General features: G+C 42.1%; 1 protein-coding gene across 1 annotated transcript; it reads left to right on the top strand.

Annotated features, from left to right (window-relative positions):
* The first annotated feature begins 62,561 nt into the window (after nt 1-62,561).
* On the top strand, nt 62,562-257,515 carry nalf1b (NALCN channel auxiliary factor 1b). Its single transcript, XM_077216648.1, has 3 exons — nt 62,562-63,578; nt 245,983-246,154; nt 255,211-257,515. Exons 1-3 carry the CDS (start codon nt 62,940-62,942, stop codon nt 255,486-255,488), a joined length of 1,089 nt encoding a protein of 362 aa, XP_077072763.1. The 5' UTR covers nt 62,562-62,939; the 3' UTR covers nt 255,489-257,515.
* The last annotated feature ends 30,843 nt before the right edge of the window (nt 257,516-288,358 follow it).

Below are 288,358 nucleotides of genomic sequence, written 5' to 3'. Positions count from 1 at the left end.
AAATTAAATGCTAATTGTTTCAAAACATGTGCTGTAAAATAATGCATTGTGAGAGGTCATTTGCTCATCCAAATGCTATTTAAACTGGATTTCCACCGTACACCGTATCAATGATGTCTGACCTGGCGCTTTTAGAAGACGCATATGCGCCCTTGAGAAGGGAAGAGTATTTCAGGATAAGCGAGATTATCGGAATGAATCAGATAAATGGCTGATGATCTTCTCCTGGGGCTGTGCAATAACCTGGAGCCCTACCTTCAACGTGAGACCACGTCAAGGGTCAAGGGTCAAGGGCCTTACCTGTCCCAGTCCAGGTTCTCTCCATACTGGGGTTCTTGGCCACTGGAACCTTTCAAAGGGAGATTGCTGACAAGTCTGGCATATCCCAACCCACCATGAGCCGCATGCTGTCATCCGTGCTGGCTGCCATCAGGACTCTCATCCCTCACTACATCCAATTCCCATACGACAATGCCCAGCAAACAATGATTAAAAGGGGGTTTTATGAGATTGCTGGGATTCCAAATGTCATAAGTGCAATTGATTGTACCCACGTGCGTCTGAAACCACCATCGGTTAATGATTACGCATACATCAACCGCAAAAATTATCATTCAGTCAATGTGCAAATTATTTGTGATGCCAGACTCCGCCTATTAAATGTTGTGGCCAGACGGCCTGGAGGCACCCACGATGCCTTCATTTTTGAGCACAGCAGTGTGCGCAGACGGCTGCAGTAGGGCGCATTGAGGGGTCATGGTTATCTTTTAGGTGAGTACTAAGAGCAAATTTATTTTGCAAAATATATTCATTTCCTAACCTCTCTTTTCCCCTTTAGGTGACAGGGGTTATGCTCTTTTGGACATTTTGATCACCCCCGTGCCAAACCCCGTGACGCATCAGGAGCGCAACTTCAACCACGCGCACGCACGAACATGAGCCACTGTGGAGCGCTGCGTGGGGCTCCTAAAAGGTAGATGGCTCTGCCTGGCACACGCGGGGGGCACGTTGCTCTATTTGCCAAAGAAGGTGTGCAACATCATTTTGGCATGTGCCGTCTTGCACAACATGGCTGAGATAAACCGTGTGCCATTTGATGCGCTGGCCCCAGACCCAGAAGTGCCAGTGGAGCAGTGGGAAGCACCACCAGCTTTAGGAGCTGTTCAGCTCAGACGGGACCTTGTTCGGCGGTTTCAATGGTAAGTTAAAATAAAACAGACTTCGATTTCATTGGTTTATTTTTTTAAGTTTTCATTTATTTGCTTTAATGTCGTATTTATTGACACCAATGAATGGTTAATTTCGACCAGTAGTCTACATAATTCTGTCCGTCTTTCCAGGACCTCATCCGTCAGGACCCTTGGCCGTGGCCCACGGGAGGCTGGTGGACGGTCCTCGGCTTCCCCCGCTTGCACCTGTTCAGGCTCTGGGTGGGGCTCAAGGATAGGCTCAGGCTCCTGGATGGGCTGAGGGGGAGATGTCTCGAGGGTGCTGGGGCCTGCAGTGCCATCATCTGCAAAACAATAGAGCAAAATGTAAATAAAATGAGTTAACTATGGACTTATGTGTTTTTTTTTATTGGTCTATCAAGTTTAAGTTTACTTACCATGAATGTCGTCGGTATCTCCTCCACCGGTGATACCTTCTAAAGACACCGTTCCGATGAGGGCTGCCACCCGCTCCTCGTTCGGTGTCAGCTGGAGGCTTGGATCCCGGTGGCCGAGACGGGCCTCTTTGTGGCGATCTTTATATAAGACCACTTTTTTTTACACCTACAATAAACAAGAAAACTCATGCTTAACTTGATCACTATTGGTCTATATTAAGCAGTAAAACATTCTTACCTCTGCTGGAGTGCGCTTCTCAACCCCCACACTATTGACAGAACTCGTAATTTGGGTCCATACTTTGTTTTTGTGGGTGCCTTTAATCCCACTCTTTAAACTCCCAAATAAAACTTTTTTATTTCTTTCCACTTCCCTGGTGATGGTATCGATCTCCACGTCGGAGAAGTTTCTCTTTTTTGCCGTCTTCCCTGTGTCCATGGCGTAAAATTAGGGCGTGGGGGAAGCGGAGACTTGAATATATAGGGAGGTGTTATTCTAATGACGATCGTTTTCAGCCACGACATTTATCAAGGGCAGGTATTGCGTACACCTGGATTGCAAAGGTACGCACAGCTTCATAAATCAGGCGGTGAGAGGAGTGTAAGCATAATCTTATGCCAACGTACAGTATATGCCTGTTTCTACGCAAGAATGATAAATGAGGGCCAATGTTAGAGACACCTATTAAATTCAATATATTATTCTAAATATTATCATTACTAGTAGAACAATAAAACATAATAGATGGTTTATACTTAATATCGCACAGACCACAACTGGGCAACAAATAAGTTTAAAAATAAATTATGATTCTTAAGAAATGGACCAAAAATGAATAAATAATAATAAAAAATATATATTAAAACGATAAAACATTTTACACAACTTCGCAACTAGTAGACATACTGTAGCCTAAGTATTTTCTTCCTCACAAAAGTAAACCGTTTATCATGAAGTGCTCTCTCGATATAATACTGAACAATTTACCAAATATATAATATTATATATTATAAAAATATAATAATAATAAAGTATAATATTCTGGGGGTTTATTTTTATAACCTACATAGAACGTCATCATCAGATGTTATTTAAGCCAAATTCTAGGCATGTTTGCCGCACGTGTTTACAACCGGTCAAACAAAGATGTTTTCTGGTAATGTTCCTTGCAGGTTATTTTCGTTTTTTTTTTTATAACCTACTAGAACGTTCCCAGAACGTTCCCTGTTATTTTTAGGTTTTATTTTTATAACCTAAACAGAACCTTCCCAGAACGTTCCCTGCAGGTTATTTTTTAGATTGTATTTGTATAACCATGTAAATTAATTAAAACGTTGTAGATGATACCAATAAGCTATAGAGATTATTCTAATGCTGAAGTTTGTCATTTATTTATAAACAAACTATATAATGCTCGGACACCCTCGGTCTCTCTTGCGCAACTGTTGAGCGCGCTCTCGGACACACCCGGTCTCTCTTGCGAAACGCTCGCGGCGTTCGCTTCGCTTTTGTCCACTCCGGCGCCTCAAAACACACACACACACACACACACACACACACACACACCAGAGAAAAAAAACTTTGCAGGTCCTATGGCGGAGAGAGAGAGCATACTCGGGTGAAAACCGCTTCAGTGAGTTCAATTATAGTAACGCCACATTTTTAATCAGTAACTGTAACTGCTTGTAACAGGGGAAACAGTAATTCCCTTTCGAACGGTCACTTCGTATTGCGTAGCTATACGCAGTGGGGAAACTCCTTTTCCTCGATTTTCTGAAGCCTTTATGTAAAGCGCATTTGCAGCTGCACAGCTAGAACATGAGCGTCTGGCTCGCTCATAGGCTGCGCTGCGGCAACTGCACATCCAATGGCGCAGGCGCCTCTGACGTGCAACCAATGAGATCACTCTGCGTCATACACGTCAGAGCCCGCAAAGGGGGCGTGACCTCAGTCTATAATAGCCCCCGAATTCGCCATTATAGCAGATTTTACTCCTTCAGCGACAAACTTCACGTCTCTGACCATTTATTGAGCCTTCGCTGTCGAACAAGCCTTCAGCCTGAGCCAGCTACAGTTCAGCAGACGACACATTTCACCGTGTTTCTCCTGACGCCGTCTCTCCTGTGGCTATCCGGCGATATCCTTTTCATTGCTCATTGTATATTGTATTATTTGTACGAGCGTTGTTCAAATGCCTCGTGTTAAGACCTGCGCCACGTGCGGATGCAAGCTGCACGAGGCGGACGAACACGCTAGCTGCATTCCATGCCTGGGACTTCACCACGCGGAGAATGCACTGTCTGCCGGCGGATGTGCGGCCTGCGAGAGCATGCCTATCTCCGTGCTGCGAACTCGGCTAGCCCTCTCCCGTGACGGCGACGCCGCCTCTCCCGCGCTTCCTTTTCCGGCCCTACTTCAGCCAAGGAAGAAGAAGCGCCGCAGCCAACGGCAGCCGGAGAACATGGATGTTAGTGAACGCACGCCGGCCTCGTCCCCGCGTGCCTCACTCTCTCCAACCCGTTCATCTCCGGTCCTGTTCGAGGGAGATCAGCGCCCCCCCCACGTGGCGGGCCTTGTCTCCTTCGGCGGGCCTAGCGAACACGACGACAGCCTGTCTATCGCTGCGTCTGAGGAAGAATGGCCGGGCTCTTTCGACCCCGTCATGGCTTCCCAGCCAACGCCCAACGCCTCAGCTACCAGGACTAACTCCGACGCGGAAATGCTTCGGATCCTGACGCAGGCCGTAGCGGACCTCGAGCTCGAGTGGGCCGCGCCCGCTGAACCCCCTCGAAGTCGGCTGGATAGCTGGTTTCTGCCAGGGCACCAACAGGCCCCTCGTCACAAGCCAGCGCCATTTTTTCCTGAGGTACACGAGGAGCTTACCAAGGCCTGGCGCACTCCTTATTCTACACGAGGCCCCGCAGTTTTCGCGACGCTCTCCTGCGTGGACGGAGCAGCGGAAAAAGGCTATGAGTCGTTGCCGCCCCTCGAAGAGGCGTTGGCCGCTCATCTCTGCCCGAACACAGCTGCTAGCTGGCAAACTAGAGCTGTGCATCCCAACAAACCATGCCGTAGCACTTCAGCCCTCGCCGGACGCGCGTATTCCGCCTCCGGTCAGGCTTCATCGGCCCTGCACACGATGGCCGTGCTGCAGGTTTACCAGGCCAAACTCCTCCGGTCTATGGACGAGGCTGGCCCGGACCCTGAGGCTTTTCGGGACCTTCGGAGCGCCACAGACCTGGCCCTGAGAGCTACTAAGGCCACAGCGCAGGCTATCGGGAGGAATATGGCGAGTTTGGTCGTGCTCGAGCGCCACCTCTGGCTTACCCTCACTGACATTAAGGACGCGGAGAGAACAAAGTTCCTCGACGCCCCAGTATCCAGCACCGGCCTCTTCGGCCCGGCAGTGAAGGGGTTCTCAGAAAGATACACCGAGGCACAGAAAGCGTCCCAGGCCATGCGTCACTTCCTGCCTAAGCGCTCTAGCTCGGCGTCGAGTGCTCACAAGCTAGCCCCGCCGACGCCTCGGCCAACAAAGCCCATGAAGCAGGCCTCTCAGCCCCGCCCTGCGGCTGATGCCCAGCGTCAGCCGAGAGCAACCAAGCGCTTCCCGCTTCCCCGACGCCAAGGCCCCAGACCAAGCGCCGCGCCTCACACAGCGCCGCCAAAGTCGTCCTAGCATGCAGGGGAAAGAGAGAGGGCACGGGTCCCGCACTCGCCGGACCACCCTCGAAGAAGTCAACAAAACTTCCCACAGCCCCTTGTTCAGTTCTGGTGGCTGGGGATTTTATTACTGCAAACAGGCCCGCAACAGTAAGCGCGTTCTTGCAAACAAACGCCGTTTTCACGGCGACCCATATAAAGCACAAAAAGAGTATGTTTCACAAACACAACACGTGGGTTCACGGTCCCCCTTCATCAGGCGGCCCCTCCCCCGTTATAATACTGCCTTCCCTACACGCAAATGCTTGTACAGTCAGTCCAATACTCAATGTGTGCACAAATCACAATATAAGGGTATCAGGTCCCCCTTCACTAGGCGGCCCCTCCCCTGTTGTAACACTGACTTCCCCACACGCGAATGCCTGTACAGTCAGTCCAATACTCAATGTATGCACAAATCACATGATAAGGGTATCCGGTCCCCCTACATTAGGCGACCAGCCCCAGTCAGTGTGTCAAGCCCTAGCCACACATGTTCTAGCCTGGCAAGCTATCCCCGGTGTGTCGAGTTGGGTCATAAACACTATAAAGCGAGGTTACTCGCTCCAATTCGCTCGCAGACCCCCGAAATTTCAGGCGGTTCTCGAGACTTCGGTGAGAAGCAACGTGGGTCACGTGCTTCGCACCGAAGTACAGAATCTATTAGCAAAAGGGGCGATAGAATTAGTCCCCCCCGCGCTAAAACACATGGGTTTTTACAGCCGCTATTTTCTGATTCCGAAAAAAGACGGCGGTCTCAGACCCATTCTAGATTTGAGACATTTGAACAAAGCTCTCATGAGACGGCCGTTCAAAATGTTAACTATCAAACATATCCTCGCGCAAGTGCGCACGGGGGATTGGTTTGTCACAATGGATCTGAAAGACGCTTACTTTCACATTCAGATAAACCCTCGTCACAGGCCATTCTTGAGATTCGCCTTCGAGGGCCAAGCTTATCAATACACCGTTCTGCCGTTCGGTCTATCGTTAGCACCCCGTACATTCACGAAGTGTGTGGATGCAGCGCTTTCTCCTCTGAGACATCAGGGAGTGCGTGTGTTAAATTATCTCGACGACTGGCTGGTGCTGGCACAGTCGAGAACCGAGCTATTAGCTCACAGGGATTTGATTCTCAGTCATCTAAAATGCCTGGGTTTCACAATCAATGTTTCAAAAAGCAAACTAACCCCCAGCCAGAGTGTGATCTTTCTGGGTACAGTTTTAGACTCGAAAGCGATGACAGCGCGACTCACACCAGAGCGCGCGCTCTCAGTGCGAGCGCTTACAGGCACTTTCAGAGCGCGCGAGCACGCGCCACTGAAGAAATTTCAGAAACTGCTTGGTCTCATGGCAGCAGCATCGCCAGTACTCCGCTTGGGATTACTGCGCATGCGCCCGCTGCAGCATTGGCTGAAATGGCGTGTGCCAACTCACGCCTGGCAGTCAGGCAACTTGCGCGTTATGGTAAATCACGGTTGTTTAAGAACCCTGATTCCCTGGCGAGCGCAGAACTGGTACCACGAGGGGGTGACAATGGGAACAATTTCCAGAAGGAAAATGGTTCTTACAGATGCGTCCAACCTGGGTTGGGGAGCGCTGCACGAGGGCATGCCTGCATCCGGCCTCTGGTCGAGCACGGAGCAGAGCTTACATATCAACTGTCTGGAGATGAAAGCAGTTGGATTGGCCCTGAAAGCATTTCTGTCGAACCTCAGGGGTCACCACGTTTTAGTCCGCACAGACAATATATCAGTGGTGGCCTACATAAATCGCCAGGGGGGCATCAGGTCAGGAAACCTGCATGCGATGGCGAGAGACCTCCTCTTATGGGCACAAACCAACCTGAGCTCTCTGAGAGCAGCGCATATACCGGGCATCCAGAATGTGGGCACGGATATGCTTTCACGGGGCAACACTCCCCTCGGCGAGTGGTCCCTGAACCCACAGACGGTCAGTCTGATATGGAAGGTGTTTGGCGAGGCCGAAGTCGACCTGTTCGCCTCGAGAATCAACACCCACTGCAAATTGTTCTTCTCGAAGGACAGGGACGCGCTGGCCCATGTCTGGCCCAACCGTCCCCTTTATGCCTTTCCCCCCGTCTCGATGATTCCACAAGTCATCAAACGGGTCAGAGAGAGCGGGTGCCCAGTCCTTCTGGTGGCCCCTCTCTGGAAAACCAGACCGTGGTTCCCGGAACTGGTTCAGTTATCGGACACAATCCCATGGCCTGTCCCACTGAGGAAAGACCTCCTCACACAGGCGAACGGGACATTGTGGCATCCGAGACCCGATTTATGGGCCCTCCATGTGTGGCCCCTCAACGGGTACCCAAAGACCTTCCTGAGAAGGTCTTAAGCACTATATCTGAAGCCAGGGCCCCGTCGACTCGGCGCCTTTACGCTTCGAAATGGTCAGGTTTTTCCAGCTGGTGCTCGAAAAATCAGGCTGACCCAGAGTCATGTGAGATATCTGTAGTTCTCTCATTCTTACAGGAGCTGCTGGATGCGGGTCGCTCCCCATCCACGCTCAAAGTGTATGTGGCAGCCATAGCAGCACATCATGTTCTGGTGGCTGGCCAGTCACTAGGAAGAAACGACCTGGTCGTCAGATTCCTTAAAGGTGCTAGGAGAATGAACCCCTCCAGACCTCCATCTGTGCCATCTTGGGACCTCTCCACGGTCCTGGGGGCTCTGAAAGGTCCACCTTTCGAACCGCTCCAATCGGTTGATCTAAAACCCCTCTCGCTGAAGACCGCTCTCCTTATGGCTTTGGCATCTATCAAGCGAGTGGGAGATCTGCAGGCACTCTCTGTGAGCCCTGCATGTTTGGAGTGGGGTCCAGATGACTCCAGAGTCGTCCTCAAGCCCAGACATGGTTACGTTCCTAAAGTGCTCTCAACACCGTTCAGAGCACAGGTGGTGACGTTATCAGCCCTCCCTCCTTCTGCAGAGGATGGAGAGGTTAATCTTCTCTGCCCTGTCAGAGCGCTGAGAATCTATCTGGAGCGTTCTGCGTCTTTTAGACAATCAGAACAGCTTTTTGTCTGCTTTGGTGGTAGATCCAAGGGGGATCCAGTCACTAAGCAAAGACTGTCTAGATGGATAGTGGATGCTATTTCTATGGCTTATACCGCAGCGGGTCAAGTTTGCCCTATAGGCGTCAAGGCCCATTCAACCAGAGGTATGGCCTCGTCATGGGCTTGGTCATCTGGCATTCCCATTAGTGATATTTGTGATGCGGCCGGCTGGTCCTCGCCTTCCACATTTATGAGTTTTTATAATATGGAAGTGCCTTCCCTGCAGGCGAAGGTGCTTTCGGTATGATTAAGACCCGTTGGTGGCCGGTCTTGTCATATATTACTGTGCACAATCACATTCACATATATACATGAAACCCGCTGCTGGCCGGTTGTAGTTCATACATAAACCCGCTGTGGCTGGTTATATTTATATATATATATAAACCCGCTTTTGGCCGGTTATATGACATATATAAAACCCGCTTTGGCCGGTTATATGACATATATAAATTCCATACATATATAAAACCCGCTTCGGCCGGTTATATTCCATAACAGATATCAACCCGCTTTAGCTGGTTAAGATTTCATATATAAACCCACTTGACTGGGTATATGTTCGTATACTAATAACCCCGACAGAGTCTGGGTTCATTGGTGTAGTATATTGGGTATTTCTACTGATGTATACTACTGAGACCTGACGGTGTCTGGTCTATTTTTACATAAATTATGCGGTTATGGCTTGTTCTGTACGCTCAGGGGTCCTGAGTTGCAGTGACAGCCAGTTACTCAGTGCGGCGTTTTGCATGGCGTCCCCACTGCGTATAGCTACGCAATACGAAGTGACCGTTCGAAAGGGAACTACTCGGTTACTCACGTAACCTCAGTTCCCTGAGTTAGGGAACGAGTATTGCGTAGCCAGCCGCACTATGGTAACATGGCAAGTTGTCGCTTCAGTCGTTAAACCTGCTATAATGGCGAATTCGGGGGCTATTATAGACTAAGGTCACGCCCCCTTGGCGGGCTCTGACGTGTATGACGCAGAGTGATCTCATTGGTTGCACGTCAGAGGCGCCTGCGCCATTGGATGTGCAGTTGCCGCAGCGCAGCCTATGAGCGAGCCAGACGCTCATGTTCTAGCTGTGCAGCTGCAAATGCGCTTTACATAAAGGCTTCAGTAAATCGAGGAAAAGGAGTTTCCCCACTGCGTATAGCTACGCAATACTCGTTCCCTAACTCAGGGAACTGAGGTTACGTGAGTAGCCGAGTAGTTTGTTTGATTACTCGTTACTGAAAAAGATGACGCCGTTTATTTATAACATCGTTATTCCCATCACTGATGGATTATATATATATATATATATATATATATATATATATAGGCTAGGGGAGCGCGGGGCACAACCTAACGCGGGGTTAAATGTAACGCGGACCTTTTACATAGTTAGTCAGGATCAAGCGGGGTGTGTTTCCGCTCTTTTTCTCCTGCTGCCAGAAGACGCTCTCCCGCGAATTTGTGGAAAGTTTTGATAAGATTTCGTGAAGATACTGGACAAAGAGTGTTTTGACACTATGCAATTACATTTTTTCATCATATTTTTTTTTCGGTTTCTGAGTGTGGTGTGTACGTCCCCGAATCTAACTTTATCTGACATTAATCACTGTCTTGTTGGCTAAAACATAGCACCGTTTTGAAACATGTCAGCAACTCCTAGCAACTGTTAGCTAGGCTTAAAATATTTTTTACACAGCGGGGTTAGTTGCATGTAGCTCAGTGTTACAACTAAGCCGCCAAGTGTACAATGATAATCAAATGAAAACGGGAGCCACACAACGTTTCAGGTTTGAGTATTTATTTATATATTTAACTTTGTTGGACTTCCACAAACAATGTTGGAATTATTATTATTTTTTTAGTTTACTATGCATTGATCACTTGTTTAGCCTGTTTTTAATGCAATAAACCATTTAAAATTTTATTTTAACCTCGTTTTTATTATTTTTACTGTTATTATTATTAATAATAATAATTTTACATGCAGCTGCCACACACAAATGTAATTCAATTGCAATTACAATATTTGATGATTTTATTTATTTATTTATTGCAAAACTGTGCAGCCCTTTCCTATATCTCTATCCATGATATTGATCCATAACAGAATGATGATTGGATTAGAGATGGACGTATGGATATCTATCTATACAGATGCACAAACAATATCAAAATATACAGATACAATAGTACTGAATGATGTGTGTTTCACACAAGTGTTACAACTAACCCCTCTGTCTGTTACAATTAACCCCGCATATGGGGTAAGTTGTAACATTTAGATTTCTGTCACTTTCAGTGCAACTGTACGAAAATGGTAGGTCCTAGAAAAAAACTTTAAGTGTTCATTTGTAGCAGAGATGTGTCTGTTGCTTGTGTAAAAAGAAAGATGAATCTAACTTAATTATTTTTTTAATAATTGAGCCAAAACCAAAATGTGTTAGGTTGTGCCCCGCTCTCCCCTATATCACCTAGAAAGCATGCCAAGAGCACTATCTGTAATCACTAAAAAGCGGTTACTCATTTGAGTTTATTGCGATCTCTATGGAAGTAAAATAATGTCAAATGTTTTTGAAATAAAAAGCCTGTTGAATTGCACTACTTGAAAAAAAATAGGCATTGCATTAACCATGCTTGCATTTTAATGCATTGTATTTTTAGGGCTTGCATTTTTAATGGGCTGAAATTCAACATGGTTGAATATTTAAGCTGTGAATATTTCAATTAAAAACATTTCAAACACATTTTCATTATTAAAAATTCAAAAATCCATATTCACCCTTCATATTTCACTTCCAAAATATTCAAACTGTTTAAAAATACAACCCATAATATTCAACAGGCAATTTTCGGTCCATTTTTTTTTTTCGCTTTGCAAATTCGCTTCCACAAATTCAGTGGTTCAAATTCGACAGTAAATTCAACATTGACGTCCAGGAACTGCAGGAAAAGCAGTAGATTGCCGAGCATACTCTCCATCTGCTGTTAGTCGACCTCACCAGCAGGGGGTGCAAGCGCTTGTTGTTGACGAAGACATTCATTCATAAAATGGAAATGATTATCTGTGACAGTATGCGGAAAAGATAATAAACACACAAAGGCTGTGTTTATGTTTCATTCAATAACTTCATTGTTACTTTCCCTGTGTATTCTACTGGTCATCAGCTTTCTCTACCATGAACAGGATTATGATCGGTTTCCCTCAATAACTCATACTCAAGGATTCCCTTTCCTTTGGGACAAAACGCTTAACACATACAGTGATATGAAAGACCAATCTTGCACCTTATTGGGGATGTAGGCTGTATAGGCTAATATATAGGCTACAGGCAAGAAGATGGACTCAGATTGTAAACTTTACGCGCAAAGTTTCATGCTGAGCGTTTCGTGATATACTGGCATAAAATCAACACTTGATCAATTAATACTAACACTTTCTATTCTATTCTATTCTCTCTCTCTCTCTCTCTCTCTCTCTCTCTCTCTCTCTCTCTATATATATATATATATATATATATATATATATATATATATATATATATATATATATAAGTCCTAAAATGCCTACGTGTATTGCATTAGCTTAAACTGGGATCATAGCACTTGCATATTGTTGTCCTCCTATTGTTAGTTTAACTGTAAATCGCTTTGGATAAAAGCGTCTGCTAAATGACTAAATGTAAAATTTGCTTGACATTGGACATTCGCGAATTTAGGGACCGTCTCTAAAGTTGCATACAACATTGGCATGTACGGTTCTAACTTCAATAGCAAACTTAAATTTATTTGAATAAATATCAAAAATCCAAAGGGTGCGCATTATGCCTGACACTACATGAACACTTTACAGTTGGTTTTATGACTGTAAGTCGTTCTATTCAAATGCTATTGAAGTTAGAAACGTGTATACCAAAGTCGTATAAACTTTAGAGACGGTCCCTAAATGTGCGACTGTCCAGTCATGAAGCCATCTTTATGCCAGTCTATCACTGGGAAACGCTCAGCTGTGCGCGTTATTCTGAGTCCATCTGCTTGCCTGTGAGTTTGGACTTTTACATCACTAGTCCATTAAGCTACGTTAAGCGTTGTACTGGTCCAGCAGGGGAATCCTGAAGTATTGAGGGAAACCCTAATAGCCTGCATGCAGCACATCGCCACAATGTAAAGTTAAGGCAACTAAACAACCAAGAGAAATATGTCAACCTCAAAAATGTAACATTGGATCTGTACATCCGCATCGGGAAATAACATTATGATCTCGTTCACGGTAGAGAAATATGCATGTAGGCTACACAGGAAAAGTAACCGTGAAGGCACCGAATTTAACAAAAACAGCCGTCATAATAATCACAAATAAACTTGTTGTAAATGAGTTTTATGAATGAATGACTTGCTCTAATTTTGCTGGTCTTCGTCAACAACACGCGCTTTTGCACCCCCTGCTGGTGAGGTCGACTAACAGCAGATGGAGATTATGCTTGGCAATCTTCTGCTTTTCCTGCAGTTCCTGGAGGTCAATGTTGAATTTACGGTCGAATTTGAACCACTGAATTTGTAGAAGCGAATTTGCAAAGCGAAATAAAATGGACCGAAAATTGCCTGTTGAATATTATAGGTTGTATTTTTAAACAGATAGAATATTTTGGAAGTGAAATATGAAGGGTGAATATGGATTATTGAATTTTTAATAATGAAAATGTGTTTGAAATGTTTTTAATTAAAATATTCACAGCTTAAATATTCAACCATGTTGAATTTCAGCCCATAAAAATGCAAGCCCTAAAAATACAATGCATTAAAATGCAAGCATGGTTAATGCAATGCCTATTTTTTTCCAAGTAGTGCAATTAAACAGGCTTTTTATTTAAAAAACATTTGACATTATTTTACTTCCATAGATCTCCACTCAATCAATGAAGCTGACTGCACAATTATTTCATGTTTACACTTTGTTATGAGATATTCATAATGAGAGCATTGTCATTAAATATGCAGGACTTTTAATAAAATGTAAATTCGTCCCCCGCACTTTTTTGGGGGCAAGTGTGTTCACATATATGTCTTCACGGGCCAATGTGAATACTTGACATTGCATTGTTACCCAAAATGAGGCGATGTGAACATTACGGAGCACTTGGAAACCTGGAACCTGGAACTGAGCCAGAACGACCGACCCAAGATGAATCCAGCAGCATTAAAGGGGAATCTCCAGCCATGTAGGTGGCTACGCCTGATCCTTATTCCCAGGATGGCTTCCGCCAGGCCAGTATCTCCGGACAAGATGGCCGCCACCGACCCAGTGTCTATGGACAAGATGGCCGCCAAGCCAGAGTCTCCGGACAAGATGGCTGCCGCCGAGCAAGTGTCTCCGGACAAGATGGCCGCCCTGGCAGAGTCTTCACCGCTGGTCCCGCCCTGTCCCGAGCCTTCACCGCTGGTCCCGTTCAGCCCCGAGCCTTCACCGCTGGTCACGCCCAAAGGGTCTTCACTGCCATGGCCGTCTGATCCACCCTGGCTGCCTGCACAGCCTGCTCCGCCCTGGCCGTCTGCCCCGTCCTGGCCGCCTGCACAGCCTGCTCCGCCTCTGCTCCACCACCCTTCTGGACTGTTTTCCTCAGGAGCTTCTAGAATCCTCTCCTTAAGTGGAGGGCTATGTCATGATTCCTGTCTGGTGTTCTGCTTCTCTTGTGTGGACTTTTGTTATTTGCTGTTCTGTGCCATGTTTTGTAGTCCTTTGTAGTTTTTCTTGTTTATTAGTCTCTCCAGGTGCTTCTAATTAGCCCCGCCCCCTTGTTATCTTGTTTAGCTTGTTTGCCTGTGTTTTTAATCCTCTGTGCTTCAGTTGTTGTTTGTCGGTCATTGTTGCTTGTAGCTGTTTGCTGTTCCTTGTTCCTGTCCTGAGCTCCATGTTCTGTTGTTATCAAAGTAGTGCTTGCATTTGGATTCTCTCTCCGCTTCGTCCTTGCCTCAACGTTACAGCACTAAACACCTGTCTTATATTATTCATACTGGAAGGCGGATGGCACCCTCATGCAGAAAGTCCACAAGTGAAACTCACAGAAGTCATTATGTTCCAGAAAACCCATTATATGGACAAAGAAAAAAAAAAGCTGAATTGATTTGAAACGTGAAGATAATAAACACACTATTGCGACAATATCTGGTTTATGTTTTTCACTACACTTCCGCATGGTGTCAGTTTTCACAAATTCGAGTTTGTGTAGTAGAGATGCACCGATTACAATTTTCTAGGCCGATACCGATTTTTCATGAGTTTGGCCGGCCGATTCCGATTTAATTTTTTCTAACCACTTTACAGCAAACGCAAATATTTATTTTCAATCTTTTCTTTAATAGAACATAGAACATTTTTGAACAAATTAAATAAAATAGAACTATATAAATTATTACTCCTGGTGTGGGAAATTCACATATCTAAGTGCAGTGTTATGGTAGGGAAGAACTAGGGGTGCACCGAAATTTCGGCCGCCGAAAATGTTCGGCCGAAAATGGCATTATCGGTTTCGGGCCGAAATAAAAAAAAACAGCCGAAAACGTAAACCGAAAATGAATGTCAACCGCCCCTCCCATCCGTGCGCAAGCGCTTAGGTTTCACTCACGGTCAAGCTGTTATCACGCGTCTGCCTATCAAAGATAGGGATGTCTCCCGCATATTCATATATGAAGTCATATTTATTTTGTCCAACAAAGCGTGAGCAGCGCAGCAAAAATAAACTCTGTGCTTCTCTGCTGCTCACTCGACGCTCACCTGCTGCTCCTGCTCTCTGTGTGAATGCACTCATTGATTAACATGCACGCCGGAAAAAAAACCCACGCTGCTCACACTTGCGGTGTGAAACGGTGAAACGACCGTAATTCACGAGGTTTCCTACATGTGCGTTCCATGTGCACGTGTGATGCTGTTGTTGCGCGATGTTAATCTTACAGCGCCCGAGTGCATTTGACCGGTATAAAATTGGAATATGTCAGACTGATCGGCCGGTCGCCGATCATGGCCAATCACGTGAAAATCGTCCGATTCCGATCACCAGCCGATCAATCGGTGCATCTCTATTGTGTAGTTTACACCGAGATAATAAGAGTATCGTATTCAAAAACTTTCATTTTAAAACCCGTTTTCAAAAGTATGTGTTTGCAGGCCCCCAGAATGCCATTGTTGTCTAAATGAACGGGCAAAACGCATAAAACGTTTTCCGGTTTTTAGTTTGAACAGTGTAAATGCCCCTTTAAACACATCTGATTGGCCATTGAGTTCAAGAAATCAACAGATATGTTTGTGATTGGCTACATTGCTCAATGTGGTCTCATTGAGCAATATAAAAACATCTCAGGCTACGACTTTAACCATGGTTCCCTGAAGAGGGAATGAGACGCTGCCTCGAGACACTGTGTGAACGCCCCTGCGTGATTGCATCATGAAGCACTTATGAAATCAGTCCAATGGCGTGACGGAACGTCATGTGACCTCATAGACCAGGAAGCTATAAAGCACCCCTGAAAACAGACCCCGCTAGCTTCTGAAAAGCTAAAGCAACTCGATCACAGGCATGCAGGGAGTATGGCTGGGTGACGCAGCTTCTCGTTAATCTCGTACTATGCTTTTGGGAAATGCAGCCCAGGTTAATTGTCACAAGGGCTAAATCTCACTAAGGACACTGGCACACAAAAGGAGCAACAATAATGAAGGTATATTTTAAGGAAAAGGACAAACCGCGTTTGTGTCACAGTTTCTTGAAGCAGGACAGTAGTTGAGTGTGGATCTAATTTCTTGCAGCTCTTTATTAAAGAAAACACTAAAGGTTGGAATACACCAGGGCTGGACTGGCCATCGGGCATACCGGGCATTTTTGGGCCGATAGGCCTACAGATCATTCTTTAAAAATAATATACATTTTTTTTTTTGGCTAAACGGCCCATAATACTCGTACATCGGCGGCACATTCTATTAGTTTTGCTTAATTGGCGGCGCTGGGATCTTTGTGCCGGTGTAATGCATTGGACAAAAAAAGTCAGCGTAGGTTTTTTTTTAACAGACCGGCCCATGAAACACGTAGATCAGATGCCCATTGGTTCTTTTCTTGATTGGCACTGGGCTGGTCCAATCATATCTTTAAACTCCTCCCCCTTTGGGCTCTGAGCGCGCGTGCAGTGTCAGTGTGTAACTGTCAAAATAGTCAGAGATGGAGAAGAAACGCAAGAAATGTGCAGAGAAATAGCGTGAAAAAAATAAACGGGCCCTTCAAGTGTCTGATGAGGATATTGAGGATCAGGAGAGAATGTGAGTGTAGAGAACTGTGGTAGGAACCCACCACCCAGTTACGCATTATTTACACATCTGCATAGTTGACGATTATGCATTTTACTAGAATTGTAATGAGATGCGTTTGTAAACCATGTTTTCCGCCAAAATAAAAGATCATGTGTTTATCTCTTTCAAGTATGGAAATTAGTACAAAACTAATTATGAAAGTTCCTTTTATTTTTCAGTGCATTTGTTTTACAATATATGGCTATTTGTCCTCACCGCTGTGATCTCCCGTAGGGCCTGCTAAGCCCTAGCAGTCTGCTCGTCCTGCCCTGCCCTGGGAGTCTTCACGTCCTGCTCCGCCCTGGCCGCCGGCACGCCCTGCTCCGTCCTGGCCGCCTGCTCAACCTGCTCCGCCCTGGAGGCTTCCTGCTCATGATCAGCCACGCCCTCGTCAGCCTCCAGGGCACCCACCCCATTGATGTTCTACGGCGCGAGGTCGCGCCTTTGTGAAGGGGGGCGTTATGTCACAGTCCTCGTCTTCACCTGTCTGTCTTCGTCTGCACTACACTACCCAGTATCCTCCTTGTCTCCACACCTGAACTCACTCCCTCAATTACCCACCTGTTCCTCGTCTTTATCATAGACTCAGCCTCCTCCTTCAACCCTCACACGCCGTGACAGAAGAACCGACCAACAAAATGAACATTCCTGCTGTGGCTCTCCTCTGCCTGGAACAGAAGGACCGCTCCCTGGAATCCCACACCAGGGGTTTTCTGTAGCTGGCGTGCCTCACTCTCTATCCTGACCGTTCGCTTTGTGTTTTCTACATCGCCAGCCTCATCAAGTGGTCCCGGGCACGCCTCCCCGGGAGCGGTCCTCGCCACGATTTCGTCGCGTTGTGTTGAGTCGGTGCTGGTAAATAATTAATCTACTTTTACCATCGTCCTTGTAGAGCCTGCCAGCACCCCTCAATGCATTGCAGAGCCTTCACCGCTGGTCCCGTCCAGCCCTGAGCCTTCACGGCTGGTCCCATCCAGCCCTGAGCCTTCACCGCTAGTCCCGTTCAGCACAAAGCCTTCACGGCTGGAGTTAGATTTAATAGACTTTTTCACTGAGCCTTCACCGCTGGTTCCGTCCAGTACAGAGCCCTCACCATTGGTGCCGTCCAGTCCAGAGTCTTCACCGCTGGTCTCGTACAGAATCCGAGAGAGTTGGATTTAATAGACTTTTTCACAGAGCCTTCACAGCTGGTACCGTCCAGCCCAGAGCCTTCACCGCTGGTCCCATCCAGCACAGAGCTTCCTTCGCCGCTGGTCCCGTCCAGCACAGATCCCTCGCCGCTGGTTCCGTCCAGCACAGTTCCCTCGCCGCTGGTCCCGTCCAGCACTGATCCCTCGGCGCTGACGCCGTCCAGCCCAGAGCCCTCGTCGCTGACGCCGTCCAGCCCAGAGACTTTTTCCCTGCTGGCGCCGTCCAGCCCAGACACTTATTCACCGCTGGTCCCGTCCAGCCCAGAGTCTTCACACGCTGGTCCCCTCCAGCACAGATCCTTCACCGCTGGTCCCGTCCAGCATCGAGCCTTCACCGCTGGTCCCGTCCAGCACCGAGCGTTCACCGCTGGTCCCGTCCAGCACCGAGCCTTCACCGCTGGTCCCATCCAGCACAGAGCTTCCTTCGCCGCTGGTCCCGTCCAGCACAGATCCCTCGCCGCTGGTTCCGTCCAGCACAGTTCCCTCGCCGCTGGTCCCGTCCAGCACTGATCCCTCGGCGCTGACGCCGTCCAGCCCAGAGCCCTCGTCGCTGACGCCGTCCAGCCCAGAGACTTTTTCCCTGCTGGCGCCGTCCAGCCCAGACACTTATTCACCGCTGGTTAAGTCCAGTTCAGAGTCTTCTTCACCGCTGGTTCCGGCCAGCCCAGAGACCTTTGCACCGATGGTTCCGTCCAGCCCAGAGACCCTTTCACCGCTGGTTCCGTCCTGTCCAGAGACTCCTTCTCCGCTGATTCCGTCCAGCCAAGAACATTGTGCTGACCTAGTCACTCTCCCCATTAATTATTTTTTTTTTGGGGGGGGGGGGGGGGGGGGCATAGACCCTTGCCGTGGGCGCCCAAAGGCCCACGGCCACCAGAAGGGTCCTCACCGCCGTGGCCGCCCGAAGGGTCCTCACCGCCGTGGTCGCCCATAGGGCCTGCTAAGCCCTAGCAGTCTGCACGCCCTGCTCCGTCCTGGCCGCCAGCTCAACCTGCTCCGCCCTGGAGGCTTCCTGCTCATGATCAGCCACGCCCTCGTCAAGGAAGGGGGGCATTATGTCACAGTCCTCGTCTGCACCTGTCTGTCTTCGTCTGCACTACACTACCCAGTATCCTCCTTGTCTCCACACCTGAACTCACTCCCTCAATAACCCACCTGTTCCTCGTCTTTATCATCCGTGTAACCTGTCTTCACCTTGTTATGTTTGATCTGTACTTGTATTCAGTTGGCTTCTGTTCAGTCTGTCTTTGTCGGTTCTTGTTTTAATGTTACTGTGGTTTTGCCTCCAGATTCAGCCTGCTCCTTCAACCCTCACACGCCATGACTCTATTACTGTCATGCAATTAATATTATAACTATTATTATGTAGTAGTGTAATGCAGACAGACACTATATCACAGCTAAAAGAGTTTTGAGTTTTTCTTTGTTCAATTTGCACACTGATTATGGGTTGGGCGGGGGGGCTCCCCCGAACCCCCCTAAAGGGACAGAGATCCACCCACCACAGATTAACCAAAAATCCTTTGTCAAACACTGGTATTGCTATGCCAATGCAGCTTATAGCTTGTTTTAGGATTCATCATTGTGGAGTAGTTCGATTGTATTTTACTATTAGTAGTTATTTCATCTATTAACTCTTACTTATTCCTACTCACTCATTAGGCTACATGGCATTAGTGGTTTTAATAGGAGTTAGTATGCATATTCAGGGGCGTGAAAATATCGGTTGTAATTATGATTATATGTACTGGGCCAGTCTGGGCCAAAATGCCCGGGCCGATTTTTAGTCCCAGTCCAGCCCTGGAATACACTACACAACTTTTGCTCAGATTTTAGGCCCAATTTGCAATCTAGGTCAGTCGGCAATAGTTGCCGAATGTCTGCAATGTCAGTCAGCAGATTTTGTGCGTTCGGAATTGAAAGAATTCACAGAAAATCGTGTATGTTCGGCACAGATTTTTTTTTGCTTCAGACTATGATTCAATCCAGTCGGAGGATATCAAAACGTTTGATATTTTGAGCAGATTTAGGAACACATGTCATAGTGTATGATGCATTGCTAATAAATAATGTACATAATACATTGATAACACGCTGACCAGGCAATGGAAATCAAGGGTGCGAAGTCACAAAGAAGGAGATGACTAACAAGACCAGGTTAAGGCAATGAAGGGAAAATGTACTATTCAGATCACGGATCACAAGCTTGGCGGTTGACGAGTGAATGCAAGTTTCACCTGTCATGCTTCTCATAGAAACGAGGCACGCGTTTCTGTTTGTGATCGGAACGATTTTAAAGTCTGGTAGTGTATGATCCTCAGTCGTGTAGTGTATGATGTCCAGCTTTTCTCTGCAACCCCATTTACAAAGTTAGCAGGTGTATGATGCCTGGTGTTTAAAAATCTGTTCAGATTTTAAAAGTTGTGTAGTGTATTCCAGCAAATACATGAAACACTGGCACCAACCATAAAATGAAAGCAAACAGAGACAGCTTAGCAAACAACAAAACTAAGACAACAACCAAACAAAGAGAAAAGACTGAAGAGGGCTTAAATACACAAAGGAAACTAGATAATTAATAAGTCAAAGGTGAACAAAGTTTACCTTGCTGTTTCATAAATAGTTTTACTGGTTTATTTATGCTTAAATACCACATTGCCCATTGCATAACACTGCCTCCGTCTCTGATAGCTATCTTCCCATAGTGCATCCTACTGCCATCTCTTCCCCAGGTAAATAATGGAAATGAACCGAAATATACACTCTAAGAAAAGTCCATAACAATAGGGACCAATGTACAGTTTGCCATAGCTTTGGCTAGAGTGAAGCGCACAATAAAGGAATAAGGAACAAAGCAGAATATTTGTGTGTGTGTCTGGTTTATGAGCAATCCATTTAAATCAATAAGAGCTGCTGGGTTTGTTTAGGTTGCAAGTGGTCTAATATACACTCTCTTCAGCTTTAGTAGTTAAGATTAAATGTACCTGCGCAGTGAGTCCGGGGTACTACATCAGGTCATGTTGTCCTAATATTACACACACACACACACACACACACACACACACACACACACACACACACACACACACACACACACACACACACACACACACAAACGCACGCACACACACACACACACACACACACACACACACACACACACACACACACACACACACACACACACACACACACACACACACACACAGAGTAAGTACATAGATCTGCTTCAATGATGAGCACTTTCCTTAAAGTACTGTATTCTGTCCGTATAAGATTCATATCAATTGGAAAATGAGCAGCTATGTTCATTGTGAGTATTGACAGGAGCAGGCTGCATTTGTTACTGAGAGAGGGAATCATGGGCTAGTTAGGAGTGAAAGGAGTGTTGGACATTCTGAAGACTGCAGAATGAATAGATTTGGCTGGTGACCTCTTGGAGATGAGGTTATCTGGCCTCTGTCCAGCTGGGACACAGAGACTTTACATGAACTCCCACTCACTTTTCATACTCGTCAATACATTTTAATTTGATGAGGGTAGAATCCAAACACAGTCTTCTATGCCAAGCAGAATTTGAGTGCAATCCCAGTTCTTCAAAGGGAAGTGTGTGTTTTTGTGTGTGTGTGTGTGTGTGTGTGTGTGTGTGTGTGTGTGTGTGTGTGTGTGTGTGTGTGTGTGTGTGTGTGTGTGTGTGTGTGTGTGTGTGTGTGTGTGTGTGTGTGTCTCCCATTCAATTCCCCAGGATTCGACCAATATTAGATCTAAGAAATCTGAATCGTTTCTAAAGTTTTTGCCATTTCAAATGCTACGTGGGATGTAATTCGCGTCGCAGCAAGAGTGCAACCCTCACTCTCAAACCGTGAAATATGCAAATGAGCGTGAAGGGAGTGCACCGCTTCAAGATTCGGACCAGTGATCAGAAGACCAGACTCACTCAAGAGACTGTGTCAACAACAAGGGGAGAAGGAAATGGCGACAAAACTGGCTGCGTTAGAAACAGATTTAGGAAAATGGTAAATAGAATTTAAAAAAATAAAACAAAGCAGTGAAAATTCAAAACATCACCACATAACACAAGGGGAAAGAATATATATATATATAATTACCAAGATGACAGTAAAGATTTACTCCAAACAATTTAAATGTAACCTTCATACAACCCTTATTTATAAAGATTTATATGTCCTATTTAGTTTATCATACTATTAATTACTTCTCTCTTTTTTTGTGACCTATTTAGATTCAGCTAATATGTTTATATTTATTTTTACCTATTTATTCAAATTGTTTCTAATTGGCTTATTTTATGTAGAGAATCATTTTTAAATTTGAATACAATTCTTCCAAATGATAACCCTTTGAATAACCCTTTTTACTCTCGTTCTCCAGAAAAAGAAAAAATATATAGAGTGTTTCCCCTAGAAATTTTTCCACCAGCGGTGCTGTTACGTGCCCGAGGTTGTTACCAAGCCGCGCGTGGTGGGGTCCGGGGGCATGCAGCCTGGAAGAATTTTTTTCAAAATAACCCCTTAAACCATGACTTCTGACAACTTTTGTGGATAGAAATGGACATTTTGAGAAAAACAAATATGACATACCATCAACTGATTCAATGCATGATTATTGCAGCACATACCATGAACTGCAGTCACAAACAGAAACCTTAATTTTATCATTTTAGACAGAATTATTCATGTTTTTCTTTTGTGTTCATTTTCAGGGTGGTAGAAATTGTTTAGGGGAAAAATGAAATGGCACAACCCAGAAAAAGATTATTTACAATTTATTGAAAATGTTATCTTAATGGGAAAGGCCACACCCAATCTGTGAGGACTTAATTTTTCTGGGCTTTTCATAGAAGATCTCTAAGGCTCTTTGGTATGATATTGTGGGGGTATTTTTTGTTTTTGCAGGAAGTCTTATGCTCATCTAGCCTGAATTTATTTAATCAAAAATACAGAAAAAAACAGTAGCCTAATATTGTGTAATATTATTACATGATGTTCTTTTTAACTTTTTATTAATCAAAGAATCTTAAAAAAAAAAGAGCATCACATATCATCATATTAAAATGATTTCTGAAGGACACCAACAAGTTTAGTAGACTCATCTGAAAAATTAAATATGAGTTAACGTTTACTATCAGTTAAAGCTATCAGCTATGTCGAAAGTCATACACAAACCAAGGCACGGGTACGTGCCTAAATCCCTAAACACACTGTTCAGGGCCCAGGTTATTTCCCTGTCCGCCCTTCCGGTTCACAACGAGGAGAAGGACGCGAGTCTCCATTGCCCTGTCAAGGCACTGAGAGCTTATGTGTCCCGCTCGTCAGTTTTCAGACAGACTGAGCAGCTCTTCGTTTTGTTTAACAGGCGTTCCAAGGGACTAGCCGCATCAAAACAGAGCCTATCCAGGTGGATAGTCGATGCAATAGCACTGGCTTACAGTTCTAAGGACCTGCAGTGTCCTTTGGGTGTCAGAGCGCATTCCACAAGAGGCGTGGCCTCGTCGTGGGCATGGTCTAGCGGGATTACCTTGCAGGATATCTGTACGGCGGCAGGCTGGGCCTTGCCGTCTACATTTATAAGGTTTTATAACCTAGAGGTTCCCGCCTTACAGGCTAAGCTTCTGTCGGTCTAGAAATCAGCACTGTCTGCCCCATTGTGCCGGCTCAGAATGCTGAGTTTGCTTGTGCATCGCTCACTGATCGATAGAACAACTCCATGGGTATTGAAAGACCCGTACTGCTACCCAGTTCAGGCTGAACGTTTTCACCCTGGCTGCGTGGTACACTGTTAATATGATTAGCTCCCGTAGGATGCTATTTACGGGGAATAATGCTTCTAGCCTCTCTTCTCTGACTCTCTGTGAGTCCATGGTGATTATGCACTACATGAGCCCCGGGCTACTTGGGTGTCGGATCCCAGTACGCACGGTGTTTTACACTGTGTTCCCCATAGCGTAAGATATTACGCAGTACGAGAGAACCTCTCGTAAAAGAATGTACTCGGTTACTAACGTAACCTCGGTTCTCTCTAGAAGAGGGAACGAGTACTGCGTATCTTGCCATGCTTACAACATGCTCTGGTTCGCTTCGGCGATGAAAACAGTTTGTATCAGCCTGTCGAGCTGTATTTATAGGTCAAGGCCACGCGAAGTGCCCCCATTGGATATTGCGTCACGCATGGCCTCTCTCGATAGGCTGCTGCTGTTTCCGCAGGTCAGCCAATAGGCACGCAAGCCGTCGTGCCTATGTCTGCATGCTGCTGCAACGCGTTTTACATTAATTCAAAATTAAGGATAATTTTTTGGCTTCAATATCTTGTGGAAAAGAGGTTTTGCCCATAGCGTAAGATATTACGCAGTACACGTCCCGTCTTCTAGAGAGAACCGAGGTTACTTTAGTAACCGAGTACGTTTTTAGGTGTGTAAGTGAATTAAGTGAATGTCGTGATATTACTGATCATGGAAAGATTTTGCAGCGGCACTGAAAATCCCGCCGCTGCTGAATACATTGTAGGGGAAACACTGATATATATATATAAAACCAAATAATTAAAAGAAATAAAATACAATAGAATTTGAAAGTAGAAAAACAACAGTAGGGAAATTAAAATCACACTGAATCAAATTTACTGCTCAAACAGTAGTCTCAATATGAATTAGGTTTTACTAAATCTCAGTTCCAGCTCAATGGCTGCTTGCACGAGATCCTTCTTCTGCAATTTAGTTCTGATCAACACAGTTCAGTCAGAAAGGAAGGAAAAAACATGTACACAATCCTACCACTCTGTTCATTCCTTGATCCACAAAACTCGGTCCTTAAATGGGCATGGCTCGCCAGTTCCTGCTTGCAATAGGTTTTTCCCGATGTGAAGCAGGGACAATACACATACAAAGTCTTCTTCAGAGATCGCCCAGTGTCCAGGAAAATTATGAAAAACAGAAAAGGGAAAGGGAAAAAAAAGGAAAAAAGGAAAGAAAAAAAAAGACCCAACCTTGTAAAAGACAAGGCCAAAGATTAGACATTCCTTTCAAAAATATACATAATTACAACAGTTTGTCTGCATATAAACAACATTCAAAAATTCTTATTTCATTTACGTCTAACTTAAGCACATTGAATTTACATAGATGTGTGAAGAGCAATTTTTCAAATGACGCGCTTAGGCCTCATCTGCCCGTATTACATGTGCGTCATAACCGACCCTTAACTCATAGCTCGAATACACGACCAAAACTATTAAAGTAACATCTGTTAACTGCTCAAAGTAGCTTGTAACTCTGAAACATTAGTTATTTTACACATTCACACAATATTCTTCCCATTTTAAACAGAAGATTAACTCTTATGCGTCTTTTAAACATCAGCATTTTATATTTGAACTCCATTATCAAACATTTACAACAAAAAAAAAACTCAGTAATAGAGAATTTAATGATTTCATTTACCAAGAGAACTCAATTTTTCAATTATGAAGTTTTCAGAAAGGCAAAACTTCCAACTTTAGGCCCATATTCTCTGCAAGATTCGTGTAATCATCACAAATTCACCCGTAATCATTGACCGATGAAACCCAATCTACACTTCCATTTCAATTCTCTCTCTGTTATTTCTCTGTTTTAACTGTTAGTTTGTTAGTTCTAATTCTATTTTTCCTTATCTTTTTAGGATCGTGCTAGCTGCTTCTCTATCTGGCAAGGAGTGTTGCATCATCTGTGTCCTGGCTCCACCCATTAAGGCGGGGCTAGCTCACCGAGCTCATCTATTTGGACCAATCTTCATCTTATTAAATTGAATAACTTTTTTTAATTAATTTTAATTTATGCATTTTCTTATTTTTTCTCTTCACAGATATTAAATAAAATAACTGTTTTACATATTCATGAGTGTTATACTTGTATTCTTCATTACATCAACAGGATTTCTTTAGTGACCTGGGTTACACCGACATGAGACTGTTGCCATACATGGACGACTGCCTTGTTAGTGCAGCATCACCCCAGCAAGGATTGAATCAAGCATGTCATTAATTGGACCATATTGCGGCTTTAGGAATTACAGTGAATTGGGACAAACTGTCGAACAGTTTCATAGGTATTGTAATCAACTCTGTCACAATGTTAGCGGTTCCAACTCCAGACAGAATAAGGTCAATTCTGAGAGCTGTAAGGAGTCTTCAAGTTGGTCGCACTCAGAACTACATTGCTCTCCTGATACTCTTGGTCAAGTTCACATCAACAGTAGTACCATTGGCACTGTTGTCGCTCAGGCCTTTCCAACAATGGCTCATTCAAAAACATCTGTCTAATACGAGACAAATACAAGAAAATCAGAGCCACGCATCGTTGCATGCGATCTCTAGCACCTTGGACACAGGAGTTTCTCGTCAGAGGAGTACCATTGGGACCTTCACCTGCAAGGTGTGAGGTCATAAGAACGAATTCTTCTCCCCATCTTCTCAGATGTGGAGGGGGGTCTGGTGCAAGAGGGGAGTGAATGGCACTTGGAGTGGGGCAGCGCACAGCGCACATCATATCCTAGAGTGGACATTGGTTTTTCTTACCCTTCTCACTTTCAAACTGTTCTCAGGGGAAAACATGTTTTGGTGCACACAGACAACAAGGTGACTGTTTTTTATATCAACCATCAAGGAGGCACAAGGTCACAGAATGCCCTTCATGAAGCTACCAAACCTGCTTGTTTTAGCAAACCTGCTGTCCATCCAAGCAGTATATCACCAGGCAGACTCAATCAGACCATGGATGCTCTGTGCTGGGGAGTCGCAGGGAGAGTGGACTCTACACCCAGAAGTAGTGCAAATGATATTGAGGACGTATGGAACCATGGCGGTAGTTGTGTTTTTGGACAGTCAGATGTCTTACTGCCCTCGCTGGTTTTCCCTGATAGATGAACGGGGAACTCTAGGTCTGGATGCATTAGCCCACGAGCATAATAGGACCCCTTTAAAGGTTCACTATTGTATGGAAGTAGTATTACAGAAAATGCTCAGTGATCAATGTCAATGCAGAAAGACTCTGTGAGTTATGATGATTAATTAGTTAGAGAAGAGGAATTACCTAGATAAAGCAAGAAGTATTTAGCTGGACATGTGATCTCAATATGTCTGCCCCCATGAGGACCTGCTCTCCACACACACACAAACACACACACACACACACACACACACACACACACACACACACACACACACACACACACACACACACACACACACACACAAACACACACAAACACACACACACACACACACACTTAACTTATTTAAATATTTATTTTTATAAAGCTTTATTTACAATGAAATTGCATGCTGTATATAATTCATTGCAAATAAAGCAGCAGTCTTTATTTCAGGTTTCATGATGCTCTGAATCATTGGTCTAGACCACAGAAAAACAGGTGCTTAATAATATATATCCATATAATTAAAACCCAATTACAGAATATGCCTCTATCAGTTAATCTGACAGTGATGAAAAATGTTAATATTAAGAGCTAACTGGGCTCTGTGAGAGCTATTATAATATTTATTAGTTTATTATACCTATTTTTTTCCAACCTCCCTAGAAACCTGGCAAGCACAAATGTATTCACTCTTGCACAGTCTGTGATCATTTTTGGGTGGCATGCATTCACTATTCCACATCTCCAGTGGAGGAGACAGGGGTGAGGAAGGGATCTGGGCTGGGATCCAGGCCTCTCGACCGGGATTTTGAAGCACTCTCTCAGCTCCAGAACCCCTGGAGCTCTAAGCCTTCTGCTGTTTGTGCAAGAGCTTCTACTGTCTCCAGCAGGGGTCTGCTCCCTCCATCTGGCCAGGAATCAGAGACCTGACCCACCGCTACGACTCCCCGTGGTACCAGAGAGACAGGATGAAGCAGAGAGGAAACCAGGAGAGAAGGTGTGAGAAATCATATCATGAGTGTAAGGAGTGGATGGCTCATTATTTCAAGTCAACCTCCACAATTATAAACATAGATACAGTGTTCAGATAGATGGGAAATTGTTACACAGTTTTATTTGGAGATTAATTAAGCAATCTTGCACATAGCAAAATCTCCTTTAGTCCTGGCATGAACATTCATTGTATCTTACTTGACATACTTGGAGGATAATGAAATTGCATGCTCATTCACACTTAATCGAATGTAGTCAGAATCTGTCCTTGACCACCTCTGAATGTGATTTTTCAGTGATCCAATCAGAATTCTGTATGTGTTGGGTGTAGCTTGGGTGTAGCTTATAGCTTAGCTTTTACTTTATTCATTCAAGATTAGAGAGGGAATTCACAAAGAAGTTAAATTTGGACTTTCAGTCTGACAGCTCTGATCGTATTTTGCGTGGTTTATGTGACTTTCTCACGCCACGTAAAACATAAACATCAGATGTTGTTATAGGAAACATGCTGTTACTGCAGTTATGAAAGTCACTGCAGAAACAAGGTTGTGTTGTTGCAAAGTGCTGGACGAGCAGAAAATGACAATATTACGGTGTTTCGAAACTGACGGAGACCGTAGCATCCTATGTTTCTGCCGCTGGCTCAGAAGACGCAGTTGTGCAGCATGACGGCTACAGATTGTCATGTGCTAATAAGACAACATCTCTATTGCAAACCCCTTCATGTTGCAGTGGTTGATGTTTTTGGCGTGTGCCTACCAACGCAACGCTATAGAAACGAATGCTGATATACCAAAAAACAAAAGAGTGGCATGGACTCACAAATCGGATTATACACAATGTGGACGTCAATAATTTTAGATAAGATTCCAATCGGATACACAAATAATCGGTTCCCTATCGAGGGAACTCGCGATGCGTCGAACGCTTTGGGAACGCCCCCGGAGTGCATGCGTCTGAAGCATCTATGTCAACTAGTTCAATGGAAAGAATGAGCGTCACGGGCGGGTGACGTCATGACCAGGAAGGGATAAAAGCACATCTGGTGCAAACCGGCATTAGCTTATGTTGCCTCAGCAAGCGATCTGTGTTATACTGACTCTGTCTATTTATTGTTGTCTGTTGCAATATATTTTGGAAACGTTATGGCGTTTCCGAAATGCTTCCGCTTCGCATGCTCCGCTCTCGCCTGTCACTCTTTGACGAGAGTGGGCAGGCTCGCGATCCTCAGGGTACAGGACCCACGTCTGCCGAGGCGGCGCCGAGAATGCATTCCTGGGGATCGCAAAAGGATCTTTCGGAGGGGTTGGAGACGGGTCCGAGGGCCTTTTCTCCTTCCTTACCCGGAAGATCCAGTGCTCTCCTCCCGGTGTCGGAAGCCCACTCTGCGGCTTCTTCCGCCCGGGGAGAGAGCCCTCCATTACTTCGGTGCTCTTCCTCTGAGGAGGTTGATGTTATGAGTATGGAGAGTGAAAGCACACACACTGTCGAAGTAGATTCGCCATCTATTTCCCCAGCATATGATGAGCTGGTGGATGTGATGTCTCGCGCTGTTGATAGATTAAATATTCTATGGCCAGCTAAGAAAAAGGACACTCATCCCAAAAGCAAATTAGACGAGCGTTTCCTTTCTTCTACCACATCATCTCCACCACGAAGCCTCCCCTTTTTTCCCGATTTGCACAATGAAATCTCTAAATCGTGGAATAAGCCGTATTCATCACGTCTTTTCAACCCTCAAGTTAATGTGTATTCTAAAATAAGAGGGTTGAAAGAGGACGGTTATGAGGCGATGCACCAGGCTGATCAGACACTAGCCAGCTATCTGTCAGCTGGTCCAGCATTGTCACTAAAGGCCTCAGCCCTGCCCACTAAACCACTTAAAGCAACATCGGTTTTAGTGGGTAAAGCTTATACGGCAGCAGGTCAAGCTGGAGCATGTCTACACACTATGGCACTGCTCCAGGCTTACCAGGCTGACCTGCTGGGGAACCTGGATAACAGCGAGGGATTTGGTCCTGACGAGGTTCGAGAACTTCGTCGGGCCACCAATCTGTCTCTCAGACCTACTAAGGAGACCGCCAGGGTAATTGGGCAGTCTATGGCAGCCCTGGTAGCTACTGAGAGACATCTATGGTTAAATCTGGCCAATTTAAAAGAGAGAGATCGTAACAAAAAAATCGTACTAAACCCCGACCGAAGTGAAGCGGTGTACACCTCAGTATACGGTGCCCGTTCCACTTCGGGGTCCTCACGAGACCGTTCTGCCAACCCTGCCACCCACGGTGCTTCAGTGCGCAGCAGTCTCCAGCGAGTCGCTGATGCGATGCAGCGGCACTGCATCAGTTTCGCACCCTCTGAGGGGGGTTCTAGAGCACCCAGTTGAGGTAGTTCCTGCCATTATGTTTCAGGCTCCAGAACTGGCCGTCTCGTTAACACTCGAGAGGCTGGTTCCCGTAGTAGATTTTCTGGCAGCGTGGAAGCTACTGCCAAATATTTCTCGGTGGCTCCTGCGGATTGTAGAGAAAGGATACAGAATCCAATTTGGTTCTCGTCCTCCTCTATACAACGGGGTGTTGCTCACAGTGGTGCATCCCGAGCAGGCTCTGGTAATGGAGCAAGAGGTAAAGTCCCTGTTAGCAAAAGAAGCTATAGAACAGGTGTACTCACTCGACCGAGAGTCGGGTTTTTACAGCCGTTATTTCATTGTTCCAAAAAAGGATGGAGGGTTGGGTCCCATTTTAGATCTTCGTCTGTTAAATCGGTCAGTACAGAAACTCAAGTTCAAGATGCTGACACTCAAACAGATCGTGACTCAAATCAGATCCGAGGACTGGTTTGTCACGATAGATCTGAAGGACGCTTACTTCCATGTCTCCATCCTCCCTCAGCACAGGAAGTTCCTAAGGTTTTCTTTCGGGGGCAAAGAATACCAGTATCGGGTTCTTCCTTTCGGTCTAGCTTTTCACGAAATGCATAGATGCAGCTCTAGCCCCACTCAGGCTACAGGGCATACGTATTCTGAACTACACCGACGACTGGCTGATTCTAGCGGAATCAGAGCAGTTGGCGGTTCAGCACCGAGGTGTCGTTCTCGGTCATATGCAGATGTTGGGGTTGAGGCTCAATACCAAGAAGAGTGTGCTTTCTCCACTACAGAGGACCACTTTCCTGGGTGTAGTATGGGATTCAGTGACGATGCGGGCCACTCTATCGCCCGCTCGTGTAGCTGCTATCCTGACTGCCACAACAGGGCTGAGGCTAGGCCAGTCACACACTGTAAAACAGTTCGAGAGATTGTTGGGTCTTTTGGCAGCAGCGTCCAACGTGATACCTTTTGGCCTGCTGTACATGAGACCTTTACAGTGGTGGCTCAGGACCAGAGGGTTCTCCCCGAGATCACGTGGCGGTGTCTCCGCGCCTTGGTTATGTGGAGGAAGCACTGGTTCTTAACCCAGGGTCCGGTGTTGGGAGCTCTTTGCCATCGAGTTACTATCTCGACAGATGCGTCCCTCATCGGCTGGGGAGCGGTCATGGAAGGCCGCTCGGATCAGGATCTGTGGAAGAGTCATCATCTTTCTTGGCACATAAATTGCCTGGAGATGATGGCTGTCTTCAATGCGTTGAGGCAGTTCCTCCCAGACCTGAGGGGCCATCATGTGCTCATCCATACAGACAACACATCAGTGGTCTCTTATCTGAACCATCAGGGCGGTCTGCGTTCGCGTCCGCTTTGCAAACTGGCGCACCAGATCCTCCTGTGGTCTCCCTGAGGGCAGTATATATTCCTGGGGACCAGAATATTGGAGTAGACATCCTGTCGAGGCAGGAGCTGAGGCCAGTGGACTGGAGACTCCACCCCGAGGCAGTGGAGAAAATTTGGGAGTTTTACGGCCGAGCAGAGGTGGATCTGTTTGCGTCTCAGCACACGACGCACTGTCCACTGTGGTTCTCCCTTACTCACCCAGCCCACCTGGGGCTGGATGCTATGCTGCACGCGTTTCCCCCTGTTGCTCTGCTCCCAGGAGTTCTGGAGCGAGTCCGCGGGTACGGAATAAGCCTACTGCTAGTAGCACCACGCTGGCCAAGTCGGATCTGGTTTACGGACCTGATCCATCTCTTAGACGGTCCTCCCTTGGAGATCCCGATCAGGAAAGACCTTCTGTCTCAGGCTGGGGGCACAATATTTCACCCTCGACCAGAGAGTTGGAACCTGTGGGTTTGGCCTTTGAGGGGGCCCAACTAATAGATAGTGGTCTTTCAACTGAGGTGGTTGAGACAATTCTAAGCTCCAGAGCTCCAGCTACTAGGAAATTATATGCGCTTAAGTGGAGAGTTTTTTCTGTATGGTGTCACCGACATCAGTGGGATCCGGTTAACTGTTCTGTGAATACAGTACTCCAGTTCCTGCAGGAGCGCTTTACGTCAGGTCTATGTCCTTCCACGCTCAAGGTCTACGTGGCGGCCATTGCGGCTTACCACACTCTTGTGGGGGGTACATCTTTGTGGTCGAGACCCCCTGATTACATGTTTCCTTCGTGGCACACTGAGGCTGAGGCCTGCAATTCGCACTAAGGTGCCATCTTGGGATCTTGCTATAGTACTAGAACGCCTGTCTAGGGCTCCATTCGAGCCCTTAGATTCGGTTTCAGAGAAGTTTATGAGACCTTAAGACTATCTTTCTGCTAGCTATTTCGTCCCTAAAGAGAGTTGGAGATCTTCAGGCCCTTTTGGTTTCCCCCACCTGCCTTGAGTTTGCACCTAGGATGGTCAAGGCTTTCCTATATCCAAAACAGGGATACGTCCCTAAGGTGCTGACCTTGATTCCGAGGCCTATTGTGCTGCAGGCTTTCTGTCCTCCTCCTTTTACTTCTGCGGACCAGGAAAGGCTGAACATCTTGTGTCCAGTGCGAGTGTCTTATGTTCATCGGACTTCTTCATGGAGGAAGTCCGACCAGTTATTTATTTGCTTTGGATCTCCTAAGAAAGGTCTTCCTGCTTCTAAACAGACGGTTAGTAAGTGGATAGTTGAGGCTATTTCAATTGCATACGAGTATTCTGACCAGCAGTGTCCTTTTGCGGTCACAGCTCAACCTACTAGGGGTATGGCGGCTTCTAAAGTCTTATTATTTGGGGTTTCTCTTCAAGACGTTTGTGATGCGGCAGGCTGGTCCTCACCGCTCACATTCGTTAGGTTTTACAGCTTAGACCTGGATGCTGCCCCAGGTTCTCAGGTGCTTAGTGCTTAGCTACAACAGTCTGACACTCAGTTACTTGTAAGTCTGGCGTTTTGGGTATTCTCGTTCCCAAAGCGTTCGACGCATCGCGAGTTCCCTCGATAGGGAACGTCTCAGGTTACGTCTGTAACCATAGTTCCTCGAGAAAGGGTACGAGACGATGCGTCACCCTGCCATACTTCCTGCATCCCTGTGATCGGCTTGCTTAGGCAATTTTTCGAAGCTATTGCCGGTTTGCACCAGATGTGCTTTTATCCCTTCCTGGTCATGACGTCACCAGCCCGTGACGCTCATTATTTCCTTTGGACTAGTTGACATAGATGCTTCAGACGCATGCACTCCGGGGGCGTTCCCAAAGCATTCGACGCATCGTCTCGTTCCCTTTCTCAGGGAACTATGGTTACAGATGTAACCTGAGACAATTTGTAATGACAGTGTGGATGTAGCATTTTTGTCTTTTTTTTTTTGTTTGTCTCAAGATACACCAGTATGATTTTTTTTTCGAAGGCGGATTTTTAAAATCTACTTAAATGCCCTAATTGAACTATGACCCAAATATGGCGTAATATAAGCCCTGTCTGTAAACCTGGGCCCTCATCTTTTGATAATTTTGTCTTCAGGGTCTCTGGATGATACAGTACATACAAAATTTGGGGTTAATTGGACAAATGGTCAAGGAGGAGCTGGAAAAAGTATTAAGCATGTTTTATGCATGGAAAAATATTTCTCATCTCTAAACACATATCTCTAAACGAAAATAAGACAACAGTCACCTTCTGAAGCCATACATAACTTCAAACTGTTTTTGGATGTATTGGGGGCCATGGCCAGAGGGCAGGTTTAGTGTGTGAGGAGAACAGTATGATAGAATGGTAAAACAGTCCATTGACATTCAACCACAGAATATCCTGCAAAATCATTAACACAAACTGACAGCTCTCAGATACTGAGGTTACTTGAGATCAGAAAGCCATAGATTCTCCACTCAGACCTAGGTAAATAACTATTTCAGACCTCCTCCGGGAACAACAGAGAGCTGTCAGCATCAGCGTGGGCTCCCTGTTTGAAACCAGAGTCGGGGAGAAGAGGGTCCTGATTGGATAGTGGGAATCTAGGCCAAATCATCAAGCGGCATCAGTGAGACAGACACCTGGTGCATTCAAGTGATGAGGAAGGCCACAAGAGGGGAGGAAATGCTTGAGGTTTAGAGTAATCTCTGCTTCTTCAGCCTTCACTGCTGTCCCCTCTTCTTATTGATGACCCCAATCACAGCATCCTAAAGCCACATAACAGCCAATGGGAGATCCTCAGAGCCTAAAGGGCTTGATTGTATGAGGTCGTAGGTATCCTGGCATGTGTAGTCTACATGTGTGCTTCAGGGAGAACACGTAATGCATTTACAATGAGTGTTAAATGTACACACAAATCTGTCAAATAACACACATGCATCTACGCATACACAGGCATCCCTTGAAAATGTGTCCGCAATGTAATCGCTTTAACTGCTTAAGAGATGAAGCCTCTAGTATTATATGATTGACGCAAATGGCTTCATATCATCTATAGTATACATGCTAAATTAGCCCTACATAAAAAGCTGTTTATGCTTGATCATTCATACATCACTCAAACACTGTAGTATAATACATACTACTTGTCAAGAACAATGTGCTTCAAACTGTCAAAATATAATTTGTCTGCTATTAGAACTATAAATTATTGCCACCGTTTGTCTGGTAAATTGTTTGCTGTTTCTGTTCTGTGAAAATAAATAAATAAATCAGAAAAACATTAAAAAATGTTAACCAATCAATGATAAAAGAGGTCACAATGTCATCCTAAAGCCAACACGATCTCATGATAAAACATAATTACTTTACGAGTTGGCAATTCCATTTGAATTCGAATGATTGCGACTTTTAGGGAAAAATTATAATTCAGATACGTCCACTCCTAAACCTAATCCTCAGTTCATATAAATGTGTTACGAATTCTGTAAATCGAAGTTACAAATTTCTGTCTTCAGAAAAGCCTTGGGTGGATCTTGACCCTCTCAGCTGGCCTGAAACAGGAATAATGCTGGAAAACGAAGAATTGCACGTTAACAGCTTTTAAGCAAGATAAAAGTCATTAAATATACATAGGTCCAAAGTTATAACTCGTCAGACATCGAATGGAGGTAAAAATTGGCTTTAGGAAAGAGGTAGAAAACAAAAGATAATGGCAACATTATGAACGACAACATGTATCAAGTAGAGTACTAACATACAACCAATTTACTACACAAAACATCTGTTGTGTCTTTTAATGTCACAACTCAGTGGAGATTTAACCATAAGCTAAGATGCTTAAAGGTATTTTTTTTTTTCGTTTTTTTTCTACAGAACATGTGGCAGCCGCAGCCCATATGTAGAACATTCCTTGTAAGGCATCAAAGTTTAATTGTGTGTCTGTGTATTGTGCTTCAGGTATTCCCTATGGTATGTGTCCCCAAAAGAATGATAATACAAAAAATAATTGACCTTATGGGGAAATTTTTTGGCCCAAAATGTAGATAATTCGAGGCACAAACATATGAAGTTCTGTGACATTCAAATTTTGAAGAAAATATTTAATAGTAACCAATATTATATATATATATATATATATATATATATATATATATATATATATATATATATATATATATTATTTATTTATTTTAACATAGATTATTATTTTTTTCTCAAATAAGAGAAATATTTTTATTTATCGATTTTATTTTTTCATTAGGTATAAATATTTGTATGAAATTAACAAAATTTAATCAGAAACCATTATTTATAAGTCAAGTCAAGAGCAGTATGTTTACTATACATGTTATTTAGTAAAATGACTGTAGTAGATACAATTTTTGTTGCACAATAAATAAACAAACAAATAAATAAATAGGTGTCAGCATTGAGATTCGGCAAGTCTTTTTGTAAACCTGAACAAATTATTTGTATAAAGTGTCCAAATGTAACGGTTCTCTTAAATGAATAGGACGGCTCAAAAGAGAATATTTTAAGTGAGTTTGTCCTACCATATTTTAGCAAAGATTTATCACATTACGCCGCTATTCATTAGGAAAGTCCACGTTTCTAGAAAAACTGAGCTGTTTTGAAATCACATGAGCTACTGAAAGAGTCGCTATAATGAGTTTCTCCGACACGGTTCTATGTATTCCTGATTCTGACACTGAGAGACACTGATTCTCACCCAGTCACTGATGCAGATAATGCCTGGCTCAGTCTGTTTTTCACTAGATCTGTCTGTTTTATCACTAGGATAGTCACACAGTTGTTTAGCTGTGTCTGACAGATATGCTAACATTTGCACTTCTGAACATAATCCTAAACACCTTCACAAAAATACTGACATGTGTGTATATGTAGGTGTGCCTGTATGAGTGCATCTGAGGCCTCTGCAAACCCACCACCACCATCCGACTGCATGTCCTTTCATGTTGCATCTCTGCAGCTGTAGATCAAGGTTGAGCTCATCTGGAGGTCGGCTCCATATCAAAGGCTCCATGATCAGGTTACAGCATGCCACATCCACCAGCAAGAGGCCTGGGTTGAGAGTCTGTGTGGAGCAGGTGCCTCTCAATCAAACATAAAGCCACAATCATTGCAAATGATTTTTAGATCAAGTAAATAATGCTGAAAGGGATAGTTCACCCAAAAATGAAAATTAGCCCATGATTTACTCACCCTCAAGTCATCCTAGGTGTATATGACATTCTCTTTTCAGACCAGGGCCGGATTCAGCCAGCCCCACTAGGGGGTGCAGGTAGAATATCAGGGGGGGCAAGTCATTTAACGGAACATTTAAATTTGATAAATATAGTGATTTGATTTATATTGTGATATATATCGATATGGCCAGAAATGAAAAAAATATATTGTGAAATGAAAAAATCCTATATCGCCCAGCTCTAACCTATCAGCTCAAAGCTATCAGCTATCAGCATTTGATTTGTCTTATAGGTTTTATGTTGGACACAAATAGGACACTGGCTTGTGCCCTGTTGAGGCTGCATTTATCTTTTTTTTAATCTTTTTTTTTTTATCTGTCTGTCAGTCTTGTCTGTCCTTTCGTTTTTTATTTCAATCTTTTTTATTTCTTTTTTTTTTTTTTTTTCATTTCTTTAGCTCTGTACACCGCATGGCTTATATCAGTCATTATAGCATCAGTCGTCTGCTTTTCTGTGCAAAAGTCCTAACAAATGCGTCCATATCTAGACCTGTTGTTATGGCCTTCTCGTGAGCCAGAATAACTAAATTTCTTTTTCTCTCATGTAGCATAGTGCGGCGGAAGGGGGTAAGAACCCGAGACAAAGTGGAGAAAGAGCTCTCGCATGATGCAGATGATATTCCAATCACAAGTGAGGTCACATACATGCGATGGAGCTGAGGAAAGGCATTCTTATACCCGTGTAGATATGTGCAAATGGTGGAGAGGTCTACAAACTCTACGTTCTCATCATCATTAGTCTTTTTGAATTATTTTTCCAACATAATTTTTGCGACAAGAATCTCATTGGAAAGTTTGTCACTGTCACAGTGTGTCTGCGTGCTCCGCTCTGCAGTGACTGACTGAGACGTGAAGCTCAGCAGGTTCACCACAAGCCGGAGAAGCGGCCACGCCCTCCCTATGCATCTACCAATCAGTAGCTACTTTGAATGAGGGATAGAGAGCAGAGAGCGCTCACTCTGACCATTTTTCTTGAAATCTTTTTTAAATTTGGGATCTTTGCATGCCATCACGTTTGGGGGGGCAGTCAACGCATTTGGGGGGGCATTGCCCCTCCTTGCCCATGCCTATATCCGGCCCCGTTTCAGACGAATACAATCGGAGTTATATTAAAAAATGTCATGGCTCTTCCAAGCTTTATAATAGCAGTGAATTGCTGTTTCTGTTTTTAAGTCCATTAAAGTGCATCTATCCATCATAAAAGTAAATACGTTGCGCAAGTAGACTGTGTATGGCCGTTTGGCCGGAAGCTAGAATTAAATATGTAAGGCAGAGGTCTAACCACACTTAGCCACACAATAGCGAACCACAATGATCCAATCAATTGCCGATGGACAAAATCAAGTCCTGCCCTACAACTTTTTCTTGTTTGAGAAGCCATTTTACAGATATGCATCACAATAGAAAAGACCATCGCAACCTCTGTTTACTTTACTTTACCTACTTTTGGCAGATTTTAAATCACAACTGTCAAAATTTTGACAGGCAGTATTATCTATGACAGTCACACTGTAAATGCACTTCATGAATTGATACAAACAATGTGGCTCTTCCCCTCCACCAGGCTTCTCAGCATTACTCAGCTGTGTGTTTGCAAATAACTAACTCTCCTGGTGGGTCTGACTCATGTCTGTCGTAAAAGGAGAAAACTCCAGACTGCAGTGAGAAGCTCAGATGGGGGACACGTGAACACGGGCACTCTCCCGCGATCACCTCACTGCCAGAAAGCAGCGGGCGGCTAATTAAAGAGACGCCTTTTGGCTTTGGCACACCCCACACACATATGTTGTTGATTGGCCACCTTTTCAGGTGTCGCGGAGAGTGTGTGCTGATATTCATATGTTATATGTTTATAACAGGGTGGGAAGTGGAAGCAGAAATGGGCATGTGGGCAGACATGCTTCAAAAGTGGCATATGTTCAAGTACACAAAGAGAAAGAAGGGGCTTGTGGGTGTACACTGACAATGACGTGACTAAAGAGAGTGGAAGACCCAAATTACATGAAACAGAGAGGTGACACTTGCTCTAACAAGGGAAACGAGGCTTGCACAGCATTTTATGTGTCTAAGCATTATGTGTCTCTCTTGGTTCAATTTAAAGTGCTTTACTGGCATCCCTAAATTGATTTCAAGCACATTGGCATTTGGCATTTTCACCAGAAATAAACGACATGGTTTTAACATTGTATTTATTGAATCAGGTTGTTTAATTTGTGATACAACTTGTTTCTGATTATTTCATATTTTTGCCCTTATTTCATGGCATACAGTCTCAAATACTCCTAGGCAGGACTGGATGTGGAGTGGGTGAGTGGGGTCAGTGCCCTGAGGTGTCAGACTTTCAGGGGCCTCCAAAGCCTTAGGCTGTCCAGCCTGAGAACATCAGTTCCTCATGCAGTGCTGATCACTAATGCCTCTCATCACACAGGTCAGTGACAAAGAAGAGTGTCTATCATAATGAAAAGAAAAAATGTAGTTAAAAAAACAAAAACATGTGACAAGTTCTTAGTGTCACGATGTGGGTTTGTGTCCTGTCATGTTCTTTCTATAACGCGGTGCGGTGAAGGCAGATAGGAGGCTGGATCCAAACGCAGTTTACACGCTTTATTTAAATAAACTCAAACAGAAACTCAGAACACGGAACAAGAATCTTAACACTGGGAAACGTCCTGGTTGCGTATGCAACCCACCGTTCCCTGAAGGAGGGAACGGAGGACGTAGTCGACGCGACTGAAATGGGATCACGCTAGGGAGCCTATCATCTTCGAGTACTATTGAACGAGCCAATGTAATTGGCGTGCGTGATTCGCATCACACACTCCGCCCCCGCGGCGCGGGTATAAATACGGAAGTGGATGCACGCACTAGTTGCTTTTCGCTGAGGAGCCGAGAGTAACCCGGGGTCAGCGGTGGTCCAGCGGTAGTGGCAAGGGGACTACGTCCTCCGTTCCCTCCTTCAGGGAACGGTGGGTTGCATACGCAACCAGGACGTTCCCTTTCAGTCGATAACGTCGGACGTAGTCGACGCGACTGAAATGGGATCAACCATTGAACACGCCACTAACGCTGCCACCTTCCAGTGCCTAAACCAAAGCCTCCTGATGCCCCCGCAAACTTAAGGCGGGGAAGGACAGGGCTTAGGCCAGGGAAGTCACTGCTGTTCCTACAGGACCACTGGGAAAGCGTTCCCCGTACGTTGGAAGGAAGGGACGCTGCGGAAGCCACATCCAACCCGAGGGAGGAAATGTGGAGAATACACATATGAACTGGGCGGAAACCGGGCAGTCTAACATATGGAATGTCACTGGGGTGGCTCCAGCCTAAGACGGGGGGAGACACACCGGACAGTGACGGCAGAGAGACTCTGCCGAGGGAAGACACGGGCTCACCGCAGGGAGCCGTATCGTGGAAGAATACACATATGGGGTCACCGAAGGGACCGCAACATATGGACCCAGCCTAACACAGGTTCCACACTGCTTACGAGTGGTAGGCCTAACACCAGACGTTCCGCACGTCCGACGTCGGAGGGGTGTGGAGGAACTCAACAGGGTTCAATTTTAAGGGAACTCAACTGGAGTAGAAAGGCGCACGTATCCAGTCCATAGGAGGGGAATGGCGCAGCAAGCCGACACTTGAACCGGGCTCACGGTGAAACTGGCTTCATGAGAAGGGAGCCCACGGGAAGCAGCGGTTCAACTAGGTGTCGTCCAGCCCCCAACTCTAGAATCTGTTTAGCAAAGTATATCGTCAACGCCCAGGCGGAGCACTTTACACTCATCATAGAGGAGCTCAACACCTAAGTGGACATGTTGCATCTCGGATCTTTGCCGAAATGAAGGCAAGCACTAAGTGCAACTTTGCATGGAAACAGCCTTCCCTCTCTGCTGAATTCCACAGATATTTGAAGAGCTGGTCTGAGGTCTATGACTTGCATTCTGTACACGTCCAAGCGAATCGGACAGAGAAGCCAGGGCTGGATCTGCCTCCTCCAGGGCAGCGCTTGCAGGCTCACCACCTGCTCCTATTACGGGAGAGGTAGGAACCTTGGGCACAATCCGAGCCGGGATCTCAGCTTGTGAGAGTTAGCCGGCCCAGACTCCAGGCACAATACGTTGACCGAAAGCGAGCAAGTCCCTACCCTCTAGTAGAGACCACGCGAGCAGGAGAACTGATATAACAGAATTTTTAACTCACTACCTGCAGTGGCTCAGGGGCGGTCTCTGCAGTGCAGTCGCACCAGGGACAAGGCCCAAGAGGATAAAGAGGGACACAAGGATTTACAAGACCTTGCTCCTCAGGAACCTGACGATCAGAACGTGCTTCTGCATACTTCTGCAACACGATGAGCGTCGTTTAAACACCGAGGCAACATCATTTTGAGGGTGATTTAGGAAAACAGCCTACTGCAACCCATTTTGCAGGAAAGAGAGCACTGAAGTGATCGAAAGCTTTCAGGATCTCCTCAGGGGAGAAGACGCACTCAACGACTAGGTTCCACTTCTAAAGGCGTAAGCACGCTACCCAATTCTAGGGGGTGCTCGCAGAAGTGATGGTAACTAACACATGTTCTTGTGATAGCCACCTGAACCTCCGCGTTCGGATGTAAGACCGCCCGGAATCTCCGGGGGAAGAACGCGTGTGCCATCGTGCCCCGTCCCCGAATCCAGGGGAAGTCAGGAAGGCTGTTGAAGGGAACCAGGTCTAGTTGGGCCAATGAGGGGCAACTATGAAGACCTGTTCCTCTCCTGACATGGCACGTAGGTGCAAGTGACGGGCGCAAAAGACAGGAGCATTGCTCAACACAACATGTGAAGATCACTGGGCTTCAGGAGCATTTTCTGCTCAGCACTTGGGTGTGACAAGTTCACTGAGCTTCAGGAGCATTCCTGCTCAACACCTGAGTGTGATAAACTCACCGAGCTTCAGGAGCATTTCTGCTCAACACTTGAGTACGAAGAACCTCACTGAGCGACAGGAGCATTTCTGCTCAGCACTTGAGTGTGACAAGTTCACTGAGCTTCAGGAGCATTACTGCTCAACACCTGAGTGTGATAAACTCACTGAGCTTCAGGAGCATTTCTGCTCAACACTTGAGTGCGAGGAACTTCACTGAGCACCAGGAGCATTTCTGCTCAGCACTGCGTGTGATGAATTCACTGAGCTACCTGTGATGGACTCACTGAGCTACAGGAGCATTGCTGCTCAACACCAGAGTGCGATGAACTTCACTGAGTTTCAGGAGCAAATCTGCTCAACATGAAGAGTGATGATTTCACTGACTTGCAGGCGCAAGGCGACCATGAGTCGCAGTCACTTTTAGAAGGCTCACTGGGGTTAAACGCATTTCTGCGGGCCCCTGGGGCCGCTGAGTCCCAGTGTTTGTCCAAGGGTAGTCCGCTCGGTTTACCCAAACACTGGCGGAAAAATAAAACCGGGGGGGCAACTGAGCGGCCCCGGAATGGTCATGACCCAGCCGGACCCAGGGGATGGAGTCTCCACTTGCCCTGGCTATAACTGTCGTGAGGCTCGATGGCGGCACGATTGAGTAAGCAGGAGGAGTGGAATAAGGCGCCCTCAGAAGCGTCTGACTCCAAGGAGGAGGTGACGGGTGAGTTTGTGACATGCAAGGGAAGCTTGCGCAACGGTCGCAATGTCTAACAACTCGAGGCACGAATGCCCGTGTAGTCGGGGGTCGCCCAGGCCCCCGTTAAAACACGCCCTTTGTACATGGCCGCTCTGTTGAAGAGGGTTTGGCAGCAGACCGGGATGAACTATAGTCACACAGGGTGAGCTGCTCTGCCACGGTCACCTCGGGACTCGATCGTGAAGCTAGCGCTGAAGCGGTCACATATGGAGGGAGCCAAAGGCTGCGACTACCATATACCCCAGGAGCCTCTGAAAGTTCTTTCAGTGGGACCCTTTCTCACTTCAACACCAGCTGAACACATTCTCATTGGAGAGACATGTTGGACCGAGTACCTCTCCAAAACTAGAAAAGAGATACTCAGCCCGTGGGCGAGATTACTCTCTTCCAGTTGACCTGAAGACCCAACGGGCTCTGGAGCACTCGAGGGGAAGGACACTGTACTGATACTCCACCCTTAGACGCAACACACAGGATGGCCTGCGGTGCGGGAGGTAGAGATCTGAAGCACATGTCTTTCAGGTCAAAGCTGCAGACCAATCTTGGGCCAAGATGGTCACGACCCACCACCTAGTAGCACGAAGAACGAGTTTACAACTGGCCTTCGTACCGGCTGGAGGAGCGGCTATATCAAATCCTTCGCCAGCAGGATAAGATAAGCACGCACAAGTCAGGAGCACTGCTCAACACTCGGTGTGATGAATATCACTGAATTTTCAGGAGCACGTCTGCTCAACACCTAATGTGATGACTATCACTGACTTGAGCGGGGTAGCCGAGCCTGAGGTGGGGCAGCAAAGTAGAGAGAGTGGTGTTAGTGTGCTGTGCAACACTTACCTGTCTCCACAAGCGGCAGGGGGCGCGTGAGAAGGCGGATGACCGGGTCCTCGAACGCACCAAGCTGCCTGCTGGCGACCAAGGGGGAGCTGAGGGGTGTAAGGCTATACAGGGTCACACCCGCCAGACTGGCCCTCTTGGGACCCAGGAACAGATGAAATTGCTCTCTCTTTGAAGTGTGGGTACCGCTTGCTCCGCTTTTTTTTTTTTTTTTTTTTAGGGAGCCAGCGGCGGAACAGACACACACACAAACAAAGGCTCCACCCGGCCCTCACCCGGGGGGAGGGAGTGATCGTGCCACTCCAAGAGCATCTCATCCATTCCTGGGCGGCCCGCTCCGGAAAGCTTTCGCTGTCGCTTGCCACCTGGCAAGAGACGGCTGGGCGTCTCTACTGCGGCCGGCTCCCTGCTGAGGCCTGGGTGGAGGCTGCTGCGGAGGGCCAGCAGGAGCGGCGGCCGGAGAACGCCCACGGCGACGAGCAGGCGGAGGAGCTGCCACCGGCGGCGGGTGGAGGCAGCAGCTGGCCACCGGGGCAGGATGTGCCGGATGACCTCCGTCTGCGCTTGAGCGGCAGAGAACTGTTTGATGCAGTTCTCCACCGCGTCGCCGACCAGCCCAACCTGGGAAATTGGGGAGACCAGGAACCGAACCTTGTCCGCATCCGCCATACCAACCAGGCTGAGCCAACGAAGGCGCTACTGGACCACCAAGGTGGACATCGCCAGACCGATCACGCACGCTACGACACCCGTACCCCGGAGGGTGAGGTCGGATGCAGTGCGGTGCTCACCTATGAGCGCACGGTCTGGATTACCCTCGTGCATGCCATGGGTGCCCTAGCCTGCAGCAACGCCATGGCACGCAAGAGGAAGGGGCTTGCCCACAGGCTTTGTAAGCTCTGCCCGTCGGAACGGACGAAACTCACAGGCCTTAGGGGGGAGACGAGGATCCCCCCAAAAGGCAGCGGCCGCCGGACACAGGTGCACCTGTGTCGACAGACCGCTCCAATGGAGGGACACCTCGCAACCCTTCACCGTTCCTCCATCAAGGGTAATGAGGGGGAAAAGCTATTCAGGCAGTTTCTGGCAGAGAAAGATGCTGTTCACCACCTGATAAGCTTTCCATGCATTTCGGGAAAGAAAGGCACTGGGGCGGCGAGCTGAGAACCAGCGCGGCCCGCCCCAAGATACCAAACTCCAGATTCCAACCGAGACTGAACGGGACACGGTGGAGGTTCCACTCGAGCCCGGCAGCCTCGGCGGCCCGTTTCAGCATAGCTGATAATTCTGGATCCGGCTCGGGCAACATTGAACTCCCGGAGGGAGACAATGCAGCCGAGTCATCATCTCCAGAAGTCAGCTCACCCTCTGATGCTGCAATCGGCGTCCTGTCCTCCAGGGGAGCCCCGAGTGAAACCGCTGGCCCACCCATTACAGATGGACCAGCAGAAAACACCGGAGGCTCCAGTGGTTGCAGTGGAAGGGAGGAGTGAGGAGCCCACAGGGAATGGTTACCGGGCGGGACATCCAACACTATCCTCCGGTCACCCATCCCACACAGCACCCGAGGGTGGGGCATGGTAATGGGGACTCGCTCTCCGCGAACGAAGGCGAGTCTCGCCCTCAACACTGCGGCAGTCATGTTCCCACAGTGAAAACATGAGCTGTCCACAAAAGCTGTCTCAGCGTGCTGTAAGCCAAACACGTGACACAACAGTTGTGACCATCAGAGAGAGACAGGGAACGACCGCACCCAGAAACGCACGGGCGGAATGACATCTTGAAAAAGACGCAAACGCACCCGTGTTGCTCTTTCAGAAAATAGGACCGTCACCAGTGCCGGAGCACACAGGGAAATGACCGCGGCAACACTGAACAGAGAACTGAAACAGTGAAGCACTCACTTTTCCGCCCTCTAACCAGCCATCAACACACACAAACATTTAGAAATTTGTTGCTGTTAAAACAGCAGTTGAGAGCTCAAAGCTCGCGATCACCGCTGCACTCGCGCTGTAGAACACCAGCACTGGGAGAGTCTTCCTGAAGAACACCGACACACTCGCTCGTTGTAGACAACAGCACTCTCAGAGACATCAAACGATCGGCTCCGAAGCGAAAGGCAACTAGTGCGTGCATCCACTTCCGTATTTATACCCGCGCCGCGGGGGCGGAGTGTGTGATGCGAATCACGCACGCCAATTACATTGGCTCGTTCAATAGTACTCGAAGATGATAGGCTCCCTAGCGTGATCCCATTTCAGTCGCGTCGACTACGTCCGACGTTATCGACTGAAAGGGAACCAACACTCACGTTAATCCTGGAACATATAACAACTCACAAAGACAGGGCAGAAACACAGGGCTTAAATAATCAGGGACAAACGAGCTAACAGGATAACAAGGGGGCGTGGGAAAATCAGAAACACCTGGGAAAACTAATGAACAAGACAGGGAACCAAAGAACATGACAGGACACAAACCCACATCGTGACACTTAGAAATGTACCAAGTTACCAGGATCATTGGGAAAACATGCCTGTGGCAATATTTCTGCAAAATATTGTATTGCTTCTTGAACGTTTTTCAAAGTAAAACCAAGAGATCTGCATTGCAAGTGGAATGCTGTACCAGGGGCCTATACCATGAAGCCGGTTTAGGTGGCTAACCAGGTGTGTTTCAGTTTAGTTTGCGCCAACTCTGGGTTTTAGGGACCATGAAAGTGGTTTGGCTTTTAGCCGTGTTCATCGCCAAGTAACTTACGCTCCACGGCGAACTTGGTCCGGGGCAGGTTATGTTCCAGGTAAGAGGTTGCAAACCGAACTTGGACCAATCAGCTATGAGCAAAGTGACATGTGTCTGATGCAAATTATTTTTAAAGACAAAATCGTTTAGTAGTGCTTATTTAGAATGATAAATTTGTATGATTTACATATTATTTATGTATTATTATAGGTATTATTATACCATTAACAGATCACACATGTACAATTTTAGTTCATCAATTATTATTATGCAGAGTTTAAATGAATAAATATATAAAGCTAATATAAATACGCTTTAGAATCAATAGATGAAGTTATAAAATGACTACATGTAAGCTTAAATGTTCAATTCTCTCTATACCTTCAACTGTATAAAATAACTTCACAACTTTTACTGATATACAGTAGCGAGACTTTCTTTTTGTCCTCCTCTATCATAGACAGCTATTTTCTTCTTGCTGTGTAAATTTGTTTAAATTCTTAATATTTTAATACTTTTATTTAATAAGTGAATTGCGCTTTTTCTCTCACGAGGAATGAATCACATTTGTACTCTCTCAGCATGTGATTGGCTGTTCGCTACTAATGTCACACCTAAACTCAGGATCAAAGCCTGAATTGACACAGAAAGTTGATGATCAGCATCATGGTACCAACAAAGCCTGGTTGGATTGGTTTGGTTTTGTCAACTCGAATTAATCTTGCAACCCCGAGTTTATTCAACTAGTTTTGCACAAGAAAATAAAAGTTGTTGGTGTTTTACTGCCACTAGTATCCAGTTCAGCTGGAAACTGCAGTGTATTGTATAAGTTTTTGAAGGAAAATATAGGTAGATGAAAATTTTTTCAATGAGTAATATTATTGGTTTCATATGGTTTCGAAATGTTATTGGTTCGGTGGGAATGACGTAGAGCTCAGGCTCGGCAGGGCTGACATGGAGAGACTCAGGAATGGCGGCCATCCTGGGAAATGGCCCTGGAGCGCTGGGCTCGGCTGAACGAGGCCCTGGAGCGGTGGTCTCGGCGGAACGAGGCCCTGGAGCGCTGGTCTCGGCGGAACGAGGCCCTGGAGCGCTGGTCTCGGCGGAACGAGGCCCTGGAGCGCTGGTCTCGGCTGAACGAGGCCCTGGAGCGCTGGTCTCGGTGGTACGAGGCCCTGGCGCGCTGGTCTCGGCGGAACGAGGTCCTGGAGCGCTGGTCTTGGCGGAACGAGGCCCTGGAGCGCTGATCTCGGCGGAACGAGACCCTGGAGCGGTGGTCTCGGCGGAACGAGGCCCTGGAGCGGTGGTCTCGGCGGTACGAGGCCCTGGAGCGCTGGTCTCGGAGGAATGAGTCCCTGGAGCGCTGGTCTTGGCGGAACGAGGCCCTGGAGCGCTGATCTCGGCGGAACGAGGCCCTGGAGCGCTGGTCTCGGCGGTACAAGGCCCTGGAGCGCTGGTCTCGGAGGAATGAGTCCCTGGAGCGCTGGTCTCGGCGGAACGAGGCCCTGGAGCGCTGGTCTCGGTGGAACGAGGCCCTGGAGCGCTGGTCTCGGCGGAACGAGGCCCTGGAGCGCTGGTCTTGGCGGAACGAGGCCCTGGAGCGCTGATCTCGGCGGAACGAGGCCCTGGAGCGGTGGTCTCGACGGTACGAGGCCCTGGAGCGCTGGTCTCGGAGGAACGAGTCCCTGGAGTGCTGGTCTCGGAGGAACGAGACCCTGGAGCGGTGGTCTCGGCAGAACGAGACCCTGGAGGGGTGGTCTCGGTGGAACGAGACCCTGGAGCGGTGGTCTCGGTGGAACGAGGAGCGGGAAAACTGGGACACAGGACTGAACCAAAAACACTAAGGGGGAAACACAGGACATACATGTAACAATTCCAAGGTTTACTTTACAAGAATTTTTTTTAACTCTTTATTTTGATGGTCCCTTCTGAACATTCTGTTGACTATAAGCAACTTTGCAACTACATATCAACTAACTCTCATTAGAGTATTAGTAGACTGTCTGCTTACAGTAATATCTGCAAACTCTTTTTTTGTCATGGTCCTCAAACACATTCTACTGAATGTAAGTAACTTTACAACTACATGTCAACTTATTTTAACCCTAACTCTACACCAGTCAACTAACACTCTAATGAGAGTTAGTAGATGTTTACTCACAATATAATTTAAACCGATACAGACAGGCAGACAGTTCACACACTTAGTAGGACACCGATCAGACAATGAACAAGGCAACACACGGGGCTTAAATACATATGGAAACATATCAGATTTTTACTCTTTTAACGATTTTTCTTTCTTCATGTATTATAACTATGATAGTTGTATCACCCTGAAATTCATGGCCCTCTTCCATATCAAAAATGAATATTACAGTTTTTTTCAATTGCTTCCACAGTAAAATTAAAACTTTCCCACTATTAGCAAAACCTTACACTCAAGGAGCAAAACACCAGCCTAGATTTGCACAATTGTAAGCACGTTGTCAGCTTCACCCTTTTTGCAAAACATTACACACAGTGATTTGTAAAACTCTACACACATTTTCACACCTTAGACACAGATAAGGATTGTGAGGTTACTTCCTTGTCATTACAAAGCCCCGGTTTGCCATTTACCACACTAATGAATGAATTGGATATGCACATCCATCAGGCGTAGAAGCACACATGTGCTAATTTGAAAACGCAGCACTCAGGTGTGCTATAAAAGGCGGCAGGTGAGTTCACCTGTCTTCAACAAAAATGGAAGGAGCTAGAAGAAGAAGAAAAATAATAAGAGTGAGAATAAGAGGGGGAGCTCAAAGAGGAGATGAAGGAGGCAGAGGAAGTGGAAAAGGAGGTAGAGGAAGAGGTGAAGGAGGTAGAGGAAGAGGAGAAGGAGGTAGAGGAAGAGGTGAAGGAGGTAGAGGAAGAGGAGAAGGAGGTAGAGGAAGAGGTGAAGGAGGTAGAGGAAGTGGAGAAGGAGGTAGAGGAAGAGGTGAAGGAGGTAGAGGAAGAGAAGGAGGAAGAGGAAGAAGTGAAGGAGGTTGAGGAAGTGGAGAAGGAGGTAGAGGAAGAGGTGAAGGAGGTAGAGGAAGAGGAGAAGGAGGTAGAGGAAGAGGTGAAGGAGGTAGAGGAAGTGGAGAAGGAGGTAGAGAAAGAGGTGAAGGAGGTAGAGGAAGAGGAGAAGGAGGTAGAGGAAGAGGTGAAGGAGGTAGAGGAAGAGGTGAAGGAGGTAGAGGAAGTGGAGAAGGAGGTAGAGGAAGAGGTGAAGGAGGTAGAGGAAGAGGAGAAGGAGGAAGAGGAAGAAGTGAAGGAGGTAGAGGAAGTGGAGAAGGAGGTAGAGGAAGAGGTGAAGGAGGTAGAGGAAGAGGAGAAGGAGGTAGAGGAAGAGGTGAAGGAGGTAGAGGAAGTGGAGAAGGAGGTAGAGAAAGAGGTGAAGGAGGTAGAGGAAGAGGAGAAGGAGGTAGAGGAAGAGGTGAAGGAGGTAGAGGAAGTGGAGAAGGGGGTAGAGGAAGAGGTGAAGGAGGTAGAGGAAGAGGAGAAGGAGGTAGAGGAAGAGGTGAAGGAGTTAGAGTAGGAGGCCCAGGTAGAGGAAGAGGAGAAGAAGGGGATAGAGGAAAGGGCCTAGGTAGAGGAAGAGGTATAGAAGGACTTGTAGAGTTGATAGAACCTGAACAAAGAAGACGAGAAGAAAAATTTGACTCAAGAAATCCGTGCAACACTGATTGACCATGTTATCAACCATGGACTGACACCGATGGAAGCTGGACAAAGAGTTCAACCAAATCTCTGGATGATACTGTAACTGAATAGTTACAGTATTCTTGTTGCTTTTACAGTAGTTTTTCTTCAGAGTCAAACTGTATGTACTTCATGCAGTAATTTTTATTTGTCTACAGATTTTATTTTTTTCATTGATTTCATTGTTGGTTGATTACTGTAACTGATTATGGTAAGAAATACTGTAAATAAATACTTGAAATATGAGTCTGCAGAAATCAGTGTTGTGCAGTGCTTGGTAAGTTTATAGTAGGCCTATTTGTGTACATTCTCGCTATATCTCAAACTAATCATGAAGATTGTTGTTTGTTTGTCACATTTTTTTTTCATCTAAATTATCCCTTACATATCAATGTCTGGCCAAAAATCTAGCACATGCTATTTCCAAAAAAAATTTTTTTACAAATGTGTTTTTTATTTATCACAGCAGTGTGAAACTGGTTGCAATAGTGTCTGATCATTGAGGACTGTGCTGGTTAAATGAAAACTAATAGAATTTTCACAAATATGTGTATATCTTTTGACTGAAGTGTGTATGTTTTGACAGAAGTGTGTCATTTTGCAAACAATCTTGGAATTATGCCAGTTGAGTGTGGTGTTTGGATAATTGTGATTACATTTTGAAAAAAAGCACCCGGTTTTCAAAATTGCGTGTAAACAATTGAAAAAAAACTGTAATTCAAAAAGTGAACATAAAAGTTGTAGTCAAGCCTTTGTGTGTATGAATTGCATTTAAAGTAATTAAATCAGTGCTGTGTCCTTGACGTGCATACATAACTGACTGATCACTAGGGTCCCTGGCTATTATCTTTAGTGGTCTCATTTTAACCTACAGTATCTAAATGTGTTTTACATTTATTTATTTTTTCCTCTCTCTGGGTACGGCTGAAATGAACTCAGCAGCTACATCGCTCCTCTGCGAGAACTTTATGAACTGCAGCCCAGGGTCGTGTGTGTGTGTTTATGTACTTGTGATTTAGTTATTGAAGGCTATGATGTGAAACACAGGGGGAGTAGTGTGATGATGCTGTGAGGGTGTGTTTGAGAGCTGTGAGGATGGCAGGTCAAAAGTCACACCTCATATTTCCCACAGATCTCGAGAAGTAAATAGCTGAGCCTTGAGCTTTCACAAGCTGTGTTTGAACGCTCACTGTCTCCACCAACAAATTACTGCAGTACAGTTCGCTACTACCCGTGAACAGAACTGCCAACATTCTGAGGCTCTGCCACCAGAGAGCTGGCTAACAATCAGATGTACACTGTTCATGTACCTTCATGATTCTGTCACTACACATTCAAAGCAGAGGATTGTTGATAATACTTTATGATATTCTGTTGTTGATGACGCTTATCTCTATATATTACTATGGAATTTCATGACTCAAATCAGCATAAATTGAAAGGCAGTGAACATATACTGTGAAGAATAATCATGATGTACATATACATATAGGGTACAATGGGGCTAAAGGCGCACCGGGGTAAAAGGTGCATTTTAAACAACTCTATTCTCGTTCAACAACTAGATGGCACAAAAATTCAGATTTGCACTTTTCTGCTTACAATGGTGCACGTAGAAATTTGGCTGATCCTTGACGTGATCACAGACATAAGCAAAGTTGATTCTGCGCTAATTTGATCTAATATTTAATGTTTTTTTTTTTTTTTTATGTCGATTTATGAAGCAAATGAGAGTCTATAAAACTATTGTCTCAATTTTGATACCATGGTTTATGATCAAATAAGGTAATTAAAGCAACAGTTTTTCAATAATAAAAGAATATGTAAAAGTATGGTATTTGAGGTAAAATGAGGCCCTGCTTTGGGTCGGAGGCACAACATGATAATAAACAACTGGGTGACTTTTCCATTTGTTGACATGACATGGTTAGACTCAGATGATAAATTCCATATATTAAATTCGGTGTCCATCGCAATGTCACAGGTAGGTGGCTGTAATTCATATTTTTCTTATTCTGTGCTTTAGCCTCATTATACCCTATATGCTACAGTTTAAAAAAAAAATTTTATTCAATTTTTTATTTAAGAAATTAAAGTCTGTGTGAACCGGAAGTTTTTACAGATTTTACTGCAGTATTGTGATGTATTTTCAGAGTGAAACATAATGAGGAAAAATATACGGCGTGTCTTGTTTTTTACTTTGAGAATTGATTGGTTTCAAATAAAATATAATTATCTAAAAGTAAAATACTCCACAATTCAAATGTTGATGTTTTTTTTATGCCACGGGCTGTGGAAAAAAAACAATGAGGTTGGTGTGACATTTTGAACTGGACATATACTTAGTTTTTTTTTTTTTTAATCCTTACACTCTAAAAGTGGTACTTGAGACCCAGTTGGTAAAACCATTCACTCATGTATCTAATCTTCAAACCAAGTCTTCAAAACTGCAAGCACATTATATGCTTTACACTCTGTTTGCATTTGTAAAACAAACCATTTGGAAAATGCAAAACACAGTTTTTTGTGTATAGTTTTGAGAAGTGTGTGTGTGTGTGGTTGTGTGTGTGTGTGTGTGTGTGTGTGTGTGTGTGTGTGTGTGTGTGTGTGTGTGTGTGTGTGTGTGTGTGTGTGTGTGTGTGTGTGTGTGTGTGTGTGTGTGTGTGTGTGTGTGTGTGTACACCAATAATCATTATCGAGAAAACTACTAACTTCAGTCAAAACTCTTTCTGCATAAAGCGGTTGCAATGAATAGTTTGATGCCTCATGTTACACTCATTTAAAAAATTAAAGCTGTGAAGAATTTGATAACCAAAACTCTCCTGGAAACAACACACGACCGTCCAGTATTACCTTTCATATTGCTGTATCCGGGATCCAGAGCATCATAGCAACACAAGCGTCTGTTGTGCATGGGGCTTCTGACATTCCCATTGGTGTTACTATGTCCTCATTTACCCATTACCCTCATGTCCTTCCAGACCTGCATGACTTTCTTTCTTCTGCAGAACACAAAGGGAGATAGTTACTAGCAGATAGTTCAAGCTGTTTTTCCATACAATTAATGTAAAAGGTGCTTCATTTTGTGTTCCACAGAAGAAAGCAAGTCATACAGGTTTGAAATGAAGTGAATGTGAGTAAATGTTGTTTTTGGGTCAACAGTCAACTAAATGAGGCATTTTTAATATTTGTGTTATAAGCAGTGTGCCAGCGGCTCTGTCCTTTTCCTCTCCGTGTTATTTCACATTCATTTATCAACTCTATGATCTGCTCATTCATTTAACATGGGCCTTGAGGGCGGTGCGAGGACCCTGAGACTCACAACGCATTTAATTACAAAAGCCCTATGATACCCGGCTCCTTAATTGATTCAGGCTTCCTTTGTGTGCTTCTGAACAGTAAGAGACATGAACACAATAAACGAAAGCCATAATGTGCACAACACAAGATTTGGACTCTACCAGACCTATTCAAATATTGTTGTGTAACAGCTCATCTCTTTGTGCAGTATAACATGTAACAGTACAGTATCACAGCTCATGCTTGCTCACCCGATGAGTCGACTATGTCATCATTTGCCTTACGTCGTTCCAAATCCACAAGAATGTCATTAATTTGCGAAACACCTCTGAGATTTCTGTCCCTCCGATGAAAGTCCCTTCCACCATAATTTTAATGAGTCAAAACGTTTATAAAGAGATCATTAAAGTTGGTTCTCACATGTCAAAACAAATACACTAAGAGAAAAAGGTTCAAGGGTGGTTCTTCAACTACAGGCACTTTTGGCCTTGTGAACTTGAGGGGGAAAAAAGTGTTCAAATCAAAATTGTCACAGTCTAACAGTTAAATATAACTAGTCTAGTTTAATGATCCATGAGAGAACGCACTTACATTAAAAGACAAATTGGTGTTTTTTGACATATTTTCCGCATAAGATCCGCACTGAAAAAATGTCATTTCCATCACATGTAAATATTTGATTGTTATTTTAAAACATTATGATATAGATCATTTCTTAACAGTGTAAGACCACTTTCACACATAGTATTACCAGTTTATACCTATATTGCAATTACCATAGATTTGTGGATAAAGTAGATTAATTGTCATGAGGCCCAAACACAAAGCTTACATCCACCACAACCTGAAATATAATATTGGATTGGTTAGATACATTTAAGAAAAATAACTACTTTTGTTATTACATTAAGTGGACCATTATCCCATAAACTATGCAGAAGTTTTTAATGAGTGATTAGAATGTTGTATATATTTTTTTAAAAAGTTATGAGGGGGTGGAAATGACTGGGTGTTGTGGAAATGACAATGAATGGACGTCCATGTAGAAAAACAGAAGACATTTATTTGAAACTTTCTGAAACAGACAATTCCATTTAACAAATCATTAATCTCATTAGTCATCAGTTTGTTTGGTTCTGTTTTGGTATAGGACTGAGACCTTTCTGCAGTTGACTTCCGCGGCATCTTAAAAATAGATGAAAAGGCATTTCAACAAATATATATTTGAATAAATACATTAGCATTTTACATTTCAATAAATAAAATATACATATGTAGCCCCACAATCTATGAATTGCACCTTGTAAGCATAAATGTCATTTCCACCTCACCTCTGTCATTTCCACCCAAAAAGGAATGTGTTGGAAATGACGGTGGTGGAAATGACAATCCTGCAGTATTTTGTAAAAAAAATCCAAGCTAGTATTACAGGTTAGCTATGAATTGGTAGCTTGCATTGCATGCATGCAAAATACATCTTAAAAAAATCTATTTATTTACAAACTCAATTGATCTTACGTCATGTTTGGAAATGACATACAATAAAAAGATTTTCATTTCAAGCAATATTTACCTTGAGTTTTCTTCTCCAATTTGGTGAGGAAATTAAAAATCTCCTCCATGTCAGACATGTGCTGTGATGTCATTGTTCATTTCCATAGAAACTACCCAAATCATTTTTTTACACATTATTGAAGATCAGAAGTCTGGGTGTGGAACAAGCACAAAACAGCAATATTTGCATCTATAATGATGTTTAAAAAGGTGAAAAAATCATTGTAGACTACCGGTAAAAATTTTCTAAAGTACTTTCATTGTAAAGTTAACCATGAAAGTTTGAATTTTTCAAAATTAAATGTTTTTTATAAAATATGATCAAAGGACATGAAAGTGCCCAAAGTCTAAAAATTGCCTGAAAATGGGGTTGCTATATAGAGCCATAGAGTTCTTGACTCAATTTTAAATAGCACTATGCCAAAATGTTCAATGTTAGGAGAAATGCCTTAAATGATTGCATACTGCATTCATGTTTAACAGGTTATTTAATTTTTTTTTTTTTTTTTTTTTTACTGATTAAGTATGTTCATGAGTTGGTTAATTCATAAAATGTATATATATATATATATATATATATATATATATATATATATATATATATATAACAAAGTTATTAAATTAAAACTAAATTGCCCTATGTTCATTGTTCAATGTTTCTATGCGTATACAAGTTAAATCTGTTAATTATATATAAAGTTTTTTCGGTTTAAATGATCTCAGACTTGGATTAAACCACTTGATTCATATTGATTACTATCAATATTGTTGTTTTATTTTATTTTATTCTATTTATGCTTCCAATATGAACGGAAGTCTAATGAGTTTTAGATTGACATGCTGGTGAGTAAATTATGAAAGATTTTTTATTTTATTTTTAGGTGAATTATGCCTTTAACAGAATTTCATTTTTGGTGAACTATCCCTTTAAGGAGAACAGATCAATGTCTTTACTGTGGTCTAGTAAGTTGTTAGAGATGCTTGGCCATATTTGATTCTCTTCAGGCAGAAATTAAGCTATAGGTAGAGACTGCCTGTGGGGCAAATCATCTCATTCACTTAATATGTCTGCCTACCATTTATTCCACTACAATTGCCCCAACCACACATGCAGTCCACAGGACTAGAGTATCCTTGGTTCTGTTTGACAAATGACACCAGCACTATATGTGTACCCTCAGGGTGTTCAGTCAGGGCTTATGGGTTACTCTGTTGCTATGATGATGGAGGTGAAACTGGGGTCATTTAAAAAAAAATGCTGCAAATGAATAGTTGCTCAAAAGAGGGGTGTTTTTTTGCAGTTGTGGAAAGAGTACTGAAAAAAACATACTCAAGTAAAAATACCATTACATAACATAACAGTTTTCCCCGGGAGGAGTAAAGGCCATCTTGCATCCGAGACCTGGCTATGTGCCCAAGGTGCCCTCCATGATGGCACGATAATGGTCCTGCATGCATTTCATCCTCCACCACATGTGTTGGCAGAAGAAGAGAGGCTCCATGTGCTCTGTCCTGTCAGAGCACTGGGTATTTACCTTGGGAGGTCCTCTTCTTGGAGGAGGTCGGACCAACTATTGGTGTTTTTTGGGTCACCTAAGAAGGGGCTCCCTGAATTTAAACAAACAATTAGCAATTGGATTGTACAGCCGCGGCCTACCAGGCGCGCAATCTGCCTTCACGTTTGGCTGTGAGGGTTCATTCCACTAGGGGCATGGTGTCCTTTAGGGCCCTCTACTCTGGAATGCCCCTCCAGGAGATCTGTGAGGCAGCCGGTTGGGCTACCCCACACACTTTTATCAGGTTTTATGGTCTGCACCTCCCCAATATGCCGGGTGCATGAGTGCTCTCGTCCTAGGTTGTGCCTGAGACAGTTTCACACTAGGGCAGGCATATTTGGTGCATGGCATAGTGGGCATTCGTTCCCCAAAGAGTCGTTTCTAACGATGCAGTGCGAGTTCCCTCGAAAAGGAACGTCTCTGGTTACATCTGTAACCCTTGTTCCCTGAGAAGGGAACGAGACACTGCGTCGCCTTGCCACGCCCCTTCTTGCCGGGTCGCGGCTTGCTTCATCGCGAGGCTAACGCATATGTGTGCCGGCATCATTTTATAATTCCGGGTATAACGTCACATGTAACGTCATGAGGCAACACCAATCAGGATTGGAATAGTTTCATTCATACTTCAGAGACGTATGCTTAGGGAGTGTCCCAAAGAGTCGTTTCTAATGACGCAGTTTCTCGTTTCCCTTCTCAGGAAACAAGGGTTCAATCACGTTGATGGATAAAAATAACATTTTAAAACAAGCATGTGTAACAAGTAATGACCACAAACATAAGGAAAATAGCGGAGTTAAAGTAGGCCTACCGATAGATCACTTAAAATGAACACAAGTAAAATTAAAATTACACAAGAAACGTGAGTATTTGTAATTCGTTACTTCACACCCCTGTTTTTTGGGGTCATTAAATTGATTTCCGATATTAAAGTTTGACAGGGAGCAAGCAACTTAACAGATGGGTAAGAGGGAACGGCCCTCCTCCTTCCCAGCACGTAACTGTTTGCACTGCCTGTTAGTGAAATAGCTCGTCCTCTAGAGAATGTTTGTTTAAAGGGATTCATTGAGCTGTTATATCCTTAGATTTTTACTGCCCACTGGACACAGGATAACATTGCCGTAACTTAATAATTGGCCGACAGCGAGACCGAACCCATGCTATGATGATAAACACCATTAAAATAGAGACTGGTACTGGTACTGCTCAGCATTAAGTCTTGACTTTAATGCAGACGTGGTTCTCAATTTCACACCGGCTCGTCTCACAATTCATAATTTAGATCTCTTGATGAGTATGCTGAAAGTCTTGTGAGAGAACGCTGAAATTATTCCAGGAGAAGAACAAGCAATTTGAAACTGTTCTGTGGAGTATGAGATTCAAGCCTTAGCTTATTAGGAGACACTAAACATTGGTTAAAGAAGGGGGAAACCCTACTAACTACAATTTTTTTGTCACAAGCAGTGTATGTGCGAAAACAAACATATATTTACAGAAGAGAGATGTTTGTTCTAGGAAGCATCTAAGTGTTCATTTGAGCCCGATCTCATGAAAGTGCGTATCTATACAACAAATGTTATTTCTCGTGCCATTTGTACACCAAAAATAGTTTTTGCGTGCATATGCTACGCAGTTTTCGCGTGCATATGATACGCACTTTATGGCGTGTAATACGCACGCACTCCCCACCCTAATCCTACCCAAGGGGTTTTCAGTGCGTAGCAAATGCACGCTAAAACCATTTTTGGCGTATAATTGGCACGAGAAATAACATTTGTGGTATAGAAACGCACTTTCATGAGATTTTGTTGGTTCATTTAAGCTGAGCCTTTTAATTCCAACTCGGTCCATGAAGTATACTGTAGAGTGCAAAAGAGTTTTTTTTCCCATCTATTTCTCCCAAAGGGATTTTAGTCTTCGTTAAAGCATTATAAGCCATGAAACAAGCTAACCAGCTACGAGGCGAATCTTAACACTACAAACTTTAATTGGAAGCAAAAAAGTATTAAAAAATCAGACAAAAATACAAAAAGGTACAAGACTGTGTACTTAACGGCTTTAGTGAGGGAAAGAACTACAATCCCATTAAGCATTGTGAACAGCATTATCAAATTAATAATACAAATAAAATAAAACTAATCATTTAAGAATGTTGATTTTAAACATTTTGTTTAGTCCAAAATATGCATATATGCAATATATACAAATATTTAAGTATTTTGAGAAACCGATTTGATGTGCTTCATGGGAGTGGGCGCAGATATCTTTTGGCATGTATAGCTTGTTTTGTTTCTCTGATTGGTGGAATTTTCTATACAGCATCATGGGTGATGTGGTTTTTCGTAATTTACTTCTGTTAATCCTCTTTATTGTGAATCTTTCCATGTGAATTTCCCCTTGCTCTGCCAGCTGATTTTCTCTAATGAGTGATAAGCACTTCCTCTATAATCTTTAACGCAGGAAGAGTTCATCAGTAATATAATCTGGTCATTATGAGAGCTGCGCTGCACTGACAATAGCATGTGCAACAACATTCAAACAAACCATCTTTTTATGTCTTCCCAAACTCAATTTAGGGTCATAGGGTACAATAGGGCTGAAAATAATAATATTTTTAGCCCCAAAAATAAAATGGTTACACCTGTTTGTCCTAATGCACTGCACTGCAAAACTGATTTGATCCATAATCAAATGAGTCGAATCAAATGAGCCAGCATCAAATGTTGCTGAGTAGATAACATTTTGACATATTATTTTCATATTATAACATTATTTTACAAGGTTACTTTATTCATTTTAATTTAAAATTTTGTGAAATGTCAAATGTGATTGGATACATACAATTGGTTATTTAGAATAAACTATTACTGATTCTTGAGATAAGGGACACAACATCTCCTACACACCAGCCATCTTTATGTTAAAAATAAAGAAACTTATCAAAATAAAAATACAGTACATTACATTTAAAGGAAATCTGGATACTCAGGACATTAATTGCTTTTATTTAAAAAAAGAATCTCGTATTAATACATGCTCTATACTTGGAAACTACTTGTAATTTAACCTGTCCTCAGCATGAGGTCACATGTAAAACTGCCAAACAAAGTTTTTTTAAAAATGCAACAAATTTAAGAATATACATTTAAATTGAAATGCATAGATCTGTAATATATACAAAAAGTAAATCTTGATTTATATTTTCCATAAAAACAATGCCTATCAAGGTTGTGTCCTCACTTTGTGTCCGGATTTATTATAATTCTGAATATATGAAGAGCAATGTCATGGCCATCTTTAACTCTGAGGACCCCTTTCCTATTTCCTGCTCATTGTGGATCTCACAGTATGACACATAGTCCTAAAGTTGGCTGTGGGTTTTGATTAATTTTGAAGCATCTCGTTGTCGTGTCACTTTTGGTGTGGACAGGCAAATTGCTTGTCACTGGAATCTTATGGCATCGCGTCTGGTTAGGACATGGTGTTAGACGTGACACTCGCATCGACCCATTGAGCAACTGAATGCCAGTGGGTGCCCCAATGGTGCAATGTCTTGCTATGGAGGCAGTAATATGCAGATGTATTTGCCTGTATCTGTATGACATCACAAATCCTGCAATATCCAAACAACCCGTTTTTGGAGCATGATTAAATAAATGCTTTGTTTATAATAAGTAGGATGTTTTAAGCTATGAAATTTGCAGGATGTTTTAATGGTACAAAAACCATTTCAAAAGTTCAAGGCAAATTTGATGTCTCATGTCATGACCCCTTTAAAAATAATTGTAAATTAGGCTATGTATGTCTCCTGTTGATCTTTATGACACAATATTGAAAATACATCTCCGTATCCACCTTTTAGCCTCTAACTTCCTTTAAATTTTCATGTTTTTGATCAAACTCCTTTTCCTTTTACACAGTTTTAGCCTGTTCTACATTTCTAAAGATTATTTTAGAGATTAAATCTGTTGAGGTTCATCTTGTGCAACTTGAATTGTCTTGTGCTGCCCCTAGCACAGTTAGCTAAATTACACAAATCTTATTTCAGTTTTTTTTAAAACACTAATATTTTAGTGCTGTGTTTTTCAATATGTAAATCAATAATAAAGTGATAATTATACCCTAATAGTAACCAAGCAACAGTACACTGCTTAGAGCATTGACAGAATAATTTTACTTTGCAAGACCCACAAACCTTTGGTTTTAATTTCAATTGGGGCATTTAAGTTATAAAGGGGGCTACTTGTTTGCTTCATTAATATTAATTAAAATTAAATTGTATTTATTTATATTTTATTTAATATTAATTTAATAATAATAATAGTACAAAGAAATATAGGCTATATAGTTTTTTACTTTGCTATCAGGAGAAAAAAACATCTAATTTTCCTAGGGCGTGCAATTTATTTTAAATAATAAAATAACTTTTTACAAGATGCAGAATACGTCTCAGTTGTCCCCAGAATGTGTCGGTGAGATTCCAGCTTAAAATATCCCACAGATCATTTATTATACCATGTTGTAAATGGCTATTTTTGAGTGGAAGGAAATATAAGCTGTTTTCGTGCTTGTATCTTAAAATGCAAATGAGCTTCTACTTCCCACCTGGCTTTCCAGAAGAGGGCTGCGCCTTTACAGCTCATGCCTCAGATACTCAGCCAGAAACTAAAACATAGTTTTGGTTTTGATTATCATCTCTTATGGCGGGCACGCTCATATGACATTGCAGGTCTTAATCATCATGCAGTTTATTATCTGCATGCGTTTTAAAGCCATTTCATTCTAAACTTCTGATTAATGTTTTTTTTGAGCGCAAACATCCGAAGCTCGCGCACAGAAAGCTGGCTGTTAGACGGCGCACATCACTTGAGTATTAAACTAAGTTCTTTTTCACATGTTAATATTGCTCTTAAACTGACAAATATACACAAAGTTATATCAAAAAACCCACAAAATTAACATAAACACAGTCATTATGTCTGTGAACGTAAACATCAAATAAAGAAATTGCATGTGTATATTACATATGTATTAAAGAGAAAGCAGTGTAATATACAGTACCTACTTCTATATATGTGTTAATATGAATCAAATAACAAAAGAAAAACAGAAAATCACTCACTGCTTTTGACTGAATAACTTTAGTAGCTTTAATTAGAATCAATTTCTTGAATTCTGCTGTTAAATGCTCTGGCGAAGTGATAAACATGACGGACTGTGTACAGCTCACTGAGGGCCTGGTCTATGCTAATAGAGCAGAGTCCATCAGCAGTCGTGGGCGAGGCCTGTGCAACACATCACATTGCATAGAAACAGTAAATAGCTTATTCTGAGACACTGCTTATGATTTATGTAGATTTAAAAAAAGCAGTATGGGGTGGTTGGTTGTATAAACACACTGCCGACACAAATCTATGTTGAAACACCACATAAAATCAAATTTTGCATAATAGGTCCCCTTTAAGGAATTGACTCCAAGCAATTCTACCTGACAGTGTTCTGACTACTTTAAGGATGCAAATAAAAAAGCACTGCATGCCATCCTCGCCTCTCTCCTCACGTTCAGCACCCAGATATTGACAGTAAGGCAGAAGCCAAGCGCTTGGTGATTGTTCACGGCACGTACACTTTTGTTTGAAATGTAGGATCAAACAGGGCCATGCCGCACAAGGTTAGCCTGTTAGAGGACACATATACTGTATATGTCTCTCTTTCTCTCTTCCCGCTCTCTCACACACACTCGCCTCACGTTTCCGCGCACGCTTTCCAACGTGCTGCTTTGACGCCCAGATGTCTCTCCTGTGCCCGGCTCACACAGTAACACGCTGCATACTAATAAACTTCGGCCTGAACGGGATGAACGAGACATACAAATGTCGTTTCATCTGTCACACGCTGATTCTCCTTCACGCAACATGTTGTGACATTCTTTCCCTCACGTCTTAGCGCATTTAAAGGACATTACGCATCGTCAAAACTATGTCATATAGCGCCACCGCGTCTTTAAATTTCCCCACTTCGTCGTTTATTATTTTTGTTGGTGCTTGTAATGAACGGATTGCTTTTGACGGGAACGTTTGACGGGTTGCTGAAGATAAATGGACCATGAATGTGGACAAGAGGAATGACAAGGGGGTGTCTGGCTTTAAAATCTAAACATGTACGTGAAAATGTGCATTTATTATGAGTGATCTCTCACATTGACACGTCCGGTGAGTGTGAGGTGAGTGTGTGTGCGTGCGTGCGTGCGTGCGTGTGAGTGCGGGCGCGCGCGCGTATCCATCGCCTGTAGTCTATAGATCTGTGTTACTGCGCCAGGATGGAGATGACGCAAATGACCCAGCTCCCCAAAAAGTGTTTCAAGACGAACATGGCGGCAACTTAACACAGGACCCAAGATGATGATGATGAACAGCAGAGAATATCGAAGGCAATCCGCCCAGATAGGGAAAGAGCAGCTCGTTCAGTGTCTTTCCTTCCCTTGAGGAGATACGGGGACACAGGCAGGAGCTTCGGGAACAGATGAGGCATGTTGTCACACAGAAAGCGCTTTTTCTCCGGGGAGCCATGCGGAATAACGGAGATATGACCGCGCGCGGCTTTATCTAGCCCAGAGAGTCGGATACAGCTGCCACGCGCGCTGTTTAACGGGAGGAAACATTACAAATCAATGCATTTTGTGGCAGAGGAGCCGTCGCGGTGGAGTCGGCCAGTGCTGCTCTTTCCTGAAATATGACCAGGGGTGCTTGGACGTGTCGGCAGCAAGATGACGGCTTAAAAATCTGCTTCGCACCCCGAGAGGACGAAAAGCCATTATTCACCGATTCGGAAAGGGCCCAGAGATGGCGACTGTCCTTAGCCTCTCTTTTGTTTATCACCGTTTTGCTCTCTGATCATCTGTGGTTCTGCGCCGAGGCGAAACTGACGAGGACGCGAGACAAACGGCAGGAGCACACGAACCATATACTTTCATCCAGCCATCAGAGAGAGCAGAGTCTTATTTTTATAGGCAATTCTACCAAACCTCTGTGGAGACTTGAAACTTGTCACCCTGACAGCCTCTCCAAAAACTGCTTGACTTTCGCCGAGCCGGAAGCCGTTTGCTCGAGCTTCTCCGAGTGGAACCTGAGCGATTTCTATCTTTCTTTTTGTAACTCCTATTCGCTTTTGGATTTGTTTCACGGGTTTACGAGTCCGGACAATTTGACCTGTAGCCTGGCCATGGCTGATGCGTCGGGATGCAGCCAGTGCGTTCAGGCTTACCAACGCTATGACCGACGAGCTCAGGAGAAATACCAAGAGTTTGAGCTTTTGGTTCAGAAATATGAAACGGATGTATATTCGGTGCGGACATGCATGGAAGAGTGCACGGTAGGCGCACGCTGCCTTTCCTTTTTGGTGTTGGTTTGTTTACTGCTTGTAACAGACGTTCTGTACCGCTACTGTTGTTATCACATTTATTTCACGTTTAGTGTATGAAGAAAGAAAAAAAAAAACACTACATGTGTACGGTCCGCTGTTTTGTCATCTGGGCGCGAGAACGCGCGCGGATAGGCTACACCGTGTGCGCGCACTTGTGGAGGTGGATTTTTTTTGACACCTTGAATGCACGAGTTTGGGTTAGATGGAAAGGAGATTATGGAAGCTTCCAACAATGTGTTTACTGTTTGGTGTATGCAGGTGATTCCTCCCTCAGTTGTATCATAAATTATGCAAATTCACTAAAGAGCATAGCCTATGATGGATGATCCATGACAGAAATAAGAAGTGCTGGGCAAGCTACTCAAAAATGTAGCTACTAGCTAGCAGAAAATAACCAAACTAAACTGAATGCTACGGTTTAGAAATGTAATTTCAGCTACCTCATATTTTTATAAATATAAAATCTGAAAAATAGATGTAATTTGATCAATTTTATATTATACATAATTATTTTTTTTTTTAAATCCTAAAATTGGAATACTATATTGCCAGTTATTGTGAGTGTGCTCACGTGACAGCACTTGAAACAGGCAAATGTGGGAATGCCTTTGTACAGTATCAGATGGTAATGCCATAGTACTTGTCATATAATGATATACAATATACAATCACTACCATATTCAATATACAATCACTACCATATTCAAATACCTTGGAATAGCATGCAAATACCATGGTGTTTCAAAGAATAACATGGTACATATCCATAATGCACTGGTTCATTGAGTGTTTTTATTGTTTTTTCAATATTATCATAGTAAATGTAATGTTTAGTGAGTGTCAAGGCTACTCTGCTAACTTAATTTAATCAACAACATAGCTTGGCTAATAAGAAATGTACTGGTTAGACTAGTTTTCCAGCCTTTCTGTTTTTATTTTATTTTTGGGGGAGTGGATACTATTCAGCAAGGCATGCAAAAACAGACATCCTTAAACCAGCAGACATTCTTAGGGTTGTTTAAGAGGTTTTGTCCACAGGGGTTCCTCTCATAGTTAGTAATTACCTCAGTATGGAAGGACAAAGCTGAGGGCATGTCCTCTCATTTGGATCAGACTGAGATTTATTGTTCTAGGTGTCCTGCAATCTGGAAAGAGATGGAATAAAACAAAGATTGCATGTGTGAGAGAGTGAGAGGGAGATGGCGCAGTGCTTTGTGGAATTTCAATAACGTTAATAGCGCAGCAGTGTTTTTTTCTGTGTAATCCCAGGAAGGGTATTCTGTTAGTCATTGTTCAGGTGTTTTTCCTCTTCCACTTATGGTATGGCGTTAAATAACATTGCTGTTGCACATGCATGAAATAAGACTGCTGCTATGAAAGCAAAGAAGATCATATGAAGCATGTCATTCTCAAACGATTAGCTATCTCAAGGTTTTTGAGTTCATAATTTCACGTGCTGTGGGATGAGAAAACAAGGGCAAAATGTCCTGCCAAACGTACTGCAGGATACTTTGTAAAGTACATAACACAGTTTCAGTGAGTGTGCAGCAGATTTTTGCATATATTTCAGTTTTTTTTCTTTCTCTATTCTCTCTCTTTTGCAATCTCTATTTATGCATTATTAGTTTTGCTTAGGTTTACATGCGAGAGTGGCTTGGTCCCTGTCCGTGGTGCTGAAACAAGTACATAGTAATGAATAAGACACATAATCACACCTGGAAATGCAGAACATAAACAATTATTATTTCTCACCAGTTTTCTTTCTTGTAACAATCTATTAAAGCTGTATTAGGTGCTGCAGTGCTGTATAACATTGTCAATCATGCTGTTCATGGATGAACATTACAGAATTAGTATTATTTTGATAAATACATTTTGCTGTGTTTTGAATGCTGAAATAAGTAATCAATTATAGTAATTTAAAGTATTTATCTTGAAGCAACAAGGAAGACTGTGCTACATTGTGAACACAGACATGGCTAAAGGGTGTTTTTGTGCACATGGGATTGACTATATGGACTATACAGCACAACTTTGAGTCCTTATTTGTTTTGTATTGAAAATGAAAATAAAATTAAAGCTACAATATATATATATATATTTTTTTTTTTTTTTTTTCGCCGCTAGGGGTTGCTAACGTCTTACAATAACAAAGGCGTAGGTTGATGACTCATAAGCAGAATTATGGAACTTGTCGTCATGCTGATGGATCTAATAATGTTTATGGATAAGTGAATACATTGATGTTATCAACATGACTGTGGTATGAAGCTGGGCGCGATTGCTAATGAGAGACAGATATCAGCGCCACACGCGAGTCCTGCGGATATAAAGGAACAAGGACATTTCATTCTACCGAACCACCTGCAAGTGCTGAATTAATACTCACACAGGTCAGTTTATTAAATGAATGAAACTTGTGAGGTAACGCAGCGCTGTTTGACTTGGTCTACACTATCACACTAAACTGCATTTGAGTGTTTTGAAAGTTATAATGTTATTCTATGGGTTAGTTTGTCTGTATGAGACTAGCAGTAAACTAGATCAACATTAGAATAACATACTGATCATATTCTAACATTTCATCATGTTGAGCTATATAACATTGATTAGTTTTTTGTACATTTGCTCACCTGTCTAATAAAGTACATGTAAGAGCAGCGTCTCTGTCAAGTCGAAGTTTGTCATGGACGAGGAGCTTTCGGCATCTCGAAAACACCACGCTGATATTGATTCTCGTTTTAGTTCTCCTTTTGTCCCAAAGTCTGCTTGCCATAATGTTTGAACGAAACAACAACAGTGTGAGCGTGCCACTTGACGTAACGCAGTTGTCCATGTCTGTCGCCATGGTTACTATGGCAGTATGAGAGGAAACCAGGGATAACGCGGATATTATGTCATTGACAGACGACACGTGAACATGGATGAGCCATTATTTCAAATTGGAATTTCTCTGAAATTAAAAATCTTTAGGAACTTTTGGGATATTGTAAGTACACAACTGCAGGAAATATATTGCACTGTGCAAGTGATTTTGTGATATTTTATTACAAAAATCTTACATATAGTAGCTTTAACTCAAGTAAACGTATTAAGTGGCAATAGTCTTAGATATAGAATTACATTGCCATCAAATAAAAGTAATAATAATAATGATGATCCACTTGTGTTTTGCATGAGTTGTTACTGTATTGAGGATTTTTAGCTTGCCTGGAATGCTGTATTATCAAAATTAAATAATAAAATGATAACTGTTTACTAATTAATTGGGTTAACAATTTAGTTTGGGGACCAATTCTCACTAATAATTAGTTGCTTATTAGTTTGCACATTACTAGCGTATTAGCTGTTTATTAGTACTTATAAAGCACATATTAATGCCTTATTCTGCATGACCATATTCTACATCCCATAATCCTACCCCATATCTAAACTTAACCACTACAACTACCTTACTAATTATTCATAAGCAGTCAGTTAGGCGTTTGAGTCAAAGTCACTTAATTGTGGCCTTAATTTCTCGTAAAAAAATTAATAGGGTCGCTAACGACCCGATGTATGTAATAGTAAGGATTTTTTTTCTGTGCAACAATAATTGAATCTCTGAGGACTCAATGAGTGCAGTTCACCTTTATTCCTGAAGGTAGCAATGTCTGATACACAATGATGCTGTGATGTTTTACTCATAATTACTGCAGGCAAAAAATAAAAGAATAGGAAGCATCATCAGCAAAACTTGAAATGGCTCAGTGATTTACTGCAGAGCAAGTACTGAACGCAATCAAATATTAGTGTCACTGTCACTTGATGGTGGATCTGGTGAAGGAGCTGTCAGCGATCCAATTATTAATTTTGAAGACGTAGATAATTATAGTTTTGAGAAGATGATTGAGATTTTGAAAATATATGCCAGTTGCAGAATGTAATGGGGGAAATGAGCTTTGACAATGATAGCGATGATGGTAAAAAGCTTCTGCTCAAATCAAACCCTTAGCTCCAAAAGATAACGAAATATGTTTTATTTTACTCTTTTGCAATTTTTATTAAAATATCAGGAGACTTTTATACTGTTATGGCTGTTAGAGATCTATCCGTGTTAGATATAGATCTGGGTCGCTAAAGACCCGAATATGTAATAATGATTGGCGAAACATTCATGCATTTAAGGGTTAATACATACATAAATTAATATAATATCAATTGACCATGTCTTAGTTTTTAGATATTCAAGATTAAATGAGTTTATAAATAAAAACTGATGCATTAGTATGGAATATGCTCAAATTGTATATTATAACTCTCACCGATTATTTACACTACTTCAGATGGCAGACAAATCCAATGCATAATCCATATTAATCCATAGATTGTTTAGACACTACTCAAAATTACTCTTCCATACCCCAGTCCAAAATCCAAGCCTATAAAGAACCTAAGGCAGAACAGCAACTCTCTAGATGAAATAGATTCATAATCCTCCATCTGTCTAAATGTGTGTGCATGCATGTTTGAGAGGGAGTTAAGGAAAGTAAAAAAAAAATGAGGAGAGAAATTTGTGTTTTGTTACCTCTTCCCTAGATTCACCCTTCAGCCTTAGGCTGCATATGCCGCCCACAGTCCGTTCACTGACCATATGATGAATACTGCACACACACATATTAAACTCTAATCTGATTGGCCAGCCAAACGAAACATCTATATGTGTGATTTTTTATCAGTTCACCTGCAAAAACCTTTTTACAAGGTAACTAGATATTCACAAGCAGAACTACCCTGTATTCAGTATTTCGTTTTTCTCATAGCTGTGAAATAATTTGTATTTATTAATCTTGAATGCACATAAATTCTTATAAGACTCTATACACGTTTACCATTTTTGTCATAGTGTTTTCTGTGCAGCTATCAGTTTTCTATTATTATAGTGTAATACATCTGCCCTTAAATATGAGGTATAATCAAAACAACAAACTGTGATTGGTCACTTTAAATGTCAATCATACAATTACTTCCTGTGTAAGTGGGTGGTTCTTGGCCAGAATACGCTGCAATGTGTACCGGATCTTATGCTGTTAGTCAAATGTCTGGCTAAACAAGACTACTATTTCACAAGAATGCTTAGTGGAGACTTGTTCTTTCAAGGCTTTTTGTCGGTTATAATGATTCAGATTGACTGATGTTGATTGACAGCTGCTAGTGGATGCGAAGGGGCCCAGGTGTCCTCCTTTGAACATGAGCAGGTTTTTGTCAGAGGGTCAGTCTCAGGTCAGCTTTAGAAGAGACTTGAATTTGTTAACCCGGTAAAGCCTGACATATGAAATAATAATAATTTATTTATATATATATATATATATATATATATATATATATATATATATATATATATATATATATATATATATATATATATATTTTTTTTTTGTTTTTTTTTGTTAATGGAGCAGATTCTTGAATCTTTAGACAACCTAAACAAAGTTTGAATATTTGAATATGTTTTTTTTTTTTTTTTTTTTTTTTTTTTTTTTGAGTATCATATTTGATACATCAGACTTGGCTCATATAGTACAAGATATAAGAGAATATATATATAGATAAAAGAGAATATGGAGATACACGAGGAGGGAAAAACACATCAGTTTTATTCAGAGGCCCAAACTGAGCAAGCATAATGAAATGTGGTGTAGTTTCTGATATTGATATGGTCAAAATTCTGATTTGTATTATCAAAACACATTTGTTTTTATTGTGCGGCCTAATATAATGCAATATAATACAATGATGACTGAGAGATGTACAAATAAACATTCTTCAAAAGATGTATCATATTTGAAACTCACATTTCAACATGACTTTTTTTTTTTTTTACAAAATTATCTATGGATAATCAAATAAACCTAAGTTGCTTCCGTCCATTAAATGTTTATCTTGAATTATTACTAACAACATAAAAGTATAAAAATAAGTAAAGATGTCACAGCAAAAAGACAACCTGAAGGGGGCCATTTTAGAATCACTAAAAGGCCTTGTACTTTCTAAAAAACTATAAACTATCAATCAGATGGCCAAAGGCATGTAGAAGATTGTGTACAACAGGTTTATCTGCAAAGTGTTGATCATGTTGATAATTTATAGGCCTTAGAAATTCGCATTTTAAATTTGATAAAATTTATTTGTGCTTGGACGAGAATATTTTCTGTAATCTGTCATTAAATAACCCTTGTATTTAACAAGAATGCACTAAAAATCCTTCCACTGTTTGTCAGGGATCAACTAGGGATACGGTCTAGAGTTCACACAACGAACGGAGAACGTTAAATGCCAGTTTTCTTTTTATTTTGGTTTCTCCCAAGCCAGTTAAATACAAGGTGCTCACAGGTGCAAAAACATGAAAACATTCCAAAGGAAAAAAAACATAAAAACCTTGAGAAAAAATACAACTTCAATATACAAAAAACAAACAAACAAACATACAAACAAACAAACAACACCCTTGGATCAAGTATAACAATAAGTCAGAGTACTCCTCAGAGGCCCACAATCTATACACATGGGTACGACCATTTCTCAAAAGTAATATAGCATGGAAAAGTATTAAAGATCAAGTAACACCATTTCCTTCAATACACACATTTAAATAGCACAACACATAAACTTCATTTCAGCAGAGCAACAGCAATAACCACATAAAAACAGTTCCACCCCTTTTCCACCATACTTGGCATCTCCCATCCCCATGATGCAACACAGCAAAGGTATAAAAAGCATGATACAATGTCCTTTCAAGTCTTTTACTCAGTTCAAGATGGCTGCCATCCTGAATGCTGATTCAGGTGATAGTCAACAGTTTATGAGAAAAGCTTAAATGTCCACTGGTTTAGTGCTCAGGTGGCTAGTCTGAGACACAACAGTCTAGTTGTAGGTGTGTGTTTGTGTGCGTGTAATCCATCTTTCCACTTCGCTGACACATCAAGGTAAATAAAGACTCTTTTAAAAACAAAATATGTGTTCATGTCTTATACAAAGGGGTTAGCAAGGGGAACAGAGGGCAGCTCTGTGACACTGTTTAACAAGGAGACATCTGTAATCAACTTACTAAACACTTGGTCTACATAGAATGACTGGAATTGATACCTTGTTGTTGTTTTGTGTTTGTTTGTTTGCATTGTAAGCAGTGTGTGAATCACAACTCATCTCCTTTTGTCCTCCTTTTCATCAGCTAATCAGCAACAAGAATGCAGACTTGTAAAAATTGTTGGAAGAATCACATCATCCTAATGATATAAAAATCGGATTCGGGGAGTTGGCAGCATTTTTACGCAATCTGAATTGCAAATCTATTCTTATGTTCGTGTGACCTTTGTACAAGCACTGCACTTTGTGTTTGAATTGTGAAATGTCAGTTTAATGACCCCTGTGCTTCTTAAAGTGAAATTATATTTCGGTGGAAAACAATCGTATCTATCTTACTTTCTTTCCCTTTTTTTCCAAAGCGTCTTTTCCACTTCTCTCTCTCCATGTGTGTTTGCTCGCCTCCTCACCTTCATGGCCTGCGCATTGTTGCACACAAGTGGGGAGATAATGACATTTTGGCAAGAAGCTGCCCTCTTGACAGCACGACAGTGTGACTTTGTAAGGGCGCTTTATTCACTGCCTAAGCCATGGCGACTGCAGAGGGCGACTGCATCCGGTCCTCTGCGTCCTCTTCCCTAGGGCATAAAATATGTATGGGAATAAAGAAGCATGGACCTGCCGGATCTCTGTTTGCAAGGAAAATGAATGAGACGGAAAGAGTGATTTCCACCGTGCTACCGTATGTATGCATCCGGGAACAGGCACTTTTGGCACTGAATATCTCAGGTGATTAACATGCAGAGGGTGGACTTACATTTTGTGGAGATCCATCTTTTAATCATTAAGACATCCTAAAGGGGAAGTGTCATGTCTGTGGTTCTAGCTGCACTGAATGGAATGGTGAAATTATGATTGTTTTCAAGCTGATTTCTTGAAAACTATCTCTTCACCTGCCACATTAAAATAGTGAATAGTCAAATTCACGCCATTGGCCAATTTTGTCAGGCTGGTCAATATGTACATAGTAATGTCCTGATAGTGCCACAGTGATTGCACTTTTAGGGCAGTCAGTTTAATTCATCTAGTAACAATGTGGTTAAAAAAATAGCTGTGGTTACCAAAAGATTATTGTAAAAAAATGTGGTAACAACAATTAAGTTTTTACAAATTTTACGAATAACTTAAATTTCAATAACTGATATAATGTTAATGTTAACGAGACAAAAATGTGGCGAGATTTCCCGTCGAGTGAAAGGCTGTCTCGCGATATCGCCAAATTCGTTGCCCAACAGAGCCTTAACGTCTGATAAATGTCTTATCTTGTAGAATGCGCGCTTAGCACCGCTGCATCTAATACACAAAGTACGCGCGATCACAAATTTGAAAGTGAAAGCAAAACACGAGCTCCCTGATGTGCGCAAATTAGGCTGCACATACAATAGTCACCCATGACCCATCTCTGAACTAATTAATTGCCTACGGTCTCTGTTTGCACTTCGAATATTGAGAGAGTAGCTACTATAACGTCTTGAAAACAGACAAGGTAAGCTCCGTTTCTGAACTTTTGATTGGAATGCAGGAACGCAAGAACAACTGTAAAGACAAACACACCATCCTCGTTTCTCTACCGGCCTTTTCCGAAAACCGAACTCACAGCATTAACCCTATAACTGCCGGTGCAAAATAAAACAGCAATTTCACAACAATTATATAAAGATTCTGTGCTCTACAGTACTTTGATTATGGTTGCACTTCCACTTATTGTTTGCTAGACTAAGACTAAGAGAAAACTTCTTTATTTGTATTTTTATGTCTATATTCAATTTGTGTAAGGAAATTCAATTAGGAGGTCACACACAGCCTCAATCAGAAGTTCTGAAAGCTCATAAATGTAGAGTTAGGTCTGAAGAGACTCATGTGAAATCATACAGGAGAAAAGCCAGTCAGTAAAAAAACTTTTACAATGCCTGCATATTGTTTTCTTTCAATGCATTTGATAATTCATACTCATTAAGTAGACCTAAAATGACATGCATTACAAGATTATAAGTTAAATGTTAAAACATTTCAAAATGCACCTGCAGACTATTTTTCCAGTCATGAATTTTGTCTGAGGATTTCTGAAAAAAATCTTTTTTGCTGTTTAACCTGCTGCAAACAAGATGTATGACCAGACACCAGCTTTTACCAACGTTTCTGAGGAATCTTATCACATTCCTCATGAGCAAGGGCCTCCAATTCAGTATTATTCTTGGGTTTGCGTGCTGCAACCGCCTTCTTCAAATCACACCAGATATTTTCTATGGGGTTCAAGTTAGGTGACTGTGATGGCCACTGTAGAATCTTCCAGGACTTCTTCTGCAACCAAGCCTTGGTGGAATTTAAAGGCATGCTTGGGATCATTGTTCTGTTGGAAGGTCCAATAACGCCCAAGCTTCAGCTTCCTCACTGATGGCATGACATTTTCTCCTAGGATTTCCTGAAACTTCAATGAATCCATCTTGCCTTCCACACGGTGCAGGTTTCCAGTGCCAAAGGATACAAAGCAGCCCCAGAGCATCACGAGCCACCATCATGCTTAACTGTAGGCGGAGGGTTCTTTTCAGCATATGCTTTATTCTTCTTCCTCCAGACATACCACTGATCCATTGGACATAAAAGTTTTGTTTCATCGCTCCACAGAGCAGATTCCCAAAACTTCTGTGGCTCGTTTATATGATTTTGAGCAAATTGGAGCCGACTTTTCTTGTGCTTTTAGGTCAGTAATGGTGTAGTCTTGAAGTTCTGACATGCGGTTAGTACGCACCTTACTTTGCAAATGAAACCTCAGTCTCTGTTGCCACCAAGTCTTGCTGCAGATCTTTTGCAGTCACTCAAGGGGTTTTCTGAACCTGCCTTCTCAGAAATCTGGTTGCAGCCGTTGATAGCTTCCTTTTTCTGCCCCGTCCAGGTATTGTAACCACTGTTCCTTTAACTTTGAACTTGCAAACTATGCTTCCATCGGTGTATCTAAGAACATTTAAGCCTTCGCTATCTTTTTGTATCCTGTTCCTTGTTTGTGAAGGGTGATGATACCTTCTCTTAACCCTCTGGGGACAGATTGGGCGGTACTGTCCAAAATGGCATACTTTTACAAATGTGTCATTATCTTAAAAACTATTAATGATAGAGAGGTGCGGTCTTTTTTGCCGTCTTCCTCAGATTCCGCTGAAAACAGTGATAACTTACCCGGCTTGTATACACACTTCCTTGTTGCGCAATACCACTACGTCAAAGGCCAATGAAATCGATGTTGTTTGGCAGATTCACAAGCAACAACCAATGGAAAAATTGCCGATGGAGGAATATTTTCTTACCCAATCAGAGGAAGGTTACCAATACGTATTCTAGCAAATCGTAGGACTCTGTAGCCTTGCAAGGGGTGAACCTTTATAGTAAGGGATATGACGCAAACAGCGTCGAGCGGAGGAGACGACAGAAAGCGAATGGACGTGTCGAGTATAAACGAGGCTTTACAGAGCGAGAGCGCGCAGAGATTTATATGAGAGAGAGACAGAACAATTATAATATATATATATATATATATATAAATATATATATATATATATATATATATATATATATATATATAAACGATTTATGGTGGAACAAGCTCTGGAACAATTACTGGAGAGTGAAAAGGAGAAAGCATCGCTTAAAAAATTCTAAGCATTCCTCAGAAAAACGCCTGGGACTATTTGTAAATAAACTTAAAATTTTCATTGTTCTTTACACATTTTACTGTTTTTGAAATTCTCTAGTTTATTGTACATTTTTCACTCATACTTCCTTTATAAACACATTACATGCATGCTTATGTTAGCTTAGGGTCTTCTGAATCCATACATACCAAACACATAGTGTTCCAGCTCCATTACATATAGTTCATAAGCCCAAATGTAAAAATAGAGAAAACGGACCAAAAAGGGCTTAGTCTCCAGAGCAGAGGTCTTCAATCCTGCTGCTGGAGAGCCGCTGTCCTGCAGAGTTTATTTTCAACCTTAATCAAACATACCTTAATCAGATCATCAAGATCTTCAGGATCGCTTGAATATACAAAGGCAGGTGTGCTGAAGCAGGTTAGAACTAAACTCTGTAGGACAGTGGCCCTCCAGGAGCAGGATTGAAGACCTCTGCCCCAGAGGGTTAACTTTTTGAACCATTCTAGTCATATTTATATCATGCAGTCAAACATGACACTCAACAAACCTAGCCAGTTCAGATGTTTCATGTGTTCTAGATCAAGCACACCTGGTGCAACTAATGAAGCCCTTGATTAGCTGCATCAGGTGTGCTTGAGACAACACCTGTTTTGCAGATTTTTGCTGTTGTGATGGATTCTATTCAGGGGGTTTAATTATTTGGAGACTGCAGAACTCATTAAAAGTTGCATTTTCAGTTGAATTTGGGGGAACCACTTGAAACATTTGTTGTGTTCAACTATTTCAATGACTTTTGTTTGATTTGTTCATTGCAAATAGCTGAAAGTCTAAATTTTGCCAATACACTTTGCAATTGGGGTTGAATAATTTTGATTACAACTGTATTAAACTGGGATAGAAAAAAGTTTTTATATGCACAGGAGAACTTCTCAATAAACACATTTCCACCTAATTCCCAAAACAAGCATGCACATGAATTAGTTCTTAACCTGGTTCTAATGTTAATGAATTTGGAGTATTCTACATGAGTGAATGTGTCCTTGAGGTTAGTCATTTGCATAAAACATGCCCAAACCATATCCATATAAAGGCTTTTCTCACAACCTTTTCTTTACAGCCTTTTGTCACTCTCAGCAAACATATGATGCTCTCCTAAGATGCACTTTTGACTGAAAGCATGCGCAGCAAGATCCTCGAGCAAAGCCAAGTGTGTTATACAGACAAAGATTACAGACCCCTCTTCAGCCAGCTGTAGCTATATTTGCATATTTTTCAGAATAAAAACTAAATCAATATGTATAAAATTACATCTTAATGCCATACGGCAATCTAGAGTATGTGATTTATGCGTGCATGTGGTTTAAGTTGTTCCTATTTTTTTAAATAATATTTAGAAAGAATTTTACTATGGAAGTTGTTGATGAATCATTATTTGAGTCACTGTTCATTGTAATTGCACAAAAATGAGTCCTCTGTTTATGTTCCGCAGAAGAACGCAAGCTTTGGAACAAAGTAAGGATGAGTAAAAAACTTTTCTCTTTTGTATAAACTATTCCTTTAAACATATGAGCAACTCATGCACAATCCACATGAGAAATATCCTCTCCACTGTACAGGCAAATACAAGCATCATTACTGTTATGGAAATCTTTCTTAACCTCACCTACCCGTACACCAACACGCCCACCCACGCACGCTCTCACACACACTGAACCCGAAGTACAGAAAGAAACTGGCAAGTGTGAGTGTTTACTCTCCTCAGGTAGAGAATAATCTAGCTGTGGTGTTCGTCAACCTGCATCTAGGCACGGAAAACCAAGCACATGGCCATTAACACAGAGTAACCAGACCTTTCATTTAGCCCTGCCACTGCCCGAGCAGCAGGAACCTCCTTAATCCTTTCCAACTAGACCGATCTCCAAATAGTTGAAATCAATGCTTCTTGCTCGAGTCCTCTTTAACCTTTCCAGGAAGGGCAGATGGTGAAAGGAGGGCTGGCGGACGAGGCTTATTTGGCTCAGAGGCTCATATGCCACTCCGTGTCCCTGGAGTTGGCTTATCGTCCTCAGCCCTGGGGCCTTTTTGACACGGCACATGGGCTCAGTGGAAAGCCAGAGGACAAAGCCAAGGATCACGATCCTATTCTACTGCCGGCGCACGGGCCAGAGATGCGCTCACGGCACTCGTGTGATCGTTGTTTTCCCCTGCCTGGAACACTTGTAAAACCACAAGCAATTACTGTCAGCCCTGTGCACACATGGGCGTATTTACCGATGTGTTGTGAAGTCCCATTTAGAGACAAGACAGATATGAAATGGAAGATAAATGAAGTTGGATCTGGGAAGTGTCTTTCCCTCTTCAAGTGAATTGTCATAAGCGAGCCCTGTTTACACTTGATATTAAGAACCGTTCTGGTCGATCGGATCACAAGTAGATGAGGGAGACACCCACACCTGGTATTTTAATCCGTCTCTTTTGTCCACTTTCAACCATGTCCTGATTTCTTCAAGGGGAGGGTCTATGAGCAGGTAAATGTATGTTTTTCTTTTTCAGATCTAATGGACACAATAAGCTTGCACAAATTACATATGAATGAATTAGGCATTTATATAGAGAACATTTTGCTTGGTGCGTTTTTCGTCTTCAAACTAAACTCGGGTCTCCAGCCAAAGATTAAATCCTATCTGGTACTTCCTGCAATGTTTACGGATTAGGTCAGTGTCAGAGAGTAGACGGTCCACATGGACCACGTGAGTGTTTACACTAAGTAAACAATTTGGTCAAATACGTTTCCGACTACCTCTAGAAGTAGTTTATTAGCAGGTGTGAGCATGGCCAAAGTTATTTGCTGTTTTTTTTTTTTTTTTTTTTGCAATGAGGAGTTCAATGAGGAAGCAAGTTAAAACAGACAAAAATGTGTGTGAAACTGCATTCAATGTAAAGAGACTGAATACACAGATAGATCAGAGAGACCATGGAAAAAGTGAGGTTTATGACACTAAAATGTTTAGGGACTCATTTATGTTACTTGCACCTAACTCTGCAGGAACACTATAGGACTTTAAAGTCAATACGAATGTTGCCATAGATTTTTCTTCCCTATTGTGTTGTACTGTACTGTGTTGTATATCTCAGTGAAACGGCTTCTCAAAAAAACAAAAATATTCAAGGGATGTCATGTGAGTGAAAGGATGTCCCACCCTCTCACCTTTAAACATGTCATCAGAGACGTTATTTTGAGGATTAAAGATTATGAGAGCACATACATATTTTAAATATAATGATATGTACAGATAAATCATTTATAATAAATACTGCAATATTCCATGAAACACAAGAATATTCCATCTTGATTTCATGGTAACTTTAATGGCATGTAAATAGACTAACCTTACATTTGGGTTTGCTGAAGAGTGTTTTTCACGATATCCACTGTTCTATCCATTCAGCACGTATATATTTTTTGTGAGAATTTCAGACGTTGGCTCAGCACAGGCATTATAATGAACCAAATCCAGGTTACTGCCAAAAATTCAGGGCTCGACATTAGTTGATGGCCTGCTGGCCCAGGGCCTGTGTGAGAGTTTCAGAAAAATTGACAAAATAGCCACTTCTCCTAGTGGGCCAGCACTATTTATTACATTTTTTATCATGTGTATGAATTGTTATGCTTTGTTTATTTGAACTGGAAGTAGCCCCATATATTTTCTTCCATATTGTGACATACATTTGAGTCTAACTGAATATCAAAAAACAAACAAGTAGGACAACAAAAAAATGAAGGGTGGGGACTTTATTCTATCAATCGGTTGTTTGGATAGAGGCAGATCTGAATGTGAGCTTGCAGTCGATTGTAAGAAATTTTAAGCATACAAAATGTTTGGAGAACTCCGGCATATATCAATAGTCAATTCCACTGGAAGGTGGAATATGAAAATTTATCTAAAAATTACCAGGTCAAAATAAATAAATTGTTCACAATAAGATCAAAAACATGCATTTATAAAATCAGTAAATTTTTTTGTTTTGTTTGTTTTTCAGATTATAACCATTTGTTTTCTGTGCGGTTTGTTGCAAATTCTGCAACATTTATTTTCTAATATATATATATATACACACACTTCTTGCCAATCAAACAAGCAGTAATTGTGTATCTCTGGAGTGCTGTTTCTCCTGCAGGTCCAGGCCTGGCCCTTTCTTCCGGTCTAATTCAATTTGTGACCTCCTGATTCTCTCTGCTGTACTTAGTGCTAAAGGAAGGAACAATCTCTCTCTCTCTCTCTCTCTCTCTCTCTCTCTCTCTCTCTCTCTCTCTCTCTCTCTCTCTCTCTCTCTCTCTCTCTCTCTCTCTCTCTCTCTCTCTCTCTCTCTCTCTCTCTCTCTCTCTCTCTGTGCACTTACATGCCTCGTGCACTGCTGGAGCCACAGTCTTCTGTTGTACTTGCTCAAGGAGAGGTGATTTAGTCTCAGAGACTCACTCTCTAAAACTCACGTACCAAAAATCCTTACCCATCTGTCCTTCACAGTCCGTCTCAGACCTATATGTCGGATTAGCTTTATATTTCTATTACTGGCTGTGTCCACACCGGCCCAGACAGACTTCCCGAGGTCCCTCAGGACTTCCTCTAGAACACGGCAGTTAAGACAAGCCTTTCTTCCTTCTGTCTTCCCGGATCTTACTTCTTCTCTTGAGTGGGGGATGGCCGGATGCTCTGCCAGAGATTTGTTTTTACCGAACTAATCCTTCCTGTAGGCTACAGTCAGTTAGAGGACATGTACAAAACCTCTGCAATCTAGAAATCTACACTCTTAAATACCATACTATTAGTTCAGGTTTTGAATTAGAATGTTAACATCATTAATAAGCAGCACAATCTCATGAAGGAAACGTCGCTGTAGAGCTGAAGATGTTATCACTTGTTTGAATGACGCAGAACACAAAGCAGATACATCTGATATTTGAGGTATTGAGAAATCGTGAAACATTTCAAGAATATGTCACATTTCACAACAAAATCAAAGGAAGGAAATCAAAATGATTTTTGATTTCCTGGTTATTTTGTCTTTTTTATGTTTTTGAAAGAAGTCTCTTTATTTAATCAAAAGAAGGTAAAAACAAGAATATTTTGATCATTTGGATATATATTTTAAAATGTAATTTATTCCTGTGATGGCAAAGCTCAATTTTCTGCATCATTACACATTAGTGGCACATGATCCTTCAGAACTCATTCTAATATGCTAATTTGCTGCTCAAGAAACATTTCTTATTTTCAATGTTGAAAACAGTTGTGCTGATTCATATTTTTGTGGAAACTAATTTATTAGTTCACCCTTATTTATTAATTAATTTATTAATATAGCATTTATTTTAATTTAAAATCGTTTGTAACATTATAAATGACTTAACTGTCACTTTTGATCAATTTAATGCATCCTTTCTGAATAAGAAGTACCTGTATTCATTTATTTCCAAAAAAAATATTTTACTGACAATTTAATGGTAGTGTGTATTTTTTCTAGAAAATTAAGCTTATTTGTTTAGAACGTGACATTCTTCAGACTATTAGAGTTTTTGCTTTATGATTTTTATTTTCATCAAAATTCTGCACATTTTCCACCCAGATGTCTCCTTACTAAACTGTACAAACAGGACTAATTTTCATTATTGTAATTTGAAAATAGTGGTTTTGATTTGCTTTGCATCTTACATCTTGAACCAGAGCTCCACATAAAAAAAATAAAATAAAATAAAAACCCTTGTTATAATTAGTAGATATATTTTATCCAAAGCTATTTATAGCTATTTAATAAGCTATTATAAGCTATTTATAGTACAATAATTCCAGAGACAATACCCTGAAGCAAGTTGAGTCCCTTGCTCAGTGAAACCAGAAGTGAATCCAAAACCATTGTTTAATCAGTCGGGCTGCATGAAAGGAGTCAAGGTTTGGGTAGTTAGCTCACCATTCAAAACTAGCCATGTGCTCTGACAAAATTTTATCATACACACCTAAAAAAAATGTTTTTTTTTATTGACTTTGATGGTTCCATGAAGATCCTTTTACATCCATGGGAACTTTCCATTGCACAAAAGGTTCTTTATAGTTAAAATAAATGTTCTTTAGATTATTAAAATGAAAAACGGCATCCAAAAAATGGTTCTTCTATGGCATCGCTGTAAAACTTCCCTTTTGGAACCTTTATTTTTAAGAGTGTAGATATTAATAATAACGTATTTGTTTTGTCAGTACCTAATTTGCTCATACAATTTTTTGCAATGCTAGAGCCCAATCATTTTGATCCAGCTTTAAAGTGTCTGACAGAGGTGTTAACGTTAGTGGGTAAAATGTATTATTATTTTTTTTTGCATTTGGGGTGTCTTGTAATTATCTCTGATGAATCTGCAATCGCAGTCACAAACCTGCCTGAGACTGAGGATCGTCCATTGGGACTGAGGTGGCTGTTTAGCTGGAGGTGCTGTGCTGTAGGTAATTAAGAGCAGTGTGTGCTGCTTATAATGAATTAGAATAAAACAGAGCGACTCATTAAGGCTCTCTCCTAGGAGAACTATGAGTAAAAGGATTAGTATTTATTTATATGAGCCTGAGAGGGAGACTTCAGTCAAATCTGATTAACAGATGTCATGGCAATGACCTGTGTGTCGAAATACACTCTTGAGGTCAGAGCCACTGATGAGGTCAGTTTGATTTCTCTCCCTCTTCATCTCTTCCTCTTGCGTCTCTGAAGCTGATCTCTAATTTAATTAGAGCGTTGTTGGTTTTTCGTTGTGCAAACAGCAGAACGGAAGGGAAACTCTGTCATATGAGATGGCAGTGTTTGTCCCACTCGAGAAACCACACGAGAAGTCACAACGTCTCTGGTGTTTTCCTTGAGCGTGTGTGGGATTACTGATTCCAGGAAGAGCTGTGCTAATTTTATGAGAAGCTCAATGATAAAGTGATATGTGATATGCTTTGCTTCTTGCCCATTTTATATACACAGCAATATCTTGCAACCACACAACGTTCCTGCTTTGTGAGTTGCCATTGCCATCTCAAGTAACAAGTCATCAGATGTCCCTTGAACTTTTTATCCCTTGATAAAATAGTGTGTACCTATGAAGACTACATTTTCATTGAAAAAAGACCATTTATTTTACAGCTTGTACTAGAAGTGCTTGACATCAGAAAGATGTTAAATAACTATTAATGGCAACCTACAGGTGAGGACGAGTAGCAGCAGGAATATGGGAAGTTTAAAATAATTTCAAACTGAATTTGAACCACTGAATATATACCCCACCCCACCACCAATTCTAAAGATGTCATTGGTCATATGAATCACAGTGCTAACCCCCAAACAACACCCTAACCTGTGGTTAAGTTGACCAATGGAATCAGCTGTGGGGTGGAGTTTGGGCAAATCACGCGGTGCAAATCTAAGATGTCTGTCAAGTCCATGTTCAGTGAAATATTTTTTTAAACCTGAAAAAAAAAACAGTTCAAAAGACTTGTGACATTTTGTTCAAATTCAAACTGTAATCAAAGGCACCATCACTTTATCATTAGTAGATAAGGAAATCTCATAAAGCAGCATGACCGGTAAAATATTCAAAATGGCAACGAAGCAATATAAATGTTGTTTATTGATATAATTAATTCAGTAACACAAAGTATCAACAAAAATATGATTTGAGACTAATAAACCAATATTTTTGTGTACTATGTATTCTTATGTTTATTAGAGTATCGCATCGTTAGCTTAACAGCCAAACTCTAATGAATTCAATTGTGAGTAAAGCCTTTGTGAGACTTTAATGGTGTGCAAAGTTGCTGCTTATGTAGAGTGTTCTAAATCAATCGCTTATGAATTTCCAGTTCAGTTAGGATGCTGCCTTTATCTGCTTATGTAAGCTATTCACTATGTTTTGGAACAGAGCCACTGAGCCCTTTCCACAGACCCATGCCTTTATGTGTCTCCCAACACAGCGTTATGTGAATTGAATACGAGTGCTGACTTCTAATGTACAGCAAATGCTGCTGCTGTTTCTGCATGCAATTACCCATAATGCAGGTTGCTGACTGGTTCATAATCCCACAGCTGTTTCTTTATAGTGCCGTGTTCGCGCGCAGCATTTACATACATTCGCCTTTCTGCTTACATAAAATGGCCTCATAATGTCTGTCTTCAGTGTCGGCTCTGTTCTGCTGTTGCCTCCTGTTGACATTACCAGTAATCATATCATTTCCTGTTGACTCCTCCTTGCACGTGTCGTCGGGTGCCAGTCTTTTCTCTGCAGCTCTGAGGCTGGAGACGGCGCTTTATCTTCCCACCATACTCTGCTCATTTGCGGCTGAATTCTGCCGCTGGGCCGGCGTGTCAAACGGATTACGGAGCAGAATGAGATTAAGGAAAACAGTGTGAGAGTGTGACCAGCCATTATGACTGTTTCAATGCTAAATGCCTCCTTCTCCGAAACCAGTGCAGTGAGCTGGAGCTTGCAGTGGCTGCCTTTACTGATGTTCATTCTGACGCACTGAATTCCTCACAACCAAAATGCCTCTTTTATTCATTCTGCCTTCTCCCTCTCCCCTTGTAATCTTTGGTTTGTTTGCATGGGTGCCTTGTTTTTTCTGCGTGTCTGATTATCTTCAATTATGTCCTCATTGTATGGAATATCATCTTGATTTTAAAAGGAATATTTTACTCAAATGAAATTATCATGTCATTCTAAACCCTTATGAAGTGGTTTGTATGTATGTGAGGGAATGTGTTTGTTTCAACTGTTTTTGTTGTGTGTGTGTGTGTGTGTGTGTGTGTGTGTGTGTGTGCTCTTGCAGTAAAAATCTATGATCTCAAAACCTAAACAATGACCACGAGGGAGCAGGATCTCAGTTGATCTGCGTTGTGTACGGAGCACCTCAGATAACTGCTGTTGTGCTGTCATTAAATACAATATCAGCTGCGAGATGCAGACGGGCATCAGGAGATGTTTTAATACTGTTCCTAATGTAAACACTGGCTTTATTATCCCACAGACTCACATAGATCACTATCACTGTCAGAGAAAATAGTGTCATGCACAAGAAGACCAAAGTAATGGAACGGAGGAAGAACTGGAAAAGCTCGTTGATAGCAGATAGCTGCTAATGAGATGTTAAAGTCTTAGTCGAAATCTGAAAATGTGCTTCCCCTCTGGAAATGTGTTCTTTCTTTTGATGACACGGTTTTGGCAGAACATAATTAAACCATCAAGGCCCCAATATACTCACGGCGAAGTTCTTTTACGTTCTTCGCTTAGGGGTAAAATGAAGTTCAGAACACTTGACCAGCAATATACTGTTAGCGAACATCCTATGGTGCCCACACTGCTGAGAGCGAAGTTTAGATGAATATGTGAATATGTGTTGAGCGCTTTCCTCTCAATAACAAAATAAACACACAACAAAATTGAGAAAATAGCAAGCATTTTAATAAAGCATAAGAAAATCATCTGATCATAGCAACGTGGATATGTTTGCACGAGCTTTGCAATTCGGCACTCTGATAAAGTCACGTCACGTTTATGAAAACAAACCCAAAACGAACTGCGTTTCAGCCTGTTTTTGTTCGAAGTGACGTCACATTAGTTTGTTCTTCGATTTTGCTTGAAGTATATCGGGGCCTTAAATCTGTTGAGAACTAAAAATGTTGAGGAGATGTGTTAAAATCGAAACCCACCCTATATTTTTTTCTCATTCAATATTCCGTTTCACTCTAAAATACGTAACAAGTAAGTCTTTAAAGGTGGTATTTTAGCGACTATGCAAACTTCCACCGTTTTTCTACAATACTAGCCTTTCTACAAACTCTCTGTCTAAATGTTTTACCTGTGATGTTTTGGGAGTGACAAATGTTTTGAGGGCTCTTTAAAGTGTGAATTGGAGTGATATTTTACCTGTCTGCTGTCTGTCACGTCACATCTCAGAATAGTTGCTAGTGAAGTGCCCATTAGCAGAGATGGCAGCGTGCAGTATATTGTGTAAAAGTAAATGTGCTGTTGGAGTTCTATGATGGTTTTACAATGGTATTTTTATTTATACACCATGCTTACTATGTCCATGCACCATTATAAGTATTATACATATTAATATTAATATTAATATTAATACATTATAATTATTCCATGTTATTAGTCCTCCATGATGCATGTACAAAAATATGGTAAAACCAGGGCACCTATGGTACTTTATTTCTTGTTAGTGTATCCTTTTTAGCAGAAATATTTTTTTGATGTCATTGTGCACATTTTGATCATTACAGGACTCCATCCATCGTTGCAAGACACGTCCTGCCACCCTTGTCCAGCTGCCCATGAAGAGAATACAGGCGGACAGTGTGTCCCAGCATACACATGCTGTAAAGTGGTCAACAGTGAGCCTGAGTGCTGGTCTCTCTCACCCTCACATCCTAGAGGGAATGAGACACAGTGCTAATGGAAGAGAGCTGTCTCAACAAGCCCCCTAGCCCTCTGTCTCTCCATCTCTTCCTCTATTCCTTCCTGCTCTCTTTACAGTAGGGTCTGAGAGAGTGTGAAGCATTCAGTGATGATAATTGGCTCAGATTCCCAGCTGGTTTTAGTGGCATTAAATATGAATAGCAGACTCATGTAGACTTGTTTAGACGAGAGGAGTTATGAGCTGAGAAGCGTTTTTTCATGAAGTATCATCAGTGTGAATAAGTGCAGGCTAATGAAACAGGTCTAAATCTGTGATGACAAGAGTGCTGTGACACACACACATATGTGGCTGATTGTAATCAGCCACACATCAACCAGGTGAAAGAAAAATGTAACAACCGTTGTCAGTTATATTTGAAAGATATTTGAATTTTCAGTCCTGGTTTTAAGCCCTTCTACCTGCAATCAGAGGCAATAGGCTGAGACGGTCCACTAGTACATGAATGGGAACGTTACATTTAATTGTTCAATATGGCAACACACCAAACCCACATCAAAGAACTAGCGCTGAAGAAAGCTGACTGCGGTATTGCCTTACATCACCTTCGTCTTGGCCGAAAAGTTGCTCTAAAAACAAACCACACAGACTATAGTCACTGGCCAACTAGCATGTATGTTCTGTACCTGTGTGAGAGGAAATAACCCTCCATACCAGCAGGTGGCAGTAGGCAGTATTTATCATTAAAAAGCGAAGACTGCGGATCTACGAACCATAAACAAAACAGTGCTTGCTTAGTCACAATGACTTCAGAATAGACTATTCTTATTATTTATGGAATATTGCTGTTTATTTTAAATTATATATCAGTGTACATCTTTTTTTTTTCATTTGCAAAAATAGCTTCCCCTTACTTTTGCTGCGACATCTCTTCTCTTCTCTGATGATGTGTTTACTGCCAAATGTCGGGATCAACATGTCACTCACATGACATCACAGCAATAGCAAACCACAACCATCCACCCAATCAATTCCTGATGGACAAAATCAAGTCCCGTCCTACATTTTTTCATCTTTTAGAAGCCGTTTCACAAGGTTATACGTCACAATAGTGAAGAAAAAAATATAGCGACTTCCGTTTCAAGTTGCACACCAATCTCACACACCAAAAATATAGTGCTGCACTATTTAAATTATTTAAAATAAAATAAAAAATAAAATAATTGTCATTTTTATGTAAATTAGGCTCATTATAGATTGTCTTATTCACAAAACTCAACACTTTCGCAGTTAATGTTGAAATATTATGGCTTGCAAAAACCATTGAATTTAATTTAAAAGGTGTGTTTGTATAGTTTTGCCATTGTTCATAGAAGTAGTGATTCATGAAATGATGGATAGTGGGTTATAATCTAGTCTAGCATTAGTCTTCTCCTTTTCAAAGAATGAATTGAGTTGTCTCAAACACAGTGATGGAGTGATGCTGTAAAGTATGCCAGATTGTGGTATTCTGCTTCTTCTTCCAAACTCAAAAATATTTGGCCCTAAATTTAAGATTTATGTATTTAAATTGCATACTGTAAAATGTACATCCTTTTTTTATATAGCTTTACCTCATAAAAAATAAGTTAAGCAATGTTCAACTATTTTTATGTTATACAAGATTCAACAAATGTTTTAAGTCAGTTTAATGTACTTTAAGTTGAAATTACTTAAACATCCAAGTTGATTGTACTAAATATTTAAGGCAGCAACTTTTACAGTGTTTGATTACAGTTTAACCATAAACTACTAAACCTAATGCAACACATATTTGTCAGTTATACATAAATTTAACCGCTGATTAGAAACTATTTGAATAAATGTAGTTTGAAAAAAAATATGTTGTGATTTAAATTAGGTCGATGCTAATAGTTAATAGTTTCATGATTTTTTTACGACAGCAATTTTTACCTGTTTTGCGCTCAATACATAATTCTGTGACCTAATTTGCATAATTAATTTAATAAATCAGATTTATTAAATTAACACAGACAGCACATAAAAATAAATGACACTATCAGCAAGCACAAATCACGAATCCTCTCAGAGAGAGACCAGCACCTTTCAGACTGGATCCATCTGTTGTAAGAGGACTGTGTCTGCTCAAACTAGGGCGAAACACTGCGAGAGCTCAGTTAACATATTTCAGCCTTTTTGAAGAGCGCCACTCCAATACATGACCTGTTTGCATGCAGAGTCTCATTTCTCTCTGTGTGTTGCTATGAGAAGCTTTCCTATTTGTTTTTTTTAGTCCAGGACAGGTTGAGTAACAAAGATGCACAGAGGCTATTGTGTGTATGGTAGTATGAATTTGTGTCTCTAAATACAAAGCAATAATCCGACTGTTGTCTTAGACATATATGACAAGTTGGCATTGTGTCAACTGTGCCAAAATGCACCATAAGTACCATGGTGCTTATTTGTTTTGTGTAACTTGGTGTTCTATGAAGTACCATTTAGGGGTGGAAAGTATGATCAAAGTATTACGTAATGTTATGAGGTATAAATCACATTGTCATGTTTTTTACAGGAAGTTCAATGAAAAAAAGTTTTATAGTTATATATAGTTATAGTATATATACTATATAGTTATATAGTTCGATTTTTCTATATGTACACTACCGTTCAAAAGTTTGTAGTCCGATGATACATTTGACATCTGTGTAGCAGGTATTCAAAAAAGTTAAATTCTAGATATTCTAAACAGTTAAAACAATATATATATATATATATATATATATATATATATATATATATATATAATTTTAATATATAAAAATGAAGTTACCGCAGTCCTAAATTAATCCTACAGAACAGACTAAACAGCCAACGAGGCACTTAATACCCTAAAGTCTGCTTTAGAAATAGAGCTTTGGATGGTTCTGGCTGGCAGCTCGTGTCAATGAAGTGAGGTGGTTGGGCTCAGAGCAGGTAGTAATGCAAGCAGACACCCACATCCCTGGCAGGAGAGAGAGAGAGAGAGAGAGATGCTGCTGCTTCTGCCGGAGGCTTTCACTGCACCACATTCTCCCCAAACATGTCCTGCCAAACACATGACCTCTCCACACTGATTGAGACTGCATATGTGTGTGTTTGCATGTCAAAGAGGCACAGAGAACATCATGTAAAAAGGAAAAAGTGAGTGAGAGAGCTGAGAGAGAGAAAAAAAGGGAATATATCGGCAGTGCCCGACAGGGACATATTTCACTGTGGAACAGAGAGAAAAATCATTAGAGGGCAAACCCACGACACCTGCCCCGTGACACTTCCTCCATCCATCACCGCAGGCCACAAGTGGCCCTCCATCACCTCTATCTCTCCATCTCTATCGGCTCATCTCTCTTAGCCACAAATCTGCACCCTCCATCCTATCCCTGCCTCTGTTTCATTTGCTCTGCTGTAATGTCATTACGGCACACCTCAATTCAATTGGACGCAATTTAAATGGAAAGCTTTTCAAAAAACACTGAAATTGCCATTGATAGCCATGAGTTTTGCCATAAGTAAACTATGCTCGTCCCTAAGGGATGTAATCAAAGCTTATGTTGCGCAAATGTATTTGTTGTCTGTCTTATCATCGTCTGTGTTTTCGGTTGTTCTGCTTCAGTCGAACCCTGTTGTCTCATGCATTATTGACCTGCAATTGAATTTTGATGAGCACAAACTCCCCGTCCACCTCACGCATTTGGTGCTGCAGCTGATGCACAGACAGATCAATGTACAGGAGATTGTGCTACTAGACGATGTGTTGTTTGCGATGTAGTTTGAGCATATGTGTGCAGATTTATTTATTTTATGGCTTTTGCAGCTGCTTCTTTTCAAGAAGCATTTTTCACTCTAGAGGAGACTAGGCTAGTTGTCAGAAGGGCTGTATATCAGTTAGCTACTATAAGGTTTGGAGTCAGACCTTACATTGCACAAATGCTTGTTTACTCTAGCAGTGGTGTTGTATGTTGCTTTCATACATCTGTTTCCAAATTAAAAGGCTGCATTTATTTGATCAAAAATACAGTAACACAGTAATATTATGAAATATTATTATAATTGTGTATTTCTTTTTTAAAACAGTAATATATTTATGATGGCAAAGCTGAATTTTCAGCATCATGCCTATATTGTATATATTTTTTATACATATATGTTTTTATTAATTTATTAATACATATTTATTTTGGGCAAAACAACTGATTTAATATATTTTACAATAAATATTCATTTATTAACATTAATGCATTAGGTATTAAATGTTACCAATATTTTTGTTTTTTTAGAATTTTGCTGTTTTAACAATCTATTTGTTTTACAATATAAACTGTACTGGAAAGTTTAGAAATAGCCTTTTATTTGCTATTTAATGTTGCTTGGTGTGATTGTTGGATGTGCTATGCAAATTGTTGCATTGCAGTTTTCTCTGACTGCATTACTCTTTTTTGGTTTGTTTATTAAAGTACTGTTGCAAGTTCATCCGCTATGCTGGCTTTATTTTCTTTGTGAATCTGAGAACGTTACAGAGCACTAAACCGCAAAAGGCTTGTAAGATGGATTATGCAGCAGATACAATCCACCTTGAAGATCAGCTCCTGTCTTTATATCAGGGAGGACGACGCCAGGTAAACTGGAATGAGGCCACGTTAAAGATGTGTTTTTGGAGCCCATGGGGGAATCCAGATGTTCTTTGCTCTACTACATTGAGTATGCTCTGTCAATAACTAGTTCTCCTCTCACCATAGAAGAGGCAAGAGGAAGCCTGCTTCAAAATCACTGTGGCCATTCTTGCCATCCCTGTTGCAAATCCTACAGTGGACACCATAAAGCCAGAACTTAAACCCATACTTGTCAAAGATCCTGAGCCCACCGCAAACATGGAGCCAGAGCATATGCCGAAACAGACCCCCCCCCCCCCCCCCCCCCCCCAACATCCCCCCCCCCCGTCGCCAAGTCTAATCAGGTGTATGAGTCAACTCTTACATCCGCCCCAGTGGGAGATTTGTTGAAGCCAAATGAAAAAGTAGGTTGTCACCCCTGTTCTCTGAAATCAGAATTCAGTCTACCTCAGTCTGAAATGATAGATTACCTGATGTCTTCCTGTGCCCAATTCCTTCCTCTGGTTCTGTCCGACATCCAAGTTCCATTCCTCAATGATGGTCCCACCCAGCCTCCCACTCCCTCTTCTTCCAAGTAAGCTGTCCAGTTTGTTAGCCCTTCGGCTCCTTCACTGACTCAACCCAGCTATGCTGCAACTCCTCTGGCCTTCATTGCCCCTAGCTCTGCCTTGGTGTAATGATCCCCTGGCTCTGCCTCGGGCCTGAATATGCAATGCAAAGTTTCTCTGATTGTATTACTCTCTTTTGGTTTGTTTATGAAAGTACAACTGCTAGTTAATCCGCTACACTTCCTTGATCTTCTTAGTGAACCTGAGAACATTGCCAACATGCCCCACTTTTTGTGCATGATGCTATATCAAAAGGTCAACGCTTCTTTATTTTTTTTTAACCAATAATATTTAATTGGTTCTTCATAGTCAAGACTTCAAGATAAATCAGAAATTGATTTACCCTAAGAAACATTCCCAGTAAAAGGTGTGACAACTAGCCCCAATCTCCCCTATTGGGTTCTTGTTCAGTATGATTCTTTGTAAATGCATGAAATGGTCATAATGTTATATAATAGCTTTATCAGGTGATCATGTAGACTACTTTTTTGACTTTCCAGCATATGGCTTTTATCCATAACCTTATAGAACATGAAACGGTTCTCCTATGGCTTTAAACTCATTTTGGAAGGGTTTACATGTGTGTGTATATGTGTGCATGAGTGTGTGTTCAGGTGTGTAATGCTTAAGGGTTCCTGCCGGAGAGTGAATGTGAAGGTAAGATATGGTAAAGTACCTGTAATACTGACCCCACCGTTGACCCTCCCACAGTCGTTCTCTCTCTTTCTTCCTCTCTCAGTCTTTAAATCTCCTACCTTTCCTGTTCTTTTCATTCCCTACCTCTGAAAGGATTTAGAGATTTGCTCCTTTAAATATCCAGCACTCCTAAAAGCTGGGCCTCTGTGGACTCTGTGTCAGGCGATGCCTCAACCTGCTAGGAGACACCTGGCCATCACTCTTTTCTTGTCTTACATGCAATCAGCCATTCACAAAAGATCCGTCATTTATAGTGCCAGGTTAGAGAGATGGGTTCAAGAGAAGATACTGGGAGTGGAACGGAGGAGATGAATAATGGAGGAAGAATGAGAATTTAGGGAGGTAATTTTAAGCTGCCTCATCCCGTGTTGTCCTCAGGGGGAATGCCCGAGTCTGACAGAATTGGGCTGCGGAAGAAGAATGGGCCAGATTTTAATAAAGGGGCAGGAACAGGGCAATGTTTGAATAACTAAGAGTGTCATTGAAAATATATTTAAGACCAGATATGTTCAGTAATGCTTTAGCTCTGTTCCAAAACCTAGTGAACTGCGTAGTCAGACAGCACTGGACAATTACGAATGCAGTTAAAATGATAGGAGGTATAATTATGCCTTCTAAGATGTCTTATTTTGCCATATTATGAGGCAGCATTGCATGTCTCCTTCACAGATAAGGCAGTCCCAAAATCCAAGTGAGCTCTTTTCACAAGTTGGAATCTTGTAATTACAGTAAATCAGACCTACATGTTAACACTAAACTTATAAAATGAATCAGTCGCATCTTCCACATTTTTCACATGAAAAAGCATTGTTGTTATGACTTTAGGAATTGCTTTAATTGTTTATTGACCCCTATATTTGGTTGCGTATAAGGTTTAATTTCCTTTAGGGTGCTGTGCTAGAGGGCTTTATATTTTGTTTGTGCTTGCATTCAGTATATATAGGTATGTGTCATTTAGTTGTACATGCCACAATGGATAAGGTAAGCAAAGTTTTGTATATTGTAGAATTGTTACAACTGTATAAAACACTGTTTATCCAGTTGTGTAGAGAGAAGAGAAAAGAGTTTGAGTGAGAGAAAGATAGAGGGTGAGTCAGGGTCACCTCCTGTGCAGAGGACACCAAGTCCAACAGATTCATCAGCAGATTTTCACCTGCTCTCTCGCTTTCACTCTCGCTCTCTCTCTTTCTATCTTTCTCTCCGTCTTGCTAAAATGCTGTGTTATTTCATGCATATAGTGCTCTGTTTTCTAAAGCAATCGAACTGCCTACCTATTTGATTTCATAGGTGTATTCCCAACATGCTTCAAGGTCACAAATTCGTGATATCTCTCAAGGTTCCTAATTTTGACAAATAATTGTAAGCAACACTGTATCCTTCATGGATAAGGTAATCCAAGAATGCATTGAACGTAATAATAATAATAATAATAATAATCGTGAACAAAATTTACAGAAAAAAATATTGAAAGGAAATTGCCAATATTGTCCAGTAATTGCCATTAATATTTCATCCAATATTGTATAAATTATTCATATTATTTGCTGTTATTAGAGTATTTAGTGAGATCAACATGCTAACATTGCATGTCTGTCATGCAGAACACACTCTTAAAAATTAAGGTTCTATGACATCGCTATGAAAGTCAATGAGGGGTCTCTTTTGGAACCTTTATTTTTAGGAGTGCAGGAGTACATTTTTACTCAGCTTTGGGAAATGTTTTTCCCATTTCTTTTGTATTTGTAGGCCATGAACTGAACAAACCAACTCTGAAATGATTTGCAACATTGCACCCTTTGATTGAAAGCAAAAAGCAATGGGGAGTATTGAGGACTATTTGTGTATGTTCAACTATTAACAAGTTAAGTTGCTGGCTTGAAATCAGAGCACTGTTTCTTGATAAAGGTTCTGTCAGTATGTTGTCCATGTAGACAACAGTGCTAAACAATCCAAAGGGGTTTCAGCAGCTCTTCTCCTGTGCTGTACTATGAAACCACAACTATAGGAATCTAAAATATTTTGTTTCCTTTGGTGTGTGTATGGTTTTAATTAAATTCTCACTAAAAGTGAGCTAAGTGACAGCCTTCCTTTGGAAAACAAAGAAAGAGATTAAAGTGCCCCTATTATGATATTACCCACATGTAGTATGTAATATAGCTGTTTATGAATGTAAAAGGTCTGCAAAGTTTCAAAGATAAAAGTGCATAACAAATGGAGTCTACCAAAATAAAGAACTCATTCCTAACCACATGAAACAAGATGTCGGTAATTCCAGTCTTGCCTTCTGCTCGAACCTATGTAGGTTTGTAACAAATCTGCGTAATGCAAGTCTATATGGTCTCCATTGGCTCCCCACAAACAATATCTACTCTGACCAGCTGCTACACTATAGTTACAGCAGCTTGAAACATGGAAGAGTTTTTGTTTTGGTTGTCAACATGTCGAGAAGACTGTGTTTTCTGCGTTGTGAAAGCAAACCACTTTTCATTCACTTCCAAAGGATGAGGACCCGTGCTTGAATTGATACGGTAAAACCGATGCCTTTACTGTTCGAAGAAGATAAGATATGGTAATGGCCGTTTCATTTCCAACATGCACTGTTAGCGGTTGACCAATTACAGCAGACTGGACCATCTAACCAATCAGAGCAGAGAAGGCTCTCGGAAAGGAGGGCTTTAGAGAGACTGAGTGTTTTTTTTCTTACCTTGGATACATGCTACTGTAGGAGACCTTCCAACAAAATTAAGAACATTTAAAACAGCATAATAGGGACATTTTAATAAATATATTCTTTGTTGTCATTATTTAAAAAATGCCAAAAGAGTCTGTAGTAAAGGTTATCGGCTTTTTTATAAAAACAATAGAAATTTGTGTTATGTCCTCATTTAGATGCTAAATAAAAGTGTGTATGTGTGTGTTCTGTTGTGCATGACCTCGTATGAGTAATTAACATATTAATCAGTCCCTTCTGAGGCAGTGGTGCCTGTTATTATAACAACAGAGGACTGCCAATGTCAGAAATGTGTGCACTTATGGATTTAAAAATGTTGCGTTTTGTATCAATATGCGCAAAGATGTAAATATGCACATTTGTTCTGTGTGTATTTGTGTAAACCTTTGACCAACAGGTGTGTGTGTGTGTGTGAGTGTATCTGTTGACAGTGGTTGAGTGGGAGTGCAGGGCCGCCCGAGGGGATCAGTTTGTTCTCCGGATGAGGACTGACAGTCAAAGAAAATGAAGAGAGGCAGGCCATTCACCTAGACATTACCCTCAGCTGCCCAGGGCTATGAGTGACTGGGAAGTGAGGGTGTGTGTATGGATTGTTGCAAGTGCCAGGTTTATTGTTTATTGTTTGTTGAGGTCCCCATTAGCTGTTGCCTAGCGACCACTATTCGGCTGCCCCGTGCATCTGCATGAGAAGTGTCTTTGGGGATCTCTCAATGCATCTGAGTGTGTGTGTGTGTGTGTGTTTGGCATGTGACTGAATAATACAGTGATGTGTGAAATGTTGGAGGTGTATGCTAAATTCTGAAAGTTAGTTACAACAGCAAGAGTGTGACATGTTTACTGGCGCGAGGGCGGGCCAATCTGTCACTCACATGAGATCACAGCCAGAGCAAACCACAATGATCCAATGATCAACCAATTCCCGATGGACAAAATCAAGTCCCGCCCTAAATTCTTTTTCTTGTTTAACTCGGATATACGTCACATAGGGAAGAAAAGACTATTACAACTATCACAAGGGACAGATTTATTAAACAGAGCAAAATAGCGTGATTCCCCCACCCCAATTTTTTTTTTTAAATCGACAATAAAGCTGCCACCATTTTGAGTTTTTTCTATATGATGTTGCAGCAATCAGGTGATACAGGCCATAGTTCTTGGAAGTTTAGAAGTTGTAATTATGAGTTCTAAAAGGAAGTGAGCTCTTTTTACAAGTCGTAATCTTGTAATTATAGTAATTCAGACAATTCAGCGCAATTCCAAAAAAATGAAACGCTCCATGCGTGATCTAATGACGATGCGTAAATTAAATGATGGACGCAGACGGATCATTTCCATGATGACCAACGCAATCTACCAAGAGATGCGCAAATTAGCGTCTGGTTAAAGACATTCTTTTTTATGGCCGGTAATAAATGGCGCAAAAACCAGTAAATTGACGATTGCAAACCTTAGTAAATCACTTTGTGTGATTCATTTAAATTCAATACAATTTGCATCTGAAAGGGAAACAAATGCATATGCAATAGGGCCAGTGACTTTTCAACATTTATTCCTCACTGCTTGTCTGTAGTAAATCCTGACAGCAGATTTTAACACCAAACGAGGGTTTGCGCTGGCGCGAGCTGTTATTAACTCTGGCCCTAAATGTAACTGTCACAGTGTTTTTGTTTATTATTATTTAATTATGTTTTTATTTAATACTTTCTTATTTTTTTTAATGCTATTTATATTGTAATGTAGTTTATATTTTAAACCCTTCTTTGCATAAGGTGTATAGCACACTGTATATTCATAGCTGCTTTTATGTAGTCTTTGAAAATGACGTTTTTTTACATTTTTTTTTTACTTTTTTGATTAATTGATTCATTATGAAAAAAATTATCATAGTTATAATCTGATTTGTGCATTAAACTGGGATATAAGAGAGTATTTTAACAGAATGAAGGACACAGTGGCTTTTTACATTCACATCAACAATTTGTTCATGCTGTTTCATTTGGGATGGACCAATATGGAATTGGTACTACAAACAAGCGTACTTTAAAGCTTAGAATCTGGACTTAACAATGCTCCTAACTACCGGCTCTTAAATTTAACTAATTAGAAGTGTTCAGTTTCATAATTTAATGATATGAATGTAGTTGGTGAAAAAATACAGATTGGTGTCTAATGTTTGATGATCATGTTGTTTTACATTTGCATATGCTTGCATATGATATGTCTTGTTTCTGCTACTTCTTCATAGGTGTTTTGATCAGAAGATTCAGTACTCTTTCAGAAGATGAGTATTAGTGCCCCCTACTGTATAACAGTGAAAAACAGGGAATATTTGTCTCATAAATGACTGAAAATTCCTTCAATGGCGGGGAAAGAGTTAACATGTAACTGCTATTGACTGACAAGAAACTCTGATTAACGGATTATTAAGTTATAGAGCTCACTTGAATGCGGTAGTTCACTATTAGCTAATCAGTACATACATTTTTTTTCAACTAAGAGCTAGGCCTACTATACAGTAGCCTATACAGGTTCATAATTAATGTGAATAATGCATAATGAATACTTAATTCTAAAGTGCAGATCATGATAAGCCACTAATAATAACCCAAGTACAACAAAATCCTTCAGAAGGAAATACTAATTATTTGGAACAGTATTCTAAAGTGAACAGCATGAAAACTCATTGAAGGCTTTTGAGGTTTTTTGTAAGGTTTTCAATAGTAATTCCTTCTGACGGATTTGGTAACACTTGACTCACTACCAGTGGGTTACCATGATCTTCATTTTAGAATACTGATCCAAATAATCAGTAATTCTGTTAGAAGGGTGTATTAACACTTGGGTCATTAGTATCCAAAACCTTACCATCAGAATGAAATAGAGCTTAAGTAGTTTTTTTTTTAATACCGGATTCATAAAAATGCTGCATTATGGTGCAAGACACTGAAAAAGCTGCAATATTCAGTGGAGTGGTCTTCATTCAACATCAGTTTTTCTTTATTCCTACCATCCAGGCAAAAATGGAAGAGAGAGAGAGAGAGAGAGAGAGAGAGAGAGAGAGAGAGAGAGAGAGAGAGAGAGAGAGGGAGGGGGGAAGTGTGGCGTTGCTATAGTAACAGACCCCTGGCATATGGCATAGTTTCTGTCCATTGTCCTCATCTCCTCCACTCTTTCTTTGAGGATCCTCTCATTGTCACCATTATGTTTGTAAGTGAGTGTGTGAGCGTTTGTGGGTTTATGTGATCGTGTAACCCTCAAAGCTGCTCCTCCTGATGGGCCTCCCCCGGTGATGCAGCACTTTGCTGCTCCTGCATGTGTATGAGTGTGGGATGTGCACATGTTTGTATGCTCAGCATATGTCTGATCAGCCATCTGATTGGCTGCTAGATTCAGAGGAGGGAAGAAGCGTTGCATCATAAGACCAACAATAAGGATAAAAAGAGTATGATGCAATACAAATGAATTTATAGTTTTTAACATTTAGTAGAGTTTTCATAAATCAGTTCATGGTGAGGATTTCAGTATTTCAATATATTTATTCTTACTTTATTTGAATTGTGAAATATAAATCCAGAATTGTGAGAAATAATGTTAGAATTCTGAGTGTATATCTCACAATTCTGACTTTATTGTGAGATATAAACTCGTAATTCTAACTTGATTTATAACTTGCAATTCTGACTTTTTTTTTCAGAATTGTGAGAGATAATTGCCAATTATGAAATATAGAAACGACAATTGTGAGAATAAAATTCAGAATTGTGAGCCGAAACAAGCTTCCAAAGATAAATGAAATCACTAAAAACTAAAATCAAACCTTTCAAATTGCTTCCAAATTATAATTGCTGAATTTAGTGATCAAAACATTATAATGTACAGTATGAAAATAGATATGGAGTTTTGGTAAGGATTTCATTTTGCAGTCTTATTTTAATTATTTGTGATTTAAAGATGATGTGAGTGTAGAGGACCTGTTGCACTAGTTTTGATGGCAAACGCTGCTGGTCCTTGTGTGACTTGAATAATTCTTTTAAGACTTTCATATTTTGATTGGCTCTTTTGTGACTTATGTGTTGCTGCAAAACAAACAAGCAAACAAACAAACAAACAAACAAACAAACAAACAAAACACACACAGAATCATTGGTTAATATGCTCAGATCTTTTATAGCAAAGAAATGTAGAAGTTTTTACTAACAGATGAAAGTGTTTTTTTCCCCCGTTATAATATTTGATTTTTTGCTGCTGAAGGCTGAATATCAGATTGTTCATGCTATAAAGGGGTTGAGGGTCAGTACCTTGATCCTATAGTATTCACATCATAGTAGCCTACATCGCCATTTTGCATGATTCATTCTTGCTTTAAAAAGAAAATGAGGTGTCTTTTTTATATAAAAATGTATTTATCAGCAGTGTTGAGTGGAGGTTGGTAGTATGACCAAACTCTTATATCATAGTCTGAGTAATTATATATAGTTTTCCAGTGATTTATGATTATTTATTTGCAGAAAATTCAACCGAAAATGGTTTCAGACAGATAAAAAATACTTAATTTCATTTTCTTTTTTTTTTACTTATTCTTTTGGACGATGCAAATCCAAAGATCAGATTATTCATTAACGAATGAAGAATCTAACATAAGTGCACAAACAGCTGCTTCACATTATAACACTGGAGCTACAAACAAGACTCAAAGCAGTAAAACTAATTTCAGTGGATGGATGGATGGATGGATGGGTGGTTGGATGGGTGGATGGGTGGTTGGATGGGTGGATGGATGGATGGATGGATGGATGGATTGATTATTGTGAATGTAAGCCATGTTGCTCGGCAATCGTTTAAGTTTCGTTAAGTTTTTCCTTATCTTGACTTATCTGGGACACCTGCTGCTCTGTATTTTCGGTCTACACCATGTTTAGAACATTCAAAAGTAAGTTCATAACTGAGATAACCTTGCCAGAATGTTATCAAAAGTTCTGAAAACATTCCCTGTTACCTGGGAGGATGGTGTTAAAATCAGATTTATGAGCCATGTCACTGGTGCCCTTGCAGAAAGTGATTTTTTGATGGCTGCTCTGCATGAATCGATGAGACGTCCCTTTGGAGATCTTCCCGTCCCTCTGTGAGGACTGCATGATGTCCTGGAATCCCTACTGTAGTTTCAAGACGGGACAGCGAGGCTGCAGAGAAGGGACAGAATGGGGCCAGAAGGTCACAAACCTTCCAGTAACATTAACAGAACAAAGGTCCTGATGCGTTTTGGTTGATAGAATCACAAATGGACGACACTAAATACAAGTGTAAACAGGGTCTGAAACTTTTTGAGCATGTCCACTTTCAACCGCTTCCACAGGTTGTTGAAAACACATTAGTCCGTATGGCTTTTGTAGTGTAAATGCTCATGTGGTCGAATGTGTTCAAACAGCCACAAAATAACGCTGGAGACCCACCATTCCTGATTTATGACACGCTTTTAATGCATTCGGCTTGGTCTTGCGGGTATCAGAGCAGAAACGAAAGCTGATGCTCTCCGTATGTTTTTCTGTCGTCTCTGGTCGCGTCCATATGTAAATTGCATGAGCTTTGGTCCATTGGATTGAAAGATCTGAAAAAACCCGTACATTTACCCGCCCAAACACCCTACCCTCAAACAAATAAAAAAAGTCGAAAGTGGACAAAAGAGACTGATTAAAACCCCAGGTGTAAACGGGTACGTTTCTCCCTTGTTTACATGGTCCAATCGACCAAAATGTATCTTAATACTAGGTGTAACCAGGGCCAGAGAGCTGGGACGAGACCGTGAGAGTTAAAAGTTCTTGTGAATCCTATAACTTCTTTTCTAGATGTTCTGCATTGGAGGATGTAGCTGCGAGGGCCCTTCCTCTTTAAGCAGTGGACAGGGCATGTGTTGCAGGTGCAGTGATGGATTGTGATCTTGGTGAATATAACTAATAGTTATGCCACTAGCCGAATATAATTGATCTGCAATGAATTTCATGAACCATTCATGAAATACTGGCATAAAGTTGGCTTGATGTTTGATATTTGCAAGTTTAGGGACCATCTCATACAACATGTATACAAGTTTCTAATTTCAATAGTATTTGAAGAGAATGACTTAGTTATAAAACCAACTTTAATGTGTTAATGTAGCTGTCAGGCATGATGCACACCTTTTAGATTGTTGATATTAAAATAAATATGAGCTCATGCGGTAGTCAAAAAATAGCAATAATTACACATGATTTGTGTCACGGTGTAGTGCAGTCAGAAGAAGAGGAGGAGGAGTCCAAAGTTCCAATGTAAATCGTTTACTTACAATATAACTCAAATGGGTACAGACAGGCAGAAGGTTCACACACTATATACAACGGAGAACGGACAAAGACTGACTGAACAAAACGGAACTAAATACAAACACAGATGAACATTGATTACCTGCTCACAGGTGAAACAGATGATGATGGTGATGATAATTAACTAAACAGGTGATGCAGATGAACTAAATGACAGTAACCATGGAAACAGATGAGTGGCGGGAAAACAGAAGAAAGGAAGACATGTGACAAGTGACAACAAGACTCAGACAGAAACACGACTGTGACAAGTTAACAGTTTACTTTGTTAAAAATCAAAACTCTAAAAGGTGTTCATCATGCTTGACACCTACATAAACACTTTACAGTTGGTTTTATGACAGTAAGTCATTCTCTTCAAATGCTATTGAAGTTAGTAACCTGTATACCAATGTCGTTTGTAACTTTAGAGATGGTCCCTAAATCTATCAAATATCAAACGTTCAATGTCATGCCAACTTTATGCAAGTATTTCACTGGGAACCGCTTAGCATGAATCTTTGCGCATTACGTTCATATTCTGAGTCCATCTGCTTGCCTTTAGTCTATATAGTATAGCCTACATTCCCAATAAGATGATAATTTGGTCTTTTATATCACTGTATTTGTCCATTAAGGCGAATCCTCACGGGAACCCCCAGTGCAGCACAGCAGGAAACTAAGCAACTGAGAGATAAGTCTACTACCTCAGATGTTCTTTTGATCTGTACGTCTGATCTGTTCGTCAGCATCGGGGAATAACGTTAAAATCCAGCTCACGGTAGATAAAGCTGCTTACATGTACAAGAGTAACCGTGAAGACTTACATGTAAATGTAAATGACATAAATGTAAACACAGCTTTTGTGTCTTTATCAGCTTTTCTACTGGCCCTGATAATCATCACAAATTATTACCGCTTGCTCCATTTCTGTAAATCAGTTTTTATGAATGAATGACCCTCTCGCCCATTGCTCTAGTCTTCGTCAACAGCCGCTTACACCTCCTCCTGTGAGTTCAACTAACTGCAGATGGATTTTATGAATCGGAAATCTATTGATATTCCTGGAGTTCCCGGATGTGAAATGTTGAATTTTCTGTCGAGTTTGAACCACTGAATTTGTGGAAGCGAATTTGTAAAGGGAAATAAAACGGAATGAAAACTGCCTGTCGAATATAATAGGTTGTATTTTTAAACAGAATGAACATTTTGGAAGTGAAATCTGAAAGGTTAATATGGATTAGTGAATTTTTAATAATGTAAATGTGTGTGAAATGTTTTGAATTGAAATATTCACAGCTTAAATATTCAACAATGTTTAATTTCTTTCTACAAAATGCATGCCCTAAAAAAACAATGCATTACAATGCTAGCAAGGTTAATGCAATGCATTTTTTTTTTGTAATTAGTGCAATTAAACAAGCTTTTTTGTTTCAAAAACATTTGGCAATATTTTACTTCCGTACATTAACTGGATCCTTCTGATGCTCAACATTAGTCAGTTACGCCACTTTAGCATAGTAAACAAGTTTGTATTTGAAAAAAAAAATTGCATTGACCTCCATAGCAAGGAAGAACTTTAATGTTGCTGTCTTTAAACCTTATATTGTAATTATTTACATTTAAATATCTTAAAATAACATTTTTGAATAATTAAAATAATTCAACCACCATTGCAAATCAGGTTTATTGGCAAAAATGATTGACTTTCAGCTGTTTGAACAAATCAAACAAAAGTAATTGAAATAGCTGTGGTTTCCCCAAATTTAACAGAAAATTTCTAATGACTTCTGCAGTCTCAAAATTATTCAAGCCCCTGAATAGAATCCTTCACAACAGCACAAATCTGCAAAATAAAGTGTTCTCTCAAGCACACCTCATGCAGCTAATCAAGGGCTTCATTAGTTGCACCAGGTTTGCTTGAGCTAGAAAAAATGAAATATCTGAACTGGCTAGGTTTGCTAAGTGCATTAAATGTAGGCTATCAGTAAAAACATTTAGAATGTAAAAAAAAAAAAAAAAAAAAATCTGTTGTAATTAAATGCTGTTCTTTTGAACTTTCAATTCATCAAAGAATCCTAACAAAATGTATCATGGATTCCACAAAAGTATGAAGCAGCACAACTGTTTTCAACATTGATAATTAGTTTCCTGATGTTTCCTGAGCATCAGATCAGCATTTTAGAATGATTTCTGAAGGACCATGTGACACTGAAGACTACAGTAATGATGCTGAAAATTCAGCTTTGCATCACAGGAATAAATTACATTTCAAAGTAAAATAGAAAATTGCTATTTCACTGTATTACTGTTTTACTGTACTTATGACCAAATAAATACAACCTCGGTAAGCACAAGAGAATTCTTAAAAAAAACCAAAAAAAACTTTTTTTATTCAAATTTGCCTTATTATTTGATGTTTTCCAAGAGCATTGGGCTAAAATATCACATCAATTCTGCTGAGATGCTGCATTATTATCAATATTATCTGTATTTTGGCAATTAATATAGCAGCTCAAAAATAAGTCATGTGTCAGTGTTTGAAAATGTTCTGTTATTAGCATAAACCATGCTTATTATTTTTATAGAATCTATACATTTAGCAAACATGAACTGGTTCAGCAGTGGAGAAAGCAGAAGATGCAACAGTCTAATTGTTGCTCTGGCGACGGTGGGCAGGCACGTGCTCAGGTGGCGCGGCGCTTTCTCCTCTCGGGACAAATTGCACTGTGCTGACAGTTCTGGTTCACGGTGGCTCTCTGGTGGCACAGACACAGATTGTAACCATGACAAGGCACCTGTGCAAGAACCAGGACTTCATCCGGTTTCAGAGGACGAAGCTTTGTTTTTCTAACTCACGCTGTATATTTTATTGCTTCCTGCTGTAATATCTGTAGGGTTTTCTAAACGGTGAAACTAAATTATGCTCTGCTCTGTTTGATGTACTAACCTGATTACTGCGTCTACTTTAAGACAGATCATTAAAGCTAACTGTGGCGTTGATTCCGGATCCCCACAGGGAGGCTCTCGGCAGTTGTGCCATCGTGTAAAGCTTCAAAGTCCAGAGAAACGCATACAAGAAGTCACATCTGGGAAAACTAGAAGAAATCTGTTGAATTCATTAGTCTCATGGAGAAAAAAGACTAGGTGTGAAAAAGGGAAACAGGCCTTATATGGAATAATATCAAGCCATTCTTCTCATTTATACGGAACTATGCATACTGTGCACAATATGAGTGAAATACAGTATATGTATGGTGGACTATACTTTCCAGTGTGTGTGAATACATAGCATATTATCCTACAATGCATCGCTCTTGAATTGACCTTCCATTTCCAGTGTGTTGTCTGAACAGGAAGTAATTAGTAATTTTGTTTTTTAAAAGGTGAAGTATTTAATTTCTGCACCACAAGCATACAAACTATATATATATATATATATATTTTTTTTTTTTTAAACAGGTTTTCAAAACACTGTCTTTAGCTACCATTGGGTGAACAAACAGATACAGTAGCACTGTGCTAAAGTCACTGCATATATGCTATTTCACATACTATTTTATTATGCATTATACAATATACTGTGCATAATATAAGTAAGCTAGCATTCCATTTCAAGCATAAATCTTTTCATTTTCTTATTTTCCCCTGTAAGACACACAGGAAGAGGGGCAGGTGGGACAGGAAATGTTTTCTGGGCAATCACCAGCTCAGGACAGATGGTGGTGGTGATTCATTCGGCAGATTTCTGAAGACACATTGGAGTAGCGCACGGCTTGATATTCTATCATTTCATGCAATGTGATGTGATTTACGTGAAGCGATTATGGTCTATGGCAGACTAAACTGGTTAACATCTGCAACTTTGGCATTGTGAAGTGCAGTTCTAATGAAAGTCAGGTTGTGTAGATGTGTGGGTTTTTGACGAAGTGTGGTCTGCAGCAGCATATTTTTCAAGGAGTCTGATGTCTTAAGAGATGTGCAGAACCCTCCACATCCCAAACCCCACCCCCACTGCATGCACATACTCAGAAGAAAGCTGAACAAAACATGCAACCTTTGACTGGGGATTGTGCAATAAACCATGTGCGCTATCTGATTTGTAAGTGTTGAAGGTTTTATGCCTGAATGAATGAACAGTTCACACATGCTGTCCTTCAGAATGGCTGAGGATGTGCACGTAACTCACGTGTTGCAAGCTTAGGTGATTCTACAGCTTATTTAGAGGGACTTAAGCCCAAGTCTTTCATCTCGGCCCCCCTAGAAATCAGCGATTAACTCTCAGCGATTAGCTGCCAGCACACAAATCTTTTTGATGACCTCAGCCCTCTTAATTCTATGATGATGTAATCTCTTTTTACTTTTGCTGAAAACAGTGACTTCTGTCATTTTCGGTTATTTAACTTAGAATTCTCCCCTTATCAGTCAAAAAAGTTCTTACATTAAATACTATTGCGCACGTAAAATCTATTATCATTAAAGCTGCTGTAGGTAACTTTTGTAAAAAAAAATTTTTTTTTACATATTTGTTAAAACTGTCATCATGTCCTGACAGTAGAATATGAGACAGATAATCTGTGAAAAAATCAAGCTCCTCTGGCTCCTCCCAGTGGTCCTATTGCCATTTGCAGAAATACACCGCTCCCTGTCAGAAACAACCAATCAGAGCCAGGAGGAATGTCTTAGCAGTGTCAATCACACTTGTGTACGCACTGATCACCCCTCTCTTGCGAGCGCGTACCGTTGTTCAAACTCAAGATTGCCGGTGTGCTGCAGCTGTGCTAATGGCGGATAAACAACCTAAACTGCCAATTTCTCGAGTGGCACCTGCTCACAAAACAAAGAGGTAAAAGGAAAAAGACCGATGACGATAAACAAGCGAAAAAGAAAGAATTAGACAGAGCCCATTGACTTGGTGTCAAAACTCTAGCCTTATAACCTGAAGATAAAATGTCACGCACTGTGCTAAGCAACAATAGAAACATGCTAATTCACTGATTTGTCATGTTGCTGAAATAATGTACTAGCAAACCTTATCTAGCATTACATATCACTAGAATAATTACTTACATACTGTAACGTTAATTACCGTTATATTAACGTTATCTTACTAGCTATTTATAACTTATAGAAAGAGTGCAATGTTATAAAGTTACATGTATTGCAAAATACATTATGATTTGAGGACCAAGTTTGTAGTCAAAGTATGGGCAGGCCATAGTCAATGTAAAGCAGGGGTTCTCAAAGTTTTCATAGGTGAGGGCCAATTTAGTAACCCAACATTGAACTGAGGGCCGCCAAAGGGGCAGGGGAGAAAAAGAAAAAAAACTGAAAAAAAACCCATTTGAAATAATTTTAATGAACAGATTGCATCTCTACAGTTTACATTTATTGCAATAAACACATTTTAATTCATAACTGAGGCAAAACCTGGCGAGTTTTTTTTTTAACAGAAACTTTTCAAATAGAAGCTTACCAAACAAGTCATCATCATTCATATCTATCATTGCCTGTCAGTCGCGTTTCCATTATTGCAGATTTTCGCAAATGTTGTGCGCTATTATCTATTTTTTTTTACCGTAACTGAAAAACGAAAAATTAACGGTTGTTGTCTTTTTAAAACGCAAAGTTGAACACCAACATTTTAATTTGAACTGGCAACAGCAACTGCTGCGCAAAAAAGTAAATATCGACAGACTTTTTCAGATTTTTGTTTAAATTAGCCTACTTTTTGCCCCTTTATTAAACATTTAAAATATTCACAAATTAATATGGAAAACATGTCGATTTTACTGGTTTTCTAAGGCCAAATTAGAACCTGGAATTTATATTTTTCCCGCAGTGCTGAATGAGAAGAGCCATATAGGCTATAGCCTGTGTCTCTGGAACCACAGCCAACAGAAAGGTGATTTATAGGTGAGTTATAGGCGAATGATAATAAATGTGTCTGAAAAAACAGCGAGGCATTTTAATTGTTTATTAATTATTGTTTTCTAAGTGTCGGCTAAAAACATAGGCCTATCTCTATCTCCGCTGTTAAGCAGATGCGCTTTTAGAGAGAAATGCACCTTTCATACGGATTACATAATCAGAAGGTATTGCTTTCGATTCGAATTTGTTTAAAAGTGGACATTTCAAGCTTTCGCCTACATAGGTTATATTGTTTCAGTTCTCGCGCTCCAGTTCACGGAGATCATGAAAGCACGTAGGCTAGCTACTGATTGTTTTATTTTATTTTACAAAAGCACAATGTTTTCTTGTTATTATGAGTTTACACAAATAAAAGTAGTTGCGAATAATGTATTATTATTTTCTGTATGACCAGAAATGATAGAGTATTTTAAGTTGTTTCCACTGTTGATAGGAAAATGCAAGTGTTCGCGCCAGCGAAAAATTTGAAAGTTAATGGAAGCGCGGCTATTAATAAGCTTGTCATTAAGTCACACTGAATATTGATTACTTGGTCAACATACCCTTTTAAATTGCAATGGGATTTGCGGTGCTGTTTTCGGCCGCTAAACACCACTAAACGGATAGATTAATTTTTTCAAAGCAATGTACAGTTTTAACTGTTTTACAGATGTTTTTCAGATGTTATCGCGGGCCGCCAGAAATGTTTCTACGGGCCGCCATTGGCCCCTACCATGAAATGGAAGTTGCGATTGTTCTTAGCTATTGTTACATATATCAAGTGAAATAGCTTCTCGTACAAGTAAAAAAATTAGGGAGATGCTTGATTTTGTCCATCGGGAATTGATTGGATGGTTATGCTGCTATTGCTGTGATGTCATGTGAGTGACAGGTTGTTCCCGCCCTCACGACTTCAGAGAAGAGATGTCACTGTAAGAGGGATGGAATTACGAGGGCACAAAAAAAAAAGATGTATACAGACAATTCATTTATAATATACTTTAATATTCAATTAAAAAATAAGAATTGTCAATATTGATTTCATGATGACTTTAAAAAGAATTAGGGATGGATGTTATGATGGGATAAAACATATGACAGTAAAAAGTCTGCGTCAACATTTTTACACAATGCAATATATTTTTATAAAATGTACTCTGCAAATTGTTGATTATAAAAAGAGCGATTAAGTTTTGACGCTTGTGAATGGATTACTCTGGGTTGTTTATGGTTGCTAAAAAAAACATTGCAACTTGTGACAGGTGTGTATTAACTATTTTACTACTGCTTAAAACATGGCTCATACAACTATGTAGAATATTTTTTTGTGACTTTTTTGTGTTTTTAACTTAAAGAGGTCATAATGCAATTTAATGTTTTCCTTTTCCTTTAGCATATCTGCTTGTGCATGTACGAGATCTGCAAAGTTGCAAAGCTCATAGTCTCCCACAAAGGGATTTATTTTATATCTAATAGAGAACGCTGCTCCGGACCTGACTTAAATTTCTTGATCAAAGTCCAGATATTACTTGCCCAAACATCTACGTCACAATGTAAATATATTAGCATAATGCCTACACAAAGGCATACGCAAAGAAAGAAGGCAAGGTTTATGTGAGTTTTAGTGCTATGTGTTTGGATGCGAAAGAAAACCCCCTTTGTTTGGCCTTAAAATGTATTGGGCGTCACATTTCCGACACACACTTGAGATTTTTGGCCAATCACAATGGACTGGGTCAGCTGGCTAAACATAGCACTCTTGAATTTTTGGGAGCAGGGGCTTTGTAGAAATCAGAGCGTTTCAGACAGAATAGAGGTGCTGCAATAATGTTCAGTATGTGAAAAAAAATGCGTTTTCTGACAATTAACAAAATAATGACCTTTTAAAATAACATCATATGGCCTCTATAAGAATATAATGTGAAGATGCTATTTACTTTGATCCCAGATTTGTAGGTTTATGTCCAAAAAAAAGTACATTGTGTGATTAGACTGTTAAAGTGATAATGAAATTATTATATTACCATTTTAAATGATTTTGTTACACAAAAAATATGTCCGACCTGTGGCCGACAGAGCTCAACGTGCTACAACTGAAGAAAACACAGGCACATAGAAAAACACCCGCAAATAAAGAAAACATCTTCATCAGTTTTACAACACATGTGTGCTACAAATACTCACAACAAAACCAAATATAGAAAAGCACTGCAAATGTTCACAACACAACCACATACAGAACAGAACACAACGGAAATGTTTCCAGGGGACCCCAATAAGTGACGAACCTGGAGACATGCTTACTGCTCGTGAGCATCCCTATGCCCTTGAAGTGGGGACTTTGGAGTGAGCAGGGCACTAGTGTGCCATTATGTAGCCGTTTGGAACGGAATAATTTCATCATTATTTTCACCACGGATGTTCCCATGACAACGCAGCACAGTGTCCATCAAGCTGAATAGCTGTTCTTACGACAGAAATATCTTAAAATTGCTGTTAACATAACTGTTGCAAATATACATTTTATACAAGAAAGTTTTTCAAATATGCGTTATATATCTGTGTGTGAGTGTCTCAACCAAACACAACATTTCAAACAGTTCTTCATCTGGCACAATACTAATGATGTCCTAAATGTACCTGAAGCTGAACAGTGCGATTGTTTGTAATACAATTTTCTTGATCATTCATTTTAGAGGGTGGATCGACATCTACCTTTTTTTGTGTATTATCTATTGTCCTGCACCTGGGCCTAATTTGGGTTTTGGATGTGCACACATATTTACATAATTACAAATAGTTGGGCTCTTGAATCTAAAGTAATCCTGATTTGTGGCCTCTGACTTTCCCAAAGTTGACAGCGGCGATCAAAGGCATACATGTAGGTGAGGGTGAGAATCATTCGTCATTGGAAAGAGTTGCTTTTGGAGAAGAGTTCTGAAGCTGTCCATCAGAAAATGCTGACTTTCCAAACTTAGAAAGGATTTTTTTTTTCAGACAGCAGCCTTCATACTTAAACCGCCCGTAGCTACAACAACTCTTTAATTTCTCATTATTAAGTCCTCAACAGTACAGACCTAACAGCAGCCTATCCAAGCTGAACATCTCCCACAGGACCACCAGATGTCTTCTGTGAACACACACACACACACACACACACCCACACACACACACACACACACACACACACACACACACACACACACACACACACACACACACACACACACACACACACACACACACACACACACACAGACAGATGTGCTGATAGGAAGTCACAGTGCTGAGATGATGCTAATGAGTGAATTTCCGCCTGGTAACTGTGTTTATGCTCTGAGTGAGAGGTCACCTTCCTAATGAGAACAACCACAAAGGCCTTCTGAAACCGCTTTCATGCTTACTGTGTTTTCCAAAAATCACACCTGACTATACGCTGTACCAGTTCAAAATTGCATTGTGGACAAGTCACATTAATGTATTTCAGTCAGTTTGTATCATTACATTCAGTAATAATGCAGGATACCAGTAAATAAAATGAAACATTTACAAACATTATAAACATGTATTTTGGATTCCCTCACTGCACAACAATTTTTTTTTTAAGTTTAATGGTGTTCAGAACAAAACAGGAATGAAACATATAAGTTCAAAGCAGGCATAAATTATAGTGACATTCAATATAGACAACATTTATTATAAACGCCTAGCCATTGCGCTATAAATAAACGAGTGCGTAAAAAAATAAAATTAAAAATATATAATATATTTGGAAGCTGTAAGTAAAACTAAGATAATTGGAGTATGTTTTAAAAGAAAGTACTATTTTGACCACCCAATGACCAGCTTTGAGTAGCTAATGGCCAGCTCTGACCAGCTAATATCCAGAGGGCCCTATGAACTCCTCACTAAAGGTCTTTATAATTTCACGTTTAATTGAACCCCCACAGTTTAATTTAAACTGTTTATCCCACGTTTAATTTTATTTTCCATTTCTTTGTAATTATTTGTTATACCAGAATTTTCTGATTGAATATTATTTCTACACCATTTTTTTTTCTCAGTGTACCCTTCAATTGGTTAGAAAGAATAATATATATGTATTTTATAACAATACAAAGAGAAATGTGAGAAATGAAAAAAGTGTTTTTTTTTTTTACTAAATGTTCAGATTTTATAAAATTATTGTGCACACATGGTTTTTCTAGAATTAACCATTGCTGAATTAACCATTAACATAATTTATACTGGTATTTTTTTTTCAAATAATAGAGCAAGTGAAAAATATCGGAGCCAATAATTGCACGTTACAATCAATATTGGTATTGGCCCAAATAAATCCTATCGGTGCATTCCTTGTTAGAATACAAATGTGTATGTTTTGTGAATGTGAATGCTGTACTTGACATTAATTAGTCATATTAATTAAAACATAATTATCTCTTTCCCCACCATTTTCTTTTTCAATTGTCCATAATTTATGACACAACTCTTCCCCTCCATTGACATAATTTTCAGGCAATCCAAATTTTCACTGTGATACGGTGCTATACGTTGCTATATGCATCTTGTGAATTAGTACATAATCCATAATAAGTGGAAAAACGCCATATGTCTGTGTATTCAAGCCCATGTGGCCAGATTTAAGGTACGTTTACACGATAACGATATGCTTAAAACGGAGAAGTTTTTCCTTTCAGTTTTCCATGTACAGACGACACATTTTCTCAAAACGATCCCCATTTATACAGGTCCGCACAAACGACTAAAACGTAAAGATTAAATGTTGTTACTTGTTAGTTACTCGTAAGGGCAAGTAAATGTTGACAGAATCTTTATTTTTGAGTGAACCATCGCTTTAAGAGCTTTACCCCTCTTGTTGCAGTGTTTTAGCGTTGTGCATGCTGCCAGAGTGTTGTGCTGTAAATGCTCAATTCTTCCGCTGCTCTAACTGTCTTAGATATATCTTAGATTATAGCTTTATTTCCCTGTTAATTTCCCTTCATCTGTTTTAAAGCACAACTGCTGCAGCCATTAAAGGGTCCCTATTATGGATTTTTGAAAATGACCTTTCATGTAGTGTGTAACTTAGCTCTAAGTGAATGAAAACATCCAGCAAAGTTTTAAATCTGAAAGTGCACTGTGTATAAAGCTATCGTCTTTCAAAAGTAAGAGTCGACTCTGAAATAAATCGTTTTTCAAATGAGTCATAAGCCGTTTTCATTGTGAAGTCAATGCGAATATTAGCATATTGCCTGCCCACTTATTGCGCGCACAGACACCAGGGAAAACTTGAACCTCAAACCAGCAGCTGATTCCTGTGGATACTGGATAGCATCATCTCGAGAAGAAGCTGTGCTCTACAATGTGAAGGTAAAGCCAGTTTTTTTTCACTGCCCAAGGACGAGCATGTGAAGAATCAGTGGTTAAAGTTAATCTTTACCACGATATCACAGCAGTACAATCCTAAACTTTTGCTGTGTTCCCTTTATTTTATTGGCGACAGCTTCTCAAATCTCGGAATTCAATGCAGGATTCGCAAACCGCTTGCTCCTGAAAGATGGTGTTCAAAATACTTAGTTTTGAATTGAATATTGTGTTGGTCTCCTGCTAAATGGCTAACTCAAGTTATCACTGTCTTACTGAAATACTTCTGCTAATCAGTTGTGGGCCACTATTACCTAAAACTGTGTCTATTTATGCAGATTGTCTGTCGTTTTCAATACTTTGAGGAAAGATTAAGTTTACCAAATATTTGTTTTACCAACGTTTAGTTACATCAGTCATTCACGCTAGAGCTCGGCTAATGTATACATTGCATAAATGCACTGTTATTGATGCAGTTTCCACGTGTTTGCCGTAATATATTTGAAAAAAATAATTTTTAAATGAATTAGTACAAGTAAAATAATCGGTTTGTTGATGGACATGCACTTGTTAATGCTGATGGTGAGGAACTACAGTTGCAACATATCTTCATCTTTGGATAATTTACACATTTATCCACATGTATATTTATCCACAATAACACAATCATCAACCAATAAATAGCATATAAATCAAAACTGCCTAACGTTACTGAATGAAATGTCAACTCAGGAAGAGGTACAAGACTGTTGATGGACTTGATCTACTCCATGTTTTGATCATTGTTTTGAATCCAATCCGGACATAGTATTTGATAAAAATGCGTTTTCTCAGCTTTTTGTTCAAAATGTTGCTTCAAAAACGCACATTCAAGTGTTGTTTAAAAAAAAATGTATGAAGCTTATTTTTTTTTTTAAGCAGAGGCTCTCCACGGAATGCTCTCCAGCTTTGATCTTCTGTGGTTTTACCATCTTCCTTGCTCCCTTTAGAGATATATGGTTGTGGTGGGTGAATGTGTAATACATTGATCACAAGGGCTACAGATCACAATGACTTACTGCCCACTCGGTTTGCACAGACCCCCAGAGGTCAATGTGTAAAACACTGACCATCACTCTTCATGTGTTGAGGTCCAGTAACCTTGAATGTGTGTTTGCCAATCATGCAAGAAACAATGATTCTGCTATAGATTTACAGGAACAGCACTTAAAAAAATGTGTGTGTGTCGGTGAGAGTATGCACACTTAAGTTTGAACAAAGGGTTTGAAAGTAAAAAATACCATTTAAAATCTTCATGGCCAAATTGATTTTTAGCAGTAACCTATAGGCCTTTCAATACAGACCAACCATGAGCTGTAGGGTTGTTAAATTATGCTATATGCTTCAATACTAAATTCTGAAGTACGAGCAACCAATCAGAGAAGTCATTACCATGGATATGGGAAATGCACTCCAGAGCAGTGAGTTATTGCTGGTTAGCTATATGTTAGCGAGTGAAGTCTTAAGCTGGTTGTAGCTGTGTTTTGGAACATGGTAACTGTTTTCTAGTTGGTTGATAACTGTTCTAACATGATCAGTAGCTGTTCATTTGCTGGATATAGATCCCTATGGATGGTATCGTGCCAGAAACCATATTCTTTATGCTCACACATAAACTTTTAAGGAATATCACATAATCATTAAATCACATTATCACATTTACCAGGTTAGGTCAGAGGTGGCCATTAGCTACTCAGAAGCTAGTCATTGGATGGGTGACCAGTTACTGTGTTCCAAAAGCAGGTCTGATCAATTTAATCAGCTGGTAGATAGGCTGTTTTCTGGTTCGAGGTGATTTACCAGCTTGCACTAGCTAATGACCAGCTTAGATCAGCTATAAACCAGCTACCATATTCTCTGTATTTCCCCCAACAGGGTCTTACCTGGGATAAGCTCAAAAGTGTTTTATAGGATGAAAATACATTAAAAATACACCAAACCCCAGGCTGATTTGATTACATCTTCCAAAATGCTTTTTGGGACAAGTAAATAATGTTTTTCCTTTTTGTAGGTACACAGTATTGTGCCTTTCTTTTTTTCTTTTTTTTTTTTAAAGTATTTTATTTTGTCTTAGTAATATATTTTTTTCCTTCCAATTTTCAAATTCCATTTTGCTTTTAATCAAATTATGTAATGTGATTCATCCCAAAGCTTCTTGTTTTTGGGATGACTTTGTCTATTTTTTAATTTTTATTTTTTATTTTTTAATGCCTATAGAGAAAAGGAATGGGAGATGTGTATGTTCGAAAATCAAAAAAAATGCAGCCTTGGTGAGCATAAGAGACTTCGTTCACACTTACAGTAAGAAAGTACTGGTAATATGCGGTAGCTACATGGGTTAAAGTTAGGTTTAGGGGTATGTTCAGGGTTAGTAACTAGTTACAACCCAGTTATTGTAATTGCTATAATAAGTACATAGTATGTACAAGTGGAACAGGACTGTAAACTAAAGTGCTAAATTTAAATGGAAATTTTTCATTTAAAAACATGAAAAAAAAAACAGATCACACACTTTTGAAGTTATAACATGTAGTTTTCTAGAAATTCAAGAAAAAAAGTGTATAAATAAATAGTCAAGTGAATCAAATATTTTACAATTGAATTAATTTTGTCACCATTTTCTTTTTTTTATCTGGAACCAAAAGACAGTTATTCATAATAAATGAATGATAATTATCAAATATTATATACATACAGAGATACCACCAGTTTAAAAAAAAACTCAAACAGTAAAATATTATAAAACAGAAGTATGCAAAAGCGCTGTATTTATTAGTAAAGTTACATGCTGCAGTTCTGTTAGGACAGGAAGTGCTGAGGTAAGGTTGTATCCCAGGTCTTTAATTATTCACTGGTGCGTTGCCTGGTGTTAAGCACTGTTAATGACTCTAATCTTCACCCTGTGGATGCTGTAATTGCCTGTTACAGCCGAGCCAATATGTGTCCAGCACAGCGGATGGCCCCTCTATCTACTTACTCACTTTAAAAAACACTGATGTGGAAATAATTTCATTTCTTTGTATGTACCCGTGGATGTCATTGCATTGGCATTTTATATATGAACTACATAAGCCTCCATTCATCATTATGCACTTTGCATTATTCAGTCTATTCAATCGCATTGGTAATCTCTTATAATGATATTTCTGGCTAGTATTTGACAAGTATGGGTTTTTCGGTGGCTTATCCAAATATCTAGACAAGATCTCTATCTGCTGATAGTATTATTTAATTGCACCCTTCCTCCTCTGTTGGACGTTGTGAGGACGTGCCTTCCGGGAGGGGGGTGTTGTGTCACAGATATGTTTAGTTTCATTGGTTCTTTTCTGTTTGACTGTTTTCCCTTTGCTTGTTTGTTGCCATTGTTCCTTATTAGTTACGCACCTGTTTTTGTTCCAGTTAATTATCTTATGGTGCTTTTCCACTTCATGGTACGGCTCGGTACGGTTTGGCTCGGTGCGGCACGGTTCGGCTCGCTTCACTTTTCCACGGCGTGGTACGACTCGGCGCGGTGCGGTTCGCTTTAGCTTTTTTCGGTTGCTTTTACACTGCATTTAGTATCGCTTCAAAGTGGGTGGGATTATGACTGATCATTAGTTTATCCGCTCCTCGGAAACCAACAAGAGGAACGTCTGCACTTGTCGTCCACAGACCACGATTCAGCCATTTCTTTTTTGGAAGTTTTTTTTCTTCAAGCAAGTCAAGCAAGTAGTTTTAAAACAGGTGCTACAGCGGTGGCTGTTACTAGCTATTTAAATCTAGCGGGTTTGATGCCTCCAAATACAATGACGCTGGTAGTGACGATTCTGTCTGTCTGACCAATCAGTGATCTGCAGTATTTTCACATCACATTTTAGTATCGGTACGGTATGCTTGGAACCTCAACAGAGGTGGTACCATTTAAAGCAAGCCGAAGCAAGCCGTACCGGTTTAAGCCGTGCTTAATTTGAGTTTTCCATGTACAGACGACACATTTTCTCAAAACGATCCACATTTATACGGGTCCGCACAAATGACTAAAAACGCTGTATTCTGCTGTCAGCACTATAGATTGAACACATAATACGCATGTGCCTGATGTCATCGTCTTCAGAGATTCATGGTTGTGTTGTTTACATGGAGACCGCCACTGTCAAGTAAACGAACAGCCAAAACATATAAAAAGTTGTACTTTTTTAGTTGAAAACGGTGTCGTGTAAACAGCCCCTTACCAAGCAGGGCAAATTAGCATGAAAGCACAATCCCATAATAGCGCCGATGGGAGTGTAAAGTTCTGTGCGTGATCTACTGACGACTCGCAAATTAAAGAACACAGATTCTGCCGGTTCAAGCTTTTTTGGGGGCGGTAAATAATGGCAAAAATACCAGTAAATTGACAAGCGCAAACCATAGTAAATCACCTTGCATGATTCATTTAAATATTCTCCTCCCAAATATTTTGGATCTGAAAGGGAAACTCCTACAAATGTATATGCAATAAGGTCAGCTGCAAAAATAACCCTGTCCATGCCATTTCAGCGCTGATTCTTCACTGTGCATCTTTAGCAAATCCTGAGAGTAGTTTTTTTTAACGCCAAAAGATGGTTTGTGCTGGCGCAAGCTGTTAGTAAGTCTGTCCCTTAGTTTGCTTTGTTCATTGTTCAGTCTCATTTGAATTTACGTGGTTGTCGGGATATTTTTAGATATAAGCTTAGATATATTTGGAGATATTGATATATAAGCTGGCTTGCTGATGAGTGATGGAAGCAGGACTTTTATTTTGACAGTGCTAAGAATATCAGTGCCCTTATTCTGCGTCTTCATTAATTTACTCTCTTTGTTTAACAGTCCTCTCTAATATAAATTATTCAACAGAAAAGTTAAATAAAGGAAATGAATGGTATATGAAAAAGTACTATAGCATTTACCTTTCTGTTATTGGTAATAGAAAGGCAAAGGCTACAATATTTTCTCAAGTTTTTAACAGGGACATCACTTCTACAATGTCTAAAGAACAAATTTCTAAAATACAAATTTGTTTGTTCATCTTTTTGCACATCAACTTGAAAGGTTATGACAGACATCACAGGCTTGATGAATTTCGTAGATCAGGTCTGCTGTATGACTTCAGATGAGCGAGTGACGCCGGCTGCTGACTTCCACTTTTGCTTAGAGGTGATAGTGCGTCAGAAGCTGTCAGTGAGCCCTCTTTCATTAGAGTTATTTATAAAAATGCTGATAATGACTGATATAACAGCTTCAGGTGTGGCTGAGTATGCATCTTGTTTTGTGTAAATGAAAATGACGTTTTGACTTCCCCTGATGTTTCTGCTCAGCTCAGTTTTTCTTGTTTGCTTTCTATTCTTCCCAGCTGCTGTCAACGTACTGCTAGGTTGTGTAACTTCTGACAGCCCGGCTGTCTCTCTCTTTCTATCTCTCTCCTATGGGGCCTAGTGTCCAGCGGTGGTGCGTTTGCATTGTTTGTGCCGTGGGTGACGATAAGGGCTCCACGGGACTTACGGGTCTGACAGCGGGGAGTCCCACAGTCTGCTTTTTTCTACCCCTCCTCTGCCCTCCGGTCCCATACAGTGCCCCCGTTGGCCGGCCCAGGTATTGGCAGGCCCAAATATAGCAGCAGAACAGAGGAGCGCGGCGTGAGTCCCCCTCTCCAGCACCTGCAGCTCATAGTTATTGACAAGCACTGCACATGCCTGTCAATCAGCCTCCAACACCAGGGGATTGAGTGGCTGAGAAAGACTGTCATTTAGCCAACTTCTCAGGGCATGCACCCTTTCAATATATGTGCGAGTCCATATGTGTGTGCACACGGGGTTATTTCCATAGAACCATTTCGAAATGGTAAGACTGATCAACTAGTCATTAAAAAAAAAAACATTTTTCCTTTTAGCTTTAATGTTTTTATTTATTTATTTTTTGGTCTTTCAAAAGGAATGAATTGCATAGGTTCACCCAGAAATGTTAATTCTGTCAACCTCACTCGTATGGATCCGTATGTTTTAAAAAAAAGAGTCATCAGGAAGGACCACCCCTAACCATGCCCCTAAACCTACCCATCACTGGAGCCTTGACAAATTGTACGAAAACTTAGGAGTGTTAAACATAAAACAACAAAATTGGACCCCACTGACTTTCATTATATGGACAAAAAAAACGATACTCGGTTACTAACGTAACCTCGGTTCTCTCTAGAGAGGGAACGAGTATTGTGTAAGTTTAGCTTACGCTACGGGAAAGCTTCATCTTCTCGAGATATTGAAGCCAAAAAATTCTCCTTAATTTTGTATTCATTGTCAACGCAGTGCAGCAGCTAGCAGACCTATAGCAGGCCATCTCGCGTGCTCATTGGCTACCAGTGAGCCCGGCGTGACATCACGCCCAATGAAGGGCGCCCGCGCCCTCGTAGCGTCACAGTCCGCCAGAATGGGCGTGGCTTAGCGTATAAAAGTAGGGGCTGTAGGCTGACTTCGCTGGTTTTTCGTCGACTGAAGCGAAGTTGCTCGTGGCGCGAGCATGGCCGTTTACACAATACTCGTTGCCTCTCTAGAGAGAACCGAGGTTACGTTAGTAACCGAGTATCGTTCTCTTACGAGAGGTTCTCTCGTATTGCGTAAGTTTAGCTTACGCTACGGGAACACTTTGTCAACGCCGTGCGCGCCAAGCATACACCATGAGACCCCGAAATTTCAGGGGAACCCCATAAGTGGAAAAAATAAGATGGCCAGTCACGCGGGCCATCACTTGTACATAAGCACACATAGGGAATACAGAGCAGCACGCCGGTCTGTATAGGCACATGGCACATACCCTACTAGTGCAGCTCAACCAGGAGAGCTGAGTCACGTGAGAGTGATCTGAGCAGGAAGATCTGGGCAGAATACACCTCTCCTTCAAACTGACAAAACTAGGTTATAAAACCTGACAAAGGTAGACGGAGAGCTCCAGCCCGCCGCTACAAATATGTCATAGATAGAAATCCCACTGGACCACGCCCAAGCGAGGCCACGCCTCTCGTGGAATGAGCCCTGATGCCCAGAGGGCATTGCAGACCTTTTGACGTGTAAGCAGCTGCTATAGCGTCCACTATCCATCTGGACAGGCTCTGTTTCGAGGAGGCGAGACCCTTGGTGCGCCCACCAAACGAAACAAAAAGCTGTTCTGAACGCCTGAAGGAGGCGGAGCGCGTAATGTAAAACCTCAGCGCCCTGACAGGGCAGAGGAGATTCACCTCACTTTCGCTGTCAGATGCTGGCAGAGCTGACAGCGAAATAACTTGCGCTCTGAATGGAGTGCCCATCACTTTAGGAACATAGCCATGTCTAGGGCTGAGGATGACTTTAGAGTCATTCGGCCCGAACTCAAGACACGACTCACTGACAGACAGCGCATGAAGGTCCCCCACACGTTTTACTGACGACACTGCAGTCAGAAAGTCCAGTGATAGATATTTCAACCCCACGGAGTCTAGTGGTTCAAATGGAAAGGCTTTCAGGGCCTCGAGGACCAATGAAAGATCCCACATAGGAACCGACGAGGGACTCTGCGGGTTCATCCTTCTAGCTCCTCTAAGGAAGCGGATGACCAACTCATGTTTTCCCAGTGACTGGCCGTGCGTCTATTCTGCGAACGCTGCCACGGCCCCCACGTATACTATGAGCGTGGATGAGGACCTCCCCTTATCCAATAGCTCTTGTAGGAAGGTGAGCAGATGCGCCACCCCGCATGTCCGTGGGTCCAGACGGTGCACCATCCGGAGAACACCGTGGAATTCTCGTGGAAGGAGCTCTAGGCTGCGTTATCGTGTTCATCACTTCTTCCGGCAGGGCAACGAGTACCCGTTGATCAACCATGCGTGCAGAGATCAGCGCTCTGGATGGGGATGCCAGATCGCGCCGCGAGCCTGAGAGAGGAGATCTGCCCTCACCGGAATTGGCCACGGAGCTGTAAGTGACAGCCGTGCTAGTTCCGGGAACCAAATCTGATTCTCCCAACGCGGGGCTATGAGGAGCACCGAGTGGCGCGTTTCCCTGATTCTCTTGATCACCTGTGGTAGCAGAGAGACCAGAGGGAATGCATATAGCGGGAGGCTGGGCCAAACCTGGGCCAGCGTGTCCTCGTCCTTCGAGAAGAACGTCGGACATTGAGCGTTGTCTTTTGACACAAATAGGTCGACTTCCGCTCTGCCGAATAGGCGCCACAGCTTCTGGACCGTTTGGGGGTGCAGGGACCATTCCCCTGGGGGAACATTGTCCCTGGACAGTTTGTCTGGGCCGTCGTTCAAATGACCAGGCACATGCGCCGCCCTCAGCGAACGCAGGTGCATCTGAGACCAAATAAGGAGGCGTTCCGTCAGATTGCAGAGATTTCTGGATCTGACACCGCCCTTACGGTTTACATAGGATACCACAGATACCACAGACATGACATACATAGGATACCACAGCACCGCTGCAGCTGATGCCATACAGCCCAACATCCTTTGAAATGTTTTCAAAGGGAGAAAGCTGCCCCTCTGGAAAGATGCGGCTAGGTGGCGAACACGGCGCGCGCGCTGTGTCGATAAACGAGCCGTCATGGTCACCGAGTCCAGTTCTATTCCTAATAGAGGGGGGGGGGGGGGGGTGTTGTGGGGGGGGTGGGTCGCCGCGTCCATGCACTTCGTAAATGTACGGGGTGCTAGGGACAGGCCGAACGACAGGACGGTGTATTGATATACCTGACCGTTGAAGGCGAATCTCAAAAATTGCCTGTGACGGGGTATTATCTGAATCTGAAAATAGGCATCCTTCAGATCTAGAGAAATAAACCAGTCCCTCGGGCGAACGTGCGCGAGGATTTTCCTGGTCGTAAGCATTTTGAATGGTCTTTTCGCAAGCACTTTGTTCAAATATCTCAGATCTAGGGGTCTGAAGGCTCCGTCCTTCTTGGGTACGAGAAAATATCGGCTGTAAAAACCTGACTCGCTCAGAGAAGGCGGTACCTTTTCTATAGCCCTTTTGCACAGCAGCTTTGCTATTTCAGCGTGAAGTGTGCTACTTCCGCATTCACTATCGTCGCGGCCCGGGCTTGAAAGCGCGGGGGACGGCGAATGAATTGAAGTGTATAGCCCTGCTTTATTGTGCTCAGCACCCATTCTGAAATCCCTGGGATAGTTTCCCACGCAGCTATGTGAGCCGCTAGGGGGCGAATGGCCTCCGGGTTCAGATCGCCGCCATTTGCGGGCTTGTGAAACTGAACCAGGGCCGAAAGCGTAGCGCGCGTGCTCTCGGTTCTGGGCAATGGCTGCTCGCTGAAAGCCGAAACCGGCTGATTTATGCGAGATGTCCCAATCATAAGGGATGGGGAACATTCTTTTTTCACTTTTTGAACATGCGAGCAGCGCTCCGGGCGGAAAAGCTTCCTGTAAGCGTGAGAGCGTGTGCGCGGGCACGAGACTTACAAGTGTATTTGACGCCCCGATCATAATGGATGGGGAGCGTCTTATTAATGCCCTGCGTTTTGTGATAACACTTAAACGCGCGGGCGGAGCCCGGGGGGAGGTTTGTGTTAGCAAGCGTGAACGCTCTCTGGCGGGCACGAGACTTACATTCATAACCTGCTTCTTTGATCGTGTAACAGAGCGGGCAGATAGTGGGCACAGACCTGTGGACACATTTCTTACATTCAACACTCGAGCGGCTTTTCTGCGCTTTATGAGAGTGTGCTCTGTGAGTGACACGAGATTCGAAGTGCTTGTGTGTAGGGGTGAACACTGGGGCGTGGGCACTTTCACTACACTTAAAACACAGACGGCGTGAGCCGGACCAAACATTATACTCTTTTTTAGATTTCTCTGGGTCGCCGTGAAAACGGCGTTTGTGTGCAGGCGAGAGGGTGAACATACCGGCTCGTTGGCTGCCAAATGAACGACTGCAGTAGCCTGTTTGAAGGGGACTGACAGGGAAATAAACTTTGACGGCGGTCCGGCCGCAGCGGGACACACGCGTCTTTTTGGAGGCGATGTGTCTGTTAGTAAGTAGGCGTGAGCACAGAGTTGTGGGCACGTTTCCTACATCTAGCACTTGAGCGGCATTTGCCAGCTTTATGAGAGTGGGCTCTGCGGGAGACACGGGGGGTATCGTGTTTGTGTGTAAGGGTGAACACCGAGATGTGGGCACCTTTTCTACACTCAAGACACCAACGGCGTGAGCCGGATAACCAGACATTATACTCACTTGAGATTTCTCTGGGTCGCAGCGAGAACGGCGGATGTGTGCAGGCAAGCGGGTTGCATTGCAGACAGCTTTAGAGGGCTCTGCATGACGCGCGAACGGGGACGCGAGGGCGGGGTACCTCTCTTGTAACGTAAAGAGAGCTAGCCGCGTGCTCGTTGGTCGAGCAGAACTGTATAAAAATTTCTGCTCTTACCAGGCATCCAGTACGTTTTGTATGTTTATGCCCGTCCGGGTCATGCAGAGAGCTCGAGAGGGCTTTTTATGACGCACGAACGGCGAGGCGAGGGCGGGATAGCTCTCTTGTAACGTAAAGAGAGCTAGCCGCGTGCTCGTTGGTCGAGCAGAACTGGGAACAGTATTTGTATTAGGGCGTGCGCACAAGTTGTGGGCACGGGACCTACATGTGACACAGATGATGCCCGTCCGGGTCATGCAGAGAGCTCGAGAGGGCTCTGCATGACACGCGAACGGGGACACGAGGGCGGGGTAGCTCTCTTGTAACGTATAGAGAGCTAGCCGCGTGCTCGTTGGTCGAGCAGAACTGGATAAAAATGTCTGCTCTTACCACGCATCCAGTACGTCGCGTATGTTGATGCCCGTCCGGGTCTTGCAGAGAGCTCGAGAGGGCTCTGCATGACGCGCGAACGGCGACGTGAGGGCGGGGTAGCTCTCTTGTAACTTAAAGAGAGCTAGCCGCGTGCTCGTTGGTCGAGCAGAACTGGGAACAGTGTTTGTATGAGGGCCCGCGCACTAGTAGTGGGCACGGGACCTACATGTGACACAGATGATGCCCGTCCGGGTCATGCAGAGAGCTCGAGAGGGCTCTGCATGACGCGCGAAACGGGGGCGCGAGGGCGGGGAAACTCTCTTGTAACGTAAAGAGAGCTAGCCGCGCGGCGCTGTGGTTAAAGACTTTGATTCGAGCCCGCAGGGTCGACATCGGAAGTTCCTTGCAGTGCTCGCATCCTCCATCGAGAGGGATGCGTGTTCCTGGCCCAGGCAGAGAGCGCAGATGGGCGGTCTCCAACGCTGAGCGGCACGAGCCATAGGAAGTGTGAGACATCTTGAAAAAGACGTCTCGCTGCTCTTTTAGGAAGTGTAGAACACAGAATACAGAGATAAAAGGATATGTCGCTGGATAGCGTAGCTCACACAGATGGCTGAAGGTGGCGAAGACGGCCGGCTTCCTCAGCGCTGTCCTAAGCTGGCTGTTTTGCTTGTTCGACGGCGGCGGTGGCTTCTCTCGGATCCAGCGATGCGAAGAGCTCGCTGAAGAGACGAAAAATCAGGGAAGTCAGCCTACAGCCCCTACTTTTATACGCTAAGCCACGCCCATTCTGGCGGGCTGTGATGCTATGAAGGCGCGGGCGCCCTTCATTGGGCGTGAAGTCACGCCGGGCTCACTGGTAGGCTGCAGCAGTTGCCCGCAAGGCAGCCAAAGAGCACGCGAGATGGCCTGCTCTAGGTCTGCTAGCTGCTGCACTGCATTGACAATGAATACAAAATTAAGGATAATTTTTTGGCTTCAATATCTCGAGAAGATGAATCTTTCCCGTAGTGTAAGCTAAACTTACGCAATACGAGAGAACCTCTCGTAAGAGAACTCATATTACATATCATTGCGTATTACTTTGCATAATACTAGTACAAGTACTAGTATTAGTACAAGTTATGTCCTCAAAACACTTTTACCCTAGTCCATGATTTGTAAACTACTGCAGTGTAACATTTAAATTACATAACCAGCTCCATATGTATTTGGCTGAAACAGGGAAAAAAAATTATAGTTTTAAAGGGCCAAAATAATTTATTTAGCACTTCTCCAATGTCACCTTATGACTTTGTGCATACAGTGTGGATAATCTAGAACAGCTAAACTCACTGGACAATTCACTTTAAAACTTCCATAAAAAATTCAAGAATCAATGTAAAATAATTTTACATATGATACTAGTACTAGTGTGGAACCACATGAAGGCGAGTAAATGTTGACAGAATCTTTATTTTTGAGCGAACCATCGCTTTAAGAGCTTTACCCCTCTTGTCGCAGTGTGTTTTAGCGTTTTGCATGCTGCCAGAGTGTTTTGCTGTAAATGCTCAATTCTTCCGCTGCTCTAACTGTCTTAGATATATCTTAGATTATAGCTTTAGTCCCTGTTAATTTCCCTTCATCTGTTTTAAAGCACAACTGCTGCAGCCATTAAAGGGTCCCTATTATGGGTTTTTGAAAATGACCTTTCATGTAGTGTGTAACATAGCTCTAAGTGAATGAAATCATCCTGCAAAGTTTTAAATCTGAAAGTGCACCGTATAGAAAGCTATTGTCTTTCAAAAGTAAGAGTCGACTCTATGAAATAAATCGTTTTTCAAATGAGTCATAAGCCGTTTTCGTTGTGAAATCAATGCGAAATATTAGCATATACTGCCTGCCCACTTATTGCGCGCACAGACACCAGGGGAAAACTTGAACCTCAAACCAGCAGCTGATTCCTGTGGATACTGGATAGCATCATTTCGAGAAGAAGCTGTGCTCTACAATGTGAAAGTAAAGCCAGTTTTTTTTCACTGCCCAAGGACGAGCATGTGAAGAATCAGTGGTTAAAGTTAATCTTTACCACGATATCACAGCAGTACAATCCTAAACTTTTGCTGTGTTCCCATTATTTTATTGGTGACTGCTTCTCAAATCTTGGAATTCAATGCAGGATTCGCAAACCGCTTGCTCCTGAAAGATGGTGTTCAAAATACTTAGTTTTGAATTTAATATTGTGTTGGTCTCCTGCTAAATGGCTAACTCAAGTTATCACTGTCTTACTGAAATACTTCTGCTAATCAGTTGTAGGCCACTATTACCTAAAACTGTGTCTATTAATGCAGATTGTCTGTCGTTTTCAATACTTTGAGGAAAGATTAAGCATGGAGCTATATTTGTTTTACCAACGTTTAGTTACATCAGTCATTCACGCTAGAGCTCGGCTAATGTATACATTGCATACATGCACTGTTATTGATATAGTTTCCACGTGTTTGCCGCAATATATTTAAAAAAGTACTTGTTAAATGAATTAGTACAATTAAAATAATCGGTTTGTTGATGGACATGCACTTGTTAATGCAGATCCGGGCCGGCGCTAGTCATTTAGGTGCCCTAAGCACAAATGATTGGTGGTGCCCCCATCCGCCCCCACTCCCCCCACCCCCAACCACCCACCCACTCACCCAAGGAATAACAACCATTCGGAATTTCTTAGTTAGGTTCTTTTACTTCCAAAAACTGCTGCAAATAAATAATTTTACATTAACAATGGCACCAAATATGAAAAGAAATAATATAAAGGTTAAAATTATAAATACCAAGAACCACCACAATTACTAAAAACACAGATTTGGAACTGAACAATGTAAACACAGAAAGTTAAAAGTGCAAAAAAAGTTTATAACTGTACAAGTATGAATTTTAAAGTGCACATTTTAAACTGCAAATAACCATACATAACTGCACAATAGAATTTACTCAACAGAGGGACTGTCTACATCTCTATAAAGAGACCATTCTAAATTTGACAACTCTGTGAATATGAAAATATACAAACACTTAGATTGTGTTTTTTTTTTTTCTAATTGCAGTTTCACCAACAGATGTCGCCCCTTGGGCCTTGGCCTATGAACCACTTGAAAATGACCGCATTAACTGCATAGAACAACAACGAAAAAACGTATCTAAGCGGTCTTCCTATTCTTCTCAAACAAACTAACTGCATCTTAAACAGCCCAAGTTTCAAAATTTCCCGGGGGAGAAACACCCGGACCCCCTTTAAAATAAAATATTCAACATGCAGGGCTAAAAAAGCCTGCCCCGGATCATTTGCACTACTAGCGACGCCCCCCTGGACATGCATACACGACGCAAGGGCGCCCGCGCTACAAAACTAACATTTTAGTATCATCGCGCTGTCTCTTCTTTTTCCTTTTCTTTCCGCCCCGACTCTTGGTGCCTTTTCGAGGCCATGTCTGAGGTCGGTGTCTGCCAAATTTGAAATTGATTGAGGCATAATCGAACAGACCACTGGGAGGTGGGGAAGGGGGGGCACCAGAGAGAGACTGGCACAGGAGATTCACCTTTTTCTCTACTAATTTGGTCTAGGCCTATATTACTTTTGTATTGCTTTTGTATATTAACATGCTTTAGACATATTTTATTTGATATTTATACTAGTAGCCTATTGTGATGATTTTTCACGACCCAGATTTTTTGGTGCCCCCCCAAGCACTTGGTGCCCTACGCGCAGTGCGTGATGTGCGTGTGCGGAGCGCCGGCCCTGATGCTGATGGTGAGGAACTACAGTTGCAACATCTCATAATGTACCTCAAACTGAGTAGTGTATCACTGAGAAACGTCCTGCTAGAGTTGTCCTTGTGATGGAGGTTCGGGTTGAATGAATAGTTCTTCCAATGTTAAAAAAATTCCCGTCATTGTTCCTTACTGTGTTTAGTTTACGGTGTTTAGTTTACAGTTTAGGAAGCCTCAGGACACGCAGAGCTGACGTTGTTATGGCAATGGGCCGTTTTTGTTTTTGACGCACGCGCTGTACGCGGTAAACCAATCAAAACAGACTGAGCTGTCTGGCCAATCACAGCAGAGTAGCTTGCGGAAAGGAGGGATTTAGAGAGATTGATTCATCTGACGAGTCGTTTGAGAATCATTGAAAATGTGGTGATATGCAAATGTATATTATGAGTAAATGAAACCATTTTTTGACCTTTGATGCATGTAAACCTGTTGTAGGAGACTCCAGAACAACATTAGGCAATTTTAAAATAGCATAATGGGGCGCTCCTCTTTTAAAACAAATTTTGATGCATTCAACAGTACATTTCAAGATAATTATTGAGGAAACCAAGAAACAAATTGTCTGCTGTGAGTAATGCTCCCGTTATTACATAATCTGCAAGTCTCTGTTTTTTTTGTTCTTCATGTAGTTTTGTGCAGTAAAGGGATAGATATTTGCTGAATATCTTTCAGTTGCTCTCTTGAAATGCTGTTCTTTTGTTTATTGCTTTTGGGCTGTTGTTTAAACATCTTGTCTATGACAGACATCCCAAGTCTCCCGGAAGTTCCGGGAGTCTCCCGCATATTGATAGCGGCTCCCTGATGCCCGCAAATTAGTTCAAATCTCCTGGAATCTAGAGCCCGCGATTTCCAAACCACGTAGCGCGCTCGGCAGAGAGGGAGAGAGCAAGAGACCTTGCGTGTGTGTTCAAATGTGCGTGTGTGCCTCATGACGCGCATGTAAAGCGCATCATCAACAACAAAACCGAACATCTACGTCCCGTGAACAAAACCAAACACCCCCCACCCCCCGTCAACAAAACCGAACAAAGGTTGATTTATTTTGGACAGATCAGTTTTTTTTGTTTTTTTTTTAGCTGTTTAAAAAGGTCTATATCGTACAAATTCCTTTTGGCTGCTTGCAAACTAATCACCGTTCACATACATGCATGCCAGCATATTTATGGTGTATACTTGTGCTATTATTGGTATTGCAGGCTAAATAAAGAGGTACATTTCATAATATTCATGGTGAAATTAGAGGGAAGGCATGACTGACTCCATTTCACCAAGGTCCACCCACTGGATATTTCTGACCTCAACACTGATACATTTACATGTCATCTGTATTGCCCCAAGGAATGAGCAAGTGGGTGTTTTTATGCATTTTTATGCGTAATGCCGCTATGTAGCAGCTCCACTACAGTGTTTGTGTGCCACATTTACATCAGTGAAATGTCAGAATTGAACCCGCTCATTACCAGGACAGTACTGTTTTAGTGTGTGTGTCATGACCTGTGGGATACACGCACATTAACAACGGAGGAGTGAAGTCACTCACATCTCAACGAAAAAAGGATGAGCAGGAACATCTTAGACAGTCATGGTTATTCTTGCATCAAGACTTTCTCATAAACATACTCATAAACAAACACATTAGGCTTTCTGTGAAAGTGCCATAGACAGAAAGTTCAAAGGCGTGTAGAGAGAGAAAACTACTCGGTTACTCACGTAACCTCAGTTCCCTGAGTTAGGGAACGAGTATTGCGTAGCTATACGCAGTGGGGAAACTCCTTTTCCTCGATTTACTGAAGCCTTTATGTAAAGCGCATTTGCAGCTGCACAGCTAGAACATGAGCGTCTGGCTCGCTCATAGGCTGCGCTGCGGCAACTGCACATCCAATGGCGCAGGCGCCTCTGACGTGCAACCAATGAGATAACTCTGCGTCATACACGTCAGAGCCCGCCAAGGGGGCGTGACCTCAGTCTATAATAGCCCCCGAATTCGCCATTATAGCAGGTTTAACGACTGAAGCGACAACTTGCCATGTTACCATAGTGCGGCTGGCTACGCAATACTCGTTCCCTAACTCAGGGAACTGAGGTTACGTGAGTAACCGAGTAGTTCCCTTTCGAACGGTCACTTCGTATTGCGTAGCTATACGCAGTGGGGACGCCATGCAAAACGCCGCACTGAGTAACTGGCTGTCACTGCAACTCAGGACCCCTGAGCGTACAGAACAAGCCATAACCGCATAATTTATGTAAAAATAGACCAGACACCGTCAGATCTCCGTAGTATACATCAGTAGAAATACCCAATATACTACACCAATGAACCCAGACTCTGTCGGGGTTATTAGTATACGAACATATACCCAGTCAAGTGGGTTTATATATGAAATCTTAACCAGCTAAAGCGGGTTGATATCTGTTATGGAATATAACCGGCCGAAGCGGGTTTTATATATGTATGGAATTTATATATGTCATATAACCGGCCAAAGCGGGTTTTGTATATGTCATATAACCGGCCCAAAGCGGGTTTATATATATATAAATATAACCAGCCACAGCGGGTTTATGTATGAACTACAACCGGCCAGCAGCGGGTTTCATGTATATATGTGAATGTGATTGTGCACAGTAATATATGACAAGACCGGCCACCCACGGGTCTTAATCATACCGAAAGCACCTTCGCCTGCAGGGAAGGCACTTCCATATTATAAAAACTCATAAATGTGGAAGGCGAGGACCAGCCGGCCGCATCACAAATATCACTAATGGGAATGCCAGATGACCAAGCCCATGACGAGGCCATACCTCTGGTTGAATGGGCCTTGACGCCTATAGGGCAAACTTGACCCGCTGCGGTATAAGCCATAGAAATAGCATCCACTATCCATCTAGACAGTCTTTGCTTAGTGACTGGATCCCCCTTGGATCTACCACCAAAGCAGACAAAAAGCTGTTCTGATTGTCTAAAAGACGCAGAACGCTCCAGATAGATTCTCAGCGCTCTGACAGGGCAGAGAAGATTAACCTCTCCATCCTCTGCAGAAGGAGGGAGGGCTGATAACGTCACCACCTGTGCTCTGAACGGTGTTGAGAGCACTTTAGGAACGTAACCATGTCTGGGCTTGAGGATGACTCTGGAGTCATCTGGACCCCACTCCAAACATGCAGGGCTCACAGAGAGTGCCTGCAGATCTCCCACTCGCTTGATAGATGCCAAAGCCATAAGGAGAGCGGTCTTCAGCGAGAGGGGTTTTAGATCAACCGATTGGAGCGGTTCGAAAGGTGGACCTTTCAGAGCCCTCAGGACCGTGGAGAGGTCCCAAGATGGCACAGATGGAGGTCTGGAGGGGTTCATTCTCCTAGCACCTTTAAGGAATCTGACGACCAGGTCGTTTCTTCCTAGTGACTGGCCAGCCACCAGAACATGATGTGCTGCTATGGCTGCCACATACACTTTGAGCGTGGACGGGGAGCGACCCGCATCCAGCAGCTCCTGTAAGAATGAGAGAACTACAGATATCTCACATGACTCTGGGTCAGCCTGATTTTTCGAGCACCAGCTGGAAAAACCCGACCATTTCGAAGCGTAAAGGCGCCGAGTCGACGGGGCCCTGGCTTCAGATATAGTGCTTAAGACCTTCTCAGGAAGGTCTTTGGGTACCCGTTGAGGGGCCACACATGGAGGGCCCATAAGTCGGGTCTCGGATGCCACAATGTCCCGTTCGCCTGTGTGAGGAGGTCTTTCCTCAGTGGGACAGGCCATGGGATTGTGTCCGATAACTGAACCAGTTCCGGGAACCACGGTCTGGTTTTCCAGAGAGGGGCCACCAGATGGACTGGGCACCCGCTCTCTCTGACCCGTTTGATGACTTGTGGAATCATCGAGATGGGGGGAAAGGCATAAAGGGGACGGTTGGGCCAGACATGGGCCAGCGCGTCCCTGTCCTTCGAGAAGAACAATTTGCAGTGGGTGTTGATTCTCGAGGCGAATAGGTCGACTTCGGCCTCGCCAAACACCTTCCATATCAGACTGACCGTCTGTGGGTTCAGGGACCACTCGCCGAGGGGAGTGTTGCCCCGTGAAAGCATATCCGCGCCCACATTCTGGATGCCCGGTATATGCGCTGCTCTCAGAGAGCTCAGGTTGGTTTGTGCCCATAAGAGGAGGTCTCTCGCCATCGCATGCAGGTTTCCTGACCTGATGCCCCCCTGGCGATTTATGTAGGCCACCACTGATATATTGTCTGTGCGGACTAAAACGTGGTGACCCCTGAGGTTCGACAGAAATGCTTTCAGGGCCAATCCAACTGCTTTCATCTCCAGGCAGTTGATATGTAAGCTCTGCTCCGTGCTCGACCAGAGGCCGGATGCAGGCATGCCCTCGTGCAGCGCTCCCCAACCCAGGTTGGACGCATCTGTAAGAACCATTTTCCTTCTGGAAATTGTTCCCATTGTCACCCCCTTGTGGTACCAGTTCTGCGCTCGCCAGGGAATCAGGGTTCTTAAACAACCGTGATTTACCATAATGCGCAAGTTGCCTGACTGCCATGCGTGAGTTGGCACACGCCGTTTCAGCCAGTGCTGCAGCGGGCGCATGCGCAGTAATCCCAAGCGGAGTACTGGCGATGCTGCTGCCATGAGACCAAGCAGTTTCTGAAATTTCTTCAGTGGCGCGTGCTCGCGCGCTCTGAAAGTGCCTGTAAGCGCTCGCACTGAGAGCGCGCGCTCTGGTGTGAGTCGCGCTGTCATCGCTCTCGAGTCTAAAACTGTACCCAGAAAGATCACACTCTGGCTGGGGGTTAGTTTGCTTTTTGACACATTGATTGTGAAACCCAGGCATTTTAGATGGCTGAGAATCAAATCCCTGTGAGCTAATAGCTCGGTTCTCGACTGTGCCAGCACCAGCCAGTCGTCGAGATAATTTAACACACGCACTCCCTGATGTCTCAGGGGAGAAAGCGCTGCATCCACACACTTCGTGAATGTACGGGGTGCTAACGATAGACCGAACGGCAGAACGGTGTATTGATAAGCTTGGCCCTCGAAGGCGAATCTCAAGAATGGCCTGTGACGAGGGTTTATCTGAATGTGAAAGTAAGCGTCTTTCAGATCCATTGTGACAAACCAATCCCCCGTGCGCACTTGCGCGAGGATATGTTTGATAGTTAACATTTTGAACGGCCGTCTCATGAGAGCTTTGTTCAAATGTCTCAAATCTAGAATGGGTCTGAGACCGCCGTCTTTTTTCGGAATCAGAAAATAGCGGCTGTAAAAACCCATGTGTTTTAGCGCGGGGGGGACTAATTCTATCGCCCCTTTTGCTAATAGATTCTGTACTTCGGTGCGAAGCACGTGACCCACGTTGCTTCTCACCGAAGTCTCGAGAACCGCCTGAAATTTCGGGGGTCTGCGAGCGAATTGGAGCGAGTAACCTCGCTTTATAGTGTTTATGACCCAACTCGACACACCGGGGATAGCTTGCCAGGCTAGAACACGTGTGGCTAGGGCTTGACACACTGACTGGGGCTGGTCGCCTAATGTAGGGGGACCGGATACCCTTATCATGTGATTTGTGCATACATTGAGTATTGGACTGACTGTACAGGCATTCGCGTGTGGGGAAGTCAGTGTTACAACAGGGGAGGGGCCGCCTAGTGAAGGGGGACCTGATACCCTTATATTGTGATTTGTGCACACATTGAGTATTGGACTGACTGTACAAGCATTTGCGTGTAGGGAAGGCAGTATTATAACGGGGGAGGGGCCGCCTGATGAAGGGGGACCGTGAACCCACGTGTTGTGTTTGTGAAACATACTCTTTTTGTGCTTTATATGGGTCGCCGTGAAAACGGCGTTTGTTTGCAAGAACGCGCTTACTGTTGCGGGCCTGTCTGCAGTAATAAAATCCCCAGCCACCTGAACTGAACAAGGGGCTGTGGGAAGTTTTGTTGACTTCTTCGAGGGTGGTCCGGCGAGTGCGGGACCCGTGCCCTCTCTCTTTCCCCTGCATGCTAGGACGACTTTGGCGGCGCTGTGTGAGGCGCGGCGCTTGGTCTGGGGCCTTGGCGTCGGGGAAGCGGGAAGCGCTTGGTTGCTCTCGGCTGGCGCTGGGCATCAGCCGCAGGGCGGGGCTGAGAGGCCTGCTTCGTGGGCTTTGTTGGCCGAGGCGTCGGCGGGGCTAGCTTGTGAGCACTCGACGCCGAGCTAGAGCGCTTAGGCAGGAAGTGACGCATGGCCTGGGACGCTTTCTGTGCCTCGGTGTATCTTTCTGAGAACCCCTTCACTGCCGGGCCGAAGAGGCCGGTGCTGGATACTGGGGCGTCGAGGAACTTTGTTCTCTCCGCGTCCTTAATGTCGGTGAGGGTAAGCCAGAGGTGGCGCTCGAGCACGACCAAACTCGCCATATTCCTCCCGATAGCCTGCGCTGTGGCCTTAGTAGCTCTCAGGGCCAGGTCTGTGGCGCTCCGAAGGTCCCGAAAAGCCTCAGGGTCCGGGCCAGCCTCGTCCATAGACCGGAGGAGTTTGGCCTGGTAAACCTGCAGCACGGCCATCGTGTGCAGGGCCGATGCAGCCTGACCGGAGGCGGAATACGCGCGTCCGGCGAGGGCTGAAGTGCTACGGCACGGCTTGTTGGGATGCACAGCTCTAGTTCGCCAGCTAGCAGCTGTGTTCGGGCAGAGATGAGCGGCCAACGCCTCTTCGAGGGGCGGCAACGACTCATAGCCTTTTTCCGCTGCTCCGTCCACGGAGGAGAGCGTCGCGAAAACTGCGGGGCCTCGTGTGGAATAAGGAGTGCGCCAGGCCTTGGTAAGCTCCTCGTGTACCTCAGGAAAAAATGGCGCTGGCTTGTGACGAGGGGCCTGTTGGTGCCCTGGCAGAAACCAGCCATCCAGCCGACTTCGAGGGGGTTCAGCGGGCGCGGCCCACTCGAGCTCGAGGTCCGCTACGGCCTGCGTCAGGATCCGAAGCATTTCCGCGTCGGAGTTAGTCCTGGTAGCTGAGGCGTTGGGCGTTGGCTGGGAAGCCATGACGGGGTCGAAAGAGCCCGGCCATTCTTCCTCAGACGCAGCGATAGACAGGCTGTCGTCGTGCTCGCTAGGCCCGCCGAAGGAGACAAGGCCCGCCACGTGGGGGGGGCGCTGATCTCCCTCGAACAGGACCGGAGATGAACGGGTTGGAGAGAGTGAGGCACGCGGGGACGAGGCCGGCGTGCGTTCACTAACATCCATGTTCTCCGGCTGCCGTTGGCTGCGGCGCTTCTTCTTCCTTGGCTGAAGTAGGGCCGGAAAAGGAAGCGCGGGAGAGGCGGCGTCGCCGTCACGGGAGAGGGCTAGCCGATTTCGCAGCACGGAGATGGGCATGCTCTCGCAGGCCGCACATCCGCCGGCAGATAGTGCATTCTCCGCGTGGTGAAGTCCCAGGCATGGAATGCAGCTAGCGTGTTCGTCCGCCTCGTGCAGCTTGCATCCGCACGTGGCGCAGGTCTTAACACGATGCATTTGAACAACGCTCGTACAAATAATACAATATACAAAGAGCAATGAAAAGGATATCGCCGGATAGCCACAGGAGAGACGGCGTCAGGAGAAACACGGTGAAATGTATCGTCTGCTGAACTGTAGCTGGCTCATGCTGAAGGCTTGTTCGACGGCGAAGGCTCAATAAATGGTCAGAGACGTGAAGTTTGTCGCTGAAGGAGTAAAATCTGCTATAATGGCGAATTCGGGGGCTATTATAGACTGAGGTCACGCCCCCTTGGCGGGCTCTGACGTGTATGACGCAGAGTTATCTCATTGGTTGCACGTCAGAGGCGCCTGCGCCATTGGATGTGCAGTTGCCGCAGCGCAGCCTATGAGCGAGCCAGACGCTCATGTTCTAGCTGTGCAGCTGCAAATGCGCTTTACATAAAGGCTTCAGTAAATCGAGGAAAAGGAGTTTCCCCACTGCGTATAGCTACGCAATACGAAGTGACCGTTCGAAAGGGAACTTATTATATCATGAGATACCAACCTCTGCGGCTCTACCATTGCATAAAGCAACTTGAATCATGTGCCTTGAATTACAGTATAGCCTTGGGGCGGCAGTGGCTCAGTGGTTCATGTAGGTTGTCTACAAACCGAAAGGTTGGTGGTTCTATCCCCGGTTCCACCTGACCAAGTGTTGAGGTGTCCATGAGCAAGACACCTAACCCCAACTGCTCCCGACGAGCTGGATGGCGCCTTGCATGGCTGACACTGCCGTCGGTGTATGAGTGAGTGAGTGAATGGGTGAATGTGAGGTAATATGTAAAGCGCTTTGGTGGCCATTGGGTCAGTGAAAGCGCTATATAAATGCAGTCCATTTACCATTTACCATTTTGATGTCACTGAATCAGTTTCTGAGCTTTACGACAGTCAGTCACTGTTTCGCATATACAGTAACATAGAAATGAATGAGAACTGCTCCAAACTAATACCTACTGTACCTGTTGCAAAATTTTCTTGACTTCTGCATCATTTAAAACAGCTTTGTTTTTTATTCAAATATAGCTCACTCCAAAAGAAACATTTCATGGCAAAAACATTGAAGATTAAACATGGAAGACAGTTATTTAATTAAAAAGCCATTTTCTTAAGAAAGTAGTTCGAGAGACTGGTACCCTTAGTAGAATGTTGGCAGAATGGGTCCTGCAGACTATCGAGTATGGGTACGCGATTCAGTTCAGATCACGCCCGCCTCGCTTCAGAGGGGTTCTGCCCACAGTGGTGGGCCCCGAGCAGGCTCTGGTTATGGAACAAGAGGTGAAAACTCTTCTGCTGAAGGGGGCTATAGAACGACTTCTTCCTCCCAGCAGCGAGTTGGGTTATTACAGCCGATATTTCATCGTTCCGTACGGCCATCTGCCGGAAGCTAGTTATTTTAGTCGATAAAGTTGCAAATATGGATATTTTTCTTAAACGAACGCATCGCTTCACTTCAGAAGCCCTTAATTAACCCCCGGAGATGCGTTGAGCACTTTAATCATGAATAGATGCGCTTTGATGGACTTCCGAAGACATTCATTTAAGACAGCCATTCACTCCCATTATCAAGCTTGGAAGAGCCAGGGCATATTTTTATATAACTCCAATTGTATTTGTCTGAAAGAAGATTGTCATATACACATAGGATGGTAAATCGGAGGTTTTATGTTTACCAGGCCCGACCCCATGAAATTTAGTTGGTGCACTGATGCTTTGTGGAGTTTGTTTTGACACGTGAGACTGCGCGCTGCATAGAGCAGTAGACTTAAGATGCGGAATGAAATGAAATGTTCATGCAATCTCACAGCAATTGGATAATTCATACTAATTTGTACGACCTCACTCATACAATTTCGTAAAATTTGTCTAGACTCCAGTGATGGGTAGGTTAAGGTGTGGGGTTGTCACGGTTGTGGTGCGGGTTGAAGAAGAGGCAGAGTCAAAAAGGCTCCAATTCAAACATTTACTAATAAATTCTTCCAAACAGGTACATACAGGTTGATGTGCAGACGGTTAACTCGCACACATAAATCACAGTAACATTAACAAGAACCGACGAGGACTGACTGAACTGAAGCAAACTAAATACAAGCACAAATCAAACATAACAAGGTGACACGGATGATGAGGACGATGAACAGGTGGGTAATTGAGGGAGTGAGTTCAGGTGTGAAGACACAAGGGATTCTGGGAAGTGTAGTGCAGACGAAGACAGACTGGTGCAGACGAAGACTGTGACAGGGGTTAGGTGTGGTCCTACCTAGTGACGCTTGAAAAATCGTACAAATCCTTACGAGTGAGGTCGCATGAATTTGTACGAATTAGCCATCTCGAAGAATACGTACGTATTGCCGTGATATCGGATTGGTATGTTGTACAGGACATTACCCTACTTGTTTTCATATCATTATAAAGTAATCAATTTTAGTTTGAATCCAGCTGGTTGCTTTTATGCAGTTGTTATGTAACGAAATTAAAGCTAAAGACATGAGAAAGCAAATTATGTAAATATTAGATAATCAAGAATTAGGTCATATTAGTTAATCAAGTGTTCTAAAATAGAAGCAAATAAAGTGTGAGGATATACATACTGTAGCCTACAACAAATGTCTATTTTCAATGCTATTGCATTTTTGTAGATATTTAAAGATGGCCATCTTCAAGCATGACTGTTTGTATTAATATGAAATGGTTACACTTTATGATAAGTTTCCATTTGTAACATTAACTGAGGTTAAGAAAAGTAATAATTATTTAATTAATTTGCATATTAGTGTGAAATTATTTAATTTCAACATTTAATTGATGTTTACATTTTAAAGTTTTCTCTTAACATTAGTTAATGCACTATGAACTGTATGAATGATCAAGGTATATTCATATTTTTTATATTTAAAAAGTACAGTAAATGTTCATGGTTTAGTACTGTTTTAATTTTATTTTAAATAAAGTTACTAATACTATACTATATGTTACTATAGAACTATTTTATGCATTATGTTTGTTTTTATTCAGTATCTATTTAAAAAAAATATATTGTTTTTTTAATCGGTTATCAGCCAGCATGGGCCAACCTTGTTATCGTTATCTGTAAAATCCACTATCAGTTTACCTCTAATTACAATATATTAAAACCTCAAATATTTTCTGATATGCTGCAACTCTGCAATACCAGTTTGTCGGATCATGGCGGGTTACGACGCGTTGTAAGGGGTAAACGAGAACATAAGGCACAAAAGAAGGTCTTTGTGGATATTCAGGCTTCGATCTATTCTAAATATTCCCAGCCACATGCAGCCTTTACTTAGAACAATGCCAAATGAGCATTTAATATTTCATAAGCTAATTAAAGCTCAGGCTTCAGGGCGCTGAAGAACATGTGACTGTGCGCTGTTAGAAATACGGTTCGGTGTCTCCAAGCGTTCCCTGTTAGATGGCCTCATGGGCGTATATGCCAACAAAATTCAGCCCTCAAGGAAATCATGAAAATATCAGAGGATTATTTCAGTCCTTCCCTAGAGAGTGTGTATACATAGCTGTGTCAAAGGTTATTCCAGTCTGTCTCCAAAGGGCGTTCAGAGAGAAAAAGAGAGATCGAGGCAGACAGACAGAGAGGGAGAGAGAACATATGTCAGGTGGAGTGCAATCATTGCGGTATTATCATATGAAAGACCTCCTGTCTCGAGCTACAGCGGGTTTGTATTAGGTGACTAGGCTTTTATAATCCCCCTGACATATTTCCATGCAGATCTGATGGGCTGAGTACCTGCGGATTGTGCGGCGGTCGTGGACTCCATGTTACTCGCGGAAACTTGGTGGGAAACCCTGATTCACACTGGGGGGGGTTTCATAAAGCTGCATGTAGAAGGAGCGGGTAAATATCACTGTGGATGTAAAGCCCCCTGCAGGGATGAGAGCTATGAACTTAAAGTTGATTGCCAGGTAATCATAGATTTGCACACAATATGTTTATGGTTGGATGTAAACAAGGCAAGTCACGACACAGTGTGTTATTTAGCTTGCAGCTGGTTGCCAGCGGGAAGATGTGTAACTACAGAGCCTTCTCGTTGTGATGTTTGGGAGTATAATTTGACATTGTCCATAAATAATTTGCCCATTTCATCCTTATTTTTTGCCTGATGTGGTACAACTTCCTTTGATCCACAGCAGAAATGATGCACAGCCCTGTAAAACTGCTTTTCTAGTGTACTAGTCTATACTATTTTACTGGCAAAATCAGCTTATAGCAACTTGCTAAGCTACATGTGTGTAGCTTTCACACTACCACTTTTGGTGCACACCCGGGTTCGAATGACGTCAGAGATCAGTTGGTTTGGATGATGTGAACGCTGTCTTCCGAACTCGGGTGCGCACCCGCGAACCGTACTCGGGTCCGCTTAAAAAGGTGGTCTGGGGTAAGGTTCATGTGAACTCCAGTACGGTTCGCTGCCGATATGAACGCAATCGAACCAAACCGCGGAAGTGAACCGCTATGGATGATGTATAATGTTTTCGACAGGACAGTCGTCAGTGCGTGTTTGTGTGTGTGTGTGTGTGTGTGTGTATACACTTACCTTGATGAAAAGCGGGATTTACCCACTGCAAGCAGATAGATGAATAATGCTTGCCTCCGCAAAAATTGTCTTCGGCTGACAGCCAGCTGCTTTGGAACGATTTTAATACTTTTGCGGCAGACAGACGCAAGTGTGTTTCTGTATATTTTCTTTGAAAACAAAACCAAAGGTTAAAAAAACAAGAACAAATGTGAAGCGAGCAATTCTATCCATTTTGCTGCCTTTTTCATTCCTAGCGGCGCCGGTTACCAAGCAACATGATTATGCGCCAGCTGCAGCTTGATGACGCAAGGGTACCGCGGTTCGGATACAAATAATATAATGTGAACACAGTCCATCTGGGGGCAGGGGGAGGGGGGAGCAATCGAACTCGGGTTCGGAACAGGCAATCGAACCAAGTGTGAAAGCGCCCTAATTGTCATATTAATAAAAAATTAATCTGACTTTCCAGCACTACATTTAAGAGCTGATTCACAAAATGAATATATGAATCATAATGAATCAGATTTACCAACTCTACTATGAGAGTGGATATTTATGATGAACTGATTCAATAGAATAAATTAGTCTTCACATCGCCACAAAAGAGAGAGGGGATCAGTTACGATGAACTGATTCAACATAGCAAATTAAGCTTTCCTTTGCTAGGTATGAGAGTGAGGACCATTAAAGATGAGCTGATTCATTAGAATCAATCAGTCTTTGTAATTAAAAAAAAAAAAAAATGAGAAAGAGAGATACCATTTTGGATGAGGTGATCTACTAGAATGAATTGGCATTTATGATGCAACATAAGAAAGAATATCATTTAGGATGAACTGATTCACCATAATGAATCAGACTTATCAGCTATATGTTTAAGAGTAAGGACCATTTAGGATGATCTGATTCACAAGAATGATTTACCACAATGAATCAGATTTTCCAGTGCTATGTATGAATGTAAGGACCTTTTAGGATAAACTGATTAAGAATGAATCATTCTTTACATTACTACACAGGAGAGACATTTCTAAAAGTCCAACCGTAACATTTACTTCATTCTATGAGACACATTGTCTATCTGCTCACACACACAGTTACATTTATTCATTTAGCTGACGCTTTTATCCAAAGCGACTTACAATTGCTATATATGTCAGAGGTCGCACGCCTCTGGAGTCTTGCTCAGGGACACATTGGTGTCTCACAGTGGATTAGAACCCGGGTCTCTCACACCAAAGGCATGTGTCTTATCCACTGCGCCAAGTAATACAGTACTTGTGGGGCAGGGAACATGAGGGATCAAAAAATAAATAAATAAATGCTCAAGATTTGTGAAGGGAGGAGCGCTCCAAGAAAAGCTCTGGAAGGAAGCAAAACACACAGAATATGTCCACAGGACTCGGTGTGCAAATTAATTAGAAGTCTTACAGATAAACACAGTCCCAGTGGCACTTTGGCCTCTTTTATTAATTACTTTTTTTTTTGTTTTGCCTATTCTAGAAATCTACATCTATTTTCTCTTGCACTGATAAGGGACAAAGGGATAAAAGGAGTGGTGAAATGGTGAAGCAGGTGTTCACTATGTTTACCACGTGCAATATACAACACATATTCACAACCTGTACAAAGTCAACAAGACCTGTAGGTGTCAACATCCATCTGATAATACCGGACAATGTGCAGTATGAAAGCTGAGGGTGGTGTGGCCTATTGGTTAACAATTTGGTGTAAACCCTTCATAAGGGTGATCTATGTCCTATCTCTTGTGTGCCCTTTGAAAAGCAATTTTGCTTTAGGTGGATTTTCCTATTAATAGTTACATATCCTAACCAGGTGCAATGTGATAAGTTATAATGTTACACTCATGAAACTGCACATTGAAGGACTACTTTTTTAAATGTGGACTACTTTTATTTGACTTTTATTAAAATTTGATGGTGTTATTGGAAAGTGAATAATGACACAATTTTAATTTTAGGGTGAATTATCCCTTTATGTCTAGCCTAGCCTTAGATTAGAAGTAATGCTAAAAACAAGTGTATACACTTAAAGTGTTAGTTCACCCAAAAAATGAAAAATTCTGTCATCATTTACTCACTCTCATGTTGTTCCAAACCTGTATAAGTTTCTGTCCTCTGTTCATGGGCGGCGCTAGGGAGCGGCTAGCAGGTGCTTCAGCACCCCCAAGAAAGACCAAAGCAGCCCGATAGCACCCCCGGCCCAAACATAATGTCTGGAATCAATTATATTCAGGCTGTATTATATGGAAGCCGCATGGTGAAGAAAAAAGAAAACTTATCTTGTTATTTCGAGATATTAAGTCGTTATTTCAATATAATATCTCCTTATTTCGACATAATAACAGGGGGTTTTCCTGCATTGAATTTTTTTGGCGGTTGCCAAAGCAAATTTTTGTCCCGCAAAGCCTTTTTTGATCGGTGAGTGATGTAGAATAGAATGACTGCTGCTCTTGACAGGGCGCAAACGAGCAGAGAGAGAGAGAGAGAGAGAGAGAGAGAGAGAGAGAGAGAGAGAGAGAGAGAGAGAGAGAGAGAGAGAGAGAGACGCAACGGCCGCGCGCACACTTTCACGTCTTCAAACAACTCTAGGGCTGTGTTGCTCTCTCTCCCTCGCGCATATTAATCAAAATCAATTGACATGATAGTAAAAGGTCGGAAGACCGCAGTTTCACGTGGAGCATTTGGAGATTTTTTTTTCTCCTGAATTACCGTGGTGTGTGAATTGTGCTAAAAAAACACGTTGCCCTATCTTCTCCAAAAAGCGTTCCGCCCATTCAGCTGACATAAACGTACTCGGTTACTAACGTAACCCCGGTTCTCTCTAGAGAGGGAACGAGTACTGCGTAATATCTTACGCTATGGGGAAAACCTCTTTTCCAGGAGATATTGATGCCAAAAATTATCCTTAATTTTTAATCAATGTAAAACGCTTTGGGTGCTGAATAATTCTAACTTTTGGGTGCTGCAAGTTCACCCTGTCTGTGTGGAACGCTGTTAACATAACTAGCTCCTGTAGGATGCTATTTCATGGGAAATGATGCTTGCAGCCTCTCTTCCCCGACTCTCTGTGAGTCTATGTTGATTATGCACTATATGGGCCCCTGGCTACTGCCCTTGGGACTTTAGTGTGGGATCCCAGTACGCACGGCGTGTTGCATTGTGTTCCCCATAGAGTAAGATATTACGCAGTACGAGACATACTCTCGTAAGAGAACGTACTCGGTTACTAATGTAACCTCGGTTCTCTCTAGAGAGGGAACGAGTACTGCGTATCTTGCCGTGCATACTACAGCTTGGTTCGCTTCAGCGATGAAAATCAGTTTGTATCAGCCTATCGATCTGTATTTATAGGCCAAGGCCACGCCTATTCTGGCGGGACGTGACGTATATTGGCGTGAAGTGCCCCATTGGGTGTCATGTCTCGCAGGGCCTCTGTCGATAGGCTGCTGCTTTTGCCACAGGTCAGCCAATGGGCACGCAAGCTGCCTTGCCTATGTCTGAATGCTATCGCAAAGCGTTTTACATTGATTAAAAATTAAGGATAATGTTTGGCTTCAATATCTTGTGGAAAAGAGGTTTTCCCAATAGCTTAAGATATTACGCAGTACGAGAGATACTCTCGTAAGAGAACCACATTTTACTAAGCGAAAAAACCTATCCAGTGATTAAATGTTTTCTGTATTGACGCAAATCGTGTGCGATGTCCTAAACTGCCGAGATAATCACACAAGCGTGCCGTAGGCTGGACGTCCACTATGACACGTCCGATACGCAAACGACTCATTTTAACCATTCACCTTAATGAATAGTTAAAACAACTGACCTGTCCAACACTGAACTCACCAGACCTCTGAATCGGTGTATAAAAAATCGGTAACTTAATTAGATTAGTTCACATTTACTATTAATAAACTGCACTTCTACAGCATTATTAATGTTAATTTCAATATTTAGAGAGTCTGTAGGCCCACAATATGTGCCATTAAATTAGCACATTTAGTTTCATTTTTGTTAAAATATTATAATGTCAGTATATAAAATATGATAATGTCAATGTATAATTATAATTTTTTTTACATCTATGCTGATTATGGAAATTGAACAGCATGAGTTCATGAGTTCCTCTTCAGGTTGAACAGTGGCTACTGCAGTTGAATTTTCCTATTGGATGTTTGGGGTGGTTCGTGACATAAGGGGTTGTTGGTGAGGTAGGCAAGTTCCATACAGACAGATGCGTCTCAGGTGCACGTCCCCCTCCGCTGGGCTCTGCCCACTTTTCCAGCATTTTTCAAATATTGCCAGTGGGTGGAGTCAGGCTCTGACCAGGGGTTTAGTTACCCTTTAACACAAAAGAAGATATTTTAAAGAATGTTGGTAACCAGACAGTTGATGGGGCCCATTGTAGTAGAAAAAAAAATACCCTGGAAGTCTGTGGGGGGCTTCAACTGTTTTTTTTTTTCAACTGTCTGAATTGTTTTGTTGTTGTTGTTGTGTAACTTCACATACCTATCAAACATAAGGTGAATAATCTAAGGGATGGCTGAAGTCTTTCATCAAGGACTTTAGTATGACTGCAGACCATCCGTCCACATATTCGGACACTATTACACACATAACAACACAATTTAAAGGTGAGTCTGGGGCACTAGTTTTTGGCTTCTCACCTCTGTGTGTGAGCTGTTATTGTTACCATAGTGTGTCTGCCTCCTCCTGTGCAAGTCATGTACTGAGCTAATGTTGTTTGGGCTTTCAACAACGTAAAGCTTTTGTATATGTGTTCATTCTAGAATAGCTCAAAAGTGCTGTGGCCATGTAGAAAGCTGACAGAATATGAAAAGATGTAGCATGCTGCAGGTTCTTTTTCCATTTGCTAGCCATTAGCAAATGTCTATCTACCCTGCATAAACAGTATAATTTTAACATTTGATGGGCTCAATGCAAAGTGAATTAAAAATGTTTTTAATCAAATGTGTGTAATGGCTGCACTTAAGTCGCTCCTATTATACTGGCGTGTTGTGGGTGGTTGCCAAGGTGTTGCTATGCAGTGGGTGTTCCTACGCTGCATCTAAAATCGAATTCTTCCCTACTAGAATGCCAAAAACAGTACGCCAACAGAGTAGTGTGTCCGGATAATATATACACTTTTAAGATTTCAAGTTCACTACAGTTGCATATTCAATACAATTAATTGCACTTCTTTTTAACAAGGGTAACCCAGTTCAAGAGAGCCCACCCCAAATTTTCTAGGACATGCTCATCCCAAAAAGGCAAATGTAGTAGATCAGGTATTCCATGCATGCACCAAATTTGCATACAATTCACAGTATTCATGTGATAATACTGCAGCAATAATAGTAGTATGTTAGTATATGCTTAGTATAAGTTTTCACACAAAAATTGTGTTTTTCACACTTTCATGTCACTTTTATTTCACTGAAAGTTAAAAGAGGCCAGGAAATGATGGGATGAGAGGTAAAGCATCATTTTAAGTTATATTTGGACACTACACTAACCACTATATCTGAAAACACAGCCTTTATCAATCACTAGTCTGTATGCTCTGTTGAATAATAACTCAACAAAGTTCAGCACTGCACAATGAAATGCCTGGAAACGGAGGCACAGAGATCTTCATGACTGTTGTAATTAGCTGAAGCAGGTTCCTCACACATCATGACTCAAGATCTTTTTATAGTCAGTGGCCATGGCGTTAATCATCTCTTCCCACCTGAGATCTCTTCTGTCTTCCCACTCGGTACTGTAAAACACCTTTCAAGAGTTTTTTGCAGCACACAACACGAGAAAGGGAGGAAGGAAGGAGAAAGATATTGTATTATTAGAGATTGCATTACTAATGAGTGTAAAGCACATAGTTGTGACTTTGTTCACATTATAGCAGTTTTGAGTGCCTGGTTCAGTGCCAGTGTTATTTTAATATTATTTATATTAGTCATTTGAATTGCTTTTTTTTTTTTTTTTAGATTTTCAGTTGTCATTTTAATTTTAATTTTAATTTAAGTTTTAGTTATTGTGTTATATGCTTTCATAATTTTGATTAGCTTTAGCAATTTTAACATTTCAACTTAAATTTCTTTATTTCAGTTAGCTGCCAAAGATAACATTTTCATTCAAGTTTTTTCATCAAATATTTATACTTTATTTTATTTCAGCTTTTTAACATATTTCAATTTAGCTTTAATTTATATTTATATCAATTTTAGTGTCAGTAGCCTAATGGTAGCACTTCAACTTAAAATATTTTTTATGTCAGTTATATTTCTAATTTCATTTAATTTAATTTCAATTACAAAAACAAGCTTCTTACCTTCAGGTCATTCCAATCTGACTTTCTTTCATTGGAAGAAGATATTTTCAATCATTTAGTTTCCTATTAGGCTATTATTTTCATCAGTCTTGCCTAAAAATCTTGCCTCATTTTAATGAATTGTAAGATGCTGTGGATCATGTGATTGCAGCAAGACTTCCTGACCTCTGTGAAGGACACTTGGCTCTGTTGCTTCTCACTAAAGCTCAGCTTGGGAAATATAGTTTTTTTTTTTTGTGCAGGGGCAGATGATGGACGTTTATTGGGTCAAGCAGACATTTATTGGGTGATTTGAGGTGCGTTGGGGTCTGAAGCAGGGATTGTGTGAGTTGGGCTCGGCAGGAAAGACCACGGCAGGGTGCTGAGGTGGAACCAGAGAGAGACTGCTTAGCAACCGCAGGCAGCCCCAATGTGTCACTCACCAAGAAATCATGAATGAGTTACGATGAAGGTAGTGCGCGCACACTTACACACACACTCTATCCTCCTTTCAATCATCTGTATGTGCACACGCACATGCACATGCACACGCACACACACACACACACACACACACACACACACACACACACACACACACACACACACACACACACACACACACACACAGACACAGACACAGACACACACACACACACACACACACACACACACCTACAAGTAATCACTCAAGTGGGAAATCTGCACATTTATCAGTGCACACACATACACAAGCAGATATCTGTGATCTAATAGAAACTGTGAAAAATTGCTTATGCTATAGATACAGTGCTACATGCATTACGTAATGTGTGAAGATGTTTGAACACAAACATATATCCATTCAGAATCAAGTAATCAGAAATAGGCCATATAGGATCATGGACAGCAGGTAAAAATAAATAAAAAAATAAATCACCGTATAAAGATGTATTGTTATAAAAGCAAAATAAATAGGCTTATTAGCTTTTAAAAGGGAGGACTCTCCATAGGTTTTTATACTGTACAAACAGTACATTCTATCATCTTACCCTAACACTACTTCTAAACCTACCCACCAAAGAAAGAAAGAAAGAAAGAAACTTTCTGCATTTTTACAAAAAACACAGTATGATTTATAAGATATTTTCCTCATGGGGACCAACAAATGTTTTTGTGGGGACATTTTGTCCCTATAATGTAAGGTTTACCAGACCCCCCAAACATTTTGTGGTGCAGAATTCTTTGACATTTGCCCAAGGACAGTGAAGGCCTTCAGCAAAAGAGTCAGATCTGAACCTCTGCAGTCATTCTAGTTTAATTCTGTCGCAACACACATCACCAACAGGGCTCACAGTGAGGACATGTGGCTTGTGATCATCACTTCTTTGCTCATGAGCAAACTCATCTGTGTGTGCAAGAATCGATCATTTGATCTTGCATAGTGTGTCATAGTGGATGACAACAAATGCTGACATTTGCATGACAACACAACGTCACGACAGAAACACTGGGATGTTTAAATGTTTTTTCGGTCCTCCACGACAGGTTCCTTCACATCTGTGACATTAACCAATAGATCCACAGAAGCTCTTCCGTACACAGCTTTCAAACATGGCGAAATGAAAGAGAGACTATTATATCGGTAGGTAGAATTATTCAATGGAGGAAAGGTTTGTGGAGCTATGGCAACAATATTCCTACCTATATGGTGTTTCCTCAAGGAACTACTACGACAGATTGAAAGACGATAAATGCTGCATGGCGAACGATAGCGGAGGCGCTTCAGCAAACCGGTGAGTACTGGAATTAGCATTAGGTTAGTGCAACCATTGTTTGTTTACGTTCTTGTGAAGTCAGTCGTTAGTTCAGCCTTCTCAATGACCTCAAGCACATCGTTAAAGATGGCTAGCGGTGATTGGTCAGTAAGCAACGTGTAGTCTTGTTTTTTGTCCTCAACACAAAATAGCATATTCTGGCACATTGACTATGGTAACATACGAAAATATTGTGTCTCAACCCGGCATAAACGTTTTAATGTAGTAGCTTGGCAGTCAGTTTGGATATTCTTTCTGGTTCTGTCAGCCAAGTTGTAAAAGTCTGACCTTGATTTTTGCATTGTGGTAGCCAGTGACATCATCAAATAGGGGACACAAATTGAACAGAGATCTGTCAGGTTCCAGTGATCAGGAAACATGATATGCTTAACGTTTTTCAGCACATGACCTTTTTCCGCAAAAGGTCTGGCATTTAAAAGTCAGAAAGGCCAAGGAAGGAAGAGAGAATAAGACATTGCAACAATCTTTCAACAGCCTTAAAGAACAAACTGTCAATGATTCAAAACATAAAGGATTACACAGACAATTAAGCCTCTGAATGGCTCCGTCATTATCACACAATCAGTTACTTTCTTAAATACACACAGACACGTGCAGGCACACATGGTTACACTGTTGATTTAGCTTTAATGGGGTGCATTTCAAATGACTGTCGGTCTATCACATGAGCGCTCTTATTGATAACCTGTAAACACCTAAGAACTACCGCAGCTGCTACTCACCCGTGTCTCATTGTGATGACCTCATCATCTGTTGCTCATGTTTCTTCTGCTTTAAACCTACTAAGCTGCTTACCCAGACGGCTTTTGACCGTGTTTTAAATTCAAAGTCTCAAAATATTTTGATACCGTCTAATTTGCATTTATCGTGCATGAGTAAGACAATCCCACAAGCGACAAGCTTAGTGACAAAGTGCATCCAAGTAGTTCTATAGAGCAAACATAGGCCTACACTGCCCGGTCAAAAAAAAAAAAACCTGTCTGGATTTCAATTGGGAAATGCTTAACAGTCTATATTTGGATCATTATTGCAGTGATTAGTATGTTTCAAGCATGTTATATGTTTGGAAACAGCTCTTTTAACCCTAATTGATGGAGTGTGTAGCTTTTAATTTCTTAAACAACCATGTAGAAAGACACATCATGGGCATATGACAGACAATATAAAAATTCATCAGGCTCAAAATGTGCATAAATGGATGGGAGGGAGCATGAATAATCATTTTTACACATGAATTGGCACTTCCGAGTCGAAATTCATTGAAAGTCCTTGGGTTGTGCTGAAGTAGACTCTATAAAGTCGACGATTTCACTTTTCTAACTTTAGCTAGTGTGTAATGTTGCTGTTTGAGCATAAACAGCATCTGCAAAGTTATAACGCTCAAAGTTCAAAGCAAAGAAAGATGTTTGCTTTTAAAGAAATCATTTTCTAAGGACTTCAGCAAACGGCCGGTAGGGACTAGACGACATTTCCCCAGGGTTGCTAACGTCAGTAACCCCACTAAACCCCTCCTCCGAGAATATTGAATAAGGGGGGCGAGGCCATTTTATATTGCGTTGGAGAAGAGTCGGTGTGGTATATTAGGCTGGAGTGTTGTTGTCGTCGCAATGCCGTATAAACGCTGTTATTTTTATCCGGATTGCACGTCCACTTTGTTCAGCCTTCCTAGGGTCGGGGGAGTTATGGATCAATGGTAAATTTTTTTTTTAACTCGGCCCCTCATAATTATTACCCAAATCTCGCTCTCTGTGCTGCACATTTTACGGAGGAAAGCTTTCACAATCTTTACGAGTTCAATGCAGGATTCGCACAATGGCTTGTCCTGAAAGATGGAGCAGTTCCAACTTTAAGAAGAGATGTTGTTTACGGGCCACAACCTGTTAGTATGATTTATTTTTGTTCTATGTGTTTTCCTGTAATAGTTTGTATTGTTAATTGTACGTTGTAGCAAGGAAGTAAACAAATGACAACGCTGTTTGGCTCTGCAAACCAGCTTGTTAAATGCTCATTCATACTTAACGTTATCCAACATACACCTAACGTTACAAACTGTTTTTTTTTTATCTCAACAGCGAACTTGGAATTAGTGTAAATTATTCTTTGATTAGAGCTTTTATGTATTGTTTATCGCTTGTTTATCTACAGGCATGCTAAACATGGTTCTGTGTTTGATTTGGCTACTGTAATAGAGCCAATGTTTAGTGTTCGTTTTGGGTTAACGTTAATAGTTCTGGAGACAGATATTTGGCTACAATCGTTCTAAAATTACAAAAGTAACAGTGCCATACAGCCAGTAACGATCAATAGATCCGCAGATGTTTTCCACTTCAGTTACTACATGTAAGCCTAACATTTTTTTGTTCATCAATATGTTTTTAATAAAAAATGTTCTTGAATACACTTTTGTGAATAGACAAACACTTGTTACTGTTATAAATTAAACATCAGCTATAATAATTAGTACAATTAAATAACAGCGCATGAGAAAAAAAAAGTAATGAGACAACAACAACAACAACAAAAAACAAACCTTTCTGAAACGTCGTTTAACAGCCATTCTTGAACAGGTTCTGCTCGATCATCTTCACTAACATTCTCTTGGTCCGATTCGGGTTCAAGTTGGTATGGTTTTATTGACGCCATTGTTTATAATAGACCAAAGCACAAACTACCGGTATAGGTAAGGGGCGTGACGTTTCCAGAAAACGTGCACTGGCCGGTTAGCGAATCACAACACACTGGGCCAGCTAACCTGAGCCCATTGTGTATTTTTGAGGGACTGGCTTCATAGAACCCTGAAACCATCAGACATATTTTACCTTTATTCTACACTGCTCTGTCCCTCCTTGTAAAAACTATGAAAAATAATGCAATTTTTTAAAAACGAAGCATGAACACGTGTTACAGTGCACCGCACAAAGCATTCAAAAAAAAAATTGTTCACTCAAAAAATGTGTTTTACCACCCCTTTAACCAAAAATTGATGCACCTCTTGATGGAAATAAATGCTGTGATGTTAGGTTTTTTTTTTTGTAATTGTATATTGTACTGTATCAGTGTATATTGTAGGACATACTGTATTCTTTTTACATTTTTAATCAGACCGTGTGTTTGTTATGATAATTTTGTGCTTAGACTACTGCATCATCAACCTAAATTTAACATTAGAACCTATAACCCATTGGAAATATAAATTCACAAATAACATTCAAGTGAAAAATAAAATCTGCAATGTCTGCGTACTGTTTTTGATAACTTGTGTGCATTCATTCCTTTCTGTATCCACTCATACATGCAGCGTGATTTATTAGTATTGATTATTATATTCTCCTTTTTATTGGAGATGAAATATGTGAGCCATGACAAACATGGATGCGCAACCCTGTTTGAGCAGACTAAACTTGTCATCTACACAGATATCAAATACATTAATGTGAAATCAATGAAATTCACGTTGGTTCCCATTTTGATTTCACAAATTAACATTCTCATGGTTGATTTGATTTTGACATTGACATAATGGCATAAAGTCAAGTTCGCATTCCAGCTTATTATTGCCAAGCACTGCTGATTTAGACAGGAAGAGGCAATCTGACTGACATGTAAAGCTTCCACTCACTGTTTGTTTTGCTTTTGCCTGCTATAGACCTTATACGTAGCACCATCTTTGATTTTTAATGGGAACGAAAGCAAGGATGTTAGGGATAGATATGAAGTGGGTTGTACTATTATTTTTGTTTTCTTTCTTATTGCTCTGCTGACAAGACACTGCAAACATATCTTTTCAATAAATTTGAGTAGACAAACTACAGATAACATGAGCTGTGGAAAATTATAAGTGATTTAGTAGCCTTATATAGCTTTTTACAGCGGATATCATTGAAAACACGGTAAGTCTATCCCTGACAGCCTCACTTTCACACCGATCATAGCGCTGCTCTGAATAAGGTCTATTAAGGGGTTTATATTTAGGATCTAGGGTACAACTGGGTTAAAGGCTCCACTGGGGTAAATGGCTCCTTTGATTTTATTTTCCTCTAAACCACTAGATGGCACAAAAACTTGCAGGAACACTTTCCAAAACATCAGCTTTTTAAGATGCACGTGTAAATTTTGCCGATCATTCATGCGATCTCGGGCAGCAGCGCAAAGTTGATTCTGTGCTAATTTTATCTCATATTTAATGTTTTTTTTTAATTTTGTAGATTTAATTAGCAAATGGGAATCGCTAATATTATTGAATATATTTTGAGACAAATGTCTTCTTTATGATTTTCAGTTGTATTCAATGTAATTAAAGCAACAGTTTTTCAAATAACGGAAGAATAGGTAAAAGTATGGTATTTGGGGTAAAAGGCACCCCTGATGTTGGGGCTAAATGCACAATAATTAACATGATAATGTTGACATGACCAGGTTTTAGATTCAGAAACCATCATATTTAAAATATGATATTAATCATACAATATGATTTAATGTTACTACTGTAAATCTATATTAAATTATGTGATCTCATTCAATGCTTTTAGAATCTTTACTTTTTTAAATAATTTATGTATAATAGTATAATAGTATTTATGTATAATTTATATACATAATAGTTTATGTATTTTAAAATATATTTTTATATTAACATTTTAATGGCAGTATATATTATTTATTGAACAAAAATTAATTATTTTATTTACCAAAATAAACTTTGCCAAAGTGATTATTTTGAACAAGTATTACCTTAGACATAATTAAAAATATATTATTTTAGCTGAAGTATTTGTATAAATAACGTGTGCCTTTATCCCACCTCATACTTTTATAAGATTTTTAAACAAAATAAACCAGTTTTATGATTTATTTTCGCACGAACATATATATGTTTTTCTGCATAAACTATGGGAATAGTGAAAAGTAAATTTTTCTTAAGGCCTTTAGCCCAGTTGTACCCTAATTGTTTCTCACGGGGACGTAAGGTAATTTGCCGTCAGAATCCAGAATTACTGTTTTTCTCCCACCACCAGTGTAAGAAACTCCTGGTTTAATTACTTACTGTTTTTGACAAACACCAAGGTAGTGTGGAAATGCAACTTTCGTCCAAATTCGAGCTGCATGTTCACAGGTTTGTAGGATCACAGAACTCGCTCCTCCACTATATCCCTATTCGCGCTGGATTAGTATTATCTGGGGACCTCGTGTGATTTAGAAATTACCCACCCACATCTGAATTTCGTGTCGCATTCCCACGGGATAAGTGAAGCCTGTGATTTTACTCGAATTTACTGACTTATAGGTCTAGCTGTATGATCATAAACAGAATAATGTTCCTTACCGCATGCTGCTATACATGTCATCCATCTCCATCTAATCATTCTTTTTGTTTTAACTCTTCTGATGATTTTCAGCCTTATCTTTCTGCAAATTGTATAGTTGTGGTGTAGGTATAGCGATATGACCTAGCACCTAAATTACTATCAATCAGTCCAACGCAGCCTCCATTCTTCGCGAAAGATCGATAAAAAGGCGCACAGGAAATAAAAACCTTGAAAAAATTATATATGACCCCGCCAGATCACAGAGATGCCGCATGGGACTATATTATCACAGGACCTCTGTGTTCGGCGAAAAGTGGTACATTTACATTTAGCTGACGCTTTTATCCAAAGCGACTTACAATTGCTATGTATGTCAGAGGTCGCACGCCTCTGGAGCAACTAGGGGTTAAGTGTCTTGCTCAGGGACACATTGGTGTCTCACAGCGGATTCGAACCCGGGTCTCTCACACCAAAGGCATGTGTCTTATCCACTGCGCCATCACCACCCCTAGGTGGTAGGTCATTTGCGGGGGAATTTTACAGACATGGCCGATTCGCACAGGATTAAGATCACAGACAATGTACAGACATCCACATGAGAAACTATTACCATCCAAATAGAGCTTTTGAAAACGCTCTGTGCCCTTACGAGTCAGCCAATCATATCAGAGCTTGCTGGATTGAGCAGTCAGCGAACGGACGACAGGCATCTGGTGGGTCTTTGTTATGGCATTACAAGAAGAGACCGAACCTCAGCTGAAAATGTCCTGATAATTATGGCAGTCGAACAGGGTTGCTTGTCCTTTTAATAAAACAGCCGAATCTTCTCTCCTATTATCATGACCCAACACAATGATCTCACATGTGCCTCTCACAGTTGTCCTCCTCTTCTAACGGCCACTTACCGGCGTTAATCTGTAATGACCCCTATCAAAGCCGCGTGTCCACGGTCCACTAATGATCTGAGTCACTCTCTCATGTACAACTCTGAAAGCCTCAAATGACCCTCTCGCCAGGAGCGAACACCAAACATTGTGTCGATTTCCCCTGCATTCTTGACAGACTTTTGTTTTTTTGTGGGTTTGTTATGGTGAGAGTGAAATGAGCATGCTGGAGCACAGATCAGATGGCGGCGTGTTTTAGAAAACGATCAGTTAGTTTGGTAATGAATAGGTTGAAAGCCGGGATCAGACTTTGTGCTCAGATAATGAAAGGTGTGAGGTATCATACATCAGAATGCTTTATGGCCCGCCTAATGGCACACTATGGGGATACAAACAGACAACTGTGGAAAGTATGCTGCATGCACAGTAAAAGATGATGAGGAATTTAAATACTGGGATGAGAACATCAAAAAAAGTGTAGGAAGACAAAGAGAGGTAGAATGTAAAAGAGGAGATGAAAACATATTTATTTCACACCCACTCTCCCTCTCTGTACCTCCACACCATCAAATATTTACACTGCCTGATACAGTCTTAATATCAACTGAGCAAAACTAAAGAACCAGCTGCAGCTGGCCTGATGCATATCTTTTATCCATGCTGAAGCAGCATAATTGCTTTGTCCTCTTCATTTCAGTAAAATCAAAATAATGATCAACATGAATAAATAATAAACCCTCTGAGAAATTAACCGGTTACTATAACCACCATAAAATGTCTGTTCTCTGTAAGATCTCAGGCTGACAAAATGCTGTAATATCATACTTTGTGTTGTTCCTGAAACTGTAATCAGGTGAATCTGTGGTCAGAATGACAGGGAGAATGTGATTGGCTGGAAGTAAAGACTGATTGATTTAGGAAGTGAAGACTGTAGCATAATCTGTTTAGGAATTGAATACTCTAATCTAATTGATTTAGATGTAAGCAAGGCTTTTAAACGGGCTGTATCTCTGTATGTTTGAGAGAAAAAGATTTGACATAACACTGGTACAACATAAAATTATACATTTTTAGAGGAAAATCAGTGTTATTTTAGTATTATTTATATACTTTTATAGTATTTATTAGGGGCCAAGCACCGAAGGTGAATAGGCGCCTATTGTATCTGTTGGCATTCTTCTTTTTCTTCTTCTTCTTCTTCTTCCGCTCTTGAGTCTATGGCAGCCCATAGAAGCGCTTGCGGGAAAGTTATGCAATTTGGCACACAGATAGAGGACAGTCTGAAATTGCACGCTCTAGCGCCACCAACTGTCCAAAGTTGCTCTCACATTTATGCTAATAACTTTTGAACCGTAAGGGCTAAAAACAAATTATGTTTTCCTCTGATTCTTCATCATTATCTTAAGGCCTCCACCCTCCGAGCTCAGCCTTGGTCTAAGTTGTTAAACTCTCTGCGAGCCCCCTTGGTCACTGCTCTTGAACCAGAGCGTTGTTAGGCCTCCTCTCGCTTTAGAGAGTCGTTCTTTTAAAGGCCTCCGCTCCTCTGAGCTCCTGCCATTATTGGGGTAGGCTGCTAGCCCCATTATTTAGAAACTTCCTTGACAGGCATAAGACGTTCTGTATTCGTCCTATGAGCTTGGCCATAGGCTCAATGGGGTAGGATCTCTGTGAGCCTTCTTGGCTACTGCGAGCATTGATGGGCCTCCACTTGCTAGAGAGTAATATTTACTGAGACCCCCGCTCCCTGAAGCTCAGCTAGGATAGCAATTGCAGTGGTACGCTCTCTTTGAGCCTCCTTGCAAGATATCCTGAGTGTGTCGTTGTTAGGTCTCCTCTTAAGTTAGACAGTTGTCATGCTGAGGCCTCTGCTCCTAGAGCTTGGCTAATGTTGGCTAAGCTGTTAGGCTCTCCGTGAGCCTCCTTGGCTGCTGCTAGATAGGCCACCTCTCGCTAGAGAGTTGTGCTGCACGATTAATCATATCGCGATTGCGATGTCAAGCCTATGCAATTATATGACGCAAAAGGCTGCGATGTTATGAAATAAATAAATGCATGTGCGGACATGACAACCCATTATCTCAGATAGCTGTTTGCCCATTTTCTACATCGCTAATAAAATGAAGACCAGTCAGTTTCAGTTTAGACAGTGGCACGTGTGGCGTGTATGGTCACGTCGTGACTTTTTCCGGTGTGCAGCGCGGAGAACAGGTGAAGATGGATGTCGATCAGATGGACACTGAACTGGTGGCCAGAAAAAAATTCTACCTCTGGTAGTGGTCTGGATCGTGGTTGTGAACCGAACATCTCTTTCTCTTCACTAGTTAATAGTAACTAGACAGGAATGAACAATAGGTGTGTTGAAAGATACAGTAAAACTTCCTGAAATGTTTATGCCTCATACATAATATCGATCAATCAGTGTTTTTCAACCGCGGAAAGAGGTGAATAACAGCTGGAGAACAATGTCACATAACTTTACAGGAAAGCCATTTGATAGCACGTTAGTTGGCTAGACAAATTATATGTATGTAGAGAGGAGTATTTTGCTAAATATCTGTACTATATTAAATATTTATTATTTTTTGTACTTATATCATTAATTTATTGTAACATTGTTATTAAAGCCTAGTAACAACCACATTATATTTAATTTGTGTTATTATTTTTAACCTATAATTATAATACCCGCTGACAGGGCTCTCTGTATGTTTACAGCATTAGATGAGATATTTGTATCTACTGTACCTAATATTTATCCAAATGAATAGATATTGAATCAAAATCGGAATCAAATCACAAGATCTGAATTGAAATCGTGAAATTTGTGTCAAGCAATACTAAAAACAGTAGCCTACCAGTCATGGTACCATGTTAACATTGTGACATATTGTCACTATTCTGATTAGTTACCAAATGTTTTGACAAACACAATACACATCATGCTTAAATGCCCCTGTTTGTCTGGACAAATTGTTCAAAATATATATTTTTTCATGAGCATACTTGTTTTTATTTATTGTTCTATTTATTTTATACTATTGTAGTATTGAGACAATAACAAGTTTGCAGTAATGCAAAGATGTCATTATATCTTGAGAAGCTCCAGTCTATGCTGGTATATATATATATATATATATATATATATATATATACCATTGGTCGCACCAGTGGTGACATCATATGATGTATATTACGATGTTATGATGAACTATATTTCATTCTTCTTCAAAGCGTTTCAAAGGAATCGGATTTTTAGAAGGCAGCTGTCCGACCATGAGATGGTGAAAATGAACATGGTTTGTGCAACATTAGCAACCCATTATTAGCTGTTTGATAGCATAGTCAACCAAAAAGCTAATCATATTAATTAACGTTAAGTGTCCGATGTTGAATAAGTTTCTGGTTCAAAAATGGCTGAATTAATCAGTATTTCCGCTTGACATTGTGCTGTGTTTACTACAGTAAATTTGATCTCGAATCTCTAATCTCTGAGCTTGTGTGAGTGGAGGCAGGGGTAATTTGCATATTCACAATAAACATATTACTAAATGAAGCAATGGTGTAGAGTTAAATTTAAGATATTTTAAGACATGAAGATTTTTTATTCACAGGAAAAAAATTTAAATATGTAATTTTGGTGATCAAAGATGAGTTTTAAGGGATACAATTATTGAGTACAGGGGGAATTTAATTCTGAAAGTTTTCTGTGATGGGTTTAGGGGCTATAAAATGTCATTAGTTCAGTATAAAAACCATTACGCTTATGAAATGTTCTCATAATGATAAGTGTACCAACGTGTGTGTGTGTGTGTGTGTGTGTGTGTGTGTGTGTGTGTGTGTGTGTGTGTGTGTGTGTGTATGTGTGTGTGTGTGTGTGTGAGTGTGTGTGCGCGTGTGTGTGTGTCCTTGTCAGTATTTATGTGTGTGTCTCCTAGTGAATATGTATATGTGTGTATGTCCTTGTGAGTGCGTGTATGTTGAGTAGGGTCAACTGCAAAACACTGCAGAGCTCAGTCTCACCTGCAATGCACCAGCCCAACGTACACTTACCTGTACATCACTACATCAATCTCTCTCTCTCTCTCTCTCTCTCTCTCTCTCTCTCTCTCTCTCTCTCTCTCTCTCTCTCTCTCTCTCTCTCTCTCTCTCTCTCTCTCTCTCTCTCTCTCTCTCTCTCTCTGCATGCTGGGAGTTTTGGGGTGGAGGTGGCGTTGAGTGAGAACTGAGCAGCAAAACCTTTTTTCTCTTCTTTTTTTTCTTGTTTTTTTCCTTTTTGCTTTTTTTCTCTTTTTTTCTCTCTTTTTGCCTCTCTTTTTGCATGTTCTGACAGTTTTTTTTTTTTTTTAGTTTTTTTTTTAGTAAGCATGCAAAAAAATTGCGCGATAGTATGGCGTCTCAAGAGACGCCATCTCTATCTTTGCAGCATGGTGTGCGGTGTGTACCTGATGACAGTGTTATGGTGGAGGACGTTCTCGTGGCAGTGGGAGATGAGGTAGGGTTTGAAAGTATTACTTTTGCCTCCCGAATGAACAAAGCGGTTGTTGTTTTTTTGAAAGAGATGAAACACTGCTAGCAGGTTGATTGAAAATGGTATTGTCATACGTGATAATCTTGTGCAGGTTACTCCGCTTTATGCACCTTCCAGTAAAATCATTATTTCAAACATTCCGCCTTTTATTTTTTAATGAGGCGTTGGAGCGCGAATTACTGAGATTCGGGAAGTTTGCTAGCGAGTTCAGAACGATCTCTTTAGGTTGTAGACATCCGTCCTTAAAACATGTTCAGTCTTTTAGAAGACAAGTGTACATGTTCTTGGACTCTCCAGAAAATACATTGGATGTTTCTTTCCGTGTAAAATGTGAAGGTAAATCATATATGGTTTATGCAACTACTGGTAACTTGCGGTGTTTTGATTGTGGTGACATGGGGCATAAACGGATTGCGTGTCCACATAAGGCGTAAGGAGGAGCGAACAAAATTGTTTCAGAGCGGGGGGTTGATGCTATGATCACCTCAGAAAAGTTTGTTGACAGTGAAATATCAGGTCCTTCTGGGTTACAATCAGATACTGGCACGGTTACGCACGTCATCTCTGAGCCAGTACCTGAGGTGCCGATACAGTCAGCTGAGTGCAGCGTTAGTGATGTCACTCGCAGCGGGAACGATGAGAACGCCACAGCTAGTGTTACAGTACCAGGTAATAGCAACGTTGAGCAAAGTGACTATAATGGTAAGGAATCTGATGAAATTAATCTGAGTGGGTCTTTAACTTGTACAGGCAATGAAATTGATGCAATATCTGATGACACAGATTCTATTTACATTGATAGCTCACAGGGAGATTTTCAAAAGGAAATTTCATTATATCCCCTTGAGGATATGAATCTTTTTTTGGATGATACCTTTGGCAAACCGGTGAATGTTAAAGATTTCTTCCCCGACATTGAGAAGTTTATTCGGTCTGTTACCGTTTTTAAAAAAGCAGTTGGTTTTGATCTTTTGAGTGAAAAGAAGCGATTTCGCCTAAAGAAGCATCTTGCAATGATAAGAAAATGTAAGAAGGCAAAGAAAAAAGTGTCTTGAAAAACTGATCAGAAATGCATCACATGGGATTTCTCTCTTCTTTTCTTTTTTCGTTATGTCTGTCTGTCTTCCTCTTAAATACATGTATGGATATTTTAAGGGTGGGCTCTATTAATGTAAATGGTACGAGGGATAGACATAAACGTGATTTGTTATTGGAAAGCATAGAGTTAAAAAACTAAATGTTGTATTGCTTCAGGAAACTCATAGTGATGTAGATAATGAAGCCGATTGGAAAATGTGCTGGAAGGGACAACAGATACTTAGTCATGGGACAAATTTTAGTGCGGGTGTGGCGATTCTTTTTTTCTCCAGAAACAAGAGTTAATGTTTTAAGCTCCGAAGAAGTTATACAAGGTCGTCTTGTTTTAGTGAAGGTTGAAATTGAAGGGTTTCTTTTTTGTTTCATAAATGTGTATGTACCGAATGTGGGACATGAGAGAATTACGTTTTTTAAGATTTTAAGTGGAATTTTGAAACAGTTTCACAATAATGACAATGTGATAGTTGGGGGAGACTGGAATTGCACAGAAAACTTTACAATTGATCGAAATTCTGAGGAACCTCATACGCAGTCCTCCATTTACCTGTCTAGATTAATAAAAGAAACTAAACTCTTAGATATGTGGAGGATCAAACATAATACTGCCAGACAATATACTTGGGTAAAAGCATCTGACAATAGAGTGAGTGCTGCTCGGTTGGATAGAATTTATATATCTAAATATTTTAATAATCGGGTCCTTGAGTGCTCCATTTTACCAGTGGGGTTTTCAGATCATCATATAGTTTTTATGTCATTAGGTTTGTCACAGTCTTCAACCAAATCTTCATATTGGCACTTTAATGCAAAGTTATTACAAGATGTTAATTTCTGTAAACATTTTGCAGTTTTCTGGGAATGCTGGAAAAAAATAAAACATACTTTTGAAAATTTAAGACAATGGTGGGAAATTGGAAAATCACAAATACAAATGTTTTGTCAGCAATACACAGTTAATTCCACAAATATGACAAAAGAAGCTATTCAAACTCTTGAAAGATCTATAGAGTCAATAGAGAAAGAGTTGTTGGATAGATATGATCCTGGGTTGTCTCACTCTTTACAACAAAAAAAGAGTGAGTTGGGGTCCTTTTTAAATGAAAGAGTGAAAGGAGCCTTGGTGAGGTCTCGTTTTATTTCAGTTAATGAGATGGATGCCCCAAGTGCGTATTTTTTTAACTTGGAGCGTTCAGTTGCACAACACAAACAAATGGCCTGCCTCCGTCTGCCTGATGGACGGGATACCACTAACGTTGCAGAAATGTGTCGTCATGCAGTGGACTTTTATTCCTGTTTATATACTGCAGAACATTGTGACTCGGACTGTGCTGAAGAGTTATTTCAAGGTCTTCCTAAATTGGACTGTGGCTCAAAGACGGCTTGGGACTCTTTTTTAACTTTTGAGGAACTTTCATCTGCTACCACACAGCTCAGCTCGGGGCGTTCCCCTGGTGTTGATGGTTTGACATCAGAGTTCTACAAACACTTTTGGAACCTTCTAGGTGTTGATCTCTATTTGGTTTTCTGTGAATGTTACAAAGATGGTTTCTGCCTGTTACCTGTCGCCATGCTGTTCTTTCTTTGCTGTCCAAAAAGGGAGATTTGTCTTTGCTAAAGAACTGGAGGCCTGTTGCCTTATTGACCACAGAATATAAGATTTTGTCAAAATGTCTTGCTAATAGGTTAAAGAAACATATACATACAATAGTGCATAAAGATCAGACATATTGCATACCAAATAGGTCAATAATGGATCATTTGTTTTTAGTACGAGACATTTTAGACATTTGTAAAACCTTTAACTTAGGAGTTGGTTTAGTTGCCCTTGATCAGGAAAAAGCTTTTGATCGGGTAGATTATAGTTATTTATTCAACTTACTTAAAGTTTTTGGATTTGGGGAAGGTTTTTCAAGTTGTATACAACTCCTTTATGCTGGTGCTTCATGTATGGTAATAGTTGGGGGCGGCTTGAGTAAACCAATTTCTGTCCAAAGAGGAATACGGCAAGGTTGTCCGTTGTCTGGTTTGTTGTATAGTATTGCCATTGAACCTCTACTTTTTAATTTAAGAAATAATTTATGTGGGTTTTCAATACCAAATGTGATTCAGAATGCAAATGTTTCTCTTACTGCTTATGCTGATGATGTGACTGTGTTGGTTAGCGATGGGCAGGACATTAATGCTTTGTCTGAAGTCCTTCATTTATATGAGAAGGCTTCATCAGCAAGAGTAAATTGGGACAAAAGTGAGGCTTTTTGGGCAGGTCAAGATACTCAACTTTGTTTGCCATCACTGCCAGGAAAGCTTAATTTGGGCAGAGAAGGGTTAAAAATCTTGGGAGTCCATTTTGGTTCAAATGATTTCCAGAAGTTAAATTGGGAGGATGTAATGGAGAAAGTATGCACCCGATTGTCTCGCTGGACCTGGTTGCTACCCAAACTATCCTACAGGGGGAGAGTCTTGATTGTTAATAACTTGGTTGCTTCCACATTGTGGCACAGATTTAATGTGTTACAACCTCCTGCTGGACTAGTGCAAGAAGTACAGAGAAAGTTGGTGACCTTTTTCTGGTCTGGACAACATTGGGTGCGTTCCTCTGTACTGTTTCTTCCGATCCAAGAAGGAGGCCACAGTTTGGTGGATATCAGATCCAGGCTAATGACATTTCGTCTACAAGTTGCTAAGAGACTATTATACAACAGTGATAGTGCTTGGTTTGACACCGCAGTGGTACTTTTGAGAAGAGCTGGAGGAATGGGACTTGATAAGCATTTGTTTCTGATGAAGCTGGGAGAGACTGAGCTTACAGATCTTACTGCTTTTTATAAATCTGTTCTGGAAGCCTGGAAAGTTTTTACATTTTCAAGATCACCTGAAGTTCCTGCTGGGATGTGGCTGTTGGAGGAACCATTGTTTCTCAACTCTTTCCTGCCTTCGAGACTTTTATCTTCAGCCTTTCCGCGTTCACGTTTACTGTCTGCTGGGTGCACAAAGCTGGGTCATATACTACACACCAGTTTGGAATCATTGGGCAGGAAAGCCGGCGTTAAGTCGACACGAACATTACAAAAGCTCACCACAGAGGTGATTGGAGAACTGGATTTTAATTATCGTTCCTTCTTGGACAATCCAGCTTTGATAGATGAATGGAGAAGTGGATGTGAGCACTGTTTTCCCTCTCTGACTGTCAGAGCTGCTGTAGGGGACTGGCATGAGGAGAAGAAAGGTCTACTGTCTTTCAGAACTCCACAGATGGATGGATTTGAGTCAGTGGGAAAGAAAGCCCTATATGTCACCTGTTTAAAGGTGTCTAATTTACATTCTTTGACTAGGGTTCTTCCAACGAAATGGACAGACGTTTTTGGCACTGACTCTTCCTCTAAAGGTAGTTGACGTATCCTGTACAAACGTCCGATTGACCAGCGGACTGGTGACCTCCAGTGGAGGATTGTACAAGGATCTATAGCTACAAACAGACATGTGGTGCACCTTGATCCTAGTGTTAGTGTGGGTTGTCCTTTTTGTGAAGAGATTGAATCTGTTTTTCATTTGTTTATGCAATGTACAAGGTTGATGGATCTGTTTTCCTTGTTAACAGAGTGGGTTACATCTTTGGGTGAAACTTTTTCTCTTCAGTTGTTTATTTTTGTCCCAAAGTACACCGTTGAGCAAAATAATGTTTTGGTTTTACTTAATTTCCTGTTTGGTAATGCAAAATTAGCCATCTGGAAAACTAGGAAGAATAGGATATCAGGAGAAGGTGCAGTAAATCCAATTTTTATGTTTTTGGGCCTAGTGGGTTCTAGTCTCAGAGTGGTATACACGTATTATAAATTGGTTGGAAGTTTACAACATTTTATGGAAATTTGGGGGATAAACCAGGTCTTATGTACAATTTATGAAGATGAATTGGTGTTGAATTTTTAGTGTTTGTTTATTTATTTATTTATTTATTGTGATGATGAATGATTGTTATCATCATCATATTGTGGTAAACAAATATGTTTGTTTATAATTGTTGCTAACATAAAAGTGTTAAACCTCTCTCTCTCTCTCTCTCTCTCTCTCTCTCTCTCTCATTCAGGCATTCACACACATACACTGTATTTTTTTTATATCTCAATAAGTTTTTGCTCTCTCCTCTCCTGTAACAGCTGGTAGTTTTGCTCTCAATGGAATCGTCCTTTTGGCCGGTGAGCCCAAGAGCTGCAGATGTATCGATCATTCTTTACGCCCCCTGAGGGAGAGTGTGGGAGGGAAGGGAGGAGGGGGGTTCTATGTAAACGTGACCCCGGGTCTGTGACCATTCATGAAACAGTCGGAAAATAAACACATTGACGTCTTTCAGAAACAGGAAGCTTTTTGGCCATTTGAACAGCCCAGCAGGATGCAGAGTAAAAAAAAGCTACAAATAGAGACAAGTTTAAGCTGAGTGACGCTGTGTGATTTTATATAGGATATCCTGTGCTGAATCAGCTTCATATGGTCCATAAATTAAAACAATAATTGACAGGTGATTGGACACATCAGAGACATTGCACTTATCTGTGATAAACATGTCATGTCTGACTTTGCTGTTTCTCTCTCATGAATTTGCATGAATAATTTAAAAGGTCTATTTGGCATTGCCTAATTTGTATACTAACTTATATGCTTTACTATATAGGACATACTTTTATATGTCCAAATCATAGTGCATTGAAAACAGTTTGCCAGGTGTGCATCCAGTGGATTTAAAGTTTATGGTTACTGTATGTTCGGAATTGAATATTTACTGTATACTGTGCAGTATACACTGCATACTATTTTTAATTTTAAAAAATAGTAAGTGAAACAGTAAGCATTATTCCATAATGAATTTAAATGTTGCAAATAGTAATAGCTATTCTTGTCAGTTATCAATAAAAAACATTCCAATCAAAAAATGAGTCAAGAAAGAGATTGCATGTGATATTGCTTTCAATTCATCCTTCAATCTGGAAATGAAAGGTCAAGTTGAGTGCAGTGCATTGTGGGATACTATATTTCACACATTTCAAATTCTGTTTTTTGGTCAAACATAGTAGGTCATCAGGGTTTTCTACACATACTGTGTGCACAGTGTTCTGTACATAAGTTCTGTACATAAGTACATACTGAATCAATGGTATATGTGCGTTCACACCCTGTTCGATTCCTAGAATTGACTACTGTTATTGTTTTAGTAATGCAAGAATAATCTGAAAATAAATGATATACAATACAGTTTAATGTAGCAAGCACACAATGTTTTATGTCCTTCTAAATATTTTATTTTTATTTATTTTTTTATTAAGCATAACCATTACTTTATGTATTGTGGTTTTGTCTATTGATTACACAAAGTACGGCAGATTAATTTTGGCTTTAATAGTGTTGCCATAGAAATGCAGAATTCTCAGGACATGAACAGCACCGAGTAGAATGTCCTGGTAATTACGGTATTAATTATGGTAATTACGAAATAGCATGAATATAGCATAAGAATACTGTTGTATGCTATTGTGAGCTTGGCCTATGTGTTCTTGCATGATTTTTGGCTAATAGGTATTGATCACAGTTTCTTGTGCACACACAAGTTTGTGATGTTATTTTTGCCAATTGTAGACAAGTCATGAGGCTAAATGCTAAATCTGTTTTAGCTAGCTGCTAAAGGCAAGTTAAATTGTGTTCTAAATTATCTTTCACTTAATAGCAAACATATATAATACCCGACAAAGGGCTCTGTAAAATCCAGACATGATTGTTTGATGTCATTTATCCAGTACTCGAGTTGTATGTATGCTTTTTAGTGATGCAGCAAACACTTTTAAGAGCAACACAGTTATCAAAGAGCTTCTGCAGTGAGGAACATTCGTATTCGAGGAACAATTATGTTTTTGTGTTTCTTTAACGTGTTTAATTTCAATAAACAGGCTAATTGCCTTGCTAATACTTGCATAAACACATATAGCCTAGCACACTCCACTGTGGGTGAGCAGGTTAACTGCATATCTTCAGTGGGGTTACAAGGGTCGATCTATGCATGTAAGTCTTTAAATTAGGCTGATCTGAACAAGCAAGCACAAAATCAGAACAAATGATGACAAATGACAGGGGACACTGCTGACAATGGCTGCTGGGATATAACCTCTGTCTATTGGCTGACCAAAGGCAGACTGCATGGAGATGGAAATCCCTTGTCTGATAAAGTATTGATCATCTTTACAGGTAGATCTGTTTTTCAGAGATAGATGACATCTTCAGCTTTCTCCCATGTGTCTTCATCTCAAGCCAGACACAGTGATATATGCTATATAGCAAATCTCAACTTCTTGATTGTTTATGTCATTGCATAATTTAAACTATATTATCGGCCAGCAATATATTTAAAGTTGGCTATATAGCACATCCAACATTGATTAAACTGTGATTAAATTATATAGCCTGCAGAAAGCGATCAAAGAAAGCTCCCTTTCCCAATCGCCCAAGCTGTCAATCATACAGCGTGAGTTTATCTGGACACTTGCCAAAACTCGTTATGAAATCAATGATGCTGTTACATGAACAACTAAGTTCTTACTGTCTTTACATCGTGTTTGCATCGTTATTCGTGAGAGTGCAGAAATTGTGTTGCAATGATAAGATCTTCATTCACGTGATCTACAGACTGTCTTTCATCTGCTCAATGCTCATCACTGCAACCTTTCATGTGATGGGAATTGGTCTAACTATATGATCAATACTTTTCACGATTCGTTAATCTCGATAGCTGTAATAGTAAAAATGTAGTAAAAGTTTTCAAGAGAGTTCCACATGTAATACTAGCTATTTCGTATGCATACATGTCAGCCAATCACAGCAGTGGGCGTTTACACTGAAGTCTCACAGCAGACACGCCCCTTCAAACAGAGCATTCAAATCAGAGGTCTAAAATCAGGCTTGGAAAAGCCTTTTATTTCTAGAATATGAACATTTTTAATGTAAAAATCATACTAACATTATATGGGCACCCCAGGCAACATTATAAAATAATTCAGTTCATGACCCCTTTAAATAGCTCAACACATGTTTCAAGTGGTTTGAATATATAGCCATCTTCAGGAATCTACTAAAGACTCATCTCTTTCGTCAACATTTGACTCAAAAATAACAGTACTATTCTATATCTATCTATCTATCTATCTATCTATCTATCTATCTATCTATCTATCTATCTATCTATCTATCTATCACAAAATCCTTTCTACGTGTTCTGTGGTGGTCTAGCTGAGACTGGTCATGACATTTGTATATTCTTGCCCTATTTTTGATTTGACTGCTTCTATTGCTCTCTTTATTTGTAAGTCGCTTTGGATAAAAGCGTCTGCTAAATAGAAATGTAAATTTAAAATGCAACATTTAATGACCTAATTGGGAAAGGTGTTTAATATGGCTGCTTTACTGTCACATTTTGGGATTGACAGTGTAAATACTAAAAAACTTTTTTTTACTTATTACTTACTTTGCCGTCTCGTCGTTTTTGCAGTAGGAGAGCCCCGGGATGATATCTTTCCAGATGCTTTTGCATAGAAGTGGAGCTATTTGTATGTGGTATGTCATTTCAGTTACACAGAGCGAGCAGAGCACCATTTTATTCGATCTCTGTTTAAAAAAAATGTCCACACTCTAGTTCGGGCTCGATATTTTTGTAACAACGGCTAATTTTCAGCCTGCCTGGGAGCCACCATCATTGGGAACATAAATAGTGTGACAAATGTATGCAATCTATGCAAATCGACTAATGATGTTTTATTACCAATGTTTGGGAGGAGCTCATTCAGTCAATCAACTCAATTAGTGCAACAGGAAGTATATAAACAGCAGACTTACCTCTGTCCCATGACAGTTTTTAAACAGCAACCCTCCACAACCCCATATCCTCAATCCTAACTATTCCTATCCTAGCCTGGAATATCCTTTACTCTGATTATTTGTTAAACTCTCGAAATGAGTCTATTTGGAAGTGGAGCGAGGTGCACCTTTTCAATGGTTTCGTCCGCTTGTTTTGTGCGCTCCAGTGTTTGAATAGCAGTGTTCAGACTTTAAATGAACGGCACTTATAGAACAATCACACCAGAGTTTGTTTTAAAACATGCTATTTGTGAACACACCCTAAATATCACTTAACCAACTTATATACATCAATTTATACCAATTTTTTTTCTTATGGGTTAAATCAGGTCAAAATAGTTCTTTAAGGTACAGTGCATATACTGCAGCTAACAGAGCAACTGCTTGATTATTAATATCATCGCAAAATGTAAACTAAATTATCACCCAGATATCAAGATGAACATTGACATCATGATTTTCTGTATGATTTCTGCTGATTTGAAACTACTGGAAATTCCACAATGAGAGAGGAAATGAGATGCAATCTTTGGGTCCAGTTGAGATGCTGTGCTTGTGTTGTTTCACTTTGACTTAAGTGTGCAATCATGCGTTGGTATGCTGTAAAAGCCATTCCTTCCAAACACTGCCTCCTGTTTTGAAAGAGATAATTGTTCTTTTCTGTCATGCTGTTAGCACGCTTTATTAATTATTGCTTGATTTAGGATGCTGTGAATGGTGTAATGTAATCATACCGAACCATGGCGTTTGAGTTATTGTAATTGAGCTGTTGGCGTCCTCATGCTACATGTCATTCTCAAACAGGAAAACTGCGTATTTAAAGTGCAGCAACAGTACAATCACTGACATTGCAGCTCAGGGATTTATTTATGGGGCATATTTAGCTCTGATGTATGAGTGCGTCTAAGCCCATCTCCCCCTGGGCATGTTAGAGGCAATTGAGTGAAAAAAGCAAAGAAATTTCTTTTCTTGTTTAGTGCTGAAAAGCAGAACGTGAATAACAGAAGGGCACCAGCATACTGCATGACTGTAATATCAGCATGGTGATGATGACGGTTGACTGCTCTCATTTAAGAGGACAGGAGCGTTCATAAAGAAAAAGTGGCTAAGAAAATCAAATGGAAGGGCACAAATGAATACTAAGCAATAGTGTTAGGGTTCAGATTGGCCGTTTCCTTTAGGTACTGCTGGTGATGTTTAGAAGAAGACACATATTGAACATTTCTAAGTAGAATGAAACGATACTCGGTTACTAACGTAACCTCGGTTCTCTCTAGAGAGGGAACGAGTATTGCGTAAGTTTAGCTTACGCTACGGGAAAGATTCATCTTCTCGAGATACTGAAGCCAAAAAATTATCCTTAATTTTGTATTCCTTGTCAACGCAGTGCAGCAGCTAGCAGACCTAGAGCAGGCCATCTCGCGTGCTCATTGGCTGCCCTGCGGGCAACTGCTGCAGCCTACCAGTGAGCCCGGCGTGACGTCACGTCCAATGAAGGGCGCCCGCGCCTTCATAGCGTCACAGCCCGCCAGAATGGGCGTGGCTTAGCGTATAACACTAGGGGCTGTAGGCTGACTTCCCTGGTTTTCGTCGACTGAAGCGAAGTCGCTCGTGGCGCGAGCACAGCCGATTACGCAATACTCGTTCCCTCTCTAGAGAGAACCGAGGTTACGTTAGTAACCGAGTATCGTTCTCTTACGAGAGGTTCTCTCGTATTGCGTAAGTTTAGCTTACGCTACGGGAACACTTTGTCAACGCCGTGCGCGCCAAGCATCCACATGAGACCCCGAGCTTTCAGGGGAACCCCATAAGTGGAAAAAATAAGGTGGCCAGCCACACGGGCCATCACTTGTACATAAGCATGCATAGGGAATACAGAGCAGTGTGCCGGTCTGTATAGGCACATGGCACATACCCTACTTAGTGCAGCTCAACCAGGAGAGCTGAGTCAAGTGAGAGTGATCTGAGCAGGAGATCTGGGCAGAATACACCTCTCCTTCAGACTGACAACAGTTTAGCCTGCAAGGCAGGAACTTCTAGGTTATAAAACCTGGCAAAGGTAGACGGGGAGCTCCAGCCCGCCGCTACACATATGTCATGGATAGAAATTCCACTGGACCATGCCCACGAAGAGCCCACGCCTCTCGTGGAATGAGCCCTGATGCCCAGAGGGCATTGCAGACCTTTTGACGCGTAAGCGGCCGCTATAGCGTCTACTATCCATCTGGACAGGCTCTGTTTCGAGGAGGCGAGACCCTTGGTGCGCCCACCAAACGAAACAAAAAGCTGTTCCGAACGCCTGAAGGAGGCGGAGCGCATAATGTAAAACCTCAGCGCTCTGACAGGGCAGAGGAGATTCACATCACCTTCGCTGTCAGATGCTGGGAGAGCTGACAACGAAATAACTCGCGCTCTGAATGGAGTGCCCATCACTTTAGGGACATAGCCATGTCTAGGTCTGAGGATGACTTTAGAGTCATTCGGTCCGAACTCAAGACACGACGCGCTGACAGACAGCACATGCAGGTCCCCCTACACGTTTTACTGACGACAGTGCAGTCAGAAAGACGGTTTTCAGTGATAGATATTTCAACCCCACGGTGTCTAGTGGTTCAAATGGAAAAGCTTTCAGGGCCTCGAGGACCAATGAAGGATCCCACATGGGAACCGACGGGGGGCGCGGCGGATACATCCTTCTAGCTCCTCTAAGGAAGCGGATGGCCAACTCGTGTCTTCCCAATGACTGGCCGTGCGTCGATTCTGCGAACGCTGCCACGGCCGCCACGTATACATTGAGCGTGGATGGGGACCTTCCCTTATCCAACAGCTCTTGTAGGAAGGTGAGCAGATGCGCCACCCCGCATGTCCGCGGGTCCAGACCTCTGTCGGCGCACCATCCAGAGAAAACCGACCATTTAGACGCGTAGAGCCTTCTCGTGGAAGGGGCTCTAGACTGCGTGATCGTGTATATCACTCCTTCTGGCAGGGCAACGAGTACCCGTTGATCAACCATGCATGCAGAGACCAGCGCTCTGGATTGGGATGCCAGATCGTGCCGCGAGCCTGAGAGAGGAGATCTGCCCTCACCGGATTCGGCCACGGAGCTGTATGTGACAGCCCTGCTAGTTCCGGGAACCAAATCTGATTCTCCCAACACGGCTATGAGGAGCACCGAGTGGCGCGTTTCCCTGATTCTCTTGATCACCTGTGGCAACAGAGAGACCGGAGGGAAAGCATATAGCGGGAGGCTGGGCCAAACCTGGGCCAGCGCCTCCTCGTCCTTCGAACAGACCGTCGGGCATTGAGCGTTGTCTTTTGACGCAAATAGGTCGACTTCCGCTCTGCCGAATAGGCGCCACAGTTTCTGGACCGTTTGGGGTGCAGGGACCATTCCCCTGGGGGAACATTGTCCCTGGACAGTTTGTCTGGGCCGTCGTTCAAATGGCCAGGCACATGCGCCGCCCTCAGCGAGCGCAGGTGCATCTGAGACCAAATAAAGAGGCGTTCCGTCAGATTGCAGAGATTTCTGGATCTGACACCGCCCTGACGGTTTACATAGGATACCACAGACATGTTGTCCGAGCGGACAAGAACATGCTGGTCCTGTATGAACGGGAGGAAGCACTTCAGCGCGTTCTCGACCGCTATCATTTCCAGACAGTTTATGTGAAAACCCTTCTCCTGGTCTGACCACTGGCCAAAGGCCGGTCTGCCCTCGAACAGTGCGCCCCAACCCGAGTTGGACGCGTCTGTCGAGATGACTTTACGATAAGAGATGGTTCCCATCATTACTCCCTGCTGGTACCAGTCGGCCACTAACCAGGGCTGCAGAGCTGCTATGCAGGCCTGAGTCACTCTGATTTTCTGGCCCCAGACACCCGGCGGGACACGCGAGCATTCAACCAGCGTTGGAGCGGGCGCATGCGCAGTAGGCCCAGCTGGTGCACCGCTGCAGCTGATGCCATACAGCCCAACATCCTCTGAATGTTTTCAAATGGAGAAAGCTGCCCTTCTGGAAAGATGCGGCTAGGTGGTGAACACGGCGCGCGCGCGCGCTGTGTCGAGAAACGAGCCGTCATGGTCACCGAGTCCAGTGCTATTCCTAAAAAGGAAATTGACTGGCTGGGCAGTAATGAGCTCTTGGTCCAGTTGACCGTGAGACCCAAGCTTTCCAGATGACTGAGAACCACTTTTCTGTGAGATAGCAGTTCTGTCTCTGACTGTGCCAATATCAGCCAATCGTCCAGATAGTTCATTATTCGCAGCCCCTGACTTCTCAGGGGGGCGAGCGCCGCATCCATGCACTTTGTAAATGTACAGGGTGCCAGGGACAGGCCGAACGGCAGGACGGTGTAAGGATATACCTGACCGTCGAAGGCGAATCTCAAAAATTGCCTGTGAAGGGGTACTATCTGAATCTGAAAATAGGCATCCTTCAGATCTAGAGAAATAAACCAGTCCCTCGGGCGAACGTGCGCGAGGATTTTCCTGGTCGTAAGCATTTTGAACGGTCTTTTCGCAAGCACATAGTTCAAATGTCTCAGATCTAGGATAGGTCTGAAGGCTCCGTCCTTCTTGGGTACGAGAAAATATCGGCTGTAAAAGCCTGACTCGCTCAGAGTAGGCGGTACCGTTTCTATAGCCCCTTTGCACAGCAGCTTTGCTATTTCTGCGTGAAGTAGGTGTGCTACTTCCGCATTCACTATCGTCGCGGTCCGGGCTTGAAAGCGCGGGGGACGGCGAATGAATTGAAGTGTATAGCCCTGCTTTATTGTGCTCAACACCCATTCTGAAATCCGTGGGATAGTTTCCCACGCAGCTATGTGAGCCGCTAGGGGGCGAATGGCCTCCGGGTTCAGACCGCCGCCATTTGCGGGCTTGTGAAACTGAACCGGAGCCGAAAGCGCGGTGCGCGCGCTCTCGGTTCTGGGCAATGGCTGCTCGCTGAAAAGCCGAAACCGGCTGATTTATGTGAGATGTCCCAATCATAAGGGATGGGCAACAGTCTTTTGTCATTTTTTTTGACGCGCGAGCAGCGCTCCGGCCGGGAAAGCTTCCTGTAAGCGTGAGCGCGTGTGCGCGGGCACGAGACTTACAAGTGTATTTGATGCCCCGATCATAATGGATGGGGAGCGTTTTATTAATGCCCTGCGTTTTGTGATAACACTTAAACGCGCGGGCGGAGCCCGGGGATTAGTGTTAGCAAGCGTGAACGCACTCATGCGGGCACGAGACTTACATTCATAACCTGCTTTCTTTTGTGAAACTGACCCGGAGCCGAAAGCGCGGCGCGCGCGCTCTCGGTTCTGGGCAATGGCTGCTCGCTGAAAGCCGAGACCGGCTGATTTATATGAGATGTCCCAATCATAAGGGATGGGGAACATTCTTTTTTTTTTTTTTTTTTTTCACTTTTTGACGCGCGAGCAGCGCTCCGGGCTGAAAAGCTTCCTGTAAGCGTGGGCACGAGACTTACAAGTGTATTTGACGCCCCGATCATAATGGATGGGGAGCGTTTTATTAATGCCCTGCGTTTTGTGATAACACTTAAAACGCGCGGGCCGAGCCCGGGGGGAGGTTTGTGTTAGCAAAAGTGAACGCACTCTGGCGGGCACAAGACTTACATCCATAACCTGCTTTCTTTTGTGAAACTGACCCGGAGCCGAAAGCGCGCCGCGCGCGCTCTCGGTTCTGGGCAATGGCTGCTCGCTGAAAGCCGAGACCGGCTGATTTATGTGAGATGTCCCAATCATAAGGGATGGGGAACATTCTTTTTTCACAGTTTGACGCGCGAGCAGCGCTCCGGGCGGAAAAGCTTCCTGTAAGCGTGAGCGCGGGCACTAGACTTACAAGTGTATTTGACGCCCCGATCATAATGGATGGGGAGCGTTTTATTAATGCCTTGCGTTTTGTGATAACACTTAAACGCGCGGGCGGAGCCCGGGGGGAGGTATGTGTTAGCAAGCGTGAACGCACTCTGGCGGGCACGAGACTTACATTCATAACCTGCTTTCTTGATCGTGTAACAGAGCGGGCAGATAGTGGGCACAGACTTGTGGACACATTTCTTACATTCAACACTCGAGCGGCTTTTCTGCGCTTCATGAGAGTGTGCTCTGCGAGGTTCGGAGTGCTTATGTGTAGTGGTGAACACTGGGGCGTGGGCACTTTCATTACACTTACAACACCGACGGCATGAGCCGGACCAGACATTTTACTCTTTTTGAGATTTTTCTGGGTCGCCGTGAAAACGGCGTTTGTGTGCAGGCGAGAGGGTCAACAAACCGGCTCGTTGGCTGCTAATTGAACCACTGCAGTAGCCTGTTTGAAGGGGACTGAGAGGGAATAAACTTAAACACGCACGTCTTTTCGGAGGCGATTTGTCTGTTAGTAAGCGTGAGCACTCGTGAGCGGGCACGTAACTTACATTCTTAATCTGACATTATACTCACTTGAGATTTCTCTGGGTCTCAGAAGACTTCAAAAAGTGTAAGCCCAAATCTACCAAAACTGCTAACGAAATGCCAAGTAACAATAACAGAGTCTCACAGACAGCTATTAATCAAAGTGTTGCAAGTGTAACTCCTTCTGAAAAAAATGAATATCAGAAGACTATCTATTAGCCTACCAATTTATTTAGTATGACCATTACATATAAATGATAAAAAAGTTTTTTAAAAAAATCATAATACAAATAGCACTTCTCTAGGGAAATGTTATATCGCAAGAAATATCGTTATCGCAATACTCAACAACAATATCGGATATTTTCCCAATATTGTGCAGCCCTAGTATGAGTTTACCTGTTTGGCTGATGACGTTTAATGTCCCTGACACAATCTGTAGTAAAACCCTAAATAAAATCACAAGAGGATAGTACTGATGTATTTTGTCATAGAATAAAACATAAAATATATATTAAGCTTTTTGGAGACATTTAACCAACACCCCATTAAATACAAAAAAAACAAAAAAACATTGACTTCAGGACGATAGAAACGTCCTGAATTGCTACAGTAAATTGCTAACTTGTTTTGGCCTACAAAAATGCATCATCCCGGCAGCACTTGTACAGCAACCTGTAAGTAATTCACTTACAGGTTAAAAATAATAATAAAATCTATGTACCATTACAATACGCTACAAATTCATTAAAATGTAGTATGAATGAAATCCTGACTACATCCATCATGTTGTCATATTGCATCATATAACCTACACTGCCATTCACGACTCCTCTCCCATGGACTCAAAGGATAGGAAAGTGTCCATTTGGATGCACACTTCAGAATCTCGGCAGTAGTAATAGTCTATCCGAGTACTTTTCACTTACTGTTTTCTGAATGAATTTGGAGTACTCGTTTGTTTTCGTTTACAATAAAGTAAGGAGGAATGCATGTTCCTCAAAAGCCATGTGTTTATATTAAAGATGCTTTATCTGCTAATTTGCTCAAATGTCACAGCTACTCAAATTTGCTACTGTTTTTATTATAAAAGGAAAGTAATTTGTCTGCACTACATTGTATCATTAATTCATTTAAATGTTATTCCATAGTAGTTAAATACACCTTATATAAAGTGGGACAGTACCTGTCAAACGTTTCAACATCATCTTATGCTCACCAAAGCTGTGTTTATTTAATCTTTTAAACAAACTATTTAAAAGAACTGATAAAGGCTAAAGAAACGATTTCTCATCACTATTGTGCTGGACCACAAACCTCTATTTCTAATTTAAAAAGCAAAGAGGGTGTTTATACAGGAGTCTTAAAAACACTACCAGAAAAAAAGGCCTGTTTGATTTAAAGGATCAAGAGCAAGTGGAACCATTGTATGTATGTTTGTATTTAATGTAAGGTCAAGTGTGTACAGACAGTTATTGGTTTAGTTAAGGGAAATAGAGTGTTGTGGTTTCACTGTGAGTATTTGTTATCTGCTGCGGTCACAGTTTTCCTGTATGGGAGGGTTTCATGAGAGTATTACATGACCCACATCTACATCTGCTTTAGAAGCAGCTCCTATACATAAATGGTAATATATGTAGAAATTATGAAGTGCACTGTTAATGAATGCAGATAGTGAAATGTAAACTCTTCACAGCTCTTATCAGACGTATTCACTGTGTGTGAATTTCATTGTGATAAGTGTGTTTGTTTGAAGCACAGTGGATTGTGAGAGGACACCTGCAGGTGAATGTGATCACTTAAAACCCAATAAAGTGGAAGCAGATGCTAGTGAATGAGGTCTGAAATTGCAGCTATACAACAGCATTTACATGATCTGTAGTGTATCTGGACTGATAAACTCCCGTCAATCATTATAGACCTACATCAGTCAAGCTGAGCTTGCAGCACTCATTGCAGAAGCTAATTTCACCAAGTACAACATGTTCTTGGATCACTAGATAACTTACGGGTAGGGTTAGGTTTAAGAGTAGGAATATGGTTAGGACTCAATTTTCAGGACGTCCACCATCATCCACACATTTGCCATGACATCCTGAGCTTTAAAGCATGTGGTGGTTCACGCTCAGTCTTATTTTACACACACTCACACATGTACACACAAAAGTGTACTAGCTTGCTGCCTGACCTGTTTAATCATGCTGTTCAACGCTCCAAAGAGCCGTTTACATTCCCACCTCACTCTCTGCTCCATTGTGCATTCAGAGACAGGAGCTCACATTTCCTCCTCACCCTCCATGTCTTATCCCTGACCACGATTAGGATGGAGATGATAGTGCTGTGTACAATACAGTAACACAGTTGGACCAAAACGCATTGATGACCTTTCTCAGCTCTCTTAAAAAGGGCATGCGATGCTTTTAAATATTTTCCTTTAGTGTGTAATGTACCTGTGCATGTGTGGGATCTGCAAAGTTACAAAGCTCATTTTATTAATTAATTTATTAAGTAATTCATTTATTTATTTATTTATTCATTTATTCATGTATTCTATCTAACAGAGAACACTGCTCCGGACCTACCTACAATGACTCAATCGGAGTCCAGATATTATGAAAGTAAACATCTATGTCCAGACACCTACATCCAAAGTTCAGATGTTTTAAAAGTATCTACAGTACATTCACAATGTATATTATTGATCTACCTGCATTGACATCATTATGAGAACTGAACTGAGCTGGACGATGACATCACTGTTTTCACCAAAGCGGCTATATATATATAAAAATTAACCATCACTCAACTTACTTAAAGGTGCAATGTGTATCTATTAACAGAAATGCAATATGACATCCATAACTATGTTTTCAGTGGTGTATAAAGAACTTACTTAATAAACCGTAATGTTTTTATTACCTTAGAATGAGACATTTATATCTACATAACCGCGGGCACCCCCTTCTATGAAGGTCGACATACTGTGACGTCATGTTTCTACCGTAGCCGACAGCGAACAAACAGCGCTACAGAGTGCGTTTCGTCACTACCTTGAAAGAGAAGCAGCAGAAAGCTAGAAGCTAGCCATAAACACTGTGAGTAGTGACTTTTCCCTTGTCAGTGGTGTAAAATATGTAGTTGGATTGTTTCATGTAACTTAGTTCTTCTCCCTCGCTGTGTTATGGCTTTGCTATGTGGGGATAAATGTGCTGGTTACGTTCGTGAGACAGCTGATTAGTACTCTTGTCATTGACCGTAAAACAACGTTACAGGAATCACCAACCTGTCGATCGCAGTCGACAAGTCGATCTTGGAAGCATTTGAAGTCGATCGCGAAGAGTTTTCAAAATCAGAGGAAAAAAGCCTATTGTGTGTAGTAAATGGTGACTAGGGGATGCGGAGGCGCGCGCGCTGTTACAATCATGCCATTTTTGCCGCACACACCTTTGGGCTCATGCGGACGCGTCGAGTTTAAACAAGGCTTTACGCTTTAACCAGCTCAGCCACAGTAACAGCTCATATTTAGCCAGCTAAACTTTTACTACCCTGTTAGAAACAATATATAGTTGCATATAGTTGGTTCATGTGGTTCTTCTCCCTCGCTGTATTATGGGTTTGCTATGTGGGGGAAATGTGCTGGTTACGTTTGTGAGACAATCAGCTGATTACTATTATTATATTATATATTAAGACCCTTGATCCTCATCTGACTATGGCTTTGTAAACTTTATCCATGATGTGGTTTATAATGGACTGTGGTACAGAAACAGTGACAATGTTACACACTCTTGGCTTACTCTGGCTATTCTCTGTTGTCTCAGACGACGATATGTTTGCCCAGTTTTAGCCACCGTAGCTTCTTCGAAAGGGAGGGGTGAGCAGTGGGCTGAGCCCTTAGTGCAACTCGCAGCCGAACCGCTAGATGTCGCTAAAAATCACACACTGCACCTTTAAGATGGACTATGACGCTATTTTCTTCTAGATCTTCTGTACATCAGAAACAAACTTTGCTGCATTATTTTCCTGTTAACACTGTAAAGCTGCTTTAAAACAATCTGCATTGTAAAAAGTGCTATATAAATAAAGGTGACTAGTCTTGACTTTACAGTGTGAAATATAAGCATAATGCCAACCCAAAGCTATACACAAAGGGAAATGACAAGGCTTCAGTGAATTGTAGTGTTGTCGCTATGTCGCGGAGATGATGTTTCAGTGCGAAAGAAGACCTCTTTGTTTGGCCTTCCGAAAATAGATGAAGTTAAGAATAAGTTGTTTGGATTTATTTATAACACTGTTACAGTAGTACAACCCAAAAGTTTGCTTGTGCATAGTCTCGCGTAGCCAGACCTTCAGAATGACGGCAGAAGGTCTGGACTCTATATGCTTATTTCACGCAGCCGTTATTTTGAAATCGAAAGCGAGGCTTTGGACTACCAACCTGAAGCTGCAGCCGCGATTTACACTATTGGATGTTAATATCTAATATAGGATGCAGTGTTTCCCCTACAATGTATTCAGCAGTGGCGCAGCGCCGCCGCTGGATTTTCAGCGCCGCTGCCAAATCTTTCCATGATCAGCAATATCACGACATTCACTTCATTCACTTACACACCTAAAAACACTGTCATGGCGACCGGCGGCGCTGCATGCGGTGGCTCTGAATCCCCTTGTTAACAAGGAGGAAAGAGCCACATATGGAAATATTTTCGATTAGACTAATATCACGTTGCCATAAGGGGCCGTTCACATAGCATGTTTTTTGCGCGTGCAAATTCATTATTTCAAATGCGGCCGGCGCGCTCGTTTTTTCAAGCGCGCCTGTGTTCATGGTTGCATAGCAACGACAGACACCACGGGAGAGCAAGCGCTTGTGGAAAGGAGAAAGCGGTACGAACTGCGCTCTCCATGAAGACGAGGAAGTATCACCTAGCCTACTGCTCATAGTCCTGATAGTCAGTGCTCGAAGTGGGGCGGTACTCACCGGTACTCAGTACCGGCACTTCTACACTTTACTCTTAAGCGTGCCTGGACTTTTTCTTGCGTACCGCTACTTCTCGCATGTAGCCGGTACTCTACCACTGACAGAAAAAGCATCAGTGTCAAGCCCGTTTCACATATACTCCGTTTGCAGTGCGTATGTGGTGCATATTTTTTACGCACCCGTATTAACAGGTTAGAGCGTTCACACTGCACGCGGATGCGCTCCGGCGATCCGTTCCAGGAGCGGTGTGTAGCCTATACAGCAGTGCAGAGATCGTTTCCACACCGAGTCTATTTCTGCTGTGCTGCACGTGCTGAATTAAAGTTACAGCGCATTGTTCGTGGTCAAAATGAACACAGATTGACATGAAAATATAATAATCTTACCATAAATGCATTTAATTAAATAAAATGTATAGTATCTCACCAGGAGGAGTTCCGTGTTCTCACACACACACACACACACACACACAGACACACATGCACGCGCACACGCACACACACACACACGACTTGTTTAAATACATTTATGTTGTTAATAAATAACAAGAAATTTTTGTTGTACCAGCAATATCTCCAAGTTTTGTTTTTCACAGTAGAAAAAATTTATGATTTGCCAGTGCAAGAGAGTACCGGCACCTTTTTTCCCCCACTTCAAGCACTGCTGATAGTTAACGTTAAATCATATTTCATTTTTCAGATGAGTCTACTAAACTTGTTGGTGTCCTTCAGAAATAATTCTAATATGATGATACGTGATGCTTTTTTTTTTTTTTTTTTTTTTTTTTTAAAGATTCTTTGATTAATAAAAAGTTAAAAAGAACATCATGTAATTATATTTCACTATATTAGGCTACTGTTTTTTCTGTATTTTTGATTAAATAAATGCAGGCTAGATGAGCATAAGAGTTCTTGCAAAAACAAAAAATACCCCCACAATATCATTCAATTACCAAAGAGCCTTAGAGATCTTCTATAAAAAGCCCAGAAAAATTAAGTGCTCACAGATTGGGTGTGGCCTTTCCCATTAAGATAAAATTTCCAATAAATTGTAAATAATCTTTTTCTGGGTTGTGCCGTTTCATTTTTCCCCTAAACAATTTCTACCACGCTGAAAATGAACACAAAAGAAAACATGAACAATCCTGTCTAAAATTATACAATGAAGGTTTCTGTTTGTGACTGCAGTTCAAGGTACGTGCTGCAATAATCATGCCTTGAATCAGTTGATGGTATGTCATATTTGTTTTTCTCAAAATGTCCATTTCTATCCACAAAACTTGCCAGAAGTCATGGTTTAAGGGGTTATTTTTAAAAAAGATCTTCCAGGGTGCATGCCCCCGGACCCCACCACACTTGGTAACAACTTCGGGCACATAACAGCACCGCTGCTGGAAAAAATTCTAGGGGAAACACTGAGGATGTGTATATAGTTCGTTCCTGCTTCTTTTTTTACTTTCTGAATTATATATAAAAAAATATTTTAGTTATAAATTAATTTCACTTTATATAGTCTAAAGTATGAAAGACATGTATGTACATTTTTAGAATAACTCATTTCTACATTAAACACAACAATACACCATCGCAATCTCCTGTGATTAAAGGCGACACTTCTGGTTTTCTTCCTACCGGAGCCTCGCTTTCGATTTCAAAATAACGGCTGCGTGAAATAAGCGTATTGCAGCTTTTCTTAACCAAGGACTGCCCAAGAGGACATTTGACGGAAATGTAACGCAACCAATGTTGCGCAAACCACCCATGATCATCCGAGAATCTGAAGCGGACAAAGTTTTCTTTGTCCTGTGGGGGATGCCCACTGGACTGAGGAGATTGTGTTGAGCCATTCAGCTCCAGCACAATGAAATGTGTAAAAGAATGCACATTACTGCATTCTGCTATCGGAATTCGGCTCTGTTAGATTGAGAGAATTACAGAGATATCAAACATGTCACATGAAGATTATAGGCATACAGAGTTACATAAGATATGCATTTTATAAGTATTTAGTTCCTTCAAAGCAAGTTTGTTCCTTTGAACAAACGTCATACATGCAGTGAATATAAACTGAGAAACACACAGGAGTATAGGACACATTGACATGCTTATATTCTAAGTTTAATGTTCAAAGTTCGTGTATGTGTGTGCGTTAATGTGTGATTGTGTGTGTGGGTATCCTTATGGTCAGCATCTGTCCATCCGTGGTGTGTACCACGTGAGGGTTTAGTTCGCAAATGGTTGTCTTCAAGACAAAGGGTAGTTTTGTGTGTAAATCCACTTATGAGTCTAAGGAGACATAATAATTGATGAGGGGGGGAACACTAGCTTGAGACGCTGAATGGATCAGTTCTTATTCTTTGTGACTGAACAAAAATTGCAAGCAGTGTAAGGATTTAAGAAAAACGGGGACCTGTTTCTTGATTGCGCAATGCGTCGTAAATGAAGTTAATCAATGACCTGCTGGCAGACATTGGGGCACCATATCACATGATTCAAGGTTTTGTGAATTAAACATATATGTGTTCATATTTGTTCAGTAGTGAAAGGAAAACAGGATTCGGTCAGTCGCTACAATACACAAAGGCTACTTACCACTGTAACACTTTCTGCTCTTTGTTTGGAAAGTTAGTTTCTGATCGATCTGCGTAATCATCTGCATTTTCAGAATCTGACTCAGGCTCGAACTGATATGGTAGAGCTGGCGACACTTAACTTTTTGTTTCCTATTGCTTTTGAATCATTGGAAGCTGAAAACTCACAATTATGGTTGTTGATGTTACATTTCAGACACACACTTGAGGTGTTCGGCCAATCACAACACACTGGGCAGGCTGGTCCAATCAGAGCCCCCAGGGCTTTTTGGAAGGAATGGCTATGTAGAAACCGTAAAGTAAAACTCATTAAAAGCCAATGCAAAAAGTAAACCAAATATAATAAGTTGAAATATTTTTTTTAAATGTAATGACCTTTTAAAATTGCATCATATCAGCATTGAGTCTTTTTATGAAGTACGTCTTTCAAATATTATTGGCAATAAAACTACAAAGTAAACACTATCCTACTTGGTATTGGTGAGTTTAACTGGTTCATATGTGGCATGTATGAATCGAGTGTACATGCTGAGACTACCGGTCTCTCGTAGAGAAGAGCTCTAATCGTCTTCATTGTAGAAACACTGTCCCAAAGATAGATGAAGTTTGATCAGCTGACCGATTAGCGACAAAGATGGAAATCTTGGCATGAATCGTAATGAAAACAAGCTACTTTAGCTTTGTACAGCGATAAAAGTAAGGGAAGAAGGCCTTCACAGTGGAGAGACTAGTTGACACTTCAAGACTGCATTGTCGTCATGTTCAGGCATTGTTCATCATATCCGGATACGGCCTGGATACGGCCTGGATCCGGCGGACTGAAGTAAACCTCGGGATAAACAGAGAGACTAATATTAGCGTGGACGCAATCCTTCTTATGATGTAACAACTACATCAGGATTTTGTCAGGATAATAAGTCAGAGGATTCAATGTTTGTTTATTAAAAAGCTTGGTAGAAGATGTGTAGTTGTAATCCAGTTAAGCCTGGTTCACACGGCAGGATAATTAGGCCGTTTTTAGCCCCGATTTTCCCCTTCCGACAATCTTAAGGATGCTCCGATTCGGTGTGTGGTGTGTTAAGACTGCTCTCGTCTGCTCGGAAGGACGTCGGGACTGCTCCGATCTTAAATCGGGTATATCCAACATGTTGGATTTTTTTGGCCCGATTTCTCCTTGTGTGTGGTGTCCCCCGGAGACAAACGAGCACGCAGCCTGTGGACTGTGGCGTGTAGCCAATCAGAAAGCGACGTGACGAGGCGCAGAGGAAGCACCGGGAAACAAAATCAAAACAGCCGGCGGCATGGCGAACCAGAAATGCTCGCGTTGTCTCCACTTCTTTGAACATCGCCTTTTCTTTTGATAATGGTTTTTTTTCGTTTAAAAACAAACTACAAACTATCGCTACTGTATCCTCTTCGTCCGCAATGATTGTTTACTCTGAAGACACGTTTGATCTCGAGGGATTTTGCGAGGTTTTCCGTCTGACCTGGGAATGCTCGGGAGTCAAATCAGTTTGTGTGTGATGTGTTGATTTTGCCGTGTGGCTGCGCACCACACACTGTACAACCAAAACTGTTAGACCTTTGATTTTTTTATCGCCATGTGTGGGGTCTCTCAGGTTTAAAAAATCGGCCGACAATTTTTAAATCGTCCCGTGTGAACCAGGCTTAAGGCGGCACTTGGCAGCACAGGGACGCTGAGGTCAACCTGATCTCAATGGAAACGGTAAAGATGTAGATGACGATGATGAAGATAGCAGGTCGGGAAATCCAGGAAATGGATCGGAGACCGGAGAACCGGAAGCAGACGGTGTGAAGGGCAGGAGTGCAGGAATGAACGACACACAGGAACTGGAGACAGGCAGGACACACACGACCTGGAGACAGGCAGGACATACGGAACATCTACAACGCTCTGACAAAGACAAGGTGAAAACAGCTGATCAGCTGCAGCTGTCGTGCTGATCAGACGCGGCTGGTGATAGATCAGCGGCAGTGATCATCGGCCCCGCCCACACGCACATACACACACGAGACGAGAAAGGAGACAGCGAATCCATAAACTGTGACAGATTTATGGGAAGTGTTCCCGGTTCCGGCTGACCTAATCTATGCAGCCTAACATTGAATTATAGAAGTCTATAATGTGTTATGTGTGTGCTAGGTCAAAGTGATGTGTTTTTAGTCTAGATTTGAACTGACAGACTGTGTCTGCTTCCCGGACAATGTTAGGAAGACTGTTTTTAAAGTTTTGGTGCTAAATAGGGAAAGGTTCTACCGCCAGCAGTCGAATTTGATATTCTAGGTATTATCAACTGGCTGGAATTTTGAGATCACAATAGACTTGACGGACTATAATGCGTTAAGAGCTCGTAAAAGAGCTGTAAAAATTAGGTTTTACAGATACTAGACACGTAACTTTCAGATGAAAGAGTGGTATCAAAGAGCACACCCAGGTTCCTAACCGATGACAAAGACTTGACAGAGCAGCCATCAAGTGTTAGACAGTATTCTAGGTTAGTATGTGAGGAAGTTTTTTGTCCAATAATTAGAATCTCTGTTTTTTCAGAATTAAGTAGTAGGAAATTACTAGTCATCCAGTTTTTTATATCAGCTATGCATTCCGTTAATTTTGTGAATTGGCAGGTTTCGTCAGGGCGTGAAGAAATATAGAGCTGAGTATCATCAGCATAACAGTGAAAACTAATGCCATGGTTCCTAATGATATCTCCTAAGGGTAGCATAGAGTGAACAGCAATGGTCCTAGAACTAAGCCTTGTGGTTCACCATACTGGCCTTTTGATCGATAAGAAATCTCTTAATTTACTGCTACAAACTGATAACAGTCAGATATTCCTCTAATGCCAACATAATTGTGGTCAATGGGATCAAATGTAGCACTAAGATCGAGTGACACTAATAGAGAGATACAACCAGGATCGGCAAATCGCTTGTGACTCTGATGAGAGCTGTCTCAGTACTATGGTACGGTCTAAATCCTGCCTGAAAATCATTGCAGATACCATTTCTTTCTAAAAAGGAACATAGTTGTGAGGATACTGCCTTTTCTAGTATCTTTGACAGAAAAGGTATATTTGAGATCGGCCTGTAATTGTCTAATTCTGTAGGATCAAGTTTTGTTTTTTTAACAAGCAGTTAATTCATAGCCAGCTTAAAAGTTTGTGGTTTGTATCCTAATAACAAAAATGAATAAATGATATTAAGAAGAGGATCTGTGACCTCTGGAAGCATCTCTTTCAATATCTTAGTAGGTATAGGGTCTAACATGCATGTTGTTGATTTAGATGATTTAACGAGTTTAGAAAATTCTTCCTCTCCTATAGCAATGAATGAATCAAATTTTTCCTTAGGGAGACTACAATACACTGCCTGATGCGATACTGTAGTAGATGGTTACATAGTTATAATTTTCTCCTTGATATTGTCAATCTTGTAAGTAAAGAAGTTCATAAAGTCATTACTGCTGTGCTGCTTGGAAACGTCTGGGGTTGAAGCTTTATTTTTCGTTAATTAAGCCACTGTTTCAAATAAATACCTAGGGTTTTGTTTATTTTCTTCTAATAGTGTTGCAAAATAAGCAGATCTAGCCGCTTTTAAGGCCTCTCTGTACGCAATCGTACTCTCTTTCCATGACATGCGTAAAAACTATAGTTTTGTTTTCTTCCAGTTCCGCTCCATTTTTCTGTCTGCTCTCTTAATGGCCTGGGTGTGCTCGTTGTACCACGGCGTTCGACTATTTTCTTTAATCTTCTTCAAGCGCAAAAGAGCAACTGTGTCTAAAGTAATGGAAAGAGAGTCAAAAGTTTCTGTCGCAATATCAAGTTCTTCTAAGCTATCTGGGATGCTGAGGAGATGAATCTGATCAGGAATATTATTATTAAATCGATATTTAGTGGCCGAAGTGATAGTCGACTTTGCAGCCTTGGCTAAATGAAGTATACACGAGACTGGATAAGGATCTGAGATGTCATTGCTCTGCTGTAGAATTTCAGCGGCATCAACATTAATTCCATGCAATAATATTAGATCTAGAGTATGTTTATGACAATGAGTAGGTCCTGACAGAGTTCAGAATGTCTTTAAAAGCCAATCCTGATGCATCTTTTTCGTTATCTACATATATATTAAAATCACCAACAATTAGGACTTTATCTGCAGCCAGTACTAACTCTGATAGAAAATCAGCAAATTCTTTGATAAAGTCTGTATGGTACTCTGGTGGCCTATATACAGTAGCCAGCAAAAATCTCAAACGTGATTTATCATTTACACTAGATAGTGTTACATTAAGCTCCAACAACTTCAAAATAATTATATTTAAAACTTGACTTATCAGTAGGGGTGGGAATCTCTAGGCACCTCACGATTCGATTCAATTACGATTCAGAGTGTTGCGATTCGATGCTAAAGCGATAATCGATTATCTGAATCTTTGTGTGTGTGCGTGTGTGTGTGCGCGTGTGTGTGTGTGTGTGTGTGTGTGTGTGTGTGTGTGAATATAAATACTTTGCTTTAAAAGTACAAAGTAATGACCCATAAAGAATTAACGTACAATATATTTTATTAACATTGCAAAGAACCAACAGGAAAATAAATGTGTGCCTGAACTAGCAGCATACTTGTAGTAAATTAATTATATAACAACGACCGGTACAGTCGAGTGTTTTTCCTCCTCTGGGTGGAAACGTGTCATATGGCTTCTCATATTTGTCATGTTTCCAAAATATTCTAGTTTTATTCTACAAAGCTTACAACTATTGTGGCTCTTGTCCAGCTCCTTTCCCCCTTCAACTTCATAGAAGTCAAAATATTTCCACACGTCAGCTTTTAACGAGGAGGGTGTTTGGATTTCGCGCTCAGCCATCATATAGTTATGTGCTCTGTTATGTGCACATGCCACAGACGGTCCGGGCACTGCACTTCCGCCCTTCAGAGTTCCGTATTTTGCGTTCCGTCAATATTACGTTATTATAAATATATATCTAAAAAAAATATATATATTTTTGAAAATCTATTTTTGACATTTGTGAAACGATTCAGAATCGTCCACGTCCGCATCGCGATGCATCTAAGAATCGATTTTTTACCCCACCCCTACTTCTCAGTAATTCTGAAGGTATTATAATAAATTACAGCAACACCTCCTCCTTTGCCTTTCAGATGAGGCTCATGTTTATAACAGTAACTTGCGGGGTGGACTCATTTAAAGTAATGTAATCGTCTGGTTTTAGCCAGGTTTCTATCAAACACAGCACATCTAGGTTATAATCTGTAATCATGTCTTTAAAAATAAGTGCTTTTGAAGTAAGGGATCGAATATTCAGCAACCCAAGCTTTATCATTTGTTCATCCGTATTATATCTGCTTTTTATTTGTTGAACATCAATTACATTTTTACCCTTAAATGGGTTTAGGATGGGTTTAGGTAACTTAGTTTGAATTAACGAGCAGACACTGTTTAGCTACTTGCTCTATGTTTATTTAAAATTAACAGCAAGACAACTAGAAGTGAATGAGCTTTCCATTAAATGAATCACACACAGTAAACAAATCCTTAACAAAAAAAAAACTTTGCAATGAACGTGATTTGTTGTAAATAAATCACACACAGTAAACAAAACCTTAACAAAAAGAAAAACTTTGCAATGAACTGCAATTTAGACGCGCAAACTGGGTGCCGGTGCGGAGACGTACATGCTCGGGCAGATTCGGCTTGAAGCTTGAAGTCGTTCATCCTGGGACGCGGCGCCGCGCGCGCTGTTACAAAAAAAAAAAAAGCCCTGGACACAGCCAAGCGAAATGAGGTCTTGCGGGTCTTGCGCACCCAACGCGTCATTTTTGCCGCGCACACCTTCGCGCTCGTGCGGACCATAGACAGTAAAAGAAAAGGACGCGTCGAGTATAAACAAGGCTTTACTCCGTGTCAGCGCGTGCTCTGATCGGTAAAGGGGCACAGACCTCTCCCGAATCATCTCCAGCAGTAGCAGAAGCATCACTAACTCCGCCTCCGTTTCCCTCGTAAGGTGATATTGGTATTCTCTATGATAAAAAATGTTTGTAAAACATGAGTAAAGTCATGAGTACTCCCCAAAAATTATACTCGAGTAAAGTACAGATCCCTCAAAATGTTACTTAAGTACTGTACTCGAGTAAATGTACTCCGTTACTGTCCGGCTCTGAATCAGACATACTTCTTTTGTCTCATACAGAGGTAGAAAGTATGTAATTTCGGATGCAGCCTTAATCTTGTTTCACTTTAATGTTTGGACTTTAAGTTTGTATCACCTTGTTTTCCTGTGTTCTGTTCCTGTTTCTTTTGTTTCCCACTTTCCCTGTCTTCATTTCTTTACCATGCTTATTTAGTTGCACAATTGTTTCACTAAGCTCTACCAGTTACCAGTTAAATTTCATGTAAAAGATATTTTTGAACAATTTCTATTGGTCATGTCAGCAGTAATTCATCAAATGATGGAGAAGAATGTCATAACCAGGTATTACCATATGTGTGGCGTCAAGTCAAGCACAAATGTATCATTTAAAAAGTGTAGAATCAGGTGTCTGGTGGAGTGGTGCTGTACAGGCCCAACAACATATGTCAGATCATGCATCCTTCACAACCTAATGCTCAGAACCTGCAAGATAGGTATTGCACCATGAAATTTGGGTATGTTTTTGGCCTTCCCTGATTTGAATAATCCAATGCAGACATTGTGTGCAAAGCTGTTTGCAGTTTATTCTTTGTGAATTTCCCATATATATTTGAAAAAAACATTATAATTTTTGACACACACACATATTCTGAATATTAACATCAACGTGAGGAGATGCAACTGTATTGGACACACTGTAGAGCCCTGTTTTGTATGTGTATGTGTGTGATTATGAATGTGAGTTTTATAACCATGCTTTTTCTTGGAAAATAATCAGACACCCATGACGTGCATTCTTTCTCTCACTCTGTTGCTCACACAATAAGAAAACACTCCCATGAACTCTGTCGTTTTCTCTATAACTGAATATGCATGGGCAGTATTCGGAGCAAAAGGTTATTTACACGGAGCACTGCGTCGGTAGGGCAGGATGCAAGGATGCCTTTCATCTCTGGGCATCTCTCTGGCTAATGGACCACTTTATGTGGAGATTTCACAGCATTTCATGTTTCTGTTTGATCAGAGGGCAGCAATGGACTTGTAAGACACATGAAAGTCTAGGGATTAACTTAAAAAGGACTTCCTTTTTATTTTATCTCATATTTAGATTTACTGTTTCAAATTTAATAGGGGTCAAGCTTGTTGTTAAGACACTAATCAAATAATTTCACTTGCTAGACAGAAAATAAGAATACCAGTTTTAAATGTTTAATCGCATTGCTGTGATGTCCAAAAGTAAAGGTCCACTGCAGGTTATTAGAGGAATATTCTTTGTTGTTTTTATTATTATTATTATTATTATTGTAATCTGTCTGTGTACTGAATCTGTGGCCTTGGTTGACCTTTGGAAATAAAAATGAGCAAATAATGTGTGTTCTATCCAGCCTTGTCTCATTTTTATTATATACAAATGGTATTAATGTGTAGCATTTACCGGTACAAAACATAGATTTTTGTACGTTTGGATAGATGCAGAAAAGTCAAAAAATAGATGAAAAACTTAACTCTTTCCCTGCCAGTGTTTTTATTTTATTTTTTAGTTGGCAGCATTTTTGTTAATTTTTACAAAAATGTCATGGCCCTCAGAATATTTTGTTATATGAATATCTGAACATGCAATATATAAAAAAAGAAAGAACAGAGCCTCTGCTTATAAAAAAAAGCATTCTTTTAAAAAAAAAACTCTTGATAAAATTGCTTTTCTCTATCGAGGGAACTCACGCTCTGTCTTATGACGACACTTTGGGGAACGCCCTCAGCATGACAGCACCTGAAACATGGGTGTAACTAGTCCAATTCTGATTGGTGCTGCGTCACCCCGTGACATGATGGCGTAACGCGGAAGCTACAAAGGGAACTGGCAACACAACAGCGTCAGCTTTCTAAGTGAGTCAGCTTTTCTGTGAGTCAAGCTTTCACGCTGAGGACATTCCCCAAAGTGGCGTCATACGACACGTGGTCTCATTGTAACAAAGTTAAAGGATCAAGAAAGAAGGAGGCAGGAACCAGTGAACATTTAACAACTTTAATTTCAAAATAAACAAACACAAATACGAAAGTAAAGCGGGAGCCCCTCACGCAACTGCCGCACACACATAAACAAAACATAATGTAATTGTCCCAGCCCTGGTCCTCTCTCGTCTTGCACTGTCGTTGCTCCCTTTATTCATTTAGATCTCCTTCCTTGAGACTCGAGACTGGTGCGGCATGCAGGTGACGCTCATAGGTCGCGTGCAGGTGTGGCGTGATTGCGTCGCCGCCCTCGCTTTATCCCACAGCTCTTGGCGTCATCCTTCTTGCCACAGTCGTGTTCCCTTCTCAGGGAACCATGGTTACATGAAATAAAAATAAAAGCTTTTTATTTAAAAAATGTTTTGACTGTTTTGAAAGAAAAGCCATATATTTAATTAATACATGGTTATACTTTCAAATATGTGTCATATTTGCATAATATAATTAACATTTAATTGATTTTTTATTTGTATTGCTTGAGTGTTACTGGAGACTCAATATCAGAGTTAAAATTATTGTCTGTTGTTATCGATAGCATGTCACGCATGTGCTTTACATTGAACATTACACTGAAAATAACCAGTAATTATGTTTCTGAAGACAAACCCTTTGATGGTTGAAGTTTTGGTACTGTGTGTTTCTGTGTAATAACATCATGACTGTCCATTGTTTAATGTAGACATCTCGCAAAACACCTTTTTCGGAGAAAGACAAAATCTATAAAAAGAACAGCATTTAGGTTGATGATAACCCCAGCTTACTCCATGGGCCTGTGGTTTGTTTGTGAGATGATACTCTCAGCTTCTCTGTACTATTGTTGGAGCTGTGCTCTGAAATCGATTTAATGCCATTGACAGTGAGAGTGAGATGCACTCTTGCTCCACAGCTCTGACCTGGGGATGAAGGATGTGGACTGCAGGCGGTCCGCAGCTCACTGCTTTTCTTGGAAAGCACTGGGCGGTAAACATGAATGCTATAGTCCTACTATCCTCAGTTAAAGGTAAATGCTGAGGAAGAGGAGAATCGATTTTAGAGGTTAGAAGAAACTAAATACCAAACAAATATAATGTGCAGGAGGAGAATTATAGACCAATTACTGTATAAATACTATGCACAGTACATTGGTCATTTACAAATACTACTTAACAGAGTAGTAGTTGAGGCGCACTTAAATGTGATTATCTGGGTGTTTCTTCAAATATGTGAAAATCAACTTTTAAAAAACACTTTTCACATTCTCAATAGTGTATGTACCCACAGCACTGGAGAATTGGTTATTTTTGTAATTTAAAAATTGTACTGTAGGTACATTTTCAACTTTCTTTAGTGTGCAATGTTGCTGTTTGGGCATGGAAAAGGTCTGCAAAGTTACAAAGCACCAAGTCACTGCAAAATGGAAGTTATTCGCTATATTACTAAGCATTGTTTCTGAACTCCCAATAATACCTTGATTGTAGTCTGGAGATTTCTTTTGGGAACGTACACGTCACGATATTCCTCATAATAGAATTCTCGCCTGAGGCATATGCGAAAAAAGGGGTCGAAATCTGATTCAGTTGTGTTAGTAGTGTGTTGAAACTTGCGGTTATGGTAAAGGGTGTGATATTTCTCAAACATGCTCGAAGATGGTAGACCAATCACAACACACTGGTCCAGCAGGACAATCAGAACACATTTCACTTTTTGAAAGGAGGGGCTTCATAGAGACAGGAACTATACAGAGCGTTACTTACAGACTGGGATAAGAGGTACTGCAATTATATAAAATATGTGGGAAATAATGTGTTTTTTAAACATTCAAGGATTAAAACCTATTTTAGATCCCAATACAAATTTATACATGTATAAATCCAACTTTCATGATATTTCATGCATTTTATTAATGCAAATCATTATAAAGTGTACATATTATATGTTGTCATTTACAAGCAAATGTAAGTGAAGTGCAGAAGATTTTACAGAAATATAAAACTCAAAACTAAGATTTAGAAATTGTAAATAAAGATTGTAAACCGACTAGCCAGATATGGCTTTCTTTATATACAATATACATACAATAACAACATTGTTTCGCAACGCCCGTTTTTATGTTTTAATCAATTAGAACACATTGGCCATGTACACACACTGTAAAGTTTCATTAGTGACAACAACATGAGCGAGTCACCTGAATTATTCTTCCATGAGTGTACATAACATGACTCACTCCTGAATCCGTGATTGACACATTTAGGCGTCTCACGTAAAACCGCTATTCTGATCACAATATTAGTACATTGACAAAAGACTGAAATAACTGTTCAGTAATTTTAACTATAGCGCAGTTGACTTGAGGCGTTCTGTTTATGCTTAAAGGTTGCTTCACAGAGCGCGCTCTTGCAATGTTGCCATGTCCACTTATTATAAACATTATTTGATGTGTTGTTTAGGCTAAGCTTGGCTCATACAGCGATCGAGTTTATGGAATTATTAAACTGGGCAAGTTCGGGTCGCGATATTTTGGTCTTATTTTCAGCATAAAGCATATCAAATTTCATTTTTATGGGCTTGTTCTGGTCTGCCCAGTTGCTTGCAAGATCTGACAACATGAATGAGTCGAGGTCCGTTACGCTTTCCCTTTGATTTCTTGCACAGTATATACAGACAAGAGCTAAATCTCTGATGCATATTTTAAAATGCATGTATTTCTCATCTGTCTTCTCTCATTCAACTGCACAGAGTTTTTGTAAATGCGGTTTTCACTAACTTTTTTGGGAGTTAATTCGGTTGTAGAATGCGGTTGTCACTCCCGTAAATAACTGAATTGTGTGTGTAGGCTACAGAACAGGATTAAGCACTAAATATTGAATTTACAACCGAATTTAGCTGCAATGTGTACATGGCCATTGAAACATATTTTCTGCATTCTCACTGTTTGTGTCAATCAGCCTTCCTCAGATGAAAAGCAGAAGTTTTTGGAGATATTCACAAAGAATGTGCTTTTGTGTTCCACTGTGCATCTTTGTAATTGTTTTTCTTAAAGATAGATGGACATCTTTGACTGTTGCAACATGTCTGTTTTATCGACTTGCTTACACTGCTTCAAGTACAAGGGCAACATTTGTCAAAGAATTGTTATAAGTTCCTAAATCATTGCTCCACCTATGTTAGACAAGCATTTAGCTGCTGGGGTTTTTTTTATAAAAGAAAGAGGACAGGGCATTTACTTCAATTAAAGTTAAGTATAACACGTTGTGCTTGCAAGCTAACGTGTATTTAAAGTCATTGGCGGCCTTGAAAGACAATGTTTATAGAGGAACCAATAGTGCTAATGAAAATCTCCCCTGTGGAGCCCATAGATCCTCTGGATGCACTCCAGCTTTCAGCTTTACTCCTCATGCTGATTCACAGCCGTGACAGTGTGAAGATAGTCAGCGAGGAGTGAGGCTGATTGAGAGGGCAGTGACACGCCCAACCTTTTGTGTTTTGCGTGATAATGTGGAGGACTAATGACCCCTCTCACTCTCTCTTTTGCTGTCCACCCTTGTGCCTGTGCCCATTTAGCCATTCCACATTGATCCCAAACAAAGAGCCTTTAAGACAAGACATTTCACTCAGTGGCCTTCTTTGAAACGCCTGACATGCAAGTGCTGCTCCTATCTCTTTGAATGGGGAAACATCAAGTTCTCCAAAATTATTCACAGAGCTTACGATTAAATTTCATATTAGAAATTACCAATGAAATCTGACAACAACTGTCTCATACATTTTGTTTCTAAATGCTTGAATCATTACAAAAAACAGCTTGGACGCAGATAATGTGCATGCGCTGTTTTAAGAACACTGACTGTTTTAATAGGAACCGGAGCTTCTAATGGACACTGACGCGATAACTTTATTAGATTAGCTGAGGTGACAGCTAACAGACAGCAGACTAACGGCTAGCAGTGACAGCAGCGGCAATCCACTCGTCACTCAAGTGGCCACGCCCTTAATTATGCAGAACTTTAAGGCTTAAAGGGATAGTTCACCCAAAAATGAAAATTCTATCAGTATTTACTCACCCTCATGTTGTTCCAACCCCGTAAGACATTCGTTCATCTTCGGAACATGAATTAAGATATTTTTGTTTAAATCTGAGAGCTGATCACTCCTCCATAGGCTTCTTAAGGGATTGAATCTGGCCAGCACCGAAAAGTTATTAAAGACATCATTAAAATAGTCCAAGTGACTACAGTGGCTCAATCTTATGTTTATCAAGCGACGAGAATACTTTTTGTGCTTAAAAACAAACAAAAATAACGACTTTATTTCAACTATTCATTTCCTTCTCTGTGGGCCTCTAACAGTTAACAGTTAATTGACTCTCTTTTGCAGCCTGTCTGTAGCGGCCAGTCGATGAACTGCAGTTTAAGCCACTTCCGTGTTGTTTTCAAGAGAGAGACAGGAAAGTTGCCTTTTGATCAATATGCGCATGCACATACTATAAAAGCTCTGCTGATTGCTGACTAGATACAATTTACAGAATGAAATCTATATTTAAATACCTTAACTCGAACTCTTCCGCCATCTAGCTTTTAAATAAATTGTGAAGATTTGCCACCCTGGGTCACATAACCATAAATGCTAAAATTACTTCCTTGAAGTGACCATCGCATGTACCTTTTGCAGACAGATTTATTGAGGAGCCCTTTGTGAGGGGATTCAGCTGTTCACTTTTGTTTGGAAGGCCCCTACAGATGACTTCCCCCTCCAGAAGGGTGCAAAAATTCACCCTAAAATGCCTGTAGATATAATTAAGTGTGAATATGTGAGTGTTTGGAAGATGAATGGATAGATGGATGAATAATCATATTATTGTTGTACTTTTTTATGGAATATGAAGCGATACACACAATTCATAATTTTTTGGTGACTGCTGATTATCATGGGTAGTTTGGTAAGGATTTGTTCTACCTTTGTTTTGCATGCTTACAATACCAAGATACAGATCAGCATCTTATGTCCTCCTTTTTTCTCTTTTACCCCTTCAATATTATTAGTTAAACACTGAGCATGAACAAATCTAATCGTTATTGAATGATCTCTGGTAATGGTGTGGAATAACAGATGGATTAATAGAGAGAGAGGACAGCTATTGATCCCAATCAGCAATATCTTTCTGTGAACTGCATTGATTTTATAGTATGATGGGTAACTATGCATCTCCCTATATTGTAAGACTATGTTTTGTATTTGGGTAAGGGGAGATGGCTGTGATGGTTAATGTGAAATAGCCCATCACTCTATAGTAATACTTATTTCCCTTATGTTGGCCTTTTTGAGCAACCAAAGTGCTTTCTTCCTCAAATGCTGGACTTTGATTTTCACCTTTGTTTACTCTGCAGTTACTGGACAAAAGAAAGGAGGATGGGGAATTGGATCAACATTCTGTGTGTATGATGGTTATGATGGTAAATTCAGTTGGAACCAGGGTTTTACATTTAGTTTTTCTAAAAAAAGAAACTATTAAATAAAGTTTTAATGAGATGCCCCGGGTCTTTCTTCTGAACAACTGTATGGTGATGGTCTTATTTAAAATACTTCATTTTCTCCCAAAAAAGGCCTTTACTCATGAGTCATGACCAAAAATGTAGTCTAGGGAAGCGCAATATACAGTATCTGTACCATATTGGTTATCTGCTAATATTTAAAAAATGTCAGTTGATACTGGATTTTCAATTGGTCAAGCTCATTTTCCCTACCTTACCTTCAACATTTAACTCTCAAGTTAACTCATGTTATCTTTAAAAGCACAAATAATTTATTAACAGTGTTAAATGAAATCTTAAGCAAACCTAAATATGAATATTTTTTTAAATGTTGTTTTAAATGCATTTGTAGTATCTGCATGTTTTTAAGTGTTTTTTATTTTTATTTAGACAAAATTATATAGAATTTAAATATTTGTAATAACATGAAAGCATTGCCTTATGAGGACAAAATTTGTATATAATGTGTAATGCATCTCGAACATATTCACAATAAAAAAAGACTTCTAGTATACATTTTCTTACAATTTATCATTAAATATTTATGAAACAAAAAATCATTCTAGTGGAGATTTGGGTTGTTTTTTTATGAAATTTTTGCAAACAAATTGAGTTAAAATTTGGCAAGTTATGAAATGATTCCATTGACAAAAGCCTATTGTATTGTATTTAAGGAAGACCTATTGTGCCTTACATTTTCAACTTTTTTTACCGAAGCAATGTTGATTTTTGAGCAGGTCTGCAAAGTTACAAAGCCATGTTGCAATGTAAGCAATCCCTGAAACACCTTGATTGTAGTCTTGAGTTTTCTTTCTTAATTCACGTCACAATATTCCTCATTTAAATAATTCCCGCCCAAGGCATATGCAAATAAAAGCGGGGTGAGATGTAGATGAGTTGCCAACCAAAAAGGTTGAGCAATCACAAGACTGATCCAGCTAACTCTCATAAGACTGACTATCAGTGGGCTGTTAGGTTAGGGTCAGGATTAGTAGAATAAGTTGACATGTGCATGCAAAGATACATATAGTCAGTAGAATGTCTGTTGGGGGAGCCTCAAAATAAAGTGTTAGAAGATATTAGGCAGACAGTCTACTAATTCTCTAATGACCCCACAAACGAAATCAAGTATTTGTAAAAGGGCATAATATGGCCTCCAATTGTCTATATATTTATTATATGGAGTGACTGATGTTCAAGATACAGCCGTGGCCAAAAGTATTACCAATGACATAAATTGTGTGTATCACAAAGTTTGCTGCTGCAGTTGTGGTGGTATTGATTCACATTGTTTCTAGATTATTGTGCGGCGTGATCAGATGCAATTAAGATAATTGCAAAAAGCTTCATTGGCCAAAAAATAAATAAAAATAATGAACTATCACAAAAACCCAAATCTTGAGTTTTTTGGCCCGGGCACAAAATGACCAGCTCATTTCACTTAACTTTTCATCAATACATAGGAAAGTGTAAATGAGTACTAGTCAGATGAAATCTCTCCATCATTGTAATTGGATTATAAGAGCAGAATTGTTTTCCTGTGTTAGCAATGGTTACCTCCAAAGAAAAAGTTGCACCCATCATTGCTTTGCATCAGAATGGCCTCACATGCAAGGAATAGAATAGAATATTGAATAGAAAAGAATATTGCATCTGAAAGTAACATTTACTAGATCATCAATGTCTTCAAGGAGTGAGGTGAAAAAGTGCAGTGAGGAAGGCTTCAGGATGTCCCTGAGTGTCCAGTCAGCACCAGGGCTGTTTTGGAAAGACATTATGCAGGAAGTACAAAGATTAGACAGAACAATACTGGTGCAAAGTTATTTTTTCTGATAAAGCCCCCTTCCGACTGATTGGGAGATCTGAAAAATCAAGTGTTCGGAGAAGAAAAGATAAAAGCTACCATGAGTCCTGTGTCATGCCAACATTGAAACATCCTGAGACATCCATGTGTGGGGTTGCTTTTCATCCAAGGGTGTGGGCTCTCTCGCAAATTTTGCTCAAAAGCACTGCCATGAATAACGGTATCAAAACGTCCTGCAAGAGAAACTTCTCCCAACGACCCAAGAGCAATTTGGCGATGATCTGTGCATTTTACAGCATGATGGAGCCCTATGTCACAAGGAAAGAGAGATAATAAAGTGACTCTGAGATCATTGCGTTGACATTTTGGATCCGTGGCCAGGCAAATCCTCTGATCTTAAATCCATAGAGAACCTGTGGTTAGCCCTCAAAAGGCGAGTGGACAAGCAGAAGTCCACAAATTGTGATCAACTCCGAACAGTAATAAGGCAAGAATGGATCGCCATCAGTCAGGACTTGGCACAGAAGCTGATATCCAGCATGCCAGAGCCAATTGCAGAGGCTATGAATCAAGAAGGGTCACCACTGTAAAAAAGTACTCTTTGCATATTGAATGTTTTTGCCAATAAAACCATTATAACATATGAAGTGCTTATCATGGTTTCCCAGTATACCATTGAAACATGTGAAAATATAATCTACAAATACTGAAGCAGCAGACTTTGCAAAACACAAAATGTAATTGCTTTTGGCTATGGCTGTACAAGTTAGCAAGCTCAAAGAGTATACTAACTATACTAAGCTCAAATAGTATGTAAGTAAGTAACAGGAAAATAACATTTGCTTTCTTTCATTATTTTATTTTTCTGTTTTGGTCAACTTGACATGTACCGTGCTATTTACATAACATCCATGAGATGAGGTGAAGGGGGCACAATGTGAAAGGCAGCACCTGCTATTACTTCCACATCTGAAACTCAACGACCTTTGCATTGACGTAAGCATTGCGTCATGTGTAGACATACATGAGGAATTACAGCCTCATTAAGCACACATCATCAATATTCATATCTATCATTGCCAACAGTTATGGACGTGTCAATACTAGGTCGATAAGAACTAGCAGACAGTGGAGTTCTGTAGAACGGTGTCTGTTTGCCTCTCAGTTTGTTTTAAGGTCCTGGTTCATTCTCATAAACTAAAACAATGACACACGTGTCCAGACTTCAGTGCATTTGCATAAAATCAAATGGAAACTTTTGGGATTTCTGTCTGTGCAGATCTGCACTTTTTCTTTTTTATACACCATAATGTCACGGCTGTTTGACAGGAATCTGTGAATGCAGATATGTCTGCTGGTGCGACAACCTCATCTAATTTGTGCTTTGGTATTTTATTAAAAATGTAATTGTTATTGTTGTTGTTTTTATTTGCATGAGGGTAGAGGATGATCCTGGGGTTAACTTGAGTTTCAGAGGTGGCGAACCCAAAAATGTGGTGGTGATTCTGGTCCCTTCGGACATGACAGAAATCATTTGAATGCCTTTTCACTAGCTGCATATAATTGGATGTAGGCTATATGAGGAATAAGGGAGCATTTGGTTGCATTTTATTTAGTGAGTTCACTGGAATGGAGAAGGGGCTGCAGAGTGTGTGTCTTAGAGAGGGACGTGAACCTGGTGAAGAGAACATGGTGCTCTGAAATATATCGCTTCTATCAGGGTCCATCATGAAGTCTGTGTATGGAATCAAACAAAACTGGAGCAGACAGGAATTATAAAGGGTTGCCAAGAAAACTGCTAAACATTTTTGTCTTTTTTTCAAAGCTTTCAAATTTAGAGACTCAATTTAACCCCAGGGTCTTTCATGAAATATCGAATGAGTCATAATGTATGTTAAGAGCTGGAGGTAAAATTGTCACAATTCTCCTGTCTTTGTTAATTAACTTTTATTTTCATTTGCTTTAGTCTTTAGGCTTTAGTGTATTGCCTGTGTTCAGCTCCTATGTGTTTAGTTCCTGTTTCCTTGGTTGCCATAGTTATTTACTGTTTCATTGATTAGTGTCTCATCTGTTCCTCGTCATCCTGTGTATTTATACCTTTAGTTATTTTCTGTTCTTGGTTTTCTATTCACGTTTCCTACTGGTGTCTCTATGTACTGTATGTTTCCTGATGTTTATTAAATGTGATTTCATCTTTCTTCTGTTTCAGGCACCTTTTGCGGATTATCACATCTAGTCAGCGTGTGACAAAAGTTATATCTATGTTTATATATATACATTTTTCAGCCGGCTATGCAGTAATTTTTAACTCTGTTGGCCTCATGGGTCTACACTAATGCAGATGGGCTCTTGTACTCTCTTTCACCCTTTGCTTAAATACTGCTCTAGTGAAACCCTCTTACTGTACTGATTCTCAGTGCCATTATCTCAGAAGCAGATTTCTCTGAAAGTCCCTGAGGCTGAAAATATGAAAGCACTCTCTTTATGCAGAGATCAGCTAAGAATTTTAAAGTTCGCCAGCCATCGGTTTTATGGAAAAACTACTTCTTTTTTTTACAGTAGATGTGGTTGCCCTAAATTTGTATATGTCTTTTATGGACTTTTTAATGGTCTGGAGTTAAAGGACTAGTTCACCCAAACTTTGCTGACTTTCTTCCGTGGATCATTTTTGCTTTTTAAAGAATATGCTGGAAGTCATTGAGGACTGGGATTGCCAAATTTATATTATTCAAAAATGTACCATTTATGTTCCATTACTGTGTAATTAGTGGTGAAGTATTGTTACTGAGTCTAATTGTATGTGTATGTTATACAGTATACATTATGGCTGTTTTTGATTTCCACGTTACTTTAATTATACTTTTAATGAAGCTTGAGGTTGTTTTGCGTATTTAGTCTCAGAATTAATTAATATTAATTACGAATATGGTAGAAGTATTTAATCTACTGCTAGATACACCAACATACAAATGGATTTAGTTTTTAAGATACACTCATTTTTACACTCATTCAAAAAAAAGGGGGGGGAAATGCCATGTAACATATTCAATTACATTTGTGGTCAAACAGATAACATTTTGCTTTTGAATATTGACTGAACATTGAATTGGTTAAAATATAAAATAAATAGACCCTGTCAGAACAATTAATAATAAAATAAATATAAAATAAATAAAAAAACTTTACTTTATCATATCTAAACAACATACAGATAGGCACCCCTACACAAACACAGGCAACTCTAGCTGTGATAATTATTGTGACAGTTCCTGTCCAGAATAACGAAGAGGGACACTTGCCATGCCTCACACATGAACGGAGTGCATTTCCCACACAGCCTGCATTTCCTGCGCCCCTGTGTGGCTTTTTTTGAGCCAACTGTACCAGAAATGGCAACAGGTAAGTGCTGGTAGCTCTCCCATGCTGGTTGTAAGGACACCCCACACAGCTCCGCTGACAACTGTTCTTGGAAGGCCTGGTGTGTCATGGGCTGCTCCTCCTTGCTGCTACACAGTAGCTTGTGCAGCAAGTAGCTGTTAGTCACAGCAATGTCAATGAAATGGAGGAGTACAGTCATGTACCACTTCTTGCTTTTCTTCCACGAGGAATAGTAGCCAATCAACTGATCTGAGAGGTCAACTCCCCCCATGAAGCGATTGTAGTCTTTCACAGCCGGAGGAATTGGAACATCCAACTTCTTGTACTCACTGCTGGATTTGCACACACTTTTCACTGTGTCTCCCAAATATGCAGTGTGCAGAGTAGTGCACACACTCACCTCTCGTGTGTCCATCCACTTTGTGAAAAGGAGCGATCCCTGTCTGATCCACCTTATTGATCCCCGTGGAGATTTCTTTGACAGTGCATTCACTTTGGTGTTTGGGACACCAATTCTTGTGTCCCTGATGGTTCCACAGGCTCCAAATCCCAGGTCGTAAAGGTGCTGAAAGAGTACTGGGCTGGTATAAAAATGATCACAGTAAATGTGATATCCAGATCCCAAGAACTCATTCCTGACCAGCAACATCACAGCATCAAATGAAAGTCCCTTCCCACTTGCAACATTGGACTTCCCTGTGTAGATGTTGAAATCCACTGTGTAGCCACTACAATCACACAAAACAAAAAGTTTTATTCCCCACTTTGTTGGCTTATTTTTGATGTACTGTTTCAGGCTGATTCTGGCTTTGGTGGCTACCATGCGCTCATCCACGGAAAGGTTTCTGTCAGGGTGGTAGACAGCTTTGCAGGCTACGAGCAAACTGTCATATAGAGGCCGTATTCTATGCAGACAGTCATACTCAGCTGTGCCTTTTTTTTGTCATTGGCAGCATCTTCTGCCGGGTCACTCAAGTGCATATTCCACGTGATGCTGAGGAACCGGTCTCTGAACATAACCTTTTGAGGGAAGGGAACATGGATTCAACACGCCAGAAATCTCTGAGCTTTGGAAGCTTTAGAATGCCCATGTACAGTGTGAGGCCAATGTATTTGTAAAGTTCTTCTTCAGTGATTTCAGTCCACTTGAATTTTTTCCCTGCAGCAATATTTATTGCTGCTTTTTTATTAGTGTTGGAACACAGTGTTTTGATAGTGGACTTATCAAAGTACATTTTGAAAAGCTCAGTGGGTGTTGGGTTGTCCAAAGAAGTTGACAGAGGTGGCTGCACACCTGAGTTTCTTTTGGGCAGGAAATGATGGGGAGGTCTAGGCAACTGGTCAGGGTCCTTTTCTGTTTTCCACCCACCAGATTGATTAGGGGCAGTCTCTAATGTAGAGCCCTTACCACGGGACCTTTGGCTCCAACTTCTGTAGCCTCTGGTGTTAGGCCTCCGACCATAACCTCTCCCTCTGCAAACTGGCATGGATGGCTCAGAGGTGTAGGGTGGCTCAGAGGGCTCCAATGACTCTCCAACATTTTCAACACTACAACAAAAAAGGTAAGTAAAACGGTAAGTTAGTTAGATATTTCTGTATAGAAATGCAATATAGAACATAGTAATATAGAACTGACTAAATGAGTAAATGGTGCGTCATAAGCTCAAGTTCAGTCTATGTTTGTTTTGTTTATTCTCTAACTCAAAAACAAAGTATATTTCATAAATATATACACACATGTCCTGGGACGGATCTATTCCGTCAAGAAAGTTTCCAAAATCTCTGCGTCCGTGTACCTCCGTTTAGACATAACGTTGCTTGTGCGCGCGTGCGTGTGTGCGTGTAGGTGTGTGTGTGTGTGTGTGTGTGTGTGTGTGTGTGTGTGTGTGTGTGTGTGTGTGTGTGTGTGTGTGTGTGTGTGTGTGTGAATGTGCGTGTATTTGTGAGTGTCTAAAGGAGAAAGAAATGATACAATGGTAAAAAGACAATGAGGATAAGAAGGAATGGGACTCAAACGGGAGTCAAAGGCATGGTCAAATGACGCAGCTTGTGACGTCACAACATGCGACACACCCTGGGGTCATAGTGCACAGAACGTGATACGTCAATGAGCCATCGGAAGACGTAACTATCAATCGCAGACTCCACAGGTGCATGTACAAAAACTAGTTTATTCTAGTTTATTAAACTAGTTAAGGTACTTTGAACAAGAAAAACATAGTTGGAACACTTTCCAATAAAGATCTGTAAAACTTTGGATTTTACAAAATTATCTTTAAAATACAGTATTCTGAGAAAGGGAAGTTTCTTTTCTTTTTCTTTTTTGCTGAGTTATCCATGGCTTGATTGACAGACTGTGAAGTATAAAGCGTTTTACCTTTCTGGGCATGTGACAATCAGTCATCAAGCATGGTGTCAGTAGCTGTGACCACTGCCTCACATCTCAATCTGAATAACAGTTTGCACATGAATCTATTTTTTAAGATTAACTGCAAAAACAGAGAGAGTGGGAAACTTGGCCGCCTCAGTAGGAGAAACTGCATGCTCTCACGTGGAACAAATTAATGCAAGAGATGAATATGGAAGTGACTCCTCTGTGAGTGTGAAATTCAGATGATGTGTCCAGAGGAGGTATTTTCATACTGTGAGAGTGTGTGTCAGAGCACCCGCTTCGCCCCCTAACTGCTTTGTGAAATGTGTAAGTGCCACTGGAGGCTCTGCTTGCTATGGGCAGTATAATAAAAATGAATATGCCTATGCTAATTCATCCCTTCAATTTTCTCACCAAGCCCCCAGATGAAGAGAAACCAAATTTATGGACAATTCGTCTGAAGTCTTACCTCAGACCTCACAATTCAACTGCATGGTTTATACTTCCTTGCTTGCCATTATCATCTCATCATGCTCATTTGCAAAGAAAGTGTATGTTTTTAAAAGAGACCAGTGTTATGCCTGTTCATGAAGGTTTATGAACTGCAACCATTGTATTTTCAGCATGTCATTTTTAGGATTGTGCTCAAAAGGTTGGGAGTTGACCTAACAGTAGTGCATTGAAAGTGCAGTAAGTGAATAGCAAACAAGTAGTTGTGTGGTGTACTGGTTAAAGTTGACCGGTAACTGCAAGGTTGCAGGTTTAAAACCAGGTTGATCCAAGAGTCATCACCACTGTGTAAAAACAATCATTCACCCAAAAATGCTCACCCTTGGCCTTGATCCAAATCCATATAATGTTATTGTTTTGAGGAACACCAAAGGAGATATTCTGAAGAGTCACCACACAGCTCTTTTCCATACAAGGTCAGTTTAGTGTCCAATGCGGTCAAGCACCAAATAGAAGGGGATTATTGTAGAAATATTTCTATTTGAGAAATCATAAGTTGATATTTATAAAAGTAGGTCTCATCTGTATGCTGTATATCTGTTACTGTTAAATCTAACCAAGCTATTGGTTATTGATTGAGTTGACCTATATGTCAGTACTTAAACACAGCCTGAATTTCAATTAAATGCTGGTAAATTAAATGTTTGTTATGTAAGAATATTCACACAAGAATGCGTTAAAGTGACATTGCCAATACTGGCCTGTCATGAATAATAAAGCATTCTTAGATGTTTTCTGTGTGAACGGGAATCGTTTTGACAACGTTGTTGTATATATACAAAAAAAAAAAAAACAGCAAAGGAAAAACTTTTCCACTTTTAGTACATGGTTGTTGTGTAAACATACCCTGAAAGGATATCCAAAAGTCCTAAACGCATTTACAAAATCACAAATTACCTGACACAATATTACTCTTTTTACTGTATTTTTATCAAGTAAATGCGTCTTTGGTGAGCACAAGAGACAAGAAATTGGTATGCACTTATTTTAAATCATAAAAATAATTTTAAGAAGCACGAAAAGGGGATTGGGAACCACATGAGGGTGCGTAAATAAGGACAAAGAAATCATTTTTGGATGAACTATCCCTTTAACCCTAGGTTGCACTGGGTGAATCGTCCGTCTTATAATTGTATTGCAAATCTCTTTGGATAAAATTGTCTGCTAAATGCCTATGCACACTGTGTGCACTAATACTAGAAAAAAGACTAAGAAAGGGAAATGGATAAATTCTGCTCATGCCTGTTCCACTAGATCAGAGGGTTTGAGAAGGGAGGGGCAGAGGGTCTTAGAAGATGCTTGTCTCCATAAGCAATGACACTTCCGCACCCTATTAAAAAGATGCATTAGCCCCAGCGCACTAGGCGCTAATGGCTCCAGAGTTTGGATGACTTTTTCTATTATTAATATGCCTGCACTGTTACAGAGCTATTCGTCTCGTAATTAAAGACAGTCGCATTGATTTCCACCGAGTCCACAAGCATGTGTGGAGCCACGCATCCCCCGTGTTGTGTGTTCACCGACAGAAGCAATCCGTCTTTTCCCGGATAGGATCACGGGGGAGTTAGCAGATTGAAAGCATACTTTCTGTCATAACTCTGCATGATCACAATTAAGCTGTTAAATACTGTTTCACCACAATAATAGTGCTGACAAACCCAGTGTGGTGGCGCTTCTCAACATATCAAAGATAATTAGCTTAAAACGTATGGTACTGTAAACAATACCTTAATAAAATCTCTCTACTTGACAGATATCACTGATATTGATGTCTTGTTCACAAGCTACAGACATTGATCTTAATAAAGATCTTCATAACTGGCAAATGATAGGATGCATTTTAAGCTAGTTGTCAATAGATTGTTGGTAAATATTCCACATCCAATATGTTTTTTTACTTCAAAATGCATACTAAATTCATTCAAAAGGATTCTGAAATGAAAAAGCAAACTGAAAATAAATTGGTGTGAAACGTTGTAGTTTATTAACTACAAATAAACAGCAAGTAAAATGTGAAAAACGACATTTTGAAGTAGAAATCGTACTATAATCGTACTCCAACGATCTTTGTTTATTTACAACTTTAAAAAAATATTATTTATTTTCTTGCAGTGATTCATTGAATAAGACCAACTCAAATGATTGAATCATTCACTAGTTGAGTCTGTCAGTTCACAGAAATTAAACAGCCGACAGAAAAAGCAGGAGCACACAATATTACCACTTAAACACTGACACAATATAGCCTTCCCTTCTGCTGGTCTCCGTAACAGACAGGAGCTGGTCTGAGGTCCAGGCTTTGCATTCTGAGCACATATAACCGCAATGGAGGTGGACGGACAGAGAAAAGCCAGGGCTGGGTCTGCCTCCTCCGGGGCAGCGCTTGCAGGCTCACCATCTGGTCCTTTGGGAGAGGTAGGAACCTTGGGCACATATCCAGGCCGGGGTCTCAAAGATCTTGAGAGTTAGCCGGCCCGAATTCCAGGCACGATTCGTTGACCGAAAATGTGTGCAAGCCCCTACCCTCTAGATAGAGACCAAGCAAGCAGGAAAATAAGGATTCTCTAAAATAAGGATTTTTAACTCACTGCCTGCAGGGCTCAAAGGAGGTCTCTGCAGTGCTGTAGCACCAAAGACCCAAGTCCCAAGAGGGTACTTGTTCCCCTCAGGAACCTGACAATGTAGGCGTGCTTCCCACGGATTTGTATCCACTGCATCCTGATGTGCGTCAAAACAGAGGCAGCAACATGTTGAGGTGGAGGAGACAGCCCTCACTCCAACCCATTAGCAGAAAAGATAGCACTGAAGCGATCGAACACCTTCGGGATCTCCTCACGTAGAGAAGACTCAATTCAACGAATAGGTTCCACTTCTAAGGGGGAGCAAGCCTCATTTTTTGAGAGGGTGCTCTCACAGAAGTGATGGTCTCTAGAGCATAAATTATTGTGGTAGTAATCAGAACCTCAGGGTCCCATTCTTTTTAGAACCAGACCTGGAACTCTCCAAGGTCTAAACGCGGGTGCCATCGTGCCCCATCCCTCAAGGGCTGTCGAGAGGAGAAGTCTGGTTGGGCCAATAAGGGGCAACTAGCAAGACCTGCTCCATCTCTTCTCTGACTTTAGCACAGTTGTGTGCAAGAAGGCTCACTGGGGAACCAGAGGCTTTCATGAGACTAGTCAGTGGCACGATTGAGCTGGCCAGAAGTGGAATGAAGCGACCTCAGAAGCTTCTGACTCCGAGGAGGAGGTGGCGGGCGAGTTGCAACATGCGAGGGGTCGTAGCTCAATGGTCGCCATGTTGTCTTTTCAGAGCAGTATATGCTCGCTGGGCATGTCTCAAAGCAAGGTGGGCTGAAAGCAACTCGAGGCAATGGATGCCAATGCAGTTGGAGGGCCGCCCAGACCTACGTTACTGCATGCCCTTTGTAAGTGAACCCTCAGCCGGTGTTGATGGACACTTGTTCTAGGAGCCATTGACCCAGAGAATCAAAAAGTCTGTTACGCACTGAGGGTTTTGCGGCAGGCCAGGGTTCTTTCACTCGGAGCGTCCCGCTCTGCCACGGCCACCTTGGGATTTGCCTGTAAAGTCAGTGCTTAAGTGGTCTTCATATGGAGGAAGATCAAGAGAGGAACAGGTCTGAGTTTATATTGTGTTTTGTGTAGCTAGCAGTCGGCGGATACTTTTGTTTTTGTATTTATTTTATTTTATCATTAAAAGTCTTTGATTGTAGAGCGCAGTCTCGGGTATACCCCCCAGCCTTCCAGGGGCGATGTGGTTATGTGGCGAGCAGGACGAGGCCGAGGGACTTGAGAGAACGGCGCGAGGCCGGTGGCGTGAGTGATAATGAATGACACCTGTGAGACACACCGGTCTCGCATCTCTCACGGAGGAGCGAAAGCATAAAAGGAGGAGCGACAACGGTGAAGATCGAGAGAGGAACAGGCCTGGGTTTATGTTGTGTTTTGTGTTGTTTCTCTTTTGTGTAACCAGCAGTCGTCCCCGAGGGGCTGCTGGCAGATACTTTATTTTTTTAAAAATTTTTTATTTAATCATTAAAAGACTTTGATTGTTCACCGGTTCCCGCCTCCTTCTTCCCATAACAACGAACCCTGTTACACTCCTTAAGCGTCATCCAAATCAGTTGACACGTCCAGGAAGAAAGGTATTGGGGTTGGACGCTGACGGAGGTCAGCAGACCCAAAAACCAATCGTGCAGCAGCGAGCGCTCGGGACAGGGTGGAGGGTTCCACTCTAACCAAATGCTCGCAGCGGCCCGGGAAAGCATGGCCTCAGGATCTGACTCGACAAATGCCATATGCACACCCGAAGGTGGCAGCACTGCCGAATCTTCACTTCCTGAAGATTCATGCCCGCCCTGCGATGCTGCGATGGACATCGCATCCTCCTATGGAGTGTCAAAGGATACCCGCGGGGCATCCGAAGATGGGCCCGCCAGCGGGCTGCGTTGCGTCAGTGAAGAGGGGGGCTTGGGCCGAGGATGAATCGTGGGCGTTTTATTCCACACCATCACCCTCAGGTCACCCAGGCCACCAGCTGAAGTACCACCTTTCGTGGAGGGTGTAGATCGGGTGTGAATGAGGGGACTCTCTTTCTAACGAGATCATTGAGTCTCGACCGTAATGACGCGATGGTCATATTCCCGCAGAGAGAACATGAGTAATCTACAAACACTACTCTAGCGTAATCAATGCCCAAACATGCAGAGCAGAGAATGTGCCGTTCAGACTTGGAAATGAGTGGACCGCAACCAGAAGTGCACGGGCAAGGCATCTTTAAAAATGACGTGCTGCGTGCAAGCTCTTTTGTGAGAGGAAAACCCTGCGGATGTTGAAGCAACCAGGGAGAAACACACTCACTGGCAAACCACTGCACAGATCAGCAGGCAGTGTGAACTCGCTGGAGATTGCCGTCACACCAACGGCGTCAAGAGAGTCGCTCGTCTCGTAGAGTTGAAGTTGAAAAACTCAGAGTTGGCTTGTGGAATGAAGAGATGCTCTTGGCTCCGAAGCGAAAACATATCTACATGTTGCCCCCGTCCTCCTTTTATACCCAGGTGTTATACTCAAAGTTGATAGCCTTTCTAAGCGAAACTCCATTCGTCATCACCACGGAACTCGTAGTGACTACGAAAGGGAACTGAACTATACTAAGTATAAACACCCTTGGAGAAAAACAAACTCAACCATTTTTTTCTAGAGTTGTCTTCCTCCACCTTCTTATACTGTTTTGGTCAAGTCTAGTCATCTGCTGAAACAAACAGATCCCACTGGAATTCTCTTTGGTACCACTAGTGACGCAGAAACAGTGTTAATTTTGGCAGCCATTTTTGTTTTAGTCTTAGTCTTCATCTTCAGATGAAAATGTTTGGTCTTAGTCACATTTTAGTCATTTTGTCTTGCATAGTTTTAGTCTAGTTTTAGTTGACGAAAAGTCATTGCATTTTTTGTCAACTTTTAGTCATTACTTTTAGTCAAACTGCAGTTACCGACATTAATTTTGGTAGCTATTTTATATGTAGTCTTTAGACAAAAAATGTCATTAGAATTTTTCACTTTAGGCCAATTCAATTAAGCTTATGAGAAATTTGAATCAAGGTAACTGGCTGTTTTGACATTGCACTCTTTAGCAGTAGCACTCGTGCAATTCTACATATCCCTATTCCTTAGTTCAGTGGTTCTCCAATTTTTTAGAGTGCCGTAACCCCTCTTCCACTTAGGCTGCAGTCACACCTTTTCCATTAAGGGGCAATATTTGCCCCCTTTAATCAATTTCCAGTTCATTGTTAATAAATAATGCTTTAAATAAAAAAATGTTCAATAAATATGCAATGATGGTAAAAACGAAGTGATACTTAAATATTAAATTCAAATCGCCAGTAGGTGGTGGTAAGTCACTGTCTTTATGAGTGAGTCATCGAGTCATTAATTCATTCAGTAACGAAGCAAGTGGCTGTATTTATGAACGGGTCATTGAATCTCACCATTCGTTCAAAGCCACAGATTCGTTCTCGAATCACCGCTGTGTGCTGCAGTTCTGCTGTGGCTTTCGTTGCAAAATAGCAATAATATACAATAATATGATCAACATTAAAAACAATGCTGGATATCAGCCTGCATTTTGATCGTAGATTTAGTCGCACAAACAGCGCAAGCGGCTCGTGACAGAATAAAGACCGACTGAATGACACTTTCATTTTAGAAAATCTCAAATGAAGGTCACTGAACTCCAGCTTACAGCTTCTTCAGCAGTGTAGAGAGAGCGTGCGCGCATGGTTGCCAGATGGCTACTATTGACAAGACCAGGTAGAAAACGTGTTCTTTTAACAGAAAAGCTCTGACTGGGGATTTAAATTATTTAAATCTGGTTACCGTAAGCATGAACGCTCGTAAACACCATCTGCAATGTGTTGTCGTCTCCTTTATTCGACAAAAACAAGTGGTTTTGGTCAAGTTTGTATTTTTTTAAACACACTTCAGTCTCGTCTTTTGTTCTCAACAATATTGAATGTGTTGATATAGTCACAGTTATCGTTTAATGACGTGGGTGTCGTCTCTCATCGTCTTGTCTTAGTCAGGAAAAAAAAGTCGTCAAGGAATATTTTTCGTCATAGTTTTCGTTAACGAAATTAACACTGCGCAGAAATTGCACACTAAGCTTATGTTGTGAGAATGAATATATCAAAATGCAAAAGGGACTGTCAGTCCTTCGAAAAACAATGTCATCAAACCATAAAATGCCTTGTCTGATAATAGTGCAGCTATGTATCATTACAGTATTTTATGAGGTTGCATTGAGTGTGATTAGTTAAATACAGTGTGGGTAGAAGAACAAACCTGATACACAAATGCACTTATCTCTCTCTCTCTCTCTCTCTCTCTCTCTCTCTCTCTCTCTCTCTCTCTCTCTCTATTTTTTTGGCCATCTTGTTCCAGTCTCACTGAATATGCATGAGTCCACACCAAAGTGAGTCCGGCACCCAGGCTCATATTCCTCATGAATGCTGTTCTGGCTGATCTATACATGGCATTAGCATCACGATAAACACAAATTGGAACAGAGTATGATTGCTTTCTGGTCCGCCTGTTTGAGCCAAAGCTGTGTGTGTGGGATAAAGAGGCCGTGATCTTCTCCCCAAATGACGTTTTAATTAAACAGCGTGCCTGACACACACAGTAACCGGCTTTGAAGAGACTTACCTTTCACCGTGGCTTTGATTCTGCTCTGCTGTGGTGCGAACTACACACGCGCTCATATGCACACACATGTAAAAACATAGATGTTTCTTTGATGGCCTTTGAAGATTACTGCAGTGAGACGTCACCTTCATTTGCTTTTTCGTGTCTAATTATCACGGTTTCTTAAATAAAATTCACAATATCTAACACAACTTCATATAGACTTGCTTTTTCCTGAAGAACAACACAGTGAAATCCCTTATCTATCTATCTATCTATCTATCTATCTATCTATCTATCTATCTATCTATCTATCTATCTATCTATCTATCTATCTATCTGTCCATTCGTCTATCTGCCCATCTGTCTGCCTGCTTGCCTGTCCGTTCATTCTATATATCGTTAATTCGCTTGATCATTTTTTTCTATTGTTCATTCATTCAATCTATTGTTCGTTTGTTTGATCATTCATTCATTCTATCATTCATTCATTCTATCTATCTAATGATTTATCTATCATTCTGTCATTTGTTCTGTTGTTCTTTCTAGAAATATAGATTCAGTTCTGAAATATGAAAATATGTCGTCAGCAATCCAGTCATACTTCCTGTTACAAACCTATATATCAATGTAACAAATTTTGGTTTTGGTCAGCCTTTGGTTTTCATTAGCTGCCTGTGAACAATATCTATTTTGACCTGCCCTCAAACACTGTAGTTATAGCTGAGGCCTGGATGAGTTTGTGTTGTTGCCAGGGCCGGCCCGAGGCATAAGCGAACTAAGCGGCTACCAGGGGGCCCCCCAATCGAATATAATTTTTTTTTTTGTTAGATGACTTAAACAAGTGACATAAATGAATGAATGAATATGTATGAATAATTCAAGACAAGAAAATTCTGATTTCATGATCTATATACCTGCCAACAACTGCTGCTGTGTCTGCCAGCGTTTAAGTCATGCGCATAATCTAGTCACCTCGCGAGTGCATAGACAATTCGTGCGCAACTGCGCATAGTCACGGTATCGGTTTAAGTTGGAGAAAATAGCCGCAGGGGAACTTAACCTTCTTGGTGTAAGGGTAGCAGTTTGAATCAATAATAAACATAGCAGTTTGAACTCTTCTCCACTTTATTATACCACACATCAGATCACTAACTCCAAAAACCCGCGACACTCCAGTACCAAGTGCGCACAACCCCCCATTCCTATCTACGGCAAGCCCCGAGGGGAAAAATAGATTGCATACACACATACAACGAGCGCCAGTACATTACCGGTATTATAGTAACAGACTTTGTTGGATTCTGTCATGTACAATCCAACAAAGTCTGTTACAATAATAATAATAAAAAAGATTTTGAGGACAGTTACACTGTATTGAGACAGTAGAGAAATAATAATAATATTTTTTACAGTTTTCAACAATAATTGTCATTGTTGAACCTTTGTTCTTATTATGTTTCTGATTTCTCAGTTTTGTCATTATTTTTTGCAAATATTTTATTTTATATACGTTTTAAGACAGTTTGTTTTAAGAAGTTTCAAAGAGTTAGTAAAAGAGTAAAGTAAAAGTTTCAACTTTTTTATTTAAGTAGGCATCTATTTTTTATTTTGTATTTATTTTGTATTAATACATAACCTCACTGTATTCATTTATAATATATCATTATTGCGTGACATTTGTGTCAATAATTGTCAAGCACAGGTGACTTCGCGTAGTGGGAGGGGGCCCCCAAATCAAATTCTGCTTAGGGCCCCCAAAAGGCTCGGGCCGGCTCTGGTTGTTGCCATGTTCGTGTTGTCGACTTGGATGCATATAAACCTAGGAGACCTCCAAAACAAAATTAGGAACCTATAAATAGCATAATATGGCCACTTTAAATGCTTATGCAGAGATAGAAGTCATGTGAATCTGGTGTAAATATCAATAAAACTCATCTGATTACAGACTGTCCAATGTTTATGAATGGGAGTGTCTTTGTCTGTGCATTGTGCCATGTTGTTTTGATCGTGCACTGTACTGTGTGTGTGTGTGTGTGTGTGTGTGTGTTCTTGTCTCTTATGCCATTTGTCATGTGTCTCTGCACACACTGCAGAGAGGGAGAGAGAGAGAGAGAGAGAGAGAGAGAGAGAGAGAGAGAGAGAGAGAGAGAGAGAGAGAGAGAGAGAGAGAGAGAGAGAGAGAGATAGAGAGAGATGTAATAGCAGAAAAGCAAATCATAGCTCTGCAGCACTAAATTTAATAAACATAATTTCTGTTTTTCTTTCGGTCTTCCTTTCCCTGAGCTCTCCCTGAACTTTGACCCAGTCCTTTATCATTTAAAGATCTTGCTTTGTGACACACGTATCATAATATCTCTGTCTATCTATCTATCTATCTATCTATCTATCTATCTATCTATCTATCTATCTATCTATCTATCTATCTATCTGTCTATCTATCTATCTATCTATCTATCTATCTATCTATCTATCTATCTATCTATCTATCTATCTATCTATCTATCTATCTATCGTTTTATCTGTCTAATAGTGGTTTTGTTGCATGTGAATGCAAAGGCACCTTGAATATAATCAATACTTTATATTTAGAATTGCTTAAAGCAAGGTTACCTCTTTCTTGGCCTGATTTCTTTTTGGCAGTTTATTGAAAGACTGTATAAACATTGCGGAAAGTGGTTTTGAAATGTCATATCTAAATGCCAGAAAAGTAAAGATTTGTATGGGTATTGGGGGAATCGTTTCAGCCCGACATTGATGTGAATTCGGGCTTTGTATGTTTGACCTAAAGCTGCCTTTTCACTTTTCCCAACAAACAACAGACCGGAAGTCATCCATTTCCAGTGGAAAGTAGTACAGGAACTGCGTAGTTAAAATAATTTGCATATGTGTATTGTTGGATCTAATCTGAGCTTCAGTTACGTTAATATTTAAAGGTTTGCGGCTAGACCGTATGGGACCGATAGACCGGATTTGATGTAATTAATCAAAACGTGAGGTTGAAAATTAGGCGTGAGCTGAAAATGACCAATATACTGGAAAATGGGCAATTATGAATAATTATATTCCAAATAGTTATTTTATAATGATTACATTATTGTTTTAATTGAGTAGCCCAAGAAATCTTACTGTTCCCTTTCGGTCAGTCACTGCGAGTTACGTCAATGAATGATGAAATGGGGGTTTCGCTTAGAAGCGTATCACCTTTGAGTTCTACAAAACGAGCCAATGGTACAGAAATGCCATGGGTCTACGGAATTTGCATAGCGCAACTCCGTCCCAACCGCATGGGTATAAAACGAGGGATGCTGGCAATCTCGCATAATGGTTTTGCTTCGGAGCCAAGAGCATCTCTTCACTCCTCTGCAAGCCTGTATCTGAGATCTACTGAGATACTACGAGACGAGTGGCTCTCCAGTGTGTTGGTGCAATGGTGCGTTCCATCGAGATCACATTGCCTGCTGCTGGTCTGTGCAGTGATCTGCCAACAGTCTGTGTGCTTCTCCCTGGGCGCTTCATCACTCTGCTGAGCTTTTTCCTCTCACAAAAAGAGCTTGCACGTGGCACCTCTTTTTAAAGATGTCTCGACCCGTGCACTTCTGGGTGCGGTCGATTTGTTTTGTCATCTGATGGGCACAATCGCTGCCTTGCATGTTTGGGCTTAGATCATGCTAAGGCAGCGTTTGTGGAGGTAGAGTCCCCTCTGCCACACCCCATTCTATCCCCTCTGTGAGAGGCGATACTTTGACTGGTGGCCAGGATGAACTGAGAGTTACGGCGTGGAACAATAACCCTGACGATTCATCCTAGGGCCACACCCCCCTCTTGTGCACTGCAACCCCCGAACGTGCAGAATGAGATTGCCGGCCGGTCTTCGGACCCGCCCCGCGTCTCGTTCGGCGCTCCAGATGATGAGACGATGTCGATCGCTGCATCACAAGGTGGGCTGGAGTCTTCCGGAGATGAAGACTCAGCTGTGCTGCCGCCATCGGGTGTGCCAGCTTTGCCCGAAAGAAAGGCTGAGTCTGATCTGAAATTGACAGCCATGCTTTCCCAGGCGGCCGCAAGCATCGGGCAGACATGGAATCCTCCACCCTGTTCCAAGCGCTCACGGCTGCATGATTGTTTTTTTGGGGGCGGCGAGGGATGACACCTGTCAGCACCCGCCCGCAGGGCTGAGGCTGCCGCCTTACTGCATGCTATGGCCATGCTTCAGGTCTACCAGGCCAGGGTGCTCACTGACATGCTCGAGGGTAGGGCTGATCCAGGGCTCATGCAAGAGCTGTGTGCTGCTACCGACGTCGCTCTACAGGCGACGAAGGTGACCGCACGCTCCCTGGGTCAGGTGATGTCCACATGGGTGGGTCAGGGGATGTCCACATGGGTGGTCCAGGAAAGACACTGGATTAACCTGGTTGATATGCGCAAGTCTGAGCGAACTCCCTCACTCCCGCTTCCTCCCCCATCCCAGGCTGGCATCTTCGGTGGCTTGGTCGAGGATTCTGCCGAACAGTTTTCGGCAGCAGACTGAGGCGATTAAACATGTTCTGACCCCCGCGGCCAGCTGCTGCCACCCATACACTGGCTCAGATGCCTCAGTCCGCTCACCGCCTAGGGCGCCCTCCTGCGACTTCCGCCCCTCCCTCCCGGCCCCAGCAGTAGCCTTCACCCGGGCCGCACCGTGGAGGTAGTCGCAGGAAGGCGCCCCAGCCCGTACCAGCCCCGCAGCCTGCCGAACGCCAGGCGATGTGGCGCTCCCATTATGGGCAGCTCAAAGATGGGTTGCAGTTCTTTCCAGGAAGTGGTTGCAGGGCCTCTTTTCAGACCTCTGTCAGAGCAGGCCACTGCGGAACGCTCGTCCTTCCCTTGCCTCCTCTGTCAGGACGCGGCATTTGACCGTCCCCCCACACTGGGACACACCGCCTCCCACGTCCGGCCCGGTCATTCCGCCTCGCTGCCCCATCGTGGGTACATCTGTGGTTCACATGACCCCGCTGGTTCAGTTGTTGGAGCTTCCCAATCTGTCCCGCTGGCTCACGAGAACCATCAGGCTCGGCTATGCGATTCAGTTCGCACAGTTCTCCTCCCTTCTTCTGGGGAATCCACTATACCGTGGTGGGTGGCAATGCCCCTGTCATGCATGCGGAGGTTGCCACCCTACTGGCGAAGGGTACGATCGAGACCGCCTTCCAGCCGAAATGATGTCCGGCTTCTACAGCCCCTACTTCATTGTACCCAAGAAGAGCGGTGGGTTACAGCCAATCCTGGACCAGCGCATCTTGTACCAAACCCTTCACTGGCTTCCGTTCAAGATGTTGACAGCCTAATGCATTTTTGAATGTGTTCGTCCATTGGATTGGTTTGCAGCGATCGACCTGAAGGTCGCGCACATTCATGTCTCCATTCTTCCTCAACACAGACCGTTTCTTCGGTTTGCTTTCGAGGTGCAGGCATACCAGTACACAGTCCTCTCATTCGGGTTAGCCCTGTCCCCTCACGTCTTCACGAAACTCGTCGATGCAGCCCTTGTGCCACTTTAGCAACACAGGGTTCGCATCCTGAACTCGTCATCTGAAGTCATCTCGAAGACTGGCTGCTCCTAGCTCACTCTCGAGACCAGGTTTGCAAACACAGGGATCTGGTGCTCTGCCATGCGCCCGCTTGGGTCTTCGGGTCTACTGTGAAAGGAGCAAACTCTCCCCTGTGCAGAGGATATCTTTTCTCGGTATGGTTGACTCAGTCGCCATGTGCGCGCAGCTTACGAGCAAGTGTGCGCAGTCACTGCTGACTTGCCTGAGACAATTCCAGAACAAGAGTGCGTTTTTTCAGAGGCTCCTGGGGCATATGACGTCCACAGTGGCAGCCCCACTTGAACTGCTTCATATGAGACCACTTCAGCACTGGCTTCGCGATCGAAACCCGAGATGGGCTTGGCAACCAGGCACGCTCCGAGTACCAGTTACTCAGATCCTGCCGTCACATCTTCACCCTATGGTCGAACCTCTCCTTTCTACGGACCCGAGCACCCTTAGAACGAGTTTCCAGGCATGTTATTGTGTCAACAGCATCCAAGCGAAGGTTGTCTCACTGGATAGGGGACGCCATTGCTTTGGCATACCAGCAGCAAGGTCGACCATGCCCCGTTGGTGTGAAGCTTCCTTTTGGGCTCTAGCCCATGGCGCCTCGTTAACAGACATCTGCAGAGCTGCAGGCTGGGCGACACCCAACACATTCGTGAGATTCTACAATCTCCGAGTAGAGCCAGTGTCCTCTCATGTACTCGCCTCCAGGGGCCGGTAATAGGACCCAATTGGTGTCATCGCTTGCTCGCCATTCCACTCCTGGGACTGGATACATACGATATTCTCCTCAGATGAGCTTCTCAGAGAAGCCCTGAGTTCCTCCAGCACTGTTGACGTCAACGCCAGAGTAATGCCTGCGGCAACTTTTGTGTTGGCTAGGTGCCTCCATATGTATGGTTCCCCCGTAGGGTGACCCCCACGTGTGAATTTCCACTGTAAGCCTCTCCGAGCGTGTGTCTTTCCCTTGGCAAGCCACTTTGCCACACATGGGGTTGAAAGATTCCACCCTGCGGGCTGGATACCCCAGTGTTCTCCATATGTTACCCGTTTGCGGGTCATATGTGTATTCTGTAAGTCCTCCCTTCGGGCAGGCATTATGTTGCATTCTTCCACTGAGATTTGCTTCCCAGTGTACCTTGTGTTAAGTAGGAGTCCTTCGTCCATGCCAGTCTCACGACAGGGAGCTCAGACTTACGCAGAGCACTGGAAGACAGCTGATGTGGCGTGATTAGATTTGGACCCCCATTTCGTCATTCACTGACATAACTTGCAGTGACTGAACGAAAGGGAATGTCTCGGTTACGTATGTAACCCTCGTTACCTGAGGAGGGAACGAAGACGTTCCGTCCCTCTGCCACAACCGCTGTACCGCTGGAACGGCCTTGATTTCAGTCTCGGCTCCTCAGTAGGACAACATAATGCGAGATTGCCAGCGTCCCTCCTTTTATACCCACGCCGTGGGGCGGAGTTGCGTTATGCAAATTCTTCAGACCCATGGCATTTCCTTACCATTGGCTCGTTTTGTAGAACTCGAAGGTTATAGGCTTCTAAGTGAAACCCCCATTTCATCATTCACTGATTTTTATTTCAAAGGTATTGGCGGTATTTTTTTATTTGTGTGGTTATGTTCATACATTCATTATTGATTCATTTTGCCATGGTGAATACACAGCAGGCAATGACTGCCACTAGGCGGCGAAATGCAAAAATTGTATGCCAATGAAAGGCCTGTGAAAAATGAAAGACTTAGACGAAAAAAATAGAATTTTTCTTGTATTATGTAATTTTGCATTAAAATGTTCTAACTTTTACATTACAGAAGTAAAATGGATTGTGAATGATAAAATGGATGAAACCATTTCATGTTTTCTTGGCTGATTTCCTGCATTCAAGAGAGGGTGCAGCAGTTGCTGAAGCTCTTTTCTGTTCTCTAGACTCTAGTGAGTAAATATGCTTTTCATAAGCCTTGCTTATGCTGAACTGAATGCATGTTTAATATTTGATAGAACCAGTTCCTCTGGCTGCTCATGTGAAGTGTTGCTGCCTTGTACGACAAAATGGAACAGGAACTTTCTGTCAGAAACACAATCACACCAAACATTCAGTTTACCTCATATCGTCCTCTGATATTTATTCTCCTCGGGTGTTCAGTAGTGCAGAAAAACTTCATCACTTTTAGCTAATGGGCTCCTGTCCAAAGTTCATGCCCCCTGTGCTACATTCTGCCCCCCTCTTGCATGCCTCAATTGTTAGTTTTATAAAATAGTAGTGTATTTCTCTCTCTATCATTGTCTTTCCCACCCTCTGTCTCCTTAGTAGGCATTTATTCTGGTCCAGGCCATCTCTCTTGTGTTTTTCTCTTATCTTGTCACTCTAAAGGCTCTCCTGCTATTGACTCTCATTGTAAGGCAAGCCAGGGACCCGACTGTAACTTGACATATTATAGCTTTATTGAGTGGGTTATGGCTGAGGTGACACCCATCTGTGTTCAGCACGGCCAGTTCTGCCTAGAGATGGCAGCAGCATGTCAAGGCAGGATTAAGGACAAAAAAAACAGCACTGGTCAAATACATGGACCGAAATCAGATGCATAAACCACAAATACATAAAACACAGTGATACATGATGCAACTTGTTAGCTACTATTGTGTTCCACTTCAGCTGTTAATTTGCACTAAAGCAGTTGAAACTTTCTTCAAAATATCTTCCTCATGTTCCACAGAAAAAGTAAAAGTCAAACAACTATGTACCTTTATTTTTTTTAAATGTCCATTGAGTGGCACATCAATTTTCTCAGACACAGATGAATGTGAATGTAATGCTCTGTCGTGTTTGAAACGTCTCGGTTACGTATGTAACCCTAGTTCCCTGATAGGGAACGAGACGCTGCGTCAAACGCTGCGGGAACGCCCCTGCGTTGTGCGTCATGAAGCACGTATGGAATCAGCCCAATGGAGAGATGAAACGTCATAGGCGGGTGACGTCATCGACCAGGAAACTATAAAGCACCCCAAAAACACAAGCGCATTAGCTTCTGATAGGCTTGAAGGAAGCGCTAACGGGAGTGCCGGGAGTATGGCGGAGCGACGCAGCGTCTCGTTCCCTATCAGGGAACTAGGGTTACATACGTAACCGAGACGTTCCCTTTCAAGGGAACTTCGAGCTGCGTCAAACGCTGCGGGAACGCGAATACCCACGTCGCCATAGGACCAAATGACCGTCATGTGAGACTAGCGCACAGAGGACGAGAGCACCTGTGCCCCAGGGGTAGAGCTTAAGTCTAGGTCATAGAACTTAATAAAAGTATGCGGTGAAGACCATCCAGCCGCATCACAAACATCACTCAGGGAAACCCCCGACAAAAGAGCTTTAGAAGCAGCCATACTCCTGGTAGAGTGAGCTCGGACAACCAAAGGTGAAGGCTGGCCAGCCGACTCATAAGCAAGTGAGATAGCCTCAACCACCCACTTGCTCATTCTCTGTTTAGACGCCGGACACCCTTTCCTGGGTGGCCCGAAACATACAAAAAGTTGTTCTGATTTCCTCCACAGGGCAGCTCTGTGGACATAAGCGTCTAATGCCCTAACAGGGCAGAGTGAATTAAGTTTCTCCTGGTCCGATGACATAAACGGAGGAGGACAGAAAGCCTGCAGAACCGTAGGTCTAACAATATTAGTAGGAACCTTAGGAACGTAACCTGGTCTAGGATGCAGAAAAGCTTTAACCATGCCAGGTGCAAATTCCAGGCACGAGGGTGAAACCGACAGAGCCTGCAAATCTCCGATTCTTTTTAGTGAAGAGATAGCAAGCAAAAAGATAGTCTTAAAAGTGAGAAACTTCTCGGGAACTTCTTCGATAGGTTCAAAAGGAGCTAGGGAAAGACCTTCTAATACAATGGCCAGATCCCAAGTCGGCACCCTCGTACGAACTGCTGGCCTCAGCCTCAAAGTGCCACGGAGGAAACGAGTTATAAGCGGGTGTCTCCCAAGAGAAACTCCACTGAAAGGGACGTGGTAAGCAGCTAGTGCCGCCACATACACCTTTAGTGTGGAGGGGGATAACCCTGTGGAGAAGCGCTCCTGCAGGAATTCCAGCACTGCACCCACTGGGCAGTTAACTGGGTCCTGCAGGTGTTCTCCACACCAAGAAGTGAAAAGTTTCCACTTCAAGGCATAAAGCTTCCTCGTGGATGGAGCTCTGGAGTTAAGAATGGTCTCAACAACCTCGGTTGAGAGACCGGAGTCTATGAGCTGGGCCCCCTCAGAGGCCAAGCCCACAGTTTCCACAATTCTGGGCGGAGGTGAAGTATCGTGCCCCCCGCCTGGGAGAGTAGATCCCTCCTGACCGGGAGCTCCAAAGGAGAACCGTCCAGGAGAGAAATCAGGTCCGCGAACCATACTCGGGCCGGCCAGAACGGGGCTACTAGTAGTAGACTGACCCCGTCCCGGCGGACCCTCTCCAGAACTCCTGGTAACAGAGCAATCGGGGGAAAGGCGTACAGACGTGACCTCGGCCACGGCTGCACCATAGCATCCAACCCCAGGGGGGCTGGAAGAGTGATGGAGAACCACCGATGACAATGAGTGGTCTCCTTGGAAGCGAATAGGTCCACCTCGGCGCGACCGAAACTCAACCAAAGGAGCTCCACCACCTCGGGGTGGAGTCTCCATTCCCCTGGCCTCGGCCCCTGCCTCGACAGGGAGTCTGCTACCACATTCAAATACCCAGGGAGATACATTGCTCTCAGAGATAGTAGCTTCCCTTGGGACCACAGGAGGATCTGACGGGCCAACTTGTAAAGCCGGCGAGACCGCAGGCCCCCCTGATGATTTATATAAGAGACCACCGACGTGTTGTCTGATTGAACTAACACATGATGGCCTCTCAGGTCTGTTAGGAAGTGTTTCAGAGCCTGAAACACAGCCAACATCTCTAGACAATTTATGTGCCACGAAAGATGATGATCCTGCCACAGACCTTGGGCTGGGCGACCACTCATGACCGCCCCCCACCCTGTGAGGGAAGCATCCGTCGTTAGCGTTATGCGACGACAAAGAGCCCCCAGCACAGGACCTTTGGATAGGAACCAAGTTTCTCTCCACATGACCAGAGCACGAAGGCAGCGCCGCGTGACTTTGAACGTGCGGAGCGGATTTCCCCTCGGGGAGAATCCCTTGGTCCTGAGCCACCACTGTAGCGGTCTCATGTACAACAGGCCGCAAGGTATAACGTTGGATGCTGCTGCCATCAGACCCAACAGTCTCTGAAACTGCTTGACAGTGAGTAGCTGGCCTAGCTTCACTTGTTTCACAGCTGAGAGAATCGAAGCGATGCGGGTCGGAGAGAGTCGCGCCCGCATCGATACCGAATCCCAAACGACACCCAGAAAAGTGGTCTTCTGGGAAGGAGATAATACACTTTTCTTTGCGTTCAGCCTCAACCCCAACTTTCTGATATGAGCGAGGACGACATCTCGATGCCGAACCGCCATCTGCTCGGTCTGAGCTAAAATCAACCAATCGTCGATGTAATTGAGAATCCGAATGCCCTGAAGCCTCAGAGGCACTAGTGCTGCATCCATGCATTTCGTGAAAGTGCGGGGAGATAAAGCTAGGCCAAACGGAAGAACCCTGTACTGGTACGCCTCGCCCCCGAAGGCGAACCTCAGGAACTTCCTGTGTTGTGGAAGGATGGACACATGGAAGTATGCGTCCTTCAGATCTATCGTGACAAACCAGTCCTCGGACCTGATTTGAGACACGATCTGCTTGATAGTGAGCATCTTGAATTTTAGCTTCCCTACCGAGCGATTCAATATGCGCAGGTCTAAAATTGGACGCAACCCCCCATCCTTCTTTGGAACGATGAAATATCGGCTGTAATAACCTGACTCCAAACTGGGAGGAGGAACCCGTTCTATAGCCTCTTTTTGAAGGAGCGTTTTCACCTCTTGTTCCAATACCAGAGCCTGCTCGGGGCCCACCACTGTGTGCAGAACCCCTCTGAATTTTGGTGGACGACACCTGAACTGGATAGCATAACCCTTTTCTACTGTCTGCAGGACCCAATGAGATATTTTTGGAAGGCTTTTCCACTCTGCCAGAAATTCTACTAAGGGTACCAGCCTCTCGAGACTGGCCTCTGGTGTAACTTGAGCAGCAGACGCAGCGCCCTGTAACGGCGCACCGGCAGGGAACAACTGGTCTGACCGCTCTGAGACCCTCCTCAGAGGGAGCGAGCGTCCCTCGGGAAAGCGCTCGCTGGGATCGTCTGTGCCCCGGCATAAAGGCGGGGTTGGCAGAACGAGCCCCTGAGGGCACCGAGGAGGAATGGGCACCGTAAAAAGAGGTGAACACCTTTCCGCCTCGGTGGGGACCACCCTCAGCATCCTGAACGGCTTGGCGTCAGGACTTCTTCTTAGCCGAAGCCTTCTTAGCCAATATAACTGTCCTCAGATCAGTTCTACTGGGAGAAGGCTTCGGCTGAGAGTGTCACGGCTGAGCCCACTGCCCAGCAGGGGGAGCACGAGACGCGACACTCTGCCTCTGCTGCGCTCTATGTGATGAGCTCGAAGACGGCCGGGGCTGCTCCCGCCCAGCAGCCCCAGGGACATGAACTTTAAGGGGAAGAAACTTTTTAAAAGCTGCAGTTTGTTTCTTTTCTTCTTGGAATTTATCGATAACTGAATTCACAGCATCACCAAACAACCCCATGGGAGAAAGAGGAGCATCTAAAAGAAAAGCTTTTTCTCTCTCTTTAATATTAGTCTGATTTAACCACAAATGTCTTTCTGCGGCCACCAGAGCTGCCATAGAACGACCCATTAATTTGGCCGATTCTCTGGTGGCACGCAGGGATAAATCAGCAGCCTGACGCAGTTCGCGAACTACGTCAGTACTGACCTCCTCACTCTCACTCATGTCCCTTAGCAGATCAGCCTGGTATGCCTGCAAGATTGACATAGTATGCAGACATGACGCAGCCTGACCTGCTGCCGAATATGCTTTACCCACCAAAGCCGAAGTGTTTCTTAAAGGCTTGGTGGGTAATGCCGGTGCCTTAAAAGATGATGCTGCGTCGGGGGAGAGATGGCTCGCAAGCGTCTCTTCCACACGAGGCAAAGCACCATAACCATGAGCCTTGGCTCCCATAATATTAGCGTATGTTGAAGTCTGGGGACTAAACACTCTATATGACACCGGTTTTCTCCATGATTTCGACACCTCGGTGTGGAGATCATGGAAAAACGGCAGGCACCGGCGTGGAGGCTGCACACGTGACGGCAAAAATCTCTCATCCAACTTTGATTTAGAAACAGACTCCTGTCTAGTCACTGGCCATTCAATATTAAGTTTTTCAACAGCTCTTGTTAACACCTCCATAAGCTCATCACTCTCAGGAGTGTGGGGTGGCGAATCCTCCACATCTCCCTCAACACTAACAACATCAAGTTCCTCAGAACTGGATAGCTGCAGCATTGGTGCCTCAGCCCGAGCGGAAGAAACCGCAGCGCGTGCTTCCGAACCCGGGACTGAGGCACTGGATCTCACAGGTGAAGGGAGAGATAAGGCAGAGCCCGTCTCAAACCCCGCTGTGAGATCCATCTGCGATCCCCACGATAAGCGCCGCCGCTCTGCCTCGGCAGAAGCGGGACCCGAACCGCGGGGAGCGCGCACCGAACCGCTCTCCTCAAAGAGCGATCGGCGGGAGCGGAGCGTCCTTAACGGCAAACGCTCGCAATGCTCACAGTCTGCTCCCTCGAGAGCAAACTGGGCATGCTGAACTCCCAAACAAACAACACAAAGATCATGTGTATCCCCGCTCGTTAAATAACGCGAGCAGGGAGGAACACACTTTCTAAACTGCTGTTCGTCCGCCATAATCTCTCAATATATATATATATATAGGGATAAATTGTTTGTGTGGTGCAGGGTATGTAAGACAGACAATATCACACAGGGACAGATTCACATGTAGCGCGACTGAAAGCACAGAAGCTAATGCGCTTGTGTTTTTGGGGTGCTTTATAGTTTCCTGGTCGATGACGTCACCCGCCTATGACGTTTCATCTCTCCATTGGGCTGATTCCATACGTGCTTCATGACGCACAACGCAGGGGCGTTCCCGCAGCGTTTGACGCAGCTCGAAGTTCCCTTGAAAGGGAACTAATGTACCACCTACCTTAAACCTAAATTATAGTTTTAAGCAAAGAAAACACAAGATAAAAAGGCATTTGCTAAAGTAACCATGCCATTTTATCTTGCTTCTACAACTCTTTTGAGTTCTTTTATTGAGTGTCGTGACTTGTGTTACACAAGACTCGTACCCAAGTGGACTGCTATCAAGCAAGTTTACTATATCAAAAAAGCCATGCATTTGGAGCTGGTTATTTAACTTAGGACTTAGATGCAAGTGTCAAAATGTATTACTTTCCAAATAGGAATAAAAGGAACAAAAGCTGTTGGTGTTTACTGCCACTATTTGTTATTTCAGCTGGAAGCTGCAGCAAATTGTACGTTTCTGGAGTTTTTGCAAAAAGTGTAGAGACAAGTTTTTTTCCAGTCAGTATTGTCTATTACATTGTACTCTGTCTGCATGTTCAACACACAAACTTCCTGTGTGATGGCTCCTAACCCTCTGTGTGCACTGGTGTGGAAGTATCTTCTCAATACTGCCTAAAACAAAAAAGGTCAGCTTTTGTTTCTGTAAAACATACAGCTGTGTGGTTGTTTTCAATATCGTCTATGATTGCCAGTAAAGTCATCATACATAGGCACAGATGGGAAAAAAAATGCACATTTATGAATGCTCAAATTATACATATGGTGTTGAATTTACATCACACTCGCATTTAAATCATTTAGCAGACGCTTTTACCCAGAGCGACTCAGAAAAGGTGCACCAGAGATCAACAGATGGCGAGCATGTAATCTGGAACGAAGTGCTTCCTGTATGAATACAAACAAGTGCTACTAGTACAATAAACCTAATACAGATAACCTAGCACTATATAACCTAGTGCAAACAAGCCAGGCAAGCAGGAATAAATTGCAATTTAATACACTTTACTTTTGTTAACCAAATCTAGCCACAATGAAAATGTTCACACTGCATTTGAATGACTGAGTCCAGTAATATGTAATAATATGATTTAAGCACCGAATCCAGCCCAAACCACAGCACATTTTCAAATACTTGCTTTAGGCACGACTGGCTGCTTCCTGGAAATGTTTTTTTTTTTTTTTTTTTGACCACTGGAAACTGACCACTTTCTTTGCTCCCAATATATAGTGTTAATTGCCTTTTGTTCTTTTACTGTCACATCGCTGTTAATTTACATAGTTGGCATATCATTTCTTCCTGTGTCATTCATGCTTGCTTTTTGTGTTAGAGGAATAATTTATTGATTTAGATGGTTTTATATGTGAAATAATTTATGGTTACACTTTATTTTAAGGTGTCGTTGTTAAAATGTAATAATGCATTTAAGTACTGTGTAATATTAAGCAACTATGTGTACTTACTATAGGGTTAGGGTAGGATTATGTTGAGGTTTTGTTGCATAATTTACTATTATTACTATGGTAAGTACATGTAACATATGTAACAAGGACACTGTAAAATAACGTGTTACCTAATGTACCTATTATAAGAATATAAAATAATATAATAATTTAAAAGAATTTCAATTATGGAAATGTTTATGTAAATCAGATCAATGAATTAAAAAATACATATAAAAATAATATTGGAAAAGCTTTTCATTAGTCATTTTGTAATTAAGGCTATTTTGGTTTATTTTGTCTAACTAGGCTGCTATTTTTTCTTGCAAGATCTGGTCACGCTGGGATGTATGAATTAGCGTGTGAAATAAATGCTCATTTTCATGCCTCTTTCATTTGCTCCATCTCTCTTTCTCCCTTTTGCATGCATAGAGGTGCCCACTTCACTTAGCTCTGGCTGAATATGATTCGGAGTTGTGTTTTTAATATTTAATAATCTGTGCAGCGTGTAATAAGTCCCTGGCTGTTGATAATGATATTTACACGGCATGGGAATCCCATATCAAAAGGCTTTATTTATTATCAGACAGACTGTGGGAAGCAGAAAGAGATCAGTCATCTCGTCGTGTACCGCAGGTGAAGGACTGGCTTCGTGTGACTTCAGTCACTCGACAAACCTCCCCAACCCCCTCTCAGTTCCCAGTGTACTATTATTGCTGTGCACTGCGAGGGCAACACGAAGCTAATCTTTTTCCTTGCACCTACTACCTTGTGCAGTTTGTTTAGGGCAGGGTGTTATCTGGAGCTGTAATGAGGAACGAGGGTTGCCTTGCCAACCCCTGCGTCCACCCGCTTTGTTTAGTCTAAAATTACTGTTGCTTAGCACGCCGGTTCAGCTGGCTGAATAACAATCATTATTAGCCTGTACATCTGTATTTGTTATCATGAAATATACATAACGTAGGGGAGAGCCGGGACAGTTGAAATACTTTTCAGATAAACGTTGTTTTCTAAGATAAGGTTACAGATTATAAATATACATATATATATATATATATATATATATATATATATATATATATATTTGATCAACAACTCACATATTAGTTCCCTTAGTATCATGTGTTATTCGGTACAAATATAGAATGATTTAAGTATAAATTGACTTTAAAGGGACTATGTGTAGTTTTTTAGGTATTTTATTATCTAAAATCAATATTTTTATTCATAAATATGTCCTCAATGGTGTACAAATACCTCTGCCAATGATCTGACTTATCCTCGTAAACAAATAATTTATTATCTTTATATACATGTGACGGGTAGGTTCACGGAGGCTTCCATGTTGTTCCGCCATCTTGAAAAATTATAATAGCAGAGAGGGTCAAAAAGTAATAGGCCAACGCGTTTCCACAACGCGTTTTCGTTCAGAGCCAGCGTCACGTAACTGAAAGCAGCAGAAACGGAGGAGCAGAGCAGTCAGAGGCGCTTGTCACTGTCCCGGCAAGTCAGTCAGTAATTCATATGGTAACTTTCGTTTGTTCGTTGTGTCAAGTTGCAGTTTGTTTGAAATAACAAACCTGTTCACCCGAAGGAAAACTCAACGAAGTGATATTAGAAGACATCCTGTCATAGCTTTTTGGTACATAACAGCTACCGTAGATGCAACACGCATTTGAAAAAGCGAGGCGCTGGAGAGAACAATTCGTTTGAATGCAAAATAAAATTTCACCACTAGAAGGGAGTAATTCCTACACAATGTCCCTTTAAAGCTGGAAAGCTGTTTTTGAGTGCGGTAAGTGAATTCTTTCGTGCAGTACTTTTTTTTGACTGACAAGTTGTATTTATTGTTTCATGTGCCATTGTAATGATAATACAGCAGGTGTATTAGTACTGCAGCACACCTTTAAGTGTGCAATATCAGAGTTTTTTTAGTCTAAGTGCAAAACAGGTTTAACTGGCAGGAGGCGCTGTCGGGACTGTGTTTCAACCAAAAACACAAAATAATTCACTTACCGCACTCAAAAACAGCTTTCCGGTTTTAACTCCAAAACGGCAATACGTAAAGAAGAAATGTTTTTGCGGGTCTGGTTGGCATTGCGTGCTGTACGTGCTGACGAAATTCGCCGTACATGTGGTTTTCAAGGAAATCTCAACGGTTCATCCGTCCCGCGTTTCAATCGTCCCAGCTCTCTCCAACTTTTAACGACGGCTTCGACTACAGTCTGGGTGTAGTTGCTTTATGCACATGTTTTATGATGACTAGGAATTGGGATTGTTTGTTCAAAAACATTGCTCTTATGTTTTATGGCAGATATTCGGTTTGAATTTCTGATATTGTGCAGCACGCTCCAGTCGGATCCTAATTGCCTCGTGTTGTTTTGTGCATCTGCATTGAAGCTAGGCTTTTTTTAGTTGGGCTGACTATGGTGATTTGTAATGTTATAGCAGAACTAAGAGGATGAAACTTGTTGAAACTGTAATAATAGTAGTTTAATTGCTACATTCTTCAGAATCACAGGGGTTGAAACTGCACAAATTGTAGTTTAACATTTTATTTTTTTAAATGGGTATTGATTTTTTGAGTCACTTATGGCATAAGGTTCACTTATGCTTGCTTCACTTATGTCATCACACTGGCTTGGTTTTCATATGCTCAGATTGTGTATTTGCGTTACACTTTCTTAGTTTTGTCTCTCCACCGACTCCTACTGATTAAACTGGCTCTGGTTTTGTGTGGCTGAATGTAGGACTGAAGATTGCTGAGTGACTTGCGACCTGGACCTAGGCATGTTGTAATGCACTCCCGCTGTGGTAAATGTGTGGACCGCTCTTTGACCTGTCATGCATTTGTTTACCCCCTCAGTCCCTGTGGACACTGGCAACTTATGACCTCTGACCTCCTCATATTTGAGTCAGTTTAGCCTCAGGATGGCTATTCACTCTAACATAGATGGTGTTAAATAGACCAGTAATTCCCAGTAGCAAATGGTAGATTTCAGTTTTGCATTGTTAAAGGGACAGATCACCTATGAATGAAAGAATATTCTCTATTATATGATGGTGTGTAACAATTTCTGATTGTGAATCTTTCATTTGAGTCAGATCTTTTGGTATCACTTTATTTGACAGTGTCCTTGTTACATACTGTATGTTACATGTACTTGCTGTACTAATAACAGTAAATTATGCATGATAACTTGCAACTAACCCTAAACCAAACCCTAATAGTAAGTAAATGTGGTTAATTATTATTACTCAGTACTTAAATGCATAATTACACATGACACCTTAATATAAAGTGAATTATCTTTTTGATGAATTGGTTTATTTGGTTCAAAAAAAGCCTAAATTAATCAAATATACAGTATATTGTCACAACTTGGCTGCATACAAATGCACGAAGACTAAATGCAAACGAAATACAACCATAACATGGATGAGACCGGACAATTAAGAGCAGAAACACGGGAACGTAGGGGCTGTTTACATGACACTGTTTTCAACGTAAAACCTTTTATGCATTTTGGCCGTTCGTTTACTCGACAACAGCGTTTTGGGTGGATTAAAACACAAACTTTTGAAAACTTGTTTCAAAGTGCAAGTTTTTGAAAATGGTCACCATGTAAACAACAAAAATGCGAATGCACAAGTGTATTGCATGTTAAGTCTATAGTGTTTCATCGCCATCTATCGGCCTGGCAGAAGAATACCACGTTTTCAGTATTTTCCGCGGATCCATGTGAATGGGGATCGTTTTGACAATGATGTCGTCTGTACGCTGAAAACTCAAAGGAAAAACGTCTCCGTTTTAAGCATATCGTTGTCATGTAAGCGTACCTTGAAATACAAGAGTCAGACAAGGTAACTAATCACACACAGCTGAACAGAATGACGAATCAAATTAACATCCATGACAACAAATTAAGGAAGGGAAGATGGTGCAAACTGAAAACAAAGTTCATGTGATGAGTGTGTGTGTATGTAGATAGTATATAGATATATACAGATAGCTAATTTTTATTTGACATGATGGTGAGAACTCCTGTGGCTAGCTCCACCTCTGCTCCTGTCTGACCACCGCTTTAACTGCTGGGGGATTTTTGACAGAGGGCCTGATTGTCAGTGAAAGAGTGAACGAGTGAGGTAGAGAGAGTTTAACACGAGGCTTGAGCCGTGTTGTCAAAGTGTTGGGTTTGTGTTTCCGGGTGTCCACTAGAGGTCCTCTTCCACACGGTGTCATCCACATTATGAACTGCATTCCCCACAATCCTTGTCTGTACCCATCACTGTATCATTGCTCTCAGTTGTTCCCCATCATCATTGCACTCAGCTGTTCCCCATTATCATTGTTAGATCTGTATTATATATACCCTGACTGTTTAGTGTTAGTGACGGAGTCGTTGTATGTATCACACCACTTCTAAGGTTGGTTGTTGTCTGTGTCTTGTTGTGTTCTTGTGTTGGATTGCTTCTTTGGATTTTGACCTCTGCATGGACTGGATTATGATGTAACGGATTGGCCCTTAATAAATATACTGCGCTTGGATCTTCTCTGTCTCCTTGAGTGTGGATCGTGACACGTGTCTTCTGGTCAGGGCTTCAGAGGAAGAGGCAAATAAAACATCAAAGGCAAGGCACTGACAGGGCAATGGAGGCTTTTAAAACCCAATACTGAGACTGCAGAAAGGCCTTTCGTCAATTACAATGTTATTAGCCTACTCATAATGGAATAATGCAGTCCTCCAGGACAGCTTGGCTAATGCCCGAGAATGGAAAGTTAAACACACACTGTCAGATTAAAAGCCACAAGTGAAAAGGAAGAATGATTAGGGGGTGGGTGAAAGAAAGAGTGACAGAAAGTAAAAGATGTATATATGTATATACTTTTGTAGTATGTATTATTCATTTGAATGAGCTTTAATTTTAGAATTCAATTATTTATATAATTAATCATTTTGTTATGTGCTTTTGTCATTTTTAGTTAGGTCCTTTATTAATAAATATATAAATATAAATAAATTATATAACTATTTACAGTTTATACAGTATATATATATATATATATATATATATATATATATATATATATATATATATATATAATGTATATATATGAAGACTTCAGAGGCAAAAGATTCTAAGTCCATAAGTTTTTGTTTAATATTGAGATTTTTATCAGGCTCCTAGGTTTCTACCCAAGTACCAGCATTTCTGAATGGGCTGAGGCTGGGATTTAGTGAGTTTGAAGTTAAAGTATTTGATGAACGTATACTATATGCGGAGAGCATTCACTCAATTTTATTATCAAATTTTTGACAGAGGTGGCTTTTATATATATATATATATATATATATACATTATATATATATATATATATATGCTGTGATAGAGAGAGAGAGAGAGAGAGAGAGAGAGAGAGAGAGAGAGAGAGAGAGAGAGAGAGAGAGAGAGAGAGAGAGAGAGAGAGATTTTGTTTATTTTATTTCAGTTTTAATTTTAGTACTTCAAGTTGAACTTATTTTCAGAATCATTTTTACTTTTCATTCAACCGGACAACCAAGAACAGAAACACGGGAACTTAGGTTCTTTAATATTAACACCTAATATTTATTTTATTATTTTATTTCAGATTTAAATCAATTGACAAAAACGAAACATTTTTTATAGTTTTAGATAAAATTCAACACTGTTTTACCGGACTAGTAGCTTGAGTGCTGCTGTTGTAAAGTAAAAGAAAAAAACAATTATTAAGACATTATTACATTAATATTTAATTGTCATGTAATTTAGATTAAGTTATTAGAAAATAAAAGAGTCGCAGTCTCCATTTTTGTTTGAGATTAAAAAAAACTGTATGGAAAGGAAGGGCAGAGCCTGCTTATGTAAGATGGAAATGTTCCTCTCTCGAGCGTCCTCACATGGTGTGCCGTCTGAGTCATCTGGTCATTTATCATGTGAGCAGAAGCAGTGTTAGATGTAGCGGGTTCAGGCAGGTCCCAGTGCAGGCAGCTGAGGGTTTAGGTAAGTAGGGCAGAGACGATACAGGAGCCGGCTGATTCTCAGAGCTCCTCTGCCAACGCTCCCTCCGCTCTTCATACTAATGAGATCACGCCATCCTCTGTCTGCTGCAGCCTGGGAGCGAAAAAGGGATGAAGCCTGCATCAGAAACTGCCCTTGATTCCGTCTGCGCTCCTGCCCTGTTTTCCACATCACTTCTAGATTTAGAAGTGAGGTTTCCGCTTGGATTTTTAGTCGTGGTCCTGAACGAATCCTTCTCTGTCCCTTTGATACACTGAATAATTTTGTATTCACAAAGCGAATGATTTGCTTTGGTACTAAAAAAAAAAAACCCAGCATTTGAGTGCAAGCTGTGAAGGAGCATATCATAGGTTGGACTTACTGAATGAATACACCCATAGTGTTTTTAATCGACATCCCACTAGATTGTTAACAGTCTATATTATATGAACTAGTATACCAATTATAATGATGCATAAACTGCCATAACAACAAAAGAACTTTGTCTTTATTGCTTGATAAATGCCAAGCTTAGTAGTTGACAAAACTGAGTAAAACCTAATAGAGTTGTTTTACTGTCATTAGTGGAGAAAATGTCTGAAAATTGGTGCTTAAACACTTTCTTTCCCGAGTCTAATAGTATCTTAAAAAAGGAAGCTACCCAAACAGCAATAGTGTCAGCCCAGATCCAGCCCACATCTGGACCGTGTGGAATCCACGTGTACTAGATGTGGGCCGGATCTGGGACGACACTACTGTATGTTGATGTCTGGGTGAGACTTGTTTTTTCAGTCAGAAATGACTCTTTTGAATGAATCAGTTGATTCAATGACTTTCAAAACTCAAAAAAAGACACTCACTGGTACCCTACGGTCACCATGATTTTACAAAGTAAGACATATTCCTGAATAAACATATTTTGTTGATCCTGGAACAACATTCTTTGCGGAAAATTTTGCCTAAACCCTATCCTTAAACCTAACACTACCCATAACATGTTGTACTTCACGTTCACCTCTGTGTTCAGTCAGTGGACAAATCTGAATATTTTCTCTCAAAAAAGAATCAAAAGATTTCAATCACAGGGATGAATCAAAATCATCCCCACTGATAGTGAGCATGTTCTGCACATGGGATTCAGAAGATCTGGCTCACATCGGCTCTAATCATCATACTGAAAGTAGCCCAACAAATGGGCTATTTGGAGCTCAGGGATATGGTACAATCTGTACACAGATGTTTTGGCTGCTGTTCTAGATAATTTCATCAATATTAGGTGTCATTTAGGCTCAGGTGATTGGCTCAAAACAACCTGGCTGCAGAAGTGAGTGCCCATGAGCAGGGGCGAAGCCATCATTTCAAAAGTGAGGGGGACAGAATGTCAAGTGTAATACCAGTTTTATTTTTCTTCAGACTTTTGTTGACAGATTTTTGCTTAATTGGCTTAATATGCTATTTATTTTAAAGCAATAAAGCAGAAAAAAGAAAGAAAGTTGTCCAGTACTTTATATTGCACATGCAGGGTTTTTTCTGGCTTAAAACTAGGCGAAGGTTGTAAAATCCTGATCATGTATTTTGATAAGATAATAAAATGTGTATTTTTCATAGACCATCATATAGTCTACTGTTTTACCACAGTATTTTCGTAGGTGGATCTCTGTACCTCTAGGGGGGTCCGGGGGCATGCCCCCCTGAAAGAAGATTTTGTACATTTTAAAGATAAATTCACTAATCTGGTGCACTTTGAGTGCCCCGAATCCGCTGTTAAAAATAAATAATCCAACTGCCCAAACATATGATATTCTCTGATTTAGATATCTGATCATCGCATTACAATTATTCAAATTATCAGTGTTAAGCATGATAATATGGTTAAATATCACACTGAAGCTGATTTAAAAATAACATTTACTTAAAATAAAAGTTCTTCTTTTGGCAAAATTACATTTTCTTACTAGCCTAAACAAAGTCTGTCTTACTAAACTAAAACTTTCCAATTGAAAACCTTCAAACTTCTAGCTTTTAAAACTACTACAAACTTTCTAGTTAGGCTTTTCCAAGAGAACTTAAAGTTTGTCTACAAACTTTTTTTTTTATCTAATTGTAAAGTGTTACCAAATTATGATAAACATCATGTACACATGTTACAACGCTGCCTGATTCAAGCAGATCGTGGCTGTTAATGCATGAAAATACAAGTTCAGCATTAACATTCACCATGTTTATTCTAAATTGAAGGGCTTTGATAACATTTGTGTGAAAATAAAATGCATTACGAGTAAAAAAAGATTGAAAATATGGCATGTTTGTTCGGGTAGTGAAATTACAACAAAACCTGTTAATTATTCAACAAGAGAAATAGGCGGAGTTATTCATCATTGTGCAACACAATTCGGATACTACATGACAACTTACTTACAGTGCTTGACTTTTTCGTGAAAAAGGAGTAAAGAGTTTTTTGCCATTTTGAACTCTATGAAACTGATGGATTCGGCGCAGGTGCGGGCGTGTCGTAAGCTAATGCACGAGTGACTGATTACCATGGAAACGTGAAGTCACGTATAGACTATCCTTGACTCTTTTGATTTTTAATGTCGATGTATACACACCCGGGAAAACCTCAGCTTGTCGTTGAAACACTTGCCCTACGAAAAAGTGCGGGGGACGAATTTACATTGTATAAAAAGTGGGGGGGACACGTCCCCCCTGTCCCCCGCGTAATCTACGCCCATGCCCATGAGTAAAGATGGTATTTCAAATGAATCTACTTCTGGGTGGTTCTGTGACTTTGTGTCATTGAAATGAACGGTAATGCTAATAGATACTGTTGCTCTCTCCAGGTATTACATGTCTCATAGTGAATGAGTTACTGCTGAGTGAGGGAATCTGCAATGGTTCACCTTAGCATGCTAGCTCCATCTGCTGGAAAGTCCCTGCAACATTTGCTGTATAGGAATAAATGGATGAAAAAGACAAATAGATGGATAAAGGGATGGGTTGACAGAGGACTGAAGAAAATGATTACATATCATGCTGTCAAACAAATGAGTTCTGAGACATCAGATTAATTGACTGATTCAATTTTTAAAATACAGAAAAAAAATTAATTAGCTATATTAGCCATTCAGGTAGCAGTAAATTGAGGCAAATATTCAAATCACAACTGCATGAGTTTATAGAAGCTGGCAGTGCAAATTTAACCAGCTATTAGGAATATAAATGGCTCTTTTAGTGCAACGTCCTTCAGCGGCATTCAGTAGAGACTGTGATGCAGCTCACCCCGTCGCTCAGGTTGTGTTTAGCAGCGATAATGCATTTATACTCATCTGAGAGGACTCACCCCTCATCACATCTCTAATGGAGTGCTGGACAGCAGAGATTCAGGGGGTCATGCTGAACTCACACTGCAATAAAACAAATATTCACAAGCCGTTTTGGGAATGTTCTACAAAACAATGGTGAGGATATGAAAGGTGTTGTCCCATAAAATGTTACGTAGCAATACTGTTTGTTTGTTTGTTTTCATTGTTTCTATGCTTTATTGGGTGTATTTGTTCTGTCTTCCCATGGAAAAGCAAATCACTAATAGCATATATTTATTAGAAATATAAATCAAATTGATAAAGCTGCAGTCCATAACTTTTTTGGGTAAAAAATTATGCAAAATAGATTTTTGAGCAAGTACATAACCAGCCAGTGTTCAAAACTATCTGCTTGCCTTAGTTCGATTCAAAACGGTAAGCTTGTAATAATGTTTTTAATTCCAGTGGTACCGGGAAATTCGAGCATGTCTTTGTGTCATTACGTCACATCTTTACACATAAAGAAGGTGTCTCGGCTAGTATCGGCTATGTTGTGTGTGAGGATGTTGGAGGTGGAGATTTAAAGCCTTTTCTCACAGCACTTGATAAAAGTAAACTTATCAATTTGATGGCGGATCCATAAAGGTTAAAACGAAAACCACCAGTGACAACTGGAGATTCAACCATTGTAAAATGCAAAAGACTTCGGACTTTGTAGTGGTTACAGAAAAAAAGAGACTGCAACCGGGCCTATGCGAAAACAAAAGTGGATGTTACTTATTTGTTCAGATGACATTTTCCGGTGAAAATTCTTTTGTTGGTCATACTTCCAAAAAGTATAATCTGTGATTCCGAATGACAGTATCTACACCGGCGCGGTGACTGACAGCTGCACATTCTCCTCAAAAAAATTGGATTCATCCACGCTTTGAAATGCAGAGGCACAACCCACGTAAAGTTGAAAATTACGCGAATAACTGCAATTACATATTTGAATTGGCGACAAAGAGGAAAAACTACAGACTGCAGCTTTAAATTTCATCTTATGTCTATCACAATTTGTACACATTTTGGCTAAAATACCAACAATCAAAGTCAAAATGTAAAGACTCCATCCAAGATGGTGGGCAAAACAAGAGAAAATCTACTTATTATTAGCTTAGCAACATGCTAACATTAAACTGGTTAAGCTAGTGTGCTCCAAAACAAACAAAATGTGCATTTAGAAGATACAAAACTTTCAGTCTCTTACTTCCACCAATTTAAGGATCAACGATTTTGATGACATCACTCTGAACTTCAGCTTCTCGTCAGATTTTCTGTACAATCAAATACTCTCTAGAATCTAAAGCATCCCGCCCCCAAATAGACTCTGAAGCTGCGGCTGAAATTGGTCACTTGTTGACACAATTACTATTTTCCATAAGGTGAATAACACATAATGCACAAAAAAGGGGATAGGAAATGTTCCAGACAGTGTACAAATCCTTTCCATTAAGACAAATGAAGTCCGCTGCTGCTCGCACAAAGTCTGCTCCAATCCAGAGACACGGTAGCACAGAGCGGATCATATGTGCCCGTTGGCGCAGACCACAAAACGTACCGGATCTATTTAAATTTTACACAGAATTTTATATTTTACAGCGATATGGAGGAGATTTGGAGGAGAAACGGATAGACAGACTCGGCATTAGAAACAGCAATGACGAGTAGAAGAGAAAAAACTGGTGCCATTCACCAACATAAATTACACACTTTTCAAACTACACATCCTCAGCATGTTCACTGTTTTGCTTTAGTTACAGTTTCATATTAAATCTAAAAGGTAATCTATTAGACTGTGGCTGTCATAAGCTGTCAAATGTGGCTTTACCAAGCTCAACAGCTCTGGCCCAAGCTGTGATATAAACGAAAGCTGCTTGATATGTCCCGCCTTGTCTTCCTGTTACAGTGGAAATTACATCAACACATTGAATAATGCTACGCATTTCAAGGCACTTTAGTGGGCCTTTAAGAGTCCAGATGAAGGATGTGACATTCACACATTAAAGGCTCTATGTGTGTAAAACACCCAGTCTCTGCAGATCTGCAGGAATTAGCTTCTCTCTCTCTCTCTGCCAGTACGCGCAGGCCTACCACACTGTAGCACTGCAAATGAGCTCTGGATTAATGTCATCATGTGCCAGTTCCAAATGCCACCAGCATGTCGCCACGCTCACAGTCTCCAGGGCCCTGCTCATGTGTGCCCATCTTAAGTAAGCATGACTGTCTGAGGCCTACAGTATGTGTGAAGCTATCATCTCACTGCACTGATACACTTTTTATTTTTTTATCTGTCCGTCACTGTCACAACACTTCACCCATCATTCATCTTTGGTACTTTTACACTGTTTTTCAATGTAAACAGGCTAGATGGATGTCTTTAACCATTGCGCTCACGTCTCACATCTGTTGCAACTTTAAAAAACGCATCTCTAGACCTTGCTTTTTTTTTTTTTTAGTTCAACTGACACGTGTCTCAAGTTTTTAAAAGCAAAAACGCATTCTGTGTTATCTGGCCCTGAGGTTGTCACGAGACTAAGAACATTACATGTGAAATTTCAGGATAGTTGCCAAAACTGCTCCTTTATTCACAAAATTAATTGTAATATTAATATAAATATTAACAAATTAAATTCATACAATGGCATTTTGCGTTTAAAGGGATAGTTCATGCAAAAAACAAACAAACAAACAAAATATAAATATACATATATATATATATATATATATATATATATATATATATATATATATATATATATCATAATTTACACATCCTCAAATTGTTCCAAACCTGTATGAATTTCTTTCTTCCGCTGAACACAAAAGAAGATATTTTGAAGAATGGGCTACTGTAGAAAGACTTGATTGTGACAAATATTTCCATTTCCTCTAAGTTATCAAATAGTTTTTGCAATGGCAGCATTTTACAGAAACTATTCAGGTTAGGAGAAATGTTGATTATAAAAATAATTAATTCAATTAAGAAATGTATTATAGTTGTGTGTGTGTAAGGCACATACGCATATAGCACATGTAAATGCATGACTGAAATAGCTGCTCGAGAGGTGTTTCAAAGATGGCTGCCGAGTGAATTGACTTGCCTTAAAGGGTCATGAAACCCCCCTCTTTCAGCTCAAGTCTAGCTCACAATCTTTTTGAAAAATGCAACTTAAATGGGCGTGGATGGCTGTGAGAAGAAGGGAGGGAGTGGGTGTGGCACGGCAGGGGAGAGGGGTAACTGTCATCAGCCAGCAGTGTTGCCAGATGTACGATAATTATCGTATTTGTACAATAATTTTGACCTCTGTACAATGTACGATCAATAATGAACAATAATTTCAGAGTTTTCAGTCGTTCGTCCAAACGCACATCCTACCGCTTCTCTCTCTGACCCCGAATCATTTCGCAGGCTCGCCCTGCCTGCACGCAAGCACGTACACACACACACACACACACACACACACACACACACACACACACACACACACAGGCACCACACGGTGTCGCCCGGGCCACACGTCAACACTACACATTCACAAGTCTCCCGCATTAAGCATACAATTGATATATTATCGAAATATCTAAAATGTTCATAATGACCGCTTATTTAACAAAAGGCAAGTAAAATGTCCAGGGTTACATTTTAGACACACACATACCTCTGAAGGGATAGAAAAGTCCTCAGGACTTGGTACCGCATTACTCGCAAGACGTAACTTGCATTGGTCATCGACAAGGCCAAAGTCCACCATTCTCCAGTTCTCGAAGCTCTCTAGGGTAAAATGTTTGCGGCACACGTATTAGAAGTGTCCCTGGTTGATGGCCAACCAACCGCCCGGAGCCAGAGTCTAGCCCTGGCAGCATCGCCGGGAAATATATACAACCCACTTTGACTTTTGCACCACGAATATTTTGTGTCCCATGATTGTCTCTCTCCTTTACTACGCGATATTACAGTTTGACATGTCTGTGGAAAGATCCACGTGGTGTCATGAATAATTAAGAGACAGTGTCTAATTAATAATTATGAGAGACCGATGAGTCATCAACGCACTACACTGTGCTCTGCCACGTCACAGCCTGCGATGAAGATTTTAAACCCGGAAGACGAAAATAGCGGGGGGAAACTAAAATTTAACCATTTTCACCCTACTATTAAAACTAACAGATGCTAACATTGTCTTCAATGGTGTTCAACACACATACCTCTGTTAAAATCTCAGAAAATTTGGTTTAGGGTTTCATGACCCTTTAAAGGGGCATTTGGCAACAATTTCAAATTAATAAAACCGTTTAGAAATCATTTGGATGGTTTAATAACCTGTTCTGGTGAGAATGGTGACTTTCCCGCTCCCCCCAGCATTCCTAGGCGGAAAACCAACCTTGCAACATGCGGATTAACGTCCTGGTAAGTTGGAAAAAGGAAGTCTCGTGAGAAGTGAGAACGAGCGAGAAACACAAACTGCTTTACGGCAATTCGACATAAACACACACACCGCCCTCAATGTGTATGATGTATTACCCACCTCGGTAGACAGAGCTCCACATGATAAAGTTGGCCGGCTACGATAATAACAAATGTACATGAGCAGCGGTAGAAAGGGGAAGGAGGGTGCCGCAAGTGAGTTTTTTTACGACATTCTTGTGAAATATACGACTCACAGCTGTAGGGGGAGCTCGCTGAGAAAACATGCGACAACAAAAGTGAAAATCAGCGAAGAAATAGCTAGAGTTGCCGAATGACCCTTTAAAGGGACTTTAGCCATGTCTCCAGTGTGCTTCATGTGTGTAGTGCTATTTGTTTTCATCATGTAAAGCACTCCAAATCAATCACACAGAATGTTCCATGTGACTTAGTTTGCTGCCTTAAAAGACGGCTCCCTAAATAATCGGTAACCAGCAAGGCAACTCCCTGGATTTTGGAACAGAGCTTTTGAATTACTTTTTTCAGTTCAGTTTTTTTCCACACTTAAACGTCCCATAAAAACAATCCAAAATCTGTTCAGTCATTTTACATCTTCCTCTTCCTGTCTAAGAGAGCGTTCTTGGTAAAACTGCGAAAGTAATATTGACAATAATGTTGACAATATTGAGATCTTTAACGTGTAATACAGTTGTCCAGTGTTTTGTTCAGTCTCTATTCTATTCAATCTCTATTCTCTATCAAATATAATGCTGATTCAAGTGCATCATAATGTCCTTAGATAACTCCAACAGAAGCTTATTTCACCTCTGTAAAGCTGTTTGCTTTGCATGTCAATCAGGCATGCCTTAAATGGCCCGGGGAGGAGACAGCAGGCTGCGGTCTTACCCCTCTCTGTGATATGTCATCCTCCACAAACGTCTGCTTTACCTCTGTCTCAGGAGGGATTCATTATATGAACAGGCATTAGCAAACGCCCGCTGAGAGGTTTGCTCTCTGCAAATCTAATAAGCACTTACAGGCGTACCAAAGCAGTAGAGAATCAAGGCTGAGAAAGGAAATCGTCTCGGTTACGTATGTAACCCTAGTTCCCTGATAGGGAACGAGACGCTGCGTCAAACGCTGCGGGAACGCCCCTGCGTTGTGCGTCATGAAGCACGTATGGAATCAGCCCAATGGAGAGATGAAACGTCATAGGCGGGTGACGTCATCGACCAGGAAACTATAAAGCACCCCAAAAACACAAGCGCATTAGCTTCTGATAGGCTTGAAGGAAGCGCTAACGGGAGTGCCGGGAGTATGGCGGAGCGACGCAGCGTCTCGTTCCCTATCAGGGAACTAGGGTTACATACGTAACCGAGACGTTCCCTTTCAAGGGAACTTCGAGCTGCGTCAAACGCTGCGGGAACGCGAATACCCACGTCGCCATAGGACCAAATGACCGTCATGTGAGACTAGCGCACAGAGGACGAGAGCACCTGTGCCCCAGGGGTAGAGCTTAAGTCTAGGTCATAGAACTTAATAAAAGTATGCGGTGAAGACCATCCAGCCGCATCACAAACATCACTCAGGGAAACCCCCGACAAAAGAGCTTTAGAAGCAGCCATACTCCTGGTAGAGTGAGCTCGGACAACCAAAGGTGAAGGCTGGCCAGCCGACTCATAAGCAAGTGAGATAGCCTCAACCACCCACTTGCTCATTCTCTGTTTAGACGCCGGACACCCTTTCCTGGGTGGCCCGAAACATACAAAAAGTTGTTCTGATTTCCTCCACAGGGCAGCTCTGTGGACATAAGCGTCTAATGCCCTAACAGGGCAGAGTGAATTAAGTTTCTCCTGGTCCGATGACATAAATGGAGGAGGACAGAAAGCCTGCAGAACCGTAGGTCTAACAATATTAGTAGGAACCTTAGGAACGTAACCTGGTCTAGGATGCAGAAAAGCTTTAACCATGCCAGGTGCAAATTCCAGGCACGAGGGTGAAACCGACAGAGCCTGCAAATCTCCGATTCTTTTTAGTGAAGAGATAGCAAGCAAAAAGATAGTCTTAAAAGTGAGAAACTTCTCGGGAACTTCTTCGATAGGTTCAAAAGGAGCTAGGGAAAGACCTTCTAATACAATGGCCAGATCCCAAGTCGGCACCCTCGTACGAACTGCTGGCCTCAGCCTCAAAGTGCCACGGAGGAAACGAGTTATAAGCGGGTGTCTCCCAAGAGAAACTCCACTGAAAGGGACGTGGTAAGCAGCTAGTGCCGCCACATACACCTTTAGTGTGGAGGGGGATAACCCTGTGGAGAAGCGCTCCTGCAGGAATTCCAGCACTGCACCCACTGGGCAGTTAACTGGGTCCTGCAGGTGTTCTCCACACCAAGAAGTGAAAAGTTTCCACTTCAAGGCATAAAGCTTCCTCGTGGATGGAGCTCTGGAGTTAAGAATGGTCTCAACAACCTCGGTTGAGAGACCGGAGTCTATGAGCTGGGCCCCCTCAGAGGCCAAGCCCACAGTTTCCACAATTCTGGGCGGGGGTGAAGTATCGTGCCCCCCGCCTGGGAGAGTAGATCCCTCCTGACCGGGAGCTCCAAAGGAGAACCGTCCAGGAGAGAAATCAGGTCCGCAAACCATACTCGGGCCGGCCAGAACGGGGCTACTAGTAGTAGACTGACCCCGTCCCGGCGGACCCTCTCCAGAACTCCTGGTAACAGAGCAATCGGGGGAAAGGCGTACAGACGTGACCTCGGCCACGGCTGCACCATAGCATCCAACCCCAGGGGGGCTGGAAGAGTGATGGAGAACCACCGATGACAATGAGTGGTCTCCTTGGAAGCGAATAGGTCCACCTCGGCGCGACCGAAACTCAACCAAAGGAGCTCCACCACCTCGGGGTGGAGTCTCCATTCCCCTGGCCTCGGCCCCTGCCTCGACAGGGAGTCTGCTACCACATTCAAATACCCAGGGAGATACATTGCTCTCAGAGATAGTAGCTTCCCTTGGGACCACAGGAGGATCTGACGGGCCAACTTGTAAAGCCGGCGAGACCGCAGGCCCCCCTGATGATTTATATAAGAGACCACCGACGTGTTGTCTGATTGAACTAACACATGATGGCCTCTCAGGTCTGTTAGGAAGTGTTTCAGAGCCTGAAACACAGCCAACATCTCTAGACAATTTATGTGCCACGAAAGATGATGATCCTGCCACAGACCTTGGGCTGGGCGACCACTCATGACCGCCCCCCACCCTGTGAGGGAAGCATCCGTCGTTAGCGTTATGCGACGACAAAGAGCCCCCAGCACAGGACCTTTGGATAGGAACCAAGTTTCTCTCCACATGACCAGAGCACGAAGGCAGCGCCGCGTGACTTTGAACGTGCGGAGCGGATTTCCCCTCGGGGAGAATCCCTTGGTCCTGAGCCACCACTGTAGCGGTCTCATGTACAACAGGCCGCAAGGTATAACGTTGGACGCTGCTGCCATCAGACCCAACAGTCTCTGAAACTGCTTGACAGTGAGTAGCTGGCCTAGCTTCACTTGTTTCACAGCTGAGAGAATCGAAGCGATGCGGGTCGGAGAGAGTCGCGCCCGCATCGATACCGAATCCCAAACGACACCCAGAAAAGTGGTCTTCTGGGAAGGAGATAATACACTTTTCTTTGCGTTCAGCCTCAACCCCAACTTTCTGATATGAGCGAGGACGACATCTCGATGCCGAACCGCCATCTGCTCGGTCTGAGCTAAAATCAACCAATCGTCGATGTAATTGAGAATACGAATGCCCTGAAGCCTCAGAGGCACTAGTGCTGCATCCATGCATTTCGTGAAAGTGCGGGGAGATAAAGCTAGGCCAAACGGAAGAACCCTGTACTGGTACGCCTCGCCCCCGAAGGCGAACCTCAGGAACTTCCTGTGTTGTGGAAGGATGGACACATGGAAGTATGCGTCCTTCAGATCTATCGTGACAAACCAGTCCTCGGACCTGATTTGAGACACGATCTGCTTGATAGTGAGCATCTTGAATTTTAGCTTCCCTACCGAGCGATTCAATATGCGCAGGTCTAAAATTGGACGCAACCCCCCATCCTTCTTTGGAACGATGAAATATCGGCTGTAATAACCTGACTCCAAACTGGGAGGAGGAACCCGTTCTATAGCCTCTTTTTGAAGGAGCGTTTTCACCTCTTGTTCCAATACCAGAGCCTGCTCGGGGCCCACCACTGTGTGCAGAACCCCTCTGAATTTTGGTGGACGACACCTGAACTGGATAGCATAACCCTTTTCTACTGTCTGCAGGACCCAATGAGATATTTTTGGAAGGCTTTTCCACTCTGCCAGAAATTCTACTAAGGGTACCAGCCTCTCGAGACTGGCCTCTGGTGTAACTTGAGCAGCAGACGCAGCGCCCTGTAACGGCGCACCGGCAGGGAACAACTGGTCTGACCGCTCTGAGACCCTCCTCAGAGGGAGCGAGCGTCCCTCGGGAAAGCGCTCGCTGGGATCGTCTGTGCCCCGGCATAAAGGCGGGGTTGGCAGAACGAGCCCCTGAGGGCACCGAGGAGGAATGGGCACCGTAAAAAGAGGTGAACACCTTTCCGCCTCGGTGGGGACCACCCTCAGCATCCTGAACGGCTTGGCGTCAGGACTTCTTCTTAGCCGAAGCCTTCTTAGCCAATATAACTGTCCTCAGATCAGTTCTACTGGGAGAAGGCTTCGGCTGAGAGTGTCGCGGCTGAGCCCACTGTCCAGCAGGGGGAGCACGAGACGCGACACTCTGCCTCTGCTGCGCTCTATGTGATGAGCTCGAAGACGGCCGGGGCTGCTCCCGCCCAGCAGCCCCAGGGACATGAACTTTAAGGGGAAGAAACTTTTTAAAAGCTGCAGTTTGTTTCTTTTCTTCTTGGAATTTATCGATAACTGAATTCACAGCATCACCAAACAACCCCATGGGAGAAAGAGGAGCATCTAAAAGAAAAGCTTTTTCTCTCTCTTTAATATTAGTCTGATTTAACCACAAATGTCTTTCTGCGGCCACCAGAGCTGCCATAGAACGACCCATTAATTTGGCCGATTCTCTGGTGGCACGCAGGGATAAATCAGCAGCCTGACGCAGTTCGCGAACTACGTCAGTACTGACCTCCTCACTCTCACTCATGTCCCTTAGCAGATCAGCCTGGTATGCCTGCAAGATTGACATAGTATGCAGACATGACGCAGCCTGACCTGCTGCCGAATATGCTTTACCCACCAAAGCCGAAGTGTTTCTTAAAGGCTTGGTGGGTAATGCCGGTGCCTTAAAAGATGATGCTGCTTCGGGGGAGAGATGGCTCGCAAGCGTCTCTTCCACACGAGGCAACGCACCATAACCATGAGCCTTGGCTCCCATAATATTAGCGTATGTTGAAGTCTGGGGACTAAACACTCTATATGACACCGGTTTTCTCCATGATTTCGACACCTCGGTGTGGAGATCATGGAAAAACGGCAGGCACCGGCGTGGAGGCTGCACACGTGACGGCAAAAATCTCTCATCCAACTTTGATTTAGAAACAGACTCCTGTCTAGTCACTGGCCATTCAATATTAAGTTTTTCAACAGCTCTTGTTAACACCTCCATAAGCTCATCACTCTCAGGAGTGTGGGGTGGCGAATCCTCCACATCTCCCTCAACACTAACAACATCAAGTTCCTCAGAACTGGATAGCATTGGTGCCTCAGCCCGAGCGGAAGAAACCGCAACGCGTGCTTCCGAACCCGGGACTGAGGCACTGGATCTCACAGGTGAAGGGAGAGATAAGGCAGAGCCCGTCTCAAACCCCGCTGTGAGATCCATCTGCGATCCCCACGATAAGCGCCGCCGCTCTGCCTCGGCAGAAGCGGGACCCGAACCGCGGGGAGCGCGCACCGAACCGCTCTCCTCAAAGAGCGACCGGCGGGAGCGGAGCGTCCTTAACGGCAAACGCTCGCAATGCTCACAGTCTGCTCCCTCGAGAGCAAACTGGGCATGCTGAACTCCCAAACAAACAACACAAAGATCATGTGTATCCCCGCTCGTTAAATAACGCGAGCAGGGAGGAACACACTTTCTAAACTGCTGTTCGTCCGCCATAATCTCTCAATATATATATATATAGGGATAAATTGTTTGTGTGGTGCAGGGTATGTAAGACAGACAATATCACACAGGGACAGATTCACATGTAGCGCGACTGAAAGCACAGAAGCTAATGCGCTTGTGTTTTTGGGGTGCTTTATAGTTTCCTGGTCGATGACGTCACCCGCCTATGACGTTTCATCTCTCCATTGGGCTGATTCCATACGTGCTTCATGACGCACAACGCAGGGGCGTTCCCGCAGCGTTTGACGCAGCTCGAAGTTCCCTTGAAAGGGAAGTGCTTTTTAAAGAGTTTACACGAGTGACGCCACATAAATATTTCATCGGGGATGGCGACATGACATGATGTACTGCTGTGTGCGGGCAAGGCGCTGTGCTTAAGGCAAAGACAGTGATTCATTGCACTTATAATTGCCTGAGCTGTTGTTGTAGATGGAGTATAGGACCTGCCTGCGCTCTTTTGTCAGCTGACAGTAACGTATTGCGGCAACAGGTCCATTGCCTGTTCACAGAAAGGGTTTGAAATGTGATGCGGGAAAGAAAGTGTTTTTGTTTGTTTGGAAATGTTTCACTATGTTTCTGTAAGATGAGCCAATTACAGAAACGTTCCATTAGACTCCTGATGGGCAAGAGGATATGATGTAATGTGCTGGCTCAGCTATAACTAATGGCTGCTGGAAAACATGCCAGAGAGCCTCCTCAGTCTTTCATACAAGTACTGTTAATGCATTATGGTCCATTCATTTGGTATTTTAACACTGAGGTAGGATATTATGTTGTACATTAAGGAAACTGTCAAAGCAAATGGCTTTGGTTTGATTTTTTTTTTTCTTGTTTGATTGGGCACATTAATGTTTGTCTGTGTGGAAAAGTAGATGTTTTGGTGTTAAACAAAACTTGTTTACATGGTTATTTATCAAATGTAATGCCTGCTGTGGTGTTACAAATGTATAATGGTCTACAAACGGAGCCCTGTTGCACCCCTACTACAAAAGGGCTCTAATCTTAACATGATCTCAGATTAATATTTTATTGCTCATTTCTCAATCATGTTTAATGTAAAGCCTGTCAATTATGTGCTAGTGTCACCAAAAATAAATAAATAAAAATAACAGGTTTCCTGAACACTCCACGTCTTCCACAGGTTAGCTAACTATGGTTGCAAAGGCCGTCATTAGCAACCCAGTTCAATGATTCTGTGTTCCCCGAAAACGTAGTTCCAACGAACATTCGCAAACATCATCGCAAACTTGTGTGTTTTACAGTTACAGTTTTTTTAATTGTGTTTGGTTAAAAGCATAGTTTGTAATCAGTATGTGGACATGTGGACTGAAATAGATCATACAGTACTCTTGAACAAAATAAGCAAGTCAACATGCAGTATAATCTATATCTGTCATTACATATATAAACATATTTCATTATACAGATTTTATTTTGTCAATAGAGTTTGACGTATTAGAAAACCCATGATTTAATCAAAAATCTAGAAATGAAGCAAACATAACGAACCCATAACAGCAATATTCTGACATTATTTCAAATGATTCAATAACAGAATTTATTAGTCCACCACATGTGTGACGACAGTTCTATTGTTGTACCATCATGGTTTCAACAAATTACTTTGGGTTCAGGGAAAGAGTTTTGACTAGCTAGTTAATGTCTCCACCGATGCATGGTTACTATGATAGTCAACCAGTGAGTTATTTTACTTTAAATGCACACCTGGTTGGGATACACAAAAAACAACCACAAAACAGGGCAATGTTTTGATTGCAACATAGGGACATAGAGCTTACATGGGGAAATCATTTGTAATGATGTTTTATTTGTATATTAACCTGGGATAAATACACTCCACACTTTAAGTACCAAGATTGTCTTAACATTTCTTTGATGAGAGAAAAGTAGAAACAAGTTAGGCAGTTATCATCTATAAAATCAGTGTGGATAGCATGGTGTTTCAAAATGAGGGTTTCAGTCTTACTGATGGTCAGTGATATTGTACTGTATATGTATTTTAGTGCTGTCAAATCGATTAATCGTGATTAATCACATCTTAATTTGTGTTTATATAATATATGTTTGTAAACATACATTATATATATATATATATATATATATATATATATATATATATATATATATATATATATATATAACATTATATAAACAAAATTGTATGTTAGATGCAATTAATCATGATTAATAGATCTGTGTGTGAACATAAGATAGACATAATGCAACTTAAAACAAAACAATGTAGAGATAGGTTTCGAGTCAAAGAAATGATGAAGGCTGCAAGGTTGCCAAGATACATAGGTGGGAGAGTTAAAGCGATGACTGCTACCGCGGTACTGATGATGCAATCAATTGCAATGTACACCCGGACTCAAGCACTAACAGCTCTCCTTTTGTACTTTTCTCTCTGCACAGACTGTCTACAAACACTGGCTCTGTGCCCAGATCTTCAACACCACACAGATGCACTGCAGCAACAGGATCCCCTGCAGGAAGTACTGCCTGGAGGTTCAGCAGAGGTGTCCCTTCATATTGCCTGACAATGATGAGCTCATCTATGGTGGAAGCCCCAGTTTTATATGCACAGGTGGGCAGTTCGACCTTTTCTCATACAAACACATTATAGACAATAGAAAGTGAAGGGTATATTTATGCTTCGCGGGAACTACCAGTGCCAGATGAAGGCATCACAGTAAGACAGGATGTTACACAAACATTGGATTTGGACCTCCATCAACTGCCTGATTTGGCAGCATTTTTTCATTGGTCTTGCTGATTTTATTAAACACTTGGTCTCCGTTGCCACCTTGTGGCTAAAACAGGAGCTTCAATTCTTCCTTTTTTCTGCTTTACACTTTCATTGGATAAATTAGCATAATCATATTCTATTTGCACAAAATTTGAGTTGACTCAGTGGATTAATATATACTTTGTCTTTAAATTATCCTCCATTTGATATGAATAATTATGAAATAGGCTTTCTCTGCTGTGAATGTTGAGAACTATAGGACTTGTATACACAAACTCTGTTTGCTAGGATATGCTCCTATCCTAATCCCAGTGGGCGCATGCTGAGTGGTGCATGTGAATGAGTGCTTTGGCCTACCAATGGCCTGCAGGCTTGTGCTATAATGAGACAGACTGATGATAAATAGGGGATTGAGAGCAGAACCACACAGACTGGCTGAGTGGTCAGACTGTAATTACCTGCCATTTAATTGATTTAAGTATCCCCACTTAACACTGACTTGTCTCTCGTGCTAAACTTCTTCATCATCATCATCACAACATGATCATAAACACCTGTCATCAATGATGTGTTTTTTGTAAGAGACAATAGGAGATATTTATGAAGAATGTGAACTATTTAAAGAAATAATTTATTTAAATCGACATACAGTAAATGCTATTCATGGATCCAATGACCTGACTGCACTTCTTCTATTATTAGCATGTTTTTAATCTTAATGTCAGGGTGACACAAGTGTTCTAATGTCTGATGTGAATCAAAAAGCCTTATTAAAATTGTTTTATATAATCCTCTTAGAAAAATAAAATAATATTTTAACAATAATACTTCACCGCTTATTTATCATACCTACAAACTCTAATGTCAGAATTGGTGACATGCTCAGGCACTTATAGAAGAATATTGATTTATATATGAAAACAATCAAACAAACAAAAACGCTGTTGAAAGTGAATCGGAGAGCACCACAACAAACTTGTAGCCAATCAGCAGTAGGGGGCATGTCCACTCATGATGGGAGAGGAGAGAGAGTAAGCCAATCAGCAGTAGGGTGTGTGTTCGCTCATGATGGGAGAGGAGATAGAGTGAGCCAATCAGCAGTAGGGGGTGTGTCTGCTCATGATGGAAGAGTGAGCCAATCAGCAGTAGGGGGTGTGTCTGCTCATGATGGAAGAGTGAGCCAATCAGCAGTAGGGGGTGTGTCCACTCATGATGGGAGAGGATAAAGAGAGTTGAGAGGAGAGCTGTGGAAATAATTTGAAGAAAGACTTTAGAAAGAGAGATGACTTACGCCGGTTTCACACTGCACCCGTTAGCAGGGCGTAAGCAGTGCAGGAGCAGTGCGTACGGTGAGCGGAAGCAGGACACGCGCGTTTTGCTTTCACACTGGCAGCGTTTGACGCGAGATTTCGTTGCAAAATTGAGCAATAAGCCTGGCTATACTGTTTTAAATGTAGTAAATCACTTAACGTTACCCTTTTGTTTTGTTTTTTAACTGTTGTATAAAATCAATGTCACATTTGAAGTTGTGTGGATATTCGGGAAACATTGCATCAACATTAAAAACACTGCTGGATATCAGCCTGCATTTTGTTCGCACAAACAGCGCAAGCGGCTCGTGACAGAACACAGACCGACTAAATGATACTTCAATTTAAGTTGAAAATCTCAAATGAAGATTTCTGAACTCCAGCTTGTCTGTGTTTTCAGATCATCCACGCTTCTTGAGCAGTGTAGAGAGCGCGCGCATGGTTGCCAGCTACTATTGAAAAGAGCGGGTAGAAAACAATTTCTTTTAACAGAAAAGCTCTGATTTGGGGGTTAAATTATTGAATTCTGGCATTTGTGGCCACAGCGGATTAAACTGAAACTTTCCTATTTCAGGCGACAAACTACGCTTGGCTAACGTTACTATCTTGTTCTAGTAACCATAGTAACGGTGCGCACACTTTCGCGCTTTCTGCTATGACGTGGAGTGCGAGGTGCACTTAACGTTGCATGAATTTTTAGTAATGTTCAGTTAATTTTGTTATGATATAAACTTAATCCTAGTAAAGGCAAAAATATATAATACCTTTGTAATGAAATCCAAGACTTTGTATACCAAATTCAAGGCTTTTAAGGCCTTAATTTGAGATTATTTTTCAATGCTTTTAAGATCCCGCGGGTACCCTGGTTAATGTGTCTTGTTCCCTCACGATGACAGTAAACTAATTATTAGGCTAACGTTACATTACATGAGTCACGTCACATAGTGGTACGTGACATATTTGTACGTGACACATACACATATTTTCAGTTCAAAATGGCGAAAATAGACAAAAGTTTATTAGTTTGCGTGATTATGTTTGTGATTCGTTTAACATTTATGACCTAAAAAACTCTCAAATAGGAAATGTTGTTTAGTTTAGCAACTTACATCTTATCTCGTACTTGACCAACCGTAAACTGAAGCGCGTCGAGTCGCTCCTGTCTGTGAGTCGCTCTGCTAGTGCTAAAATTCGCGCTGAGAACATAAAGCCCGGCGCCTACTTTGATTTGATTGGTCATCTCAAATATTCTGACATTGACGAGCAGTGACAGACCAATGAGGCTCAGATGAACACACACACACACACACACACACACACTCTGTTTGTTCTGACTGGAAGAACACGCTGATAACAAGACTGAAGCGAACACGAAGGCTTATCACATATTTAAAGATTGAAAGGGAGAAAACAGGACAGAGTAACTCGGCGGATATCGCTCATATAATTTTTTTTGACGACGTAGTTAAGGCGGCAGGCGTGTGTTGCTTAGGCGGCCGCCTTAGTTACAAAGTGCCGCGGGAAACCCTGATATAACGTTTGGTGAATTTTTTTTTCTGTAGTTTGAGTAACAAGTTTGTTTTTGGAAATTTGCTTTCTTTTTAAATTAATGAAGGTCATTTGATTGACTGTTTAAAACACAATAGATATCATCAATGTGATTTTTGGGTAAAACTGCTGTGTATTTTGGCCATGATCAATGCATTATCACTTTAATTCAGTGTAAGCGGCGCGGCAAAAATTTCCAGGGCGCCGAAACTATCGCGGCACTGCTGCTCCTGCTCTGCTCCTGCTACGTGCTGCCGCGCCGCCTCTGCGTGCGGTGTGAATGCTCTAAACTGTTAACATGGGCGCCGAAAAACATACACGCTGCTTACGCTCTGCTAACGCGTGCAGTGTGAAACCGGCGTGAGAGAGACATTACAAAAGAGGAAAGCTCAGAGGAATATAACTGGAAAAAGAAGGGTTATGATCTGCCCAGAGCTTTTGCTCTCTTGTGTACTGTTTGCTCATTTTCTTGTTCTTTCTTGTCGTTCGTCATCTTTACTATTTTTAGCGAAGTATTACTTTGTGTCGTTTCTGCTATGATAAAAGATATATACTTTTATATTTTGTTTTGATATATATATATATATATATATATATGTGACCAGTCACGGAAACTAGGGACACAAGTCGGTTCTGGGGCATTTTGAGTTATTCATAGATTCTGAGAGTGTAATATCCAAGCTTTCCAACGATGTGTAACATGTGGAAATCTGATAATATTTGGAGAAGTTGTGGCCATTTTAAAGTAGGCACTTAAAAAAGCTCAAAGAGGAGAAAACGAGCTAAAGATTGTGCAGTTCTCACCTGTCTCTGCTGCTGGGGGTGACAATAGGGCTCATTTACATCTCATTTAGATAAGCCATACCCCCTGTAAAGCTCCTCCATGTGCTTTACAGCTTTTTTTACACTTCGAATGAGTGCACTTCTGCCGCACTAGGCGAAAAACAATTGTGCTGCCCCTCTATTTGCAACGTACCAGCAACAACACACAAAGACCAATAATGCCATATAGCCTGCATATAACGCGAAACCAGCAACAACACATAAAGACCAATATGCCATATACATATAACGCAAAACCAGCAACAACACACAAAGACCAATATGCCATATAGCCTGCATATAACGCAAAACCAGCAACAACACACAAAGGCCAATATGCCATATACATACAGTATAACGCAAAACCAGCAACAACACTCTGTCACGATACCACACACAGGAAACAGGGGTAGATCCAATAGCAGTTTATTCAGGTAATCCAAAATCATAAAACCAGTCCAGGCAGGGGTCAAAACCAAAAGGCAATCCATAAACAAGAATCAAAACAATAAAAGGCAAGAACACAGACCTCCAAAGTGGTGTGACGAATAACAACGACTCCGTGACAAACACTAAAACAGACAGGGTATATATACACTCAAACTAACAAGGTGATGGGAAACAGCTGAGTGCAATGAACTGATGAGTGACAGACAGAATGCTGGGAAATGAAGTCAAACGTGAAAGACACCGTGAGAACGAGGACCTCTAGTGGCAACCCAGGGAACACAAACCAGACACTGTGACATAACCCCCCCTCTACGGAGCGGCTACCAGACGCTCCAAGACCCACAAAAAACAAACAAAACAAGAGACCAGGAGGGAGGTGGAACGGTGGAGGATCAGGGGGAGGGATGGGGGGCCAGGTCCATGGAAGGGAACAGAAACAGGGGGTGATGGTTTAGCCGGCGGCCAGGGCGAAGCAGACGGTCCATCGGGCGGCCAGGGCGAAGCAGACAGTCCATCGGGCGGCCAGGTCAAAGCAGACAGTCCATCGGGCGGCCAGGTCAAAGCAGACAGTCCATCGGGTGGCCAGGGCGAAGCAGACAGTTCATCGGGCGGCCAGGGCGAAGCAGACAGTTCATCGGGCGGCCAGGGCGAAGCTGACAGTCCATCGGGCGGCCAGGGCGAAGCTGACAGTCCATCGGGCGGCCAGGGCGAAGCTGACAGTCCATCGGGCGGCCAGGGCGAAGCAGAAAGTCCATCGGGCGGCCAGGGCGAAGCAGACAGTCCATCGGGCGGCCAGGGCGAAGCAGACGACCCCTCGGGCGGCCAGGGCGGTGAAGACCCCTCGGGCGGCCAGGGCGGTGAAGACCCCTCGGGCGGCCAGGGCGGTGAAGACCCCTCGGGCGGCCAGGGCGGTGAAGACCCCTCGGGCGGCCAGGGCGGTGAAGACCCCTCGGGCGGCCAGGGCGGTGAAGACCCCTCGGGCGGCCAGGGCGGTGAAGACCCCTCGGGCGGCCAGGGCGATGAAGACCCCTCGGGCGGCCAGGGCGGTGAAGACCCCTCGGGCGGCCAGGGCGGTGAAGACCCCTCGGGCGGCCAGGGCGGTGAAGACCCCTCGGGCGGCCAGGGCGGTGAAGACCCCTCGGGCGGCCAGGGCGGTGACGACCACTCGGGCGGCCAGGGCGGTGACGACCACTCGGGCGGCTCCGGCTCAGGAACAGACACTGGCTCCGGCTCAGGAACAGACACTGGCTCCGGCTCAGGAACAGACACTGGCTCCGGCTCAGGAACAGACACTGGCTCCGGCTCAGGAGCAGACACTGGCTCCGGCTCAGGAGCAGACACTGGCTCCGGCTCAGGAGCAGACACTGGCTCCGGCTCAGGAGCAGACACTGGCTCCGGCTCAGGAGCAGACACTGGCTCCGGCTCAGGAGCAGACACTGGCTCCGGCTCAGGAGCAGACACTGGCTCCGGCTCAGGAGCAGACACTGGCTCCGGCTCAGGAGCAGACACTGGCTCCGGCTCAGGAGCAGACACTGGCTCCGGCTCAGGAGCAGACACTGGCTCCGGCTCAGGAGCAGACACTGGCTCCGGCTCAGGAGCAGACACTGGCTCCGGCTCAGGAGCAGACACTGGCTCCGGCTCAGGAGCAGACACTGGCTCCGGCTCAGGAGCAGACACTGGCTCCGGCTCAGGAGCAGACACTGGCTCCGGCTCAGGAGCAGACACTGGCTCCGGCTCAGGAGCAGACACTGGCTCCGGCTCAGGAGCAGACACTGGCTCCGGCTCAGGAGCAGACACTGGCTCCGGCTCAGGAGCAGACACTGGCTCCGGCTCAGGAGCAGACACTGGCTCCGGCTCAGGAGCAGACACTGGCTCCGGCTCAGGAACAGACACTGGCTCCGGCTCAGGAACAGACACTGGCTCCGGCTCAGGAACAGACACTGGCTCCGGCTCAGGAACAGACACTGGCTCCGGCTCAGGAACAGACACTGGCTCCGGCTCAGGAACAGACACTGGCTCCGGCTCAGGAACAGACACTGGCTCCGGCACAGGAACAGACACTGGCTCCGGCTCAGGAACACACACTGGCTCCGGCTCAGGAACAGACACCAAAACTGTAACAGCCACAAGAACAGACACAAACACAGAAACAAACACTGGTTCAGGAACAGGCGCTGGCTCTGGCTCAGGTACAGCAGACACAGGCTCCGGCTCTGGAACAGGCATTGGCTCTGGCTCCGGCTCAGGTACAGCAGACACAGGCTCCGGCTCTGGAACAGGCACTGGCTCTGGCTCTGGAACAGCAGACACTGGCTCCAGCTCTGGAACAGCAGACACTGGCTCCGGATCAGGAACAGCAGACACTTGACTCGGGACCACTGGACTCGGGACCACCGGCACTGGGACCACCGGAACTGAGACCACCGGACTCGGGACCACCGGGTTGTTGGGGAGATACGAGGCCCTTCTCCTCCTCCTCCGTCCTTGATGGCGAGCTGCAGCCTCAGTACTAGACGGGACCAGGGGCGAGGACTTTGGACTGGACAGGACCAGTGGTGAGGAGGACCTTGGGCTGGACGAAACCAGTGGCGAGGGCTTTAAGATGGACGGGACCAGCGGCGAAGATCTTGTGCTGGGCGGAACCAGCGGCGAGGATCTTGAGTTGGACGGGACCAGTGGTGAGGACCTTGTGGTAGATGAGCCCCACGATGATGACTTTGTGCGGGGTGGAACCAGCGGTGAGAATCTTGTACTGGACCAGTCCGGCGGCTCCGGATCAGAAGAATGGCAAGGCGGAGGATGGTGTCGTGGAATTTGTCGACCACCTCCTCCCCTGCAACCTCCCCGAGTTCCGGAGAACTTTGCCAGACGAGTCCCCAGAAACGACTCACCATCTCTGATGGACGAGTTCGCTGAAGCCTTAGCCGCCGCTGCTTCCTCAGTCTGCTGGGCCCATAAGCCAAAACATTGAAAAATGTTTAGTCGAGGCGCTTCCTCCCCGACCTGCGAACCTCCTCTCTGTGGTCCCCTTCCTTCCCCATACACAGGAGAAGGGTTATGGAATCCCGAACTGCTGGATCTATTCATCGTGACGGAGTCGTTCTGTCACGATACCACACACAGGAAACAGGGGTAGATCCAATAGCAGTTTATTCGGGTAATCCAAAATCATAAAACCAGTCCAGGCAGGGGTCAAAACCAAAAGGCAATCCATAAACAAGAATCAAAACAATAAAAGGCAAGAACACAGACCTCCAAAGTGGTGTGACGAATAACAACGACTCCGTGACAAACACTAAAACAGACAGGGTATATATACACTCAAACTAACAAGGTGATGGGAAACAGCTGAGTGCAATGAACTGATGAGTGACAGACAGAATGCTGGGAAATGAAGTCAAACGTGAAAGACACCGTGAGAACGAGGACCTCTAGTGGCAACCCAGGGAACACAAACCAGACACTGTGACACACACAAAGACCAATATGCCATATACATATAACGCAAAACCAACAACAACAAACAAAGACCAATAAGCCATAGGCCTACATATCTATAGCGCAAATAGTACGCAACGCTCGTGTGCCCAAAATGTCAACAATATTAAAGTTTATGTAGGAGGCAAATGCCTGCTGGCATTTTTCTTTAAGCAGTCATTTCTGCAATTTTCCAAATAATCACATTTCACCTCCTCAAATTACTGTTGCAAATCTCTTTACACCACTTTCTTATGTGCGTATACACACACAAATGAAATGTCCGCAAGCACATTATATCATCAGCAGGTTCAGCATCTTAAATAACGACTAAAGAGCAAATGAAGCTTAACTTACATTTCAGAAACACGCACGGCAGGCCTTCATCGCAGCAGCAAAGGTCTTAACTGCATCCTCTATTTCGATTCTCCGTCACATATGAAACAGCCAGCCACCGCTGTCAGCGAGCCGAGCCGCCGTATTGAAGCACTGAGGGCGAGCGCGCTGCGCCCATACCTCCGGTTCAGTTTCCCGAGCCCACGAAGTGCGGCGAAAACATTTTCGGTGTAACTGCCAGACGGTTCATCTCGTCTGCGACAATCTTTGCGGCATCCATCTTCATTGAATTTTGATATCAGAGAGAGCTGGCCAGAGCACAGCATAATAAGTAGCCATGTGGTTGACTTGGAGGGCGGGGGCAAAAGCGCCGGGTTATTCAGTATGGAAATACACACAGACAATGACACGCCACGCCCCTACTGCATGCTAGAATCTCCGAAAACAAGCCAATTTCAACCTCAAAATGTAAGCTTTTAAATATACCAATACTGCTATCTCAAACATGGAGAGGCTTCTTCGTGATTTCAATTAACAGATTCTCCAAAAAATTGAAAATCACCAATTTTGAAAAAAAACTCTTCTTTCTCATTTTGCTCGAAAGTTGTGCTGCCGACTTGTGTCCCTGGTTTCTGTGACGGGTCACATATATATATATTGAGGAATTGCATACTGCACCTTTAATAATGTATTATTTGCAAAGAAAACATTTGTCCCTTGAAAAAAGTAATTATTAAGATGTGTACACTTTTTACCTGATGGTCACACCACATGACCGTTATTAAATTAAAACTTTTCTTGAATATTATATCAAAGTTTTTCCAAACCTTATGAAAGCAACATGAATACAAGTAGTGCATTTCTAATAACTAGATTTCAAAAAGATTTCTTCCTTTATTGTGAACACTTTTATTTTTCCTCTACCCTAACGTGTGTCTTTTGCCGGCCTAGGGCTCCAAGAGGACAACCCCTCAGACGCAGAGACAGAGTGCTGCGATGTCCGATGGGACAGCAGGGCAGACAACAGCTCCAAAGGCACTCTCAAAAGAACTCACCCGTCGTGTCAGCACGGGACATCCCTGACCTCGTCAGCGGCCTCTAGACTGTGCAACAGCAGACTCAAACTCTGCCTGCTGGTCCTTGTCCTCCTTCATACTGTTGCCACTCTCACAGCATCCCACAATCCCACTGGGTTCAACCTCACCTCCAGCTCCTCCAACGAGGAATGACGGAATAGCCACTCGGTAACGCAGTTACAGTGCCAATTCCAGTGACGTGACGGACCGTGGGTGACTTGCTGGTACAGAAACTGTGGACGTGCAATCAAAGCAAACTGACCAAGCTAAACAAACAATGGACAAATCCAATCAAGCAACAAGAACAAGGGACAACACCGTATTCTTTGTTGAAAGAGGCTTCTAGGGGGCGGAGTTATCTCGCACCACTTTTTTTACACTGTGTCTATGGTTTGGATTTCTGTTGCACTAGATGACTACAGGATCTAATTCATGTTTCTTTACTTTTCATTTGGGTCTTTGTGCAGAAAGGATTGGCAGAGACGGATGAGTTAAATGTACAGTATCCAAGTGAAAATTCCAAGACTGAGTGCGAGTCCATGTGAGCGAATGGATGAGTGCGCGTGCATGTGTGCCTGTGCTTGCATCCGTGTGTCCACTAAGATGTTCTTCTCGTTTCTATTCGTATTCACAAACTCTCTGAATGCTGCTCTATTCATTATGAGGGTTTTCTATTGCAGTTTATTCGTTGACAAATCTACCTAGATAAATACCAAGACACCCAACAAAAAAAGCCCAGGTTCAAACTCAGATTCTCCCATTAAGATCCTGTAACCCTATTAAGGTAGCCTGATGTTTTTGTTGCTTGTGTGATGTCATTTCTTGCAAGGTCAGGTCAGTAGCTTTGGGAGTCTGGGAACGTTAATGTCGCTCAGTTATTTGCTTAAGTGCTTGACTGAAAAGGTCTTTGTTGGGATGTTATATGATATCCAGACCCCCCCCCCCCCCCCCCCCTCCCCCAAAAAAGATATCTGCCAATTTTAATGTTATATATTATAGTAAGATATTATATTCTCTACCCTATATTCTCTAATTGCATGTTAGAACCTGACTTTAGACTACGCTGCTAAAGTTTTAAAGAAATAAATCCAAACAATCTGAAAAAGAGTAGCTCTCACTCCGACTACCGTCCAAATTATTTGGCAGCATGAACCCAGCCAATCAGAGCTTATGAGACAAATTACCCCAATCACACAGAGAGGATCCATCATTCCTTATTACAGTAAAGGGCTTACCCACCATCTACACACATTCAAACACTCCTGCATGTAGACTCACGTGGAATGAATAACTCAGTGAAAACAATGTTAATTTTTTACAAAGATAGTCACGTCAGTAGGAAGTTGGGGAGCTCAATCTTGTGGCTCCAGATAGAAGAATCAAGGCCCGTCTCAGGTGGCAGGGCTTAAGGTATCTGCTTCTTTGTGAGAAAGAGAGGCAAAGTTAAGGGCTGATATATTATTTTATGTTTTTTTTCTACAGGAATGCTCAAATGAGGATGTGTCACTGTGACACACAAAACGAAGCCTTGAGTTTAACCAAGTTCTTGAAAGCCTCAGTGTGAACCTGTTAAAATGACAGGCCTCACACCTGTGTTTCCATCTCATAAATGTTAGACACATATACATATACATTTCATAGATCAGTCACAGCGCGCTTAAGGGTAACTATGCTTACTAAAAAAGAAAAACAAAGTGTTTTGTAGCCATATTTGTGTAAAGCAGGCCAACATAATGCATGTCATAGGAATATAATGGAGCACATACATTCCATGTCTAATTTTATTCCCTGCCTTTAGCCTAAAAATAAGACAATATCTTTAGATTGTCTGCATTAGGGATACGGTCGCATTTTCCTTCGTATGGCGAAATTCAATCGGCGAAATGCAGTCAGTCTTGAATTTCACATGAAGCAAAAGTTGTTTTTTTTCGCACGTGAATTTCGCAACGGATTCAGATTTGTTAACCTTTGAACACTCAAACGTGTCATATTAAACCAATATCGACCTCTGAGTAAGTGGTGCTTCATGCATCACTACACTATTAGACCTTTTTGTCTATAAAGTTTCGCTAATGTGACAGTATCTTTTGGCTACTTTTGGAATATGTATTACCATCAAATACTATATAATTAAACTTATAATTCAACTCTGGGGGCAAATTTAACAACCTTAATTTTAAGAGAAGAAATCGATCCATTTGCCCTTTTGTGGTTTAAACTACCATTAGCGGTGACCTTTTAAGGTTTTCTTTGTTTCCATTGTTTTTAAATGTCATACTTTTCAACAATGTACTCAGAGCGCTAATTGTTGGCTGTTCAGGGTTTTTGAATTTGGGCTTGTTGAATTTTATCAAAACATATTGATATTTGATATTAATAATGACTTTTAATATCCTCACCATTACAGCTTTGATTCATTGCTTTTAGGTCCATCTCTCCTATTTAATGTTCTAATGTTCTCATTAATACATAAGTATATTTAAAATTAAACCAATATGTTACCAGAAACTCCATAGCCAGTGCTATGTGTACAATGCTATGCCTGTGCTTTAGTTAAAATAGAATGACCAGGAAAGTTTGACCATATGATAAGGCACAACAGCCCTGTTTGAGATTTATAAGGGCACTCTGGCAAGCTGTGCTGAGGACTTCGCTGATGAATAATTAGAGGAAAGCACAGAGAGATACAGTATACCCTCCTGAGAGCTTATTAGTTGGTTTATAACCCTCTATATTCAGCTCAGACCACCTGCTCCGGAACAGTGAAACGGATCAGATATAATTTGCTGTTCATCTCCAAACAAAACTAAATCAACTTCTCCAAATAGGCCTGACGGTATAGGAAAGATGGAGATGGGATAGAGAGAGATGGGCTAATGACAACGGCTTAGCACTATTATTATTTTGCTAAGAATTTCTGGATGTTTGTTATAGCAAGAAGACTAGCGTACACACACACACTCACACACACACACACACACACACACACACACACACACACACACACACACACACACACACACACACACACACACACATTAATGCGATTATACACTCGCCTAAAGGATTATTAGGAACACCATACTAATACTGTGTTTGACCCCCTTTCGGCTTCAGAACTGCCTTAATTATATCTGGCATTGATTCAACAAGGTGCTGAAAGCATTCTTTAGAAATGTTGGCCCATATTGATTGGACAGCATCTTGCTGTTAATGGAGATTTGTGGGATGCACATCCAGGCCACGAAGCTCCCGTTCCACCACATCCCAAAGATGCTCTATTGGGTTGAGATCTGGTGACTCTGGGGGCCATTTTAGTACAGTGAACTCATTGTCATGTTCAAGAAACCACCGATTCAAGCTTTGTGACATGGTGCATTATCCTGCTGGAAGTAGCCATCAGAGGATGGGTACATGGTGGCCATTAAGGGATGGACATGGTCAGAAACAATGCTCAGGTAGGCCGTGGCATTTAAACGATGCCCAATTGGCACTAAGGGGCCTAAAGTGTGCCAAGAAAACATCCCCCACCCCATTACACCACGACCACCAGCCTGCACAGTGGTAACAAGGCATGATGGATCCATGTTCTCTATCTGTTTACGCCAAATTCTGACTCTACCATCTGAATGTCTCAACAGAAATCGAGACTCATCAGACTAGGCAACATTTTTCCAGTCTTCAACTGTCCAATTTTGGTGAGCTCTTGCAAATTGTAGCCTCTTTTTCCTATTTGTAGTGGAGATGAGTGGTACCCGGTGGGGTCTTCTGCTGTTGTACCCCATCCGCCTCAAGGTTGTGCGTGTTGTGGCTTCAAAAATGCTTTGCTGCATACCTCAGTTGTAACGAGTGGTTATTTCAGTCAAAGTTGCTCTTCTATAAGCTTGAATCAGTGGGCTCATTCTCCTCTGACCTCTAGCATCAGCAAGGCATTTTCGACCACAGGACTGCCGCATACTGGATGTTTTTCCCTTTTCACACCATTCTTTGTAAACCTTAGAAATGGTTGTGCGTGAAAATCCCAGTAACTGAGCAGATTGTGAAATACTCAGACCGGCCCGTCTGGCACCAACAACCATGCCACGCTCAAAATTGCTTAAATCACCTATCTTTCTCATTCTGACATTCATTTTGGAGTTCAGGAGATTGTCTTGACCAGGACCACACCCCTAAATGCATTGAAGCAACTGCCATGTGATTGGTTGATAGATAATTGCATTAATGAGAAATTGAACAGGTGTTCCTAATAATCCTGTAGGTGAATGTACATGCTTTTTCACTCAGAAATCCTATATATATATATATATATATATATATATATATATATATATACTTGGTGATGCTCTACAATTTGAGTTATGTCAATTTCAACATATAATTGGACTAATGCAACAAGTGTTGTTGAATCAGGCACCTTGTTAGACAAAAACGCCTTTTGAGCGACACCATTCGCAACAAAGCGTCTTCTAAAACATCTTCCTAAAAGGAGAGCGGCATTGTGGCTGCTCAGATTTGTCATGTTTGTAACATGTTTCTCTGTGTTTGTCGGGATTCAATCACCATTCAGTATGTCTCAGCGACTAACGAGATTGAATGTAACAGATCCTGCAAATATCGCTAAACACCACAAAACCTACTATAAGATGTATTTTATGCTTGCACATGTTTTATGGTCATTTCCAAGTACTGATCCAGCTGTGTAAGTAGTATTCCACATTGCGTAATCACTTAGCAAGCAGAAATACTTTCTTTTCTCTTTCTGAATCCTGTGGACCTATGCAGCCCTCAACCTCAGTTGTTTTTTCTGTTGTAAATACGTTTTGAGAATGCTAAACAATGTGTGTCTCCTTTTGATTTGGAGGTTTCCTTGTGTTCTGAGTTGGTGTCCTTTTTTAACTCCTCTTTTGTAAGTGTCAGAGATCATTGGTTGGTTTGTGCTGAGATCGATACTGAGAGCGGAGTGGTTTCATCACAAGAACTGTTCTCTTGGTCACAACCTCGGCACCTGCAGGTTGTGATGCTGTGTGATGGTATGTGCAAAGCAATGACTTTATGAAAAAAAAGACAAAGGTTTAAAGGCATATAGAGATAACATTATGACTATGACTACTGGAAAAAAAAATAATATTATATACTACCGGTATATTGTAATATTATAGATTATTTAGTTCAGTAACCTATTTAATTTTTTTACAAGCAACTTTGATGAAATAATTTATAAAACAATCTCACATGTTATGATCTTTTCGAAGGTATGATTATACTGCTAAAATGATTAAAGTTGTGTTCTGATGAAATAACAAATATTGTCTGTTCATTTGTCTCTGGGTGCTCTTTCATTTTGAGCATTACTTTTAAGTCAAAATAGGTTAATAACATGGGGGATTAAGGTTATACCCAGGAAAAAAAAAAAAATAATTCTAAGAACTTTTTGCAAATGTTCCATTTAAGTTATGAAAACATTATTTCTGAATGTTCTCTGAATATTTAAAACTTCAAAAAAATTTTTTTATTTTTTCTTGGTTATTTTATCATTCTTCAAGCATTATAGGAACATTCCTTATTTCTTTTGAATGTTCTCTGAACCTTCTGAAGCGAACAATAAAAAAAAATGGTAGACAAACGTCCAACTAAAACATTTCAGAAAAAAAAAATATAACGCTTCATGAACGATGTGTATATCATTTTTTTTGCTAACATTTTGATAAGACATTATTGAAGACCAGATAACTTTCAACCAGAACAAACGTTTTTTTTAACATTACTGGAAGAAAATTTGTTCTTAACTTTAAGTGAATCTTGCCACTTTATGAGAATGTTCCCTGTTAGCTCGGTAATTGGTTGTAAAATAACTATACAGAAAAAAATTATAAACGCAACACTTTTGTTTTTGCCCCCATTTTTCATGAGTTGAACTCAAAGATCTAAGACTTTTTCTATGTACACAAAAGGCCTATTTGTTACGTTAGGAACGAGGACACAAGATGCAAGTAAAGACTCTTTATTATAGTGCAAATAAAGATGATGATGATGAATAGTCCAGGTGATGCAGGCGGTGGCGCAGGGACTTCGATGGTCAGACACAGAGGGACGGATGAAGTGCAGGGTGCTCTGAAGAGTGACGACGTAATCCAGACACGAAACGAAATCCAACACGACGAAAACTGGAACACAGGAACTCGAGACGGGACACGAAGCACGGGAACAGGAACAGGCAACACGAAGACTTCATGCAACGATCTGACAATGGGAATGAGAAAGTGGTAAGTTTTTATAGGAGATGAGATGGGTGGCAGCTGGTACTGGTGAGTGATCGCAGCTGGATACTGATCAACTGTAATGATTCGGACACACACGCGCACACATGTAAACAACAAAGCACGAGACTAGAGAGAGACACTGGATCCATATAACGTGACAGTACCCCTCCCCCTAGGAACACCTCCTGGCGTTCCCAGGACTCCTTACCTGTCGATTGTAATCATCGATAAGCGAGTGATCCAGAATGTCTCTAGCAGGTACCCAAATTCTTTCCTCAGGACCGTAACCTTCCCAGTCCACCAAGTACTGGAATCCGCGCCCCCTCCTCCTTGAGTCCAGCACACGATTGACCGAATAAGTTGGTTCCCCATCTACGCGCGCGCGGGGGGGTCGGGGAACCTGGGTAGGCGGATTAATGCGAGAATAAAATACGGGTTTAATTTTGGATACATGAAAGACGGGGTGAATTCTCCTGTACACCGGAGGAAGGTTGAGGCGGACTGCCACCGGACTAATGATCTTGGTGACAATAAACGGGCCAATGAATTTGGGAGCAAGTTTATTAGACATGGAGCGGAGAGGAATGTTCTTGGTAGAAAGCCACACTTTTTGACCAACGACGTATACGAAAGTCCTAGACCGGTGGCGATCGGCTTTGGCCTTGGTGCGCAACCCCACGTGGAGAAGAGTCTCACGGCTCTAGTCCAAGTGCGGTGACACCTCTGGACAAAGGCGTGAGCAGAGGGGACCGCAACCTCGGATTCCAGACTAGGAAAAATTGGTGGCTGGTAACCTACGCTACACTCAAACGGAGATAGCCCCGTGGATGACACTGGCAACGTGCTGTGGGCGTACTCCACCATAGAAAGTTGTTGACTCCATGAGGAAGGGTTCTTGGAAACCAAACATTGTAACGTTCTCTCCAAATCCTGGTTGCCTCTCTCAGTTTGGCCATTGCTCTGGGGGTGGAACCCTGACAGACTGACAGTCACCCCCAGAAGCTTACAAAATTCTCGGCAAAATTTGGACACAAACTGGGGTCCCCTGTCAGAAACCACGTCTGTCGGGAGGCCATGTAACCGAAAGACGTGGTCAACGACAATCACCGCTGTCTCCTTGGCTGAGGGTGATTTGGGCAAGGGAATGAAATGAGCCGCCTTCGAGGACCAGTCCACTATGGTCAAAACTACCGTATGACCCTGGGAGGGTGGGAGGGCGGTAACAAAATCTAGAGCGATATGGGACCAGGGTCTCGAAGGGACTGGCAGCGGTTGGAGTAACCCATCTGGGGGTCGAATGGAAGTCTTACCAGTGGCACAAACTGAGCAAGCCAAAACAAAACTGTGAATGTCACGAGCCATGAGAGGCCACCAGAACCTTTGTTTGACTAAAAACCTAGTGCGATTAACTCCTGGATGACAAGCCACATTGGAAGAATGCCCCCACTGAATGACGCTGGACCTCAGCCCCTCAGGCACAAATCAACGATTCGGTGGGCAACCGACCGGGGGCGTTACCCCTTCTAAGGCCTTCCTGAACTTCGATTCGACCTCCCATACGAGTGTGGAGATGAATAGGGTCTCTGGTAAAATGCCCTCGGGAGTAGACGGGCGTTCGGAACAATCAAAAATGCGCGATAAATAATCGGGTTTGATGTTCTTAGAACCCGGGCGGTACGAAAGAGTAAAATCAAAACGACCGAAAAAAAGTGCCCACCGAGTCTGCCTGGAGTTCAACCTTTTAGCAGTCCGAATGTATTCTAAGTTCTTGTGATCGGTCCAAACGATAAAAGGTACCCCGACCCTTCTAACCAGTGACGCCACTCCTCCAATGCTAACTTGACTGCCAACAACTCTGTTCCCAATGTCATAATTGCGTTCGGCAAGGGATAGACGGTGAGACAAAAACGTGCAAGGATGCATCATGTCGTCTGAAAGAGAGCGCTGGGATAACTCTGCTCCTACCCCCACCACTGACGCGTCGACCTCCACCACGAACTGACGTAATGGATCAGGGGTTGTCAGAATGGGGACTGAAACGAAGCAACCCTTCAGTTTGGCAAACGCAGCCTCGGCTGCGTCTGACCACCTGAACGTCGTTCTGGGGGAGGTCAAGGCGGTCAGAGGTGCGGCTAGTTGGCTGAAGTTGCGAATAAAACGTCTGTAGAAATTGGCGAACCCCAGAAATCTCAGTAGGGCCTTACGAGACTCTGGACTCGGCCACTCTACCACAGCCTTGATCTTCTCAGGATCCATGCGCATTCCCTCAACCGACACGATGTATCGTAGAAATGGAACAGACTGTGCATGAAAATCGCATTTCTCCGCCTTGACAAAAAGCCAATTCTCTAGCAACCTCTGAAGCACTCGTCGGACGTGCTGCACGTGTTCCTAGAGAGAAGAAAAAATCAGTATGTCGTCCAGGTAGATATAAATGAACCGATCTATCATATCTCGCAGCACGTCATTGACGAGTGCCTGGAAGACCGCTGGACTGTTGGAAAGCCCGAAAGGCATAACCAAATATTCAAAGTGTCCCCTGGGGGTGTTAAACGCGGTCTTCCACTCATCCCCCTCCCTGATGCGGACCAAATGATAGGCATTACGTAAATCCAATTTTGTGAAGATGGTCGCTCCTTGCAACCTCTCGAAGGCTGAAGACATCAACGGCAAAGGATAAGTATACTTTACCGTGATGTTGTTCAAACCCCGGTAGTCAATACAAGGTCGCAGAGACCCGTCCTTCTTCCCCACAAAAAAGAAACCCACCCCCGCTGGAGAAGAGGAAGGGCGGATGAACCCTGTTGCTAGATAATCAGAAATATATTTCTCCATAGCCTCCCTCTCAGGTGTAGAGAGCGAATATAACTTGCCCTTGGGCGGAGCCATACCTGGTAATAAGTCTATGGCACAGTCATAGGGACGATGCGGAGGAAGAGAAGCAGCCCGAGACTTACTGAACACCTCCTTCAGGTCCCGATACTCCGCGGGCACGTTAGATAGATCCACTGCCTCCTCCTGCAACACAGGGACAGAAACAGACGGACAGGCAGACACTAGACAAGACTTATGACACTGATTACTCCATGAAGACACAGACTTGAGTTGCCAGTCCACTTTAGGGTTGTGTCGGGTGAGCCAAGGGTGACCGAGGACAATGGGTGCAAGGGGGGTGTTCAGGATATAGAAAGAGATGATCTCGGTGTGGTTGCCTGATGTGGTGAGGGTGATGTCTTCTGTGGCAAACGTGATGTTGGGAAGTGTTTGTCCATTAAGTGCATGTACAGCAATCTGATGTGTGAGGGTCTTGAGGGGAATCTTGAATTGACGTGCGAATGAGTGATCCATGAAGTTACCTTCTGCTCCGGAGTCCAAGAGTGCTCGACAGTCGTGAGTGAGTGTTGACCATCTCAGTCTTACCGGAACGAGGGTAGATGATGATGAGGTCTTCTCGGCAGAGATCCCACCCGATAGTAGCCTCATACTTACTATCGGGCTCGCCCTTTTACCGGACAGTTGTAAGCATAGTGTCTGGTTCCACCACAGTACAGGCAAAGGCCCTGGGACCTCCGCCTTTCCCTCTCCTCCCGGAAAAGGCAAGCTCGCCCACCTGCATGGGCTCGTGATCGTCGACGGGGCTGACCGCTTCCCCACCTCCAACTCGTGGCCCCTCGGCTCCTGCCAGAGGGCGTCTACTCATGGCGTGGCCACCAACTCGGGACAGTCGGGCATCAACTCTGAGAGCTAAAGCGATGAGTTCATTAAGAGACTGGGGCAGGTCCAAAGCCTAGATTTCTCTTTGGACGCGGTCAGCCAACCCATGCAGGAACATGTCCCACTGCGCCTCCTCGTTCCATTTGCTCTCCGCTGCTAGGGTCCGGAACTCGACTGAAAAGTCCGACACAGATCTTTCTCCTTGACGTAACTCAGCCAGCATTCTTGCAGCTTCTCTTCTGCCGGCAGTCCGTCTTTCATCTCAGCGGAGAGCTCCTGGAAGAGGTGCAGCATGGATCTTCATTCTCCCACACCGCCGTTCCCCATAACGCCGCTTTCCCAGTCAGGAGTGCGAGCACAAAGGCGACCTTGGAACGCTCAGTCCGGAAAGTCTGAGGCTGGAGCGTAAAATGCATGGAGCATCGGGTTAAAAAGGCTCTGCAAAATTTTGGATCGCCTGAATAGTGCTCTGGGGTTGGTAGGCGTGGCTCCAACTGGGATGGGCTCTCCGATGTGTGGGGGGAACGGCCTGTGTGGGCGGCGCAGTGGGAACTCGTAGCTGTGGGATCTGCCGGGTGAGCTCGGACACCTGCGCCACTAACGCCTGAACAGCGCGACCAGTATCATTTAAATTCTTCTCTTGAATGTCCAGACGAGCCATACTGTTACTTAAACAGTCCTCCATGGTCGGCGCTGGTGTACTTGCTGTATCCATTCTTGGTCAGATCGTTCTGTTACATTAGGAACGAGGACACAAGATGCAAGTAAAGACTCTTTATTATAGTGCAAATAAAGATGATGATGATGAATAGTCCAGGTGATGCAGGCGGTGGCGCAGGGACTTCGATGGTCAGACACAGAGGGAAGGATGAAGTGCAAGGTGCTCTGAAGAGTGACAACGTAATCCAGACACGAAACGAAATCCAACACGACGAAAACTGGAACACAGGAACTCGAGACGGGACACGAAGCACGGGAACAGGAAGCACGAAGACTTCATGCAACGATCTGACAATGGGAATGAGAAAGTGGTAAGTTTTTATAGGAGATGAGATGAGTGGCAGCTGGTACTGGTGAGTGATCGCAGCATGATACTGATCAACGGTAAAGATTCGGACACACCCACTCACACACTCGCACACATGTAAACAACCAAGCAGGAGACTAGAGAGAGACACTGGATCCATATACCGTGACACTATTTCTCTCAAATATTGTTCACAAATCTGTCCAACTCTGTGTTAGTGAGCACTTCTTTGCCGAGATAATCCATCCACCTCACAGGTGTGGCATATCAAGATGCTGATTAGACAGCATGATGCATAGAGATTGCATAGAGTTGATCAGGCTTGTTGATTGTGGCCTGTGGAATGATGGTCCACTCCTCTTCAATGGCTGTGCGAAGTTGTGGATATTGGCAGGACCTGGAACACGCTGTCGTATTCGCCGATCCAGAGCATCGCAAACATGCTCAATGGGTGACATGTCCGGTGAGTATACTGGCCATGCAAGAACTGGGATGTTTTCAGCTTCCAGGAATTGTGTACAGATTCTTGCAACATGGGGCCGTGCATTGTCATGCTGCAACTTGAGGTGATGGTCGTGAATGAATGGCACAACAATGGGCCTCAGGATCTCGTCAAAGTATCTCTGTGCATTCATAATGCCATCAATAAAATGCACCCGTGTTCATTGTCCATAACATACGCCTGTCCATACCATAACCCCACCGCCACCATGGGTCACTCAATCCACAACGCTGACATCAGCAAACTGCTCACTCACACAACGCCATACTGCCCTGTACAGTGAAAACCGGGATTCATCCGTGAAAAGAACACCTCTCCGAAGTGCCAGACGCCATCGAATGTGAGAATTTGCCCACTCAAGTTGGTTACTACAACGAACTGCAGTCAGGTCGAGACCACGATGAGGACGACGTGCATGCAGATGAGCTTCCCTGAGACAGTTTCTGACAGTTTGTGCAGAATTTCTGTGGTTATGCAAACCGATTGTTGCAGCAGCTGTCCGGGTGGCTGGTCTCAGACAATCTTGGAGGTGAAGATGCTGGATGTCGAGGTCCAGGGCTGGTGGTTACACATGGTCTGCGGTTGTGAGGCCGGTTGGATGTACTACAAAATTCTCTGAAACTCCATTGGTGACGGCTTATGGTAGAGAAATGAACATTCAATTCACTGTCAACAGCTCTGGTGGACATTCCTGCAGTCAGCATGCCAATTGCACGCTCCCTCAAAACGTGCAACATATGTGGCATTGTGCTGTGTAGTAAAACTGCACATTTTAGAGTGGCCTTTTATTGTGGCCAGCCTGAGGCACACCTGTGAAATAATCATGCTGTTTAATCAGCATCTTGATATGTCACACCTGTGAGGTGGATGGATTATCTCAGCAAAGGAGAAGTGCTCACTAACACAGATTTAGACAGAGTTGTGAACAATATTTGAGAGAAATAGGCCTTTTGTGTACATAGAAAAAGTCTTAGATCTTTGAGTTCCGCTCATGTAAAATGGGGGCAAAAACGAAAGTGTTACGTTTATAATTTTGTTCAGTGTATATATTATATTTTGACATAAGATAGGTATTTAAAAAAAAAAGGGAAGGCATGCATGTTCATGTTTATCTGACTCTTAAGTGACTCTTAGGTTTGCATGTCAGACCTGGTCCACCGGACTAAAGGTTAACAAAAGCTAACAGTCATGATGAAAGGACAAAAGTAAAGTCAACACTCCTACAGTATAAGCTGATACAGAAGTGGACCTGTTTGAATATGGATTTGCGCAGATAAGTTATCTAGTTACCTAACGCAAATCTCAGTAATCAGTGTAATATATGCATTTCATTATTTTAAAGGCAATTCTAAGTGTGAGGTGTGCAAGATAGATTTATAGTTAAGTATTTTACCATTTAATCATTTTTTTAATCATTTTTTGCTTTTCAAGGACTACAGTCAGAGATCTCACTTATCAAAACAATATCTTTATTATCTTTCAAATTCTAAAAAAGGTAAACAGATAAATAAAAATATACTCATAAAACAAAATGGTACAAATAAAGTGCAGCACATGGAAAATATGCTATGACTGTGGCAACTTTAAAGATATAAAAGGATACTATCCTTCCAAAAGATATTGCTTTGCTTATTCAAACTGATTTTTTCCCCCAATGTAAGACTGGAGAAACTGAAAGAACTGGAAGAGAGGGCAACTCTCTGAGAAAACAATGGTAATTAACATTTAAATTTCTCTCTTCTGCTATCATGCTGAGATCACAAATTCACCCAAAAATATATAGCCTATGGGTTAATGTGATTAATTATCATACAGTATTACACATGTTTGATATCATTTGAAATGTCTCAGTGTGACTGGTACAAAGGTCTCATTCCCAAATAAGTAAACCAAAAGGTGCAGAGGTCTTCAATCCTGCTCCTGGAGGGCCACTGTCCTGCAGAGTTTAGTTCCAACCCTAATCAAACACACTTGAATCAGCTCATCAAGCTCTTCAGGATCGCTTGACTATACAAAGGCAGGTGTGCTGAAGCAGGTTGGAACTAAACTCTGCAGGACAGTGGCCCTCTAGGAGCAGGATTGAAGACCTCTGGGGTATTTAAGAGTTTAGAGATAATTCACACACAAAGAAGGGTGTGTCTTCCAGGTAAATGGTCTCCTGCTCTCAGAAGGTGTCAACTCAAATCAATTTCCCATTGTTAGCAAATGGTTCCATGTAAATCAACTCTGGGATGGTGAAACAAAGTCTGGGATGGTGATTAATGTAAATTCCCACTGTGAACTCATGTTTACATTTGAAAAGAGGTTTCTGCCTCGGTCTGTCTATATAATGAAATCAAATGTAACGAGAGGCTCGGGGCGATTCTGTAACTAAGACTAGCCCGTGATGCGAAGTGTAAGGAAAACACTTTGCATCATGTATTTCATAATGTCAAGGTATTGCATCTTCTCTCTTTGTTCCAGAGCATTTGATGTTTGTATCTATTATCTTTGAATTGGTTACAAATTGGCATGATACATTTACCTGACATAATAAATTGTAAACATTTGATTTTATTCTAAACGAGTCTGACATTATTTTCAGTAAAGAGTTAAAAAATAATAGTCAAACATTCACTCACACTTAATGATGCACAGATATCATTAAAACGTTTTTCATTTATGGAGTCACATGAAATAACGAGTTAATACATATGAGAAAATGTATTTCATTTCATCAAATTACTCTGCCATGCGGAAAGACAGTAACGTGCAAAGACCTTCACCCACTGATCGGAAGACCTCCATTGGGCCGATGAGCCGAGCCCACACCAGTGAATATATGATGGACCTGAAGAACATGAAAGCTGTATCATATACTTGGATGTTTATATGAGCAATATTACTTTCATTGTCATGCGAAATTTCTTCATTTCTATACTAGACAGGCTGCATCGTTAATTTGGCATGAAAACATTGTTTCATGGAAGAAAATAAAAACTCCTTTATATATATATATATATAGTCTTTCAATAATTCCAGCACTTTACAAGTACCTCCATAAATATGGCTGTTTTCAAGGGTTTTCCAGGACTTGAATTTCAAAAAGTAAAATTCAAGTACTTCAAGCACCTTGTACAAAATGTTTTTCTTTTAACACTGCTGTCCTGTGTAAATTAAGTAAAGATACCACAATGTTATACACAGCACTGCTATCTTTTGATGGATCAGCATGATCTGTTTTATGTAAATTACATTTACAAGTGAGATTTAGAGAGCGGCCTATAACAATTAATTCACTTACCTGTTCAACAAAAAAGAAGAGTCTTGGGTGTCACAATGTCATCAGATCTGTCCACCTTGTAGGCTACCGATGTTTATGCTAGTTCCCTATCAGGGAACTCGAGCTGCGTGACAACGCTTTGGGAACGCCCCTGCGTGAGTGTGTCATGAAGCACGTGTTGTGGCAAAAATTCTGTTAAACATCATCACTGCGTAAGAGACACTCAGAGTCAAATTAATAAAAAGAAAAGTATTTATTCTTGCAAGAATAGGTTCAGTCTAGTACACAGAAGTTACGCTGTGCAAGAGAGTGACACACAACAGGAAGATATGAGACAGCCTTTATACTCTTTTCAAGGTTCCTCCTCACCCGCTGTACCTTTCACCCACTCAGATAAGGTCCTTACTGCTGTTCAGTTTCTACTTAAAGACACAAACTGGTACTGAAATAAACTGGCCAAAACTGACCATCCCTAAGGTCAGAGGTCCTGTCCCATATGTTCCTGAAAAGTCACGCACAAGCACGTACACACATATACTTTTATACATTGAATAGGTTCTTTCTCTTATGATACCTGTTTGGGATCAATGACTATTAAAATTTCCACAACAATTCCCCCCTTTTTATCATTCAGATTACCCAATCATAATAATAAAAATAATAGAACAAATTTTAAGTCATTTCATCACACTTATACTCTTCATCTCTGATTTTCACATAACTGACCACTCTCTTAAACATTTGTGAAATAACATTTGGAAAAGTAAAAAGCTTAGGCTGTTTTTGTGGGGATAGTCCCTTAAGTATTAGCAAGCAAGTAAATACTTTATCTGCGGTCGGGCTGAATGAATAAGCATTGTTATTGCACTCCCGACCTAGGTCGGACCCTCAGTCACCTCAGTATAAACAAGAAATAGTGTATAGTTTAAGTAGGAAACACATCAATTTAACACCCTGGTTATCATTACACATCTTGAAACCCACATTGCATTTCAACAGGCTAAGAAATACGAAGAAATAAAAGTAGAATAAAATCCCTCATTTCGACCCCTCTCCTTGTACGTCATCACATAGCGGATAACCACAGCTTTTAACCTTCTGTTCATATCAAAAACATTCATAGAAAGAAAGAAAAAGAAAAGGAAACATACACTTTAACACATGTCACAGTAGCTCCCACTACTTGTATCATCATATTTTGTTCATCCAAATGAACAGACTCCCAGCTTTAACCAGTCTCTGTACTGAGCTGGAAACACACATTATAATGCATGGTAAACATAACAATATTGATAATCCTATCGCTGAAATTGGTAGTACAGTACCCCCAACCTCCCAAAGATTAACCATTCTTATCCATCTACCATCAGTCCACGCCCATTTCCATATATCCCCTCCATTTTCCTAACCATATTTTCTTAACTTTTAACACCATATTTAATAAAATCTATCCTGAAAAGGTTTTATATTTTTTTTTATCCATTCTTTTAACCAATGTATTTGTTCAAAATTAACTCTAATATTTCAAATACGGACCATCTTTTAGCCTAATCATCAAGTTTCTTCAATAATAATCCCTATAATTTACCTGAAATATTTTCTAATGAATCCTTAACCAATCAAATCATTTGATCTAAGCCCTATTTTGATTCAATCAAATAAAATCATCAAAATCATCACAAAAACAGATTCTTTTGCTAAACTCAAACCATTAGTTGGTGCATCTTCCTCCAGGTGTGTTGGTCATCTCGTTTGCCCCATGGACATTCCGTCTTCACCAGGGTGACACTTTGCGTGCCGTAGCCATGGTCTTCCATTGCCGGTGAGGGAGGCTGTTACTAGCACGAGCCTTTGACCCCTCACGTTGTCCTCATATTTGATTGTTGAGGCCTGTCGGTGTAGTCTGAGGTGAGAGGCTTCAACCCAGGTGTCCCACTCTCCAACCATTTTCTGATCATTACCAGATTTGCCCCTTAGATCACGATGCACCCCTACTGGATTGAAACATCTCCTGCTTTGACCTGTGAATGGAGACCTTAAGTATTTTGTTAGTGACCGCTTGTCTTGCCGCTCGTCCCCTTTGGTGTGACCTGTGGAATCTTCACCATTTGTTCACCTTGCTGATGATATGCATTAAGAATTTCAAGTTTATTCTCAACACTTGTCCAATTCAACTCTGTTTCTTCTCATTTTACAAATCATCTTATCACTAAATAATTTCTTCCTCACTTAATAGCACTCGGGGTCCTTTTACCCTGAAAAACACTCAACCCACTTTGCTCATGTCCACAACACAATATTTATAGATTTGGAACAGAATTACTTCTGTTTTCTGCAATCCTTCCTGACATTCTGCAAAAGGAAAATCTTAAGTTATGCGCTGCGCAGGTGTGGCCTTGTTTCTTTCTGCCACAATAATAACCCAGGCCAGGATAGTTAGTCAAATTCATCCATAACCATTATTTTATTGGGCACATTCTGCCCTGCATCAAAGTCTGCATGCTCTGTAAAGAAAAACAAATGTCGAGGTTATTTTCAGATAGTAAAGTACACGTAGTTTCTTTTGTCTGCTGTGCTGCCACGACCTTCGCTGCTGCATCTGCCCTGGCGTCTCCTGTTGAAACAGTCCTGCAATTTTGTTATCAGCGTGTGCGGCACACTTACAGACAGCAATTTTGTTAGGGAGAAGAATGGCTTCTTGCCAGGCTTTTACCCTATTAAGCCCCTTGTCCTCCCAACATATACCGTCCCTTAATAAACCAAATTTTGTCAATTGTTATCCAAATTGTTACCATCCCCCCTTTTGATGCATGAATCATCTCGTGCATCAATCTAACATAATGGTGTTTGGATAAAGTTTGCCATCAACACTAACCCAAACGTTGTCCCAAAGCCAAAATTACTCCAGACATCTTTCTCTGCCTCTGAAACAAAAATATTACTTAAAGCCACAAACACATCTTCTTATCAGAGTATTTGGAGGGCAACGGCCCTCAGTCTTACAGTGTATCCTGCTTTTCAGGCCTGTTGTTTGGTCTCTTAATCCCGTCATCTACAAACTTTGTTTCTGAAAATTCTGTTTCAATTGTTTCTGTCAGGTCAGGTCGTGCTGTACAGACTTGGTCAATGTCAGTCAAACAACATTTTCCCCCTTTTGTTCACAATATTCATAAATGTGTAGGACTCTCTGGATAATTTGATATTGACTTAGCCAATATGTCACTTTGTTATTGCCTGCAAATCTAAAACATTTTAGTTTATCTCAACCCATGATGGACATCTCTCTACAACTTCACAAATCCAATTTACATAAATGCTTTTAATCCATAGATTGATTCATAATTACCAGTAGCAGACAGAGCTGGATAACTAATCCATTTAAAGCTCGTCCCATTTTCTGCATCATCTTGTCATCAGATTGACTCAAAACTATTAGCTTCCTTAAAACTTGTCATTTGCCTTAACCCATCTGTAATGATAAAACCCTCATTCCAGAGGTTAATGACACAATATACACACTATTCAGACGCAGTATTAGTGCCCCAAACTAACACATACAAGACATAGAGTGCAGTCACCATCACACACACTCATATTAGACACATATTTTAACTGTTCATCTTCAATGTTCGCTTTTCATTATATCATCTCTAAAAAGATTTAAATTTTAAGTAAGATTTTAAACTTCACATTTTACTGTAGCTTTTACCTAATTTTACATGGTCTTTTAACCAGTTACAAAGCATGTCTGTTCACTATTCATTTCATCTTAGCAAAGTCAGCTGGGTTGTTTTGGTTCATTATCACTATTTTGTTCTTTAGCAGGCCGATAACAAAAAGACAGACACAGTTACCATCCCTTCCTCCACTCAAGCAGTCTCTCTCACTATAAACAAATAATCTTTTCAACAGCCTCCTAAGACTGTAATTTAGACAAAATGTAATATTAAAGTCATTACATTAACCTTTTACCATTCACCTTTGTTATCCAGACTCTTCTCAAATCTACAAAAGCTGTCTTCATCTTTAGCCACCACCATGTCTAACGACCTTCAAGAGTTAAAACTATGTTATAGACATATTAGTTCAAAATCAACACTATGATTTTCCTTGCCCATATGGCAACCAACATCACGTCCCTCATATAATTAAGTTTTGTTACTGTCTCCGCAGCAAATAATGGCAATCACCTCATGGAATCAGCTGGCTTTTGAAAGTCCACTCCCGCTAATCATTTATCTTTAATTTTCTTCTCTTCAGGGTGTCGTCCCCTGGCATAGTTGCAGACACTTGTCACAATGAAAAACAAGCCATACAACGAATGCGGTTTCTGGGGAGTGGTATAGATGAGCTTTGTTTCTGGGGCAGACTGCAGTAACTCGTCACCGCTTCATCTCCCCTTAACGGTATAAGGACGCTGCTGGCCTCACAGCTCCTGCTCAACTCTCATACCCGTCTCACATAACACACCTCCATTCAGGAGATGCCCAGTGACTTTACGTGACCCCCCTGCCTTAGGTTGCCCCCTGTCTGGCCAAAGAAGGTCTTACCCGTCATAGAGATGGTCATTCGTGCCCACTGGTAACCGCTTTTTCCCATACAATCAGTTTTCTTCAACAGAACTCAGCTGTTTTCTGGAGCTTAGGAAAGGCACGTTCAAGAGTCACCAGAGCCATTCCGATTGCCTAATAGTGTTCACAGGGAGACAGGTTAATAACAACAGTATTTAATCACTTAAATCCATTAACTATCTTAAAAGCAGCAACCTAGCTACTTAGACTATACTCAGTGAATTTAGATCACAACCGTACATTCAGTGTACTTCATCTGTAGCCGGAGCCATTGGTCCTGAATGGTGGAGACTAAATGAGACAAAGTTGTTACTGGTCCTAAAATACGCTAATCAAAATGTCACCTCTATCGTTTAAGGTCTGTATTATTATTTTAAAGACTTCTTTAAAGTCATTTAAATGACATAAAGTCATTTAAAACATTTACAAATACAAATTGCCCTCTGAACGGCAATGATTTCTTTTAACCTCTCCATGTCTATGATTTTCAACTGAAACACTGTGCTTTACTATCAATAACTTATTTTCACTTATGACACAGGCTCAGATAACAGCTTTTAGCTGACATTGAATGAGAGAGACGGCATTCAGGACTGGTACACTGCATTTTCATAAAACTTTTAACATCAGACTTTATCTGCCATCTTTTAACTCTAGCCCAGCTTAAGGCATCTTTGCCAGAAACTACAAACATTTTCAAATAAACATAATTTTATAGTTGTCTTTTGCCCATACATCAGGGAATTTAGACATTACAAATTTCCACTCAGATTGAGTCTCTGTCGCCCTGGCTGTTTCAGCCACAGCACACATCAGATTTAGATAAGCGAACTGTTTCATTACAGCCAATAGCAGACTTATCTTTTGAAAGCAAAACATCAGCTTCTAGCTCTTTCATGGTCAACACTTTTCAAGCTGTTTGTTTAATCAAATGCCTTTCTATACATTTTACATTTAGCAACTGTTAATTCAGTAGCCTACTACTTCTGCTTATTTGTTCTTACATAAAAATAATTATTCTAGTTCTCAATCACGTTTCACATTTCTCAATCTCAATTACCATAGTTTAATATTTGACTTAAGTTTTCTCGTGGAGTTTATCAATCTCCAATTAGGATTTAATTTTGACGAGGCAAGCACTCTCTGCTTGTGATACTTTTGCAGTTATTGTAAATCATCTGTGAGATTAGTCTCTCTATATACTCTAAAATCTTTTTTTAAATGTTTAATTACAACACAATCATCCTTTTAGTTACTTTTATATATTTTATCACATTTGTTGGAGTCATTATCTGTAATTTTACCTCAACCTGTATTCATCAATTCACTTTTAAAAATTAATATTATAGATCTTTTCTTTAAAAGGATTCACTTTAAGACAGAAAAGGCCGAGGCACAGCGGAGGCTTCAATCGTGGGGTTCACAGATGGATCTATCAGTGGGGATTGAGACGGGCTCTGCCCAATCTCAGCCCTTACCTGGTAGATCCAGCGCCTCAGATCCGGGTTTGGAAGCACGTGCTACGGTTTCTTCCCCCCGGGCTGAGGCACTATCACTTCAGCTATCCAGTTCTGAGGAACTGGATGTTGAAAGTATGGATACTGCAGAGACTGGGGAATCGCCACTTCAGTCTCCTGCTAGTGAGGAGCTAATAGAGGTGTTGACTCGTGCAGTTGAAAAATGAAGCATTGAGTGGACAGCTGATAGGCAGGAGTCTAGATCTAAGAGCAAGTTGGATGAGAGATTTTTGCCATCTCGCGCTGCACCTCTACGCCGGTGTCTGACATTCTTTCCTGATCTCCACACCGAGGTGTCGAGATCATGGAGAAAACAGGTTTCATCCAGAATATTTTCACAACAGACATCTATATATTCAAATATTTCTGAGGCTAAAACGTATGGCTACGGGGCGATGCCTAAGGCTGAGGAAGTGTTGGCGAGCCACCTTTCTCCGGACATGGCATCGTCCGTTAAGACACCGGCGTTGCCCACCAGACAACTAAGAAACACCTCGGCTCTGGTGGGCAAAGCTTACTCGGCAGCTGGACAGGCAGCATCTTGTTTACACACGATGTCTATTTTACAAGCATATCAAGCTGATTTATTGAAAGACATTAGTGAAGGGGAGGAAATGAGTGCTGATGTATTAAGAGAGTTACGTCAGGCAGCCGATCTCTCTCTCCATGCCACCAAGGAGACGGCCAGATCAGTAGGCCGTTCCATGGCAGCCCTGGTGGCAACGGAGAGGCACTTATGGTTAAATCTATCTAACATGAAGGAGAAAGAGAAATCCTTCCTTCTGGACGCCCCGCTGTCGACCACTGGCCTCTTCGGTGACTCTGTAAATACGGTCATCGAGAGGTTTCAGGAGGAAAAAAAGCAGGCGGCGGCGCTCCAGAAGTTCCTCCCCCTCAGGGTGCATGTCCCTGGGGCTGCTGGCAAAGAGCCGTCGAGTAGCTCCTCACACAGGGCGCAACAGAAAAGGAGCGTCGCGTCTCGTGCTCCTCCCCAGCAAGACTGGGCCGAGGCGCGGCGCTCTCAGACGAGGTCTTCCAGGGGCAAAGCCGATCTGAGGACGGTTATTGTCGCCAGGAAGGCTTCGTCGAAGAAGAAGCCCTGACGCCACAGACGTCAGGGTACTAAGGGTGGTCCCCACCAAGAGAGAAAGGTGTTCGCCGCCCGTTCTCTCTCGGTGCCCTCAGGGCCCGTTCTGCCAACCCCACCTGCGTGCCGTGGCGTAGACTGTCCCAGCGAGCGCTTTCCCGAGGGACGCTCGCTCGCTCCGAGGAGCGGTGTGGAGCAGTTAGACCAGTTGTTCCCTGCCGGTGCACCGTTACAGGGCAATGTGTCTGCCACTCAAAATATTCCAGAGGCCAGTCTCGAGAGACTGGTACCCTTAGTCGAATTTTTGGCGGATTGGAAGAGCCTTCCAAATATATCTCAGTGGGTTCTGCAGACTATCGAGCATGGGTACGCGATTCAGTTCAGATCACGCCCGCCACGCTTCAGAGGGGTTCTTCCCACAGTGGTGGACCCCGAGCAGGCTCTCGTTATGGAACAGGACGTGAAAACTCTTCTGCTGAAGGGGGCTATAGAACGAGTTCTTCCTCCCAGCAGAGAGTTGGGTTATTACAGCCGATATTTCATCGTTCCAAAGGAGGATGGGGGGGTTGCGTCCAATTTTAGATCTGTGCCTATTAAATCGCTCAGTAGGGAAGCTCAAGTTAAAGATGCTGACTCTCAGGTAGATCGTGTCACAGATCAGGTCCGAGGACTGGTTTGTCACGATAGATCTAAAGGACGCATACTTCCACATTTCCATCCTTCCACAACACAGGAAGTTCCTGAGGTTCGCTTTCGGGGGCAAAGCGTACCAATATCGGGTTCTTCCGTTCGGCCTAGCACTGTCTCCCCGAACTTTCACGAAATGTATGGATGCAGCTCTGGCTCCGCTGCGACTCCAGGGCATCCGCATTTTAAACTATATCGACGATTGGTTAATTCTGGCTCAATCGGAGCATCAGGCGATTCGGCATCGAGATGTCGTTCTCACCCATACAAAAAAGTTGGGGTTGAGGCTCAACACCAAGAAGAGTGTGCTTTCTCCAGTACAGAGGACAACTTTTCTGGGCGTGGTTTGGGATTTGACGACGATGCACGCACGATTGATTCTCTTAGCCGTCAAACAGGCAAAGCTAGGCCAGTCACTCACTGTAAAAGAATATCAGAGAATTCTGGGTCTGATGGCAGCAGTGTCCAACGTTATACCTTGCGGCCTGCTGTACATGAGACCACTGCAGTGGTGGCTCAGGACCAAGGGGTTCTCCCCGAGGGGAAACCCGCTCCGCAAGATCAGGGTCACGCGACGGTGTCTCCGTGCCCTGGCTATGTGGAAAGAACTTTGGTTCCTGTCCCAAGGGCCTGTGTTAGGGGCTCCGTGTCATAGTGTAACACTAACGACGGATGCCTCTCTCACAGGCTGGGGGGCGATCATGAGTGGTCGCTCAGCTCAGGGTCTGTGGCAGGACCATCATCTTCAATGGCATGTAAATTGTCTAGAAATGCTGGCGGTGTTTAAGGCTCTGAAACACTTCCTCCCAGACCTGAGCGGTCATCATGTTCTTGTCTGGTCAGACAACACATCGGTGGTCTCTTATATAAACCATCAGGGGGGTCTGCGTTCGCGCCCGTTATACAAGCTGGCTCGCCAGATCCTTCTATGGTCCCAGGGGAAGCTTCTTTCATTGAGGGCGATTTATATCCTGAGGTATTTAAATCAGGGGGCAGACATCCTGTCGAGGCAGGGGCCGAGGGCCGGGGAATGGAGACTTCACCCCGAGGTGGTGGAGCTCCTATGAAAACATTTCGGTCGTGCCGAGGTAGAACTATTTGCATACAGGGAAACATCACACTGCCAACTGTGGTTTTCCCTAAGTCCTCCAGCCCCTCTGGGGTTGGACGCGATGGTACAGGAGTGGTCGAGGTCACGCCTGTACGCATTTCCCCCGATTGCTCTGCTCCCAGGAGTTCTGGAGAGGGCTGGCCGGAACGGGATCAGTCTACTGTTGGTAGCCCCGTACTGGCCGGCCCGAGTTTGGTTTGCGGACCTAATTTCTCTCCTCGACGGCTCTCCCCTGGAGATTCCGATCAGGAGGGACCTTCTCTCTCAGGCGAGTGGGTCGATACTTCACCCCCGCCCAGATCTTTGGAGGTTGTGGGCTTGGCCTCTGTGGAGGCCCAGCTCATAGAATTGAAAAGAATAGGAGATATTCAAGCTCTGTCGGTCTCTCCCTCGTGCTTGGTATTTTTACCCGGCATGGTTAAGGCTTTCCTCCTCCCTAGACCGGGGTATGTTCCCAAGGTTCCTACTAACGTGGTCAGGCCTATTGTACTGCAGGCTTTCTGTCCTCCTCCATTTTTGACGTCGGACCAAGAAAAACTAAATCTGCTCTGCCCAGTTAGGGCTCTAGATGTGTATGTCCACAGAGCTGCCCTGTGGAGAAAGAGTGAACAACTATTTGTTTGCTTTGGACCCCCTAAGAAGGGCTGTCCAGTATCTAAGCAGTGGTTGAGCAAGTGGGTGGTCGAGGCCATCTCACTTGCCTACGAGTCCGACGGTCAGCCTACTCCTTTGGCTGTCCGGGCTCATTCAACCAGGAGTATGGCTGCCTCTAAGGCTATTTTGTCAGGAGTATCAATTCAGGACGTTTGCGATGCGGCAGGATGGTCCTCACCACATACAATCGTAAAGTTTTATCATCTTGACTTCAGCTCCACTCCAGGGGAGCAGGTGCTTTCGTCCGAATGTGCGCTCTGACTTCACACGACGGACACACCGCTCTTATGGCGGCGTTGGTATTAGCGTTCCCAAAGCGTTGTCACGCAGCTCGAGTTCCCTGATAGGGAACGCCTCTGGTTACGTATGTAACCCTAGTTCCTTGAAGGGAACGAGACGCTGTGTGTCTGTGCCATACTCCCAGCATGCCCGTGAGCACTTGCTTCAGTTTTATCAGAAGCTGACGCGCTTGTGTTTTGGGGTGCTTATATAGTTTCCTGGTCGATGACGTCACCCGCCTATGACGTTCCGTCTCGCCATTGGACTGATTTCATACGTGCTTCATGACGCACTCACGCAGGGGCATTCCCAAAGCGTTGTCACGCAGCGTCTCGTTCCCTTCAGGGAGCTAGGGTTATATACGTAACCAGAGATGTTTGTACCTTTGTCTTTCTGTTTTCTGCTTCTTCGACAGGTGATTCTCCAATAGCCTCAGCTGGTAAAGCACAGAAATAAGTGTCACATTGTCTAAATTTATCTTATTGCGTCATAAAATAGCACCACGCTACAAATGTATCCACAGAGATGGCAGCCAATGAGCATCAGGATTCTCTACGACGTTAAGTGAAACTGTCATTTCAACATGCCAAAATACCTTGAGGGGGCGACCCATTATTTAAAACACTTTTTCATAGAAAACTATTATAAGTACTTCATCTCACATGTACACCACTCAGATGGCTCTTCCGAAAAACACAATTTATTTCTGAATGCGTACTTTTTAAAAGTACTTTTAAAAAATACAAGCCTCTAATACATGGATTGGCAACTGTGGCCCTCAAATCCACTTTCCTAAGTTTAGCTCAAACCTAATCAAACACACCTGACCAAGTTAATCAAGGTCTTCAGGATTACTAAAGCTTCAAGGGGTCCGTTCTTCGTACCTCGCTAACTCATTTAGCTGGATTTGATTGTTTGGCATGATCTTGGATTGTTTGGTTCTTTGACGGTCATCCAGAACTTGCTATCATTGCAACAGTTGCGTAAAGCTTAAACCTGCTCGCGTGCAGGCTTGTTTCATGTTAACAGGATTAGATCGCAGCTTTATAAGCGGAGCTGATACGGGAAGTCCTTTAGCGCAGCGCTATAGTGTTGGCTACTTTCTGAGAGATATATTTTTTCTCGTGACTCTAAGGGGGTCGTTTACAGTATTAATTTGTTGGAAACGCACATTAATATTCGACTCGTCTGCGTCGGGCTTTAACAACAGCACAAACTGTCTGCATTGCCCTAAGATTCTTTGCGAGTGGCTCTTTCCTTTACACTATTGGAGATGCGGAGAACTTGATAAAAAAGTGCTGTCGTGTCATTCACGGTTTACCTGGCGCTCAAGCAGTTTTTAGGGGGGGTTTTTGTGGCATTTCCAAGCCACTTAAGACCCAAGATTGTAATGCAGTATATTATTATTATTTTTTTGCCAACGCAGGTAGGCTATTATAATTTTTGATGAAGATCATTGAAGCGTGACCATGCCGATTATAACTTACAGTATGTCCCTCAGGCTTCACTAACGTGATTGGTGCCATAGACTGCACACGTTCCCATCAAGGTCTCAATGAAGGGAATTTTGTGAACAGAAAGGGGGTTCACAATGTAAATGTGCAGCCAAGTTAAAATTGCGATTCTTAATATTCCAGATTAGTAATATTATATTGTAGCAAGGTTCAGTTGTTATGGGAAGAAGGAGGCGGGAACCGGCGAACATTCAAAAACTTTAATAATAAAATAAAACAAATACAAAAACCAAAAGTCTGCCAGCAGCCCCTCGCGGACGACACAAAACACGACATAAAATCAGACCTGTTCCTCTCTCGATCATCCACGTCGTCGCTCCTCCTTTATGCTTCCGCATAAATGCTTTATTTTTCATCCCGCTTAACTTAACCTTATGGTGCTATCCGAGGGTGTTATTAGCGAGTAACTATTGCTCACAGCTCGATCGCCACTGGTTTTCCACTGACATGTAAGCTGTGCCCTAATAATCTTCTCCCTGACGACGGTCATGACATCTACCCGTTGTGTTTGGGTATTCAACATCTGCGAGAGGCTGTCACGGACCCGTGCATGCACTGCAGCCTTTTGCCTATGTCGAAACGACGGCTCCGTCTTGCCGAGATAGACCCTAATTCAACAGTGAAACTTGGGCAGTTAGATGTAGCACCTTCGCGCACTCGGAAGCGCAGGGCGTCGGCGGGCAGCGGCAGCTGGTGCTCCCATCCCAGCTAAGAAGGCCAAATCGCCAGGTGATGAACATTCACATGTTGAGAAAAGTTCACTTTCTATGACGGTGTCGGTGCTTTCTTCAGAGATGGCAGAGCTGAAACGCCTGCTTCACTCGCTTCAGCCTGCCACATCTACTACACATGTGAGGTCACAGGAGGATGAGAATGTTCAGAATCAGGGAGCTGGGGAAAAGTCACCTGATTCCCCTTGTTTTTCTCATTGTTCAGAGTTTGATGTGCTTTCTACAAGTGCTTCAGATTAATTTGGATAAATTCATTAATATGGATGTTGCTGCGCAGCCATCACCTCAGGCTGTTTTCACTGGTTACTCAGCAGCGGAGGGGTCTAGTGGGGGATCAGTTCAGTCGTCTGGACAAGGCCAGTCCTCCTCCGATGATAATTTGGCTGTGCTTCGAATGGCAGCTGCTCGTTTGGTACTTGATGAGTCACCTGTCCAATCTGCCCAAACGAATGTGTTTTTCAGACAGACCACAGCTACAACTTATTTTGTCATGCCACCATGTAAGGATTTTGTGGTTGAATTCTCAAATGCTCTCACTGGTTCTGGTCCTCCTAAGCGGCACTCAAAAATTGCTCGAAGGCTAGCATCTATGGCTGAAGCAGATTTTATCGGGGTGGGTCGTGCTCTGGAAATAGAGCAGCCTGTGGCAGATTTGGTGGTGTCTCCTGATGAGGCGCTACGAGGGAATGTGTGATGTCCCAGTGCACTATGCTGTCGTACGGATTCCTTGCTAAAAAAGGCATATGAGTCTGTTGCCTACATTACTCGAGCAGAAAACACAATCTGCCAGTTACTTCTTGCTCCAACCAGTACGCTGGAACCGGCAAATGTGGATCCATCTATTTCACAATTTCTGCGAACTGCTTTGTTGGCAACAGGCCATGTGACCCGCCAACTGGGTACTCTTACAACCACACTTCTGGCAGCCCGCCGGCAAGTGTGGCTTGCCCAAGCACGACTGCCGGAGGACTGTAAGAAAACCTTGAGAGATCTTCCTTTAGTTCCCGGGAATCTTTTTGGTCCAAATGTTCCGGAACTGTTGGAAAATAGGGTAAAGCTGTCTGAAGCCACTCGTCAATTGACACAGGTGCAGCACAACCCTATTTTTAGGATGCCAGCGATTCAGACCCTAAACTGTTAATGTAATAAAATAATGACTGAACAAAACAAACAATATAACCTGCCTGTGACATATGCAGTTCCCAAATTATTACATTTAATTTAATTGAAAGGAGGGTTTCATTTGTCCAAAATAATAATTTGGGCACTGCATATGTCACAGGCAGGTTATATTGTTTGTTTTGTTCAGTCATTATTTTATTACATTAACAGTTAAGCTGACTGAATTCCAACTATATGCATTAGTGGGACCCTCCTTTCAATTAAATTAAATGTTGTCATTAATTGATGGAGAATGAAAGAAATAGACTGTTCAGTAAATGTAACGTTTACAAATATTTTAAAATGCAACATATGATGGCAGAGCTTTCAGCTTATTAATCTATCCTAGAGAGAGTGAAGTGCTAAATGCAAGGAACTCAGCTTTTTGGAAATATTAATAATCAATAATATCTTATATTATTATTTATAAATATTTGGGTCAGTTAATTGGATTAACTTGATGTGGCTGAATTAATATTACAATCAATTAATCAGTTCTTCCAACAAACTCTTGATTATTAATTTATTCTAAGAAAAGGGTATCTTCCATGGCCACAGAAGAATAATTATTTCTTCGCCTGTACAGTACTTTGAGCCAGTAGCAAAAACCGTGATCGTAAAGTGACTTGTATTGCAAACAAAACAGAACCAAATACATATTATGTACAAGTTTTATTAACTAAATATAGATATTTATATGAATATAAATAAACTAAACAACATACACACATGAATACATAAATAGGTTAGTGATAGGATGTAATTGGAAACCGGAAGAGGGTCTATGAGAAGAACCATCAGAATTTCATTTTCACATTTCATTGAATTGAATACTTGCATTTGTAATGGGAACAATTCTTGAAGTTGTTGAAAATTGAAGTCGTTGATGGTTCCGGCAGTGTCAAGTGGAAGTTGGTTGAGCGTTCTCTTTCTCCAGGAACGCATGGCTGGTTTGGTCAAGGCCTGGGACTCTGTTGAGGCCACGCCGAGCACCCAGGAGAAGTGAGGAAGTCGGAAGGATGGGTGATTGGAGTCGTTGTTGGTTGGAGTCTTTGTTCCAAAACTCTTGAGATTGTCCTTGGTTCTTTGTGAGAGAGTCATCTCTCTCCTGCCTGAGCCCATATCTGGTTGGAATCGAGGCCTGCTGGGCCCTGGGGCCCCCGTGTAGGGGGAGGGGGTTCCCCAGTATCACCAGAACAGTGTTGCGGCTGGATGAAAGAACTAAGAGAGGGAGGTCACATGTGGACTGTCTCTAATAAGGCCTGGAAAAGATCCTCCCCTAAGGGTTGAACTCGACCAATCAGAAAGGTGACATGTCTGAGAGGGAAAGTGGCTCTTAGTTGATTTACGGATCTTTGTCCCTAGATTGATTATACCTTCATTAATGCTCAGATAGCTATAACACATCCACACTGCATTCTAGAAGAAGGTGATGTACATCAAAGTGTGAGTCATTAAATGAGGATTAATTAGGTAGGAGGCATGATACAGGTGAGGTTACATTGATCGTTAGTTGGTTGTATACCAGGATACATACCATAATATATACCTAATAGTACACGAGACAGTAAACCATTTACACTGTTTCTTTCACAGTTTTATGCATGTTCATTTATAGATCAGTTAGTCTATGATTAATGCAGCAAAGTCTGTTTTAAAGAGGGTTTCTGTTTCATAGTCTCTCTCTTGAGTATGTGGCCACATTCCTCGGAGGTCGTAAAATCTCCTTATCATGCCCTGTAACATGACACTGTTCCTGCCCTTGTGTTTGTTCATTTGGGCTGTGTGAGGAGTTTCATAAACCTTTGTATATAATGAATAATTAGTATGTGTCTGATTGGTCCATACCCTACATAAATGTGGATTTCTGTCTAGATATGTAATAACATTTTGCAAAAGAAAACCTCAAAAAGGTTCATTATAGATACAGTAAACACACCTGTTCACCGCTCATTTTCCACAGCTGTATGCAAAGGCAAGCACGCGTTTCAAATCAGTGCTTCTCCTGGGAGACTAGCGCTAAATGAATCCCCTATATTAGCGCCATCTACTGTTTTAGAAGAGGACGTCGCTCAACTGCATTTGTGAGAAAATCTGCCTGAACACATTTGTGAGAAAATCTGCCTGAACACATTTGTGAGAAAATCGAGCCGAGAGATCTCATAAAAAGCCAAGTGTCTCACACAATCATAACAGACAGATATGCATTTGTATGCACTAGATTTGGTATTTGTTCAAAGGTTACAAGCAATTTGTAGGATGGTTTGTATTTATTTGTGAAATATTACCTAGGCTGATTTATTTATATTTGCAAAACACAATGTAGTGGAGGAACACATACGTGTTCCTCCACTACATTTTCGCTCAAATTGACCTTTGTACTTGCACATTGTTTTATGTTTGTTTGTGAGTCGAGTTTTCCTTTGCAAAGCAGATCGAGTTTGTTTGCAAAATGCTGGATTTGTTTGTTTAACTATGACACAATATTAACTACATATTATTCACCATCTCCCCTATATTCAGATAGGTGGACAAATGCATTTTTGTCTCAGTGCATGCATTGTCTTAGTCTGGCAGAGTCGCCAGCAGTTTAGCTTAGCATAATGAATGGAATCCTTTGTAGCCGGATAGCATTTCGTGAGTAAAAGTTATCCAAAAAAAAAAAAAAACTAATTACTCATTGTGGCCTGCGTATTCACAACGAGTACAAATAGCAATGCAGATTAAGACTAGGCGATTTCCTAGGCAGATATTGATTTATTGACTATATTGAGGTGAAGCACAGGCGAAGCACAGGTATCACGCAACATACTTTCATCAACATACAGGCCTGACCTGCACTGAGTATCTTCGCTTTTGGATTGTGTTGAGTTTGAAAAGTTTCAGCTTTCAGGTGTTGCGTGAAATCTCTGCACCCAAGTAGCAGTGCTTAATCTAGTCTTAATCTGCATTGCTATTTGTACCCGTTGTGAATACGCAGGCCAGCGTAGTATTTAGTTGCTGTTTTTTTTATCACTTTTACTCACAACATACTTTCCGGCAACAAAGGATTCCATTCATTATGCTAAGCTAAGCTAGCGGCAGCGCTACCAGACTAAGACAATACATGCATATAGACAAAAATGCATTTGCCCACCTATCTAAATATAGGTGAGACAGTGAATAACCCCCATTTCAAAAAAAGGTGGCGTGTTCCTTTAACTTGGTGTCTGCAAGTGTTTGTGGAAAGTAGGGCTGGGGTAAACGATTATTAATTAAACAATTAGTCTGTCGATTATTTTATCGATTAGTCGACTAATCTGATGACTAATTGAACGATTCTTTTTTGTAACATGGAAATTGCAGGAGTGCACATTCAATGCACAACAATTTTGATCTGGTTCTTACGGAGTATCTACACTGTAAAAGGTTTGGTAGGCTACTCAAATGAGCCCTATCACACTTGGATGTGGTGCTAACATCCCGACTGATTTTTCGGTTTTGTTGACGGGGGTGGGGTTTACATGCGCTTCATAAGGCACAAATGCACATTTGCACACACAAGCAAGGTATCTCGCTCTCCCCCTCTCTGCCGCGCGCTACATGGTTTGGAGGTCTAGAGCTCTAGATTCCGGGAGATTTTAACTAATTTGCGGGCATCAGGGAGCCGCTATCAATATGCGGGAGACTTGGGATGTCAACTCCATTTGACAAAGAGCGCAAATAACGACACCTTTGCGTTTGGGACTAAATTTGAAGTATTCCCATACCTTTGATTATTTAGTGCGAGCTGGGGTTTTTTAGGACTTTTTCTTTTGTTGCGACTTTTGCATGGCTTTGTTGTGAATTCTGTGAAGAGATTGCTGTTTTGATCTCGATTCTGCAATGTTTCGGTCTCCCACGTGTGTGTGGCGTGCTGTACCGCCGTGAACGGTGCAAAAAAAAAAAAACATAAATAAATAAGGAAGCGTCGACAAAAAAATATGACCTCGACGAAATTTTGACGTCGAAGCGTCAACGTCATCGACGCGCCACTACAGGCCAAGTGAAAAGTATTCATACTATTTCCAGTTAATTTATGGTTTATTGTTCTACATTAATAATGAGTTTGAACACTCCAGATAAAAAGTTTAATTACTCACCCTAATGTCATTCCAACCCCGCAAGACTTTCGTTCATCTTCAGAACACAATTGAAGATCTTTTTGATATAATCTGAGAGCTTTCTGTCACTCCGTCTACGCAATTTGCCCAATAACATGCATTTCTGGAAAAAAGCAGAAAGACACAATTTTAAATGTTGTGAGTGCATATTTGTTTCACAGCAGCCATTAACTTGTTAAATTACATTTTTGATCTTTAGCTGTTACCAGTGCATTTTCCTAAATAATCACACCATAAAAAGTATTTTTTTATCCTTTTCTGCCCATTAATGTCAAACTATTAAACATAATTGCTTGTATTTTTTTGTGTATATCCAGTGAGTTAGTGTCTGATATTCCAAATATTCCTAATATTAAATTGAAACAATTTAAGTAAAGTCGCCATTATGTATAGCGCTTTATACAATACAGATAGTTTGAAAAATGCATTAAAAGTGATCAATAAAATAATGCTGCAAACCATACACAGTCTGCTGTGACGCAGCTCTAAAAACTAACGTAAACAGAGTAAAAATACGCTACAGTACGGAAGCGGCGTTTCCTCTTATTTGCTCATCGGTTCGAATAACATATAAAGTCTTTTTTTACACTAATCTAAAACTAAAATAAACAGATATGAGGACATTATACGTTATGCTTGAATATCTATACATCATACATCTAAGTCATCATACAATATACATCACTATGCAACAAAGGAACAACGTTTCCGCTGGCACGCTGCACCCCAGTCACAGCCCCCTCAAAGGGTCCCACTTATGCTAAACTGTTAATGTAATAAAATAATGCCTGAACAAAACAAACA

Source organism: Siphateles boraxobius, unplaced genomic scaffold, assembly GCF_051911475.1.
Source record: "Siphateles boraxobius isolate OS27281-9 unplaced genomic scaffold, OSU_SipBor_1 7, whole genome shotgun sequence".
Classification (NCBI taxonomy): domain Eukaryota; kingdom Metazoa; phylum Chordata; class Actinopteri; order Cypriniformes; family Leuciscidae; genus Siphateles; species Siphateles boraxobius.
The sequence above is the reverse complement of the archived record's forward strand: the minus strand, read 5'-3'. Positions and strand labels throughout refer to the sequence as shown.

Bases quoted from the DNA above. Each gene is read 5' to 3' on its own strand.
- nalf1b (XM_077216648.1), top strand. From the start codon at position 62,940: ATGACCAGGGGTGCTTGGACGTGTCGGCAGCAAGATGACGGCTTAAAA. The intron at 63,579-245,982 runs GTAGGCGCACGC...CTCTCTGCACAG, and splicing joins CATGCATGGAAGAGTGCACG to ACTGTCTACAAACACTGGCT. The intron at 246,155-255,210 runs GTGGGCAGTTCG...TTGCCGGCCTAG, and splicing joins CCCCAGTTTTATATGCACAG to GGCTCCAAGAGGACAACCCC.